General features: G+C 39.8%; 3 protein-coding genes across 9 annotated transcripts; 2 read left to right on the top strand and 1 right to left on the bottom strand.

Moving 5' to 3' along the window:
- Window positions 1-6676: 6676 nt before the first annotated feature.
- NTPCR (nucleoside-triphosphatase, cancer-related) lies at window positions 6677-18695 on the top strand. 3 transcript variants are annotated; one of them, XM_038130807.1, is made up of 5 exons: window positions 6677-6766; window positions 9177-9339; window positions 10422-10524; window positions 13235-13444; window positions 17798-18695. In XM_038130807.1, the coding sequence occupies exons 1-5, from the start codon at window positions 6733-6735 to the stop codon at window positions 17864-17866; spliced, it is 579 nt and encodes a 192-aa protein (XP_037986735.1). In that variant the 5' UTR covers window positions 6677-6732; the 3' UTR covers window positions 17867-18695. The 3 variants fall into 3 exon arrangements, with proteins under 3 accessions (XP_037986735.1, XP_037986734.1, XP_037986736.1); XM_038130806.1 differs by lacking the exon at window positions 6677-6766 and adding an exon at window positions 6932-7094; XM_038130808.1 differs by lacking the exon at window positions 6677-6766 and adding an exon at window positions 7476-7599.
- A 2178-nt stretch (window positions 18696-20873) lies between these two features.
- Window positions 20874-175535, bottom strand: PCNX2 (pecanex 2). Of its 2 annotated transcripts, XM_038130803.1 has the most exons (34): window positions 175277-175535; window positions 169026-169231; window positions 166394-166508; window positions 164053-164089; window positions 161907-163196; window positions 152966-153113; window positions 152652-152797; window positions 151385-151478; window positions 140361-140496; window positions 137159-137301; window positions 135863-136016; window positions 135732-135764; window positions 128900-129071; window positions 123836-123946; window positions 123167-123258; window positions 112510-112619; window positions 110237-110333; window positions 103757-103849; window positions 103116-103266; window positions 98817-98958; window positions 95178-95355; window positions 82878-82986; window positions 78231-78360; window positions 64337-64395; window positions 61790-62005; window positions 51237-51490; window positions 46785-47018; window positions 44542-44645; window positions 37115-37259; window positions 35882-36112; window positions 35259-35533; window positions 34053-34237; window positions 28023-28471; window positions 20874-25492 (listed from the first exon to the last, which is right to left on the bottom strand). In XM_038130803.1, exons 1-34 carry the CDS (start codon window positions 175532-175534, stop codon window positions 25319-25321), a joined length of 6471 nt encoding a protein of 2156 aa, XP_037986731.1. In that variant the 5' UTR covers window position 175535; the 3' UTR covers window positions 20874-25318. The 2 variants fall into 2 exon arrangements, with proteins under 2 accessions (XP_037986731.1, XP_037986733.1); XM_038130805.1 differs by lacking the exons at window positions 169026-169231; window positions 175277-175535 and adding an exon at window positions 165634-165662 and having other exon boundaries at window positions 166394-166506.
- Window positions 175536-180103: 4568 nt separating this feature from the next.
- MAP3K21 (mitogen-activated protein kinase kinase kinase 21) lies at window positions 180104-221419 on the top strand. Of its 4 annotated transcripts, none has more exons than XM_038132480.1 (11): window positions 180104-181017; window positions 198447-198627; window positions 203614-203762; window positions 204571-204746; window positions 208797-209037; window positions 210932-211054; window positions 213549-213665; window positions 214203-214353; window positions 215373-215467; window positions 216898-217683; window positions 218203-221419. In XM_038132480.1, exons 1-11 carry the CDS (start codon window positions 180279-180281, stop codon window positions 218625-218627), a joined length of 3183 nt encoding a protein of 1060 aa, XP_037988408.1. In that variant the 5' UTR covers window positions 180104-180278; the 3' UTR covers window positions 218628-221419. The 4 variants fall into 4 exon arrangements, with proteins under 4 accessions (XP_037988408.1, XP_037988407.1, XP_037988409.1 ...); XM_038132479.1 differs by having other exon boundaries at window positions 213549-213686; XM_038132482.1 differs by lacking the exon at window positions 180104-181017 and adding an exon at window positions 181054-181255 and having other exon boundaries at window positions 213549-213686.
- The last annotated feature ends 26760 nt before the right edge of the window (window positions 221420-248179 follow it).

Genomic DNA, 248179 nt, shown 5'->3' with positions numbered 1-248179 from the left:
GTTTCCATCAGGCCTTTGAAAAGCCACTCACCTAAGGCCTTTGAAGAGCCAAACTGCCATGGAGTAATCTTACTATGGATAAATAACTACATAAAATACAAGAAAGAAAATATAGGGGCAAACGGACATTTTTCATAATGATGAAGTTCATCACCAGATGTCCATCTGCATCCACACTAAGGGCTATTTTATTCAACTTCATCACAAATTATATAGATAAAAGTGGACAGCAAAGTGACAAAGATTGCAACTGATGCTAAATTATTCAGAATAGAAGAAAAGCTGCATAGCAAATTTCAGATTCATAGAATTATTAAGGCTGGAACAGACCTTTAAGATCAAGTCCAACCACCAACCAAGCACTTACAACTTTAATGTTCACCATTAAAACATGTCCTCAAATGCCATAACTGTGTTTTTTGAACATGATGACTCCACCACTTCCCTGGGCAGTCTGTTCCAATGCTTGACAACTCCTTCTGTGAAGAAATTTTTCCTAATATGCAACCTAAACTTCCCTTAGTGCAACTTGAGGCCATTTCCTCCTGTTCCTTCACTTGTTACCTGGGAGAAGAGACCAACCCCCACCTGGCCATCCAGCCAATCTTCTACCCAGCAAAGAGAACAATCATCCACACACACAGTGGGAAGCCAGTTTCTCCATAAGAATGCCGTGGAAGACAGTATCAAAGGCTTTACTAAAATCTAGGTAGACAACATCCATAGCCTTTCCCTCATCCAATAAGTGGGTCACCTGGTCACAGGAGTAGATCAGGTTGGTCAAGTAGGACCTGCCTTTCATAACCCATGCTGGCTGGGCCTGATCCTCTGGCTGTCCTGTTCATGTTGCATGAAATTGATCTAAATGAATCCATTTGTGTGTATATATGTGTGTGTGTATATAAATATATTATATTTTGCTGGTTTTGGGTAGGACAGGGTTAATTTTTGCACTAGCCAGGAGGGATGTGGCTGAGGAGGCATGGCCAGGACCCTGATGCTATTCTGTACCGCCTCACCTCATTGCTTGCTCTTCTGGAGAGAGGAGGTTCCTTCCTGTTGAAAAAAATGTGGCAGGGAAGCTTTCCCGTATTGTTCATTGTCCCAGGGTCTGTGGACAGCATTCTGCATGTGAATCATTCTCTCTTTCTGTATACTTTTGTTATTGTTACTGTTACCTTTTTCTTATCTCACTGCTGTTTCCAGTAGAGTGTTCTCAATCCATGACCTTTCCCTTTTGCGCCTCCAATTCTCACCTCCATGCTGCTGCAGCAAGAAGGTGGAGGGGGCATAGGGGAGTGAGTGTGGTTTGGAGAGCCTCAGTGGGAGCACTGAACTGGGGAGTACCATTCCTAAGCCACGACATTACACATACAGGTATGCACATTTTCCACTAAAGGGCTTCCACGTTGATCAGCCAGGGAGGCAACAGGGTGAATCCATTGCTATTGTTTATGCTGTGTTTGGCTGTGCAGATCAGCACAAGAGAAATCACTGGTGTATGTAATAGGTACACTGGGAATATGTGCTCAGTCTCACTACTGGCTGAATGAGGAAGCATGGAGCTAGAGCAGATTTCCCTCTCGCAAGCTACCAGACTCAGCAACTATAACAGCCTACATGATCACTCTATATTTATCCTCTTCCATGTAGGTGCCAAAGACATGAATGCCTTCCTGAAACATCCTTACACTTGTCCGTCAATGTACTGCATGGCTCACCACTGCATTCTTTAGGTATAAAAGCTGTTACCCAAAAAAGGAACATCTCTGAGGAGTAGAAACATAAAAATTAAATTCTTCTAAATACATTTATATCTACAGCTTGTCAAATTGGCTTAGCTTTTCCTTGTATTCTCTCAGCCCCAATGGGAGATTATTTGCTTCACTTTCTTGTGATTTTTGAATTCACTTCATCTCGTGGTTTCTCTGAACTGTCTTGAAGGAACTACTGCCTAATGTGCTTTTTAGTAAAGCAGTTTGTACTCTGCCAACTGTCACTCAAAGTAGTATAGAAATTCATTTATGTTCCTGCCTATTTAAATCAACAACCACAAGAATGACATTTGCTTGACAAAATTGTTACACCTTAAAAAACAGCAATGAAAAATTTAGCAATACAATTAAATTTATTCTCTTTTGCAATGTTCTTCCTCAACTACAGAGTATTCCATTGACATCTGACAGAATTCAGTTGAAATTTGAAATTTTCAGGTCAGTACCCCTGTCAAAATAACAGATTATCACAGTAAATCTGGTTTTATCATCCCACAACAAACTAAGCTGCATTTTTTTTTTCAAAATGAATGCATCTTGCTATTTCTAGTAAAACTGTAAGAATACCGTACAAAATGTCATGCAGTTTCAGGGAGACTCTTTGTCTTTTTTCAAGAAGTAGGAGGTGACAGTCTAGAAGAGCAAACCAGCAAGATATTTCATTGAGAATGGAAACAATGAAACTGGCTTCCTATGGATTTGTGCTATGGATTGAGCTCTGTGTGGCTTTTCTCCTGCCTAATAAGGATTCTGTTTATGCTGCACAATTCAATAAAAGGGTCTTCCTCTTATATACAGACACATACATTTTAAAAAAATGTACAGCAGCTTATTGGATTTTTTACTTTTCCCCCTGTGTCTGCAATTGCCAAGAAGGTGCAACATGCTGTACTAGGAGAGACAGAGGACTACATTCTTTGAATGTTGGTTGCTCTCTGTTGCTTACAATAGTAAATTCAATTTCACAAATACCCACCAACTACCATATATTTATTTATAACATTTGATATATTTATTTCTATTCTTTATTTCTATTTTCAGGAAATACTTTCAGGATTTTTTTCTGTTTTGGGGGACACAACCATTGATGGAACAAACATAAAGGATTTCTACTGCATGACCCACACAAAAAAGCTGTATAGGTAAATCTCTGATAGAAGGAGGACCATAGTTTTCATCTAGAGGAAGCTCTGATTGTAGCTAATAGCTTATCTCTCTGGGAAGTTTAACATTAAAGATGGTCAGGCTGTAGATGCTCAGTGCTTTCTCTCAGACACCTGCTGATGCCATGATTGCTCCACAGGCCAAAAGGAAGTCAACTCTGGAATACAATCACTAATATGATTAGCTAGCCAGTGGTATACAGCCAGACCTACTATCTGTGAGACAGAGAATTCTCTGCAGGGGAGAACAAGGACAAAATAAGGAACTCTACAATACAAAGTGTTCTTTTTTTAAAAAGCATACCTCCCTATTCTGATGCAAGCAAAATGCTGTCCCAATTTGAGGTACTGTGAATCAAGAAGACAAGTTCTCTTGGAGAGAAAAGGGTTCCAACTTGACCATTCTCTCTTCCATCGGGGGAAAAACTCCAAAACCTGACACCAGATAAACCAAGGACTGAAACTCTAACAAGGTACTGTGCCTACCCCAAGGCAGAGTGCTGAAATGGAAACTCCTGCCTACTGAGGCAGGTCAGAGATGGTAGATTACACTCTCATTCCTTCCAGCTTCTACTCTAGGGAATACCATAAATATCATAAATGGCCTCTTTTCTTAGTCACTGGTCTGGAAATTTGCAGTTAATTAATTTTACCCCATTCAACATAAAGGTCTAGGACTCTATCCAAATTTTTTTTTTAGTCAACATCCAGCAATAAATGCAAGCTTCCCCAGGCTTAGCTAACAGTTCATAAAAATGATTGACAGCTCCTTCCAAGGTCTCCACAGATCACCCAGAATCACACCCTGCTCCTGGAACTGCCGAGGGGGTCTTTTTGTAAATACTTCTTTCATGGCCTTGCCCAATCACACAATTCAATTCAGCATGAATGGAATTTTACTCACCCTCATCTAGTAAAAAAAGAGTATAGGTACTTGGTCAGGAAAATATTATGAACTGAAAACTTTTTAAGAATAAATTACTACTAATTAAGTTACCCGTACTGGAAGAGGAAAAGCTGTGTTCTTTTCTCCTCATCCTGGAAGGAATAAAACCCATTAACCTATTTTCTTTTGGAGTTATTTACAATGATAGTAAATACATTAATTACAATGTATAATAATTACAATGTGCTCTTTCTACTTATTTTAGCTAACCATCTCCATCCAAGAATGCAAAAATCCCAGGATCAGGAAAGCACACAGGCTGACTCCAAACACTACTGATTCCAGCATACAGCTACAGAGAAGACAACTTGTGCCCTGCATCTCATACTTCTTGAACAATCTGCATCTTCTATGCAGTCACTGATTATAGAATAAATATATCAAAGGGAACAAGCTTAAATAGTAAATCTTTGACAAAATATGCATAAAAATTCCAGTTAATATAGCAAACATAAGGTCCTCTTAACAGCAAAACTGTACAAAAGCACAACTGGCATAACTACTTCTTGGCTTTCGTGCTTTTAAATTACTTCAACCTAGAGAGAGTATTCAGAAAGAGAAAACATTTTATAGTAGAAATTACAATGGAAACCAATGTGAAATGCTAAGTAGTTTAAGCCCTGGTGCTGCAACTTCTTTGTTTACACATCTGTTTGCAAGAGAAAGGTCTTAACGACACAGTGAAATAACTCTGAGAGTCCTGTTTTGGAAAATGGGATGAAAGAGTTCTTAGAATACCAGAAAACAAGGGTTCTGTCAAACAGTAGTGATAGCCTTAAAATTTTCCACAAGCACTTCTGAAAAAGAAAGGGTTGATTTGTAAAATCTAGTAAAACTCAACATTGAACAAAACAACATTGTCTGGGTCTCTTTATGTGGCCTGCCTGGGAGACCAGCCAACAGACTGATTTAGTTTAATATTATACAGAAAACCTACCTGTAAATCAATCATGGTTAGCTCTGCACAGGAAGTTCAGGGCAAGGGTGAAGTAGCCAGTTATCAAGTGTTGTTCTTGTGTTAATAGTCCATTCAAATATGCAGTTCTTTCTTTAGATTGAAGATGCCTGACAAACAAGAACTGTAAGTTAACATCACAATTTTATTGATCCTAAAAAGCCACCAGAACAAAGTACTGGAATGTAAACTATGAAAACGCAGTTTTCATTTTAGATGACAAGGGAAGCTCTCTTGGTTACTTCTTGACCCTCTGACCTCCCAAGACTCATGCCAGAGTTGTCAAAATTTTCTAATTAAGTATTTAAGCATGAAACATGTTCCACATGCAGTCATTCCTTCTAAGAATATGAAAGAATACAATGAAGAGTGGCCAAAAATATTTTGTTCAGTTCGTGGAAATACCCATCTACTGTGAGGTGCACTCTACCTGCTGATGTGCACATTTCAGCTGGCTGACAAGGATACTCATTATCTTTGTGAAAATGATGAATAACCTTTAACTCCTTGAGAAACTACTGAAAATGAAAGCCTGACAATGATGGACTGAGCCTGCAGTGATCCATTCTAGTAAGGCAAACAGAAATTGGAATGTATCCCTTCCATAGCCCAGTATTTTTGGGTAACCACTTTGGTGCTTATGGCCAGGCAGGAATCAGTATTTCTTGGTGTCCATGCATCACTTCACCCAGACAGGTCCACACAAAAGTCCTTTTCCCTACTCCCTTATGTCGCCCCATCAGGAAAACCTGAACAAATGTGGAGGCCACATGCATATGGCATTTTGGGATGCAGATGTCTATCAGCATCTTTGTTAAACCAGGCTTTCTCAGCTTGCTGTGTAACAATCCCCTGGTTGTATATCAACGCCCCCAGTTACATTTGCTGTCTGCATCAAGGTATCAGACAAAACCATTAATCTTTTAATTTGCTGGTTTGCTACACCCTGGAGCACATTGCTTACTTGAAACAGGTAAAAAGCTCTAAGGAGAGTTTATTATTATAATACCTCTGCATTTGTGAGGCCCCATCTGGAGGGGTCTCCACTGGTTCAGTTCTGGTGTCCCACTATGAGAACACAGAACTATTGGAGCAAGTCCAGAAGACGCCACAAAGTTGGTAAAATGACTGGAGCACCTTCCCTACCAAGGCAGGCTGAAAAAGTTGTGTCTGCTCAGCTTGGAGAAGGTTGTGTGGAGACCTACAGCCTAACCTTCCATTATCTGAAGGGGCAAACAGTGATACCAGAGATGGACTCTTTGGCAGGAACATAGTGATAGGACAATGAGTAATGGGTAAAAACTCAATCGGGGAAAATTTAGGTTAGATATTAGAAAGATTATTTCACTGTGAGGGTGGTGAGACACTGAACAGGTTGCCCAGGGTGGCTGTGGATGTCCCAGCCCTGGCAGCGTTCAAGGCCGGGCTGGATGGCGCCTTGAGCCACTTGGTCTAGTGAGAGGTGTCCCCGCCCACGGCAGGGAGGCTTCGGACTGATCTTTAAGGTCTATTGCCACACCTTAACATTCTATTATTGTACTAAACTACTCAGACGTGTGACAGGTTAAGCTGACTGGATAAAGAATACGCTGGCCCTCAACTAGGAAACTAACTGCCTTTTTCGCCTTTTCCCCAACCGTAAGTCGCGACCACGCTCCTGTAAACACCACAGCAGCAGCCTCTGCCTGGCCCCGCCTCCGAAGCGGCCTCAGGCCGGGCAGGGCCCGTCGTGCCCGAGGCCTCCGGAGGCACCGCCCGACCGGGGCCGAGCGGAGCGGAGCGGGGCCGGGGGCGGAGCGGGGCCGAGCTGGGGGCGGAGCGGGGCCGAGCTGGGGGCGGAGCGGGGCCGGGCTGGGGGCGGAGCGCAGCGCCGGGCGCGGGTGAGGGCGCGTCATGTCCAAGCACGTGTTTCTCACGGGACCCCCAGGTAATGGAGGCGGGAGGAGACCGGGGAGCCGGGCAGAGGCGGTGGCGCGGTCGAGGGGATGGCCTGGGATGCGGCCTGGCCATACCTGGCCTGGCCTGGCTCGGCTCGGCTCGGCTCGGCCTGGCCTGGTCCGGCTCGGCCTGGCCCGGTCCGGCTCGGCCTGGCCCGGCCCTCCGCGGCACCGACGCTTAGAGCCGGGGGAAGGCAGCTGCTGCCGGGCCCCGGGCTCCGAGAATGCCCCGGGAGCGCCTGCAGCTGCAGCTGGGCCCGGCGCTGCCCGAGGTTCCGCGGCTGCGGGCCCGGAGCCTCCCCCCCTCGCCTTTTCGAGGTCAGAGCTGTTGCACTAATTAGTTTGTTCCTAATGAAGTGCCACTTTACCTCTCCATCCAGTCCTCCAAGGCATGCACTTTTCCAGGCGCTGCTGCTTTGTCCCTAGCTTCTGCCTTGCAGTTCAGTGTTACCACCTCCTGGACAACTAATCCTGCTTCAATATAAACAGCAGCGATTAATAATTTCTGAGAGCTCATCTTTCCTGTAACTTAATTGTAGTGATTTAGCACTTTCAGCCTCAGTGAAGTTCAGGTGTAGGTGATAACTGGTGTCCTGGATGGGCAAGCCTTAATTGAAGCGGGGAAGTAGTTTGTCATGGTAAGGGAATGTGCTGTGGGAGTAAAGCAGTGGGCCTAATTTTTTTTTTTTTTTTGTGAACATCTTGCAGATGCCTGTCTTGACTGGAATTAATTTGAAATGCTGCTGTTGGGCTGAAATAGGAATATATTCCACACTGGCTTTCCAACCATTTGAATAAAGCTAGCCTTTCATGAGATGTAGAGGTTAGGGCTGCTTAGATCTTGTCTCTCTTCATTTACTTGAAATTGGATGTACTGTTTTGATTAGCTAAATGTCTAACTTCAAGCTTCCTTAAACTTAGTTTGACTCACTCTAACTTGTTTGACAGCTTACTGAATGAATGTAAAAAAATTAGAGATAGCAAATCCACTTAGCAAAATAAGTATAAATTCACTTACAAGAGACAAGGCCTTGAAAAGATGTTAGATAACTGAGGGTGCCACCTTTGTAGTATTTTTGTTGTTCAACTGCCAGGAAGCCCTCTTCTTCAAATTTGAAAAGTTTGCTTAGGCATTTGACTACATGTCTTTGAAGCCACAGAGTATTTTGTCATTGGTATTGACTGTTAGGAAAGCAGTTCCTGAAACTGCTTAAAGTCTGAATTAGAAATTTGCTGTGTGCATGTTGAAATTATTTCTCTTGTCATTTTTAGCCATCTCATGGTCTGTCTCTTTAGGCATCTCTCTCTCTGGTCTGTGTTCCTTATCTCCAGGAATTTGAAGGTTTATTGTGCAGGGTTATTTTCTATCATCTGAATTTTTTAAAGCAGTGGTTAAAAAGGAAGTGATAAAGCACTAAAATTTGTGAGAGGCAATAAAGATGAGTTTAAAAGGAGATCATTGCGGGATGTACTTGTACAATGGCAGAGGAGAAAAACTGAAAGGATGTCTGGAACGTGGCCAGTGTTCACATTGTAAAAGGTGCATCAGACTGTGCAAGGAGATATTAGGTGGCAAGAGTTTTAAGGACCTGTCTTAGGGTAAGAAAATTAAATTATAGGGTTAGAAGATAATTCATGTCAAAAGGGACTTGAGGAAGTTTAAAGGAGTATCAGCTATCAAGCCCACCCAGGTTGCTTTAGGTTTTATCCAGTCATGTCTGGATTAACATTAAAGTATGTGAAGATTGCACAGCCTCTCTGGGCAGCCTCATTCATGGCTTTATTGGCCTCATTATAAACAAGCTTTTCTCTGCATCTAGTCAAAATGTGTCTCTATTTAGTTACCATAAGGAACATTTTTCTGTTGTTGGGACTTTGTAAGGACTTGGTATCTCAGGGACATTGAGTACTTATGATTTCTACGACATCAGTGGAAGAAGTGTGTCCTTTGTGCCAGTTAGGCATCTGGTAATAGCAGTCAGCTTTGACATTTTGATCTGAAAAGGGGGTGAATTTAGCTCTGATCTTAAAAGTAGTGAATATCAGTGGTAGGAAGGGAAATTAATCAGTCAGTCTTCCAGCAAGCTTGCATATCAATTTTGTGCCACCTGCCTTGGGGTAAGTTTTGTGGCCTGCTCATGCATCATCTAAGCTAACAAATTCATTGGTAGCCTGGGATATTTGTACCGTTCTGTTGTGAAGCTTTGCAGTGTCAGTACAGGATGAATGTTAAAAGATACTTCTGTTCTTTCCTACCATGTAGAAAAAGTAATTTGCAACCTTCAAAAGTAATCAATGTTCCCGCTGAACTGAATCATTACTGTGGCATTTTAAAAAAAATGGGCTTTTAGTGCAGAAGAAGATTAATGCTGTGGGCTTTTTTCCGTTCTTTATTTTTAGGGGTTGGAAAGACTACTTTGATCCAGAAAGTCACTCAAGCTCTAAAATCCTCAGGCGTTCCCATTGATGGATTTTACACACAGGAAGTTAGAGAAGGTGGCAGGAGAACAGGATTTGATGTTGTCACTCTGTCTGGAAACCGAGGACCTTTATCTAGAGTCAGGTACTGAAGTTTTAATAACTGTAAGCAGCTTATTGTTTTATGTGTCTGCTCCAGTCCTTTGGGCTGGAGCATGTTAAATGCTTCTCCAGAAGGTGATTTCCAGCACACATGGCTTTCAGGGTCAAGTTCTTTGCTTGGCTTTTGTGTCCTGGCTGATACCTGTATTGTATATTTAGGCAGTGTCTGTTGCACAGTGAAATATTGAAAATGTGCTGGGCAGGGATGTTCTCCCTTACTGGCTGTTTTACACCAGGTAGAGGAAACACTGCTGAGCCTTTTACTGTGGGGCCAAGTCCCTTTGGGATGCAATTAAGTAGCCTATTGTGGGCAGGGATAAAGATTTTTGTGTTTCCACTAGCTGATTTATGGAAACAGAAGTGGAAAATGAAAAGGGAAATTGCATATAGCATTGTTTTAAAGAACATTTGACTGGTCCACAAAAGTCATCTGAATTTTAAGAAAAAAAGGATTTCAGAGCCCCAGAGGGGGGCCTCTGAAGTGCAGAGTGCCTCACACTCTCTCCTGATTCATTAGACTTAGATTTTCATACTTAGTGCAAAACTTGGTCTATGTCCAGTGTGACCTTAGCATCTCATTCACACAGAGTTGATGTGAAAATAATTTGCACTCTGCTAATAACAGAGGTGTACCTAGCACAGTGTGGTACAGAACATGCAAAGTGAATATTTTTCCAAGATTAAGGGTTTTGCAGCCCATACTGAGATGATACTGCTATGAGGCTGTCTGTAGTGTAGCAAAATTCAAAGATCTGATCTGCAGACATGAGTTTTGATTTCAGTGTAAATACACCTGCTGACTTTTAAATGCCATTGTCCTTCTATACACTGTTGAAATTTGAGCTTGCATAGTTGTGAGGGATGCCTATGGTATATTTCTTTTCTGACAGCGGGCTATCTGCAGTATGACTTACTGCATGGTTTAGAATTTCTTTCCCTTCCTTCTTAAGAAGAATTAAGGGGATTTGATTTATTTGGATAACTTCTTATAAATTCACTTGAAATGACTTTAGTGAATTCTCACTAAACTCAGTACTTTGAAGGAATTGTGTATCTCTTTTTCAGTCCCAGTTCTGATTCTTCTGCTTCAAGACGTGAATACCGGGTTGGACAATATGTTGTAGACCTTGTTTCATTTGAGCAGTTGGTTCTACCTATGCTGAGAAATGTGAGTATTCTGTGAAAGCTGCTGATTAATGTATGCTTGATGATAGTCAGTGTTATTGGAAGGCCCTTTTACACAGCTAGTTTTTGATACTAACTAATGGCCTGTTTATTAGGTATTGCTAGTTGGTATGTAAGTCAGGGTCAGGAAGCTGGAGGGCCAAATCTGGCTTGTTCTCTTGTTGTTATTGTGGTGTTGGAGAGACTGCAGACCTGTGAGCAGAGCCTCCTTGACCTGATGAGGCAGCAGGTAGGAAATGTCTTCCTATGTCACTGTCTCATACTGGAAAGCAAACAAAATGCACAAGTGGCTTACCACAGAGAGCTGGATGGAATCAGTGGGTCTAAGAAAAAGGCTTTTGCTGCTGCACTTCTTTACAGGCTTCTTTTTCCCCTCTTCCGCTGATTCCTGTCTTCCAAGAGTAGAAGCATTTGTTTCTTGAATCCACTGAGTATTTTTGATTACAATTGTATAAATACCTGCAGACTGATAATACCAGCCTGATTGTTTGGGATTTAGCCTGCTCCACAAGGAGTGCTCTGGCTGTGACAAGACTTCCCACACAATCTTTTTGTTATCCTTTTGCTAATATTCTGTCGCTACTTTTTTTCTTCTCCTTCCTCTCTTTCACTCCAGCCTTTCCCTTCTTCGCAATTAAACAAGAACAGATTTGATTTTGGCAATAGCATACCACAAACAGCGTGCAGCAGCTGCTGAACTGTACTACTAAAAAAAAATCCTGTTGTGATTTTTCTTCACTGTCAAAGCTCAAGGGGACAAGGAAGAAGGGATTTTTTTGGTGAACTTAAAGCAAAAAGCCCGAAGAGGTGCATGGAGCACTGAGGATCTCGTTCTTGTTTTTGTCAAAGAACATTGAAGTCTGAGAGTAGGAAAGCAAGGATGTTAGGGCAAGGGAGAAGGGAGGTAATAAAACAATGGGACAACTTTTATATGTTAAATTTCATTGTAACCATATTATGATGTTAGTAAATAGAAAGATAGTTTATTTAAAAATACTTCATTAGGCCATCTCTCTGTACTTGGGATCCTTTTATTACTGAAATCCAGGAGAGATCTTCCTAGAAAAGTGTTAGCAGTGTTGAATTTTTTCCATTACTTATGTAGCTTTCTGCAAGTATAAGAAAGTGAAGAGAAGAACGGGGGCCAGCAGACTCACACAGTGCATGTGCCTATGCTCATAGAAAGTGATGCCTATCAGTTTTGTGAGAATGTGGTCACACATGATGATGGCCCAAAATGGAAGAGGAGAGTGTGGAAGATGAGAGAACTGAAACAAGGAGAGACAAATGAAGAATATGGGTAGCAGCATCATAGGTATGTTCTGGTTTGAAAAGAGAGCAGCGCAGAATGGTTGCATGTCCATTTAGGCTTGAGGACAGATTCATCCCTTTAGTCTTTTTTCACTCCAGTGAGAATGGGCTAGATCCTGCAGTGGAAGATCTCTCTGGTTCTGCAAACTTTTTTCGGGCAGGACAGATAGATTTTTCAGGTTTTTTTTCAAAGCAAAATACTCTCTTCCTCAATATGTGACCTAGTGACTAGTATTGGCTTTTTGGCTCACTGATCTATGAAAGGATTTTTAGATAAGACAGCTACTCAGTAGGGACTTGGCTTGAAAGGATTTTAGGATGCATGTTATACAGTTCTTTCACTTTCCCAGAAGCAAATACTTTGTCTTCTCAAGGGGATACGTTTCAATCTGTTTTGCTTTTTTTTTAGTTTCTGTACTATATGGCTTGTATTGGTACATACTCATGGATCTTTAATGGTTTTGAATTGAGTTGATTTTCTCCTCACTTCTACAAATAATGGAGTACAGTTCTCAGTCACTTTTACCAAAATAGGGTAGGCAGTGCAGTTGAAGAGTTCCTCTGCTTTGTGAGCTGCCTTTTCCTCAATAGCAATCACCCTTGCTTTCTCCTGGATTTCCCTGCTGCTCCAACCACCTGCAGCATGGCACTGCTTGGCACAGCATTCACTTCATGGAAAAAACAAAGAAGCCTCAAATGTAGTTAACTGTGTCTCTCCTACTATCCAGTGGCTAGGACTACAGAGTAAGGTATATCTCAATATGTGTCTGCTCTAATGTGAGAGAGGCTTGCAAATGGCTTGGTTATTATCCAGACAGCTTTGAAGACAGCCAGTAGCTCTGAGTGAAATGCTCCATCATCCCAACTACAAGAGGAGAATCTTCCAAATCTAGATTTAATGGAAGTCTTCTTTTTAGATACCTGTTTTGTGTGACTACTGATCGCATCATTAAATGTAATCACTAAATGCATAATTTAGTGAGAAGAATAAAGTTTTTAAAAATTACTGACCCTCGGAATGATTGAGAGCTGCTTGTAGGCAAAGTGCAGTTCTTAATTGTCAAGTAGCCATATGGGCTTAATTGTCAAGTAGCCATTGTGAGAATTCTGCTTTAAAGAAAATCCGGTGGTAAGGATATTTCCTATTGTAGTTGGTATTTATACTGTATGGTTGTTTCCATCCTTCCAAAAATCTGTCCTAAAAAAGAAATTACAGATTTGTAAGTCTGTCGTTTACCAGCGGTAGCTTTGACTTCCTGCTTTCCCCAGTATGACAGTTGAATTTGTGTCTTTTGGAGGTATTTCTTTTGTCAGCATAGAGATTATGTCTGTTGCTTGTTCTAAGTTTTGCTGTTTCAGTCTCTTGGTGCACTTTTCCACAGGTAAACCATGGTGGGGACACAGAAAAAAGAATTTGTGTCATCGATGAGATTGGTAAAATGGAACTCTTCAGCCAGGCTTTTATTCAAGCTGTTCGTCAAACGCTGGCTGGCTCGGGGACTGTGGTGCTTGGAACTATTCCAATACCTAAGGGAAAGCCACTGGATCTTGTTGAAGAAATAAGAAGTAGGAAAGATGTTAAAGTGTTCAATGTGAGTAATATTTAATATCCTTAAAGAGCCTTCTGTTCTAGGTTACTGGTTTATGTTTGGCTCTGTTTAAAAACTGTTACTGCCAATTGATAGCTGTGGGTAGCTTGCATGAAATAAGTTTTTTAGTTTCCATTTTATTCTTAATGGGCAGGTGTTCACCTTATTAAAAAAAAAATCCCATTTGGCACTAACTGTAGGCGTCTCACACAGCTGGCTTTGCTTGTGTGGGGCTGCAGAAGTAATGCTACAGTTGTTTTAAAAGGTTTCTTTGCTGTAGTATTATTACTGTATAGGTATTCATTATTCCTAAGAGTTAAATCTTTTAAAGTACAGTCAGATTTTAAGCTTTTTTTGGTTTTTTTTCCAGACTGCCTAACAGAAATATTACCAGTAGTCATATTCAAAGAAAAAATAAAAGGAAAAAAGCAGCGGTGGAGTTTGCAGGAATGATTTATAGAAGAAAGACAGTTGTAAATGGAGTGTACTTTCTCTGGAGTCAATGAACCAATTTTGGAATTCATTATGTTACTTTTACAGGCATAATTTTCAGAATATTAGGGCCTCAGAGTTAACATTTCTGATCAGTTATAGGGCAGTTCTCAAAAACTTACCACAGCAAAATTTAGCCTGTTCCTAGGGGTGCATGTGTGAGGTTTCCTTAACATCACTAAGTGTCCTCAATGCTTCACAAAAACAAAGGCACCTCTCACTCCTTTGATTTATCTTGTTTCCTGTTCAAAGCTGGCTTAAAAACCTGCAGTGCTCAAAGTTCCTCATCCTTATTTTAATTGAGGGTCCCATCGTCATCTTCAGTTTCTGTTTTTATTTTAAATGCTGATTTAATTAAATGTTAAAGCAACAGTAGGAGCAAAGATGAGAGATTATTCCTTTCCTTGCATAGGCATTCAACTCCCTTCATTCCTTTCAGAGATAACCCCCCAGGTTTTTCCACTGCTGAGCGGATGTGTTTGTAGTCAGGCTGTTGCACAGAAAGGCATGTAAATGTGAATTTTGTATGAGTGGCTTTACAGGGGTAGGACTGGGAAAAATGGGATGGAGAAGCCTTGCTGAAAGTACCAGTCGTTCAGTGCTTGGGCTGCAGTCATGGCAGGACATGGTGCATGCATTCGGTCCTCTTGTGAGAGGAAATGGGGCTGGAAGGCAGCATTTGGCTTTTCAAGGAAGCTTTTGAGGCTTCTGCTGTCTCTTTTTATCAGGTGATATTCAGAGGGCATGGGCTACTCGGCCCTTGGTTTTCAGCTGTATCAGTCTGCTGATAAATCTTTGAAATACTGACTCAAGCCAGCAGAAGTCTTTCTGTAAATTGCAATGGAGCAGTGTTTTCTCTAGCTAAAGGATCTTTACTAAAACAATGACCCATCATGTTCACACTGCTGAGATTAGGACATGCAGGTTTCTTTAATTAAAGAGAGAACTCTGGTGAATCCATTAACCAAAAGCATGGATGAGAAATGTGTGACAGACTGCAGTCATTCCCAGGTGTCACAGACCTGCTGAGCCGAAGTCTTGTGCAGGAGAGCATCTGTCTCTCTTGCTCCAGTGACATGCTACATGCTCTTTCCCAGCTGGTTCAAATGTGTGCGTGAGCAGGAGCAGAAACTGCCCATGGGGAGTCAGAGGTGTTAGGAGCTGAAGTGGATACTGGGTCAACAGCTGTTTTCTTCAAAGGCTGTGGCATGGGGAAACCTGGAGTGCCCAAGTAGCTCACAGTCAGTAATTTCTTACTAACTTGGATGGTGCCTGCAAGTGTACAGAAGTAGGTGGCTAACTTCCAAAAACATTCTGCCTGCTTTGTCACTTAATATGGAGTTAAGCTGCATTCATGTAGCTCATCTCAGTTTTTTCATCCTGCTCCTAAGTGTCACAAGGACAGTTCTGAGGAGAGAACAGCTGTTTGGTGTTTTACAGTCCCTTTTGTCTTGAAAGCTTATTTTGTTGGTGTAAGTGGGCCCAGATGCCCTAAAAGCAATTCAGCATTTGGTTCCAAATGTTTAATTTATTATGTTTAGGCACTTAACGATAGGAGCTCTGATATTTAACACGTTTGTTTCTATTGTTACCTAGTTCCATTTTGCTGAGAACTAAACTTTCCAGTGAAACTACAGAGGCTCTTTTTGCACTGTCTGCATCTGTGTAGTTCTGCAGACATGGTGGCATGAATAGGATCAGGTTATCCTTAGCAGCTGGCAGATACTAATTTTCTCCCATTTTCCCATCTATTAATTTTGCTTGCATGAAACCCATTAGTGAAGTATGGTTGCATATGCCTATTAAGAAAGAAAATAGTTAAATGGATAGGGAGAAGAAAAGGTTCCATTTGAACAGATTGTACATGAGTGGTTTCCTTGACGGTATTTTTAACAGTTAGAGGAAGAAAGCTTTTGTCCTCTATAGTTGCCTGCTTGGAGTCTAGGTGGCAATTTCCTCCAAATTACATAAATGCTTAATATAAGCAGCATCTACAGTTATTTTCAACTCCTTTCTAAAACCATACCCATCTGTTTGTACATTCAGTACAGATACTGGGAGGTTTGTTCTCTCTGGGAAAGCTGCCTGCACAGAATGTCTCCACATCTTAAGAGGAGACTTATATCTATCAAACAGCCTTTGTAAAACAGTTGTGAAAATTTCCAAGCACTTGGCGCTTTCTCTCTGCTGCTCTCACTGGACTTCTGGCATATAGGTATGGAAAAAGGATAGATAAAATGTAGTATTGTTTTTGTTGGCTGTGAGGGAGTGGGAAGAGCTATTAAATGTGCAGAAGGTCCTTTGAAAGTTCAGGATATCAGTACACTTGCTGTGAGATTTAGAGTTTGGCTCATCAGTGCTGTGTATTGTTTACCTGTGGGTCCCAATAGCCTTACTGAAGAGCATTCTTTGTTGTCTTATTTCTTTGTTTTTGTGGGATTTTCTGTTTATCTTCTAAAGCTTGGACTGATTCTCAGGAAAAACAGTGACATTTTCAGACAGATCTTCCTTTTCATTACTCTTCCCCCCTGCCCTTTTTTTTTCAGTGTCACTTTTTCATTAGTCCCATTCACCTGCTGTCTTGAATTCAGTGGTAGGTGAGACCACTGTCTGTAGGTTTTGTAGTGTTGGTTTACAGCACTTGGATATGATGTGGATGACTGTAAATAGTGGTAGCTCCTCGGGCCAGATTCCTCAGATGGAACCGTCAACTATTTAACAACAACAATGATAATAATAGTAGTACTTTCTCCTTTTCATTATTGACTGTAGTACTGGAAGGGATACAAACTCTTGTGCTCACATCCTAAATGCAGGTACAAGGAGTGCAGTGGAAACTTTCTGGTAGAGAGTTTTAGGCTGTGCATGGTGTTGTGTCTCTTTCCTCATCAAACAGCTTTTCTACAACTTTGTATGAGTGCCCTTACTTTTTTTTTTCTGCTCATGTGTCTTTGTCTGATTTCTTCCTGCCCTCTCTGCAGGGATCTGAACAATGGGGAAAATTTCTTAGACTTTTTAAAATTAAGCTTTTGCTGATGCTTCACAGTTGCTTGTTACCCCTTTACAGCCCCTGTCACTTCCCCAGGTTTTGTTTGAGTGAGTAATGCATGGCACTGTGGGTCACAGGGCTCTGGATCAGGACCCAGTCTGTCAGGAAGGGATAATTTACACACACACAGCCCCCAGCTCTGTGTCCCTGGGAGCTGAGCTGACTAGCAAGCACCAGCACTTGCTTGGCAGTTTGCAGTCATCTGTATTCACATATGCTGGACTTAAAGCCCAGCATTCCCATGGACTGATCTGCCAAAAGCATATCTCGGTGTGCTAGAGAACACCCCAGCTTTCTCAAACAGTTTTATTTCTTTTCCAAGGTGTTGCTTTCCTGTAGCAGTAAGGTTTCTCAGAGTACAGAGTTATGCTGCTAAGACTGTTTTAATTTTTTTCTTTGCAGATGTTTTTGACTAGGTCTGTCATCTTAATAAATACAACTCTTTGAAGTAATGAAGGCATAAGAACTCCACTTTATATTAGGAAAGTTAAATTTGGTAGTTGAAAAGGATTTCTAGTAATGACAAAAGTACACGCTGGTTCTTTGAGTGATTCTTGTTAGTTACTCAAGCCCTGAATAATACTGCAAAATACCACAGGCAATTAAATCAAAAGATCACTAAATATTCAATTGCGGCTTTTGTGGGTTTAGCATACTGTGTTGTCAGTAGCAGAAGAAGGCAGGTGTTTGACACTCAACATTCCTGCACTGAAAAAGAAATGCACTGGAATTTCTGCTTTGATTTGTTTTTGAAGTAAACATTTGTATAGAAGCTATTAATGAAATTACATCAGTTTTAATTTCTCTTTCTCTAGGTTAGTAAGGAAAACAGAAACAGCCTTTTGCAAGACATCTTGGCAGCTGTGGAATCCTGCAGAAAATGAAGACCTTTTCTGTCCCGTAAACACTAAAGCTTTCATTTCAACAAAACATTACAACATTTTGGGATGGTTTAGAGTCTGTCCTTCCTGCTTTTGCCCCCTCGAGGCTTTACTGGAGCCTTCAGGGTAAGCAGAGTAAAGCTGGTAATACTGTAAAATGGGATGGCAGGATTGTAATTTATTCAGTTCACTGAATTGAAAAAAAATTGAACAGATGTGTAGCTAACATCCAGTTCTAATCTGGGTGTTTGGAAGTTAGGTGGTCAACTCTGATCCAAGTCACCTCATGTGAAAACAACTAACTGTAAAATCTGTTTGAGTTCTTAGTCTTTCTGAGTGTGTTCAGATCAATTCAGTATCTGCCTACAGATCAATTAAATATCTGCAACATAGCCCTGGTACAACAGAACAGAACCCTGTCCAAAATGTAGATGAGTCCTGCCTAGTTTATGTTGGAGTGTACACCAGCTTAGGTGTATTCAAGTGTGTTTTAGCATGGGTGCTGACAAATCAGCAGGTAGAGGGAATAAGCAGATGTGCTCTCTCCTCCTACCTCTAGGCACCCCTGTCTGCAGTTGCAGTATAAGAAGGGTTATCCAGAGTTTCAAGGAAACTTCCTGTAGTCACGAGTGACATTTACAGAATTCCATTTTGGGAGGAAAAATAGCCAAATCTACCCTCTCTTACATGGCCCAGATGCTAATTGATAAGAGGACTGCATTTTGAATTAATTTTCAATTTTCTGGTGGCAATCCTGTCCCATGCCCCTTTGCAAATAATATATATAAAAATCTGCAAGTCCATAAAGTTAATCAAATCTTGTGTTTTTCATGCTGAGTTTAAGTCATGATTGACTTAATACTGCATTTGTCAATATTAATTTTACAATCTGTTATGTTTATTGATACTTATGTTTGTTTGGGTTTTTTTGCCTTATTCAATTCTGTACATGCTTAATGGTGAAATAAGAAGTGTTTGAGAGTATTAGACAATGTGTTTCCCTGTGAGGAGTGCAAATGTGTTCAGCAAAAGTGCTGCCAGTTAATCAGTTTTGCATGTTTGAAAACAGAATTCCCTCCCAGGTGCACACTGTTCATTGTAAAATTTATGGTCATCTCTGGCTGAAGAAATTTGTTAAAAATTCAGTTGTTTCTTAACTTTTTTCTGTTCAGTTCAATGACTTAATTTGAGCAAACTATTTAAAGGCATCTTCAAGTATCATTTTTTTTGATTTATTTCTGTAGAACTGACACCCAGAGTTGTATAGGGCTGGATGGGGGCGGGTATTTTACACATGCCCTGCAAACACCTCCTCAGAGCATAGAGGGAATGTCCTTTTTCTTTCCTGTATGCAGAACAAGGGTCTGGTACAAGCATTGCACCTCCACAGGTGGTAGGAAGTGCATACCATGTTAAAGAGTGCCATGGGCTCATTCCCTCACTTGTTAGGACTACCTGTCTGCCCAAATCCATTTAGATGGTAATACTGTCTTCATCATATCTGGGGAAAAGAAAACTCCTCTTAGGGTCTCCACTCAGCAATGTACAGCTCATGGCTGCAATTTGCAAAATAAGGTTGTGCTCTAAAGACACACTAATCCCTTAATTACTTCAGGCATTCTACTCAGACAAAACACCTTTTTAGGTGTGGAGGACTTGGGACCAAAGTAAACTTTGTCAGGGCTGTGTGCCATAGGTTTTTGAACAGAAACCTCTCTGCACCTAAGTGTTGGATGCACTCCTGTTTCAATGTTAAGTCTCTTAAGCTGTAAAATATGCTGCAAAGAATAGTTCTTTCAATGATTAAAGAGTTATCCAAAATCTTGCAGAGTTTTAGTGGGACTGCTGTTGAGTCTTAAATGAGGAGTGACCTTTAAAGCTAAATAAAAAATGGAGAGATTTGACATTTCTCTGGTAGAGGCTGAAGAGGGGAGTTTTGTTAGGAGTCAGTCTTCTGAATTCTGGTTCAGCCAGTATTGCTGAGAGACACTTAAAGTGGTGTTTATCCCCTATAAAAGTAGATAAATTGCCCTGCATGTAGTGCCATGATGCCTACTGTAGTCCCATCATTTAGTACAGTGGGAAGAAATAAACCCCCAAACAATTACAACAAGAAGTTTGGGGAGCTTTCGATCAGTGCCTATAGTAGTTTTAATCCATTGTCTCATGGTTTTGTACTGAGGCTAGATTGTCACTAGAAAATGCAGGTGGATTTTTCTTTCTCTAGAACTCTGAGTGAAACATCAGACCTTTAATGCATATTTTTGCTACTGACTTGTTTACTGCTACCTGTCTCAAGATTGGTGAGTGTCATTAATTTGTTGTTCTTTTTTTAAGCCCGTTTTTTCTCTGAGCTAGAGTGCCCTTCAAGGGAAATAAAGAGAGATTCTGTGGTCTGTTTTCAGCAAGAGCGTAGATGACCTTAACAGTCATGTCTGGCCTTTAAATCTCAGATGGTCCTGAAGATACAATTTGCCAGTTTCAAATATACCTAGAGTGAGTGAGAAAGTTTTGTATTTCCAACTGCATGTAAGTTTTTATGATAACCTGTGTTTACTTTAAAGGTAAAATTTTATTTTCTGGTCTTGGCACTAGTAAAATACTTTGAAGGCCTTGAGAGCACTGTAACAGCAAATGGAGCATTCACAAGTCCCCTCATGGGCTGATTTTATTAATAGCACACATTTGGTGAAAAGCACTTCTGATGTACCAGCTAGATTCCAGATGACAACATTAGTGCACCTGCAGGTTTTAATTGGTGCAAAAAAGGGGTGAATGTGAGGTACCAATTACTGTCTCAAAGCCTGAGAATCAAGAATGTTTTTGGCACAAGTCTTGTAGTTCCAGCATAAAATTGCACACAGGATGGAATAAACAGGGCCTGCATTATTTATCATGCATTAGGCAATTTTTGACTTGTAAAACTGAGTGAGAGAAGTGAAGATACTGGACCTACTGCAAAGTTAATTATAAGTAATATGTCTGTGTTGCTGATTTAAGGATGTACAAGCACTAGTGAAACATGGTAATTAAGTACCAGCTCCTAATCCAGGGAGTAATCTAAATATGACAATAATTGGGTATTTTTTAAAAATGCATTGAAGAGAAGATGATTATCACATGCTGGAGAATCTCACTAGTATTTCTAATCTTCTATAATGAACTGCACAAAATTCAGCTAATCTTTAACTTAGATTTTCCAGTAAAGCCATCAGTTGGTGGGCTGGAGGCAAATGCAGGTGACATTTCTTGCCTTATTCTATAAGCAGTTTTTATAAAAAGCTGTGAATGATATCCCAGAGTGTCCTAAGAACTTAATAGTGTCAGAATGTCATTCATAGATAATATCTAGTTATCATGTCAAGGGAAAGAAGAGATTCACACTGGTAAGTCCTTTTCATTGAGATTTGTTTTCAGTGAAGTGAGTACCAGGATTTGGGAATGAGGTGAGACTTTGCAACAAGAACTTCAGTTCCTCACAGAGAAGTTGCATGACACTACAAAATGGAGGAAACAGCCAGCACCTCTGGTTTTTATTTTTGGATGAACAGAAATGTACTTTTCAGACTACATCCATCACAGGTTCCTGCTTGCTTGCTTTGGTGGGAAACAGCTGGGCTGAAGGTCAGGCTGAGGCTTGCCAGTATTCCTGGTGAGCAGTTCAGCACCCTGTGCTTGGCTTTAGTAAAAAGTTACTGAAAGTCTTTTTGCCAGGTCTTCAGGCCATCTTTCACCATTACGAGTGTAGCAACTGGCTCTTACTATCTGATCTGAACAAGATTTGGGAAAGGAAATTTTAGGAAAACAAAATGTGAGGAAGGTAAGTATCCCATGCTCAGTGCAAAGGCTGAAGTACTATGTTTATGTTTGTTTTACCATATACTCATTATCCTCCCTCCTGTAACCTGTTGTATTGTTCGTGTCCCTCTCTGGTTGCTGAGGCAGTGTGAATAAAATCACTCTTAGTGTTTCTTTTCAGCAGTGGTGATGTTATCTGAGGTTAAGCTGGGGGGAGGCAGAAAATGCCTCCATCTCTTCATCCCTTCTGACTTTTCTATGAAAGAACTGCATATACAAATGGTCTTGTGGATTGAGCACTAGATTTCCTCAAAGGATGCGTTCAGCTTGCTAACAAGATGGGAACATCACTACTTTCATGTTGTAAAAACAAAAACATTCTGGACTGGCTGAATGAGGTAAGTAGCCTCCACAGCTCTGGAAAAATCAAGCATAGTACCTGATGCAAAAAACCCTGATGGAACTCTTGGTAAAAGGTCCTTACATGGTGGTGGTGGCATCCTTCCTGCATCAGCTGTAGCTAGATCAGACATGTAGGCAGGCAAACTGTTAAGCCTGAGCAACTTTAGGGCCAAGTTTTTACAGTGTTTGGCATTGTGAAACCCATCAGCAGGGTCACAGACGGCATAAAAGCAATGAAAATTGCATTTGCTTTTCATTTAAAGGCCAAAACCTGCCCCAGAAGTGGCATACTTCCATTTTGCATCTCTGAGGCACCTTGTGTGTGAGGTTAAGTATCAAGTTGTTTTTCAGGAGTAAAGGAGGCACTCAAAGCCTTCATGTGTATGTAGGCACTGGTGCTGACTCAGGTGCCTTTTGGCATTATGTAGAGCTGTTTGGAGAAGCTTCTTGTTCAAATTAGGCTTTGTGTAGCATGGTGTGCATCAGAGCACTTAAATGCACCTTTGGTCCCAAGCAGAGTTCACTGAGTGTATCTACCTCATGCAAAAATGTGGGGAGTCTAAGATGTGTTTAATCAATACAACCTCATGCCTAGCTGCAGGTATCATTTCTAACCATTATGTCAGATTATTCTGTAGGACTGTCTCATATTTAAAACTGATACATATAGCTGTAGTCTTATTATTATAACACCAGACTGTCTCCAAAAATATGGAGAAACGTAACATGGGAGAGTTTGTGCTCATTTTGATTCTTTTTTCCTATGTTATGCTTGCTTGTTAGTGGTCACTCTTGGGTTTTTTCAACCCACTGTGCTACAATAGCAACTTTAAGGCAAAATAAAAACTGTGTAAGACATGGCTACAAAAAAAACCTGATTTTTATTCTTACCTTGACTCCCGTTTTGCTGTGCTTGCTCACTGTGACTCCACAAAGGCGTTAGAACCTGCCCTTTCTGGCAGCCACCCTGTGCAGCAGGAGTCTGGACTTCATGGCATAACTGCTGTCCCCAAGGAGTTATGCTGCAGGGGACAGTGGGAAGTCAGGAACTGTGAGGCAGCTGCATTATTTTAGGATGCAGTACCTGAGGCTGTGGGGATAGTGGAGTCTTGCAGAAGATGTGGTGCTGTCACTGGGCCTCAATCCATGCTAAGCAAATACAGTGGTTGCTGCTGAAAGAATTGGTGCAGTCATTCCCCAGTCTGGTTTAGTATGCTTGAGTTGGATACACAGAATAATTTAGGCTGATTTGGACTACTAGAATTTCTTATTTTTGATGGAAATCAATTTAAACTTAAAGATGTGAAAATTGGAGGCCTAAGTGATGCTAGGTGAATATGGGGAAGTTCTTGGTGCTTTCCAGGGCCACCTGTTTGCCCTGCTTCCATGCAGGAAGACAAAGCAGTGATGTTTTATCCTGTGGACTGCCATGCAAGAGCCCCCAAATCTGAAATGGAGCTGGTGGCTGTTAGTAGGAGCCTACCTCTATAACCTCCGTCCTTCATTTGTAATGAAGCACTTAATGAACAGTGTGGTGGGACAAGAGTCATCAGCTAGAATTGGTCAGAAGGGAACAACTGAATTAATTTCCTCTTCCACATCTCACCTGGATGCTAGAGGAGACATTAGTAGGGCCTGAACTGCACTGATGACCATGTGTCTAGAGGGCGGTATATGAATACTCTGCTTTTGTCTTTGTGAACACGAGCAGAATTTTTCCTAGATTGTGCTAAGCTTTATTAATAATCAACTCACCAAGATCTGAAGTAAAAAAGAATGGGTTTCTTAATTTTGTAAGGCAGAAAGCAAGTGAAAACAATTTCAAACAGAAGACCCAGAAACAGCTGCCGCACAAACCATACTTGGATCATTTTATTTTCTCTCGGTCTTACTTAGTTCTACCACTCAGATCTGAAGTGTGGCACAGTAGGAAGCTCAGAATGCAACTGAGTATTGCCTAACAGTAATGAGACTTAGCTACAGCATCTCTTGTTAAATCTTGTTAATTGGGACAAGACAGCCTGGCTGCACATCATTGTGTTGAGATTTAGAAACACTCTATGGTAGTTACAGTAAAGAGGAACAGCAAGACACTGATAGCTGCAAATTTTTTTAATTGAAAAAAAAAAAACACACGTGTTTGTTTAGACTCTGTAGTAGAGGAAGGATTTGTTGTAGCCTTCTGGGTTTCAAAGTAGTCATGCATTCCTGTAAACTGGTGTTTCTCAAACCTTGTGAAGGCATGGCCTCCCTTTTTGTATCATCCGTCTTTATTGGCAGCAGCTCAGTTTTCTCTGGGGGAGGGAAATCAGAAGGCTTTGTAATTACTGGCTACAAGTGTTTATGGACAGTGAGCTGTGTCCAGCAATTAAAGGTATTTAGCTGTTCCCTTCCTAACACAAACACTTCCAGACAGTAATTACAGCCTGCTTTGCACTTTTCTGTCCTTGAGGAGGATTCCCCATGGCCCTTTTGCGACTCCTAAGGGTACTGTTGCTTAGAATTTGAGAAACACTGCTGTAAACCAAACAGGAGCACGAGATAATACCTAATTTATGCAAAGCTGCTTTGCAAATAAGGTGCACCATATGCTCTGAAGACTTTCCATGCACTGGATACTTTCTCTTCTTACACTTTTGTTAATTGGTGTAGCGTGGCTCGTTCACACAGTATTTCAGTATGGCTGCATGCAGTATATCAGTCTGAGATGCTGTGTTGCTATTCAGCATTAGCACCTGCATAACACGTCAAAAATGAGATTTGCTGTTGGAAAAAAAAATCAGATTTAGCTCTAATGTTACAGGACACTGTACTGTCCTTTAATGTATTCATTGCTTCTGTTCTTATTTGCCTCTTGCTATATGTTATATACCAAATTTCAATTAGTTTGCATGCAATTAGCTGTTTAGTTATGGCAGGAAAGAGATGTCTTTTGTGTGCTTTTCACTGAGTTGTATTATTATTTCCTACTGTATTCATTTGTGATTCTAACCATTCCAGGGGAAGGAACATTAAACAGGTTGTATTCATTGTTCTAGGATTTACAAGAACCTGAGATGAAGTGGCACTGTGTGTTTTTTTAGGATATTTTCCAACCCTACCCATGCCAAGGCCATTAACTGAAGAACATCCGCCCTGTAATATTCTTGAAGGTTGCTTATTACATTGGAAAGAACCTAAACCCACGTGCAGCTTCCTGACCTAACTCTGTATTGAATGCTAGGAAGCACGTGGCCCTTGTGCTGGGAATGCTCCTTACTGCTCCTCAGACAGGCTCTGCTGAGAAGCAGTGTCTTCCAGGGCCATATCTTCTTGGCTGGCCCTCCTGCACTCCAGGTTCCGACTCATGAATAGTGCATGGGCCGGACCCGCCTCCTGCTGGGGTCTTGGTTCTGTAGTATCTGTTGCTTCACAAGTCTCGGTGACTTGCTGGAAAGTAAGAAAGAAAAAGTCAACTAGTTTAGGAAATGTCTAAGTAACACTTCAGCTATTTTTTGAAGTGACGGGTGAAAAAAGTTTAAAAATTGACGTAGGGATGTCATTCTGTGAAACTCCATGGGATTCTTAACATGCATTATTCACAAGGGAGTTCTGAAGAGGTACTTGTCACACTTTGTGTAACGCATAAATTTGGAAGGAAAAGCAGAACCAGGAGCTGGAGGTTTAGTACCACAGATGTACATGTATAGAGAACTGTAAAAGAATTTGGATTGAAAAGGACTTCTAGAGGTCATCCAGTCCAAACTGCTGCTTCAAGCAGGGCTGACTTCTAAGTTGTTAAATCGGGTTGCTCTGGAGCTTGCTTTATACCAAATTATACCAAATTTTAAATCCAACTTACAAAGAAACCTTTTCATCAAAACTGGAATGCAATTATCAGTTGAAAACGTTAAGCGCAGTGCTTCCCCACTGTAAGGAGTTCATTAGGATAAAAGCATTCCAGAACTTTGCTATATGAATGTTGAAATGAAACGCTTCCTCTTTACTGCCTTCAATCAAACAGGCACCTCGACTCTGAGCAGTCCCTTTGGCCAGGATTCACCTCATCTAAATTTCACCATGTGGTCTTGCTGTGTCATTCAGGCTACCAATGGTTGGCAGAGAGATACAAGTCTCCCAGGGGAGAATTTCCTCCTAATAGCTCCAAGGATGAAGTGGATGCAGGCCGCTTCACTGAAAACAGAAGCTTCAGTAGCAACCTACTGAGACACCATGCCCAAATTTTAGATAGCCTAATGTTTGACAAGGTGAATCCTATCATGAGTACTCAGTATCACAGACTGGCTGAGTTCTTGCAAATTAGGCCATAAACTCCTGAAAGTTGGAGTTGTGCCTTCTCATTGGATATATTCAGCTGTATGTGTAGAAATATTAATACTTGTTACTGTAACAGAGCAGGATTGGACCCAGATGAGTAACATTCAGCTGACTCCTGTTGAAGTTCACGGTGAAACTCTAGGGAACTGTACCACACGTGGTATTTTTGGGTTGAGAGCAAAATATGCACAGGCCAAGGAGCTTTTCACACTTAAGGTTTGGAGAACTCTTTGGAAACTAGGGAAGGTATACACAGTTCAGGAGCATAGTAACAGAAAAGTGTTTGGGACTTATATGTGCAGTCTTCCCCTGTCACCAGTTTGCTTTCCATTTTGATAGGCCAAATGCAAAAGTCTGTTTAATTATGTTGTCTAATTGCAGTCACCCTTTATTTCTAGTCCATCTTCTCATGTTTCTGCTTTCTGGTGCTGAGGTCAATTTTCAAAATTCAGGGCAGCAATGGATGGCAACCAAAGTTAAATAAATACACTAAAATAAACAATAAAACAGTAACTCTACAATGTGAGTTGAATTTTTCAGGGAAGATAGGAATAAAACTGTGAGTATATTGGGAAGAAGGCTGGAAGTTTTTTTGTGTGTAGTGTTTTGCTCTTAGAAAATGCTTAATCACAGGGCATACTGGTTTCCTTTGGTAAATATTTTGTACAGGATTCCTTTGACTAACTTTCAGCAACAAGGTTTCAGGTCTTCGATTGAATTTCTGGTCAGAGAGAGGGACAGAACAAGTGCACTATTCAGGGGAAACCATTCCTTTTCCTGCAGATAAAGTAATTTTAAGTCCTGCTGATGCCTTAAGTTTTAGCTTTCCTATTTTTGAGATTCTGTGCTGCCTAGGTGTGTAGCTCTGAGCTTCATATTAAGTGCTAATAAGTTCTCTTCACAGGGTAGGTAGACACAACAATCCTTTTCCAGCTTGAGACCAAGGACAACTGTTACAAGCTTCAGGCCCAAAATGTGGGGGAACTGAACAGAGCAGACAGGGAGGATGGGACTTCATAACCTGAAGCTGTAATTGGACAATTAACCCCAATATGCAAAGGGACCAAAAATTTATAAATAAAAGTGCGAACCCTTGCGACTGGTCATCCATTTTGGGTCCATTTTGCGTTCATCTTGAGTATAGCCCTGACCAGGCTCTTGTACTGGCCAAGGTGTATCCTTTAAGGCCTTTTAATAAATACCTACTTTATTCTTTTAACTCTGTCTAGTCTCTGTTCTAGGTCAACCTCTCAAGGCATCACTGCATAGGACTTAAAGCAGACAAGGAAGGAGCTCTTTAGTCTGCTATGATGGTACTCATCACCTGGGCTGCAGAAACTGGAGATGTAAGTCCCTGTTTTGAGTGAAAGGAAAAGTGACTCTGCCCCAGTTTGCAATTTCAGGTGTATGCACAAGAGCCCCCCCATCAGTTACTCAAAAACAATCTCACTAATTCTAAACAGTCTCATTGTGATGCAGCAAAACCCCCCAAAAATACCAAAATCCCAACACTGGTTTGCAAAAAACTGTTCTCTGACCACTGAGAAGGAAGAGAGCCAGTGATGGTGAGGACAGTTAAGAAGCAGACAGGTGAGCAGAGTGGGACTCACACTCAGCACTGCTGCTTTACCTTCAGCCTTACCCGAGCTGCCTGGCTTGCTGCTCTGGCAGACGGCCCCATGGCAATGTTCATACTGCTGGATGACTGTGTGTCACTCGTGTTGCCTCCGTCTGCAGCCGAGAGCCCAGAAATCACCAAAGCACTTGAAAAACTTCTCTTGCCGAACAGCAGGCTGAGAGTTGAGCTGGTGGAGGAGGCCAGGCTGGACCTGAGCATTGCTGCAGCTCGGTCCTGCACAGTCAGCTGGCCAGCAACAGGAACAGCAGGGGACTGAGAAAACACAGATGTTGCAGAGTTGTGGAATGATAGCTGACTACTAGAAAGCCTTTGGGCAATTTCGTGGGCAGATGTAGACGTTTGGATGAAAGGCTGCCGGCTTTCTACAATAGGTCCAGAGTGACTTGAAGCAGGGGGCCTTTGGTTTAAAGCAGTGTGTGCCTGGACAGACTGACTCCTGGGTTTTCTCCTGCCTTGAAAAGAAAGGTTAATATATTAAAGTGCCATTCTGATGAACTCCATGCTATTGACAGTATCCTATGTCTACATATTACTGTTGGCATAGTACCACTGGTTTTATTAGCATAAGAACTCCAAGAACACCAAAGTAACAAACTCCTAAACCTTTTTCTGTGTTTTCTACTACAGGTGCTCTAAGTTTTGATCAAAATAGCTGTAGAGGTTGTGCACTGAGTCAAAAGACAGGAAAATGAGAAGAGACCCCAAGCAAAGCACTCTAATCACAGGCTCACAGCTGTTCAGCTAGGTACAGTTTAATCAGCCCAGTGAATGACTGAGCATAGTGTTGCTGTAACTCTGCTCCCCTTTGACAACCACACTAATGGAATGTTTAATATCCACCTTAAATGGCTTGGTAAAATTAAATGCAACAATGAAACCAAAAACCTCTGTTAAAACAATGGCACATTTAAAAGAATTATTTCTGCATACAGGGAGAGAGAATTTGAAAATTCAGCCAAGTGGAAGAATACAGCATTCAAGCCACAACACAGTTTTTAAGACTAACGGTAAACTCTGACTGCCAAGAGAGACATTTACAGTACACCACAGACTTGAAAAGATGTGAATGCTTTTAGGTAGGATACACTATTAGAGTCTGAATGAGACCCACGTAAGGCTCTTGTCCCTTTCTGGGAAGCATCTCAATGCAGCCACCACTGGATATGGGAAGTAGATTAGATAAGCTATTCTGACATGCCTAGACAAATTCTTCCTATACAAATTCATACCCATATTTAACATTTATACCAACAACTTCTGTCATTCAAGCAAACAATTTCTGTATTTCTTATGCTTGTGTATTTGAATAGCCATAGAATGAAAAATCAATCATAAAATACTGGCCAGTGAACCTACCAGAGGCCAGCTTGTACTCAGGCATTCTGCCATGGGTTGGTGTGTGCCACAGGCCCCAGCAGAGTTCACTGTTTCTGTAGACAGGCTCTAACCCAGGCACACACAGCAAATACCCAGTCACAAAAGTGCCTGCTTGGTTTTTTTTTGCTCTCCAGGAAATTCCAAACATTAACACAAGCTGGCATTTTGGTTTCCTATCTGTAGCTGTAGGGTGGGGAGTTGATGCCAGGAAATCTGTTGAGAGCCATCAACACAGAAACAAGTTTTTCTGGCAGGCATTTCCAGGCTGTTGGTAATTTTTTTTCTTTTTGCTTTGGTTTTCCCCAATACCTGAACTCCTCCAAATACTGAAATTTTGGTGGCGTAAAGGAATATAAATCTCACACTATCTTCTAAAAACATGACTGCTGAATTCATGCAGGTTCCAGCAATGGAGAATTTCATATCCAAGCCATTTACATCATATGGCTGAAACATGATGTTTTACATCCACAGACCTGCTTTTCAGAGGCTGGCATCATTATCTCTGTTTTTCAAGTGCTGAAGCAAAGAGAATTTAGGTAACTTGGCACAGAGTCAGATGAGCAGAGCTGGGCTACAACCTAACTGGAGCTCGCTAAAACCTAGTTGGTTTGGCAAGTGTTGGACACTTTCACACCTCATTTACAATGTATCTTTAGCTCTACTTTTCTACTCCAAACAATAAAATAAATAATTTTCCTAAGTAATAAGAGCCCCAATATCTCTGCTGGAGAATGATGGGACGGACACACATGGCTCTTGGAAGCTCCTGGACAACGCTCTCAGGCACAGGATGTGATTCTTAGGGTGGTCCTTGCAGAGCCAGGAGTTTGACTTCAATGGTCCTTGTAGATCCCCTCCACCTCAGGATATTCTGTGATTCTATGGCCCCTGGGTACTGCTCTGCCAGTGTCCTCTGTCCTTCACGTGTTGTGAAGGGCACCAGGCCTGGCTGCTGTGTCCGCGGCTGTGCGCACGTCTGGCCTCCGCAGGGATTCAAACCCTGGGATTCTGCTTAAGTGCTTTGGTTTTTATATCTGATGGTTATTTCAAGAGGTTGCCTTTCTCAAATAAAAAGAAAGGACTGGAATGAAGAACAGAGGGGCTGTGGTGTGTTACTTTGCGCCGTGGCTAACGCGGCCAAACATCTGTGATTTAAATTGTGAAGCTGACCCCTATCCAAAAGTATTCTATATTCATCCCAAATGCAGTGGTTGGAGCACTGGGCAGGAGACCACCCGCATCTATGCCTAAAAAACTCTGTCCCTGAAAACACTTAGAAGAACAAAGGCTGTTCTATAAACTACATCATGAAATAGGGAAACTTTGGGGGAGAACCCCACATGTTTACACTGCTCCTGATTTTGGTTGCGCTTTTATATAGGGCTTTCATTGCATTTTGCAATTTTGCAGACTCAGTGGTACAAGGCTGCAAAACTGAATATGAAATATGAAGAAGTTAAATGCGCTTGATGCACAGATTATGAATCTAAAAGGCATTGCTGTGATTATCTAGTCTGCTGTCCTATATAGCATGGGCCATAGGATTTCCCAGAATTAATTCCTGTGTAGTTTTATTAATTGCTACTGTCATTTTTAAAAATACATCCAGCATCTCTAGTCATGGAGAATCCACATTAACCCTTAGTCTCTTGTTTCACTATTTATTTACTCTCTTAAAAATATATTCTTGATTTAAAATCTGAATTTGTTCAGTTTTGTCACATCCAAGTCTGCTGAGACCAATGGTCTTTGGTTACCTTTTGTTGCCCAGGTAAATACTTACAGACTATAGTCAAAGATCTCTTACAATACCAATTGCTGGAAAGCACTATCTTTCAGTACAGAATGTATTTCCCAGAATTTTGACAATTTTTTGGCTCTGCTTTGAAGTGCTTCCAAACTAAAAATGTCCTTAAATTAGGGCACTAGGACTGTACATGGTAGGACAACAATATTACGATTTTTAACAGGCATAGATAAGTTCTTTTCCAATGCTGTGGTATTGCCTTGATGTCCTGATAGTTAATGAAGATCGAACAGAGCTTGTTTTTTAACCAGCTCTCTTAAAACCCTTCTTGAATGAGTCATTTGGTTTTGCTTAATTAAGCATATAGCTTTGATAGCCACTCTTTCATGTTCTTTGTAGCTGTTAGGATGGAAGGAACTGTTTCATGATCAGATCATAGAAATACATTATCTGTGTTTTTTCCCAAAATAAATCAGACATTTATTTTCTCATTTCTACATACTGCATATTGACAACTCTGCCTTTCTATACAGTGACAGATTAAGACCACTGCTAGGATTTCTGTTGCTTCTAAATAATCTTTAAAAATAAACAGCCACAAGCCCACTTTTTTTTGTCCCTAATGGCCCTAGCCAAAAAAATTCTTATTGTTTCATTCTCTACAGTTATCTTAGGAGTGAATATGGATTTCCATTTGCTACCATTTCCTTGGATTTGTTGTGCATGTCTTAACAAAAGCCAGGTTGCTTTTCTTACCTAAAAGTGACTTTCTCTCTTGATTATGTTTTTCTGGACACCCCATCAATATGTTTTTTTAAACAACTCGCAATTAACTCACTTTATTGTATGGTATGCTCAGGATCATTATATCACAATTAAGTTCACTACTCTGATTACTGTTGTGTCAAGCTAGGAGTATGCACATGGGGATTCCCCTAACACTAGACACAATTAAAAGCTGCAGTTATTTTATTCCAGCAATGTGATTTATATTCAGGGCAAGATTTATTCCAGTCCTGCCCATTATCTTTAATGATAGGTCAAAATGATCCAAGAGGAAACAAACAAGTGTCAAACCCCTCAAGTTCTCTGCTTTAATTTATACAGTAATGCCACTATCTTCTTGAAATGTAGAGTTGACTGGCTTTACATTACAAGTCCTGATCCCACAGTGGTAGATCTCACAGTGACCCACTGGCAAACTTAGAATCCTAGAATGGTTTGGGTTTGAAGGGACCTTAGAGCTTGTCTCATTCCAACCTCCCTGCTGTGGACAGGGACACCAATTACTAGATTAGGTTGCTCAAAGCACCATCCAACCCAGCCTTGCATACTTGCAGGAATGGGGCATCTACAACTTCTCTGAGCAACATGATCCAGTCCCTCACTGCCCTCACAGAACAGATTTTTTCCTAATATCCAAAAAACCCCTAAACCCTCTTTCAGTTTGAAGCCATTCCCCCTTGTTCACTCCATGTTCTTGTAAAAAGTCACTTTCCATCTTGTGAACTCCCTTCAGGTACTGGAAAGTCACAATCAGGTCGACCCAAAGCCTTCTCTTCTCCAGGTTGCACAAACCCAATTCTCTTTACCTTTCCTCATACGCAATCATCTTAGTATCCCTTCCCTGGACCGGCTCCAACGAGCTTATGTCCTTCCTGTGCTGGGACCTCAGAGCTGGATGCAGCACTACAGGTGGGGTCTCACCAGAGCAGAGGGGCAGAATCCCCTCCCTGGCCCTGCTGCCCGCACTGCTTTGGATGGAGCCCAGGACACATTGGGTTTCTGGGCTGGGAGTGCCCAGGGCTGGGTCATGTCCAGCCTCTCATCCACCACCACCTCCAAGTCCTTCTCACAGGGATGCTCTCCATCTTTTCATCCCCAGCCTGTGTTGATACTGGGGATTCCCCTGACCCAAGTGCGGCGCAGCGTTTGCACTTGTTAAACTGCATGAGATTCCCATGGGCCCACTTCTTGAGTTTGTGCAGGTCCCTCTGGACGGCATCCCATCCTTCAGCTGTGTCAACTGTCAACACTCAGCTCAGTGTCATCTGCAAATTTGATGAAGGTGCACTTGATCCCTTTGTCTATGTCATTCATTAATGAAGATATTAAATAACAGTAGTCCCAGTATGGACCCCCAAGGCACACCACTTGTCACTGATGTCCATCAGGACTCTGGACCAATTGACCACTACCCTCTGGATGTGACTGTCCAAACAATTGCTTATCCTCATCCTTATTACTTAACATGCATTTCCAATGGAAAGGCCACTAGTTCCACCTTGCGAATATGTCTGAAGCACTTTTGAATCCATAATTTGAGAAGGGCTCAGCTGTTAGTTGACAGAATGATTGGCAACATTTAATTTTCTCTTGGTAACTGCTATATAGACATAAGAAGCTATTTTCCATTTGTTTGTTCTCCACATGCACTGATGAGCAGCCAAACCAATTCCTCAAATAAATTGCCATGGTCCTTCCAAGATAATTAAGATTTTTGCATGCTTGCTTTCTGCTGTTCCAAGCCAACAATAAGCAGAGGTTCACCGTGGTACAGGCTCCCTGCATGGCATGTGTACACTCCCTCCCATATACATTTCTCATTCTGGCATTCTTAGTGGCACCTGCTAAGCCAAGAATTACCCATAATGGACTTTGACAGTGGACCTTTGTTGAACCACATTTGTGTTACACCCTCCCAGTAAATACCTGGAACAATATTGGGAAGCCATCTCCTACATGTTCTTGGTCATTAGGAGACACAAACTGCACTCTCTTTCTAAACTTACTTTTCCACTGGATTTGAGGACTCCCCAAAGGCATCTGCCCATGTGAGCCCCCCCCCCACCCCCCCCCACCCCAGGAGCAGACTGCAGAGAAAGGCAAGTAAAGTGTGCAAATACCTGCCCGCTGGTGGACCTCTTGAGATGAAGTTTGCATCTGAGGGGTTCCATCCCTGGTGGGCTGTGAGCTACTGCTCTGGCTTGAATTCCCTGTGGAATTGTTGCTAGATGAAGACCCCCCTCCACTATCCACCTCTTCAACATTGCCTCTCTCGTGAGCTGCTGCATGGCAGTCCTTTCGCATTCTGTTTGCAGGAACACACACAGGGTCAGCCACTTGTTGCACGTGCAAATTTGTGTCACCACTGCTAGGTGCCCTCAAAGAGTGTTCTTTCTCACACCACTGCAGGTCTTCTGACATTTTATGAGATGGCAAAGATGATGGTGTGATAAGCTTTCTTGGAAAAAAAACTGTATATGACACTAGCAAATTGTCTGTGTTTATTGGCTTTGGAATCCTGAAATACCTCAGGGATCTTTATCTAATGTTACAGTAGTCTCCCAAGAGTAACTGCTGCATGAGGTAACCAAGTAGCAAAGAGGAATGGGCTGGAGAGAGCTCAGAGAGATGGGCTGCATGGTAGGAAATTAGCATGCTAAGCCATTAGATATAATACTGACATTTTAACACAGGTCTTGGTATGCAAGCTGGCTCCCATCAGGTCTCCATGGTGCCCTGCCTTTCCTCAGCTACAGTGGCAACAGGGCAGGGAATGAAGCAAGGGAGCTATTGCTGTGTGAATGCAAGTGGGAATGCAAGTGTAAGTGCAAGTGGGAATGGGAGATGCAGTGTCAGGTACTGATCATGCATAGCTAGGGGAAGTCAGACAGTTTTGGTGAATAGCAAGTACATTTTTAGGTGTGCTTTGGTCAAGAACAATAACTTGGGGGTGGATATCTAACTGCCGAAGCTTCGGAGCACAACTCATCAAAATCCACCAGCACATCTACTCATGGCCAGAGTTACAGAAAAGATACCCTTATTTAGATGGCATAAACAGTAAAATTCCATGGAATGAGGGAAGTGTCTGTAGCACAGTGTGATTTGAATGGCTCTTGCTGAACATGTAGAAAGCTTTGTCATAAATGAGATAATGGATTTTCTTTCTGTTCTATTTGCAGCACTATTTTGTTACATTCTGAGTTACTTGCAATTAATTTTTTTACTCATAGATAACAATACAGAAATATTCTCTTTTAACAGAAAATACAGTGAAGCTGAGACTACAGGGTCTCTTATCAGCATAGCCAAAATTTAATACCTACCTTAACCACTTGGATTTGAACCACTTTTTAATGTTGTCCAAACTGACAGGTCCCCCCCAAATGTTCCTCAGTTGGCTGTGTGTCCCAAGGTACGAGGTGGTTAAGGGGGAAACATACATTGGGTATCCCAGTGGCTGATCACATGAAGAATTAATTAAGTTCCGCAACACCTGTTTATTGTTCTGGATGCTTCCTCTCTCCGGGTTACGATTGCGTAAGAAAATCAGTTCCTGCTGCTGGCCAGCCCAAAGCCCTCTGACACACTCCTTGTTGACCTGCAGGTGGGTTAAAACATGCAGATCATGTACAAACATTTGCTACTCAAGATGCAGAACTACAGGATCTAAGTAGAACGGCAGTGGCTGAGTGTGCAAACACATCGTGTCTTTGCACCAACAGCTTTTTATGAACTTTTGCAGCTACTCCCCGGTAAAGCCTGGAATGTTATTTCAGAGACACAAATGTGAGTGGCAAAATGGAAGTCAACTGAAGAGAGCTCTCTTGGCCTCCAGTCCCTACTTTAAAAACTACCATTAACTTATCCTTTCGGCCACATTACTCAGAAATAACACTAGTTACTACAGCCCTAAATTACTGCAATATTAGAAAGATGGCATATGTACCTTGATCACCTTGAAGCTCAGGTAGCTTTTGTGGAGCATGATAACTTTATATTCATCTGCTCCTTCATCTACCACATGTCTGAGAGTCAGCAGCTCCTCCCGGTTGGACAGGACTGCACTGCGCCAGGCCGGGTCTCCTTCATGACAAATCACAACCTTTTCTTCAAAGGATTGGATGGCCTCATACAAAACTGCTGGGTCCTCATACTCATCTGGGCACGTGAACTGGTCCTGGTCGTACAGGAAAAAATATTGAACAGGTCAGGTACATTAGTGAAAACACAAAAACTATTGACAGTAAACAAAATACTGGCTTCCAAACAGTTGCCAGCTGGCCCTCTCCAAGTGACTTGACACTTGATAAAGAGTGTCTTTTGGGAGGTTCATTTAACAGTGATATAGAAAGCTACAATTTCAGTTTTATTGTAACCTGTTCTGATCTCATGACTACACTGGACAAAGACACTTGGAGAATTCTAGCTTATCTATCTTTTGTTTTAATAGAGTGTGAAACTATGGGAGGCAACGCTTTTGGGTAAGTTGGAGAGAGATATCACCTAGGACAATCCACAGATCTTGTGGAAATTCTTATTTTTATTCATAAAACAACACCAACAATAGCACAGACTGGGAATCCATCAGCAAATACCACAATACTGAAATTTCATCCAGCAGCACCACGGCCAGCGAAAACATCGTAAAATTATTGTGTCAAAGAAGCAGATACAAATTCACAGCAGTTCAGTAACATCCAGAACAATTATAAATATCATTAATGATAAAAGCATATGATACTAAATCATAATGTGCCAGAGCAGGAACAAAATCAACTCCAAGCTATACAGAGCCTGACCTGAAATTAGCAGTGAAATCAGCATAATCAATGTATTTCTCTTCAATCTAGAAACCACCTTTATATTATCCACACAAGTAAAATATGACAAGATTTTCTGCTTTCTTTTGATGAAAAATGCAGGGTCAAGCTCCGTAAAGTGATTTCAAATGGGCAGCTAGGGGCTTCAAAAAAGAACATCAAATGAATGCAAAATAAATAAATGCCAAACTCTTCCATCTTGGTGAAGGATGTGTTTTAGAATAAGGTGGCAAGTACTCAATTTCTCTCTATTTTTTTCCTTCCTCTTCTTTTGACAGTTGCTAAGGTATCCTGCATTTTCCTAAGAAAACATACACAATAGTAAATATTAAAAATAAATACATAAATAAATTTCCTACCTGGTGCAGCTTCAGAGACATTCGGATTGCTGGGGCAACAACCTTATGCAACAGATCCATGTCTGCAAAGACCCACTCATCTTTCGCTGCTATCCGGAAGTCTCCTTTAAACAGTGCATGGAGCCCATAAAGAAAAGAGTCCAAGCTGTAAGAGAAAGGCAGCAGTCACTCCCAGAAGTCATTCCCATCTCTCCAAGCCAGATCTGCCAGCCACCAGCCTCCTGCTGACCTGTGCAGGGCAAATGCCTTTGGTGGGCGTAAAGCAGGGGTCACATCACCTTTCTCTGACAAAAAGCCATTCCTTGGGAGAGGCAGTTTTCCTTCTGTGTGCTCTGTAAATGACTGGCCATGAGATGAATGGAATGAAGAATGTCCTCGGGATGGGTGACTGAGTCACAGGGTGCCTCAGGGCACTGCTTCTCTGCAGCTGTGCCAAAGAGACCAGGTCAGAGTGCCAGCTGCACTCCCTCTGCAGCCAGCAGAAGCTGCTTCCTTATTTGAAAGTTTATTGATCAGTCCTGTTAGCACTTCTCCTTGTAAATGAAAGATAATAATAGAAAAAATACTTTCAGGAAATCTAAGAGCTTTCTCACTACATTCAAACCTAAATGTGAACATTAAAGCAGAGGTACTGAGAATACCAAATTTCAGAACTGCTCAGCAAACCAGGTAAGAGCAGGAATCAACCAACAGGTGCTTCCTACTCAAACAATGAGCCCTATAGCAAATACACACTGGGTTTCTTTTTTCTAATGTAGGAAACTAGATGTAGGCAGTTCTGCCTGGCCTTGCATGATGGTTTACCTGGTTGTGAGATATAAGCATAAGGAAAAAGCTATAAAATCAGGTAGTTGTTAGAAGATGGTTGTGCAAGGCCTTTGTGAAGGGAAACCATCAGCCTTCATCTCTGATCTGCACCCTGAATTACAGGACTCCCATGCCACTGTCACTTGTATAATGCTTGTAGGTTACTGCTGTCTCAATGTTGCTCTGAAGAAGTGATCTCAAAATTGAGGGAAACAGAACCATCTATTAAAAACAGGCATATCTTGCAAACCCACAGGATATGGTTTCACCTACCTGCTGAAATTTTACTCTTACAACAGTTGATCTTTTAGATTGTAAAGACTCTGGGGAGAAGCTGTATTAAGATGTTAGTAGTTTTCATTACTGCTCAGCCTTTCTCTAGAGGACACATAATCTTTCCACATAATTGAGCTTTCTTAATTATTTTATAAAAAAGAAAAAAAATCTTTTCAATATATATTCTCTTCTCAGAGAGAGGAAGAAGAGATTGGGAGAATGCCTGGCCAGCTTCAGCTGAAAGGCATTCTAATTTTGCTCTTGGTGGGTAGCATGTCTTAGAAATTAAAGTGGAAATACATATGTTGTTACCAGAGAAACAACTGGATACTGATTTTCTCCATGAAAGCATCATGTAATACAAACCAACTAAGCAGTGGGACCAAAACTAGCCAGAAAGGCAAGGCTGCTGTCACTGCTGGGAACATAAGGAGTACAGAGAAACTTTTATGAATTCTTAACTGATTTGCATTTATTAATACTAAGTTATGTATTAAAACATGCCTGTGTGAGACAGGCACACTCAGATCTTCAAAACATTCAAGCGCTTATTTCAGTGGGAGTTATGTGTCCTTAAGGACCGAGTCCTGGTCCCCACTGACTTTCAATCTATCATCTCCACAGTTCAGAGAATGATTATATACTCAAACCCTACTTAATAGCTAGGAAAGCCAGCTGGGAGGGTGGGGGGAGAATAGTGAGTGCAGCCAGCATGGCGAAATATGTGAAATATTGCCCCTTTTGAAAAGGCTACCCGTCAGGAAGGCTCCCTTCACTTGCCCACCCACCAGACAACATCAGCATACACAGCTGAATCCTTGCCTGGAAAAAAACCCCTTTCTGTACCTAAATATTCTTCCCAGGATGAAAGTTTAAAAGCTATCTTGAACTCTGCATCGAATGATGATCTGTAGTATAGTTTCTCCTCACATAACACCCCCTGTATTTGCTCTGAGAAGTTGGCTAGGACAAAGGGAGGAGTAGGCAGGAGAGAGAACTGGTTTTTACATCTTGGGAGGCTCTCAGAGTCAAATCTGAACACCAGAGCAGGCAGAGAGTTTGCATCCACATTGAAGTGCCTTACAAGTGTCAGCACCAGCCAAACAGGCTGCTGTGAACAGCAGGATGTGCCGGGACTGGGACAGCCATGCAAACTGCAGCCGAGCATCAGCAGAGGGAGCGGGGGAAGCACGTACAGCTCTCCCTGGGCTTAGGGGAGGCTCATCCATTTGTCATCCCTCTGTATAGTAAGTTCTCTAACTCAGGGGATTTTTAAGAACAAACATGACTGCTACAAGGAGCAAATCAGTGGTGGCAGTAGTTGTGAGAGGCTAAGAGTCAATTATTTTATGTATTGTATTTTCCACCAGAGCGGTCTGGAGAAGATTGCTGTATTCACAAAACCATGGGCATCTTTTATTCTCCTGACAATTGTAATGAGGCTTTTGGGTGCATTCTGCCTATAATGTGACACTCTCTCAAGCCATTACTTCTGTAACATGCAGCCTCCTTAATCCATAAAAGATACAGCTCTCGTTATTCTTCCCATTGTTATGCTCTCTCCTGAAGACACTAATGAGATTATTACGAAGCTGTAAAAGTCAACCACTTTGATCTCAGGCCTGACTCTCAACCACTTTGATCTCAGGCCTCACTCAAGGTTGTTGCTGTTTTCTTGGCCCACTTTTAACACACCTCAATTAGTAATCTGCTGTAGTTACAGGCTGGTTCAAAATATTTTAAAAACAAGTTAAGGTAAAATTGAATGTCAAAGAAACAACGTTAATTTGTAAGAGACATAACTACGGCATCTGGCAGCATTTCCAACCCTCTGAGCTAACAACCTGAAAAGCTGCTGTCACACCTGCAAGCCATCTGAGAACAAGGCTGGTAGGTGCGTGGGAACCATCAGCCCCTTGAAGGTGCAGAAGAGAGGGGATTAAGTAGCACCACAAACACCAGAGGGAGGGCAACAGTGCCAAAGCAAATACTCCCTCCTACTGCACTCCTCACACTGCTCTGACAGCTGAAACTAAAAGCATTTAGCGCCAGCCTGAAAACAGTATGGATGCAACTAATGAGCTGGTGAATATCTCTGTGTGCATTTTGCATCTGCAGACCTTGTCCAGTGTTAACTGTAGGTTTATTTAAGGAATAAAGGGATAGGCATGTCTGTGAGCTAGTAATGATCTCAATGTCACAGTTCATGTGAAATATTTTCAGTAGTAGCCCTTCTAATTGGATATTTTAGATGACAGTGAATGAGAGTCAAACTTTTCTGCCCTGCTCAGCTCTGGCATCAAGCTGCACTGTCTGCTTGAACTCCCACCAGCAGTGCAGCACCAGCAGCAGCCCTGTGGTGCCATGGCCCGTGCCCTCTATGTCTTCCCCTTCCCTCAGATGCTGGGCAGTGCAGTGGGGTGACCAGATGGGAAGGGGCAAGTGGGGCCAGCTTCTTCCCTGGGTTTCAAAGTGAGCAGCAGTTCCTCCAGGCAGAGGCATTCCTTGGAATGACCTTTTGTCCAAACTGAGCTTGGAGAACCTGAGCAGCCAATCTTGATAATGTTGGAAGTATCTGAGGAGAGATGCTTTATTGAGACATTTTTGTATTTTTCAAAATTGGAAATTTTTACTAAATATTTCTTTACTAGTAGCTTTAGTGGCTGAATAGAATTATTCTGTATTTTTTTAACAAATACACAACTAAACATATCACCCACATTTAAATAAATGAATGGTAATGTCATGTCATTCTTCAAATTGCATTTTGTGCAGGATGCCTCCTAATGACAGTTTAAAAGAGCAAGTGATTTGCATTGCAATGTTCTGCCTCCTTAATGAATGCATTTATTATGTAATCTAGTGTTAATGTTAGGTTTCTACTGACATTTACATGAACAGGTACAGTGAATAATTATTTACATACATTATATAAGAGCATTTAAAATCTTGGTTTACACAGTGACATTTGCTGATTAATAGATTAGACAAAATCATGTGTAAATGAGTGCAAATTGATAGTTTGCATACACAATGTAAACTTGACTCTCAACTCTGTAGCCCATGGTAACATTACCTTTGCTCCACTGCACAGCAGTTGGGTGACTGTCACTCCTCCAAGACACAGCAAGGACTAGATTTAGTCCAGAGAAAGTTTCCTACTACCTGCATAGTCACCTCTGAGAACGAAACATGAACTGCAGAGCACAGCAGATTCCTGTCTGATTATGCTTCCAGTGAACATCTTAAATGCTTCATACAGTGAGAACAGGATGATGCCTACCTGGCCCTTACACCTCAAACTCATCCCCAAAGCTCTAGCAATGTTGTACACAAGATGCTCCACAGAGAGAATTAATAGAAAGTCCCGAGACAAATTCTCAGGACTTACCAGAGTAACCTAAATCTGTATTTTTGTAATTCAGCATTTGAGCGTGACAAAACGTTTTAGGAGCTCTGACCTCTGACAAAATGAGTCCCAACCCAAGAGCCAGAGTCATGGAATTGCCTGGGTTAGAAGGGACCTTAAAGAACATCTAGTTCCAACCTCATACACGTGGTACATCTCCATCTCATGCACACATCTGGGTGTGGGACAGCCTGCTCTGACCATTCTTGAGAAAACTAAAACCCTCTTCAGCACCACTAGGTCCCCAAAATATCATGGCACTTTTTCAAAGAAAAGGATTGTGAAGCATCACTCAAGGAAACATTCCTTCCAAATCTGAGCACCTTAAGTACCTCTGTCCCATGTGACTGAATGCAGACCTGCAGCAGTGTGAGAGCTGGGGGCAAGGACCAGCAGAACACTGGAGATTGCCCTTGCTGAGAGCTGCTGTGCTCTGCCAAACACAGAAAGACGAGTGCCTGAGGAAAATTCTCATAAGCATGTCCTTCTGACCTCATCAGCATTGCACACATTGGACAAAATCTCCTTCCCCTGGCATGCTGTATAATTGTATTCCTATTGGAGTCTCAATGACTGACTGCTAATTTGTGTTTAAACAAGTTGTGCAGATCTGTCTGAAGACACAAACACCGTAAGTAGGGTGCCCTTCATGCTCAAGTGAATGTATTTGGGATACTTCTGTTGATAAAGGTCTTGATGTCAGGGGGGTATCCACCTTGCTCCTTAGTTAATAATTTCTACTAAATTGGTTTTGTCACTTAAGATATATACATTCTGAAAGACAAGAAGAAATGTATTTTACCAAGCTAAAGTCAAGTTTTGTAGCTGCAGCAATTTATAACTTCAACTGTGCTACTCAGATTCTTTTTCTCTTTCTCCAGATCCTTCTGACAGTGGAAATGCATTAAAGGTAATTTAGCGAGGTGGGGAAGTGACATAGTTTTTCCACAGTGAAACTTTTTCAGGGAAAGCTTTTGTGAAGTAGCATTGGAAAAGATACCGACAGAAGCTTCCACTTAGTCCCTTTCATGTCACAAAATACATTTTAAAAATACAATGATTTGATACTGCCCTGGAGCACTTGCTTAATAAAAAGAAAACCAGGGCTTAATTGAAGATTATATAGAACAGATTAAAAAAAAAGGGACGGAGCTGTGCACCTCAGATGCCTACCCCAGTTTTTGCCTTTCTGAAGACTTTCCCTCCCCAAGAAAAGAAAGTATTTTTAAATATGGAGAGTCCACTTATCAAAAGAGAGGGAGTAATTCAGTTCATTGCTATTTATCAGATTTTGAAAAGACAGGGTATGACTCCTGAAATTATTATTAAAATCTTTACAGAACACTATACAAATAATTACCCTCAATATTCATACTTTTCATGGTAAACTTTGGAAAGTCTCTGATAATATTATTCCTTTGTATTGGCTACTAACCATGTAAGCCAGTATAAATAGGGGACATTGTTATGGTATCTTTACTAGAGCCAAAGCATTGTAATGAAGATTTTAAGATCCAGTGGAAAGTACATGCAATGTGATGACACTTTTAGGAACCTTTTGTGTTATTTTCAGATGAATTCATAATATTGCTGTGACCTATCTATTGCAGGCACAGATCAAAAGTGACTTTAATCTTTTTCTCAAACAAATATAAATGCACACAAACTTTCCCATCATGCTCCCAAACTCTAAATTTGGATCATCAAAAAACCAGGACAATTTAAAAAATACCAAGGATTTATCTAACATCACACTAATTTTAGTGAATAGAAATGAAGGGAGAAGAAATGCAGCCTAGAAGAAAACTACTATAGGAAGGGAATGTGCAAAGACTAGTAGAAAAGAAATGACAAAGGCCACTTTAGAAAGCAGCAATCAGCAGCACAACAAGAAATAAGCCACGTGAGCCACTAACATTTTGCATGGAAGACATAAAGCAAAATTTTATAAACATCTCAACAGATAACAAAGGTAGAATGAATACTTAAAAAGACTGTTTTGACAAAATGCACTCAAAATCACACATGCTGTCTCTGTTTGCTTGTTAGTAAGACAAATCCTCTCTAAGGAGCATGTTGATAGAAGTCTAGGTAGCTTTGCTCACCATTCTGTGCCAACACAGCAAGGTCACTTGGAAGCGGTATTTATTCAGCTTCTCCATTGTTACTAAACTCCTGTGCACACAGAGGTTTCAAATAAATCTAATAAACCCCTACAATTATGTGGGAATTTAAACTCCATTAAAATAATCATTATTTCATTATCAAAATGCCTCATCTATAGCACACTGTAAATTATACTGTATAAAACCCAAACAACTCAGAACTCCCAGTGAAAATGGAAGAATCCCTAATGAAAATATAAGATGAAGAGCATATTTAGAAACAATCTCAATGAAGCATATTTTAATTAACCAGACTTCCGAGGAAGAAGTGTTTAGAATGAATGAACAAATGAGCAAGGCAGACTGAGAACAGACAAAGCTGCAGCCTCAGGAGATGAGAGGCTCTCCCTTCTTTAGTTGCCACAATGAAGTGGCACAATGAGCAGGAATACACCCCTGAGGAATACAGAGGAGAACCCTTATGCATTTATTATTATTTAGCTAGCTACAACTCAGCAGTTTCTTCCTCTTCTGTAGATTTCCTCCTTCTACTGGAATGCCAGAGGAAGGACAGCATTCCAGTAGCCAGGCATGAGTGAACACAAGCAATAACCATTGGTACCCATTCTTTCAGTCAAAAATTCTGCTCTGCCCTACAAAATAAAGACTGCTTAGTTATTTAGCCAACCACAAAGATGACCAAGAATGACAGAAAATATTTTATGGAGGAATGAGATTTCACCTTGATCTAATCTTCTTTTGAGATCATGTGAAAAAAGACAAACAGGGGTTTGTTTTAACATGAGGAAAAAGGGATTCCTAAAGATTACCTGATGGCCATGTTGTGAGATGCAGTTCCCAAAGCTCTCCGACCCAGTATACACAAGGCAAAGGAAAGTGTCACTAGAGGAGAATCCTCATCGCTGTCCAGGTGCTACGAAGTTTGAAGATTAGCACGTTACTTTTAAGTGCAAACATCACATTTAAAAGCACCACAAATAGTGACATTCATAACACTTGCCTGTAGCTGGACCTGTACACCAAAACATTCTTTGCAATTAAACAGACCAAGAAGGAAGACCACCACCATCGGAGGATTTTTGCAAAATGCAAGCTTGTTTTTCCCACTGGCTGGAAACAGAACATTCCATTCTCAGGTACTGAGATCCCAAGGGAAAGGAGCTTTGGTGGTGGTGATGTTTTATTGCGGCATTTTTGTTTGTTTCCTCTCCTCTCATATCTGACATTCCAAACTAGAGGAGGTTCCTTGTTGTTGGGAGACATTAAAATTGGAGACAGCCAAAACCCTTTTCATGGACCACATTTCCTATGAAACCTTACCACAGATTTCAGAAGTACAATATCTTTGGAGAAGTTCAGAGGCACACACTTCCAGTGAATAACAGTAACTGTCTAAATGGTTGATGACACTGACTGCCTATTTTAACAAGCACTCAGAATATTGCATTTATGTTCACTAGCTCAGGAGAGGTTTTTTAATGAAATTTTCACAAAGAAAACTTTGCTACCAAGCAGGAGGAAAAAAATGGAACAACCCCTCATGCATGTTAATCTACAGGAGGATACATATTATTATTTCAGTCCATGCAATGAGTGGTTTCTTAGAGCTTTCTTTGACTCTAAAACTGAAGCCAATTATAATGGAGAATGTAGCTCCTTCTATAAAATATATTGATTTTCTGGGTTATGTGTATAGTGAACTTGAGTTTTTTTATCCCACCTCCTACATGAACTCTGCTTCTCTACAGCCAGTGAATTAAAAAATAAAGGTAAAACATGAAACAAAAAGATAAATGTGTGTGTGGCACCAGTGCAGGCATCAATTTGCTTTTTGAAGTCTAACTTACATGTTTCAAGTCTATTGACATCCCTAAATCTATAATTGAATTTGAAAATCTAAGGCAGAGAACACGTGGAAAGGCATCAATTAACAGTGGCTTTCTCCACACCATGCTACTCTTTGTGTGTCAGAACTTGGGAGTTGAGACATGGAGATGAGAAAGAAAAGAAGTGAAGTATTCCGATGAAGGAGGAGATGGTGTTTTGGAAATGTCTCAGAAGACAATTCAATTAAAACATTATCAATATAGTGATATGCAGGGGAACTGGTGGAATGGTACTCAGCATCAGAGACATGAGAAGAAACCAAAGTGGAGCAGAAATATTTGGTGATATTTCAAGAAAGATTCAGTGATGTCACACCAGCTAAGGTAAGTAAGGGGACGTGCAGTCTGTGATCCTGAGTGGAAAAATGCACAAATACAGCACATTGTGGCCAGAAAAGAGACACTTCTCCACTTCTGCCACTATCAGCAATAATCAGAAAATTAGATGGAGGCAATATGCTTGTTTGAAACTGTACTCTCTGTGGGCTATTCTGAGTATTGCATGGAAATACATTCGTGCATTTCTGACAAACGACTGCTGACCATCAGTAATCTTAGTGCCTCAGAGCATGCAAATGCACAGCTGCACATCTGCCCTTGACCTTCTAGAGCTGTAGTGGTTGCACATGTGGTGCGGTTCATGTTTGAGTCACGAGCTGTCAGAGGTGACCTGAGCCAGCAGGGAGTGTGCCATGCACTCCCCTACCATCCTGCAACTGTACACAAATAGAAGCAAATTTCTGAAAGGGATACACAGACATTTGGCAAATGTACCAATCACTGGAAACACTGAAGGAACTGTGATGCTCTGATGACATTCTCTGAATGGAGCCTACTCTAGCAGTACTTCTGTGAGCACTTGATACATCTGTGCTTTCTAGAGCTGACAAAATTAATATAGTTGAAAGTTTGCACAGTAAAGAACTGGTTCTGTATTCAAAGACTGATGCTCCTTAAGACTCCAGTTTTTGCACACAGGTAGTTGCCAAAATATTTTTCCATTCCACAAAACCTGTTTTCCTTTTACATTAAAACTAAAAGCTTATGTGAAATAAATTTTATTCTACTAATCCTGAGCAAGTAGAAGAGTAGTCACACACCATTTCACTCATATCCCAAGAACTAAAACTAATACCACTAAAAAAAAAAAAAAAATTGATACGTACCTCCACCCGTTTCCTGGCACAGAACTGAATCCAGTCCAGATAAACACTGCAGAAGCTAGCTCTTGTTATTCCTTGGAGACATGGAACATAATCTTCATCTATGTTAACGTTAAACATGGCAAGGTCACGCTCAATATAATGCCACTTTGCATAAGGCTGCAGTATCTTTTGGATGGATTCATCTTTTATCCAGTCCACGATTTTGGGAGAACTTGCTGTAAAGTATATTATACTCTGTTGGCAAAATGTGCAAATGTTAGTCACTCTGAACTCTGATTAAAGCAGACATATTTTACACAGAAGAGAATAAGCCAAATAGGACCATGTTAAGAACTGTAATAGTACATCTATTTCTTACATTTTACTGGTTAGCATCATTATTGCTTCACAGAAGTGTTCAAGTTAAAAAGATGACAATAATTGATACTGAATAGCAGACAACAGAAAAAGATATTTTTAATATCCTTATGCCTTCCAGGAAAATCTATACAATGATAGGAATAGAGAGTTCCAGCATCCAAACATGTCAGTATTAGTGGGGTTCTGGAGTCAATCACTGAGAAGGTGATATCAATAATAGCTTAGGCATATTTTGAAAGAACAGTAGTAGACAGTCCTATCCTCAAAATAGGGCACTTTTTTCCTCAGCAGACTTATTGTTTCCTGGGGATGATGCTTTCCTAATTCTTTATTAGACACAAAGATGAGATGTGACAGATGTGTTGACACAAGTCCTTCATTTGTCAATGCAGCAGGTAAAGAATAATAGATTTTTTCTTACATATTGGGTTAAAAAGCTGATAACTGGTGTAACTGAGTTTGCTTTCAAAGCACTGAAGGGGGAAGAGCATTGAGCAGGGGCTCTTTAACCAAATACATAAATGTCAGAAAGCAGCAACACACGTATCTCATATCTGTGCCTGAGTTTCTAAGTTTTTCTAACCACTCTGTCTGGACACATTAAAATAATAATAAATAAAAAAGTAATAAAAAATTCTATACAAACACAACGTAGAGCATATTTTCAAAAGAATATGAAACTTAAGAAGTTCCAGTGTGTTCTATCACTAGGAAAGTCCCATTATAATGTTTTATAATATTAATTTAGAGTTGGATACCAAAGCAAACCAGGAGCAAGTATACACAGCTGAAGATAAGGTAGTTCTACTTTATCCAGGCAATGGAAATAGTACTAAGCAAATAAATGCATAAAATTAATATATGATGGATTACAGAGGACAGAAGCACCACCAGCCCTTTGAAAACCCCAAATGCTCTCCACAGTTTATTTTTCAAATTGTACAAAAGTAAAAGGAGAATCAAGCTTCAGAGGAAAAAGACAAGTCAGACAGATACAGAGAGGATGGACCCTTAATTTCTTGGCATGTGGAGAACAATACACTCCTTAAAAAAGATTCATGCAGAAACAATAGGAGCTGAAAACACAGCACTCACTGAATATACAGACTTCTTGAATACTAAAAGATGTTTAAATAAGAATATATTGAGAAGAGATGGAAGAGGCACAAGGGAAAAATATCACAGTAGTTGGGCAGGAAATTATTTCAAAATATATGCAGAAGGGCTACAGGAACTGACCCACTTTATTTGTGGGGAATAAAAATCCTTCCATAATAAGAAATGTATGCATATTTAGGCTGTCAATGAAACTGTAAATGAAATAAATATGATTTAGGAATAAGACTCTCAGTGCAACTCATTGTTTAAAAGACCAATACAGTAATTATTCTTGAAGGATAGAAGAACTAAAACAAAGCATACATTCTCTTTGTTGATTTTTGAGATAGAGTTTGCTTTTTTTATTATCCTCATCTGTGTTTACAAAGAAGCTGATTCAGCTGGGAAAAAAGTCAGACTCGCAATCAGACACAGAAACAACAAAATCTTCTGTCACCTAATTAAATTCTGCTCTTGGTAACTCTTACAAGGTATGTTTTATGCACAAGTACATCCTCAGCTCTATGGCATTTCTGAAACAATATGGTAAATATTTACAACATTGTAAGCTACAGAGAATAAACCAGAAACACTCCAAATGCTCAATGCAATGGAAGTGCAGTTCCTGCAGCAACTCCAGCCTAAGTGATTTTTGAGTTTGTTTTATGTGACCTGAATACTGCCTTATCTACAGTTCTTCTTACAATTACTTTCACACTGTTAAAAAGAAAGTGTGAAGGACTTTTAGAATGTTCACAGTGAAACTGCACAGGGTCTTGATCTACATTCCCCCAGAAGAAAGAGCTGGAGAAGGAATGAATTCTCACCTCTGTGTCTGATACTGTTTATTTGGAGGCAAGCATTAAAATAAACAGGAAAAAAGCTAATCTAACACTTATTATAGTCTTCTCACTTTCCAAGGCTTTACTAAAGATTTTACCACATCTTTTTAAAGCCTCTGTTTATGGAAAAAAACTAATTGCTTTAAAAATACAAGGAGAAAATATCCAGGTAACTTTCTTTTGGGAAGTGACATTGTAGAGAAGGGATTTCCAGAGCACACCCTCCCTTCACTAAAGAGAGCTCCAGCCCAGGCTAATACTGAAGGTGCCAACAGGTTATTATTATCTTCTGTTCATCCTTCCCTAAAAAGAGAAGAGGATTAAAAAAGACGGACAGCCTGGGAATGAAGACTGACCTTTTTGAGAATGAAGCTCTGTCAGTGCACTATAATAATACTGCTCAACTAAATCCAACAAGAAGAGATTTGATTTTCATGCTTTCAGAGCCATCAGTAGTGCACATGAACTCTGCATAGAGCGGAGATGGAGCCACAGCACATCTCAGGGATGTGGAGAGCATTTAACCCACTGCCTTCTACTCAGAGCAGATCAACTAACCACACCTCTATCACGTGGGATGGAAGTTTGTCTAAGCCATCTTACCTCTGTCAGCTGCTTCTCAGGTGTGTCCAGAACCAAAAGCTCTAAACTACCTTTCAGTTAAGTTTTTACATCCCATGTAGTGAACTTCACACTTCCCACAAATCCTCCATATATTGATTCATTTTAAGGCACAAAAACAGCTCCAGTATATAAAGCAAAATTTTTCAATGCTTTGAACCAGTAAGATGCTGATTTGACTGCGATTTTTTCAAATCTCATTCCCCATCAAAATCTGAGTAATTTGCCAGCTTGCACTGGTTTATGTTCCAGTTATTCAGGTTACTTTTTAAAGTGAAGCAAACCAATTGTAGCAACACTCTCTTTAAAGAAGAGTTTTTTTGTTTGTTTTTTTTTTAACTTAGTTACATTGCTTTAAAACAATTTATAGCCGCAAACACCACTTCTAAAAGGAAAAAATCATGCTCACATGCAGTTTTATTTCTAATTAGTTTATTAAACAAAGCAGGTTGGTTACCAGGCCGTACTGCCTACAAAATTATTTATGAAATCCCAGAAGTAATCAACTGCATGATCAAAGCAGCTTTGTAAGGCAATGAGCTTGTTTTTACTACACTGGATCATTTGCAAAAAATGGTGATTAACTTATTTACAACAGGTCTCTCTCTGAAGCTGACAGATTTTTACAATTGTGGAGATGTAAGTAAAAAGGAGATGTCAGGGATGGTTTGGAGCTTTCATAACTGGCTTCATGGCAGTACCAGTGGCACAGCAAGCAGCATTTGGCTTTTGCTGTTTCAGTAGAAGACTATAAAGCTCAACAAATTCTTCATTTTCTGGATTGGGAATTGTTTTGGCAGAGGATGAAGATGTCTTGTTAGACTATAAGGCTCAATTATTTTGACAAATTAGTATCTGCGTAGTTATTGTGATCTTAATAACAATGCAATAATAGAAGGGGTGTAAATGAACTGATGTGTAATCAGTGTAATAAACCAACGTCAAATGTGTTGTGATATATAAAACAGAAGGTACACTACTAAAAAAGTACATTTGAGAAACAGCTCTTCAGAAGTTTCCCAAGAACTTTATGCTGGTTAACTACTTTATTTTCTTTTCCAGGAATAAAAAGAAACAGTGAAAAGGCCAAGGCAAGAAGAAGCAACAAACTGTTAGAGAAGTGTTGTAAAATGTAAGAACATAAGTATGAACATTTTGTCTGATTTTATCCCTACAGGATGGTAACTCACCTTCTTGATCTCCACTGAAGCATGACTATCATTTTCTGTACTAACTGTAAGTATATGTGATCAGAATTAAATTTAGCAAAGGGAGACATGAATTAATTATTCCCATTCCAGTGGAAGCTGTCCCTGCCATAGGAGGAGGGTTGGAACCGGATGATCTTAAGATCAAACCAAACAATTCTATGGTTCTGTGATCTAACATCAAGTCAGTCCGACTGCCACACTGTAGAGCAGATGGATAAACATAAAGCAAAAAACTTCAAATGCTCTTTCTTCTATAGACAAACAGCACTCTGTTTGACACACCTGCCTAGGAACGAAGCGCACTTGACCAAAGAGTTTACCTTGATATAGTATCTGATAAGGATTCTGCGCAGGTCGAACACTTGCAGCATTGTGGCGGCGTTGTTGTCGATGATGCTGTATCCCTCCAGGATGTACTGGCTCCGTGTGATCTCCCACGTCAGCCAGCGCAGGTTAAAGGCTGCATTGCAGGACAGCAGGTGAGGCAAGTGCCCGGGCTTGCAACAGCAGCAGCCTTCGTTGTCTTCATCTCCTTCTGTTATAGCTTCCACCTCTCTCTGCTGGCAGTATGTCCCTTGGCAGAGAGAAAGAGAGAGTGTGCTGCCAGTTATTGGGGGAGGAGGAAACAAAGGATGTCTTGCAAGCTCACATCCAAAGTATGTTTGAAGGTTGTACGTGCTTACAAAAATCTGAGAGAATAAGCTACGGCAACAAACTCCATGTGAGCCACGTGCAGCAGCAAATGAAGGCCTGGACATCACTCAGTTACTGCTATCACCTATATAGCCAAAAGGGCCTGATCTGGTTCTAATAGGTTCTGAGCTGAGCTAAACTGCAGACCACGGTTTCTGCCTCCATAAAAACTTGCCAAGAAGCAATTCTAAAGAGTCTTGCTCGATAGGCACATTAAGCAAATTGATCCAAGTCTCAGGCTGCTTATTCAACTAACACACTGGACCCAAAGAAAGATTTTAGTGTGCTAGAGCACTTGTAAAATCTGGGTTTTAGCAAACTATCTTGGAAAGCAGGTTCCAAAAATAGCATCTACTGGGTTGTTCTCTCTCCCACTGGAGTAAAAGCTACTCTGGATCAAACATCTCTAATGAACAGCACTAGTGGCAGTACATCACAAGAACAGAACAGCTTTCTAATTAGTCTATTACACAGGCTTTAGATCAAAGTAGAGCAAATTTTTCTAAAAAGGGGATATGTTACCTCAAAAAGAAGTTATGAGGCAGATGCAGAAGCAATAATGTAGACTCTGCATTTTCAGCCTGTGCTGTGCTCACTAGATGGTCAGCTGAGCCCTTGTGGATTTGAACTCTATGAATGCAGTTTCTATACTATGTAGGGCACTATTAATAAAAACTGAGGCAGACACCCATGTGCTGCCCCCAGTACTCTCAAAATACGTAAGTTTTATGTTCTTGATCTATACTTCTTTAAAAAAATTATTCTCCATAGGCTGCTGCAGAACTTACTCCCCACTGAGTTTGTACATAAACCATCTTTCAAGGGCATCTCCCGGGATGCAAGTTACACATCTCGCACAGGCCTCCTGCCAGAGGTTCGGTATCACCCCACAGACTGCTGACTCCATCAACTTCTAAACAGACTCGACAGGAGAGGAAGATGTGAGACTGCACTGCAGCTCAACAACTCCTTCCCCACCAGGACCAACAGACCTGTTGTGTCACTGTAAGTGGGAGAAGAATTTGGCTGTGTTCATCACCTGAACATTCAGCCAGGAAAGAACTCAGTGCCAGCTTCAATACCCTGCAGTCTGCCAGCACCCCAAAAGAGCGCCTGGAGCAGGGCAGCATCCCAAAGTCCTCTCTTCTCTGGTCAACAACCTGTGACCTTCGGTTTGTATCACCAGAAGTAGCATCTAGAATATTCCTTTCTCCTCACTAAGAAAAACCTTTCAAAACACAACAAAATATGCTAAAACATCAGTTATCACTTCTTTTTTTCCCCTGTGCATCTGCTAAAATGTGTGCAGCAAGCAAAACATACAAGTAAAAAAGAACAGAGAAATCCAAAGGAAATGTGTGAGAAAAAACAGGATTGTAGCCCTCAGAGATGGAGGGAAAAGATTCAGTATATTCCAGTGTTTTCTGTTCAGTTTGCCATGAATGAAAATTTGCACTGTGAACCCAGTGTTGCTCACACACTGATATGCATCCCTCCTTAGACTTCAGGGATATACAGTATGAAAAATTATTAAAAATCTTCAGGTCATCCAAATATAAACATCTTGCCTTTCAATACTGCCAAGTACAAAACATGACCTATTAGGCTGACATTTCCTGTTGGACTGGACATGAACTGGACTGTTTCTGCTTCATATTTCACAGATTTCTACATGAATTAACACTTACTGCTCGACAACAAAAAACCAAGAACTGCTCTGGGTCAGCAGATGCTTCTGTGAAATCAAGTCAGAAGACATAGTACTTAAACTGAAGTGGGGAAAACATTCCTTTGTACATTCCTTGAAAAGAGTAAAACAAATGCTCTATGCTGTTATGTTTATTTTTGAAAGTTTAAAGGTCTTTCAGTATTACACTGATTTTAAGAGAAGATACATCTTCACCCCAGGTGCAAAATTAAGTATTGCCAAATGTTTGCAAGTGACGGAGAATGAAAAATACAATAAACAGTTGTCCCTGATCCCTCTGCAACAATAGGATTTAAATATGCCTTTTCCCAGTCTATGTAACTATTTGTATATATTTTTTTCTTTTGGTATGGAAATACCAAATTTTATTTCTATGGAAGGCTTTTCTCTCTCTCCTACCTCTTTCAAAAAATACTGAATATTATTACTGCCGTTTCTGTAATTACTAGTTTTCTTAGGGGACATATTTTGTAAAATACAGGGCCAAGGAGGCTGGTAAGGCAAAGAAAAGGTGAATTCAAGAGACCCTCAATGTTTAAAGGAAACTGTCATCACATGCATAGCAAACAGAAGATGATGCCAGAACATTATTTGCATGCTTAGCTAATTCTACAGGTTAAAAAGCCTCCAAGTTGTCTTTGCTAGGTAATTTTAATCAGCCAGAGTTAAAATTATACTACAGGGGGTGCAATCAATGTTGAACTTGAGGAGTAAGAGTCATTCTAAGAGGAACTGTGTTATTACAAAAGCGATGCAAAACAAGCAAAGGAGTTCATGTGGTCGTTTTATGGATTTATGCCAAAGAATGAAATCAGAGGTGTGCTCTTCAACATCTGGCAAACAAGCACTTGATTAATAAAAGATGTTCGATGGACTTGGGCACTACCACCTTGGGGATTTGGTGTCCTCATTGCTTGTGGAGCATCTGGGGTTTCCCTCTTCAGTTTAAAGGTGCAAACTGAGCCATTGCCAGTGCTCTGACAAAACACTAAATCCTCATTCCTGCTGTTTAGTATTTCCAAACAACACCTAGTAAAAGGACTTAAGCCCACAAAGACAACATTCAGGCTTGATGCTCAAGTACACGTTGGTTCCCTCCTAATTCCTGAAGTCAGTTCTAGAACAACTGCTACTAATTTCCTCTCATCTTTAATGGAGCCTTGCTTTAGTCCTCAATGCACTGGCTGGACTTCAATGCCAGATTGGCATTTTACTGTAAGATTTCATTTACCAGTGCATACATCAATCCTTTTTGGTTCATTACTCCAGACACTGGTACCACAGAGACTAAGAGCATGTGCTCAGCTTTACAGCAGTTGAGCCAGAAGGCACGGGACACAGTAAATGAAGTCAAGCATTTGTGTCTGTCTTTTACAGAAGGCTGGCCCTGGACATTTTTGTACGTACTACAAGCTGATGATTTAAATGACAATTTTTATATTGCTTCTCAAAAAATTAGCAAGTTCAAGCAACTCTGAGAGAATTATTCATAAAACCAAAGAGCAGGGAACAGAACATGCACTTCACTGCTGCAATATAATTAAGTGTAGTACCATTAAATATTAAAATACAGGAAAATGTTTTCACTAGTGATTAGTCATTTAAAATCTGAGGGAAAACTTTTTTTTACATTTTTTTCTGCAATAGAAGGAAAATAATCTCATGCGCTTCACTCAAGTTTAGTCATTCACTCTGACCCTTGCTAGTATAGATGTGACCAATTCATTTGTAAGATATCTAACATTGGAAGGTTGCCAAAAGTCCATCAATATAAAAAAAAGTACTAGCTGAACAAAGCAAGGTCAGCCTGTGGGAGCTCAGGAGAAAGCCAGGGTGAGAACATGGAGCTCTTTGTATTTTCCTGACGCATCAGGATTTGAGGACAGATTTTTGCTCTGCCAGAATGATTTGACCTAAATGGAAAAGAGAAAACTGAAACTGAAGACTAATCTTGGTTCAAAAGGATAAAATACACCTAACTGAATGATCACCCAGCCTTCTAGAATTAATGGCTGAAATCACAGTGTGCTTTTGAATTCAATTTTGATAACTCAGGGAGTGAAAAGTATCTTCCAAGATCTGAGAGGCCAGAAAGAAAAATCCATCACACAACCACACACTAGAAGTATTCTAGGATCAGTTTTAATTGCCATAAAACACTTCAGTTTAACAACATATCCAGAACAGGAACTAATTATTGTGGCTGAAGGTAGCAACAGCTTGAGCACTGAGGATTGCTGACAAATAAGCAACCAGGGTGCAAATCTACACAGAAAGGGCTCATGCCCAGAGTAACTCCTTTCCTAAGCCATGCAGAGGTCTCTTCACAGATGACTCCAGAAAAACACCTGGTTGCTCACCATTTGTTTGGCAAAACTGAGCACAAGAATGTCTTACCAATAAATGCATTACAGCAGAATTATCTGGCTCTGCTTCAACAAGCTTATGCTGCAAACCCAAGTATTCCCAAATTCTGATGGATAAGGCTCCTTCTCAGCCAGCATTTCTTTTCTGCTCAGGATAGCAGTTTAACTAGCAGTAAGTTATCACACAAAAAAAAGCACAGTGAGCATAATTACGGCCATTGGAAGGCCATCCTCTACCGAAACACACATCGGATGTGGTTCTAGAAACACAAAAACCCAAATACATCAAAGAGGAGTGAACTGAGCTCACAAATGAAAGTCATGAACCTCAGAATTAGACACATTCTGGAAACCTGCAACTTTTTTGGCTCCTTCCTGCTCTTTTGCTTTAGGAAATGGGAAAAAGAGCAGTAATTTATAGGTTCTGATAGTCTCAGCTTGTTTCAAAGAAAAATTTCAGGACTTAAAAAACAGTATCAATTCCTCAAACATCAAAGCTGTTAGGTATAAAACTGTCATTTGGCTTTCAGCTGCATCAGGTGCTTGTACGTCTGAAAAACAATCTGGTTTTCAAACCAGATCAGTTGCTACAATAACAGGCATCCTCTCTCCTCAGAAACCTTTCCTTTTCTTGGCCCATAGAGGCACACTAAGAAAGGCCACATGGAGGTAGCATTCTCCAAAGATGTTTGTAAACTTGCAGCTATGCAATACCACAAAAACCTCTCATGTCACATCTTCTGCAGTGCAACGCAAGAGGCAGTATTTTGGTTTTGGCAAAGATATTTTCTCAGTAAAAAAGCTGCACTGCATTTAACATCTTCATTCTTTCCAGAAGTCTTCTCCAGTGCACCCATAAACACACATAAAATTATGAAAGAAATAATAAGGAAAAAAGACAACAAGTATTTATTCTAGTACGTGCTACAGAAACTGTTCTAAGCCTATTTGAAATTTATAGACAGCTTCCATTGTTGGAGCATCATTGTACACCTAGAAAGGCTTATACATCACAGATTCGTGCATTTAACATAAAGTATCTTCTTCCCTGTTTCATGCTATTCTTCCCAATTAAATCACCAAGATGAAAGAAACCCCTTTGCATCCTTTCTGTCCACATTTCTAGTATTTCCCAGAATCGTGTCTCTCAGTTTTTGTTCTTTCCCACAAACACTGCACTTTTGGTTTTTAACCTTTTCTCCCAAGCAATATGTCAAAATGCTGTTTTTCTCTGAACTCTTTGTAATTTATCAATACCTTTTAATGTTCTGGTACATACATTGAACGTACCTCAAGTGTGGTCTCAGGAAAAACATGAACATGGACACTTTTATTTCCCAACAGCAAGAAGTGACTTCTAAAAAAATTAAAGCAACCACTCCTTAAATAAAGAATGATTCTTCCTAGAGCTACAGAGCCTTCAGAAACAAAAATCAAACACAAATGAATATTCTTTACACTGGTAATGCACTTGCTACTCTAATAAAACTATGCACACATGCTGCAGAAATGAGTAACTGTCCTTATTAGACATCAGTACCATGCCTAGAGCACACAGCTTGCACTGGCTGCTTTCCTACACCATTTTGTGTGGGAAATAAGCACAGAGAGCCCCAGGGGCAATCCCATCCTGCTGCCACAGCTGCCTGCCACTGTGTACAACTACATCTGTGTCTGCTCTGCGCTTCGTGCCTTGATCCATCTAATGAAGTTCCAAGTGAAGCATGAATACTGCACGTGCAACATGCAGTAACAAAAAAAATCACAGCAGAGATTTACAAGTTCGTTAAATGACTGAAGAATACTGTGCAGCAGTTAGAAAACAGCTCCTGAAGACTTCAGCAACACCATCAGTAAGTCATTTCTACACATGTAATGCTAAATGAATATTCCCCAAAAGACACTCTGTAGACACACAGACTAAACAGGAAAACGTTTTAAACCTCCCTTGTTCTACAGGGAACTCGTGAGAGGGAGATATTTTGACATTGTTTCTGCTTGTTCCCTGACTGTGGGTTTTCCCATCTCTTCCTTTCAAATTAAATGATATGTTATGTATTTCTTCTGGCAGGCTGCTTTCAGCATTGTGCTGTGGTCTAACACACCCAGCAGAGTTAAGTTACTGAAGGGCTCAATTCTCCCACACCACTGTGCAGCTCCTTGGAAGTGTTCCCCTAGTTTCAGCTCATTTCTACCTTCTCTTTGCTGTCCACAAAGGAGGAGCTGGGCATTTCCTGTCAATGCCTGGAGGTCTCCAGACTCCCCTCTGCTTTATACTCAGGATGAATGACACAATGGAGGCACACCCCCTCTCTGTCCATAGAATGGGAGAGTGAAAAACTAATTCATCCGAGGTGTTTAATACAAACAGGACTAAAGACAGATGAAAGGAATCCTAGATTTGCTGACTCTCCTCTTTCAGTCTGCTCAGTCTGTACCTTCTTAGGCTGCCTGCAGGCATTTGGTTGGGTTTGTTTTCTCATTTCAAAGCTGAGACAAATGCTTCTATTACAAACAGTTAGAAAGGCATCTGGATCAGTCACTTACAATGCCAAGCCTCAATTAGGATGGGCTGCAAACTGGGGGGGCAGCAAGTACCTCCTCCTCCATTTAAATTCAGAAGGCTCTGTGACCCCTTCTTAGGGCACTACCAGTACTGCCAGCACAGCCTTTCAGCTACCTCAACCAGAAACACACATAGGAAAATCCAGAGCGCCACAATGCAAATATTGCTTTTGGTTTAGTCATAAACATAAAACAGTCACAGAGAACACTGTTGTGATTCACTGATTTCCAAAACAAACACAGATTTCCTATTTAAGGAACAGCAGATTTTTGGGGCCCTCAATTAAAATTACTCGTTTGAAATTGAAATGAAGCAGTCAAAACTCAGAAATTACAGATTACAAGTTCCTCCTCTACTCCTTTTCTCCCCCTTGAGGGAAACCATTCTGTACAATGAAAGGAATTAGGGTCCCCTGTAAAAAACAGTGCATGACCAGACAACTAAAAATAGGAATGCAGGATGCCCAAAGCAGAGTCTGGTGCTTAATAACTGCCACTTGACTTTGTAAACCATCAGCTTCTTCCAGGGCAGTTCCATACACTCTCTCACTTCTGCAGAAAAAATTCCTACTGTATTCAGTATTCAAACTGTATTCATCAGCCCTTTGCAAGATTTGAAATGGGGAAGAATGTGCCCAGTCCACACAGGAGATGTCTCTTGGTGCTGCTTGATGGAAGCCTGCTCTACGTTCCTGCCCCTGCAGGCAGCAATCTGTTCAAGGGAAGGAGCAAAGAATGCCTTCCAAGGCAGAATTTCAGTCTCAGCTTTCACACAACTTCCTTTGAATAGCCTTGGTTCATCCCCTTAAGAAATTCTGCATTCAGGTCAGCCCCTCTGGCTCCATTTGCTCAGACTAGCTCCCGAGTGCCTGGGCACTGCTGTGGTCTGCAGCCCCAGCAGAGCAGCCCAGCTCCTTGCTGGCAGAAGGACCAAACCACAGACAGGAAGGGCACAGTTCTGCAGCATAGTTTATCTAAAGCACACCAGCCCTCATGGATTACCTGGAGACACAAACAATCTGCATCAACCCAGGAAGTCTCCACTGGGCACACAGCAGGTTATCTGCTCACACTTTGGTGTCCATGAGGCTTTTGTTACAGTTTCCATCAGATCCAGGCATCCTTATCTGCCTTGTGCTTGGTTCCTCTCTGGGCTCCTTTGCTTCTCCTACTCCATCCTTAAGCAGGCTTGTAATTTGTGTGATTTCTCTGGCACTCATTCCACACAGTCCAGTGGGGTTCAGCTCTCACAGCACATGCTACATGTTTGAGCAGGTTTTATCTCAGGTAAGTTCTTTTATTCAACCCTACACGGCTTCTCTGTTCCAGGCCAAACAACTGAATAGCAATAACATACTCTTAGTTTCTGTTCCCATAACAACTCCTCTACCACACACTCCGAAAACCAGAGAAACCTTCCTTACATACCATGTCTGTGAGGACACAAAATAATCACATATTTTGTCTTATTCTTGACATAGGATTATCCAGTGGGTTCAGAGAAGAAAGAGAGTCCATTTTTTCTCCTATTTCCTACTATGTCCTCCTCTAGTACTGAGCAGTCTCTTTCTCTAGTGATACTCTGAGGGTGAGGAGGCATAGGGGATTAGATTTGTACTGAGGATGAGAATAATCTAGATGAAAACACCATTTCCCCTCTCCTCTCCACCTCCAGTAACTGGCATTACTTTCCAGTTCAGTTTGCTGCTGCTCTCTTGGTCCAGGCCAGGTAAGAAAGAGGTGCTGCTTTGCAGGATGCCAGCTTCCCCCCTCAGGACTGCAAGAAAGACTGGGAAAAAGGATATTCCTCTTGAGAACTCAGCTGCCTCTCAACAGCAGTCTATGAAAGACATGTGAGGCTGTGGAGCTCAGCCCCAGCTGAAGTTCAAGACCTGTTGCAGCTGGCAGACATGCTGGATCTATTCACAAAGTAAAACAGTATTAACTACAGTTAATTAACACTGAACAGCATTAGGCAATCTGCATGGAAAGGTCAAATTTCAGACACATATAATTACTTAAACTGTGATTTTAGGGAATACAGAAATACCTCAACAGGTGGCACACTGCAATTTTTGAGCTCTGCTCTCAGATCCAAGTGCCAAATAGCTCTTGCTGGCTGTGAATGGTCCTGGCTCAACGTCAAAGAAAGTCTTCCCAAACCACTTTGCAACTATCCAGTTGTTCCCCATTCAATTTCCAGTTCATTATGCCTGTCTGCTAGGCCCTGATCTTTTTATCCAGCTAGCACTGGCTTGAGAATCCTCTCATATGCTTTCATCTGCTTCCAACATTTACTTTACTTCTACTGCCTGCCGATGGTGGTGATAGAGAGGGACCCAGCAGTAAGGGGCAACTGCACAAGGAAAAAGAAAAACTACCTCACAAAACTCCTGTAATTTATGTGGGAAGGAGATTTCTGTCTTCTGTTTGTTTCAAAGCCCACACTGAACTATTTTAACACAAAAGGATGATCAGCAAAGATAAATTTTGGAAGCGAGACTGCAAGTACCTATCCCGGACACAGCAGCACCACTGCTCACCCTGGGGACACCGAAGGAGAAGATGAATACAAGAACACTTGCACAGATCCCTTGGAAGTTGAAGCAAACCTAAGAACCACATATGCATGACCATGTATTCCTCAACAATCATCATAAACAACAAGAAATTATAAGGCTGATAAACAAATTATCTTTCTTCATTTCCAGTTGTTCTTCCTCACAATTTGCATTTGCTCTGAATAGGCATCTCATGAAGTACTACAATACCAAGCTGTTTCAGGCATTTACTGTTTTCTTTCCACATAACTTTGCTGAGGACACAGGAGTGTTATCTTCATCCCCACTACAGAGGAAGGAAAACAAACATGAAGCATTCACCACAACCTGTTCAACATCCTACACGTAGTCTGTCACAGAGTCAAGACTTGAGCCCACACATGTTATTTCCTAGTCTAATCCTCCCACACTTAAGTGCATTCAAAGAGCCAGTCTGTCTCTTATTTTCTCACACTCAACCTTGTTGAAAAGTCACCTTGATTATACTCTGCTGTTCTAGTGTGACAGAGACCATCTCAGCACTGGTTTCTTGCATAGTTTGACACAGGATATTTTCCATGGAAGGAGTCTTATTTTGGTTTTCGTTCTTTTGTTTGTTTATTTCCCAAAGACAAGGTTTTTCAGGTTGAAAAATTTTAAGAACAATTCCAATTTTCATAGTTATGGAGGAAAATAAATAATCTGAAAACATGACTAAGCATTACTCAAAACATCTGTGAACCAAGCAAACAACTCAACAAGCCTTCTTTCTGGAAGTCTCATGATATTGAAGAACATGGCTCCAAATTTCTTAACATCTAGATTTCAAAACAACATTCATATAATGATACAAAAAGTACCAAGCTTTCAGACAGACAAGTATCTGTAGAAAGGGAAAGGTCCTCAAACTCCAGGTCCTACTGTAGAGTTGTGATAGATTAAAAAGGCAGACAGGATTGAATGGTGGTTTTGTTGCTGTCTAAATCATCACGGATCCTTACCTCGAAATTCGAGCCCTCTGAGCTGAAAGGTGACAAGGCCATTTCCAATTTCGATCAAGTGCACAAAGGCATTTAAATAATCTGATGCCAGAATAAAACAGTCTCCTGTGCTGTAGTTTCCCCAGCGGCCCAGGATCAAATCTCCACAAAGAGACTCCTGCAGAGATCTTGTCAAATGCTCATAAAAAATGGAGTTGAGGTTATTGTCATCATTTCCTACAACCGGAGCAGCACACATTTGTAAAAAAAAAAAAAAAAAAAAATTATACAAAGCCATTCTGCATTACATTTTATGTTCTTTTTCATTTCTACTTAAATCTGCTTCCTCTGGCAGGGTGATATCTTCCTGATACTTTATACAATCTACATTTCTTAGGTAGTCCTTCAAAGAATCAGGTTAATATGAGCAACATTGTAGATAGAAGATCACATTAATGACAACACATATTTCAGACTCAATCAAATAACCTCCATGATTTACAACAGTAAGAATTTCTTCGCTCCACTAAAAATCTCTCAAGGCTAAGTTAATGTCTATATACTATTCTTAATGAAAAGAAACAAAAAAATCATTATTACTTCAGTACATGTAGTTAAATTTGAATGTTTTTTTCAGAGATTTTCAAATACTTTGGTCACACAGATACCAATAATTTTGTTGGGATTTTTTTCTTCTAGTCCTCCAGGAATTTTTCAAGGCTTTGTCCATGAAGAATCTGTTGGTACTCAAGATGAGGATACTCATTTTAAAAGAGTCTTCTTAGTATACTGAGTAAACATGAAACATTCATCACCAGAATTCTACCAATTTAAAAATAGCAGCTGTTCAATTACACATGGCTTGGACCAAATGCCCAGGTGAACAACACCCCATCACAATCTAGAAGTGTAATCTCTTAAAGGTCTATGGCCTTTAACTGGATTAAAAAGAGCACTTTATGACAGTGATTTGTGAAAGGGACTGAACCCTTCACAAATGCCACCATGGCACCACACAATCCAACATGGTATTGTCCTGTGCTTGTACTCTTTAACACAGTATATGCTTGACAGTAGAACTGCTTTTCTCTTCTGTAGTGCATCAGTGTTCCACCTTCAATACTCTTAAAATGCTGGTGGCACAAATACATGTACAAACCAACATCTTGTAGGTGTATTGGAATGCATGGGAGTGTATGTGGATACTGACATACAGCCAGTCAGGCATTTTTATGTTTGTGCATGTTTAGGAAGAGATGTAACATGGAGGAGAAATAAGCCATAATATGAGGCTTGCAGAGGCTATGGCTTCCCCTACAAATTGCTCCTTGACACCAGAGGAGGAGAGGGCCTGCAACTACACTGCTTTTTGTGCCCATAGCCATTACACACACAGCCCTGGTATTTGGTGTATTTGGTCAAAATTTAATGAAGTCATAAAATGGGTTTTTTAAGTGTATACACAAAAGGAATGCTTTTCTTGTGCTACAGGGTTTAAAACATAATTCACTTATTAGCATACATAATAATGCTAAAGGTCACTGCTATCAGATGACAAAATGACCTTAGGAAAAATCTTAGCTCCCTGCCTTAAATGATAAATAATTAAAAACCAACATTCATGCTTTGAACTATTAATACCTCTCTTGCCTTCTTGGACACCCTGGACTACATCCATTTCTGCTTGAAGACATGTATTTGTTCATGTTACTGATGTAATGGATAAGGACAAAAAGGATGTGGGGGGGGAGGGTAAACCAGCAGTAATTAAAATATAAATGTCTAACTTCACAATACAACCCCTGCCATCTCAGTGGCAAGATACATTGGCCACAGAACACTAAAGTGGAAGAACACATATATGAATCCTGGGTGTCTCCCATTGGGATGGGATTTTGGCATGAGACGCTGGTATCAGTTCTCCCCAAAAAGGGCTCTGTCCCACCAGGCACTGAAGAGTGCCAGATGATGTACCACACGCTCTCTGTGTCCACTGATGTGCCAAAAACTGCTCTCATTTCCCAGTCTCACTGGCCTGGGAAGTTGCTTTGCATGGCCACGGATTGGTGCTCATTTAATGCACTGATACCCAGCAGAGCAGCCCACCATCTTTCCTACTTCTTCCTCTTGCAAGTTTTCCGACTTCTCCCTCCTCTCAGAAAGGTTTCCTTTCAGGCAAGAGGAGATGTCTGTCAGCCCAAACTGCTCAGTGGCAGGGACACCACTAACCTGCTGCTTTTTTCCCCAAATCTTTCCCTGCCCACAGCTGACCTCTGAGTCTAGCTAGGATGTCTGCTGCACATTCCACACAAACACCAACGTTATGATTAACCAAGCAATTGGCAGCCCAGCAGCTCTCTGTCTGATCAGCTACACATAACTGAGCAGTAAATTTACTCATCAGGTCACACGACTCAAACTGGTGCTCTGCTACATTTAAAATGCTCTGGTTTGTACACACAACGTTCAAACCCTTTGCATCTCTTCAGCTTTCCCAGCAAAGCCTCACCAGTGTAAATACATCACATTTTGCAAATCAAGCAAGACACCCAAACTCCCAAGCCATACCTGCATCCTTTTCGATCTGAATTGCCAGTCTGGTGTTGGAATGGTCTGATCTTTTGGTGCTGGAAATAAAGACATGTTTACAGCCAGTTCTTTTTTTAAAATAAACAATTCTCACAACAAACACTTTTTTCCTTTAACACATCTCTTCATTTTTTGTTTATATAACTAGGCAGTTCACACTAATCCACCCATCAGGCATATATAGTTATTTCAGATCAGAACTGGAGTTGATATTGTAGCTTATCAACACACTCTTTCTGCCCATTTTCCTTCTTGTGGGGCACAGTCCATTCAGAATTTGGCATCTGACACACTATGTACTTCAATAATTGAACCGGCTCCAGAAATAGATGAGCCAGGTGCCACCAAAACACTGAATAGAAAGAATATTTAATCAGACTTTCTTTCCTTCTAAGCCTTAAGGGAAACAGCTGGACTCAAGAAGTTTTCTTTGGGTGAAAACATTTCTGTGGGTGTTTACCATCTATGGAAAAACAACAATACAAAAATACTTTACTTAGTTTCATATTTAGCTAGGCAGCAATAGGAGAGTCCCTGGCCATTCTTATTGCCTGAAAAAGAGTAAATTAGAGGGCCTTAGCTCATACAGGCACTAAACCCTGCCACCCTTATGAATGGCACATTCCCTATTCAGTATTTTGACTGCAGCAGTGGAATATAAACAACACAGGAAAAATGATTACAAAAGAGGAAGCAACTAAAAAGGTAGATTGGATTGAGCTTTTATTACTAACTGTAACAAAAGACACCATTAAAGTCAGAAAATAAGGAATGAGTAAATCACTGTGGGCCAGCACGTGTTAAACAGAAGTGAATGATTGTTGTGGCGAGTAGGGATATTCAACACCAAGTGCAAAGCATCACCCAAGCACCCAGGGATACTTGGGATAAAAGTGGAACTGTGGCTAATAAAAATGTTATAGCAAACATCAATTTCCCTGAAATAATGCCCTGGCATGGGTATATACGGATTTCAGAACGCTTCATTGAAAATATTGCCTCAAAAGTTTTGCCCTCAATCACTAGCCTCAACAGAAGACCTCTCTATCAAATATGTAAATATGATCTCTCATTCCTTGGAAAATGAGATTAAAGCAAAACTAGCAAAAGGCCCAAACAACAGTCAGCATAAGGGTCATGTGTGACAGTAGCAAGGGCCTCATGTGTACAAAGGCCTGCAAGCACAGGGGAGAAGAGCCCCAAAACCACTTGCCCTGGCATGGAATCCAAGGGAGACACCCAGGTGTGTCCCTCGTGGACCCTTGGTGGAACTGCAGTGAGATTGGCATGGCTGGGTGGCACTGGCTGGGGTCTGGCTCATGGTGTGGGGAGCATGGGGCCCAGAGGAGATGGTGAACAGGCTGGGGGCTGGTCAGCCAACCTCCACAGCCTGAACTGAACTAATCACTGTGAAAACTGCAAATGTGCCCCAAGGAAGATGGCACCAAAGAGGGATCACTTCCAAGGGAGGTTTTCAAACAGCTTAAATAACACTGGAAAAGGATGGCGTAAAGATAATATTGTCTTTGAAACACAGCAGAGACTCAGTAGCAGTTTCCAGGATTTTGTGTGTAAGTTCATGCTGAATCCAGCTGGGAGAAGGATGCCACTGACATGTTACAAAGTCTTTTCATCCACTCCCCACAGCCTCCCCAAAAAAGTTGTGGAAAACTGACCAACAGAAAATTACACACAGGTTTCCATGTAGGAGACAGAAGAGGAACAGATTTGCTTTACTTCTACTTCTTACCAAAAACAATGATTTTTTTTTCCTTAAAAAGGCACATTCTCTGCAAAAAGTGTGATTGATAAAATAAGAGTCTTAATTAAAATTATTTGTAATTAATATTAGTATATTATCTACATAGATTAACATTTTATTGGAGGTATTATTTATCTTCCTGCTTCTGGTTGGCTCACCTCATTGCAACTGCAATTATCATTTCCTATTCAACAGAAAATGGCACCGGGGGGAAGTGCCTTCTAAGCAGTTCAGAATATAAAGAATCATTTCACTTTAAAAAGGTTGTCAGAATTCTTTCACCCTGATATATATCCACCTGCATATGCAAGAGTAAGCATAAACATTAGGTTGTGGAATTCAATCAATTTTCTATTCTCAGCAGAGAAGCACTGCTGATTTCCAAATGCAGATGTTTTAAGTTTATGAGATGCTTTATTAGCTTTCAGCGTCTCTGAAATCAGTGTGGTAGTGTAAGGTAAAAGTTAATACTATTCTTTACCCCAGTTTCTTACCATTTCTGTTGTGGAGGCTTATTGAGACCCATAAAATCAACCAATACTTCAGAAAATTCTAATCTATAATAAACAGGAATCCTTTTGCCCCAGCATGCAGCTCTAGGTCTATTTCTTTCCCCTTCCCCCCATATTTTTTATTTTGACAGAAAGATGCATGAAACAATCAAGGAAAATCACAAGTCCTTTGGGACACAACAATTCAGATGATGCAGCCTGACTGGGAAAAAGGGAAGGAAGTAGAATGGCTCTCACAAACAAAAAAAACCCAAACAAAATAAAACAGAGGCTCCATTAAGGCTTTGTTTGAGCAGCTAAAACATGAGCCCTGGGACATGAGACAATAATTTACCTTTTTGGACACAACTAGAACTCAAATCTTTATACAGCTATTATGAGACATAATTTTATTTCATTTTTTTTAAATCAAGGGTAATATAGACAGTTTATAAAGCAAACTTCTGTGCTGAAATTCAGCTTAGTTGAATAAATGCTGTCCAGTAATCAATTCTGGGTTTTAAAAGTCTTCTACAATTATTAGTAACTAAAACTGTGTTTGTATCTTCTTGAAAGCAATGGGAATTTGCATTGGATTAAACTATAATCCACTACACCTAACAATCAAACCAGCAACACCTTTACTTCACAACCAGGACCTCTCACTGTGAACTTTTGGGATTAGAAGGTGATTTGGGCTTTCCTCTAGTGGCCTCTTACTTTATATTTGGTTGTTACCACTCATCCAATGTGATCATTATCTCAGTAATTGAATTTCTTCCTGAATTGCATTATTCTATGCAAACCAAGCAGAGTTCCTCCAGCAATTACCATAGAGAAAAAGTGATTGTGTTGGACTGTCTTCAGCTGAGTCTTCATCAATTTCAAAGTCAACACCCTGCTTAGTTCCTGAAATATCTATCTCATGCTCTTTTAATTTCCCATTTACGTGGACACTGAGATAACCCACTGGTTTGTGTAGCACTGTTCATGTCATTAAAACTATTGCTTCCTTTTGCAAAAAAAAAAATTAGGTCACTTCCTATATTCTCTTTCCTAAACATATTGCCCAGAATGAATTTCTTCTCCTACTTAGTTTCCCTATTTCCCTAGAAAGATAGAAAAAAGGCTGAGGGGGATCAAGACAGTCTGGGGAATATACAGAGTATATTGATAATCAGGTAAACTGAGGAAAATAAATTAATCATTGCTGATTTGATGATGCTAAATAAATTATTATTTCTAGAAGATCAAAATGAAATTCCAGCTGTTCTATCTGCCCTGCTGCTGCTGAGTTTTCCCCCAAAACACAAATTCAAGATTTCCAGGATTCCTGCTGTGTAGAAGATCTCTACTTTGAAAGAGAACAAAACAAAGAAAAGCAGTTTCCCTCTGGGAGATGCAGAGATGCCTTTCTAGGGTTGATCTAAAGTTTTTCTTTGTTTCTGTCCAATGAATTTTAATCCACACTTCGATGATATCTAACAGGCAAATTTAAAAGAGAGAAACATAACGTGCTGCAGCCCTATGATTATTCATGGGAATCTGGAAAAAAAAACTTCAGTATTTTCATGTGAATACCTAATGCTGCTGGCTCTATAAACAAAGGCTTAGCATTAAAAACACAGTAGCAGTTGTCTACAATGTGAGGCAGGAGGAGAATGGCATGGCAGAATAAGCAGGCACCCATCAGTATTTGAAGGACACCAGAGGTAAAAACAATGGTATTAATTGGAAGGGAAAGGATACTGAAGTAGTTTAAAATCAATTTCATCTAAAAGACAGAAAGATTTCAGCGTGGTTTTAACAGCAAGGGCTGACAGCCCCTTCGTGCGTGACTCTGCCCACATTTTCTGGGCAGCTGCATGGAACATACAACTTGGGTTTAACTCACGTTAAGAAAGAGAGATCTCTCAAAAATGAAAGCAATTTCTCCTTCCTGATCACTCACTTTGATTTTTATTTTTATGCTTTCTTCTTTCTCTCCTTCCCTGACTGGGCCATTGTTTCATCTAATAACAATAAAAAGTGGCTTTGACTGCACACCAGGAAGCCGGGGGAGGGCTAAGGTATGAACAATGCCAGTTGTTAAAGACAGCTCTGTTGAAGCTTCTAAAACACAGAAAGGTCTTGTAATCAATAACATTTCCTGTTCTTAGAGTTTCTTTACTTTCTTAAAAAGGTTTTCATAACTGATTTTGAGTCTTCTTGGGTTTGTTTGGGTTTTGGGTTTGTTTGTTTAAGTTTTTGAGGGTTTGGTTTGGATTTTTTGTTGCTGTTGTTTGCTTAAGTGGGTGTTAAGACCAGAGTCATCTGCTGAGATCACTCAGCATTTTTATTTGGCATATTCCAACACCTGTCTGGAAGATTCTGTACTTCTAGAGCAAGGGGGATGAAAATGCAAGGTGTGAACTCGAGATCAAAAGCCGAGTGCCCAAACACAGGTTAAACAGCCCCCCTTAGTGCTCTGACATTCAAAGGTTTAGCTGGGGAATTTACCTCTGATTTGTAAGCCAGGTGATTTAAGCATCTGTGTACTTAAAAGTACTCACTACTGCTTTACTAAAATGTCATCAATATTCCTGCTTTTGTCTTATATAATTTCTTTCCCCTTGTCTAAGTGTGTTTTTTCTTTTAAAAGACATTCAATTACTGTCTTCAGATTATTTTTTACTATGCAATAGAAGAAGCTTTATAAGTGAAAAGATAATGAGACTGCAGAGTTTTTTTTGTGTGCACTCCTGAGGATGTAAAAAAGGTCAGGATCCTGACGGTCCTCTAAGGATGGGGTTTAGCCCAGGACTCTGCTTCACAGCTGGAGCTCACTGTCTGCAGCTGAAAGAAGTGCTTTTAATTTAAAAGCAAATGTGTTAATGACATTACACAAGCACAGGTATCTGAAACAGTACATAAGAGTGTCATTCTTCTGTTGTTCCCATCATGAGCCAACACAAACATTACAGGAAAGGTACTACACTGAGCCCAGCCCTGGGCAAAGAGCTCCACAGGACTGATCCACTTGGGCTCTGCACTGATGGGCCTACGAGTGAAGCAGCAAAAGCCTGAGAAACTGCAAGGAGCTGGAGAGTAGAAAGGAGGCGATGAGAAATATCCTGGTGAAGTTTTTACCAGAGAGAGTGAGAACAGACCGGGGGGAAGAAAAAAAAAAACTACAAAAAAAACAAACGTTGGGAGCTGCTTCAGCAAATAAGGCCAAGATGTTTTTCTCCTTTACTCCACACAAAGAGAGAAACATTGTTTAAACATCATAGAAGGGTGAAAGGATAACAAGGTATGTCAGAATCCATTCTTGATATTCTTTACTGCTGATAACAAAGTGTCTTCATGCTTTTTCAGTGTGCAATATTAAAATAGCATATATTTAAGACATTTTAATTCTCACTTTCAGACTCAATGTGACTGCTTAATAATAAAATAAGAAGGAAGAGATGGCAAGAAAGAATGAGGAAATACAAGACTAAGACAAGGATTGGTCTTCCAAAGAAAGCCTGTATCAGAAATACTAGTTTAGTGCACTACAGGGTTTTCCATATCCATATTTCTCACCAAAAGATGAAAGGAGGCAAAACAGAAGCTAACCAAGACGTTCCAGTGCTGCAAATGTGCAAATGCAGCATCAGTGATACTACGCTGAAGAACAACAAAAATCTTACTGCTATTGTGCAGTTGTACAAAATCCAGTCTAAAAGAGGGATAACTTTCAGTACCTCTGTTTTTTTTTACTGCAAGAACTGTTGAGAATGTTAATAATTTACAGCATTCATCTTGGTATCCTCTACAGGACTCTTCAGACTGAAAACATCTTGGATATTTTGAGAGCAAACACTGCTAGTCAAAGGACTTTAAAAGAAAAAAAAAAAATCCACTAGCTTTCATCCAGTATTTACCTAGTCCCAACTAGCACAAAGTTTCAGAGGCAATTCTCAGTGGCAATGGTGACACAATTCTGCATTTTGCACTATCTCAGAAAGAAGAGATGGTTTACATTTTGCTCTTACAAGCCCCAAGGCAACCTGGGTCCAGTGCATGCCTTTGTGTATCAGGAGACAACCAAGACCCAAGCATGCTGCAGCATGAACTGCTCCCTGACACTGCCTGTGCACAACATTTCACCTCAGTGAGAATGGTTACACTTGCTGAGCATCTCCTCCTGGATCTCAGCTTTACCAGTTTTCACATTTTGACAAAAGTGGCTTGAATAAGCATTTCCTTGAATGTAAGGCTTAGGTTTAGTGCTCCAAACCTCAGCTTGCCCCTAAATGCTGGATTCAGTTAAATCCAACACAGGACGTGATCTACATTATCCAAGTGAATGGATGAACACTTGCTGAGAACACTTATTCTTATGGAAATTCAGACAACCCATTTCAATGGGTTTCCAATATTTGACATGACAGAAATTTCATGAGTTAACTTGATCTCATTAGATTTACATAATTTGAAAGCTAATGATTAGATGAACAGCATTATAAATCTTTAGTGCCACTGTATATCCACACATGCCCTTAAAACATTACATGGGCCCTATTTCTCATGGGAGTCCGTTACTGTCTATTACGTCCTGTTGCTGCCTTCCTTTCTAAATATATATTTAAAAGCCCTCATCTCTCATGCTCATGATTTCTTCTCCTTTGTAGGTCTGAGTTCCTGCTTATCCATGTCTGTTGGGTTACCCCCTCACATTTTTCATTGCATGCCTTTTCCTTTCTGCCCACCCACCCTTTTCCCTTTTCATTTATGCCACTTACAGTTTTGATCTCTACTTGTGCTCCTCCTGATCTCAGCATGCATTCCCTTTCTGATGTCTCCCTTCCGTCTTTACTCTGTCCTCTTAGAAAGATTCAGTGAACTGGAGTTGTGAGTGCATCTTTAACTCGGCAGGGAACTACAGAGCACTGAATCAGAATACATTCCCAATTAATTATCACACATATGGCTCCTATTCAATTAGCCTCAATTTGTTTTATTGACTGCCAGGGGCAAAAATTTGAGAAAAAGAGATGTTACCAGTTAAAGAGAGACTGCCAAACACTTAAACTACATCTTTGAATTTTTGTATAGCCTCCCTTGAGTGTGAAACTCCAGGCAACTCAGAAAACCCTTATTTTAATAACAAACCTACTTGATTCAAGGTGCCTGGCTTTCCTTGCCCATCCTTTCTCCCATTTTCCCAGCTTGGTGTGACTCCCCACATGGAGTCAAGCAATGAGGTGAGGGCTGGGCTGGAGAGGAGGTGCACACAGCTCCGTGCTGCAGCAGGCAGCCAAAGGGCACACATGGTCACTTGCTCCAGGGGAGATCACAGCTCAAGACACTGAAGGGAAGTGAGTTTCTAGCAGGACTTCTTTTAGCTTGGGGCTGCACCTGAAGCAACACCCCCCACACCTGCATGCTGTGGGCTTTGTCACTCTGCAAAGCTGTACACTGAAAGGAATGAAAGACTACCAAACCTGCCAAGTGTAGCAGGAACAAGTCCGTGGGCAGTACTGGTGGTGTGCAAGACAGAGAGTGGTTACACACTACAGCAGGGAGCAGACAGGGAAGGGTCTTGAGAAGACAGTCAGATGAGTAAGTCTAATGAGTAACATGTAATTTCAGAGAGCTCATGAAGAACTAAGGCTGAAGTACACACAAAGATGTTCTTTGTTCTTCAAACGTTTTGGTTTTCTCTATTCTCTCCTCCAGTGCCAGAACCACAGCCACAAATACCCCTGGAGAACTGGGTACAACTTCCCAAAGACCAGTTCATACTCATTGTTTAAAGAGAAGAGCATGTTTTTAAAAAAAAAAAAATCACCTCTACTGGGAAATCTGCCAACCTTAAGAGAAGAGAAACAAAGAAAAAATGGCAGCAGCTTGCTAATATTTCAGCTTTTGCACTACTGCCAGCCAGGGACTGCCACTTAAAACTGCATCAATGCTATACTCAAGCATACCAAGTCAGGCCTAAGCATCCTTCAGAATGGGCTGTAGTATACCAGTACAGGCTGGGCTCTCACAGAACTAAGCACTTTTGAAATTTCCAGAAAGACTGGGAATTCTACAAATACACCAAATTCTACATGCTTTGTAAATAGGATCGGTAAAAGCCCTTCTGATTTGGAGGCAACACCCCAAAAATTAAGGCCAAAAACCATTCATTCATTGGTCCTATTTGTTTTGACTTTTAAGTCCCATGCACTAATAAGCACCCATTTCAGGTTTATCTACATGCTGATACTTATTTATAATATTTTGAAGAGTTCTAAATTAACTCAACTCTCAATAAAATCCTGAAGGAGCCCTGAGGCCAACTCAGTGAAGACCTCTTTTAGAAGAACCACAGTCACCAAAGGGACCAGCATTCATCAGTGAGTAATAGCTGTGAACAAAGGCACCAGAACCTCAGTTCATTTTAGTGAACATTTTATAAGCATTTCAGTGCTTCTTTCTGGTCAGTTCATAAAAACAGGATAGAAATAGAGGCAGCCAGAGAGAAACACAAAAATTTGCAGAGAAATCAGTTTGGAAGAAACAAAAATATTTGCAATGAACAGTAAAACTCAAGGCTACAATGTGACTTTCAGACCACGTAGCTGGAAATATTCAAGAAAGTTTGAACCTAAGTAGGGCAGTGACAGTAGTTGGAACATAACATATGAGATGATATTTGATTAAATAAAGAAAACACTATCTCCTGTCAATTTGGGGAAAAAAGGGGAAAAACGCTGAAGTTATGCTATTCATTATAAACCAAAATCCAAACCATTACTGAGTTATAAACATCTGCTGCAGTTGTTCCTCTGTAAATATCACTACTATGGAGGTCTAAAAACATGAGAAAAATCAAACAAGACAGGAGGACAAGGTCTAAGAAAAAAAGAAATCCAGTCTTAAAAAGAACAGCTTGAAAGGTCTGAGTGTGCAGATCCCAAACAAGGCCCATGGACAGTTACGGGTGAATGACATTTTGTGTTTGGAGCAGGGGTTTTAACAGCTGTAACAGATGAGCAGGCTCACAGGGAAACCAGAGGCACCAGCATGTGTTAAAAATAAGCATCTGGAAGTGGAAGGCCTGTTATTTTATGGGGAAAAAGGGAGGGAGCAGACAGGTACTTTTCACAGCTCCTTTTCCCACACATGTGCATAATGGGGGGTCAACCAGAATTACGAGTACACTGGGAAAACTCTTCCCATTCCACCTGCAGGCTGTCTGTGATGGGCAGGTTAAGTGAGCTGGCAGGAAAAAAAGAAGAAGAAGCCATCTGCACTACATCTGAAGCAGGGCAGGTTTTCCTTGCCCTCCATTCCCAGCTGTATTAACCATACAGGTGGTTATTTTCCAGACCACAATGACTGGAACAATAACACAGTGACACACTTTTTAAAAAGATGGAGGAAAGAAAGGCTTGCTCACATAAAGCAAACACAGAGAGGCATCCTGTAATGCCAGTCTGAGATAACTGGCAATTTAATCACAGCCTCTTTAGAGACACCTAATTAATTCAGTTACACCGCACTGTAATTCATTCAAGGCGCTTCAAAGCAAATGCAAGCTGTGCCTTACCCAAAAATAGGCACTGAACCAGAAGAATAGAAACAGGAAGGTACAGGAGAGACAAGCAGCTTGTAAACAGCTAAATCTCCAGATTCCTGGTGGCAGTTTGCTGTTTGTGGGGACAAGCCACAGCTGCAGCAGAGAACAAACAGGCTGTTCCACGTGATCCAGCTGTTAGATCCACTGGGGAATAAAAGTAAACTTCCTACTCTGTTCTGTCATTGTCATGTCCAAGATACAAAGGAAGATAAGAGGAAGGGAGGAGAAGGACAGAGCCAGGCTGCAGCATGACAAAGTATTCAAGAAGAAAAAAGCAAAAAGCAGAGGAATTGAACAATAATGTTTGGACAAACGCTTCATGCTTTAAAGTGCCTATAAATTAAACAAGATTTACTGCTATTTCCTTTTCTCTCTCTGACATCTACAGCCTAATCATTCCAACAGCTGTGAAAACAGGGACTAAAAGAGCAGTCTTCAAACTGGGAAGCAGGACCAAGGCCAATGGTTGGACAAAACCAGTGTCACAGCAAACTTTCCTTTGTAAAAACACATACCCAAAAATAACAGAGAGAGGAAGAAAATTCTCATAGTTGAACTCCCACAAGGTAACCAGCTCACGAGCAGCAGCCCAGCTTCTCATTTGACACCCCTCTCTTTTCAACAACAAAGGCAGCAAAAGCTGCAAAACTGTGATTGCAAGAGTTCTTCTTTCTTATTAACTTTCCTTAATGCCTTATTTTTTCTTCTTCTTTGTCATCCTTCCTTTCCCCTCTGAAGGATCCCTGACCTCAGTGATGTATTGGTGTAGTAGACTCCCCCTGCAATGAGTACCAAAGGGCACACTCAAAACAAACAGCATCTGCTGACTGCAGGGAAGAACACCCATGCTCTGTGCACACACCACAAGAGCCCAAACAGGCACAGCATGAGCCCTGAATTTTGAAGAGCCTGTTAGGAATTTCACAGTTTGCTCACTATCAAAATGAATCCCTTTTTTTTTTTTTTTTTTTACCCACTTGAGTACTTCAGCTCCTTGAAAAAACAAACAATAACATTTTAATTCTCCAAGACTTTCAGCTCCAGCTTGAATCATCTAGAATAGAAGAAGCTCAGTCAAAGAAACCTGAGCATTCAAACTCCTCTTTAGCCAGCAGAAAAAGTGGAACTAAAAGAAACCTGGAAACACAAGATACATGTGTGTGCACTCAGAAAACACCAGGTAGGGATAACCAAACCAACATTTTAAGGAACAGATGGATCAGTTGCTCAGCACTCAGACTGCTGGCCTAGTAGCCCTGTTCTATTAATAAACATGGTACTCTGGACTTGCTAAAGTTCAAAGTTTCAACACCGGATTCACTCTACCAAAAATAAACCGGATCTTTTTTCCTCATCTAATTTCAGGCTGTTGGCCCAAAAGAGATGCAAAAAAATGTCTTCCTTAAGAGAAACAGCAATGAAGTTTGCTTGACAACAAAGAAGTGTGCAAATACTGATTACAATCAGTACAGAAATGACAACCTAAGAAAGAAATCTAATTTATGACTTGAAAGAAAAACAATTTTGATACTTAGACTGCTTGTCAAAGTTGCTTTCAGTTATTCCAATTAAGAGATTAAATTATAAAAAAAAAAACCCTGGAACTGACAATATCTAACTTCATGTAAGTGTAAATGAGTTATTTGTAGCTAATATGTGATAATTTAACATAGTCATCAATACAGCAAAGAAGTGTTTGAAAACGAGTATGTGAAGCAGGCAGTAAAAAAAGCTATATAAAGTGCATTGAAGGTAGCTTTCCCCTGGGCAAAGTTCCTGTCAACAAGCAGTGAGTATGGAAACAGCCGTAAAAAAATCTCCAAGAGCTTCTGCTTTGTATGAACTCATCTCAGACAACACTGCAGTGAAGCTGTGACTTTCCACAAATACCCTGAGCTGAACTTGGGGAAACCATCAATGCACTCCAAAAAAGAAATCTGTACAGCAACTTTCTCATCTGTTTGTTCTGTTTTGCCTTATATAACCTTAAAATTCAGTGCACATCTGGCTGCAAGAACTGCAGCCCAAAGACAGGCAGATGTGCAGGAGCCAGAACAACTTTCCATTCTAGCTCAAGTTCCTGATCCTATCTCACTCCACCGCTCAAAAAGAAAGCAGTTATGCTACCCTTTGAATTTTTTTACATGTTGATAGGGCAAAATTAAAAGCAATAAGGCAGGGCCCGTTCAGTTCATTCAATTATTTGAAGTATTTTATAGGGAATTTCCTTATTCCTAATACTAAATTACTCCCCTTCCTTGCCTTTTTCTGACTTTTCACAAAGTCCTTTTGAAAAACCAGGAATTTTTCACTCCAACTCTCACTCATTCTGGTTAGTTCCTCATGTGAAATGGAAGTAAGGCAAAGGAGAATCAGAAGTATTAGAGACAAAATGAATACAAATTTGGGAGGAGTCATTCCATGTATATATCCTGAGATGCCACAGCTTCAGGCAAAGACTTATTTTACTTTGATGACAAACCTGAACCTTCTATAAGGCTGGTTTCTACTTCTGAAATGTTTTCAAGAGGCAAGGTTGTGGTATTTGTTTTAAGTGAGGTCACAGAAGATACAGTAGAATTTCTAACAAGCAACAAAGCACAATTTTTTACAAAGAATAACATAAGCCTTCTGGTTGAAGACAAAGTTGTAGTTGCTGCTTATTTGGAAAGGACAAGCAGTGGCGGATTAAATTATTAAAAGGGTTTGGTTTTCTGCAATTGAGGTTCTACAGTTTATAGATAAAATAATTACCTTGCTTTGCAAAACTACTAGCATCAAGTTCTTCACTTCCCTTAGTGGGAATCACAGATGGTCACTACTGATGAAAACAAGTCACACACATACCCTTGTTAAAGTATGGAGTATCAACCATTTTTAGATACTTCCTCTGAGTATCTCCTGTTCATTTTGTATGAAAACATTTTGTATCAAAACCAAAAGCAAATATAAATGACTCCCTCTATTTCCCTTAACAGTAACCTAAAGGCTTGACACTAACCTTACTATATGGCAGTGATGTGCCTTCAACAGAGGTTGGTTCTCTAACTGGTACCTAGGAAGGGAACTGCATGCCTTCCAAATGCTCTGATGAAGTAAAATGTAGCAGATGTTAAAAATCCTCACTTCCTGCTTAATATTGTTCAAAGTTTCCATCCAATAATGTATAGCTGTCTGTGGGATTAGTGGCAGCTCCCTGCCTTTCCATAACTGCCCTCCACTTCACTCCCTTGAAAGAATTAAACTGCTGACCCAGTAAAAAAGATGAGAGAGAATTCTGTTAAGATATAGTCCCAGTGTACAGAACTCAGCTCCCCTCGAAAGGTTTCCACAAATCTCATCACATTCAGAAACGAATACAAAGCCTCCTTATATAACTTGGCTTTGTCTGACTAATTTCTTTATAGAAGATGAGTACATATTCACTCACTGACACAAGTCAAAATGCAACAAAAGAAAACTCTTTTAACTAAGATACACCAGCAGCACCAGCACAAGAGGTGTGGTGAGTGTGTGGCCCTTCTCACTGGCGAGGCCAAGCCCAGACTCAGCCAATGCAACTTTCCAGTTCTATCACAGTTTTGCAGCTGCAGAGTTACCTGCTGCATCCCAGAGGGTAGCATTTAATCAGCCTAGTTAGTATAAAATGTATTTATGCAGTCTGACTGCTAGTGCCAAAGGCTTCACAGATTTATTTGCTAGCACTAGCTAGCAAGACAAAAAAAGGCTGACAACTGGGAGTTTTACTGCTTTTTTCTTTTTCACAGCTTCGTTACTGTGTGTCTGTACAACAAATGCAACATGACGCCTCATCTGTAACACACTGATAATTGCTTAAATACATTTTCAGAAATAGCCAAATAACCATGGGAAAGCAAAACACCGGAAACAAGATTCAAAGATTAACCTCTCATGCCCTAATTTAAGGATTATCTTTGGAAACAAAAAATACCACCAGAAATGAAACTAATGAGAGCAAAGCCTTTACAAATAACAAAGGTAGAAATTTGTAAATAGTCTTACTTGTAGTTTTTCTCCCAGAACTTGATTGGTCGTGCGTACGATGCGATGAAGATGACACTACCCAGAAATGGACTGAGTGGTGTAGAAAAGACTGAAGCAGCCAGAGTTTGAAAAAAAAGCATAGCAGAGTCTGAAAACTGCAAGTTAAGGTAACACAGAAAGGGAGGAAGGCAGGCAGTGCCAAATCAGCCATTACCAGCACGTCGTCAGTGGCTCTCCAATGCTACAGTTTTATTATTGGGGTGACCGTGTGTAATCTCTGTCTGAGGACAGATGCTAGGCATTGGCAACGCAGCAAACACCCTCTTTCAGCTACCTAAGCTACCTTCTGTAACATAAAATTGCCTTTCCAGAGTCTGACACAGAGTTTAAAACACACACACATGAGGAAAAAAAAAAATCTCTTGGAAATTATTTCTTCTCCACACTGGAGTCTTGCTTTCACCCTGTCCAGTGTTCCATTCTGTTGGGGCTTCTGCTTCTTTTAGAATGACCTGGTATGTGGAGAAACTATGCCTCCATATTCCAACCTGCTGGTTCAAAGTCATGCTTTCACATTGATTCTTACTGAGAATTTACTATTCCAGACAGGCTGAAAGTTAAAAAATGTTCAGCATTTCATACTTTTTGAAATATATAAGAAATGAGAAGGTGAGGACAGGGGAGTAGTAAGTATCACACATAAACATCATAATGAAGGCCTGAATCCATAGTTCACTTCAAATGTAAAGTCATATTTCAGGCTGCTGGAAAGCAAGTTAGGAGATGGATAAGGATACTGAAAAAGATGCAAGTTAAAAGGAACATAAATAAATGCAAGCAAATAAAATGTTAGGATAAAATTCTTCATTAATAAATACCACCACTTACGTGAAATTTGAAAGACTTTCAAACTGGCATAAGAGACCAATTGTCATTCCTTACACCTCTCTTGGGAGGGAGATGCAAAGTAAAGAAGCCATGAACTAAAGGAACCACTCTTAATGGGCAGCGATCAAGCATATCTCAATCTAAATTTCAGGTAAAATCACCCAATAACCAGTGTTTTAGCTTACCCTCTTATAGCAATGTCCTGTACATGTGTCCCACAATCCCTGAGACTTCACAAAATGCCCACTTTAACAAAAGTAGCATCATTCTTGGTATAGCATTTCCATAAAACTGCTAGCTAGCCGTGCTTTAAAAGCCATTTGTGAAATCTAGAAACAAATACTTTCCAAAAGATACTTTTCAAATCTCTCAACCTTACTAAAACACAGTGGTCTGGAACGGTGTCTTTGTGCATTAGAGAGATTAAAAAATGAGCTGCACCGAGAGCCTAAAGTTTAAAAAAGTGACACAGAGCACAGAGCAGAAAGCAAGTGCATCAAAAAAGTTGAACTGTCACATTACAGTGCAATCAAAACCAAGCACTGGCTGTGAAGGATGAACAAGTATTTACAAGTGTCAGATAAGGGAAGGAGGCATGGGAGCTGAAGAGAGGAAGAGAGAACAAAGAGGACAGAGATAAGGGCAGCAAACCAAGTTTTTTTAAGTTGGTACTAATGTAATGATTGATTTAAAAATTGCCACCATCATGAGCTAAGACATTTCACACACCACTGTGAACTGTTTGTGTCTTAGACATAATCAGTAGCAATGGCGGGTTTTTTTCTCAGAAGACATAATGCTCTACTAAATGGGCAGTAGAAGACCCATTTGTTTTGTGAGAAGTGATTTTAACTGTTTCTCTAAGAGTGTCATGAGAGCAAGTGACAGCATCTGACTCTCTTACGTATATCATACGTGTGCAGTGGGCAATTATCTGTGACAGGGGTATTTTTATTTGAGGACATTCAATTTGTCTGTATTAGGTCTTTATTTATTTACTTTAAATACCAATGCTTTAATTATGTCAAAGTAAGAAAAGTGTCAAAAACTTCCAGGCATACTTTCTCTCACTGACCTTTAACCTGACCCAAGCCAGGTTTCCTGTGCACCATCTTTGTTAGGCTACGTTGTCTAAAAGCAGAACTTGTTTCTTTGTGAATAATGGATTTTCTTTCTGACATGGCCAAAATCAAATTTTGAGAACAAAAATCCCAAAGCTAAAAACTCTTCAACATTAAATGAAATATTGTCTTTGAGGATTAATTCTTGCAATTTAAAAATCTGCTTAAATTCAAACCAGTTTCAAAGCAAGTAAGTGAAAGACTGACATTTTGAAAAACTTCCATCCCCTTCTTTTAACACAAAACTATGTACTAAGGCCAGCTCAAATCCTCTGTTTCTCAAAATTTTTACTTGCAATTACTACAAGTCCCTTCCAGGCACACAACCACTTAGGGGATGGGAAAACTGACTGTCACAGGGCTCTGTTTTCTGATGTTAGAGCTGTAACCCTGAAACAACCAAAGCAGAAACTCTCCTAAACAGGATAATCTCAACTACAAATTCTTTTTTTTTTTTCCCCTCAAATTTCACTGTTCCCTTTTTAGATAAAATCTGCCTTTGAACCACAAACTACACTGACTTTCCCAGCATGCTGATATTTATAGATGCAAAACCTCGTCTTACCCACTTAAATGCTAGGAAGGAAAGCTGCAAATCTATCCTCAAGTCTGAAGCCCATTCCTGTTCCTGGTATTTTAAGAGTAAGAGGGACTTTGAAGGGTCACCTATTCCATCTAGCAGCCACAAGCAGGATTAGCTAAACCTATATGATTCTTGATAGGCATTCACTTAAAATCCTGTAGATTTCTAATGGTGAGAATCTACAACCTCCACCAGGCAAAGCTCCGCACGTGTTGCCCTTTATGCTGCACTTTAAGGCATTAAAGGATGCTGAACTACTCATTCACTGAGCTCTGCAGCAAAAGTTCATCCAGGCACTTCAAAATTTAAAAATTTACATCCTGTTTGCAGAACTGATTGAAGCAATTAAGAGGCACAAATAATTAACTCTGTAAAGAAATGGCAGGTTTAGTACTTCTGTAAACCGCAACATGCATTCATCATTACTGTTTGCAGGGTTATGATAACAACAAATAAAATTACCGTGCAAAGAGGCAGAATTATTGCTGTTGTGGGAATATTAACTTCAGCATTTAACCAGTATCTTAATTGCAGCACTGCCTTACAAGACAGATTTGCATTTACAAAGCATACTATAAATATAAATAATAAAAAGCTAGGCTAGATCACTTCTAGCAATAACTCTGTAAACAAACAAAATGCTGGTTTAACTACTTTCCATTTTGCAAAATTTAATTGGTAATTTTATCAAGAGCAAAGTTACCACAGCAGAAAATATTTGTGACCAAAGGGAAACTTGTTGAAATGCAATATTAGTTCTTAAATGTTTTGCTAAATAAATTCATAGACACTTCCCCAACAGAAATGAAAATATTTTTCTATTGTGAAATTCTGGAAGGACTGGCTATGAATAACCTAAACCTCTTAGGACAGATCACTGCTTTTATAATGCTTTCCTTCTATAAGGACACAATTTAAAACTTTCCCTCTAGGAGTTATTCTGTGTGCACTTCCTTTCCTCTGAGGCTTCCATTTATTCTTCCCATCTAAAACATAAGCATTGTTACTCAACACTGCTTATGCTTCACAGCAAAGAGCAGACAGGAGAAATCGCTCAAGGGAAAAAACCCCAGCCCTGTGGGATGAAAGGGACAAAGGCTAAGCGCATATATCTAATAAACAGTACAAAGTGAACTCGGCAGTAGGTCTGAACTAGAACAACTTTGTCAATTCTTCTTCCACAACTTTGGTTAGTAGGGAAGGTAGAAATTAAAAGTTAGTATCTGGTAACGCCTTAGACGTCAACATAGTTACATTTGTTCGCTTAAAAAGTTTTGTGGGTTTTTTTTTTCTGTATTCAATCAAGTTTCTAACTGAATTTGAATATAAATTGAGTAATTTTTGTTGTAAAAATTCAATATACAGTTTTTAACCCTACAGACAGGTCATTTAGAGGTCATTGAACTCTGTGTTTTACTCCCCATATCCACAAACCTGAGATAGCCCTGGAGGAGGCACCAAAACTTCAGACTGCTTCTGAAGGACTGCTTTGGTGCTGACAAACATATATTGTTATTCATAAAATAGAGTGCAAAGGTTAAAAAGGAGAATATTTCTCAGCACCCCAATGAAAAGATTTACATTAAAATGTAAAAATCTAGCTGCTTCTGAAATTGAAAAAAAAGAAATCAGGACAGTTGCAGCAGAAATTGGCTCATTGAAATGAATTTATATCTGACATACCAACTAGAAACAAGTGAGAAAGAAACTAATATTTAAGAGCTCAGTCAGCCATAAGCCCTGCAATATGTCTGTCACAACATTTCTTTCTGGATGCATTAAAACTCAGTGCTGAGGACTGGGGAAGTAAGTAATCTGCAGAATGTGGCTGGGTGGGAATAAACACACCAGGTTGAGTCAGAGTTCAGTTTCCCAGTTTCAGATCCTATGCAGCCAAAAAAAAGAAAAAAAAAAAAAAAAAAGAGAAAACTGCGTTTCTCAGAAGATGTTCTAAGATTTTCAAATTTTAATGTAAATTACCTAAGAATTTCAAATCTCATTCAAACACTGTAAATAAATTGTATATATGAGGAGGAACTTAAGAATAAAGAAAAACAAATTTATAAAGGATATGAGGTATTGCAAAGAGCTGAGCGAAAACATGGAACGATGACCCCCAGGCAATCTGCCAGGGAGCAATGTATGTCATGATGAACTGCAACTTCTGCAGCAGGTCCCACAGCTGAAAAAAAAGAAAAAAAAAAAGAAAAACATTGTCACTTTTTAGGCACTGAGATAATTTCAAAACTAGCATCTGAAAGCACTTAAAAACTGTGCCCTGAAATAAACAGGAGATAAGTTGTATTGTGTTATTAGCTTTCATAGGTATTAAGGTCTTACTTCAGTAAGGCATTAAAGTATATTCTTCACTCAAAATTCAAACATGCAATGAGGTACATTTTTGACAACCATACGGAGGCAGTTCCCAGATTACCTTTCAGTATTTCTGCTCTAATTAGAAAGTGGGAGAACAGGTTCAGATATTCACTGACTACGTATGACCACAAGTCAGATGGTTACAGGAGAGGAGACTCTGGGAGAAACTGGATACAATGAACAGAGAAAGTTCAATGTGTGACACGTGGCTGTGCACATGGCAATCAGACTTACTTATCAAGAACACAACATTCCCAGTTTTTGACTCAATGGGAGAAGCTAACACAATGTAAGCGTATGCAAGGCATTAATCATGAATTGTAGCTGCATTTTCAAGACCACTGTATCATAAAAACATTGCATAAATATGAGCTTTTATTGTTGTGCAGTGCAAACTGGAAACCACAACGAATTTACTTTTGCTTCCTGTAAAATATGCTTGGTGCTCCAACAGTTTCTGATTCAAGAATGATGTGTACTTTTTCCCTGGAATATAATTTTTTTCCCCTGTCATTTCTCTTGGCACCAGGCCAAAACAGATCTTATGTCTCATCTATTGCAGAGTGGGTTCCTGACAAACTGTCAGGAAAGATTTGGCCATCAATAGACATTAGTGCTCAACACACAGGGAAGCTGACAGTGAAACAGGAGTAGATGCAATATTTCATGCTCATATAGCAAATATATGTTGAATTTCTTAGAGTGATTTTTTTTGAGTTAGTAAAAAACAAGACTTTGCCAACATCCTGAAAGACATTGAGACTGCATCAACACTTGTACATTAAAAGGCTTCCAGGGAATGTTCTCAAGCACTGATATTGTGCGTATTTTTAAACTGCTAGAAAGGCATCTGGGAAGGTTCTGGTCTGGCCCAGCTAACACTCTTCCAAACAATCTCCAGGAATTCTTTTGAATGAAAACCCTCCATGGTTCATTTCTAGGAGCAATTCCATACCTGCACCTTGCATACAGACTGGGAGAATTCATCAGCACAGCCACAAGCTCCCCCATGACAACTGGCTTTGGGGTCAGAGCACGGTTCGTGGCACAATTCATGTACAAGCATGCTGGCAGTCAGAGAGGACACACGTTCTCTGGCCAGCTCCTTTCACTCTTTCTTAAGTCACCATCCCCGAAGTCTCACTTGGCCACCTGTATCTGCAGTACAGGATGTTTCACTGAGCTTCTCCACAGACTGCAGTAAATAACTGCATTTCAAATGTGAGGGAAGCAAGAATCACTTGTAGCATTGACCGGTTTTGGTCATTGTGCTACAAAACCATCAAAGAGCAGCTGCTGGTTCTGGTATAACCAGTGTCACCCTAGCTCCCGTTACAAGTAATAAACCTTCCAGGCGAAATGCAAGCGGTGATTCACCCACTTTCTTTTCTTTGGCATGACTCAAATTAGGAGCAATACACCAAGTATAGTTTACACTACTTTGCACGGGTATACTATTTAAAACCACCAAAGCCCTGATACAAACAAGCTGTTACAATCCCTTCAATGCACAGCCGGTTACCCTCACTTAGTCTGAGAAACTTCTATTTGGCTAACTTCATTTTCTGTCAAAAATACTACATATGACTTGCAGACTGCAGCATTACAGTAGGCAAGTAAAACTGAACTGAAACTCAAATGGACATTTATTTATTTGAATCTTATTTAGCAGGTTGTGGGGTTGCTTTGTTTCACTTCAGTTTTATTTATCTGAAACATCACAATGAACAACTGGAAAAAAAATTTATCTGAAAAAATATTTAAGTGAAGGGCTGGAAAAAGCTAATGACTTGCATTTGAAACTTCAAAAATTTAAAACTGCAGCACAACCCAGCAAAGTTCTGCCAGTTACAGATTGACATCACAGAGTCATAAATCAGCCTAGCTGTGCTCAAAGCACAGAATTCATCAAAAGGTTTTCAAATCTCAAATAAAACTCAGGTTTTGCATTTGCTAGGAAACCAAATCCAGGAGGACACCCTTTTGGCTCCTTGTTCCAATATACAATTTTCAGTTGTTCTTTAATATTTACACCTTGCAAAACTTGGCCCATGGAGCCCAGGTTCCCTGTTGTATCTAACAAGTCCTACTGCTTCTGCATTCCCCACTGCTTGAACTTGCTGTTACTTCTTCCAACAATTTCCTCTCAGCTAACACTTCCACAAGACAGGCAAAAGAGCTCATTTCCATTCGAGAACATGAAGCAAGAATGCTTTAGTGAACCTCTCTTGGTTTTTGAAAACCTTACAACACTGCACTTAAAAGCCTGGAAATGTGTGATTTTCAAGCTACTGCTTTCATTAAGAGTTGTCAAGTGCCTCTATTACCTCTTAAATCCCTGCTTCCAGGGCATGTTCTGCAAAATGCCTTCAGGGTAATATGCCATTAGCATTTTACATCTCTAACTATAATTGCTAAAGGTGATGTCATCTACCAACTACAACACTGAGATTTAGGAAAGCAGGACTTGGCTTTACATTTTCTCTTTTTCATTTTGCTAGAATGATCTGCAAAACTGTTCCTCCTTATCAGTTTCATCCAGTTTGCAATATGCTTCCTCCTATATCTGATAGGGGAACTCACAGATCTTTTCTCACAGAAAGAAACTGAAGCTGCTAAAAATTGCCTTAATAAATAGGGGAGGCTGAGCTATTCTCTTATTTCAACTACAACTAGCTGCATTTCAACCTTCAGTAATCTGAAGACGTGAGCTAAAGAGGAAAACCTTCATCTCTTTTAAATTGTCAGAAACAATACAGAATGAATTCAAAAGAGAGAGAAAAGGCAAAGCCCATCTGGAGTTGAATCTGCTGAGGAAAGTAAAAGGCCACAGAAAGGACTTCTACAGGTGTATTGACAGCAGCACACAAACTGGAAAAGATCACATGGACCTGCTGACAGATGGGGCAGGGGACCCGGTGACAAAGGGCAATGGGAAGGCCAAAGTACTCAATGCCTTTCTTGGCTTGGTCTTCACTAGTGACCCTTCAAGCCACAGGCCCCTGAGAGCTGTGAGGAAGCATGAAGAAACACCCTACATTGCAAAGGATTAGTTAAAGGCACATCAAACCAAACTAGAAAAAGCCCACTTCCATGAGACCTGATGGGACACCTCAGTCCTTTTGTGCTTCTGTGAAACACAAAAATTATCCCCATTAGAGTTCTGTTTGAATGAGGGTGAGGTGTAACAGTGCTAGAATACAAAGAGGGAACCTTCCCATCTAAAGACAAGGTGAAAAAAAAAAAGTCTCTGGTGAATTTTAATCCTCTTTTTATAACCATTTCCTTAAGCATATATAAAAGATTAATTTTTATTTAAGACTTCTGCATCCCAGTTTAGAACGATTTATAAAAGAATATTTTTATTAAGCCTTATTAGATCTTCAGTGTTTTCTACAGCTCAATAAGCAGAAACGATGATATGTTTATATATTATTTATAATATATAATTACATATTATGTAGGGGGCATGAAAGTTCTAATATTCCTAGATATCTTTAAGCCTGTGACAGTTTTACACAGTAAACCATTTTTTAAAGTCTTTGATAAAGACCTCAAATTATTAGCATGTTTGGTGACTTTAAACCAGCACTACCATCAAGTAAAAGTGCAGGACATGCATCCATCTTTCATGTTTATTTTATGTGGACACACATTTTATCTTAATCATCCTTAAGTCTTCTACGAGTTCTGAAGCCTCTACAGACTTCTGGTGCACCAGTGAGTAATAAACAAAGCAAAGGCAAAGACTCATCTTCACAGGATTTTCTTTAAATCTGGTTATTCTTACTTAAACAAATTTAAGTACCATTACAAACAAATTTAATGGAAATTAGTTAACATACATGAAAAATTAAATATTTGTGGAGTCTGAAACATCACTAAAATCGTGTATTCTTTCTCAATTTGCTAGATTTTAACAAACTAGGCAGAGGTTAACATCTGAATTTAAATGACTCAGTGTGAGATGGAGACTATGCAATGCTCTCAGCTTTTGGCGGCCCTTCTATGTGTTTGGCATCTGCTGGGATTTTGTGTGGACAGACTTTTTGGCAACTCTGGGACTAAATAATGCATAAACATTAACATTTTCTTGCTAAGTTAAAATATTTCTATGTTTTAAAAAACAGTGTGTATATATACACATAGGTTTTAAACAAAAATATTGGTCACATATATATATATATAGAGATAGAGAGAGAGAGAGAGAGAGAGAGACAGAGCTATATGCTCCACCTGCAACACAAATTGAGATTAAAAAAGTTAAGTGCAGAAAGAAATTATTTAGTTTGAACAGGTATTTCTTTATATTCCACTCTAGATCCTGTGACCTTGAGATGATTTGAACTGAGACTCTAAGAGGAGTATTTACTTCTTCATGTTAAGCTAATTCTGATCAAGTGGAAACTCCAGCTTTCAGAATTAAATTCTAATACCTACTGGTATATTTTTATTTTCTTTTTGGTATGTCAACAAAAATTAATATGTATGAAGAGGGAAAAGCTGTAGGTATGTATGTGTTTAAGGACAAAATTAAACTTGGTGGAATAAGTTTACTCTTGTTTATGGCTTTGCTTTGCAAATCATTGACTTTTGAGTTTTTATTTAATACCATTTTAACAAACTTCACCTATGAAATCCTGTAAAACAAGATTTACTGGAAATACTAAAGGTTTTTAATGCTTATGTCATAAGTCATTGTGACATTCTATGGTGTATTTGGACAGCTGTGTTTGAACCTACAACAAATACTTTCCAGGACACCTTTATCTGCACATGCTTACAGGCACTTGAAGCCTTTGTATTGTGGGCTTCAAAATCATTGTCTAATGCAATACATACAAGAGGATCAAAATATAATCAGTCCAAGTCTCTGATATCAAACCTTGGAGGAAAGAATATATTCCTCAAGCACAACATTCAGCACTTAACTGTACAAAACAGGCATGCTTTAAGCAGTTTGAGCAGCAAGCCTTGAAAGCCTTACAATTGAAGTTAAATGTTAACCTGATGTAATTATGGTAAGGATTATGACAATAAGATGATGATAAAACCTAACAGAGCCCTGGATCTGCTCACGGCAGATGCTGCTTCTTCCTCCATTGTCAGCTGATAGCAAGAGCCCAGGGAAGGAACTTGTGGCATTGTAAAAAAAACCAGATTCACATATATCCCAAGGTGGGCAAAAGGTGATCAGAGCTCATCAGCTTAATATGAAGAGGGCCAGAAAAGCAAAATAAATCAGTGCAGCTGGGAGTGCACTCATCAGCTGCACTGATTCAAGCATTTTCAGGAAAGCCTTCACAGGCATGTATTCTGCCAACACTGCATCTTCCCAGAAATTTCCTTTTTGAAAGGACTGGGCCCAGGCAAACCTCATGTAGTTAAACAAAGCCAAGTGAAAGGTCCTGGATATGGGTTGGGGCAATCCCAGGCACAAATACAGGCTGGTCAGAGAATGGATAAAGAGAGCCACCCTGTGAGAAGGACTTGAGGGTGCTGGTGGATGAGCAGCTGGACATGACCCACGCATGGGAGCTCCCAGCCCAGAAACCAAACGTGTCCTGGGCTGCATCCAAAGCAGCGTGGGCATCAGGACCAGGGAGGGGATTCTGCCCCTCTGCTCTGGTGAGACCCCACCTGGAACCCTGCATCCAGCTCTGGGGTCTCAGCACAAGAAAGACATGAACCCATTAGAGTGGGTCCAGAGGATGGGCAGAGGAATGGAGTGCCTCTCCTATGAAGAAAAGGCTGAGAGGGCTGGGGCTGTTCAGCCTGGTGAAGAGAAGGCTCCAGGGAGACTTTAAAGCAGCCTTCCAGTACCAAAAGGAGACCTACAAAAGAGATGGAAAGAGGGGCTTTTTATAGGGGCCTGAAGTGTTAGGAGAAGGGGGAATGGTTTTTAACTAAAAGAGACTTAGATAAAGTATTAGGAAGAAATCATCACCAGGAGGGTGGTGAGGCACTGGAACAATGCCCAGAGAAGCTGTGGATGGAAGCTGATCCATGGAAGTGGTCAAGGCCAGGCTGGATGGGGCTTTGAGCAACCTGATCCGGTAGAAGGTGTCCCTGCCCATAGCAGGGTAGTTGGAACTCGATGATATTTGAAGTCCCTTCCAACCCAAGCCATTCTAGCATTCTGTGGTAAAAGTGGACATAAGAAAAAATTCCAAGTTTGCACTGAAGTACTCCAGATTTCTCTTTGAGTGCCTGCATCAACAGAGACAGAACAGGCCTCTATCAGCATGAATGCACATGAACATAGACCTCAGTGCCTACTGAGCCACACTGACCCAGGGAGTGGGTGCACATCTCCCTGAACCCCCAAATGCACGTGCCCCATTCTAGAGAAAAATTTTAAAAATACCAAAAAAAAAAAAAAGAGAGAGAAAATGTAAATTGGGAACAGTGCAATGAATGAAGTCTCACAAAGAGGTCAGTGACAGAAGGCTGAATGAAAAATCAATTAAACTATTCCTCCAATATTAAGAGGCAACATGAACTGTACAGTGTCCAAGAGAGTTAAGGAGTCTATGGAAAATACCACTGGGATTATCCTGTCAAATATCAGATGTAGCCTTGGGTATTTTACTCAGCAGAAAGTATCTTAAAAGGGTTTATATGCCAGATATCAAAAATTGAGAGAACAGCTGTGAGCCAAGAGGGTACAGATGATTAAGACATTGGATTTCAGCATGCACAAATGGCAAGGAATGGATTAAAATATGAATTAACGACTTAGACCCAGAAGCTTTGAAGTGAAGCATCAGATTTAGAGAAGGATGAAAATCAGAAGAGGAAAGGAAAAAGAGTGAGGCGTTTGAATTTCAAGTGGCACCTAAATCAATGAGACATGCCCAATAACCAAGAGTTTTATTGCCACAAAGGCAATAAAAAGATCCAATAGGTTAATTACTTGACTTCAACAAAGCACCAAGAAGGTCAATGCACTTGGCAACACTTTCTCATAAAATGAAGGAAAACAAGATGACACACAATTTCTTTCCTGTCCAAGGGATTGTGTTGCAGATGTTGAAAGTTAAGCCTGATCAGCAAAGGTCTGCCAGGTTGCTACAAACTGGCTGCATTAGCTGGATCTACTTTGACAAAGATCATCTTTCATAAACATGTGGTCTTGGATACTATATGAGAAAGAATATACAGACAGAGAAAAAATTCTTATAAAAATGTGGATTCCTTTTTAGCTGGAAAATGTATTCTGGGAAAGAAGAAAAAATATCAAACAGGGAAGCTGTATATTTAAGTGAGCTCAGCAGGAATAAGAGTACTTAGGCAAATAAATTCAGTGTTAATGAAGGCAAATTTAACAAGCTCTGCTTCTTTGATTATTTTGCCTTATGCATGAAGACAAATTCAGAACCCTCAGAAGACGTGATGATAAGAAAATATAAGGTGATTTCATATTTTTGTATTGCTAATTAGTTCATACACACACACAAATTAGGAGGCCATTAAACTACCTGACAGTAACATATAAGACAGTGAAAGAGCTAAGAAGCTGTAGTCCTATACATTTGAAGGTTAATGGCACTTGGGCTTATCATTCCCATTCAGATCTGTGTGGTAGATGAGTGGGTAAACTAGGGGTGGCTCACTCTTTAAGGCTTAAAGGAAGCTGTACAGATTTGTCAAAAATCCATATTCCAAAGTAAAAGTATAATTTCTCACTTGTGCAATAGAGATGAAAAAGTTGCTGGTAAGAGCCAGTTTAGCAGCATGCTTCTAGTAGTGAAGGGACTGGCAAGAACCTCCCGCTAGGCTTTTGTAGTAGCCAAGAGCATACTACAGTCAGGAGTATCCACAGCACAGTACAGAGGTTTTTGCTGTCTTTGCTCCTTCAGCTCAACATCAGCTCTGCTTGAGGTTCCAAAGGCAGTTCAGGGAGATACTATGACTCCTTTCCACCAGCAAAATTTAGAGGATGCCTGTGGCACTGGATGAAATGGAAAACCGCATTTTTAACAGACGACGGCAAAAGAGCTGGGGACAAGTCTTGCCCTGAGCATCCTTGTTAACATTCAGCCAGTTCCAAACTGATATCCCTGCTGTTTGAATGATTTGCATTCACTTCTACTTCACACTTAAACACCGGTTCATTCTTGAGCAGCTAGTTCAGACTCCCTTCAAATGCATCTCACACATCTGCCACGGAAGGCAGTGCTGGGTACATTACTATTGTACTTTTTGTTTGTTTGTTTTTATCACACTGAAGAAAAATGGACTGGATGAGCTATGATGTCACTTAACCATATATGTGCTCTTCCTCTGATAGCTTTTGCATATGTTAGAGCTTTTCCTCAGTTAAATATTATGTCAGTAGACAGCAAAATCATGGGAGAAAGGTCCATCTTTTCATCAGTTCCAACTGAACTGATTCCAAACCATTTAATATTTCCACTTTTTTTGTGGGTTTTTGTTTGTTTGTTTGTTTTTGGTGTTGGGGTTTTGGTTTTTTTTGTGGGTTTCCATTTTCTCTTAATATGAACATTCTTATTAACCTTTGCACTGATATTATCTCCTAAATCATCCAGAGAGAACAACTGGCTCATCTGAAAAGTTTACATGGAGTCATGCAGACCAAGACTGTCTCGATTATCTGGTTTTACTTCCTGCAGAATATACATCAGAGCATTACACCCACACACGTTGAATGAGCAACCACAAACTTTTAAAAGGCCATTCAGCTCAGATTTAAAGATTATAGACAACAGGAGTTTTGGACAGAAGATTCCCAAGTCGTAGTCAAGGTCACAACCTGGTTTTCCTACATGGAAAGTCTTAGTTTAAGAAAGATGGAGAAGTCCTGTTTCACTTGAATTAAAAGCTGCAATTATTCTCAAAAACAAGTAAGAAAATATTTCCTAAATGTTTATCTTGCTGTCTTCCCAAGGCAATTTGAAATACAAAATAGCACACTCTGCATATGCCTAAATCAACATTTAGTGTTTTCACATTCCGTGAATTGTCGAAATGTAAACAGCTAATCACTTTTTTTAAAGAATTGAATTAACTGTGTCACATTAGTAAGTCTTATGATGTTAAAAAGACAAAAAACACAAAAAAAATCTGAGGAATAGAACTGAGTAGACTCTCTTGTTCTCTGTGTTACCTTAGTGTGAGCGTTTTGGCTAAGAGACATGAAAATCTGTGAGCAGCAATTCGGACTTCCGTATCCCAGCTTGCTCAGGGAGCAGTATGCTCATTTGGAGTTTCTGATTTGACTAAATTACATTAAATTAACAGCACAATGGGGAAAACAAGGGAAGCACAATCAGTGAGCTGTTTAGAAATACTCTACCAAACATTATTAGCAAAGTTTTATTCCATATAATCTGCCTCAAGAGTGACTAGTGCAGTTGTGAATTTCTGTTGAATTTAGAGTCTTTCTTCCCCAGTGCCTAGTAGAAGAAAAAAATATTATCACCATGTTTTGAAAGCATGCAAAGCTTTTTGTGGGGTAAGCGTGCTTAAAAATTGCCATCACTATGACTAAGACAGCGCTTCTAGTGTTCCCTAATTAAGAGAATGGCAAAGTGACATTTTCAACGTGCAAACAGAAATCAGTCATGGCTGTGTAATGAACACTGCATAGCTAAAGGTGACAGTAATAGACAGTATTTCAGATTTTGTTTGTATTTTAAAAAGTAAGTGCAAACATAAAAATGACTGAAATACAGACAGAATCTGTGAAGACCCATAAAGCTTTTAGGAAAAAAGGTGGATGCAGCTTGCTTAGAGGCTGTATGAAATAAACACACATCATCTTTATCCTCAAGTGATCATATCCTTTACTGAAGTTCCACAATGCTGAGCTAATTAAAGCTCAAGACTTAATTAGGGTAAAGAAAAGTTATGCCCTTTATGATTTGAAATTAAAAGGAATTTAATTGCTATCATCTGCAATGTTATTTTTCATATTGGATCTAATGATCATTGTGAAATGGTGCATGTGCTTTTGTCATATAAATAATTCAACCGTTTGACTTAGAATTTTTAATGGAACAAGGACAATTCCACTTGCTGAACTAATGACCTGCAAAATTTCAGATATTGTTAGATAATAAGATGGAAGATCAGTGCTAAAACCACATTTTCAAAACATGTCTGCAGTACAGCCTTCAGTCCAGTAGAGCAGTAGTTATTCTAGCAAACATCTCTGCTTAATTTAATAAGCATCCTTTGTTATCTCATTCTCATTGCTAACACTAGTCTTTCTACCGTAAACAGCAGCTTCAATCTACCCAAGTAACTCTACAAAAATCCTACTGAAAAGACTTTATATCTCTTTCTTACAAAAGCATGCAATAATTTACAGCAGTATTTTGTGATATGCTCATGAGGTCAACATTTTCAAAAGAATTAACAAATAGTGGAACTTTCAATTCTGGCATGCTAATTTTTTGATCCTGTAAAGAGGTTTTTAGAGAATGAGCTTTAGGACTAAAAAAGTCATCATTCAGACATGGGACTTAGTGGTGATAAACTTCTCAGGAGTCAAAAATTTACCCCTTTCTCTAGGGAACATGGTAATGAAACAAATACTGTAAAGTGGCGTAATGCGAGCAAACTCTGCATTGCTTTCACTGGTTATCTTTCACTTCAAGCTAAGAAGCTTAAAAAATTACCCTAGTCCTTTTTAGGATCAGAGTATGGTGGAGGGGATCTTGTTAAAGCAGAGTTTTGTCTCATCTCTTCTACTCCTCTTCTTCTGCCCTTCCTCCCAAACCTTGATTTCTCACCCCAGCAGAGAGAAAGCAGAACAACAGTTCTGAGGGTGAAGGCTTGAAGCAGGTGAAGCTTCTGCTGGAGTGTGAGCCAAGAATTCAGCAAGAAGTGTGAGCTCAAGTTACCTCACCAAGTTGTGACTCCTCCTTTCTCATCCTCCCTTACAGCAGCACAGAAATAAACCAGAAAAGCATTTAATTTCTCACTCATTCTTTCCCTAAATGACTAGGAACTCCCCACGTAATCCAAATTAACTGGACCTTTCCATAAGAAGCCTGAAACTTCCAGGTGAGCATAGACAGCAGTATGAGCTGATGCTCCTTGTGTAGAAGGGCTAAATATCTCCACAGCACAAGCAGCAATCAATATGGAACCATGTCTTTCTTCTCTCACAAGCTAAGGGATGCTAACTGGGTCATACCCACCCATACAGTAGGAATGTTTTAGAAAAAGAAACCAAGCAAAGAAGCCTGAGCAAGAAAACCCAAATAAAACAAAGAACAACAAAACCAAGCACCTCACTAGAATTACCCCTGGATGAATACTTTCAAATCTTCAGTACTTTATCATGTTTTCTCAAGGTACCAGTTAGGCCTAATTCTTTCAGTGAAACAGCTCAGATTCCAAATAAAGACAGGGTCTGACCTGACTGATGCAGAAAGGATTTGGTAGTTTTTAAATAAACTCAACTGAAGCACACTTCAAGAGTTAACAATGTAATAGAGAGGAAGGAGTACTGAGGTTAAGGTTAAGGGCAGCAGCACAAGGATAACAGACTGAAAATAGGAAAAGAAAAATGTTAAGGCTGACATTAGGAAAACATTTATTATCATGAGGGTGATTAGATAATGGAATAATTTCCCAAAGGAAGTTGTTGAGTCAACCACTAGAGGCATTCAAAGGAAACCGAGATAAAAACACCAGGCGATTGATCTGGAGGGCAGTCTTGCACTAATGACCCAAGAGGCTCTTTCAAACTCATTGAGGATTCTCCTCTTGAAAACAACGATTCTGAACTTTATACAGCAACACGTGAACAAAAAGTAGATGAAAAACATATTGCACAAAGCCAGAAAAAACACTTAATCAAAGCCTTTTTTTCAACCTAACAGATTTTTTTCCTCTATAGTACCAATAATTTGAGTCTATGTATGCATTCATTACTTCTAAAACATCCTAACACGTATTGATCAGCCAGGTGAAACTGAAAAAAATTTTTTTTGAAGAAATTATAAGAGCTCTAAAACTTGCCTTATGAAACACAATGGACATCATGAAGAAATCCAGCAAGAAATTTTCTGAAATGTCTCTGTAGTCAAATCTGAAGAAGATCACAGTAAAGCTCAAAGTAACAAACTGATTAATAGGGTTACAGAATGAGGAACGGAGGAGTTTCATCCCAGCAACTGTTATCAGGATAATGTCACAGCTGTAAGAAAAGCAGAGAGAAAAACCTAATCAAGTCATAAGGCATTAAGTTAAGAAGCTCTTAAATACAAATATCTGTACCAGATGTATTTTAAATTGCTATGCATATCTAAATCTACATATCTTATTTATTAAAAGGATACAGAAGTAATACCAGAAATCATCACATTTATTTTTACCTATGTGAAATTTTGTATGTTTCCCCTACCATTATGACACATTTGTAAGTTGTAAAAAAGAACAAACTCTGTAGTAAAAAGAGTAGTACTGACTACTAAAACCCAAGAATCCAGACCAGACATTTTTATATCCTTCTTACAATAAAATTTCAGTCCAGGAAGTATCTTGGCACTTTCATTAATACATTACTGTAATTTGAAAAAAAAAAACAAAACTTAAACTCAATTTTTTTTTTTATTACAAGAAATTTCACCTGATGACAGAATTTATAATTTTACTTGTAACTTCATTATGTGCTGCCAAAATTCTGGATAGAATTAAACATAGATGTGAAGTGTTTGAAATTCTTACCACAGTTCTTGATCAGAAAGTTGACTATTCTATGTAGTAGTTCATCAGATCAAAAGAACTTGTGTTGCACCTATGTCTTCCAAAATGTGGGGACTTCAATGTATGATGAGTGAGAAAGTAGGCCAGGTATTTGCAAAATGCATGGAAGATTCTCCTTCATCCTGCTGCTAGCCAGAATACCTGCTGCCATGACTGACACTTAGCAGGCTGGAAAGCTCTCAACAGGTTTTCACCATCCTAGCAAGACTCCTAGTTTCCAGGTTGATTTTATTTTATGTGGCATTTATTAATTTTTGTGTATCTCCCGTAATGCAGGTGCAACTTTATTTTGAGAGCTGGTCATTCTAAAGGATCAGCAGGGCATTGCTGTTGGAATGAAACACCAAGCTGCCCTTATTTTCCACCTTGTCAAAGCTGTTCTTTTCAATTTGCCTCACATTTCTGAATGGAAAATCTAATGACTAAGCTGAATAGATTCTGAAGCCAACAGAAGCCATCCCAGTGTATTCTATATGAATCAGTTGTGTATTTCATTTATCAGAAAGAAGAAAATTCTTGCAACATGGAGAAATTTTCACATGGAAACTTATAGATTATAGAGCAAAAGGAAGACTTTTTTTGCCACTGTGCCTGTTACCATGATGAAACTTTCACCAAAGAATGACACTTTACAAAATAACTCTTTCAGAGGCAACAGAAAATAATTTGCTCATTATTCTTTCTTTTTTAAAAATACTGCCACACAAGGTGCTTTTCCCAGGGCCTTAACTCCTGGGAAAGATGTAAGGGAGTGTGAGAAGGGGGGTGATTTCCAGCGGCTCTTTGGCAGGTAGCAGGGGCAGGCACTGTCAGCATGGGTCCTATTAATAACCAGCACACCAGGGTCTGGAAAGCTCAATCAAACTCCTGACTATAAAGGAGCTGTTCTGCCTCCTCAAGAAACAAACTGCTGCAGTCCTTTAAATCACAAAGCAACGTGAAGCTTCTTTAAAAGATAAATTCAATTTGAGGAAAATTCCGACATCAAACCCCACAAAATGTACCACCTCAGACACTTTCAGACACAGAGTGTAGAGTGGGAGAGTGTCTTCCCTTCCCTACAGCATGATGTGGTCTGATCCTTGGGTGGCCAATAACTAAGGAATGTTCCAGCAACAGAAAACAGATATTTATGCATTAAAACCCTCAGTAACACTGTATATGGAAGTAGCATGGAGAATCCAGGATGCCTTGTGGGTTTACAGAGTTCAGAAAGAGGTGGGATCTGAAGCTGAATGCTTTGCACGTGGCATTTGGATGGCAGCTGTAGGGAGAATGTATTAAAGAGGAGAGCCAGAGGAAAAGGCATACTGGGAGTTTCATGGATAGACCAGAGTTACAAGGAAAAGGAGAGAGCAGGTTTTACACAGGTGATCACACAGACACAAGGGGGATGGGGAAGGAAAAGACTGCTGAGGTATTCCCCCACAGGCCAAACAATCAGAGGCAGACAAATGTAATTACTTTCTTTAATCTGAAGACTTCTGGGGGTCTGACTCATTTCTTCTGAACACTTGAGGGAGGTGATACTTTAAAGTGCAATCTAGCTTGGAGGAATGACTATGTAAAAATAGCACCTTCCTAACCCTACATATTTGCTCCGTGCATGTATTCAGTCACGTCTGCTAGCTAGTAACAAATGGCATTCTGACTACTTTTAATTCTCCCAGCCTTGCAGAACTAAATAGAGGGATGAGTGTGGACTCAGTGTCACCCTAGACAATACACCTGAACTCTTGAAGCACCTTGGCTGTAGCATCTACCAAGTGCCTGGGGGAAAAAAGGTCAGTGGGGAACTACAGGGGTTATCAATGAGTGACTGGTGAGAGTCTCTCTGCAAAAGAATTTGTCCAGGAGAAATATGCAGAAAATTTCACCAATGCTCTAGTCCAAGTTTCAAACTAAAGGGGCTGCCTAAAAGCAGGGGCTGCTTTTTCCTCATAGTTGTGTAGTCCCTAACCTTGTGTTGCTCCTCAAGAGATAGAAATAATTAAATCAACACACAATTTTTACATCAAAGTTCTTTTATCTAATATTTGAAATTAAGAATCTGCATTATTACGGATATTGTGGAACTCTCTCCCTCCTCCCAGCAGTTTTTCTTGCTACTGGAACATTCCAAGGCTGTGCCTTTGTTTTATCATCTGCATCACTGTCATTCTGATAAAAAGACTGCAGAAACTCTGCTCACTGGGGATACTGCAGTCACCAAGCCTGCTGAATATCTGCAGCAGGCAAGTCACTGACTAAAATAAAACCATAAAAGGATGTCTGCAAGGATCATACTGTGAGACCATGGCTCAGCACCACCAGTTCTGCTTAATATCTAAGATATCAGACTTTGTCAAAACCTGTACCACCACCTTTTTCAAACCACACTTAATGCAGGACTACCCACCTTTCTACACTGTTTAATATTTCATTCAGCCTTAAAAGACTTGTGTGGTGAAGCTTCTGATAACTCCTTTGGGAGACTACAGCATAGTGTTAAAAATCCTCAGTTAGGAAATGTTTCCTGATATCCAGGCTAGATTTCTCATTTTCATCTGATTAATTCTAGTTACCCCACTGAGTTTATGCCCATCAAACACCTGCAGCCTGATATAGTGTGTCTAGCTTTTAATTGACATTTAGACCTTCCATATATATCTATATATAGCTCTTTAATCTTTTAATTTCATTCTCTCTCAGTGGAGACACATTTTAGTGTGCTAAGGTAGTTTAGCATTTTTCTTGCAGCAAAGCCAATGATTATTGTATTTTGAGCTAAAATGCATGAAAGCAAACTGTGACAAGATTATAGGCTTATTTAAAAACAAATTCAATTTTTCAGTCTTCAGTCTAAAACCAAATATTCTACTAATCGCATGCTTTGAGTTATAATCTACTTACTGTGTACCAAGCTTCTTGTATTTACTAATTGAGAAAGCATCAATGGTGAGTGCATTCAGTATTATGGCTGGGTATAAAATGTATTTCTCAAAGCACTGTAGCCACACATAAAGCCTTTCAAACCACATCAAATGAGCAGCATCTGAAATGGAAATTCAGATAACAGATTGTGTCGTCAAATCATCAGCATTTTTTGCACTGGAGTACCATAGAAGACACGAGTTAGCTCACATTAATAAATATAGTCAACCAACTAATTTATGAAACAATGGAATTCATAATTCTTTGGCAATAGAGAAATAGTTCTGTTCTCTGAGTTTAGGAAGTATCTGTTTTGCTGCTTATAATTGCACTCCTGAGACACATTCAGAAACAATAAGAGATAGTACAGGCTAGGTGGTAGTTTTTACATCATCCAATTATTTAGTCAGTATATTAAATAGTACTCTCAGTGGATGTAATGACCTCAGAGAAGCTTTCTCCAGCTCTGGCACTGACCTGCTGAATCACCTAGGAAACCTCATTTGAACTCTGTGCCTCTACTTCCCCATCTTATAGTAGCAAAACACTGTTCTTTAGAATGTAAATTAGCATTGACCTCACTAATAAATGAAACACCCCTTGAGATCTAAAGACTGAAGAAATATCAGGAGCTAGAAACTGTCATAGATGTTCCCCAAAACATTTAACAGACACTGTAAGAAGTATCTGCCAGGATCACATATCACATCATTCCTCTCTAAGGAACAACTTTTTTTTTTTTTTTCTGCAGTAGACTTTTCTAACAATACCACAGTGCTTAATATGAGTATTAAACAAGAACCCACTGCTCCATGCGATTCAGCTGCTATGAGAACTTAGGTGAACTGAGTGCAGAAACCCTTGTGCACAGACAAAAACAATGCCTTTTCCCTCAAAGCTCAGCTAGACAGCATTATTGGAAAAACAGTAAACACAAAAAGGCAGAACTTGATATTAACTCAGAAATAAAAATGCCAGCTACTGAATCTCCAATAATCATCCCTGCAAAATGAAAACAACTATATGCAGACACCCCTCTCTTCCATACACACCTTTTCAATGACAGACAAAGAAGACATGCTGAATCAATGGATTTCTATGTTCTACAGGCACAGTTGCATATTGCATAGGCTAAGAGAAAGATCTAAACCCAATCTTTCTAAATTAGGTTGAAGTCATGTTTTGCCAGTACCTTAAGCTAAGACAATGCTCCTGCAAAAATCCCCCTTCAGAAAATATAATTAACTTCTGTTTCTTGTTATAACATAAAAATATTTCCTCTTCATTACCTAAAGGCCACCTCCTAAAAATTCATACACACAGCAAAATGTCCATTTTGGAACCTAGTTTTTCTTCCCCATTCCTTTCTCCTTCTCCTGAGCTCCAGAACTTCAGCCATGTCCAAAGCTGAGCTCTGTGTAAGAGCTCAGGCTTCAGTAAAGACATAAGCATAGCACACAAACCAAACAGAAGGTAGATGCAGGAGCAGAGAGAGGTCTGTTCAGACAGTGGAGACAGAAAAACAAGCTCACGTTCAGAAGGGGCCCCAGAGAAAAGACGTGGATGATTTGAAAATGGCTTACACAAACCTGTGGGGTATAAAAGCAGTAGTGGGGAGGAAGGAAAAGAAAAATTAGCCTAGTAAATCAGGGTTTCTTTCTCATTTAGTCCTGCACTAATTTCCACACATCTATATACCATAAGCTCATACATCTTGACCTAAGCCTTTCATCCTGCAGCCAGCCAAGACAATGACAAGTAATAACTGAGTTATCTCACAGGGGCAGCACAAGAACTGGTCTGATAATTGCTATTCTATGGAACACCTTAAAGTTCAAGGAGCCCATCCAAAGTCTATGCAACAAAGCCAGGAAGAAACTTGTGCAATTGTCACTGCCAGTTGTTTGTCTAATTGCAAGCAGTCATTTGTCCTTCAATAGCACTCCTCTTGCAAAAAAAAAAGAAAAGATTAAAATTAAAATCTATGCAGTAAAAACTCCTCATAGACATCTTATTTTGTGTACTTTTCCTTTCATTGTCCGCATCTGACAGCTATGGGGTACTACTGTCCTTTTTAAGTTTCTCTTTCTATACAAAGAGGGAACATTTTAAAGTTTAGTTCCTACATTTTTATTACAGGACAAAAGATAGAAGACAGCCCGTCAGACATATCTATCAAAGGGATTACCTTTTCCACAGTCTGTCTCATCTCAGACGTGATAAAAAACTTTTGCAGCAGCCTGAGGGACTGAAATATATATATAGATATATATATATATAATTTTTTTTTACTCTTGTTTTCTAACACAGAACATCAACGACATTGCAATAATACTTAGACCCCAAAGTACAGGAATGTGCCATATATAAATGAGGACTGCAAAAGAAGCAAAAAAAGCCTTTTCCCCACAGTAGGCAGCATGAGAAATGCAGCTGGATCTCAAAACTGAAGGTAACCCATCTGTGGAAATCAGTGCAGCAGGTCTCTACCTTTTCAACTGCTGAGTCACTGCATTTAGGAAAATAATGTTATTTGACAAATGAAGACAGACTTAATCAGAACAAGGTAAAGAAATCCCGCAGTGGTCTTTTATGATTAAGTGCTGAAACAAACAGTGCAAGTTGGGTAATTATAAGAATTACTGGTTATCAGGGACAGGAAGTTCCAGACACTGTTTTCAGCTGGGCATGGTGCTTAATAATATTTATATTTCTATTATACCTTCCTTGGCATATTGCAGTAAAAGTTAAAAGGCAACCTTCAATCAAGTCCCTTGGGTACTTTTTTCATAACCAACCCTTGTTTGGAAAGTAATTGTTTTGAAAGATTTTTTTTTTCAAATAAAAAAGATTTAAATCCTCAATGTATGGTTTTCCACAGAGTGATCTGAACTTTTTTGTGGTCTAGTTGAAGAACAGACTAAAGCCGCTCAACAGACTGTTCTGCAAATGCTGTCTTCAAACACTTCAGGAACATATACTGAGAATTATTAAGGCGTGGGATCCATCAAGAAATGACAAGCAAGCTTTTGGCTGGTAGCAAAGGCAAAAAGAGAGCTGAGGTGGAAGGGGGAAGCTTTACTTCTCAAAGCACACTGCCTGCTTCAGAAATAACTTTATCAAAACAGGAGATCAGATCTCCACATACTAAAATATTGACTGTTACTCACATGCATCAAGACACCTTCCGCTGAAGCCAGCAGACATCAGCAAGAACAAATCTTAAAGAAAATTTAAGTTCTTTTCAATTGTAATGTTTCTCTAAAAGTGTTCCAGTTGAAATTAGAGCATTTAAATTGCACTACATTTGCTGATATGTCAGAAAGTAGAAAAAAATCTGCCTCAATTTCATCAATCTTTTAAGTTTTTAAATTATGTAGAATGCCAATGTATTAGGCATGAACTATACCATGTCAAGCAACCCAGCAAGTAACAGTGCTGTAATGTAAAACAAAAGGCAGATGAGACAGTGGCTCATGAAAGATCACGCAGGGGCCATGAAATGATTAAGGATCGGAACATTCAACATATGAGGAGAAACAGAGAGCTGGGATTGCTTAACTTTGAGAAGAAAAAGCATTGGGGGCATCTTATGAATGCCTGATTGGCAGGATTTTGGGGGTATAAATACTTAATGGGGGAAAGGAAAGTTGATGGAGCTACTCTGTTCTCAGTAGTGGCCAGAGACAGGAGAAAAGAAATGGGCACAAACTGAAAATCCATTTCCAGAAAAAAGTAGTACCAAAACAAATAAACCACCAAAACCCACACAAACAACAACAACAACAACAAAAGAAAAAAAAAAGAAGCAGGAAAAAACAAAACAAAACAAAAACCAAAACCAAATCACTGAAATCCACCCAAATACTGCAGTTTCAGGCAACCTTTCTTATGTAAGGATGACTGAATGCTATGTCCAGAAATTTTTTATAGTCTCTACACGTGAAAATATTAAAAACTGAACACAGCCATGAGCAACCTGCTCTAGCTGACCCTGCTCTGAGCAGGGGCAACAGACTAGACAATCTCTAGACATGTCTGCCTGGCCTCAGCCCATCTGGGCAGTGGCCTCTGAAGACAACTCCTACAGGTTCACAGATCTGCTGGGGGTGCAGTGGAAAAATTAAAATCATCAGATATGTGTGCTACTCAAAAGTGAAAGGATAATTTATTCTCCCAGCTCTGTTACTTCTGGATTTGTTTTATTTTTTTGTTCTTCAAACCAAGGCAAGCTGGAAGTCATTGCATCCACTGTTTAGAAAAGACTGACGTACAAACCTCTCACTTCCCGCTGCTGGTGCTCTTTGCTTTTGAGTATGGGGTGGGAGATCCACAGCCAGGGGTGATGCTTGCGGAGCTGAGGAAGGATGTAATGTGTTACAAATCCCACTGTCCACGCCAAGGCAAACAGCACAATGCTGAGAAATGGCTGGGCCAAAGCAGAACAAAGGAAACACAGTTATAATTCACATACAACATATATATCTATTTTAAACATTTTTTAACAGTTTTCCTAATTGTATTTTTCTGCAATTGATTTTTATTCTTGTGTTCAAATTCTTGACACTATGTGAATACGGATTTTGACATAGGTGTTTTGCACACGCAATCAGCCAATTTTTTCCTCCTGAAAACTGGAGGAAAAAAGGCAAAATGTCAGCTTTATTCATTCTGTCCTCTGGGTTCCATATCATAAGAGCTGTTTAAGGAAAGAGATGTCAAACAAGTAATACTGAAATTAATACAAATATCCAGAAAATAACTGCTTTGGAGATGTAACAGTGTTATCATGACCAGTAAATGCATTTTCACTAACTTCTCTTCCCACAGCATCTATTCTTTCCAGTTAAAGCACCCTGTGGTTTTGCATAAGAGATATAATACCTTAGGGGGAAGGAAAAAAAAAGATAGATACACACCCTTAGTGACAGAAACACAGTACTGGCACTGACAGCAAATGACAGAACAGCAGCTGCTGTGCAGACAATGAGATCCGATTTCAAGATTTCTTTCTGTGAAAATAATTATTTTACACACAATTAGTAAGGCAGCACTATTTTAACCAAAGTAATTACTCTGTTCTCAATTACTTACACTCTGCATTGCAATAAGGCTAATCGGCATTCCCTAATACAAACGTATTTTCTCCACTCTGGGAAATTCTCTCTCCACACTCCAGGTCTGTTGAAGTAATCACATTTAAATTCTTCATGCCTAATTTTGAATTATATTTTTAAATAACAAAAATAAATAATATTGGAGAAATGAAAGCAATACATTTTAATACTGAATCTGATTCTGCTGGAGGAACACAACTCTTTTCCATTATGACCTTCTTATTTTTGGGAATCAAAATTCTGGTTCCATTTCCTGTTTTCAAGAACTAATATTTCTTATTCCCTTTCTCTTGCACTACTGAAAAAAGTCATGCTTTTCTGTAATGTCTTCTAAGACACAACATTAATAATATATTATGTTCCAAAGTGACATGTCCCATTCCCTGACTTTCTTTATTGGAAGTCAAATTACAGCAAGATTTTGTGGATTTTAGACAAGGCTTTTTTCCAGTGTCATTGAGTGATTATGAAAGGACACATCTGCCTTTATGTAAAGATCTGTAACTGTGGTAGGAGTAACTTTGTTTCTAAAGATTGGAAATATCACTGTCTTTACAGCACGTTTTTCTTGCGATTAAAATGTCATTCTCAGTAAACAAATAAACAAGATAGCTTGTGATCTGTGCGGTCTTCTGAATTGTACTTTAGAGGTCACCCAAATGCTTTTGTGAGTAAATGAAAATCTTGTCTTAGATTTATGAGAAGGGCATTTAGGTTCAGCACTCAATTCTGCTGCTAAGTTACCAAATGAGAAACTATTTGTAGCTCTTGGTTTAGAAGCTGACTTATGCTTTAATTCAAAGATACCTAGAAACAACATGTGAAAAGCAACACTTTTGTTAGAACCAGAGGTTCATCTGATTTCCTGGTGGTGCTATCTAGGTAAGCTTAATGAAGCTCATCAGAGAAAAAGAAAGAAAACTAAAATAATGATGGTAGGGCAAACCTACGAATAAAGGAGATAAAAAAGAAAGCAAGCAGAACAAGCAAAGAACAGAAGGGCTGCGAATTACCAGGGAAGCTGGGAGCAACCTCTATATTTAGGCTGCCTATCACTCCCTGTTATGAAAGATGCTTCTCAGTAAAAGGTCACCTGCATCAGCACTTCCACTTACTGCAGCAGCCCTTTGAAATGCAGCAGGACTAAAAAGCCTTCAGGCCCTTAAAGTACTTTTGCTTTGTTCCAGGAAACTCCAAGACGGCTTAGCTGAAATCTCAAGCAACCACCATGGTCTTTGCCCTTCCCAGGCTGCTCAGGAGTATGTACATGTCTCCAGAAGAGTGGTGCTCCCTCCACTCTGAGAGCCATCCTTCTCCGCACAGCCTTGTACTCTGCACGGGCTACATGTGCTGCAAAGGTGTGGAGCAGAGTCAGATCTTTGGAAATCCTCCCGGCCATCTTTTCAAAGCACAGCCCTGCTAGCCTTACTCCTTGGCTGTCGCATTCAAGAGAAGAACCACAACATGAGGGAGCTCACAGGATAAACCTTCTCTTCCCTGACTAAACCTTGCCTCCCCGCCTGTCCCCACTGGTCTTCTTCTCTGTTCAGTTCTCTCACTAGCAAGTAGCAGTACTGAAAGAACACAGTCTAATAAAAATGAATAACTGAATTATTACCAATCTATGTAATGGAAATTATTTTTTTGACCTTTCCAGATATTTTTAAAGCTGTTGCAAACAAAATCTATGTAAAACAGCAGTATCTGAGAAAATTAAGCCGAGTCAAATTTAGATGGCACTATTTCAGCCCTTTTGTGAATACACAGCATGAAAAGTCTTGATCAAGTATCATTTTCTGCACAGCTGAATTCAACTACTCACTAATCTAAAACAAGCTTCTAAGAACAACAAACACACTCCAATCACATTCACAAGCTCTTCTGTACAACCCAAAAGGCTTACTATTAAAATGGCTGATTTCTCTCACAATCAGATGGCTGAAGAAGCTGACACTTGAAAAACCACGTAAAATATTAAGAATTTAGATGTAAAATCAGCAGAGGTAATAACAATGCACATTTTGGGGAGAGGTGGCACCCTAACTTTCCATTCCGGGCCAGATCACCAAAGAGAATCTTTTTAAACATTACATTCAGAAGAGAACATATTACACAAATCATATTGCACAGGACTTGTATTTCCTATCTTTCCTTTTGCAATTGTCCTTTCAACAGTGCTCTCATCACTTCTGACAATCCTATACAGAAAAAGACCTATGTTCTTAAGGAAATTATTATTATTCAGATATTCAACCCCAAATTTTACAATTGCTTTCCATTTCTGGCAATATTGAACGTGTTTAAAGTATCATACATGCCCTGGCTAGTCCTTCTGTCCTTGCACTCAAGTGTTTCACAATGTAAATATACTGCACAGAGTGTGGCACAATGGTCCATACAGCAGCTCCCTCCTGATATGGCCAAAGCTTTCAAGTTTCTCACAAAATTCAGGCTTTTTTCCCTCTAAAACAAAGCTGGGCAGTGGTTGCTTTTGCTCCGTGTCACTGCACAGAGGACAGGAAATGGCAGTGATCCCTCTGGCTGAGGGACTCACAGCTACTCTCCAGGAGAAAACCTACCTGCTGGGGGTGAATCTGTGACTCCAGGCCTTACTGCAGAAGACAGCTAGATCCTGAAAAACTGTGTGCCTATCCTGGACCCAACTGTCTAAAGTAGGATTTTGGATATCATTCCCAAGGCCAGGAACTTATAAGCTGAGTACTGAATAGCTCTATAGCATGATGCTTGAGACCTTCACTGCAATTGGTCCAAAAATATAAAGTTAAGTTCTATTCACAGTGCAAATCTCTCCAGTGAGAGACAATCGCTATTATAGTTTGGGCTGAAAGCCATTCTACACTCTCCATTTTACACTCAAGGGGAAAAAAAAAAAGTAACCCCAAACCAACATTGCTACCTTTGATGCCTGGGGGATTTCACAAGCAGAATATATTAGAGTGGCACTTTTTTTTTTTTAAATCATTATCACAAAATCATAGAATTGCTTATGCAGAAAAGATCTTTAAAATCATTAAGTCCAACCATTATTTTCAATTAGATTTTTGGAGCTTTGTACGAATCCTTTTATTAGCTATCTAAATGTTTGGAAGGAACCCTGAGTTTGAATGTAACACATTATCACCCTCAGGCCACTGCTTAATCTAGTAATCAGCCATGTGGATGCCTACAGAAATTAATTATAATGGTAGGAAGCTCCTTTCTCAAAGTTGAATGGTCAATTATCAATCACAGCTGCTTCATAATTCAGGCTTCCAAAGCTGGCAATTCTTACACAGCTATTCGAGGAAAGGAGAAGGGTAGAAGTCATGTAATCAAACATTAGAGATGCTGTATTTATTACTCCTAACATCAATGCAAAGCCATCCAGAAAATAACACATTAATTTTCAATATTAACCTTGTTTGCTTTTAGCTGCTTGAGAAGGTGATTTGGTTCTGTATGCCTCTGGCTTCCTGATTAAAATGGGTCTTATTTAAATGGTGTTTTGTAGCCCACATGTCACCAAGGCAAGGCTGGCTTGGGTTGCATCCTGCCATCTCTTGCCACTGACAGGGGTTAGGAATACTCTCCTTGCAGGGAAGCACTTCAAAAAAAAAGAGCTGCCATCACGAAATCTCTTCCGAATACTGATACATTGTTTCACCCAGCTGCTGAACAGTTTGAAGATCCCCTTACAAAACTTCTGGAAATTATTTTAAATTGGCTTTGAAGAGTCAGCTGAGTCCTACATCCTAAACATGACTGCTATTGCTGAAGGAAGTCAGCAGGGACTATGGCTTGATTGTGCTCCTTGAATTCAATGCACGTGCATTTTCTCCTGCCTCAGTTCTTCCCTACTTGCCCTATTAGCACTACATTGGTGAGATAGCAGTGGGACTCTCCTTGGTGTTTAGCTGAGACAGAGGTACCAGATAACACAGGGGTTAGACAAAGAGCCCACATTAATCAGAAAATGCCCTCTCTTTCTTCAGCTGATTTCTTCCAAATTAGCACTGCTAATTGACATCCTAAGCAAACGCTTTGACTTACAATTTTTATACAGATTAACGGAAGCCCAGACAGAGAAAAAAAAAAAAAATTAAGGCAAAGAACTAGCAAGCTCCAGTGACACTGAAGGAAAGCAGCCTCTGCCTCATAGCAGCAGCAGCATGGAGTATCAAATGTACAGAGCAGAGAAGTGCCAATTCCCAAATCCAGGTATTTCCTGGAGAGCAAAGGTGCCAGGAAGCCCACCTAATTAATCCTAAAAGTGTCACAAAATGAAAAAGTGTGACAGGAATGAAACATTGTGAAGAGAAGAACTGAAGTCCTGTGTCTGGCAAATCCCAGTGCAGTTATCACGATACTTCTGCACCTTCCACCCCATTGGCTCAAGGGCCCAAGTGCAGCTGTGCAGTGTTAGTTTAAGACAGCAGATCCCTGTCCATATCACTGATATAAAAATTGTTAAGAGTCTGCAGAATTACTTCATTTTGAAATTACAGCCAGGATCATAGATGCAGATTTTTTTCCACTATTTTTGGTTTTTATTTTCAATATTTTAAAGCCTTGCTCAAGGTTTCCCTCTGCACGGTGAAATAAAACCAGTTAAGTGGACAGCTGCAGTAACTGCTTCAGCCCCCGGGCTGGGCTCCATCTGCAGAACAGATGACATCAGACTGTATTCCTCCAAGAAAGGCACTATCAGCAAAAGACAGAACTACAGGAGCATGAGAAGCTTTCCATTACATCTGCCATACAGTCCCCGTGTACAAGAATGGAATGTCAATTAACCACAGCAATAACCTACACACCACAAATACCACAGAATACAGCAAAATTCTAACAAAAATACTTCATTTCTTTTACTCTGTTTCCATTTGCACACTCATATTCCAGTATCAACTGTTGCAAACAATTTAATTAGCAAGAAACTGTAGCTCAATACAAGCAACAAGAAATAGCCATATCACTTATGTAGGTCCTGTTAGAGAAAGCAGTTTAACATAACATTATACATGGCAAAAATGACAATCTAAGCAGCAGCTTAGACAAGTAGAAAACATTGTTAGTGTGGGATCAATGCATATGCTGAATGTAGGCTGTGTAATACCTTATAAAATGCCTAAGAAATGATTAAAGAGATACATGAGAGATGTGTTCCTCTGAAGGGATGTCTGGATTCCAGTAGGAACTATGGACTCCCAGGTCATGTCTAAGGGTCAAAAAACACACTCTATCTTCCAGAGACTCTGATTGCTCCTGGATTTCAGAGAGCAGTCAGAAGTTTAGGAATAGCTGCCTAGGTTGCAAATGCTCAGATGTGCAGGCACTGGGGATGTGGTCAGGAGAAAGAGCTGTCTGACAGCCAAAAAGCAGGACAGCTCACATGACTAATAAATGTCAAACACCCCTTAGCATTTCTGGAAACTTGATGATGTTCCCACATGAACTCCTTAGAAGATCAACCTCCCCTGGGTAACAGCAAACTTTTTTTTAATATAAAAAGACACAAAAAGGAAGATGGGTCACTTCACGATGTTTATGCTGAAGTGAGAAATAAGCTGACACAAACTTAGAGCTTCCTGCCAGACAGTAGTAAATAAACAGCCTGCCAAGCAAAGAAGAGATGATGAGATGGCAATGCTTGGCACCAGGCATGTACCTCCCTCTCCCATACTATCCCAGTTTCATGTGCTTCTTCCACCTCTAGGTGCCAAGTCTGACAGTGTGCTCCACTTGGCTCGGCTGGGGTGGACGGCACACAGTCAAGAGTATATCCTGGCACAGAAAAGGCATTCCTGAAAAACAGGTAGCCCTAGCCATAGAAAAATAAAGAATAAGGGCTCTTTTAAACACATGTAATTCTGAGGACCAAATCCTGCTCCTCTGCAGCACACAGAGTGTCTGGCAGGACTGCTCACCTTTTTTGAATGCTCGTTGAACAATCTGGCCTACCTTGGACACACCAGATTGCCAGGCTGCAACTCTGTGCTCAGAACCTGCATTAGTTCTCTGTGTTCTAGGATGAGAGATGCACCACTCCCCAAGCTCTAAGAATGCACTTCCCATGGACTATATTAAAGAATCAATGTGGCAGAGCCCTTCAGAAAGGAAAATGGCGTGTATCCCCCTTCTCACTGCTGGCCTCACCGTAAAGATCAACTATCTGTGCTTTTAGTTATTTAAATTGCTAAATGACAATATTTACAAGGTTCCTCAGCGGGCAAAATGGATGAGAGAGCTTTTAAGTAATGAAAGTAATGAAAGAAAAAGCCTTACCACTGATTCTCTCATTTTTTCTGGGAGTGGATCTTCTGATGAATCTTCAAATCGTTGGCGTAGATAGTGAGGGATATATTTACACTGAATAAGTGACCTGTTTTAAAAAAAATTCCCAGTTAGGATACTTTGGAACATGTGCAACAGATATGAATATTCTTGAAGGACAGAGGAGGAAGAATAGCCTCAGATTTCCTTCTTCATGTATACATTGGCATTCCTATTTCTGTACAGCTGGAGATTGACACAAACCAGCTCTACCTGTGATCAGGGCAGAAATTCCTCATCAGAATCCTCAGGAGTCTCAGCAGCCCAATCAATGTGACTCAGACATTTAGAGGAATGAGCAGAGAGGGTACTGTTCCATTTATGACTCTTAGTTCTGTTTCAGCTAAGCTGAAACCAATATGAGAGCTCTTTAGACCCACGTTAAAATGGCTAAGGAAGCCAATTCTGTACAAACTGTATATTACTTCTCTCTTCTAGATTTATGTGCTACCTCCTCATCCATCTTGAATTTTATGCCATAGGCCATACCTTAAATACTTTTTCCAATCTCCTTAACTTATTTAAAAGAAGTTCAGAGCTGTTTAGAGAAAAAAATCTTAAATCTCTTTTTTAAGGATGATGCATCTTTACAATTGCACAATAAACATTTGATGTTGTTGTACATGTATTCTTAATTTTTAGATTTTTAGGAACCATTTCAGTTGCTGAAGATTTCATTGCAAATGTTATGAAATTGCTAGCTAGATTTACAAGTTAAAATGCATTTAATAGTTTAAGATTATTTCCTTAAAACAAAAGTTCCAAGGAAGAAAAGTTTCTGTTTTATTAAAGAGGTTCATGAACTGATGTGTCCTTTCTGGGAAGTGGAAGAAAAGCATACATTTAAATTACTCCAAAATTGAAAGAACTCACAATTTCATGCTGATTTGCAATTTATCTGTGTATATTTTTACTCCAAGGCTAAGAACTCTCCCTAATACATAGCTTTACTTACTTCCATACATAATTTCCATACTGTAATGACCAAAAACTACACATCATCCACACAAAGCTTAATCAAGGTCTACCTAACATCCATGTCACACTCAGTAGGCTGTGGGTAAAGTTCATGGCAAGACATCCAGGCAGTTCTTGCTGCTCTGCAATATCAGAACCCAGCAATGTATAAATGTCAGATTCCCTCGATTTTTTGGACAGTAAAGAATTTCTTGACTCTTCAGTAAGATTTACTGGGATGACAATTTCCTACTAGTGCTCTATATCTTTTCCTTCCTCATCAGTGTTGTTCTGCTTTTTCCAAGTTTCTCTACTAAAATAGAATCCTGAACGGCCTAAAAAGCTCTCCACTTCCCCCTTCTCTCTTCTGCATTGCAGAATTGTGCATCATGAGCCTTGAGCCTCACCTCATGAATCAAAGGAGAGAACCTCTCTCTGTGAGAGACCCTCTCACAGGCCCTCTGCATTCTCCTAGGTTAAAACTGTACTGTCTGTGAAGCAGAATTCCAAATGGCATGGTGATACTGGTGGCACAAAACCCATTTGCTTGCTTAGCCTCACAGCCATAGATGTAATTGCCCAGCTGCTTGCTGACCCCCACAGCCCTTATAACAGCCATATATCACAGTTTCCTCACTGAGAAATTCACATTTGCTGCCCCTGAGCTACGGATCTATTGGGTCTCTCTCTCACACATCACCCCAACATGAAGATCACAATGTTGGGGCTTCTCCCCTTAATCTCCTTTGTTTGCAGTGTCAGCTCTTAGCATACACTTCCTCTCCTCAGTTACCTCTAGCAGCCTGTGTCAGAGAACAAAAGGAAGAATGGAACCTCAAATTGAGAGGCGTAGCCTACTGAAGTAATCCTCAGCACGAGCTGGATTTCAGCCACCTTCCCAGCACATTAAATGTTCCTTCTACTGCTCCCAGTGCTAACCAATGCACATTCTGAAACTCCAGTCGCCTGAACTCCCCTCAACTAAATCACTGTCCTGCAACCTGGCAAGAACACAACCTCCTAGAGGGGAAAAATCTCCTTCAGAGATTTTGGATAGTGCTGCTTAAAGAACATCAGCCCTGCTGGTGATCTGACTGCAGCACTTCATTCATATACAGAACTGATACCAACCAAGCAGACATGGTGAGGAATTTCACCTCACCACAGTACTTTTGGGAAGCAACCCCTGTGGTTCTGAAACCCAGGCATCACTCTGGCTGTGTGCTGTAAAGGGTAATCAGCAAAAAAAACATTTACAGGCAACTTACATCAGCACAGATGGGTCGCTGCTTTGTCTGCTGAGGTGATAAGAAAGTGCAACTAGCAGACCACAGAAAGCAGAGAACAGTGCTGGAATGTGCTGTGCATCCCAGGGCTCCTGAGAGGATGACAGAAAGCAAAGTTAGGAATGCAGAACTTAAAAAGCCAAAAGAAGTAGGTTAAGCCATACATCATACATGCAATGTTACATGCACAACGTCTACATTTGTACACCATCTACTACAGACTGAAAATCCTTTTTCATATCAAAGTTTATTACTGTGAAAAAACCTTGCAATTAAAGGCATGTTTTGTGGTCGTATTGTGCAACTCCCCTATAATCAGCAATTAGGTAGGAAACCACATGAAAGGCAGGTTTTCTTTCCATTTCAATGACACGTTAGAGGAAAATTCTCATTAAAATGAGATCCTAGTGAAATCAACTGCAGTGCATGTATCAACTACAGTGCATGTATCTACACACGAAATTGATACGCTGTTACTTGACCTGTAGCCAGACTGCACGGAACAAATGACATTATCACCTAGATCAGGCACTGGGGTTTCTTTCAGACATCTTTCTGCTGCCTTGTGCATTCCACCCAGGCCCTGCCTGGATGCTAACACAGCGTGGAGGGAGAACACTTGCCACCATGTGTGACATCCCCGAGGAGGGAAACAAGAGACAGACAATTGGCACACCTGCCAGCACACTCTGGATATAACTGAGATGAAAAACTCTCTCCAGGTGACTCTAACAGCTAAAACTGGCTAGAAAGAGTAAGAGAAAGAATATAAACCATAAGGGATACTCATCAAGATTATCTGTGACATCCTCAGGTACAAATTAGGGATCCTAAGACATACTTGTGAATCCTATTTGTGAAGAAAACAAATTTAATCTGTGAAGGACAAAGAAACTTGGAACAAATCCATAGCCATTTCACTTACTAATTGTATTCCTTGCCTCCACATAACTTCTACCTGATCAACCAAATGTGAACTCCCCAGATCCTGGCACCAGAGCACTTTCTGAACAGGTTTTGAGAAGCAATGCTTGCAGGATCTGTGAAACTTCAGGCTAATGCAAGCAAGACCTCTGCACGGTTATCTCTTGCTTTAAAAACTTTACAGTTAGTACAGCACCAGTACTTTCAGAGGATGAAGTAGGTTTATTAGCCTTATTTTGCTCAGTTATATGCATGATTTCTTAGCATGTTAGGAAACACTCCATTTCTTTCAGGTGCAATGAGTACCTAAGACAAACTAATTCTAAGTGTCAAACATCTAACCCACTGCAGCATGGAATTTTGCAATTTAACTCTGAAAATCTTGTCATGCTAAGAGTAGTATCAAAACAGTGAAATTTTAATTCCAAGAATCATCTTCCCCTCATCATACTACTGAAAATCACAAACATAAAAGACAAAAGAGCCTGGTTCTATCAAACAATCCCACCCAAAACAGTAACTACAAACAAAAGAGAGATTCACATGCTATTACTGAAAGAATCCAGCACCATTTATTAGGCAATTTAAACTTTACCATACAATCCTACTCTTCATTTCACTGTTCCCAGTTCTGGGGCCAAATATATTTTTCAGCTAGCTTTTCCCATGTTTAGTCTCCTGTCACATTCAATTAATATTCTTCAAAACACTGAAGAAATGGCTGAATCACAGACTATCCAAACATCCTCTGCATTTTCAGGGCAACACAACTGTGTACAGATTCCCCCAGCAGCTTCTAGTGCACGACTGCCCCTTTGCACTGCAACTTCTTTTGAAAGCAAAATACTACCAAGAGTTGAGCAATATTCCTGATACTGAGATTTATCAGAAGCCAGTTTGAAAAATCACTCCACCATCTTTCTACTACAAAGCTGTACACAGCTGAATCCCCACATTAATGTTTCAGGAATTCTATTTCCATATTTTCTGTATATTACACATAGCTTCTGCATTTGTCTGGTCTGTGCTCCATTTCCAAACTGTCACTGTTCCCTCAAAACTCAGACATCAGGGAGCCAGGAAAGCAGGTAGGACAGACATCAATATTCACTATGTGCCTAGAGAACAGGATTTTCTAGAAAAATGCTACACAGTGTTGTAGAAAAGATGAGAATGAACAAAGGTGTCATTTCTCCAGTATCAGTGTGATGTGCCCTCTTCCATTTTGTCATTTTCCTCCCCCACAAATGATGCCTGGTAGCTTTAAATTTTAAAAAATGAAAAAAAAATATCTAGTTGATAATTGAACAATGATTCTTCTCAGTGGGAAAACAGGACTGACAGGTTTTACTCTTGGAAACTGGTATTATCTGTCATATGAGACAGGGACTTTCACTTCCTAGTTTACCTCATTGGGTTGAGGTGACATGTAGTGCTTTCACATATGGTTTTGGCTTCTATGCAGACACTCACGTAGTCATTTTTAAAACAAGTGAAACAGACTTACAGGGTTAAGGACGGTTACAACAGACCAGTGGTGGGAGTGGAGTGATCCATTCCAACCACAGAATTGCCTAACCCAAAAACAATCCACTAGAAGGGGAGATAAAGGTGTCTTTGAACTTAGGAGCCTTTTAGCACTGCTAGAGGTGGGAAGGCAAATGTATTTTTAAAAAGCAGTGCTAGTAGTTTTCTCTCCTACATTATTTATCCTTTTTACTTCTTTCTTCTCCTAAAAAACCCGCATGTAACACACTTATCTTTCAAAGGTATGCTCAAATAAATCATATGTTCTACTCCAGAGACAAAAAGTGCTCTGAACAGAGAACCAAGTATGCTAAATAGAAATTCTCGTTACTTTTTTTGTTGTTTTCTTTTTTTTTTTTATTTCAGAGTATTCCTCTCAACTCAACAGTGACTTTGCAGATTGCTGCAGTGACAGCATCACTGAAGGTGAAGGCATTGGCATAGTGTCTGGGCTTTCAAACATGGAGACAGACTCCAGCTGGTCTTCACACACCTGATTTTCCACTCTCAGGATTTCATCACTATTTACAGAGTCAAAGAATGGCTTGGGCTGGAACAAACCTTTAAAAGTCACAGAGAGCCTTGTGCAATTCAATCAAACTTTCTTGGCTCATTCTCCTCACCCTTACACTGCTGCTTCATCATGGATCTGTGCCATTGCTCACATATCAAGCAATAAGTGGGAAGGGCTAATAGCCAACCATTGCACACATGTGATGGTAAAGATGGAAATAAATACTATCATCCTATTTCTGAAGATCTAAAACACTGACTTTCTGAAAGAGATCATAAAAGGGAACCCTCTTCCCCCCCCCCATATGAGAAAATAGTAAGAACTTGTTCTCTACAAGGCTAACTATAAGCTTAACACCATATTACCACAGATACTCCTTTTCAGTAAACACTAACAACCAAAAGATGTGAATTACTGAGCCACATGTTACACAGAATTAAGACAAGTTCTAGGAAGAGATGCCCACCAGCCTTATCTTCCCATCATACATGTAAAACCAAGCATTACTTTCCTAGATGATCTCCAAAAACATGACAAGTTACCAGAATACAGGTATCACTGCCCACTCCAAGTAACACTGGCCCTCTTTCTCTGCAATTGCTGCTATCTTGGACTGTATTTTCACTGCTGAAATTTAGAATCCATAAAGACTGGACTGATGCAGGGATGTCCATGTGTGTCCACACACAGTACTTTACACAACAGATCCCAGTCTGTGACTGAAATGCCTTGGCTAAAAAGCAAGATGAGCAGCAGCTTCAGGCAGGAAGTATGGATACTCATGTTTCACATAATGGTGAGTTTATCCTAAAGAAATAGTGCAGATTTCTACATTCCTGTACAGTGACATACAGAGAGCACAACCCTGGGCCATGGTGGATTCTACAGGCATAATTCCTCTTTTCTATCTGGAAAATAAGTTATTATACATAGAAAACTAAGACCATAACTATTGAAGTTCTGTCTACAGGGCAAGACTTGACTAGGGCTGCAAATTTCACTTACTGAAAGCACGGTATCTAGGAATACTCTCCAAAATTAACACCTCTAACAGCTCTTGCTTGAACCTCAGGGGTTTCTAAACTAGAAAACAAAAAGCTTCCAAAAGAACTGAGAGTATTCTATGCAGCAGAAATAAAGCTGTCCAATAATATTATACTTCTATTTTTGGTCACTTACATATACAGGAATTCTGTCTATACACATGAGCCCATTCACTGCTGTCTAGAAATGGATTTGGGCAGCCTTAGCAGACTGAAGGAGATGTATTCTTGCAACTCTTTCCCACCATAAACCCCTAAGACAAATATTTCCAAATTATTAGTACACAGATGAAGACTGCATCACTGAAGATGGGAAGAAAGGAGCACTGTTATTCTGATTAATGAGTTTCAAACTCATAAACAAACCAACCTACATCAATGTGAGCTGAGAACAGTTTAAAATCCACACAGGATTTTTAGTAACTGTCCATTGAAGCAATAAATAAGCCAACAGAAAGTACTTTCTTCAGGTATGAGGTAACGGAAACTATGTAACTTTTATTTCAAAAAAATATACATTTACACAGAGCTGGAAAAAGCTGGTGTGCCACATATGAATACATTCACATCAGTTTAATTTTTCTGACCCAAGTCCAAAAATCTGATTTTTTTTTTCCAGACTGATTAGGATAAACTGCAAGTTCCATACAAAGGAAATAGAAAAAAAAAAAAAAGAAAAGAAACAAAATTATCTGGATGACAAGTACCTAACTGGTTCTGGATACATTTCAAATCTAAACTAACTGATATGAACAGAAGGCAGAAGACAAGGACTGACTGATTCCAGAAACATTCAGAGATGTGCTCTTCTGCCCCGTGGCAAACCCTGGAACACTGGAATGCTAAAGACTGATATCAGGATGGCTAAATTCCAGACCAAATATTTGTAAAAAAAGTGACAGGGCACACCTGACTTTTTAAAAAATATCTCTTAAATATTTGGGCACAGACCACAAAACAGATGGAGCAGGAGACAAAAATTAGTACATCATGAAATTCTAGTCAAGTGAAAAAGATGGCACAGAAATTCCCATGTCTCCAATCTGATGGATGTAATATCTGAAAAGTAAAAACACCTCCTCCTGGAAAAAGAGAAAACCCTTTTGTATATCAAAGCTAAGGTAGCTATTAGAGCTGCCAATTTCTGTTCAAGATTACAGGACTGAAGATGAGATCAAAAATAAAGCCTGGCTGAAGTGAACTCAGGTAATGTTAAACTAAGCTCAGTTACCCAAGAGCTTAAAAAAAAGTAGTGAGCTGAAAAATTGCTGGTATTGGATGTAAGAATCCAAGGAATGAACAAAAGAGCTGATAAAACCATGCTTAGGATTTAGAGCTTTGTATTACGCAGAAGTAAATGAAAGTTCATAGAGGACCTGGAAAGAACTGGATAAGGAGTGATGATATCATTAAATAGAGGTCTGGGAGATAAAGAAATTTCAAAGCAAGCAGGAGAAACTCAGGTTTTTGCACTTCAGAATCTATGACATTTACCTACGTACTTGCCTGAAACCAGGTTTACAGTATTGATATATGCAAGGATGGATAAGCAGCTGGTATCCTATCGCTCATGATCCAAATGTGTCATGGGGTAAGGTTTACGAAGAGATGCTCTACAGCACCTCAAAGCTGTAACCAAATCACCTTTGCATCACTGGGATAGCACAACAGAAATCTATCCATGTGACTGCACCACAGGGAACAACTTCTGCACCAGCCAGGGCAGACAGACTTGTAAACCTGTTCCACTCACAGTACGCTGCTTCCACTGACAGCAGTGATAAATATATCCTGCCCATCAGTCCTCAAGGCCTCAAATACAGACAGAGACCAGCTATTTTGTGCTCATGGTTTTTATGAAGAAATTATCTGTTCTAATTTCAGATGCATTACTCTGTACTTCCTACTGTGAACAATTTTGGGCTTTTTTTTATGTGACAGCTTTACAGAAAATGGAAACTGATCATCCCAGCAGTAGCACCATGAGAGGAGGTCCTGACAAGCTGCAGACCCACAGCTCCTCCACACCAATATCAAGCAAGGGCAAAGCTGCTCAGGAGCACTATGAAGAAGGGAGCCATTGCCTGGCCACAGCAGCTTCCCAGTCACCTCTGAAGAATAGTTCCTTCTTCTCCTCCAAGTGTCCAAGTCACACAGCGCACACACAGGTATCATCATCTGGCAAAAAGCTTGTGTCCGACCTGGTGACAGTCTGTCCTTTATTTTAGTTGTGTGAAAGTGCACATTTGGCCGCATGAAAAACACCCCAGGTCTGCCAGGTGAGCAGTGTCAGCCACTCCCCAGAACATGTCATATGCTTCTGATCAAGGCCTGTGATGGGACATGACAGCAGCCTGACACCTGACCCAACCCGCACCCTCACCGCTCACACGAGACTACAGATCTGTCCATCCTCTTGTAGGTGCTATGTGCATTTTAGCCATGAGAGAGAAATATTTCTGGTCATGTGATGGCAAAGGCACTGCAAGGTCACTCAGAAAGAGTGACAGGGTCAGATGAACCTGTCAGACGTGCCAAGCCCTGTCTGCAGGTCACAGGATGAACTCTCAACTGAGAATACTGTATAATAGTTTTCCTCAGGCAACTTACCTGAATGAAAATCCATGAGAATTATTAAGTTAAACTGGTAAGTTAAACTTATATTAAATGATATGTCTATACCACAGCTGCTTTTTCATACAAGCTCTCAGTTGGTCTCATACAACATAATTCAACAGCAAAATCAGTTGGGACAAAGCACAGGACTTCAGCACAGGCCTGTTAGTCTCAGTTTTCAGTGCTTATATTCACATGCTGAAAGGTACCTTGAGTACTTACACTGTTCTGTGGACATACCCCAAACAATTCCTACTTCCTAATTTTCTAAAACTGAAGTTCTAGAGCAAACAATTAATCACTGTGAATTTGCTATTCAAAATTAATTTCAAAATCTGAGCACAACTAAATCAAACTATTGTATGTATATATAGCTTATGCTCTAAAAAAGAACAAGAAAAACTCACTTAAGAACACAGGTTAATTATAAAATTAAAATTGGTTTTATTTTAATAAAAAAAAAGGAACTAATAGGGTAAATTAATTATTCTTCCAATTAACTTCTTCAGGAGTAATATATTTCCTTTCAGAATAATTAATGTACACAGACAAAGCAGGTTAGACTATTTCACCCTGCAAGAATATAACTAGAACACAAGAACCACTTAAGGAAGGAGAGAATCAAGCCTGATACCACTGGAATGTTCTTCAGGCTGGGCATTTGATGTGAGCAATTGTTTACCAGGAAATAGCAAAAAATCACTACAAGATTCGTTCTCCTCTGCAATTTATTTCAGGAAATAGAACTCTGGTAGTTACACCTGCTGAGCCATAAGATGTTCTGCCAATAAATAGAGTTGACATTTGAGGATGCTACATTTCAGCCAAAACAACACGCTTTGCAACCCAGAAGTCCTCTGCCAAATAGAATCTATCATGTTTCCTTCCCTGAAAAATTTTGATTATGGTGACTTTTTTTTTTACCTCCATAAATATTGAAAATTTTGCTCTGTTGGTTTTGGCAGACTGATCAAAATTAACAGAGTAAGGTAAGAATAAAAAATAAATAGTAGCTATGAAGCGCAAGTATGGAAGAGACGTTCCTTCTAGCTCAAAGAAAACCATATTACCACTGTTGTGCAAACACCCCAGTGAAACATACTACAGCATTTGCTCAGTTTTGAGTTAAACTCTACAATTTCTAGCACACCAAAAGTTAAAATCTTCACTTGATTAGGATTATAAATGGCTGCTCACTACTTATCAAAACAGCTTGAGTTACTTGCAGGGGTATTAGACCACCTTTCACAGTAGGCCCTATTCAGGATCAGATCAAGCCCATTCCTACTCTTCCTCCATCAACCAAATAATCATTCTCTTGCAACATTACAGAAATCAGCTCAAAATAAAAATCTCTGGACCTGACTGAAGAACAAGGAGGTTCAACACAAGTGCTTATTTCATAACTTCTAGGAGAAAAAAATGTATGAAATTTCAAGCACCCCAGTAGACTGAGATTATGAGCTGAAGCAAGAGGAATCATCTTTACATGCTTTAAATTAACCTTCTCAGAAGTGCCTTTACTGGAACAGCACCATTAAAATTCAAATTAACTCTAACTTCTATGTCAACAGAAAGTCTGAACTTAATATTAGTAATTTACAACAGATATCTTGTAAATCTTTCACAGCACTCAGCTTCAGGGTAGCATTAAAAACATATTTTTAAGCAGTTTGAAGCCTAATCCACAAGGAGATTGCTTATCTACAAAGCCACCTGCATGCTGTAATTTAAAGTATTATGCTGAGAAAAGAGTATGTAGACTATTTTAAGTGGCTTTTTTCCCCTACTGTTTACAAAAAACATTTTTGAAGTATCCATAACACAACTTCCCTACCCTCAACAAGTGAATCACCATCTGCTAATCTTAGGAAGAAGAAAAAAAAAAAAAAGAAAAGAAAATCATTCCCCAGGTATTAGCCTGTTTGACAGTAGCTTAACTCCTGCCTTCCATGTAGCTCCTTTCATTTTTATAATTGCTTCTCATCCCAGTTACCCATTTTCTCTCTCTCTTCATCCTTAAGAACAGCCTCCTTCTCCATCCCAGCTGCCAGTTTCCAAATTGTTAATATAGCCAGAAAACAGTAGTTCTGGGGACTGGCTACTTTTACAGGAAACTGCACAAGCAGCAGTTAAACTTTGTAGGATCAATCACACAGCTGGGTCAGCTCTAACCAATACAACTGCCAAAGTGGGCGAGCCAGGTGACAGGAGATTCCCTGGGAGAACACCACACATTCAAAGACATTTAATTTCAAGTGTCTTAACACAGCAGCTGAGTTGCTGTAATTTATTTTCTAAGGACTCAAGCCGCCAAACGTGTTTAACACATTTTACCTTACTGTTGGGAGTGATCAAGAACACACAGCCAGCTCTGATCATCTGCAGGTAACCATTAAGGCATTATAATTGTCCTTCTTCGATTTAAGGCTACTATTGAAAATTTCAAGTGAAAAACTGTTGAAAGCCACTATAGAAATGCTGATGCTCCTAAAAGAATTCCCTTAAAGGAACAACCGACTGCTCCTCTCATCTGTGTAAATTGCCAGCCTGGGTGCTGACATGATAGAACCTTGGCAGCTGCAGAACCTCATACTGGGTTCTCTGTGTGTGCTGTGCATGTGCCACCACAAAGCTTCCTCTGACATGTGCCCACAAGATGTCAAGGGCAGCCTGTGAACCACAGCACATCCTGCTGCACCCCTGCATGGACACTGACAGCATCCAGCTCTCAATGAAACGCTGCCAAAAGGCTGGCCCCTTATAGGATAAATTTTCTTACAAGTCTAACACGAAATTCTGGTCTTGCTGTGTTCACTGGGAATTTTACAGCTGACTTGAAGGCAGACAAAATTTCATGGCCATTTTTAAATGTCCCATGCAGAGGACATAGGCACATTAAAATTAAAAAAAATAATAATAAAAAGCTTTCGATTGAATATTGCCCAAAACTAGGCACCACTGGTAAGGAAATCAGTCCTACGCCAGCACAGAAAGCTGTGGCACACCTGCATCCTGAGCACCATATACAACTGACTCTCCATATCTGAACTTAACAGCAGAGCAAGGGAAGGCACAGAGTAGGGTAACTTAGCTACCTCTGAGAAAGCAGTTGCTTTACAGGGAGACATGAGAAAGGCTAGGACTCTTCAGTTTAAAGAGATGGCTGAGGGGGATATATCTGATGCCTGCAAAACTGTAAAGGCAGCAGATGAAAAGAATGCAGACCAGGTTTTCCACAAATCCTACAATACCAGGCATCAGGAAGACCTGGCGAAATTAGCAGATCAGCTTAAAACCAATGAAGGACAGCATTGCTTTGCACAGAGCGCAGTGAATGCCTAGAATTTGCTGGCACAAAGCTGTGGAGTCAGAGAGGACCAGCACATTCAGGAAGGGACTTGACAAATTCACAGACAAGTCCACAGACACCAAAATATGTAAGCACGCTCTCCAACATCCCTAGCGTTACAATGATGGGATATTAGGGAAAAAAATGGCAAACCCAGTCATCTGGCTAGAATTAAATTCCTAAATTGCATTTCCCTGTGGATGCAGACACATTACTTACTTAGGTGGTCCACTGGTTGCTCAACATTAAAGTTCTTAGGCATATTGTTATGAAGCAACAGCAAAAACCTTACTAGGAATTATGAGCAAGTTTGGCCTGGCTATGCAAGTCAACAGAGACTGCAGCTTTTTGAGTCAAGGCTGCTGTTTGTGTTTGCAGAGAAAATTCAGTGATCATTTCACACTGATACATATAAGAGGCAAATAATCACAGGTATTAGAGACACATTTACTTAAGAATTTCTGCTACCGTTTTGGTCTATTTCAGTGTAACTAAGAAATAGTTACATGCAGAAATAGTTACATGCAGGAACTGAAGCATGGCTTGCAAAGCTTATCTTGGTAAGCAACAACAATGTAGAACCAAACAATGCTAGTCTCCCTAGATTATACCAATTTCCAGCTTGAAATTTTGAATTGTTCCAGGGCTGTTTTGTTGCCTTACCTTCACTGCACTGAAGCAGAAGGCATATAGGACAATCAGAACAACAAAGCTTCGGGAAATGCTGTACAATGCAGACACGAATCCAGCAGCAGCTGAAATAGAGACATGTGGTAAGTGGGAAGAAAGAGGAACGTTATTTCTGACCCAAACTAAGACAACAGTGTAGATGCATCTCAGTCTTCCCAGATACTTAAGTTATAATAAAAAAAAAAAAAACAAAAACCCACTACCAACAAAAAAATCTTGATATTTCATCTCTCAAGGGCCTTCTTTAATCTCTGACTGAAATAACACAAAAAAATTTATCACACATCAAGTTTCTTGTCAATATACCTTTCTGTGGAAATGAAATTTTTTTCTAGACGTTAACAGAAAAAGAAAGTTAAAGGTTTTCTTTTTTAATAAATATAGTAAAGATTCACACCACATATGCAAGGAAAGAGCTCTTTGATATCAACCATAATTTGAAACCTATAGTTTTAAAAACTTGTATACAACTTTTCAAAAGCAAAAAGAAATCTAATCAAGTGGGCCTTTTAAGTATTCACCCCACTGTTAGATGAATAGTATTAGCTGTTTGAGCTTTAAAATGCACTGTGCTATGTAACAGGCAATAATATATTCTAATTTGAGGTTTTAAACCCAGAAAGATAGCAGATGGCTACTTACCAGAACCACCAAAAAGCAACATATCTATTTGTTCCAAAAGATATATGCAGAAGGTATTGATTTGAGGGAAAAGTCCAAGAAGAGAAATTGCAGGAAAGCAATATAAAAACACTAAGGGAAAAAAAAAAAAAAAAAAAAAGTATTTTAGAACACAGACACACATCCAATGAATGGAAAATAAAGAAATACACATGACAGCAGAATAAGAAATTGTTGCAATAAATTCTGTAGATTATTCAAGTGACCTTAACCTTACCAGCAACGATTACACTTTCCTCCTCATGTATTCAAAATAAATAATGCCATTTTACACAAAAAGCTCAGAGTTAACCTTAAGATTGATTTTGGATAAAAATGGTGGCAGAAAAAATAGCATTGCATAATCTCCTTACTGTTTCTCAAATACCTTCAAGCTTATATTTGCTCCTTTCAAAGTAGAGAAATTTTAATTTGCAGACTTTGGAACTTCTTCCTTGAATCTGAGATGGTTCAAGAACAGCTAAAACAATTCAATATAAACAGGAAAAAATTTCTAATGGCTAAGATCTGAAATATCTTGGCTATCACAATATCCTGCCTCTCCCAGCAATCAAGAGCAGACACTTATAGCAGCCCCTAGAAATGGGAGAAACCTATAGTGAAGCTTCCCCAGAATATTCCACCTGCTTCCAGCAGAATGGACTTTACTTCACAGTAGTGAAAGAACATTAAAAACAGGAAAGAAACTCAAGGGTAAAACCCAGTCTTAAAGCTTTACATACTTTCTTTCTGAACAGAAATGCTGATTTTAATGCTACTTTTAAAGGCAAGGAAAAACAGGAGTCATAATTCAGGTAATCATGCTGCTATTCTTAAGCCCTGTTTACTTCCAGCAGTCCTCCTCCCCATTAATTCACCCTCAGCTCCACCACAGAAAATACAAGGCTGTCTAGCAAAGCATCTAAACACACACTTGACCCAAGTGTAAACGTTCAAGGATGCATACACACAATCACATTAATCAACATTTATCATATTGTTAATCATACTCTTACTGCTTCATTGTACTAGTACCACAACGTTCTGCATGGCAGAGAGTATGTCAGCCACTCTTCCTTGTCAACAAGCATGTCTTTGTTATTTCAGATCCTAGGAAGACTGCAGTTTCCTCCTATTCATTCTCATAATAAGCAAATTAAACAAATCACTAGTACAACTTATTCCCTGCTCCCCTGGTCAGACTTTTGAGAAGGAAATGAAAGGGTTTGTGTTCTTTGCTGAATGCTAATTTCACATCTGCCAGTTCATCTTACTAAGGCATCTTGCACTAAAAGGAAACAACACACCAAGTTGGATCTGACAGCTTTTATCTTCACCACATTATACTCTACTGCTACCTAATACTGTACATCTTGCTGAGAAAGCCAAACACAGGAGAGAAAAACACATGCTCGAGAGTTAAACACAGACAGCACTCACTTAAGTATACTTGGATTCACAATGCACCTTCAAAACTACTTCCCACTACTGGCACAAATCACCCATATGTAAGAAAATGAGGAAATGTTCTCAGTCTTTTACATAAAAATGCCAATATTAAATTCCTCTTCCTCTATTACTCTGCACATTTTTAGATATTCCACCAAGTCATGCCAAGCCAAGCAAGGACCACTCTTGAAGACAGGCAATGGCACGACAGAAAACTGCTCAGCAAGCCATGTGGATCCAAAAACACACTGCTGAAAGTGTTTTAATGATCCCAAAAACACACTGCTGAAACTCTCAGGAGATATTGTTCCTTGAGCAAAGGACTCGCAGAACTGCCAGAACTCATCTTAGACTACAGACTTACAGCCCAAATGATTGCTTTTGCTGTAGCAACCTCAGAAAAAGTGGAATAAGAGCAAAGGAAAGAAGGATGAGATTAAAGAGTTGACAGCACACCAAGACATATAGAGGCAAATGTAAACATGGAGGGAAAAGTTAGTTGACTATAAAACTGTCTTCAACTCACCCACTCTCTATTAATACCTTGAACAACCCTAGCAACTTCTTTAGCTAAGGCAGCTTAGTTTATCTCATCTTGCACCAAGGAGCACACCTGACAGGAAAATAAACAGTTGTCACCTACAAAAGGATTGCACTTAGAAGCAGCAGCTCCCCTGGTGGGAAGCAGACAGCAAAAGTGACTGATTAATCCTTCAAAATTGCATTATGAATTCCAGAATATGTGATGCTTAAAGAAATTCTTTTTCATAGAGACTCACAACACCTTTAAAAGCTGGACCACTAAGAGATCATTATGCGAGCTGCTGCATTTAACACTGCAGTTTTCCTCTAAACAAGGAGATATCACATAATGAGAATGAGGGAAATAATGAGTGAGAGGGAATCACAAATTATGACTTTGGAAAATGTGTGTCTTTTGAGCAATGTAGAACAGCAACATCACATTGCAAACATTTTAGATGTTTAGAAAAATAGATTATTAAAAAAATATATATATGAGTAGTAAAACATGGGTTTTTTCACAAGGAAAAATAAAAGGCATTATTTCAGTGAGAAATACTCTTTTCGTTCTCCCACTCTTGAATATGAGAGACCATAACATCCATAGGCTTTCTTCCCTTGAGAGAAGCTCAGTCACTATTAAAAGGAGCAGGCAGAGGACTCACTATCAAAAAATTTTGCCACCTCCTGATTCTTAAGTCTTCTGAGATATCTGTGAAATAGCTTCATTTACCTGTTGAATGTTTAAATGGTTTAATCACAAGAACTATCATATACTAAATGCGCAACTACTTTTGTCACTAACCACACCTGTAGGTCCCGGTGACTGAGGTTGGTCGTCTGTGCCTTTACTTGCACTTCACATGTTAATCTAGCAAAAATGTTAAATGAAATAAGGAATTCAAGATGAAAACCACAGTCAGAACTAAAGTCATGAACCTCCAACTAACAGAAATATTAATCAATAGCAGAGTCATCACCAATTTAAAATAAAACAGAATCAGATCATAAGTCGATTGAAAATAAATGAACGTGTTAAAAACCATGTTTCATAAGTAATTAGGTTACACATCTAACAAATCTGCAATTATATCTTTTATGACCTTGCTTCAAGACTTTTATCAGAGTATGATATGCAGCATCACACTAGCTCTTTGGTACATTCTATGATTTACATGGCTTTTGCTTTCTACCATAAAAAGTACCTGAAATAAAAGATTTTTCCTTTCCTTGGTAGCTACAATGCAGCGTCAAAAATTCTTTGATTTCCAAACATATCAACTCCAAATACCACAAGAAATTCTGAATAAATTATAAACTAAAGAGTCACCATATGATGACAGACCAATAAAAAGAGATAAAAAATACCTAGCAAATAGGCAGAACTACAAGACAGTAGGAAGACTTTATTGGTATTTGGAGTCACCAACTTCCCTCATTATTTTATAGCCCAAACAAAACACTTCTATTCCTTCATTACCTAAGAGAATCTACACTAAAAGTGCAGCAAGATGCCACAGGATGCCACACTGCCATGGATTACAGAGGTCACTGCACTGTGAATAATTGCAAGGATTCACAGCAGCCAGAAGTTAGGGCTCCCATAGAGACAAAGCAAGGAATAGCCAAAGCACAGCACCAAACCACTTGAATCAAGACACCATGGCAAAACAAGAACAGGGACAAGCAAAGAGAAAGGGTTTCTTCTCTCTTTCTCATTTAACACAGGCCAGCTGGGGAGATGAGCCTGTATTTCCTCTCTCCCCCACCCCCTCCTGCTTCAAGAACATGCTCTGCCATCTCTTTTGAGAGCAGCCAAAATTGACACATTTATAACCACACTTTGTTTCCTTATGCTGGTTGCTATAGTTTTTCATTTATCTCTATCCCAAGTGTCATCTAGAATTCTTGTTGAATTATTTATCAGCATTTTTACTGCTCACCTTTGACAGACAGAGAAAATAAGATGTAAGGAGAAACTTAAATGAGACCAAAGGAAAGTAATGAAAGAAGCTAATTAAAATAAGTGAGATGCATGCAGCTCTTCACATTCCCCTGTTTCTGGTGAGAAGAACTGAGAGCCATAGTATCCTTGTTAAGGACCAGGAGGCTTTCCTAAAAACAGTAGACCTTTCAGGCAGTAAGTCTGAGTATGGCAAAAAGCAAGTACAACAGTCACAGGTGAACAAAGACCTCGAAGGTCACACACTATATCACAAAAATGGCTTTCTTCTGCTACAGTAGGCTCTCCTGGTTCTAAATTCACAAACCAACAGGCCATCTTTGGTACACTACAACACAGTTTCCTGGGAAATTTTCACAACTCTCACAGTAAACCTCACATTTCCTACTTTGTACCTTAACAGTGTTGGACTATTCATGGGAGCCCAGTCCAGCACTTGTACTTGTGGCTCAGCTGGCGTAACATCACAGTTACAGACTGTAAGTCTGGCGTGCAACAGGAAAAAGTGTCCTGACAGAATAGGGTAATGTCAGCTGTGGCCACTCCAAATCAGTGCCAAGGGATCACCACACCTGTCTTGGGGCAATATCTGAATGTCCTCAGCAACCTCAGAACATGATTCTAGAAGGAAACAGGTTGAAAGAGCTACTGCAGAGTGGCTGCTCCACACTAACTGGTCATATGGACAGCATGATTAAACTAAACTAAGATAAAGCCCTTTCTTCGTGATCAGAAGATTGATGGCCATCTGAGGAACTGGCATGGATTAGCTTCCAGGCATTAAATTTAAAACTCAAGTTATTCTGCAGTAACTGCTCCACAGCCACGCCATTACACAGATGAACAGCATTTCAGAGATGATGATTTTTGCTAATAACATCAGTGACTTTTAGTTTTCTATGGAGACATTTCTATGAGCCTCATTTCATTAAAAACTCCTTTTACATGAGGGAAGGTTGCCAGCTGCCCCCACCCCATCTTAAGTCATTCCAAATGTTTATATCAATTTGACTTCAGGTTGTGCCTCATAACTTGCATTTGATTGTCAGCATGGGAAAACACAGACTCACACTTATTTCCTTTTTGCAGTCCTAGGAAAAATACTGACTCACCTATTACATGGTCTCTGGCTGACTGGAGAGACCTGGGTGAGAAGAGCTTCAGGCCATACATTGTATAAACAGGAGGATTTGTGTCTTTAGATCCAGCATCTAGCAGCAAAATAAGGCCACACAATATACAAAAATATACAGGTCTGCTGTAGATTATGATTTTATTGTGTCCCTGGAAGAAAAACCAAAAAGTTAGACTTTTATATTCATTCTACTGCATGCACTGCATTAACTTGGAGAGAGGTTCAGGGGTCAGACAAAATATTTTAATGACTTATACATAATAATTAGTAATAAAAATGTGACAAGGTATTTCATCTTCTCCAGAGCAGACTTTCAAAAGACACAATGAGCAGTTAAGACTGACTCCAGCAACCATTTATGCTTTTGAATACCTACCCTTCTGGACCTTTCAAAACTTACTAATTCCAGGAGTCGTCATTTTCTGTGGAGAAAAAACCTCAATCTGTCTGAATCTTTCTTCTCAGTAGAATAAGAATTTTTCTCTGTATGTCTTTTATTTCAATGAAAATCTGCTTCAGGTGGCTTGACGTTTTTACTTTATGAAATATAAAATTAATTTAATTTTTAATTGTCTCCTGGGAAGAAAAACTATAATAGAGCATATCCCTGGTACAGTGTGAGGCATGGGGATGGATTTTTCTTCACTAATCTAATTTTTTTGTTTCTTTGAACCACTTGACAGCAAATCAGCATGCCTTCTGAAGGGGGTGACACTCATCAGCAGTTTCTGGTCTGCTTCTCATGAAGCACTTTGAAATTGTGATCCAAAGGAATTAGGATGTGGAAGGAATCTCATCTGATTTCTTTCATACACATCTCTCACACAATTGATTCCCACTAATCCTACAAAACACTTTTGTGGAGCTGCAGGCCAGGGAACCTAACACTTAAGAAGAACCTTAACAGCTCTCCTGGCAGCATGCTAAAGGGTAACTAAGACATTTTAAACACTGATGAGTCAAAAGTTTCCTAGAGTGAAAAGCCAGAATCAAAGCGCCTTGAACCAAGTTTGCCTTGCAACTGCTCTTATTTGAAAAATGTAATTTAAGTGAGTATAATAAAAGATCATGCCTTTTTTTGAGTCTACTTACTGACTTGAAACTGCGGCTGAGTTTGTTTGGCTGCCAGCCAAGTTGGCATGTTAGATTGCTATTAACTGATCTGTACTCTCTTTTGGGATCAATCAGTTAACAAGGTGGCAGATTACAGGGAACTGGTGGGCTTACATCGTGCCTCACATCCATGGAATATGAATCAAGTCAGGGACACAAATCCTTGCTCTCTAATCAATTTCAATTTTACTACTGCCTTTTTTTTTTTTTTTTTTTTAATAGGACACATGTCCACAAAACAAACCGTGGAGAATTATAAAGCTAAAGATACGACTTTAAAAAAGAAAAACAATTTAAGCTATTACTTTCTGGTCTTTTTAAAACTTCAGTTCATTTATGTAAAATGTGAGCTGTGCCTTAGGAAAAGAGACCAATAAATATGCACCTAAACAACTGCTTAATGTTTTATATCCTGACATTCACTCGAGGCTGTTTTATAGTGATTACATTCTGTTACATTCTTGTCTTACCTCCTGAACTATGGAAGCCAGTTTTATCTTTGCAGGATGATTATTTGAAGGCAGGTGGGTAAGACAGAGTTGATGACTACAAGGCCAGAGGTTTAACTCCACACACCTTGCAGTTCCATGCAGAACACTGACATACTCAATTAGGATTACACCGCATATTTAACACTTACTTCTAAAGAAGTCTGTGGTGTGCTGGGTTAAGAGCTGGCTGAAGGGTGGGCAGAGCTCAAAGAGGTGCACTGAAAGGGGCCACATCTGGCCGGACCCATCAGCAGTGAAGTCCTTCAGGGCAGAGTTCTTGCACCATTTAGCAAGTCTGCCAAAGATACTAACCCCAGAGCTGCTGCTGATTCTGTTGAGGGTCAGGCTTTGCAGAGGGAACTAGATAGACTGGAACATCGAGCAGTGATTAACGAGATGCTGTGCTAGATCCTGCTCCAAGGATGAAATAATGCTGGGCACAAGTGTAAATTGTGAGATGAGTGGCTGTTTGGCAGTCCTGCCGAAAGGGATCTGGGGGCACTGCCAAGCAGCAGGTTCAATGTGAGTCTGCTGTGAGTGCCAACAGCCAAGAGAGAAAACTGCATCTGGAGTGCACCAAACACAGCAACATGAGCTGGTCAAGAGGTGATTATCCTGCTGCATTCAGCACTGGTGCAGCCCCACCTTGAGCACTTGTGTGCTTTGGGCCTCACAATTTCAAAAGGATGTGAAGGTCCCTGAAGGCATCCAGAGGAGAGCAACAAAGCTGGTGAAATGGATGGAAGGAATGTTCTACAAGGAGCAGTTAAGGACTTCAGGCTTGTGTTGTTTGGAGAGGACAAGGCTGAGGGGCAACTTCATTGCTCCCTACAGGTTCCTGAGGAGGGGAAGTGGAGAAGGTGGTGCTGGTCTCCTGTCCCAGGATATGAATGGCTCTAAGCTGCATCAGGCAGGAGTATTTCTTTTGAAAAGGTGGTCAAACACAGGAACAGGCTTCCTAGAGAGGCGGTTGATGCTCCAAGCCTGTCAGTGTGTAGAAGAAGACTTTGGACAATGCTCTTAACAACTTTTTTTGACTTTTGATCAGCCCTGAAGTGATCAGGTAGTGCCACTGGATGATCATTGTAGGTCACTTCTATCTCAGTTAGAATAGAACAGACTAATTCAATCACTTTAACCATGCTAACTACAGTAATGCCACTTATGATTGAGGAAGCAGATTCCAGAGGTTTTCTGAAAGCTGCAAAATGTGAACAAATACTACCTTCCCTGTTTTTCAGGTGGTGGTGGTAGGTAATGAGACAAAACCTTGAAATCTTTCTAGAATCTTATCAACAGAAGCAAAGCAATGAAGCAGCAATGCACTCAGAAGGGCAGTGTCTGCACAGCTCTTGCACTACTTGGGATGTGCTCAAGCTGAATGAGCCTCCTAGAGCACAGCAAATACTCCAGTCCCCACATCTGGAGAACACGCAACACAACACAAGAAAGAGGAACTGCTGCAAGTATTAATGAGGTATTTCACTGTCATTTACATGCTTCATATGAGGGGCATTATTTGGGACAGGACTGGTTTGAGGGCAACAGTGGACACCTTCTGGGAAAGAGAGGATCACTTCCTAAAAGTCACAGCCAGGGAATAGACATTAAACTTAATTTTTTAAGGTTTTAGAAAGAAACAAACAGAAAAATAGGAGCAAAGCCCTCCTGTACCTGCCACGGACAGACAAAGCTAGGCAGCCCTTCACCAAAATGGGCATGTGGCAGCACAACTTGTTCAATGAGCTGTTTTAGATATCAAGGGTTCATTTTGTTTTACTAGGCAAGCTCACCAGATTTTGACATGCAAAACTGATTTAACCTTGGTGAAATGACTCCACTCTGCATTCTTGTTTAGAAGAATTTAAATAATGAAGCAGAATTCCTTTTATATTTTACATCTCATTTGTTAAACAATCTTTTTTTTCCTTCACTGATAAAAATGTCAGTGAAAGCTTTTCCCTTCCCACAGTCTGCTAAAAAAGTCACTTTTCTTCATGTCCATGTTTCTCATTAATATGTTTCAGATACACATTCACATCTTACCAACACAGCAGTGACGCATCTCCTATTTCTAAAACAACATTAAGACTTTCTACAAAGAATAATTTCACAAACACTTCCATTTACTACAACAGTAATTTTGACTGCAAAGCATTTTGATAGGAAAATTTTAGAAAGATCTAATGGGCTTTTTTTGTTTCTGGGTGCACACATGTAAAAGGAGAAAGACAGAAGGCTTTTTTATATAAAGAAATGTGCATGTGTTGAATTCTACAGAAAAGCTTACAGGGACAAATTACAAATACTTTTTAAGTGCCTTATGGGATTTAGGAAACTGCCTGTGGTAGCTACACAACTGAGTTAGCTATCTGCTTTGGGACATAACAGGACTGAGACAATGAATTTATGCAAGAGATTCCCTAAATCTTGTTAAGAGCACAACTGCACAACCTTTCAAGCTCAAATGCCTTTGTAAGCCCCAACTAGATGCTGAGCTATACAGGTGTCTTACAAGGTGCTTAGAGACAAGCTCTCCTGATCCTTCTATAGGCCATTTACTAAATGTAAAACCTAGCCTAAGGTTTTTCTAATATCTTTGAGCGCATAAGACAAGGATCTCTTGGATCTCTGAATTTTAATACCCCGCAGACACCAGCAGGTTGCTTGTATCAGGTCACTAACAGCAAAATATAACACACTTTGGAATGGACTTGATTTTCTTCTCTCCACCACTCCAGTGAGGAGGCTGCTCCCAAATTTCACCATCCCAGAACCACATACCCCTGTGTAAATAGCACCTAAAGACCACCAGCTCCCAGTGGACCAGAACTTGAAAGGCTAAAGCTCCAGCTGACAGGAAAATCAGACTCCCATCTTGTACCAGGCACAAGCACTACACTGCAGCAACAATAAATGCCAGCTCTTCCTCAACAGCAGGAAGTGAATACATTGACACTCAGGAGGAGTTTGGAACAAAAGCTTATGGCATCTCTAGGCACTGTGTTTTCTGAACTCAATGGATGCTATTTTAAAGCAATCTTTCAAAATGCTACAGGCTAGAAATGACAAAATCACATTAAACAGAAACAAACTCTGCACATGATATAGGGAAGAAGTTTGGAACCTCCTTAGCAGCCGTGGATAACGTAAGGCATTAGTGGCTACTCATGGATCCATGAACAGAACTTAATTCACTGTGCAGATCTGAGGCTCATAACGGTTTGTTTCAAACTCAAAATAATCTCATCTGCATTTTCTTTCATGGGTGTGATACTGATCATTCTTCAATTGCTCTGGTGTTCTGCATCCTTACATTAACATCAAGAGACATTGTTGTCTTTAAATTAAATGCAGTCACATGAATTATGAAACCCTACACGGGTATTCTCGCCTTCTCATCCTTCCGTTTCTGAGGTGCTTAGTAGCTCAAGCAAGCCTCTACAAATACCTGTTGCATTATAGTGCTGAAATTGCTAATCCTCTATTTTAGCATGACAACACTTTTAAAATCCTTAGTGGAAAACCTTCCTAAATTTTATTTCTATTGGAGTTTGTATAGTGCAGCAAAAAGTTTGCAAGAGAGTGTCCCTAATAAAATTTTAGGAAAGAAAAGGAAGATGGGAATACACCTATTGTTACTTTGTTCCATTGCTGCATGACTTACACAATTCAATACAGCAAATAACACTTGTAATAGTACTGTGAGAACCTGAAATTCAGAGCTGGATTCTGCACCAAAAAAAAGGTCTGTTTAAACACTACCTTGTGTTTAATACTATAAAACCATATGGGCTCGATAGGTTCATAATGAAGTTTTGATTAAATTGTTTGCCACCCACTTCAAACAAACGTACACATCACTCATATCAGATTAAGTGCAAACTACTTGATTACAGTTCACATTATTATATCTAGACAGCTGCCAATTGAGCTGACAAATTATACTATTTTACTCACAAGATCCCCCAACTTTTTACTGAGGTTGGACTATTTCTTTAATGTATTGAAAATATTACCCTACAATGGGTAAGTTGCTACTTATTACCTTTCTCTATGTTTTTATGCAGACAGGTATTTCCTATGAATGAATTATAACCAAAACCACCATAACTTCACCCCTTAATAATTGGCATGAAAAAGAAATGGAGAATCTTCTGAAATCCAGCTAGTGAAGTGTGCAGTATACATTTATAAATAACATCAATTTCAAGTTCAGCCTGCACTTCTAGCCTCTAAACTGACAAAAATAATTGCTCCCTGCCAAAGGGAACTGATCCAGCAGACCTGAAGTTTTCAACATGTCATTTTTGAAACTTGAGGGAAGAGAGGGCATCCTCAAAAATATTCAAAGAGCTAAATAAGAAACATAAGCAACTAGCACCCAGTGTAAAAGAAAGGAAAAGGCATTATGGCCACTGAAATGTCTTCCAAGATCCACAAATCAAAAATGCTGAGACTCCAACATGATAGGTGGAGTGGTAATGTTGAAGTTTTAGAATGATGCCTCTAGAACAGTCCTATAACAAGGACAGACTTGTGTAAAGAACTGGTTTTCTGCAAGGAGGTTGGCACCATCAGAGTTCAATTTCTTAGATATATCCAATAAAAAAACCCCATAGCAATCAGCAAGGATCCTTACATCCTGCATTCACCCAAAGATTTGGCGATTTCTTCAGGACACAAGCACAGTAACTGTGACCATATTGTAACAAAGGGAAAACATCTGTGCCTTTTGATGAGCTAATAATACTTATAATAAATAATTTTTCAGTAGTAGATTTAAAAAATAAAAAGATCAATCCCTAGTCTCAAAGAAAAAAAAATACAAAAAATCCTAACTGAGCAACGACTGAGCTGCTAGTCTGGAACTTCTACTCTTTTCTGCCTGTTTCTAAAGAAGAGCAAAGAAAAGGTTTGTGTAATGTCACAGGATCAAACATCAGCAAGACAGTCCAGAGGAATTTTTTACTGCACATATTAACTTAAAGAAAAAGCCCTCTTCTAATAGCAGTGATAAATTCAAATAGCTTAAAAATAATTAAACCTAGTACAAAGTCTTGAAATCACAGATGTATTTTTCTTCTTCATAAATCAGCTAGAACAGCAAACAACTAATACCTGTGTTTCACTGAAAAGTCAGCTGTTTCACAGTACACAAGTGATAATAGAGGAGAAAGACTTGTTTTACTGACTGAGACTTACATGTATGGGCGAAGCAGGATCAGGCTGAACACTCTAAAAACAAAACAGAAAAAAAGATGTTTGCTTACAGGATTTTTTCTTTGTAGAAGTTAGAAGAGAATTCAGCAATTGGCTATGAACTTGAGTCCTACCTTGAGGAGAGAATACTGGCAGCTGGCCATTACGAGACAGAACAACAGAACCCAAATGTCTTTACAGAAGCCTTGGTTCAGAGTCAGGAATCCAAGAAGTGAAACAAGAACTACTAGAAGGACAGCAAACACATTTTCCTTTATATCTTCTGTCCTATGTGAATAAAAGATTTGGAGAAGTAAAAATATTTATAGATTCATTAGAGCAAGGCAGGTGCATTTGTAGCTGGTATGAGCTGTCAGTGCTGCAGCCATCAGAATTCACTGGATCCCATAACTACATTTCTGTGTTCAATGGTATTTCATCCCCATGCCAAAAACCTTACCCAAAATGATAGCTAAAACATTATAGGAAAAAAAACCATATGCACTGAAGTCTAATATCCCTTCCCCTCTCACTTTCCAGTTAGAATTCCAGCATGGAGATGATTTGAGTGTAGAAAAGTGTATGCTTATAAAAGTAAAATCAAACAAAACAAAAAAACCCCAACACATGAACAACTACAAATAAAAACAAATACCCAAACTCTTTTAAATGAGGAAATAAGGCAATCCATTAATGAAAAATGTACATCTGACAGCAAAGAACTAGATGAAAGAGCAAATTTGTCACCTGATGTTTTATTTGTTTTATCTATTCTGTTAGAACATAGAAGCTGAGATAAAAAACAGTGTAAATATTCAGGCTGTAACAAAACAGCTTATCAGCAGAAAAGATTTCCATACAATTGAAACAGAGATAAGACACTACAGATAAGTAAATATCTGCTCTGGACTTAAAGCTCCCTGACATGTAGCCTGATTTCTGCATGAGGTAAAACTGCCATCTGAAATTTCTGCTGTGGAGCCCATGTTAACCCATATGGCACAGCACCACCAACAGAAACAGAGACAAATAAACTTGAACTGGAAAAGATGCAGCAGCTCAAAAAAGTCTTCACCTGAATACCATTCTACAAATAATTTTCTTTTTTTAAACATTAAAGTACTTGGTTTACAATACCCTGAGACCCTTCTACTACTGATTTTCTCATCAGAAATCATTGGATCTGTAACATCTGTGAGTCAAATTACAGACTAGTCTACAAACCTGGCACTCACATGAATTAAAGTCTCTACCTGTAAACAAAGGGTAGCAAGAACCACTGAAGCCAACCCTGAACTTCAGCTTAAAGCAAAAACACATCTTTCTACTCAACCTGAATTCTCCTTCTCTAGTGATCAGCATTGCTTTCTGGACATGAGGATCCACCCATCTTGCCACTACCTAGAGCAGCTTTAAAAAAACAAGCTTACCTGTCCAACAATGCCAGCAAGGTAAGACGATCGTACCAGACTTTAATCCACTTGCCAGGGAATATAACAAATCTGTAAAACTGCCTGTTCAGCTTCCGTTGTGCTGAAGAACCTGAAGAATCCTCAGGGTCCTGGCTGGGCTGCTATAAAAACAAATGAGAAATACACAAAACTCTCTCACACAGCTGCCAGCAAAACAGGAGTCCAAAAGGCCAAATTTACATGAAGCACCAGATTTTTTTTTTTTTAAACTAAAAGGAGTAGTGGGAGCATATTAGCATATTGATTTTCTTAATTTTAAATTAGAAACAAAAATATCACACCAGCTTAATTGTTGCGGATGAACAGAAGCTATATTAATTATGGAGCTCAATAGTGACAATATGCTTTAAAATGTAATAGTAAATTTTCATTTAAAAAGTCATTATTTTTAGTCCAGATCCAGTACATGTCTAAAGTTTATTTTAGAAGATTTTCCCATGTATCAGACTAATTACAGCACAACACAAAAACATGACAGGATGAATCCTTCTTTTTAAATTAAAAAAAAAAAAAAAAGTAGGCCTTAAAGTCTAGAGGTATGACTTATCAACTTTTCTTCCAGAACAGTTTTGTTTCCAAACAAAAGGAAAGAGATGTTTTGAATACCACTCAGGTGTGCCTCCTCAAGAACACCAAGAGGAGGGGAAAAAATGGCAAACAAGCACAAATAGCATAAACAGCACTAATTTAAGAGTCTCTAAGCATATCATCATAATCATAAATCTACCTTTCTGAATATTGCTTTTGCCAGATTCTAAGGCTTTTTCCAACTCTTCCCTACGACTCCCCTCCAACTATCTGCAGACCATCAGCCAAGCCTACAAAGCTAGACAACAGATGAAAAAAATCTCTGCAAAGCAATGATTTTTTTCCAAAGAATACCATTACTGATGTTATGGTGGGGGAATAATCAATCATTTTTCTTCCAAGAAGAATAATTTCAGATTTCAAATTACTGTGAAGTCCAGTGGTTTTCAACCTCCTCCTAGGCAGCATTTTACCCACCCCTCCCTAAAGATAATTAATCAATATACTTATTATGGAACTCTAGGCTATGTCTACATTAGTTATCTATGTTAGATTAACATTCCTAGTCAGGGCAGGGTATTTCTGTGTGAAGCAATTGATTTTAGAATCATAACTGCTAGCAAAGCACAGTTACTTAAACAACCTGTCCACCTGCACAAAGGAATTGTTATATTTTTTTCTCAGAATATTGGAATAATTTCTAATCTTCCCTTTCCAGGAAAAGGAATTTTACACAGAGTTTACACATGAGGATGTATTACTGTGCATCAGCTGGGAAACAACTTCTTCATATCCTCAGTCTGCTGGCAAACATGAGGTGAAACAGGCTAGCATAAGCTCTGGAGAAAGAAATTCAAGTTTAGGCATTTCATCTCATGCCTCCAATTGACTATAAGTGTACAGCCATGCAGGGCCAGGGAGCTCAACTACTAGTAGTGCAGGACAATCCCTCATACTTCTGAGCGTTGAGATGTGTGAGGGGATGCTGGGCTACTTGGCATTCTTTCCTTTATTAACAATTCTGAGTGACTTAAAAGCCATGAGACTAATTGCAATCCTTTCACTACACTGACTTTAAAATCTGAAAGCAGTTTATGTGGTCCAAATTTTAATATTTTTATTACTACTTTAAAAAGTAACTTAAACATGGGGTCAGGGCATTTTTAAAGAAAAAACACATTTTAAAATATTACAGTTGCTAATACTAGCACAGTTTTGTTTCTCTTGGGTCCTATTACCCAACAGAAAGTAAAGCAAAACTCAGCCCGCTGCAGTCATTAACTTCACATATCTGATGTAGATTGCTCACCATAACTAGATAAAAAAATCAAACCAGTGGCAGAGAGTTCACTAAAAACACCTGAGGATCTGATCACTGAGTCCTCAGAGCAGCCTAACATGCCTTTAGCTGAGTGCATAAGTGAACATTTTGGCTCCTGAGGAGCTGTAACCTTTGGATGAAATCATCTGTGTGAGTGTTGTAGTGCTCAGGTGGGAGTCAGATTTTTGAGCTGGATTTGGGAAACCCTCTGACTAGCCCTGAGCAAGTCACTCAAGTCTAACTGTTTCTCCTATCAAAAAAGGGCTTATAAAAATTCACTTCATAAATTTATACGGTGTCAGAGACAGCCTGAAGCCCTAGCTTCCTTGAAATCAATGACAGTGCTTTTCTTGACTTATGTAGGCTCAGAATTTCATGTTTAGGAAAAAAAATTCAGAAACCAGGACATTCTGAAATTACTGCCTGGCCTGGCTACAAATTTGCTAATGTGACCTTGAGGAGCAGTCTTCCTAAAAGAGAAAGAAGAAATGACAGTTGTTCTGTAATTTACAGGCAGTTTACAAGACTATAAATATCTGGAAAACATCAGAGCCTTCAGATGGAAGACACTGTCCAAATATGAAAGACACTATTTGGGACAATTTACTGATTTTTAGTTTAAAATAGTTCCTTTATGCAAGTTGCAACTAGCTTAACATTCCAGTGTGAAATCTAGGATGAAAGGCAATTAACTGTCATTTTACTGTTATTCATAAATACCAAACTAAAATTTACCAAAGCAGAGAGAAAGTCAAAGTTATTATAAAAGGAATTGTAAAAACAGATTATAGCCTTAAGTCACAGACCCCAAACACTGTAAAGTTCATGTTCACATAAGACCATGCAAACTGAAGTCTTAGGGCCTTTTTCTTTTACTAGTTGCATTGAGGAGGTGGCTTCAACATTCCACAGCAAACATTCAGAGGTCTGGTTGTCCAATTCAGAAAAGTGAAACCAGACATGAGGTTTTATGACAGCAATGAACCTGGAATAAACACTTCACACTATTAAAATCTGGTGGTGTGTCTAAAATCCTAACACCTGTGTCGTCTTCCAAATGAAATATGGTGGAAGATAGAAGATTAACTTTTTCAGTGATGGAGCCTTTAAATAGTCCCCTAGGACACTACTCAGTGTCAGCAGAAAACAGCTGAGTAGCATCCATCATCATAAAACACATCTTCTCCCACATGAGCAATACCAGGAAAAGCAGTATAGCAAAATCAACAAAACTGTCTCAGGAACAAGCCTGCAGCATTTGTTTATTGAGCAGTCCATCAAGATGCTAGAAACTCAGATATAACAATGTACCCGTGGGTTTTCTGAAAGGGTCCTTCTGGCCACCATCAGCAGGAGCTGCTGCTGAAGCGCGCTGGCTGCTTGATCCCCAGAAGATGGCTCTTGGCTCTCTGAAGTGGTAGTGCTGGAGGAGCTGAACTGTATTTCACTGTGCACAGAGGACAGGAAAGAAAGAGATTGTTTTAAGCAGCAATATTTTCTTAACAATTCTAAAATATTACAGGTGAAAGCCTGTAATTACACTACTGGTTGGCTCACAGGACTCGGGAACCTTCCACCTTCATATCTGAAACCTAGCACAGATCCACAAAGCAGTCAACACCCAAATTCAGATAAACTTGATTTACTACATCCACCACAGAGAAACAGATACTTCTGTATCACAGCTTTTCTCATTTTGAGATGAACACCCTCAAGGAATCACACTTCAGAAGTGCCTTTTTCTGTCCATTGACAATTTAAGTTTAGAGATACAGATCTACAGAGCAAAACTGCAAAGTAGATATGCAGAGATCCCAGAATAGCTTCCAACAAGCTCACTTAGGTACCAAGCTACTCTGGTTTCACCTGCGCTGAATTTGGTGAGTACTGACTTACCCTGCTGAGAATCCAGGCTACAAGAACTTCCTTCTGCTGTACCAAGATAATAATACATGAGCTAATTCACACAAGGCTAATTCAGATATCCCTCATGTACTGAGTGTACACTGGGAGGGCCCTGAGCAAGATACTATTTATTTGTTTTCCTCACATTTACTGTTTTGTGTTGTAGTACAGCACCTATACACTTGTGAAAATCTGCACTTAGAGCAGCAGTGCCTGTTGGGTTGCAGAAATCATGTTACCATGACACGACTGACTGGGTTTCAGAGACAAGTTTATTGAAATTGAATAATTGCTACTTGGGGAAGAAATCTATTTTGAATACTTCTTTCTAATTCTTTTCCAAATGCGATTTATATATCAAGTGCCCTGCTCCAAGCTTATTGCCTCACTGCCCCTGGATACCTGCTTTGGGCTCTTACTACTTTTGTACCTACATGAGGTGAAAGCACCTAAGTGCACATGCAAGGTAGTCAATACCTGCTGTTCTTATTTTGCATAAGGACAAGCAGGAAGAAACTAGAGCAATCTGCCTACAGACAGCCAGGAAGCCTATGGCAGTGCAAAGATTAAAACCCTCCTCTTGCACACCCTACATTTGCCCCAAAGGCACCTTATTAATTTTAGTTAACTCAACTTTCCTTGCTTTTGGTTGCCAGTTCCCAAAGGCTCCTACGTAAGCCTTGTTAAAGCATTAAAATTACGGCTGTCCTGCACACGACTGGCTGTTAACTTCAGCTGCAGTGGTTAGCATTGTTCTGGAACACAGCTCAATGTCTGGATTACTTAGAAGAGTTGAAGTGTCACACCAACAGGTTCAAATGCACACACTCTCTCCTCCCCTCCAGGATTTGATAGCTCTGCCTGGACCAACAGGAACACGATTAGCCTTGGGGTGTCAGCAGAGGAGCCATCCTGCCTCTGGTTTCTCAGCCAGCTAGTTTATGTTTTCAAAGCCTTGACTGCTATCAGGCTTGAATTCCAGACCTGATATTCACCATCTGCCACTCCAGCAGAACTCTCATCTGAGCAGAAATGGGAGCACCCCATGCTCCTGACCCTCATGGCTTCCTCTGCACTCCACACTCCTCCTGCAACTGACAGCAGCATGATCCACTCCACAGAGTCAGGAAAGCTGTCATGTTCCCTGTGGACAGTACTAGCAAATGAGAACGTGGTCCACCACAACCCACTTGATGTCCCAGCCACAAAGCAGCCCTCTGTAAGAATCATCTCCTTTGTCAGCAGTTATTAACAAAACAGTGCAGAAGGGATGGCACTCATCCAAGATCCTGGATCACAACCAGAAGATTTAAGCAGGAATAAAGTGGAGGAAGTCTTGAGGAATGTCTCCTAGGATTAAGATTCCCACAGATATGGACTACAGAGCAACCTTGCCCAGTCAGAAGGAAGGCAAGGGATTTTTTGTTTGTTTCCTCGGGATGAGCTATCCCATTCTTTGTCATTATGGGTGCAACCCTGAGCCTCCCTGTTCACAGCAAGAAGAAGGCAAATTTAGCCCAGGCTATGCAGGAACACTAGCGTGGGAATTCCTGCCCAAAAGGTGACTCAACAAAAGAGCAGGGGAATAAAACAGTGGTTGCTCATGCCTTCCTAAATGAAGAGTCAATCTTCACTAAATTGCTGCATCTTTAGCTGTCTTTCTACAAAAGCCAAAAGTATTTTGAGATTGGACCACATCTTTAATCCCACATTCACCAAAAATGGAAATAGCAGAAGGACAGATGGATGGAACAGAGTACCAGAGGAGTCAATCAGTTCTCAGAAAACAAGTATCTTTTACTAATAAGGCTTCTTCCAAGAACAAACCTAGGAGATCAAATCATCTCCCACCAGACTTGAAGTTAACCAAAAAGTCAAGAGTGCCCATAGTCTGTTTAGTTTTTGCATTAAAAATCCACCTCTCAGCAAGTGGCAGAGGAAACCACAAGCAGCCAGGACACTGACTGTGGGGAAGAGTCAGAAACTTTATAAGCCTGAAAAAGCAATTAGGGCAGAGAAGTTCGGAAGGCAGAGCTAGTAAAGCAACAATTCCAAAATCAGAATCTGTCATTTGGCAGTCATCAGCCTCATTTCTCTGTATCTTCTTAGTCTCTCCTCATCTTCCATTTCCTTCAGCTCCTGTCTACTGCTTTTGTCTTCCTTATCCCTATTTTCCACACAACCTCCTTCTGACATTCACTTGCTACCCCCAAAGACAAACTGCTTGCACAGCTACTTAGAAATTGTACATCTCATCTGATGACATTGCTATCACACTGACAGCAAACACCAGTAAGAAATGCAATGATGGTGTTTGTGTTTTTGTAAGCCTATAAACTAGATTCTATAAATTTATTACCATACATAAATAGGAGCAAACACTCTCTAATCATAAAATCATTATAACAGAGCTGATCACAGTATAACACAGAATCTTGCTAAACAGAAAATCTGTTCATTTGCAGAATCAAATTAATATTATCAAGATCTATCACAGTAAACTGCACTGCTAATGTAAGCAAAGGTATAATTGAACTAAATTTTGAGTAATAAATTATTAACTAAAAATATCTTTCATAAACATATAACCTACGCAGATCAAATTCAAAAGCAACACAGCACCCTCTACTGATAATTTGGTATAAAACCAGGAATTTTTTCTCTGGCTCATAATCCCATTTTGTAAGAACACTCAGCAAGCATAAGGTAGTGGAGCAATCATATAACACAACACATAGAACGTTTCACTATAACCACACAGTGCTGGAAAAATCTTCCTTCTTCCTCTCCATTTAGCCTGTTGCCTTATACCACTGACAACTTGGCCTGAGCCATTCAAACATAATCCAGCCTAAATTGTCCCCTCTGTAAGGATTAGATTGCCTTGGGTCTGACACCCCCCCCCCCCCCCCATGAGTCCATTATACAGGCACACCACAAAGAATTCCCTGTTAATAAAGCTGTTTTGCAGGTATTGGTTAAACTTCATTTTAATCTGCATATTGGAGAAAGTACACATACTCACATGCTAAAAACCAGAAAAATCACACTGGACTACCTAAGACAGCTGTGTGGGTCACTACAGAGTTTACAGTGTGTAATAAATATTCATAGTGATAATAAATAATACAGCCGAAAGCTGTGTGTAATACCGCCTAAAATACTGCCCTTAGGTGGTGGTAAGCAACTACAGCTGAAAAGAGCCAGAAGGCAGCTCAGAGTTGGAAATGTTTCCTCCTGCACCATCCTACAAGCAATCACTTCTGGAGTACTGGTCTGAGGTACACCCAAAAACACTGAACTGAGACCTCAGTGATATGGTTGTACGAGACTCAGCCAGTGCTGACAACACAGCAGGAACTCAACGCACTCATACCCTTGTGCTCTTTCCAAACAGCCAGTTTGTGTCTCAAATGCAGCTGTCTGAACTGATGCTGCTCATTTGGCCTCCACTAGAGAGCTGCCAGCACCAATCTGACCAGAGTCACTGCACAGTTCAAGACTGACACCAAAAGCCACTAAAGTTGTGGATGTTGCTTCTTTTAAGAAAATTATGGCTTACAGTTCCCAAATAACAGGACTCACACTAAAAAGGAACTCAGAGCATGTAAGAAGATTGAAATACGCCAGTGATAGCTGCATCAGAAGTGGATAATTATGTGACAAATCCAATCACAGGAAAAACAAAAAATTCAAAGGGGAAGCACACTTCGCTTGTTTTTTTTTTTTAATAAGACTTAGCAGTTTCATAAAGTGTAAAATTATTTCAGAATGTGCATCTTAACTTTCTTCACTGCTTACATCTGATGGCAGCTCAAACTAAAGATGAAATCTCTCTTAAATGTTCATATTTTGCTAGTTGTACAAATGTGTATTTATACACATTTTACTACAGGATTTGGGGATAATTTTTGGCATTTGTTTTAACTAGCAAAAATAACACCCCTAACAGCAATAAGGCAGAATATCTGAGTTTACAGAATGTAAAAGCTGGATGTAGTGATATACTGACATAATAGGCAGGGAAAATATCAGATCACTGTTGCAGTGTTGCAATAGACTGCAAAACAAGCAGTGGTACTTATAAAGTCAGCTACTGCAGATGGACATAAAGAACTTGTAAAGCACATTCCCAAAGGCACTGTGATCAATATGAAGGCAGGAAGTGATGAATGCCTTCTTACTCAAATGTTAAGAATGGGGTCCATTCGGTACACTCTTACTTTCCAGTATTCAGATATTTTTATGTTGCTAATAAGCATGTAAACTGATAATTTGCAAGCCTATTGCATTTCAAATCAAAGACAAATATACTAAAAACAAACAGTATGTGTTAACTAATAAACTAGAGGATGCATTTTGAGAAGATGCAGCCTTATTGGAATTGTGCATTAATAGCTTCCACAGTTGTGTTATCTCCAAAATATTTTTAAACATTCCTTTTTGCTCTCCTCACAGGAAGGCAGGGCATGGAAGAAAAACCAGTCCCAGCACATAAAGTACTCTATAAGCTCCTAGTCCTGAGCAGGATTTTGCTGCCATCATGTGGCAGCATGGCCCCCTCTCACCTCTGAGTCTCATTCTGTTGGAAACACTCGCGTCCCTGCCGAACTCGTGTCCTGAACTCGTGTTCAGGTGAAAGCACGGCTAAAAACCCTGACACAAATAAAGGAAAGGATTTTAACTGGCCAAGCTTAACGCAAGGGTTTCCTCCTGCCCCTGGCAAGCCATCAGGAAAATGCTACTGAGTTCGTAAAGAGTACTTTTCAGAAAAACCCATGGCTTCCTTACAACACAAACATTACCATTTTCAGGGCATACCCCCTGCTCATTTCTGTGTTCAAGCAGCTCTATGCCCAGGGGAGCAGCTCATCTGAAATCACTGAATCCCAAAGAGGACTCTGTAATATTTGTCACATCCATTCCCAAACATTCTCAGCTGCAGAACTGCACAACCTGACAAGAAGCTCTAAGAAATCTTTAAGATTCAGCAGCTTATTACAAGAGCAGTGGGGGATTGTTTTATTTGGGTCACCTTGCTGAGAAATACAAAGATGCTTCAGGGACACGCTTTTTGGTCATGTTCTAAAACACTTTGAAACACACACAAAAAAAAAAATCTACTCTCTTCTATGAGAAATAACCTCAAAGGTCCAGGGAATTTTCCAGCAGTGAACACACTAAATATCAGTGGATTTATGAAGGAGATGTACAGTACCACTAAGGCATTCAGATAGACTTTCATATAGCATAACGCACTCAGTCAGCTTATTCTGGGATGAAAATGTAAATCAAATAAGTTAGGCCACTGATCTGACATTCTCTCTTTTGCCCAGGGCCAGAAACACCAGCACTCTGCAGCTGTACTGACAGGTACGTTAAATTATTTTTTTAGTACTTGTTAGCCACTAGTTTGCTGCAAATACTTTCTTTTAACTTTTTGGCCCCAGTGATACAAAAAATAAAATTATTCTCAAAACAAGCAAAAAAATATAAGCAATTGTTTTAAATTGAGGTCTCTATCTGTATTGCAAAACATTTTAGCTGTAATAGCTTTTTAGAAGCCTGGTTTCAGTGTCAGAGTCTAATCTAAAAAAAGTGAGAAGTTCAGAGGATCAACTGCTGAGACAGAACATGGCTGGAAAGTGCAATATGAATGCATAATTTTACTGGTATGGTTGAACCACGTGTAGCAATGAAACACATGAATATAATTTTATCCTACAAAAAGTGATATTTTAATAATTTTACGGGTAAATTAAAAGATACAGGACCAAGAAAGCAGGATAAGGCTCTAACTGGAATAATTATTTTTAAAGGTATACAGCAACTTGGATTTTATATATAATTTATTCCAAATGAAAGCTCAAGTGTCACACAGCAAGGAGAATCTGCATCTAACATGAAGGTGCTTTTATACCCAGCTAAGAGCTGGGTAATCCTTCTTTCTGTTTGTACTGGTTTTGGTTGGAGCACAGTTACTTTTCCATTGTAGCTGGTAAGGAGCTATGTTTTGGATTTGTGTTGGAAATGGTGTTGATAACACGGGTATGTTTTAGGTATTTCTGAGCAGCCCTTACACAGAGCCCCAAGGGCTTTTTCTGCTCCTCACAGCACCCCATCAGTGGGGAGGCTGCGGGTGCAGAAGCAGCTGAGAGGAGACAAAGTCAGGACAGTTGACCCCGACTGACCAGAGGGATATTCCCTACAATATAGCACTCAGCATATAAATCTAGGTGATGGAGGAAGAAAGGAGGATGTTTGGAGTGATGGCTTTGTCTCCCAATGTCACCAAAACTCAGAGCAAGCAGCTGCTCTGTTCAGCCACCTCCAGGAAAGCCAGACTCCATCACATGTCTTGGTGACTCACTTCAGAATAGATTCAAATGGTCTTTTTGTACTTATTTCTAACATAATCTATGATCTGGGAATAGAGTTTATACTTTTGTCAAAGCCTGTCACAAAGAAATTTATGGCTAGAGGTGAACTTGGCAGAGTAATGGGAGCATCAAATTTAGATGCAATTAGCTCAGCAGGGAACCCATTCCACTGGGACTGCTGGCAAGAGGTGTTGCTGGCAAGCCAACAAACAAAAGTGGGGTCAGGGTAATTACACTGACAATAATTGGGGACTTGATTAGTCCTGCCAATGTTTAAATAATTTACCAAACTCAGTGACAAGAATGATGCATCAAAGTGGGGATTATGATGGAAAAGGAACTACCTACTTTTGGTGATAATTGCAACATAAAAACCTCCTCAAGATTTAACTTGGCTAGGTCTCCAAATATGTTAAAAGCTGCTCTGCTAGACAAGTGAGAGACAATTTGGCAAGAACCAAGTGCAAAAACAATCTGAAAAAATTCTAATTCTCAGTAACCTTTAACAGAATTAAGGCATAATTTTGGGAATTATTAATAAGACAGTATTTATACTACATTTAAGAAGCTCTGTAAATTTCCCACAACAAGGACTGTAGGTACAGGTAATATAAGGAACAACTACTATAGTTGAAAAAGCCAAAAATTAAGCTAAAAAAACCAAAAATACACAAAGACAAAAAGTAGAAACTGATGGAATATACATTAATATTGATAAACTGGAGAATACTCCAAAGATCATCTCACAACACCGCAGAACCAGAAAGACATGACAAGACAAAGTCTATTCCCTTTAACAGTATTGCCCAAAACGTCAAAGAGTATCTGAAGGAAGAAATTACAGACTCCTTCAGATTTGGACATCTGCTTTCTCTGGCACATTGCAATCCATTGTTGTCCATCCAGCCCTTCCTAAGCAAATGAAAAGCAGGAAGCACACAAAAACAAAGAAGAAAAATAAAACCATAACACATCCTCACTTCTGTGACAGTGACATTGTTAAGATTTTGAATTATTTGTGAGAAATTAATTTCAGATGCTATGACAAGATAAAATGTTAATGGGCCACAGGAATACTACTTTAATTTCAGTTCCTAATAATCAGATATTAAATGCTTAAGCCTACAAATGGAAAAGAAAATACTAGGACTCAATAGACAGAAATAGAAAGATAGAATTTGAATTGAAGATCATAAAACATTAATTAGTTTGCCTCAAGGCTTTCTCTAAGAACTTTTTTTGAGTAATATTTAAACATCTCTTCAGTTTTGCATAACACTGTTAAAAGATAGTTACCTATGGTCAATTCATAAGGCAATTACTTTAGTCTTGACAAACCAGCCATAGTTCATACCCTGTCCAGTCAAAATTCCTTCCCCTTTCATAATTGCAGCATCCCAGAAGCATCACAGCTCCTAGACACCAGCAACAGGTCTGCTGCCTCTCCCAACAACACCCACAGGGCAAGAGGCTTCTTGTCATCCTCTGTCCTGAGTCAGTTCTCCTCATAAAGAAGCACATCATGGCACAGTCCATTCAAATCCACATGGTTACTCCACTTTCTTAACTCAGTTTGACATTTCCCCCTTAGGAGCTGCTTAATCTTAACAGTATAAAGCAGGCATGATTTGTGATAAGTGTTTTAAGAACTCATACATATCTACTGCAAACCTTTCCATTGCTCTCTGTGCTTATTCTAAATTCTGAAATCTGGGCTCCATGAGACCAAAAACCTACCCCCTCCTATGAAAGGAGGATGACACCTCTTTTGGCTAGGCATTAATTTTCTCTTGGATTTCTTGACTTGTGAAATATTTGGATGGCTCATTAATGAATTCAGACACCAGGCCTAAAGCTATTGATTGTTTCTGCAACATTTCAATCACTCATGAAGCTGTACTGTCAATATCATTGTCTTCTCCTTAATTAACTTTTTCATGGGCTTGTAGATAAGACATGTTCACCTTAGAGGTGCTTTCCGTGACTCTTTTCTAATATCCTTCCATAACAGCAGCATCTCCTGTTGGTGTGGATTACTCTTACGATGAACATCTCCACCAGAGAGAGCCCACCCTCAAGGGAATAGTTTTTGTCAAGGACCCTCTCCAGACAGACACATAGAAGTTAGTAAGTGAAGCACTCATTGATTACACTTTGTGCTTTATTTTATCCTATTTGCCTTTTTCTTCACTAATAACCTTTCCTTCACTGATCATTTGCAAAAAATAGCTTATCTTTAGCAAAAAAGAAAGTAACCTGACAAAACTGATGAGCAAGCCTGCAGGTGGGGACAGGGGAGAGGGAAAGACGCATCATTCCTGTACTGTCCTTAAAGCAGGTTTGCTCTTCCATGTTCTATATGCTGTAAGTGCTCCATGTTGTCTAAATACAAAACTACTTGATGGTGAACACCTGAAGAAAAAACAAAAACTCCTTCCTTCCAGTGCTACCCTTCAAGCTACTCACAGATGGTAGAAACTGCCCACTGAACAAACAGCTCTCATTAATCTCTCTGGCCTAGACATTACAAACTGCCCCTGCAAAAACCAGCTTCAGCATACTTCAAGCTTCCTCGTCCCCTTTCCTTATTTTTCATATTCACTTCTGCTTTGAACTTTCCTTCATGCTGCTCTCTTCTTGGAAAAGCTCGTGTTCTGGCTTCCTATTAACTCCCACAAAGTCCTGGGAACCCACTCCTCTTTGCTGATCTGTTCCACTCCCTGGTCTGAACTACCACTTTACTCAGAAGACTTCCAGCAAAGGTGCTCATCTTAAGAAATTACATGCATGTAAATGCCTGTAAAGAATATGTGAACTTGCTTTTATTAATATGGTTGAGTGGACCCCTTAAAAGTAAACCTCATCCCTTAAGGTCTGCAAACCAAGACAGAAGTGTCACCTAAGCATCTAGCAAAGGCAGATTCAGCATGACTTCTTACATGAGAAGGAAGATGGTCCTTCCTTTGATTAAAAAAAGTCAGGGGACAGAAAACTATTTCTCAATTTAGGACAGATTCAAATTCATAGTTAGAGGGAGGGGGAGCAGAAGATTGTTCTGCGCAAGGTGAAACAAAGAGAGTTGCAAGAAATAAACAGAACCCAAGTAAAATGTTTGATTTTTTAGGCCAAAAACTGAACTCCACCAGGATGGGGGCAGGGGGCTATTTTGCTAGAGACAGACAGAACATTTCTACTATTCAATTTTTTCTTATTTTTTACTCTTAGTCCACTGACAAATAACAGCATTATTCTCATGTCTCTCATACTAGCATTCTATCTAAAATGCTAACACTATTTTTAACATGGTCCAAAGTTTTTCAAAAGCCTCCACTGAAAGCCAAACACTTGAAGAAAAATATATGTTATTAAAAAAACCACCATTCTCACTCCCTCACTCAGCTTCTCCAAATGCTGTAAAACAGTATGAAAACCAATATTATTTAATTAAAATACTTATGAACAGCTACAATTATTTTTACAGATACGCAAACAACAGATCACAAGGAAGAGTGTGGAAACCACAGTAATAAATACAGGATTTATATGGATCATTCTAAAAAGAACTTTCAAAAAAAAGAAAATTGTTTGGATCAGCTCCTCATTGGAGCAGCAAATTATCATTACAGATTTATTGCAAGGAGAAAGGCTCTGCTGCCAGAATCCACAGGTCAATTACTGATACAGACACAGCACTAAAAATCTGTAAAGAATGCAACAGGTATGTCAAGCTAACAAGACAAGGTTGATAGAATAGTCCCACTTTGTTTACAATTTCATTTATAATAGCTACATTTGACTTGGGCTATTCCCAGAAAATAAATAAAACCATGTGCATAGTTCTGATTTTCATTTTCACTTTTTCTTTCCTATATTCTTACAAAGCTGTCAGTGTTTTAGCAGAAAACAAAATTTTCCCGCTTTGACCTCTCTAGAAAAGGTTAGCACATTTATTCACCACTACTCCCCTTCATATGCATCTTTAACAGCTACAGTTTCATAGTTTCCAGCAATGAAAACTTTCAATGTTTCTAAAAATAAGGGCTTACTTACTGAGCATTTGACATACAATCACAATTTGATAGCTGATGTCTAAAATTTCCTTCCTTCTGACAGCCAGCTTTTAAATAGCAGGATCTGATTTCCCCTTTAGAAAACACAGAGGGAAAAATGTCAGTTCAGTGATGCAATCATTTGTGCACACAAAAAATTTATAAAATACACATTCTACGTCAGGCACATTTATACATATATATTTTTCAGACTGTGGTTTAGGCTCATTTTAGATTTCAGAAAAAAATTTAACATTTTAACTGAAAATCTGAGAAAAATTGAAACACAGAAGTCACAGTGAGAATTTAAAAGGCGCGTAAATTAAACGCACAGCACATCAATTAACGTAAAATGTGAAGTCAGATTTCCCTCTTTCCATTCACAAAGGCGAGGTCAGGAGGTAGAAAGCAGCAAAAAGTTCTGCTAGAAGTGCGGTCACAGCTCCTCCCTGTTTGCAGAGGCAGCACAAAACCAAGGGTGGGTGCTGGCTGACCCAGAGGCTGCATCACCTGCTCCACTGGCAGCTGCTGCCCTTCTGGCCACAGCAGTGCCAGGAGGAACAGGCAGAAGACCAAAGTATCTCCAGGGTCACAGACCCAGTACCATGAGCACTCCCTCCATGCTGGTTTTGAAGGCAACTTTAAAGGAAATAGGGCTTTTGGGACAGCTGTTTCAGAGGTATGAGCCAGTACTTCACAGGGCACTAAACAGGGCTCAAACCCATCCTACAGCTTCTGACTCCAAGAACAGCTTCAGAGCAGTGGCATCCCAACTATATGCATGGGGCAAGACTAGGTCGCTCATTAATTTTCTTTAAAGGAGTAGCAGATCACAACTCCAAATACAACAAGCACCACCACACCAAGAGGTCAGCCTGAGCTAGCTGAAGAACAAAACTGTAAAAAGGAGTCATATTTTGCCCAGCCAGGTCAGAGCAAAACTTCTAGTCAGGCAGAAAACGCCAGGGGGTTCTTCTGACAGGACAGAAGTTGTCTTCTAGCCTAGCCAGCATCTTTTGAGGATGATGTTTGGAAGATAAACTTCATGCCTTCAGGCACTGTGTAAGGCTCAAGCCTGTGATGGTCACTGGTGGATTTGGAAAACTCTATTTATTGCTCATCTGACTTTAAATTACTAAGCCCTTTTTTTTCCACACACAGAGAAAAACATGCAACTGGTAACAGACAAGAGAAATATCCTTCCAGGACATCTGAAGTGTTCAGAAATTTCCTCATGCATTGCAATTATCCCAACTAGATAAACTCACCGTTTTCATCTATGAACACGTGCATGGCATCCACAGAGAGCTCATCTTGCACAGACGCCTCAGGTCCACTTATTACTTGCAAGACAGAACTGTCTTGCTGAGAAGTTACCCGGTAGATTATCTGCCTTTGCCTGCTGCCCTGGTAACTTGACACAAAAATGTTTCAAAACTACTATGAGGAACTTTTTTCTTGTTCTCAATAAAACAAAAAGAAAGAGAGGTTAATTAAAAGTTTATGTCATTTCTACTCAGTGAAACAAAACAGCTTACATCATATCTTTGAAGTACAAAATTGTAAAGTAAACTGGCCTTACAGTGCTGCAAATTTGGCAGACTCTGGTAGCACCGGACTAGTACTAGCACGATCTTGGCTTTGTACATCTGATCTTTCCTGTTTAGGAAGTTGCTCACAGTGCTTTTCTGTTCCCACCATTTCTTCTTTTCTCTCCGTCATCTGGCTATCTGGAAAACAGGGCAGTGAAGTGGAGCCACTCTCCACAGATGACTTTGAAGAGTTTTGTTTGTTAACTACAGAACAAGAGCATCTAAAAATTAAAATCTAAAAGACTGCAGTATTTTCTAGTTTTATGGAAAGCACTACCATTACTTAAAACAATACAACCACAAATCTGAATGAGGAGGTACTCTGACCCTTATGAATGGGCTATTTCAAGAACACACTGTGTGAAGTAGAGGACAAACAAGAGAGAATTTCTGCTTTGCTTCTCCTATTGTTTCAGAGGGAAGCAATCTGTTCCTAATCTAGAATGGTAAGAGACTGCTTCCCTGGGGGCTGTAATTGTTTCCCAAACTGTGTAAGCTGGCAGTGGAAAAGCAGAAGCACTGGCCCATTCCCCTTTTACAGAAGGGAAAGCAGCACCTTCAAAGGAAATAGAGCTCTCGGACAGGAAAGCAGATAGCTGCCTAATCTCTCTTCCCCACTGGCCACACACCTGGTGCAGGACAAAGGGCAAACTGGCAAAACAATTTCACAGTAGATTATCCTATGCTTGGAAAATACAGAACTATAGATTTAAAAATATACATGAAATATTTGTCCAATTTCTACTACTTTGAGTACCAATTATATTTTCTACTACTTTGAGTCCAATTATATTTATATTGCCTCTCTACACATAACATGCCTGCATGTAATTTTTTTCATATATATATATATATGTGTGTGTGTGTGTGTGTGTGTGTGTGTGTGTGTGTGTGTGTGTACAACATATTCATGGTGAATAGTGAAACATTTTTCAACTGTGCTCTGTTTATAAAACAAAGCAACTATCTGTTAGGGTTTTGAAGTGCAACTAAGATAGTGATTTCAACAGCACCCTGTGCAGTTGTGCAATTAAATGCTTTAAATGGAAAAAAGGGGTGCTTGTTGGAGATGCCTCAGTAAATCCTGTAGGTTTTTTGCACCAAGCAAAGTGTACTGAAACTTACTTACCCAGACTTCTTGCAACACCTGCTGTTTAAACACCTCAGATCAAGGAAAAAAACACAGAAATTTCACCCCACTAAAAATTCCATATCTTAAGCCATATTTCTCATCAATATAATTACCATCCTAACCTGTAAGAATCACCAGTCAAGAAATAGGGGTGTCATATCTAAGTTGGTCTAAGGATTAAAGAGAATGAAGGCTTATAAAAAGATGTTTTTCCTTTTATAAGGTCAGCTGATAAAACTGAAAAAAAGCTTTTGCATATGCAGACCTTTCAGATTATCTGTCTTGTTTTCCTCGAATTGTATCAGCTGATCTACCAACATATTATTTCTATAAACAAACCTTCATGAGCTAAACATCTCTACAGCAGTTTCAATTCACAGGACAAAGCCCCCTCACACAGTAAACTCTGTGCTATAAATACAATGAAGCAAGCACAAGTTTGGTAGAGAAAACACTTTGTTGTGCATGGAGGCAAAATACAATAGGTCTTCCAGATCAATTTTATTCTATCTTGGGGAAGAAAAAAAAAAGGCAGTTAGGGGAAGAGACGATTTTTTCCTCTCCTAGTTAAAGATTTAAACTCCAGTTTAAGCAGAAACTGTGTCATTACTGAAGCACCCCCTTAATGATGTAACCATACCTGTGGGCGGTGATGGAGCCACAGATACCTAATCAAAATGACCTTCCTAAAGGCTTGGGCTGTTCAAGCTGTAAGAATAATTGATAGAGATCAGAAACTGTGGTTTAAATAACCTAATTGGTCCCATAGTGCCCCAAACCAGCTTTAGGGCTGGAACAACTAAAAAGATTTTTTAAAATCTGATTATCTAGTGGTTTCAGAAAAGGCTTCTCTCTTTTCCATTCCAAACCACAAGCCTTGCAGACTTTTTTTTTCCCTGCTGTGGTAAAGAGTCATAATAACAAAAACCTAAACATATAGCTTCTTACAGGCTTTATATGCCAAACAGACAATATCATGGGGATGAGTACTCCCAGCACTGCAAAAGTGGCCCATGATGGCTTTGTGACTGGTTTTCAAGATTATTACTCCTCTTCTTCCAGGTGACTTACACCTTCAGTATTTAAATGAAGATAGAGGTGTCTAGACTAGGAGTGCCCTGCCAGAGTACGCAATCGGCTCTACGTCACCAAACGCTCCCTGCACGAAAATTGTGCTGGCAAAGCTCAAACACCAGGAAAAGCCTTTCTCAAATGCAAGAGCAGACTAAAGAGGACAACATGGCAGTGTACGTGCACTTTTCCCTGTGCCATTTACCCTTATCCACTACTCCACACGTCTCCAGCTCATGCACAGCTGGGCTCACAGAAGTATCAAGATCAGACCTAGGCTCTGCAATAACCACATAATTTATCTGGAAATTATATGCCACATGACTCAGACATGTGAGGTGTAACAATCAGGACTCATGGCTAAATCAGTCTTGGGGCAGGGTGATTCAGAAGAGTCCTGCATAAACAGCTTAAGTTTTGGTCTGTACAACATTTTCATATTTTGATAGAGCACAAGACACAAGCTTAAGTCACCATGGTAAAATACTTATGAAAATGAACAATTCTTACAGGTTCTATACAGAAGACACTTTCAGTAAACATTTTCTCTGCACTAACAACTTTTATCAGCCTATCAACATTACTTACAAGTATGCCATCCCAGTGCTGACAAATGAACTCCTAATTTAAAAGAGGTTATAGTACCATACTTTCTTTTGCCATGTAAGTTTTTCACTTGTACAACAGATTTTAAGCATCCCAGATCATCTTTATAGAAAAACCCTTGTTCTACTCTAGGAGGAGGCTGTGAACAATTTTACAGCTGAAATGAAATAGCCTTTGTACATATGTTAATACAGTGAGTCCAGAGGAGGGCCACCAAGATGATCAGATGGATGGAACCTCTCTCCTGCAGGCAAAGGGTGGGAGAGTTGGCTGAGATTTCAGCCTAGAGAAAGCTCCAGGCAGACCTAATTGCAGCCTTTCAGTACCTGAAGAGAGACCACAAGAAATCTGAAGAGGGACTTTTTACAAGAGTGTGCAATGATAGAACAAGGAGGAATGTCTTTCAACTGGAAGAGAGCAGGTTTAAATGGGATATTTGAAAGGAATTCTTCACTGAGGGTGAGGGTGGTGAGGAACTGCTACAGCTTGCCCTGAGAAGTTATAGATGCCTCATTCCTGGAAGTGTTCAAGGCCAGGTTGAATGGGGCTCTGAGCAACCTGGTCTAGTGAAAGGCAGCCCTGCCCAAGGAGACAGGTGGGGGGGGTGTTGGAACTAGGTGACATTTATTAAGGTCCCTTCCAACATAAACCATTCTTTAATTCTGTGATACAGTAATCACAACAACCATCAGTGTAACTCAACCTTGAAGTTGCCTTATTATTCAGTAATTAGAATTAAATTTTATTACTCTGTAATGTTCCTCCAAAACAATTTTACTATTTGTGGCCCCTTACTGGAGTCTTCCAAACCTCCTTCCTCATCTTTTACTTACATATCCCTATCCCAACCTTCATAGCTCACTCTTGTAAAACAAAATGCCACTGTTGTCATAATTTCAAACACCATCTGGTTTGAAACCTGGGCAAGCAGAATTAAGCTAATTAAGCCTGTCTCTCTTCTGTTCATTAATTGCTTTGCTACAGAATCCACTTTCTTCAACAACATTATGCTCTGAAATAGAAATTTTCACTTTAAAATATATTTGCTGCCTGTTCAGCCACGAAGAAATGATTTCAAATCGCTCTATGCTTTTGTTAGTATCAGCATGAAACCAAAGTTCTACAAGTTGTGAACTGTGCCATTCATATATCTGGATTATAAATCTTAAGAACATCCCTAATCTTTTCTTCACCAACTGCTTTAACAGAAACATCTAGCTTATGCACTTTCTTCTCAACCCAAATTTGCCTATTATGCCACAAATACGTTAAAAGAAAAAACTGACATTTAAGCTGGTCATCCACCAAACAACAGGAGTGCCCAGGGAATACCACACCATCCAGTAATTGCTACAACAGTTCAGCATGGACACTGGAGCAGCACATGGCATTAACCACTAATGAGGATTGCCACATTAATCCTGAAGCAACAGGAAAAACTAGCAATAGGCATTGTACCTGCTACAGGAAGTGACTCGTTTGAAACAATCTCCTGTGTCAGCAGCAGAGCTAGGAATTAGTAGCCTAATCACAATACCTACCAATTAGATCAGAACACAGACCTCTGAAATAACCTCATATTTTTTTTGCAGATGTCAGACTGGCATCATACATACTACTACCTCTTCAACTTAAAGACCGAAATTTTCAAATTTTAGCCTGTCAAGCCTTACACATTGAGCATCAGGTTCAGAGTTCTGCACACCAGTTCCTCCACATCCAAAGAGGCGCACTACATGCCATGAGGCCCCTCTCTAGCACAAGAGTCAGGGGTGATACACAGCTGCTCCAAGCTGCACCAGGCAGGGCTTTCTTTCCTAGGTGCCAGCAAAATCACCTGCTGTCACTTCCCAACATGACTGTCAACTGCACCAGTGACTCAAGGCACAAGATCCCTCTTCCCCCTGACTACATGGCATGTGACAGTCCTCTTTCCCACATGCAAGGGAAGAAAGAAAAAAAAAAAACAAAAAAACGAGAGTCTAAAAATACCCACAGCAGTATGTCTGAGTTTTTTATAGGAGAAGGGTAATTGCTTGGGATCCAGAACAACTCACTGGAGGTTGTGGTTTGTGCACTGCCCAGAATGATGAGTACCTTTTCTAAAAAGAGCCTGCAAAAAAACATCTAAATTCGGGCCATGCAGCCCTAGTTTAGTTTCTCCTGAGCTAGTCCCCACCACTCCCACAGCAGGCTTTGCTCCCTGGGTGATAACACTGCGTGTCCCAGATTACAAGCCAGCTGTGCCAAAGGGGACCTACAGGAGGTTTTGCCCTGCATAAGTCTGCTCAACTGCTCTTACTTGGTTCAAGACACGTGAGAGGGACCCGAAGCAGCCAATAAACCCCGGTTTTCTTACACCTCTCAAAGACTGAAAAAAATTTTGCAGTTGCCATACAAAACATTTTCATCATGTGGGTGATTCAAAACTGAAAGGAACTGGTCTGAAAGTCAGTTTAAGCAACATCATCAGTGGTATTTTCTCACAATGTAGAAGAGGTGGAGTGGCTAAAGAACAGCTCTTACAGCTTTTGTATCCTGATTTTAACAGGTTAAATGTGGCACCCTTAGAAATGTAAAGAAAGGCTTTCATTTTCTCATACCGCATTTTACCAAGCTGCGTACCAGCAAAGGCTTATGTGGTCAGGATGGTAACTCTTCCATTTCCACAGAACACCCAAGTTCTGTGAGGGACCATCTCTAAAAAAGACCCATCCATGACATTCACTCACTTGCCAGACTGTTCTGATAAGCACATTTCCCCACCTCCCACAAATTATGCAAAATATCAGCTTTCTTTCACACAGCTCTGAATATCCAGCTTTCCAGGAATTTGCCAAGTTTTTCACATTGCCTAATAAAAATCTTTATGGGGTGCACTTGATGCTTATTTGGACTAGACATCTATTGCTAACTTTTGCCAATTAGACAGTGCACAAGGTTAAATGAACAAAAACCAAACAGAACCAACCTCCTCCCTCAAAACAACTGGTGCATAGCTTGACTCTGTATTCCCACACACACACAATTTCTTAACAACCACTCTAATGTGGGAATAATGTTTATTCAGATCTGTTCCAAGATACTATATTATTAAAGCACATTTGCAATTGCAAGGCTGTAAACAAATTAAAGGCTTTCTCATTCCTAAAATTCAGTCTTGCAAAGGGGAAGCTGCCAGTAATGACAGTAATTTATTTTAACAAACAGCACGCTCTGACTAGGCTGGAAAACAAAGCCTGCTTGCTCTTAAAAATAACTGCCTTTGAACTACCTCTCCCAACCTCAAGGAGTTCAGATTGACTCTCCTTTTTCCCACAACACCAGTTCAAGGTGCAGAATCCACAGCTGCCATCCCTCTCATGCAGGGCACCCCCTTTCCAGTCCCTCTTCTGTTTCTGGATGACACTTGCTGAGCCCACACTGCAAACAGAGACGCTTAGTTACACATGTATGCAGCTCAACTTCACTATCTTGCAAAGTACAGACTTCAGAAAATAGAAATAGGAAGATTTAGAATAGATATTAGGAAGAAATTCTTTACTACGAGGGTGGTGAGGCACCAAAACAGGTTGCCCAGTCCAGCTGTGGAGGTCCAATCCCTAGAAGTGTTCAAGGCCAGGCTGGATGGGGCTTTGAGCATCCTGGCCTAGAGGAAGGTGTCCCTGTCCATGGCAAGGGTTTGGAGCTAGATGATGTTTAAAGTCTCTTCCAAACAAAACCATTCTGTGATTTTTTGAAATTCAGTTCAAGTCGCTAAATGAGAGCTTGGTCTGAGGGAAGAGCAGAATTCTTCTGTTCCCTCATTACGTTGTGTAAGAATCTTGTTTACCAGGTCTAAAGCACAATACCTATACACACATTAATAAGTTTTGGGGTTGAGGTTTGGGTTTTGTTTTCACTGTGGAATCTGAGTCAGACTTATTCTGATCATTTATTGCTTTCTTTCATGCAGCAACCTTCCCTGTTCATATTATCTGAGGGTATTTGTCTCAAAGGCCTTTCTAGATTAGCTGCACTTTCTCATTTTTAATTTTCATTTAAATTTACCTCTAAAATTATCTTTTCAAGCTAAGTCACATCATTCAGAAGTACAATTATTGGGTAAACACTCCTTTTTATGGCTGAGGAACAGAAAAAAAAAAATCACAATCTGCTTGCTGCACCCCTCATGTTGCCGTGTGCTGCTGTGCAGGTAGGTGACTCTGCACCCCAGGAATCCAGCAGGCTCAGGTGAGAAGCAGGGCTTGCGCAGCACTTGCCTTGGGAAACCAGAGCACAGACTGGAGCCAGCAGGGCAGGCTGATAAACTTGATAGAGAAGGACAGAAACTGCAGTGAAGAATAAACAGCCTGAGAAGGCGGGAGAGATGAGTAAGGTACACCAGAAGAGAGGCGGCGGGTCTGGGAACAGCAAAATTCACTTCTCCGGCGCTTACCCTTCTCTCAATTACTCAGAATTCATCAGAAGGAATTGAGAGGAGGGTAAGTGCAGGAGAAGTAAATGCAAGTTATGGGGAGGCAACAGCTTTAGGTGGGTTCAACAGAGTGGAAAAGCCTAAACCAGCAACAGTGTGGATTGCTAGGAAGAACAGAAGGAAAGAAGAGAGCGTACCAATATGAAGAGGAAGACAAATAAGGAGGTGGCACAGGAGGGGAGTGCCTAAACTGAGAAGGGATGACTGAGGAAGGAAAGGCACAGAACTAGAAAAAGGGGAAGAAAAAATGGACCCAGGTGAAAGATGGAATGAGATGGGGGTGTAATGCATTGGATAGGACAAACTTAGAGAAAGACAGAATGAAAGGTAAATGGAATCTAAAGAAAATGACACATTGGGAAGATAAATCTACTTATTTTTTTCACAAGATAAAAGCACACATTTCACAATAGTTTTTAAAAACCTTTTAAGTCAGTTGGGCATTTTACATGTAATGGAAGGTTCTTCCAGGAGCAAGCTAGTAGAACAGGAGGGAGCAGACAAATAGCAGTGTCAAGCTGTTTTTCTAGGGTATCATGAAGTTTCTTACCTTCCATACAAACTAAGTATTGAGACTGCATCCTCTTAGGCTTTCTTAAAACAGCTTATTATAGGATCTAAGGTAAACCAAACATTTTGGCGAAGGGAAAGATACAGGTTGCCTTATTTCACTTTGGCTCAGATCTTCTAAACTGATTACACTGATCACTTGGGAAGTATCCCGAGCTTGCATCTGCCTTCACTGCACTGTATCTCACATCCTCATTCCATGGCCCTACTAATTTTGCTGGAGGGCTGCTAGAGACACTACAAACAACAGTCCTTCCCAACAGAAAAGGGTCACAGAGTCCAGTGACAGCAATGACAATGCTGATTAAAACCAGAAATTTCTATACAAGAGCTATGAATTGTACTGCATATAGGTTTTTAAATTAGCTGACTGATTTTGTTTTAAATAAATGTGCTCTTGATTAAATGGAAACTTGCATGGGAATATACTATTTTTCATTAAAACACTGGGGGCTTTCACTGAGAACAGCCACCAAACTTTCATCCTTAAAATGCAAATATTTTAACTTTAAGCAACTGAAAATCAAAACTCTTCCCGATTGTTAATTATAAGCCAAGCCACAACCATTCAGGGAATTTAGAAATATATGTGTGTGTGCACATACGTGTTAGCTAAAAGTTGAACCATCTCCAGTGACAATTCCAGCTTTCATACTTAGAGGCACACAGAGAACTCCTCAACATGCCCCTGGTAAGATGTCCAAGGGCAAGTGTAATGCTATAGCTATACACATTTTTGCATACTTCTGGTACTCCAACAATCCAGGCACACTATTTTAGTACAGAATACTAAATACATAATGGATACCTACTAAGCTTATCTACTAGTTTCCTAGAGGAGGGAAAACAGTTTTCTCCAAGAAGATTAAAGTATCTCAAAACTGCAGCTGACACTATCACACACTTTCACTAAACCACTTTGTCCCACCAAGTCCAGCCCTACCCTGGTCCTATTAGCAAAACCAGTCTTCCTCTGGGAATTTGCCTTACTGCAGATATCCAGCTAAGCTGATCTAAGTAATCAAACTCTTCACAACAACTTTATTCCAAAAGAATTGTAATCCATGCATAATACCTCCAACAAGCCCATTTTCCTTTGTTGTCTCCATTTTGACAGTGGATTGATTAGATGTCTTCATCTTTGAGGTATTAATTGATTCCAAGAGGGAGACAAATTCTAGAAAGTTAGATTCGTTGGGCATCTGACCTTCTTTAGCTTCTAAATCTGATTTAGAGGTTGGTAAGGTCTTTTCTTTGTCAGGTACCTCCACTAAATTCTTACTTAAAAGCACATCTGTCCCACTGTCTACACTCAACACCCGCATGTGCCTCTTTTCATGAGCAGTTCTGCAGGACTGCGGGTCTAGGTTATGCAGGTCTTCCTTAGAACTCAAATCCACAGTCTGGACATTTTCCAAAGCATTTTCCTGATTTGGATCTGAACAAGTGTTAGTTTCTAGAGGTGTATTTGCTGGGTTGCTGAGCTCCTTTACTGCATCACCCGATTCATAGCCAGAGCACTGGTTGGATGACAGCTCTGCCCTCAACATTTCTGGAGTTCTGTCACTTTCACTAACTTCTGCGCAAGGCTTAGCTTTACTGTCATCAGACAGGTCAACCGTGATAACAGGGATTCTCAGCTGTTCATTAGTTTGCTGACTTGACCAGCCTGCCCTAACTACACCAGAGTCAAGGGCTGAGCTTGTTCTCTCACTTTCCAGGGCCTGTAAGTGGACAGAGCCTGGTAAGTCACTAATGGTGGTGTTTGGTGTAGTACTCATTGTGATGACAATTTTAATGGGCTCGCACAGCTGGTCTCCAGGAAGAGAATTGTCCACAACTGCAACAGCCGTCTCACTGTCTGAGCAATCAAGGTCCTCATGGCTATTACCAGCATTGCAAGAGCTTTCAATCTGCTCGTGCTCTTTGGTTGCAATAGCATTGCACTGTGGGCAGTTACTGGTAAAGCCTGTCTGTGGTGATCCATCTGGCAATTTCTCTCTTCTGTAGCTTTTAGGGTTACTGAAATGGTCTGAAATAACTGAATTTTCACTGTCCCATGGCTCTGAAGAAACTCCAGTCCTTAAAATATCACCTTGTGATGAAGAAATATTGGAGAAGTTTTTAGCTACTTCTCTGTCCACAAGAATATCTTGGGATCCATGGTGGCCACAAAGCTGTCCATTCAATCCTTTTGCATTTACTCCATCATCAGGAAATGTTTCCATAGCAGCTGGTTTTGTTGCTATTGCTGATGTGGTGGCACCTGAACTGGAGGTTGTAGAAACAGGTAATATATCTGCTTTGATACAGGGTGAGGTAGATGAAACTGGTGGTGTAGCCTGATCTTCTAGTACCATAACACCTAAGAAAAAACATTTGGGCATTAGGTCTCACATGAACACTAAGCATTATTAAAGCATGATCTTTAAACACTAAAACCTGATCCAGAGCAGAGCAAAGGAAGCACAGATGATGCAGCTGATTAAAACAGTTCTAAAGCAAGGAGGGCTTTTTTTTGGTGGCTACATATGAAATACTACAAAAGCAAGATAGACCCCATCCAAGTCAGGACAGGCATAGCAGCATGTCTAAATAGTCAAAATAGCTGAAGAAACAGCTAGTTTCAAAATGAAAAAGTTTTACAGAACTATCCCCACTTAGGGAGAGGTGAAAGAAAGAATAAGCCAATGCTGCAGGTTTGCTACATCACTTTCTGCAATTCCTAAATGGTCACACAGGATATAGTGATCAGCCTCAACAAAAACAAACCAAGATTTAATATTTTAAGACATCTCAAGTAAGATGGAAGTGCAGGAAAAGTAAGGTGTACTGAAATATACAGCACAGAGCTAAAGGTTGACAATCACAACAGAAGTTTACATCCACAAGGATGTAATCTAAGTGTTAGCTTCCTAGTTTAATGCTTTACAGAAGCTCAGAGCTTCCTAAGAATGTAGGGCAAGGCTCTTTCACGTCCCTCTATCAAAATGGGGAGATCTATTTGCATACCCCTCAAAGGATTGTGTCCCAAACAGCTTGGCTGACAGTTGAGAAAGCTTAGTCTGTCAGAATACCCTTGAAATCTAGTTCTAGCTCTTCAACTCAGATCATAATAGGAGGCACAACAGAACCTGCCATGGAGTCCTCTGTGCCATTACTTTTTGTGGCAAGCAATGATTAAACAACAGCTTAGGGGATTTATAAAGCTTTCAAAATACCTCTAAGATCTTCAATAGTTTCCCGTGTTGGCAGGTCCTAAAAAAATGAAAAGAAACACACAAGATTAACATGGTCATTCATTAAATTCTGTTGGGGAAAAAAAACATCTATCAGTGTAGCTATCAATAGCTATCTAATCAAAGGTTAATTACAGCATTGGTAAGCTGCTTAAAATCACTGAAATTTGAACACATACCTTGCACAAAATACAAGGGGTGGGTGAGGGAGATGGTTATAGAACAGTCATGCTCCAAATTGCATCACTGAAATTGTGTGTGATGTTTGGGGAGGGGAAAGAAAAACAAAATGTTCTTTAAAAAAATTTTTGCAGTGCCTAATCCAGATAAACTTTTTTTAATCATTAAGGAATAGAATGTGTTCATCTGTTCCACTTATCCAGCTATGTGTTTCCAAAGCACTAGAATGAAAAGTTTGGCCTCTAGCATTGGTAAGTATTTCTCAATGGAAAACTAGAGGACAGAGACATTAAATTAATATAGGACCATTTGGATTCCAAGAAAACTTTGAAGGCCATTTAGTCCAAATCCCCTCTACCATACACACACACTTGAAGGAGATACAGTTTGAGCAGGTTGCTCAGGGTCATCTCCAACAGAGCTTTGAAAATCTCCAAAGAAGGAGATTTCACAACTTCTCTGGAAAACCTCTTCCAGTATTTGACCACTCACTTGGCAGGGAAAAAAAAAACAACACACAAACCACCAAAAACCAAAACAACTCCACACAAAGACATTAAATGAAATTAACTGATCTAACTGAAGCTTTCCATGGCTGCAGCTGTTTCTTATCCTGCCATTTGGGCACCTCTGAGAACAGCATGCTGAAAGTGCTGTGTAACTTACTATTAGAAAACTGGAGACAGCAGTAAGCTCTACTTGTATGGTTACAAAAGAGTTTAGCCTTACAAAGACTGAAATATCCCATCTGCCTGTCCTCACACACCACGTTCCTCAATCACCTTGTTGGCCTCTGCTGGATTCTTATCAGCAGGTCAGTGTGCATGGGAACTAACTGGGGAGCTCAAAACTAAACACAACACCCCAGAGGGAATACATCAGGAGTTTAAATTAGACCGCCTAAGTGCATAATTAGGAACAAGACATTGAAAAAAATGAATGTGGCTCTCTTCTCACTGACAGGCACCAAAACTAAGAGGAAATTATTATTATTATTCATTTCTAAAATTTCATAGTGGCATCCTGGCAGCAAGAACAGGTGACTTGGTTTGACAAGAGCCAACCTACATGTTTGGAAGTGGAAGACTAGATCCCAGGAAGGCATAGGTTTGCAGAATGGACAAATACCAGAATACTGGAGAGTAGGACAGAAACAAGGTGAAAAATATTTTACCTCATAAAAAAACAAACAAACAAAACTATTAATGTCTCTGAATCACACAGATGCTACAAAAAGGTAAAAACACTCCAGGAAATGAAGAAATAGTTCTGATTCAGATCAGGATTTGAATAATTTGTAGTAAATAGGGATAAAGGGTGGGTGTGGAGGAATATGAAGACAGAATGAAGTATCAAATAGCCACTCATTCAGAAATCACTAACCATCCTCTGCACTGACTGAGGCAGGAGTCCTGTAGAAAAAAATAGCATGGTATCACATAATTAAAGATGTTATCACAGTATGCAAGGGGAGTAGCTCAAGATTAGACAGACAGTGTCATTCTGTTTCTTAATTTTTTGAAAATTTCTTCAACTTATCATGAGTGTTTCCTATTTTTTTAATAACATTTACATACATCACCTAATCACTTCATATACCTTTGTTTTAGTAAGCACAGCCAAGCCAATGGCATCGAGTGTACGAATATATGTACTTTTAACCTCCTCTAGACATCTAGATTTAAATGGCTTTTATGCTTCCTTTAAATACTGAAGAGATGTTTTTGGTTCATTTTATAAGCACAAGTCTAGATACACAAAACCAAATTATTAATGCTCCAGGAGCAGATCCCTTCAGAGGCAACAAAATAATGCTGACTGCATTAGCCTCTCCCTCCTCTAAAAGCAGCCCCAAAAAACTAGTTGCTCTTGGCAAGATTTACAAAGGCCACTTGCTATCTGTAGAGCAGAGAGAGCCCTCCTAAGAAGTGCAGCATTATGTATGACAGATTCAGCTCTGCAAGGCCAAGCCTTTAGGACAGGCAGCAGTGGCATGCCCAGTAGATGCATTCCAAGGGAATGACCCTTCCTGCTTGGAGCAGGCCTGTGTTAAAAGCAATGAGTACCTGGCAACACAAAACCTGTGGGGTGAGCTGTGGACTGCTGGAGGTGAGGACACTGCTGGAGGAGGGCACATACTAACCGTGGCTCCAGGTGAGTCCTGCAAGTGCGGGGCCTGCACTCTGGAACTGTCAGGAATCGTCTGGGTAGAGCCATTTTGGCTGGTCTCACCGACGAAGCGATCCCCCGAGTTATTGCTGAAGGGGAAGCACACAAAAGGTAAAGCAATGCTTCTCACCACAGGGCATCACAGCGAGCTTTGGGAAGTAGCTCACGAATAAGAATACAATGGGAAGAAGAAGCACAGCACAATGAAGTAACAGCACTTCTTTCCCCTCCAATGATAAAAGCACAGGGCTGTAAAATACTCTAACACCTTTCTGCACTTCCTTCCTCACCAAGGCAACTTGATAAAACCAAAAGAATAAAAACCCCTCAATGTAAAATGATTATGGTGTCTTCCAAAGTGGAGCTATGAGAAATACAATGACATCTCTTCAACCTCCCTATGCATATATAATGCCATTTAGCATTATGCCTGACACACAAACAGATTTATTGGCACAAAAGGCGATTTGGGGCTTTTCCTTAGACATATGACAATCAAAAGCTACTCCTTTCACAATTTCTGCTTTGTAAGTCCTGGACTATGTAAGCCTTATCCAATTGCCTGTTTATCTGGAAACCTCCCATAAAACACCTACTTGAAATGCAACACAGAGAGGACTAGTATAATCATTAGACCAGAAAAAATAATTTTTGCTCTGGCCTAGGTAAAGCAAATATACAGCCATTACTAATGTCACATATTCTAAGGCAATTTATAGATCAGTTCCTTTGTGGATACACTAAACTACCACTAACTCCTTTTACACATATGTTCTACTGCTTTTCCATGGATATAAGCAGGTATTTTTGGACAAGGTTTACTATCAATTACCTACAAAAAATATTCTCTTTCTCAGGTATAACACAACAAAAACTCAGTTTAACAAAAAAACACAAAAAAACCCCAAAAAACAAAAAAACAAAAAACACAAAAAACCCCAAATCATCCAAAACCCAGTAGAAAAACACCACAGTCAAATGTTGAAAATCATGGGGTTGGGCTTTTCTATTTATTCATGGGGGTTTTTTTTCACCAAAAATTTATTTTTAAAATTCTAAAGCTGTATATAAGCTATAAAGTTATTTATCTGGGGGTCTCTATTATCTTACATAATACTCTATTATCTTCCATAATATTTTTTTTTTGTTAACTGGCTTCAAAAACTTGTTCAACCAACCTCCAACTATCAAAGTCTGTTTAAAAAACTCTGTCATCATCTTGTCAAAATAATATTAAGAACTTTATTTTCTCACCAAGTACTAATTAATGGATTGTTGTGCATAGACAAATCAGCCTGGGAGGAACAGTCACAGTGATTCAACATGCAACTTTTAAGTTATTCTACCTTTACTTCTCAGCCAAAATAGTCTGAAAGGCATAACCCCATCTAAAATAAAAATGTGGTATGGTTAGTGACACACAGAGGCATTTCTCAGAAAAGTCTCGATGCAGGCAGACCTGTTTCTGTCCCAGAAACATCATTGCCAGGAGCGTAGCACAGATGTGCATGTGTAAAGACACAAAAGAGCAGAAGCACAGAGGAACACAAACTATCTTGATACTACTTAGCTGGCACAGAGCTAACAGTAGCAACTGCAAATGCATCAAAAAAATACTCCAAGTCCTTTCATACAGAGCTCTCTGTTGAAGCTTGACTGGTAGTTTTAACAAAGCTACTCAATTTAAGCTTGATTTGGACATTTCTATGCTTCTGTCACTTTTAGATGTACCTTATTTCAGCATTTTTCACATCTGTCATAACACTTGCTATCACTGAAAGCCACTTGCCAGCTACCTTTGTTTGTATGACTCAAGCTTGAAAAACCAGCAGGAAGGTTTTATTTATTTATTCTGAAGAGCGTATAGTGGAACATTCTACCAATACACAAATCTGGGAAATGTCAGTACTACTCTTCATCTCACTACTGTTTTCACCTTTAATACCAGCACAGCCCAGAAGCAGCCTTATTGATTATATGCAGCAAAGACTAACACTATTTGGCTCCTTGGTAGAGAAGCTACAACTGCCTACTAAATGGCCCTGAGAAAGGAAAGCAGTACTAGCTTTCCTCATGAACAGGACCACAGAAGCATCATAACTATCACAATAAAACAAAGGGGGAAAAGCAACTTATGCATCTAGGTGTAATCTGAGAGGGAAATTACTAAAAACAACAAAGGCGACATGAAGTTGCCTTGTCTTCCAAAGCCATAATATTACAGCATTTTCTTTACCAACAGGTGCCTGCCTCTTCCCAGCAGGTAAGCACAGTGGGAAGAGGAAGGAACAGTTTTCCCCAGAAAACTTCTGCCACATTTTTTTCAGGATCTGTTAGCACCTCCAATACATATGTCCTCTGCTACCTTCATGGTGCCCAGCTGCTGCCTGCCCAACCTCTGAATCAGGTGCAGCTCTGCCTGCTTCACCACAAGAACATTTCAGCCACCCAGCTGAAAAGCACTAAGCAAGTTTTTGAAAGGGTTGTTCTTTATACAGCTGTAAGGAGTATTATTCTTGCTTTCAACAGACATTTCTGCTGTACAGGGCTACAGTGCAAACTCACCCATTCTACAAAATGTGCCAGTGATGCAAGGAAAACCTTACCTACAATTTGAGGACTCAACCGCTTCTCCTTTTTGAACCTCTGTATCTTTACATTGCCTTCCATTTTTTCTTGAGAGCTTTTGTTGAATTACTTCGCCTTTATCAAACATAAGGTGTAAACGGTAGCTGATCACCTTTATTACCGTGAAGAAAACTGTCACCGAGCTGCAGTACACAAAAACTGTCACTGCATTTGCTGGAAAAGCCTACAGAAAGAAATAATGAGGACACAATGATAAGTTTGCTATGAGAAAATGCTGCTAAAAACTTTTAAATACATTTTACGTATTGAGTTTTGCTCACAGAAAAGGTTTTAGGGTTTCTTCAAGTTTCAAACCATTTCACGAGATCTTTTTATTAGCTGTGGATATTATTTATTATCAAAATCAGCAAAATCTCACCATTGACAAACATTATAAAGCCTTTAAAAATGCAGTCCCATGTTAATGCAGCTGTAGCCTTTCTTAAACCATGAATTCATAAAAATACAGACACAAAATGAAACATTAGTTATCTACAAACACAAAACCTTTAGAAAAATTCTGTCATCTTACTCTGTATGTAAGTTATGACTCAATAGCAGAACACTGTCGTTTGATGTCCATTTTCTAATGCCTCACAACATGTTCCCAAATACTTTAACCACTGAGAAATTTTAAATAATTAGTTAGGACTAGTCAAAACAAACAAATAAAAACACAGTTAGAGAGGCATCCTGTCCCGGCAGACGTTCAAGGAGTGAGCAATTGGCTATGCGGTGCTTAGTTGCCAGCTGGGGTTATTGAATTCTATTGAATTCTTTTTTTCTAAAGTACATAATTGTTAATTTGCAGCTGTCTGTGATCTGTTTGATGATCTGTGATGAGCACCACAGCTCTTAGTCATTAAAATTAATTACAGTTCAACTATAGTCTGTAAAGTTCTTTCACAGACATGACAGACTAACAACTTTTTTATATACAAATACTTCCTTACAGTAAAGGGCAAATCATAGTGATGGACACTTGCAGTTATAATTGAAGCACCAAAGTCGTTACATTATAGTCATGGAACATGCTTATGTACTGTCATTACACAGCTGGAGTCTCACACTGAATTTAATCTCTAAGTAAAGTTTCAGGGGTTTTATTTAAACAGAGATTTACTACATTCTCACACAAGAACAAGAACAAAAAACCCCAAGCAACACACAAAAACAAAAAAGGTTTCCAGTACTCAGGACTTGCTAAAAGCCTGCTGAAGGTAATTTTTAAGAATGGTCTTTACTTTGGGACTAAATCAATCATTTTTTCAAATTCATAAATAAATCACACCAACCACACAGATAAAGGAAAGGGAACAAGGCATGCTTATTTCATCTTTAGAACAAGTCACCACATTTATCTTGATGTTGAAATTAATATGCTGAATCATTTCTGTGTTGTGACAAGCAAGTGGGATGCAATTCTGATGCTGCTTTTGGCTCACTGGGACTTCATACCATCAAGACGTACACGTGAACATTTTCAGGCAAATCCTTTTTTATGACTATTCTGATTCAGATACAAAGAATCTGTTGCACAATAGTGGAGGAGCTATTTAGGACGTATGTATTCCCAATGATCCCGAATAAGACAGACATGACTTTCTACAAGTTGAGGCTTAAGTCTGGTAAGAGTACTTCATGGTACTGTGTAAATACCAACTCCCAGCATACCCTTCAGGTATTTACTGAACTCGGGCCAGAGAGAGGATCCATTTGCAAGGTCATGTTCTCAGGGTATAAGGCTTAGTAGATGAGGTTGAAGAACTTGAGGTTAAAGAATTTGTGGTTTATGACTAATGTTTTTACAAAACAAGTAAGAAATTGCTTGGTTTCACAAAGAGCGGCAGCCAATTATCTGTAATGACTGTTTAAGAGAGAATTGTTCACCTTCCATGGAATCTCTTCAACTATACAATAGACAGCACAGATCAACCACTCATTATTAAATAACAATTCAGAATGGCCCACTAAGAAAAGAAGTGCTTCATAGGTGACATTCATAGAGCTTAATAAATATTATATGAATAATGTCAAGAGGACACAACAAAAATAGATTTCCAGTAGCACAGCCTGTGCGTGCAGAGAGCATGCTACAAGACAGACTCAAAGTAAGCTCCTAGATTTTTGAGTGGAAAACAGGGCCAGTTTTAGCAAATGCTGAGTGCAGCATGTGCTCAGACTCTGCCTTGTGACCAGACCTACCGGAGCTGTGCCCTGAGCCAGCCCGTGGTGTCTGTGCTCATCTGTCCGAGACACGCTGTGTTTTAGCGCGCTCACCACACCAAGAACAGCCAATGGCATCTTGTGTATCTTTAATACTCTGAACCTTGGGGCAGGCTGAGTGCTACAAGCCAGCAGGTTGCACTCGGTCCACATGAGGAATTAGGATAAAGATGATAATGGAAAGCCCTCCATTCTCTGAATCAGGCCTCTTGCATAAGGTACCAGTGTCATATGACTGCAGTTGGTGTTCCCAGGGACAGACAGGTGAAAGCTATTAAATCCATGCTAAGGAGGAACTAAGTTACAGACCACTGAGGAATTAGATGATAGAGTCACTTTTGCTGCACTATAGTCATAATTAGCCTGGTTCTCTATGAAAATGAGGTTTTATAATCACACCGCGTGTCTGCGTATTCATCATCTCCCTCCATCCCCTCAGTTGAAAGGTAGCCAAAGAATTAAAAAGTTATTCAGCAAACTTTAAGAGAATACACCCCACTGGGCAAGGTCACAGCAGCACACCTCCTCCATTAATGAGAGGAGCCCACACAGCTCTCTGACCTTTTGATGCCACTCCAGTGACAGGAAAAGCTCCAATTGAGTTGACATCTTATTAGAAGCTATGAAAAAAAAAAATCCACAAATACAAATTCATTAGAAAGCAGGCTTCATGACTTCCCACAGGTTTCTATGGAAGCTGTAGCCCTAGTTTTCTTCATTCTTTCATCCCATTAAAAACTCTACCATAATGTACTTTTTGTTCTCCAATAGCTTCTGCTGTTGTACCCTGCACCAGAATAGCGTGGGGTCACAGCCAGAAATGCAGGCTGGTGTGCCCCACATGTGGCCAAACTTACTGCTGCAAATGCAACAAGGTTGACATCACCATGTAAGCAGCACCTTTGCTTGGGGCATCTGCCTGCCCAGAGATTGTGGCTGTTCTGAGAACAATCTCCTTCACGTGTCTACTGGCATTATTTGAGTAGCACAAAGGTGGAGGTGACCGAGATATGTACATAAAGGTATGTAACCTTCGAACAAAATACCACACCTTGTAAATTGGGCTGAATGATACAAGGTGCTTAGACCCTGATGTATCCCACCCACCGCTTGAGCCCCTGAGGCATTTAAAGCAAGGCAGTGCTGCACCTGGACCTCACTGTCTGGGTGTGCTACAGAACACAAATGAGGGAACTACCAAAAAAATGTTCACTCAGCCACTACCATCAGAGATATGTGTGGGAGATATGACACTGGGGCCAAAGATCCATGTTTATCTGTTAATTAAAGTGAACCAATACTAAGAGATGTCCATCACACAATATAAAATATGGGAAAGCAGGCAGCAAATAAAATTCCAGGGGTGTACATTGAGTTCTAAGTGTGTCCCACCACACAATAAATAAAGTATGTAATAAGGTAGCCTATCTCTCCGCAGAAATACACATATCCTTAACTTTTACAGAGAGATAGAGTGGGGTAAAAGGCAGCCAAGTGGGACTGGAAGCAGCTGACACACAGCTAGTTTTATCACAGTTTGCCTCTGAGTAATTTATGTGCCCACACCCTTATACTGCCATGTTGTACTTCTCCTATCACAGCATGATTTGAAGATCTAGTGTGTGAGAAGTAACAACCCTGTAAGTTCAAGGGTTCCCTGTCCAGCAAAAGGCAGGAGAAACATTCAGTAGGTTGTTTTGGGGAGTTACCCAAGCAAGCACAATGCACATTCTCTTGCAGCTTGTAAAATAAGCTATAGTACAGGTATTTCCCAAAGTTGCATCTCTAGGTCACTGGTGTTTTACTGGGGCTGAATTCAGCCTGGGGACTGAAAACTAAAGAGTTATCACTATTTTCATGTGCAAAACACCTAAGGATCCTCAACTGTTTGGTGGAATAAGATAACTTTAATTCTTAATATATTGTGAAAGTTGATATGGGACAGTTAGAAGAGATCTCATTATAATTTTGGAAGTTGATTTGAACAGCAATGATGCTCCAAATACCCAATGTACATTTTTATTGTTTAAATGATTAAGAAAATAAAGTAATGGAAGCACAGAGCTGCATGTTCAGGGGCGGAAAGCTAATAAAGGAATCCTTAGTATCAAAGTAAGCTATGCTGAATAAGCTAGAGAAAGAAATTCTCGATCCACACAACAGAAACAACTTGATACTTTAAGCTTCTCAATGCTACCGTCAGCACGCCTCTGCTGAGCCACTGTGAAAAAACTAAAAACAGATGGATGAGTTTTGCCATTTGATTCAAATCACATAGTTTCAGAGAGACTTGCTGACTTCAACAAAAGATTATCCCAAGCAAACAAAATATTTAAAAAGTAGTACTCTGATCTGTTTTCATTTTGCCATTTCAAGAAACATCATTGACTGCTTTAGCTGAATCCAAAATATTGGTGTCAAGTATGTAACATAAATATCACCCCAAACATTACTGAATATTATAAACAAAATTTCTTATAAACCAGAAAAAAAACCCTTTCTCTAAAAAGCAGGTTCAAGTTTCTAAGTGGCAAGAATAAATGTCTTGCATAAAGTTTACAAAGCCTTAGAAACAAGCCACTTGAAAACAAGAAAATGTGTAAGAACATAATTACTGTCAGGCAGCCATCATAATAGACACTTTATTCTTATCAAGGACAAAGAATTCCCATAGCAATATGTTAGTTCAAGAACACAAGTCCTGCATTTAACCAGATGATTCATCAGAAAGTCAGTCAGTCTGCAGAAAAAGCAAGTCCATCTAGATAGGCAAAGATGATGCCCAAGAGAATTCACTAGCTAAGTTACATTTTCTCCCCTTTTTTAAAGGACTTCTAGCTTAGCTCTGACCTACAGTCCAGTGTTCTTTTGTGCAACCCCCACACCTTCTTCAGAAGTTTCCCACAAGGAATCCTTCCAGATACATACTTCTTTCAACTAAAAAATGTTAGTCTTTATTTTTTTTCCTTTTTAATCACATTTACGACTTGGGCAGCAAATCCTAAAATGCAAGACAATCATACAACTTGCTAGTTTGCATAGGAAATATGCAATCAATCAGAAGAATGCATATTGTTATTCTGGTTCATTAACTCCATGAGCCATTCTTACAGGAACTCACTGCAATCCATGCCACAAAATCCAAAACCAATTCACGCTTAAAAATACAAGATTTGCTTTCCACTGGGATCGCAGGGGGATTCATAAATGCTCTTTGCTTTTGATAATCAGGCCCATATCTGACCATGTAGGGTGAAGAAACCTATTTAGAAGTTGAGAATTTAGTTGAGTCACTCCAGAAACCAAATGGATGGAAACTGCTTCTAACGGAAGTAATATTACCCTATAATCACTGAAGGACACACCAAAATAGATTCGATGATCCAGCACACTAAGCTTTTCTCACACAGTAGGAAAACACACAAAAACAAGAGCAAAAAGTTTCAAGCTTTTCAGGAAAATAAATTTTAAAGTCCAGCAAACAAACTCTTAGTTATTATTCACTTGCAAAGTTTAAATTTCAGCACAAAGGGAGCTGCGTGTCACAAAAAGCCATGTGATTCACCAGTGACATTCAGCACAGCAAGGCGTATCAATTACATGGTATCTGGATTTTTCCATTTATTTACCCTTCTCAGCAGGTAGGACTGGATCAAACTTTAAAAAAAAAAAAACAAAACCAAAACACCTGTCTCCGAAAGAGATTTTTGAACAAACGTCCCCACGGTCATTCAGCACTCGCAGAGGCCAGCGCTGCACCCCTACCCAGCTCCTTCGGCAGGGCTAAGGGTCCGGCCCCTGCCTAGCGCAGCCGGCGGACTCACCCCGTTAACCTTTAGACACAAAACCCTCCGGTAAAGCGCAGAATGCCCAATGTTTAAGCCCCCCGGAGAGCAGTTCACAGCCGGCTGAGCGCACACGCCCCCGCCGCTGCCGCCGGCGGGCCGGGGCCCGCGGCTCCCACCCCGGCACCCGCTGCCGCCCGCCCCAGAGCCCCTCTCACCAGGTGCAGGGCCATGGGCAGCGTCAGCAGGAACAGCCACAGATAGAGGTGGCAGCTGTTGGTGAAGGCGCCCTGCTCCGGGTCGTGGTACCAGCCCCCGGTCAGCGCCGCCCACACGCCCTGCCCCACCAGCCGCGCCGCCGGCGACACCATGGCCGCCCCCCGCCGCCGCCACCGCCGCCCCTCAGCCGCCCGCCGCCGCCGCCGCCATGCCGGGCGCCCGCGGATTCTCCCATGGTGCCCCGCGACGCCGAGCATCCCGCCCGCCCCACCCCGGGCGCCGCCGCCGCCGCCGCCGGGAGGGCGCCGTCACGGGCCGCCCCCCGCCGGGCACCGCGCCCGCTCTGCCCCGCCGCGGGGCCGGCGCCGCCGCCCCGCCGGGGTCCGCGCGCCCGGCTGCCGGGAGCGGCGGCAGCGCTCGGAGGCCGCGGGGCGGAGCGGGGCCGGGCCGAGCCGCGGCGGAGGGGGGGCGGCTCTGGCGCGGGGGTGTCCGTCACGGCCGCGTCCCGCCCCGGGCACCGCGAGGTGCGCTCACAGGTGCAAAAAAAAGCGCGGCACGGGGGCAGCCCCGGCGGCCGCCAGCTGGGCTGCGCGCCTCGCCGGCCACTCCCCCACCGCCGGGTTCTCCTGCCCGATACATCACGAGTTTCCGATCTGCGAGCTCTGCCCAGCTTGAGTGTCACCCGTTTTGCGTTGGCTTCAGATGTGTTGTGGGCGGGATGGGGGGAAATTCCTCAAAAAAACCATGCGGATTCTTTCAAGAATGGGTTTAGGAAAAAACCCAGTCTGCCTTCGTTGAAGCGTTTCATGCAGCTGACCTCAAACTAGCGGAGTGAGGAGGTAGGGGCGGGTTGGAGGAAGCATAGGCGAAGTGGGGGAGAGGGGGGCTGAAAAGGCGATGGAGCTGAGTGGAAGCCTTGGGCAGGGGAAACTAAAGTCGGTGAAGAATGAGGCATAAGGATACCAGGTATATTCTTTTAGGACGCCCCCGAAGGAAGGGGTGCAAGGCGGGTTGTGAACACCAGGGCTGATCTCACACGGTGCTCACCACCTCCCATCCCCAACCATGAGAAAACAGCCGTGAAATTCAATTTTAAGTGTCTCACCTTCTAGGGACTGTTCCACATGTATAGACCTTTATTACAGTCAATTTTGTGAAGGATGCATGTATGTAATGGATACATCTATCATCTTGCATGTCACCAAATTTATTCTACTTCAATTGTTCCTGACTGTGGCTACAGTTTCGCAGACCAAATATGCTACTCTGCTGTGCTTTGTGCGGATTTTTTTTTCTTTTTTTGACAAAGGTAAGAGACCACAGATGCTATTGTAGGAATTGTGAGCTCCTGAACCACATACCTCAGCTTTCTTCCCGATGTCTCAGGCGATGTGGCCATGCTGGATGCTAGTTTTGGCCCGATGGGAAGGAAGATACAGCACTGTGAACTAGTGGCTGGGAGCAGGGGAGGAATGGCATCGTCTCCCTCAGCAGCACTGCCACCATTAGATGCCTTAGGATCTACAGCCTTGGGGCTTGAGTACTTCTTCAGTGTGACCTCGGTGAGCAGCGAAGTTACCCGAGTTGTTCCTGAACTGCATGAAGGAGGCACAGTCCTGGCCATGCCTCATGTGCTACTCCTGTAAACACATCTTGCCTAAACTTCTGCCTTGTTGAGTGAACTTTTTTTTATCCTTTGCAGGTTCTTTTCAAAGATGACAAAGTTTATTAAAACAATTGTAATGATTGAATCAAGTGCAATGTGCAGCCATGAATAATGTTTTTGATGTTTTAACTAAAAATGTTAAGTTTCAGAAACTACTGAAGTCATTTTCCCACAGGCATACCAGCAAATAATTTTGTTTACATGCACAGCTCCAAAATAGAAAGGTGGGTAAACTAGGGTGCAAATAGAAAGCTTCTTCAAAACCTCCTCTCTTCTGTTTTTTGAGACCTCTAACTCACGTGGGTTAAAATGTGGAAGACCTAGATAATGCAGACTGCAATTGATATTAGGTTAATTCGTTGTCCTGGTTTTGGCTGGGATAGAGTCAATTTTCTTCTCAGTAGCTGGTACAATGTCGTGTTTTGGATTCCATATGAGAATTCTGTTAGTAACACAGTGATATTTTGGTTGTTACTATGTCATGTTTGTCTTAAATATTTTTGTGTCTCGTGTCCTGCCAGTGAGATGGAGGGAGTGTAGACAGGACAGGTGACTCAAACTGCCTAAAGGGATATTCTAGACCATCATGCTCAGTATATAAAGTGGGGAGAAGAAGGAGGAAGAGGGGGACATTTGGAGTGATGGTGTCTTAGTTCCTGGCCTTCCCAAGTAATTATTACATGTGATGGGGCCCTGATCTCCTGGAGGTGGCTGAACACCTGCCTGCCCAAGGAAGTGGTGAATTAATTCCTTGTTTTGCTTTGCTTGTGAGCATGGCTTTCCTTTCCCTATTAAGCTGTCTTTCTCAACCCACAAGTTTTCTCATTTTTACTCTTCTGATTCTCTCCTCGATCCTGCTGGTGGGGGAACGAGTGAATGCCTGCGTGGGACTTGGCTGCTGACTGGGGTTAAACCATGACACTTTCCACACATCACCCAAATCTTTCAACTCTTCCTCATCCTTGGATAGTGCTGACACCAAGGGTTTTTTTGGTATAAGGATACTTGCAGTTATGAAGGCTTCCTGTAATTTCCAGGTCAGGATATGTGTTCTGGACACAACGTAAATGGACAGTATTGTAGTTACACAGTTGCAGGAGTGCCAAAGATGAAAAAAGGGACCTCTTTCCTCAACAGAGATGCCAGTGAGGGTCTGAGTCGTCTGTACGCCGCTCTTTTAACCGGTAACTCCACTAGGTGGTGCCGTCAGGAAAGTTAAGGGCACTTTACACTGTTTTGGGTCACAATATTTCCATTATTCGAACTCCTAGGAACAGCAACTATACACCAAGATCCTAGAGCGCTGGGTGCTGAAGAAATGCTGAACAAAGTCTAACCTGAGTGCAGTGATTGCTAGTGGATAGTGGCACTTCAGAAAGCAAATTTTGGAATAATAGCTCTAGATAAATATTTAAACATTTCACTGTACTGCAACCAATACCTTGTCTGACCCAAAACATTCCACACTTAATTAGTTCCTGCAGATTCTTTTAGATAACAAAGTACAAGGTGGAATTTGTGTGGCAGAACGCTTGTATTACAACATACTTTATGGCTTTTATAATAAGGCAAATATGCAGATAAGGGAAAGGCTTGTAATTACCTCTCTGAATAGCTGCAAGGCAATGTTATATTAAAGGAAATGGGAGAAGACTTGATAGACATGCTGGTTCTGCATTCTTTCTTTTTGGTTAATGTGGTTCAGTAAGTCACTTTAGCATAATTGTGTTTTTGTGTTGTGTATAACTATAAATACAGTGGGGTAAACAAGAATTTATGATTTTTGAATACTGTAATTTATTTTTTTTAAATTACTGTCTTTATGTTCAAACCTTAGTTCTGTGGTATCCAGCTGCAAATTTTGTGCTTATGTAGAGATGTACAGTGCTCTGAATGTAGGTTTTTGTGCAAAACATTGAGTGTTCATCACACCAGGTTATTCAACTCAGCACTGCAGTTTTACACGTTTCCTGAGCCTTTACTGTCCTCCTCAGGGCCTCTGCTGGCAGCAGCCACATCCATAACCACAGGTCCCACAGCACAGTGATTGGCTCCTGGCATGAAAACTCATTTCCTTCCACTTTGAACCACTGTTTCCCACCACACTGGCGAGACGGGAGGGCGTCCCCAGCCCACACACTTCCCTCTAACTTCCAAGGAAACGACAACTGTAGTTTAGAAAGTGATACAATTTTTCCACTTAAAACCAGGAGAATCTTTACCCAGAAATAGTACGTACACAGCATTTGCTATTTTCAGGCAACCTCTTAATTGAAAGGATTGTGTGATTCCACCACACAGGGCTGGGACTCTCTCAGCCCATGCATGGACAGGGTGGCGAGCAGGGGTGAGTTGGAGCGGGTCCAGAGGAGGGCAACAAAGGTAATTAAGGGCCTGGAGCATCTCTCACAAGGACAGGCTGAGGGAGCTGGGCCTGTTCAGCCTCGAGCAGAGATGACTGAGAAAGGACCTCATCAATGTCTATCAGTATCTAAAGGGAGGTTGCCATGAGCCAGGCTCTTTTCAGCGGGGCTGAGCAATAGGACAAGAGGCATCAGGCAGAAACTGATGCACAAGAAATTCCATCTGAATATGAGGAAGAAATGCTTTACTGTGCAGCTAACTGGACACTGGAACAGATTGTCCAGAGAGGTCATGGAATCTCCCCCACTGGAGCTGTTCAAGAACTACTTGGCCTCAATCCTGTGCCAGGTGCTCTAGGACGATGCTGCTTAAGCAGGGAGCTTGGAACAGATGACCCACTGTGGTCCCTTCCAACCTGACCCATTCTGAGAGAGCCCACGAGCGGCGGAGGCAGGCGGCGGAGCAAGCACGAACCGAGGAAGCTCGCATTCTTCATAACCCGCTTGGGGTTTGTTCCAAAGGACCCCCAAAACCGCACAAGGAAGGAGAGCGCAAGCTGCGGCGGAGGCACAAGCCCTCAGCCAGGTCTGCAGCCCCGGAGGAACAAAAGGGGGGGGTCACGGCTCCCTCAGCCCCGTCCCCCGGCTCGGCGGGACCGCACCGGCCCCTCCGCCCGCCGCGCCCCGCGCCACGTGACGCCGGGCGCCCAATGGGCGGGCGCGGGCGGGCGGGCGCGAGGCACCGGCGCTGCCCTCCCCGCCTTTCCCGCGCGCGCCTGCGCTCTCCCCGCCGGAGCCCCGCGGCGGCGGCGGCGACCGGGCCGGGCGGCCCCGCCCCTGCCCGCGCCCCGCCCTCCCCTCCCGCGGCTCCCGCTCGGCGACGGCGGCGGCGTCAGGTGAGGATGCGGCTGGGTGGGCGCTCCCGCGTCGGCGGCGCTGCTGCTGGTGGCCGCCGGGGCTGAGGTCGCTGCCATGGCTCTGCCGGGCGCCGGGGCGGCGGCGGCCGCCGGTGGTAGCGGGGCTCCGTGCCCGCTGTGGACGGCGCTGTACGACTACGAGGCGAGCGGCGAGGACGAGCTGAGCCTGCGGCGAGGGGACGTGGTGGAGGTGCTGTCGCAGGACGCGGCGGTGTCCGGCGACGACGGCTGGTGGGCGGGGAAGATCCGCCACCGCCTCGGCATCTTCCCGGCCAACTACGTGACCCGCCAGCCCCGCGGTGGAGCAGCGGCGGCGGGGGGCGGCGGGCGGGGGGACCCCGCGGGGAGCCTAACGGAGATCGACTTCCAGCACCTAGAGCTGCAGGAGATCATCGGCGTGGGGGGCTTCGGGAAGGTGTACCGGGCCACCTGGCGGGGCCGCGAGGTGGCCGTGAAGGCGGCACGGCAGGACCCCGACGAGGACATCACGGCCACGGCGGAGAGCGTGCGGCAGGAGGCCAAGCTCTTCTCCATGCTGCGGCACCCCAACATCATCGCCCTGCACGGGGTCTGCCTGCGGGAGCCCAACCTCTGCCTCGTCATGGAGTTCGCCCGCGGCGGATCCCTCAACAGGGCCCTGGCCGCCGCCCCCGGGGCCGCGGCCGCCCGCGGGGGCCGCCGCATCCCCCCGCACATCTTGGTGAACTGGGCGGTGCAGATCGCCCGCGGCATGCTCTACCTGCACGACGAGGCCATCGTCCCCATCCTGCACCGGGACCTCAAGTCGAGCAACAGTGAGTCCCGGGCGAGGCGGGGGGGGGGGGAGGTGACGAGCGACCTTCGGACCTCGACGGCGAGGGGATGTCCCCGCCTTAGGCCGCTGGGCCCGGGGGGGGTCCCGGCGTGGCGGCGCTGGCCGCGGCGCGGGGCGGGTGGCCGGGCCTGGACGGGCTCCGTCCGAGAGCCCTGTCCCACCGGGGGATGGGTGTCGCAACTCGGGCACCCAGTGCCAGATGCTTTGGCAAGCGGCAGGTTGGTTTGCCGGGCTGTGAGCTGGCTACGAACTCGTGGAAAGGTCGGGAGGAGCTGGAGGTATCTTTAGCGCACGCAAGGAGGGAGGGAAGCTCACTTAGAGCGGGGTAAAATATTGTGCGCAACCACAATTGCAAATCTACAAGGCTATATTTACTCTGATGCGTTGTGTGGTCCTGGCTTTTAAAACTAACCCAAGGAACCAAGTGCCCTGTAAAAGAAAGATTTAGTAAGGATAGCACTTCTGTTTCCCTGCTGAACAATCATACGTGTTTCTGGTTTTCACTGCATGCATTTAACATTGCTAAAATTGACCCACTTAGCCAGTATTGAGGTGGAAAAGACAAGTACCATAAAACCAGTAGAAGCATTGTTGTTCAGATGCCAAATTTGCTTTCATCCCTTGGCACGGGCAAATGCACCTGCAGGAATGAGGGAGTTGCTCAGTTCGTCATTAATGGCTCCTTGGTCCATCTGACAATACAAAAGAATCTAAGATTTTGGCCACTGTGCATTTGGAAAGCTGGATTACTAGAAGAGAGTGTTTATGGCTTGCCGTTGTGGTTGTGTTTAGAAATGATGACCTGAAAGTGGAAATCTGTGTGTTTCCATAAATATCTGAAACTATCTCCATTCTTTCCTTTTTGTTCTGAATGTTCCAAAAGTGCAGCAATGTGTTAGTCTTTTTTTTCCAGTTAGGAGTCCTTAAGTAGTCCAGTAGAAATAAAAAAGCTTCATTCAAGTTTGAAGCACTTTGTTTAAGAGGCTGTGTGTCTTGAAGGTCACCATGCATGGCCTGTTAAGACAAGGCTCAGTCATGGGACTGTTCTGAGAATACTTTCACTATTTGTTTGATAAAGAAAGAACCTAGCTCAGCTGTGTTTGTGGTTCTGTGTGTAGCATGGGCGGTGAACTCTTGCACGTTTAGCGTCATGGCCAACACCTTTATTTCTAGCAAGTGGTCTGTAGCCAGCTAGTGCCCTTTTAGTTGCTGCTGTGTAAGGAATAAGCTGCTGCACCTTGAGTATTTTAGTGGCTCTTCTTAGACAGAGTGGACTGCTGTATGCTAGCAGCATGTTAAGTGACAGTGACAAAGTTCGTGTCTGAAATAAATTCATAACCCTGTGGTTTAGCATAACACTGGGAGCTGAGTTGGGTACTGCTGAGAACTGATTACCATTATCATCTTTTCGTATAGGGGTAATGGCAAGCATTTAAAAATATAATAACCTTAGCCTAGGTGCCTATTCACTGCTTCTCCTGTTGCAGATGCACTTAACTTGATCTCTCACCTGTATTTCATAATCTTAGCAAGATACTTCAAACAGACTTCTTAGTTTGAAGAAGCATTGAATATGCTAAATAGAATGATGTCTCTTGATCATCCACCTAAATGTTAGTATTAGAAGACAGTGGTGCACTGGTGGTACCATATACTGTTCAACAACATGAATTTAAAATGACTGCAAGTCATGGCAGTATCCCTGTTCCGGTAACTCATCCATCGAAGATTTCCCTTCATTCTTTTTCTGTAGTCTTTTGCAGTCTTGCACAGTGGGAGTGAAATGCTGCCAGGGTTGACTGAGCGACTTGCTTGGCGTGGATAGTAACAGTTCTGCAGTGGCTGCAGCTCCAGGCAGGGGTCTGGCAGCACCCATTCCTCACCTGCTGGTCGCTGCTTTCCAGGCACTGCTGGTGGTGGTGATTCAGTGCTTGCCCTTAATCAGCTCTAGGTAGTGTATGAATGTATCAGTTTTGTGCTAGCTTAGTTATTTTTGTTAAGAAGGATGTTTTTTCTTCCTCAGACAATAAATTAGAAAAATTACTGTCCTTATTGCGGTGTGGTAAGGAATGCTTCTCAAACTGTTCCCCTAGCAAGTAGGCAGGAACTATTTTTTCCAGCCAGGGGAAGGGAGCCCCTTCTACCACTGTATTTGATCCAGAGAAGGTATGTGTCTGGGCTTGTGGTTGGCAGGCAATAGCAAGCATCTCAAAGGCAAGCATGTTACTTCTCTCTGTGCAATTTTATGGAGCTGAGATCTCTATAGCATATCTAGTGTGGCTTCACTGATGCCAAATTGACAGGACTGGAGAGAAAGTGCCACAAACAGAAGAGCCATGAGAGCAGCCAGCTTTTATTGACAGCAGTGACTGTCTGGGTTTGAATGCTCTTGTTTCATGGGCTCTTTTTGGGAGATGGGAAAAGGTTTGTGTTTCTCCCAGAGTAAGGGAAATTAATAGGTAAAGAAATATTTTCCATATTGGAAAGGAAAACTGACAAACTTGGTTTTGAGGGCTGAACAGGGAAGTGAAGTGTAACTCGTGAGTTTTATTAACAGCAGAGAGAGTTTCTTCAGTTCTGTAGTCCATGTAAAATAAATTTTATTTTACAGGCCTTTCAAAAGCAGACAAAACAAAAGTGTAAAGAACACTCAGCTTTAGATGTGTGTGATTAAATGAAACATAGTAACCATAGTCTCTAATGTTGCCTTATGAATTGTGGGTGCTTTATAAAACCTTGTGTGGCTGAAGCAGTGAGAAGTTTCACTGACAAATACCATGGCCTGTTTTGAGGATAACTTCTCCTAAGCAGTTCTTGCATTCCTCAATATACTTTATAGATTAAAGACATAATCTAAAATAAAAGATTAAGAGGTGAACTTTACCTAATCTAAAATCTGAATTAAAACCGTGGAAGAATTTTTTTTCACGCCATCATTGTTAATGAAGAAATTATGAATTAATTGATGCTTTAACCAAAAAGAAGATGCCTTAAAAATTATGAAAATGCTTGAATATCCCTAACTCTGTCTTCTGGGTAGGAAGTTATTCTTGATTTAGCATGCCTGCAGATTATGAAAAAAATTAGGTTTTACTGGAAATAGAAGACAGGAATTCATCTGCAGGACTAGATATTATAAGTTATGTGTGTCTTTTTACCACATCTCAGCTGTTTTTCTGACTCTTTGGAAGGGCAACTTTTTTTTCTCTGAGGGAATGAAATTTCTTGCTTCGGAGCAAGGACACCCTATTAGTTATAAGACCTGTGGTTGTGTAAGGGCTCAGCACAGCCTTCCCTGGTTATTCTATCCTGAAGAAAGCTAGTAATATATTCAACTAGAGTATGCCACATTTTCCTTTCTGAAGTCAAGGGTAGAGAAAACAGAGGTTTGTGATTCTGGGGTTGATTTCAGACTGTGCACTGCTTCTGCCTTAAAAAAAAAACACACTTTATCTCTAGTGCAGCAGCCTTGTGTACTTGTAGGAAGCATTGCAGTAAGTTCAGAATGTCTTGCTTATGGCATACACCGATCCATGATTACAGAGTTGGTTATTTGTAGATTAAGTGTACTAACACAGCACTGATAAAGTGCTCTGTGCACTTGTCATAGATGGATATGCCAGAAGGGTTCGGTTTGCTGTGGCTTTCACCAACTCCTCCAGCAATCCAGGGCCCTTTGCCGCCCTCAGCTCTGGGAAGGGCATTGAGTTTATATTGCTTTTTGAAGTTGTTGAGGTCAGCTTGAGTTTCAAGGATTGTTGAATAAGGCCATGGAAGTGACAGTGCTAATAAGAACTGCTTGGAATGTGAAGGAATCAAACATAGGAGAGGGCAACTCACTGTAATGTCATGTTCTTCAAACTAGTATAATGAGTAGCAGTTAGAGAATAAAAACCATTTGATTTTAAAACCTTAAAAGGAAGTGTGGTGTATTTTGACAGAACTGTTGAATCAGTTGCTTTTGATCAGGCAAGGTGTCCTGGAGTTTGAGAAAAGCAAGAACAAATTGTCTCTGGTTCTTTGCTTTTACAGGTTATTTGCAGCAGAATTGCTCGAGTTATGCTATTAAACACCTTTTAAAATAAGATGGAGATGTTTTCCAGAATTTGCAAGAACTGCTTTCTCTCAAACTTCTCTGTGTAGCAGCTTTAGGCTAGCTGTTCAGGGAGAGGAAGAGTAAGAAACTGGAGTTAAGTTTATCTGCCATTTTCTGAACTGATTTTATGTGCTCTGAAATCACTAGGGTGCATAATTTGTCTCTTAACTGTTTTGAAGAGGTTAAGACTTGTTCACATCACAAGTACAGCTGGTATTAAATGTTTGAAATGCAGAATCTTATACAAGAGAATTCAAAATTGCATTCTATTATAATTGTCTTAGGTAGTTTTGAAAGAGATGAGAAATGGCTTTTCAGTGGATTTGAGCTTCAGTGTAACTTTATTTGAAAATAAAGTTCCAAGATGCCCGCTAATGGCAGTGAAATTTGGATTTTTTTCTGCCAATAGCACTGTGCCAATTACTGCTTACCTATTGTGGTGTAACAAAACTAAAAAACCTGATGTATTCTGCATCTCAATCTCCTCCTCTTGGCACTCCTATCTTGGCACTTACAGTCTCATACTGGCTTCCATGTCTCCAGTGTCCCTGGTGGGCCAAGCCTGGCTGTCCCGAGGTGCCTATCTCCAGTGCTGGGTGACTCGGGCACCTCCTGTAGCATGCTGCATATGCTGTAATTGGTTTGACACTGCTTGTACTGCCTGGCTAGCTGCTAAGCTGCTGGTGGCTGGTGTCTCTGAGTCTGGAGGGGAGTGGATGTTTTTCCTGGCAGAACTAACTGAAGTTCCTCTGCTGGAAGGCAACAGATTTTCATAAAACCCATAGGAACCATGTCTTGAGAATGTGGTATCACTTTGATAAATATCAGTCAGGTAGAATAGTGGGCCAGAAGTTATTTAGCATATTAAGATCTGTGCGCTGTAGTTTTCCGTGCTGTCTTCATACAGGAAGTCATGTTACTTAAATGCTTTACTTTGTTCTTAATTACTTAAAAATCACATGAAGTTAGAAATTATGCCAGGTGCACTAGGTTCCTATCCCATCTTTGAGAGATGGTAGCCCTGCCTTGTGCTTTGCTGTAAAAATAGTGCTGCTGCATTGCAACATTGAGAACTGGTCATACATCCTGAAGCATCTGGAAGCGTATATGCAGGAAGGAGCACTGGTTTTTATAACCTTGTTGGCTAAGTATTCTTTAAAAAAACCACAGAAAACCAAAATCAAACCACCTTCATGCAAATATCAGTAGGATTCCAAAATTTCATTAATTTGGGAAACAACACCTGTTTTGAAGGTTGTAATCTACTTAGTGTGCCATTGAATTCCAGTAAGTTTTTATTTTGAATGTCCTTATGTTACATGAAAGAGTTCTGTGTTTCATGAAACATTGCTCCCAGTAATTTTTTTTTTCATTATTTCATGTATGCTCAGACTATGTAAATACGGATTCTATTTTTTGAGAGGCCCTGAAAGTTAGCTGGATTCTATGGGAGCATCAAATGCTTAGCAGCCTTGAGCTAGAGTATTATCTTTTTCCAGTTCATCAAAGGCAATGCTATGTGTTACACTTGTTTTAATATTCACTTGATATATATGCTTGTTGCATGTAAATATGTTGTATAGTTTGTGTCCAAAAAGATACTGGAATTCAAAAGAGAACAATTTTGAGTAACTAGTTGCTGCAATTGTCTCAATCCACCATGGAAATAACTATAGTGTTAAAATGTGGTAGAGGCCTAATTTCCAGTTGAAGGATGTGTTTCAGCGTTTAAAAATGATATTCAGAAACATTATGATTTTAAGACAATATCCGTCAAATGAAATTTTGTGAACTGCTGCTCTGTAACGTAATATTTGTTCTGTCTAAACTTTCAGAGGAGGAATAATATGCAGCAGTTATTTTATTTGAAGATGAAGACTTAACTGCAGTAGCTATTTATTTCACCTCAATTAGTGTCTTCTAAATTTGCTTCTGTTTGATGTTTTTCTGTGTCTCAAGTCTGGACGTTTAACAGGTGGAAAAAAATTGCCCATTAATTTAGAACAAAGTCCCTCAAACTTAAGGCTGAAGTATATTTACATGTAGTGCTTAATGCTGAAAACAAGACTCTAGGCTGAAACACTAGCTGTATGTAATTTGATTAATTAAAAGCTCATGAACTTTTAATACCCCTATTTATAACTCATTTTTAATTCAGACTTTCATTTTAATGTTTTCCCAACTATGTCCATCTGACAGCTGTAGAGAGTTGTTTCGTATTTGGTGTTGAGACTGCATCTCTAACAGGTCGAATTATTTAGTCCAGAATAATATTGCTTTGATCTTTCTCTGGATCTAACTTGGTTTTTCATGTCTTTCTTCTCTCTGTCTTTGTTCTGTCATTGTAGAACACCAAGTGATCTGGTTTACAACTTTTGGAGGATTGGGTTGGGTTTTTTTTTGTTTTAGTTTTTTGGGGGGTTTTTTGGGATTTTTTTTTTTTTTGTTTTGTTTTGTTTCTGGGGTTTTGTTTGTTTGTTTTGTTTGGTTTTGGTTTTGGGTGTTTTTTGTTTTTGTTTTTTTGCTGCTTTGTGTTATACTCATTCCTAGCAGGTTTCTTCAGGACTTTCATCTACACCACGGTTTCTGGTGACCTCTTGGTCATTCTCATGGAGAATGTGGGAGTCACATTCTAGTCTATATGTTGTGTTTGCTCACTGTTTTTGATGATAAAGAGTTCTGTTTTGGGGTAGCATTATAAATTGAAGTGTAGGACTTTGGATTAGAGTGTTTTTAGTATCTGTGTATTAAAGAAGGCTTTGAGCATTATTTGGCTCAATTTTTTTAAAGCTGGTACCCTAAAGATAGGCTCAATATACCTTTTTGCCTCTGAAAATTGTACTGAGCAAGAAACCTATTTCCACAAAGGTCAATAGAAAACAGCTAATGGGAGGTGCTTAGCTGTCTAAAATACCTATACAATTTTGTTCATTCCTCTAATCAGCAAAAAATAATTTTAACTGCTGACCATAACACTTCTTAAATGAGGTATTGTACTTAAACAAACTGCAGAGTGGGGCTGAGATTTAGACGTTGTTGGTGTTATCCAAGCATTAGAAGGAATTGAGATATAACTGAGTTTTCAATTACAGATTATTCCCCCATCCCCATTGGAGCTACAGGGACAGGGCATGTCTTTGGTCTCTCTTAGCAAATATTAAAAGTTCCACAAAAATGTTCTGCAACCTCAAAAGAATAGAGAAGTAACACATCACTGAACTGTATTTGGATGTTGAATGCTGTTTTGTGGTTTCTTTGACCTTAGAAGAGAATGGCTTTTTGTTTGCAATCCGTAAGTTTTCTTACCACTGAGTATGAGCTTTCTTCTAAACTTGCTTCAGTGTTGCAAGTTCTGAAACAGGTTGACCTTGTATGATAAACATTTGCAAGCAGTGGTTGCAGTGTAGGGTAATTTCTGACCTTGATATTTATTTCTGATCATTTGTTAAAATTTAAGGCATTAAAATTTGTTTCAATAAATTTCAGTAATAATGCTTCTAAAAATGCAGATTTTTTTTTTTTTTTGAGCTTTGGGATTGTTTTGTTTATTAGAAGTGAAATTAGGACATTGAAGTAGATATAAATACAGATGATACATAGATACAAGCAGATAAATACCCATTGACTGTCTATTCATGAACAGTACAAAAATAACAACTGGTGTAACTTACATTCCTGGATTGACAGCTGTAAACTACATTTCATCACTTTTACCTTGCTTGACCATGTTACTAAGAGCCTGCCTCAATCCAGTCACTAAAAATAAATGAATGTTTAAATTTTAACCCTCTTACTGCATGTTCAATTCAGGGATTAAATATGGTAAGTTGGAAAAATTGCATATTTGTATAATGTCACCACAGAAGTATTCTTCCTTCTTGGAGCTTCCTGCCAGCTTTAACCTTTTTTGTGTGGCGTGGGGGTCATAGCTCCAGCTAAATCAGTCCTAGACATGCCAATGTTGGCTACATAATCATTCTTTGTTCTCTTCACAGTGACTAAAATCTGTGTTTTGGCAGGTGTACTATTAACTCAGAGCTGATAAGTCTGCCCTCCCTCTCAACAATGTAGGAGTAAATGCTTCATTGCTGTGGTTCATTGTGGGACAAGTTAACCCTTGGAACTGGTAATATTTTAGTTCTGAATGTTCAGGCAGTTTTGTGATTTTCTTTTCTATTAGGATTAGATGCCACTGTTCTTCCTGAAGTTAATTGCTTTTATTTCCTCCTGTATTATGTAGAAAGGAAAAATATCGTACTTTTAAACTCATTGCTTAATGTTACATTATTGAGACAAACAATCAGTTTTCCCTTTCATTTTCTCCTCTGAAGAGAAGGACAGCACTGTCAAGTTTGCAGCATTCTCATTTCAAAATAAGTGTTTTCACTTTGCTGTTCTTGAAAATACATTTAAATGTATTCTTAAAAAAATAGTGGAGTCAAAAATTGTCAGTTTTTTTCTGCTTTGTTTGGTAGGTAACAGGTTGGTTAGCTTTATTTTTTGTTAAAACAGCAAGACTCTTTCAAATACTCTTTATAAAAGAAACTAACAACCTAAACATTCTTTATAAAGTGTAACCTATTAAGATTCCTCATAGAAATTGTGTTAACCGGGTTTCATATTAACTGATGAGATTCTAACAGAACTCAATGACTAAACCTGAGTAAGTATCTACAACCAGAATTTGGATTCTTAGCAGTTGGCATCTTCAGAGGGACCCAGGAGGTGGTTGGTTTTTTTTTTTTTTTCGGTTTATTTAATGGATTCTTTCCAATAGTAGATTTTGTCAGAGCTGATTTTATAATGGAAAAGAAAATGTAGCAAAGCTGGATCCCATTTTAAATCTCTGACTAAAACTGGATGTAAAAGAGTTGACCTGTTTCTGTTGCTTGACTTCCCCCTTGTTGCAACAGGTGCCACATGGGTTCCTCGGGCAGCTGTAGCTGCATGAGGAGGCTTCCCCACCCACCTCCAGGCAGCTTCTCCCCCTCCCACCTGTCAGCAGAATCTACACATCTCAGTCTCTGCCTGTGTGGTCAGTAGGTCAGGTTAAAATTTTGGAGAGGTTCAGCAGGAAACTACTCTAAGCTGGTTTATTTGCAGGCTTCATTTTCTGCTGAGCTGTCCGGCTGGTTGAGTCTCCCAAGACTACTCAGCTGCTAGACTCAGTCTGGGGGGGAAAAAGCTGTAAAGAGTGAGGGGTTGTAAATGAGAAGAGCAGGTTAAAGTAAGTATTTCAGTGGCAGCAGGCTCTTACTGTCTTGGTTGTGACATCAGACTACACCTCTTTACTTCAGCTTTACTAGTAAGTCACCTTTAAAAGTAGAATGTCTTTTTAATTTTTTAAGTATGTACCTATGTATTTTTATTAAACTTTATTTAATTTTGATCATTGTGATTCTTTTTTGTATTAAATATTCTAATTTCAACACATCAAATGCACCTTGAGATAAGTCACAAAAAAATAAAGCAACAAGGAAGTTCGTAATTGCAGACTGTAATGTGTTATGATCAGGAAAGGTATGCCAACTATGTAAATACTTCCGTGTACTCAGAAGCTGTGTATTCTTCTGATTAGCTTGAAATATCAAACTGCATCGAGTCATGTTCTGTTGACTTCAAAAAAAAAAAAAAAACAACTATAAATCCAAGCCAAATTTGAATTAGATATTCATAGCTTCAAAACAAAATATCAAGAAGGTGATTTGACTAATGCTAGATAACTTTCTTTCAGAACTAACAATTTAACATCTGTCAGCTCTTGCCCCTGGATGCCATTTGTGAGATTATAAACCTCATCTGCCTTGCCTGTTAAATTCTGTATGTTATATGACATGTATTGATTTAGGGAATGGCCAGGTCTTAAATTTGGGTTAGGCAGGAAATTAATGTTTTCTCCAAGTTTCTCTTGGAGGAAACTGTACCTGATGTATCATATATTGACAAAGACTTTTTATGCAGTTTGAACATAATAGCTTTAGTTTGCCTTATATTTTGTTTTCTTTAAGACTAGGATGAAATTCCTTAAAAAATTAATCACTTCCATAAAAAAGATGGTATACTTTAAGGAATGGATTCACAGTCACTTTATTCTGCTGAGTTTGAAACTAGAACATTATCTTAGTCAGGAATTCATAACCTGACTGTTATCCTTCTCATCTGCCTCCATTTTGGTCACTCTTTTTTATTTCTATTTTTGGGTTTTTTTTTTTCTTCAGACTTGCCTTTTAAAAAGAACAAGCAAAGAAAGTAATTGCTGTTTCAAATAAGTGAGCAAGTTCCTGGTAGATAGAACACAACTGAGTGTTTTGAGTTTTAAAGCTAAGTTTCAGTATTGACTGATTTCCATGTAATTGTGAAATTATGGAGGAATTGCTTTAATGAGGTTGTTTTTTCTTAAATTTTGTTTTTAAATAGGAGAGTTAAGTTTAATATTTTATTAAAGAGAACTTGAGAATGTTTGGTGTCCAGTCTGCTTTTGAATTTTTGCTGATGTGGTATCCAAATCCTACATTTTTCAGAATTTACTGCTGATCTAGTGTTTAAATTATGATTATTTGAATGTCTAATTATAAATGTTTGGTACTTCTAGTACTTCCTCTTACAGCACAATAGAAATTTCTGTTTTGCATTACAGACCTATCTGAAGAGCTAGTGAAGCACAAATGGCATGCAATAAAGTAACTTGCAGCATCTGTAGTCTGTGCCAGTAACTTGTTAAAACTGCTTCTTTCTCTCAAGTTTCCATTTGCCCAAAGTTGCTTTAATAATAGTTATTAAAGAAGTGAAGGGGAAGCAAAAAATGGTGATGCAAGGTGTGTTGGAGCTGTTGAACTCTCTTGTCTCTTTTCCTCTCTTTCCTTCTCCCTCCATTTTCTCCAGAAGGCAGGTGACCCCTAGTCATTCTCATCCTTTGGTGCTTTTCTTTTGCCACATATCCTACTGTGGGCTGTGCTTTTCTTATGAAGTTGATGTGTATTTGTCAATTCATGATGTCAAGGACTTTTTGTGTCAAGTCTTGTCTTGTTTTGGCTTTCCAACTGGGAACACTTTGTTCAGGATTTTTTTTTTAGTGTATGTTCACTCCTTTGAGGTACATTTTGGGTTGTTGGTTGTTTTGGGTTTTTTTTTAAGCTGGGTATTTTTAGAGAAATGCATTTAAGAACTGTTCCTTTCAGTTAAGTGTGACAATTAAGAACTGGTTATATGCCTGCTGTAAAGGGACATAGATAATAGAGGAGCACAGTATCCATAGAATAAAAAAGTCTCCTGCATATGTAATCAGTGTTTAAAGGATAAAATTCCCTTGCTGATGGTGACCTCTGAACTTAATTCAGTGAGACAATCATAGTCTGATAGATACTAGCTACAGAGATAGCAGAACCCATCCTGAGAGCCCATGGGATAAAAGGAGGGTATTTAAGGAGTGGTGCTGCATGGGCAAAAGTATCATCTTTTGTATATACAGAAGAGTTTCTGATTAATTAATGTTTTCACTAAGAGATTTAATTTGTGGTTTGCACACCTAATTTTTTCATTATAGTAGTTAATCTAGAGTTTAAAACCTAGATATGGCTTCTATAAGCAATGTTGAAATTTTAATTTCCAATTACAGTTGGAACCAAATAACAGTTCCAAATGATGGAGGTGGTCTCTTAATATGGACAAGGTATTGTGTTTCATTAATTGAATATTCAACATTTAATAAGGTTTTTTTCTGCCTTTTAGTCCCCAGATAAAGATGCAGGGTCACCCTGCTGGTTTGGTTGCATGTTGATTTAGTGAACTAACAGGAAGCAGATTTGCTTGCAGACAGTTGGAGAGGGAACTGACTGGGTTCAGGGGGAACAGAGACAGTAGCAGCATTGTCTGGACAATCTCTATTTGCAAGCAGAGTGGTACAGCATAACAACTTTCTTTCCTTCACAGTATTCTCTAAGAATGACTTTATCAGTGGTGGTAAGTGTAGTGGATATGTAGGCATCCTTACCTATAATCATAGTAACTTAAATAGCTGTGGTATTAAATAGCTTATATTTGCAAAGCCCGTGATAGTCACCTGTTCAGCAAACTGCTGATAAAGTAGCAAGAAATGGTTGGTAGCAATTTACTAACTTGGGAAAATAAGGTTGCTTAATGTTTCATTTTTAGTACTAACAAAATAGGTAATATAAAGAGGGTATAATAGAAAGTACAGAGATGATAAAATGGACTTCGGTATTTCAGGATGATTCTTTTTTTAAGTTTAAGTATTAGAAGTTAGTTTGAATTCAGTACATTTAAACTACTGAAAAGGTGTTCCATCCTTTGCCTTGGCTTCTCTCAGAATACCTTTTTTACTTAACTATTTTATATGTATGGTAACTGAAAAAAGTCACCTAAAACACTGGAATGGATTGTTTGTGCAATAAAAATAAAACTGACTTTAACTGTATGAAGTCTTTAGACTTTAAAAAAAAATTCAGCTGAAGTGTTGTCTTAAATAGGAACTTTGGCTAGATAAGGTTGGAGAAATACAATCTATATGTACTTAGAAACAAAAAGAAAACTAACACCATAGGAAATAACCTGCATTAAAAGAGTAGCATTGAAGAGCTTAGTTCTAGGTATAGGTTTCCTAGATGTCCTGCCTGAAATGTCTGTCCGGGCCTCCTTCAGGCTTGCTGTAAATACTGCTTCTTAAATTATATTAATTTTAACAAATAAAAAAGAGAGAAGTTGAGGCAGGAATGTGAGCCTTTTATTGAGAATTATGCTTTAAACTGAAGTGCTTGCAATTTAAATTAGTACTTCTGGTTCTTCTCTAGGCTTTCAGCTTAGTCTTGAAAGTAGCACTGGGGGTGTCATTCTGTACCTGAGTTTGACGAATGTGCACCTCCAGGAATCTGGTTTGTCTCAATGTGCTCTGTTCTATGATTTCTGGCTTATCAGTCTATATTAAAATTAAGCTCTTGCTTAATTTTTCCTTTTCCCCAATAAAATTTCAACCCAAGCCCAAAAGAACAGAGAATGCAGTTCTTGTTCAACTCTGGCCAGACTTGTCTGCTACTTTATGTATAGCTCAGCTTTTGCTCACCTCAAAGAGCTTTACTGCCTGTGTGGAGAATTTGGAGATGGGACTGATGGGATGGGAACAGCACAGGAAAAGGAGTGGCAACTGGCAGCATTTGAGGGGGATTTTCCTGAGACCTGTGGGTCCTTTTCAAGCCTAAATTCTGTGCCTTTCTTGACAAAGATCACCTTGTATGCAAACAGTAGTGGTGTGGCAAAGAATTGTTGCTGGATCTGTTTTAATTAGAGGTGCACGGACATGGGAAGTACTGGCTGACTCCATGGGAAAGTGTTGGATTTTGGTTTCTAAAAATGTGCAAAACATCTTACCTGCATACTGTTACACCATGAAATATTTGCATTATGCCATAAGATCAGTAGAGAAATATTCCAGCTGTAACAATGATAGTGCAGAAAGCAAAAAATTATTGGCAGTACTATTTCAGGGACCATTAGGTTTAACAGCAATGTGTGTTTGATCTTGCTACTTTTTTGAGGAGTGAACTCTGCTTTGCGCTGCAGAGGAGGCCTGAAACAGGGATGGGAGAAAAGAGTCAATAAAATTCCCTACCCTGGGAATTTTATCTGGTTACTCCAGATCTAGAACTGAGTTTAATCAGAAGCATACCTGTAAGATGGACCAGCCAGAGCACCTAGGAAAATATTGTGCTGTTAAGAGCACCAGTGCTGTAGGTCTGCATTCTGTTGTTAGGTACGGGTAACTTCTGTTCTCATAGCTTCTCTAGACCTTTGTTTAGCCTAGCAAAAAGGACAAGCTTTTCTGATTTTATCTATATTAAGGACATTGCTAGATCCTAACTATTCTATTTTCTATGTCTGCTTCAGTTCCTGTTGTTGGACATGCATGTGCAGGTTTAGTCATTCAGTATTTCATATGAGGTGCTATGCTTTGTAAAATTCTATTGATACCTCCCTGTTTCTACTGAACTAAGCCTTCTTTAGTGACTTTCAGAATTAACTACTTGCACAGCTACATGTCGCTTGCTAATCTTCCATTAGCCAGAACAGCCAGGTATTTCTTCTTCCTTCATCTCTTCTTTATAGCTATAGATTTTACAATTGATCTTCTGCAAATTTGCATATTTTTTAGTATGATGGTCTGTTCTTTCTTAGAGCGGGCTCTACCTTCTGACTGTGCTGCCCAGGGAGGTGGTGGAGTCACCATCTCTGCAAATATTCCAGAAACGAATTGATGTGGTACTTAGTGCTGTGGTTTACATGGTGCTGTTTGGTCAAAGGTTGGACTTGATCCTGGAGAATTTTTCCAACCTTTATGATTCTAAGTATCTTATCTACCCCTTTTAATACCAGTTTACTGCACAGCACTTCATTTTTGTCTCTGACTTACCTAGCTTTTATCTTTAACTTGTTAATTTATATTTCAGGAATTATTGAGAATAACATCTCTTTATTGCCCTGCTGTAAATATTTCTGGGCATGCACTGTCTCATATATTCAAGGAGTGCCTGTTATATGTCACCCAAGCCTTTGCTCTGTGATGTTAATAAATTTGCTTTCCCCTTGATCTCATGGCTGAAAGGTAAAGTCACAAAGAGCAATGTAATAACTCAGAATTTAGTTGAAAATGGTGTTGCTGGTAGAAATCATATGCAACCTTAGATTACTTAGTCATTTTTTTTATTTCTGGCTGGAATGTTTGGGTGAGGATCCAAGATAAAGTTTTACATTTGGACCAAACTTAATCTCCTTCGATTTTGAATCATTCAGAAACACAGTATCTGGTTTTGCTTATGTAAAAATGAATAGGGTTTCAGATAAATATCCTTATCCTTTGTCCTACTTACGTGTAAATAAGTAAGCACGTAGGATTTTCATGCATTTCTGCATGCCTAATCTAATCTGTGGGTATTGGTGGGTTTTGTTTTCAATAGCCTTTGCACATCTAAATATTTTGGGCTGTACTTGCCAGGAGCAAAGCAAGAATGGAAGTATGAGCTTCATTCTCCGTGAAAAATAAAATGTCTGAAAAATACTGAAGTAAACCCGAAAGTGTTAAACTGGCTCTTGCCCAACTTAACATTGCATACATATTGGAGCCAGAAAAGACAATTTAAAGGTCTGGAAAAGGAAACAAGGAGGATGCTGAGTTAACAGGGCAAACTGGTGATCATAAAATAGCTTCTCCCAGGTTAGCAGCCAGCAAGGGCCAGGAAGCTATGGAAGAGGCAGAAGGATGCTATAGTAAAGGTTGCTAGGCTACTCCAAGGTAAGCTCTTCCAGAGTGCTACTCAGCTATGCTGAGCATTTTTACTGCCCAGCTGCTAAGCAATGTGTGTGTGGTATTGTTTGCCTGGCTGCCAGCCGGAAAGGGAAGTTTGAACTGCTAAGAAATGTTGTCCCTTTGTAGGATGAAACTTGGTCACATGCCAGTTATTACCTTTTGCAAGACTGACTGTTTTTGGTTTCGGTCACATTGACTGACAAGGAATGTCAGGAATTCTGCTGAACATGTTTGAAATGGAACAGCAAACAATAGGTCTTTGATTCAAGTATAAAAGTATAAAAACTTCCATGAATTTAACCTGTTCTGGTGGTTCTCATTGGTGAACTCTTGGTTTGTCTGTACCATTTTGGCCTTCATTTCTCTTGCTCTGTTAAGAAGCTTATTGAAAACAGAATGTGGGTTCTTTTCCTTTTATCTGGATTTGATGTAATTTTTGGAATATTTGTAAGAGTTAATCTCTAACAGTAAGAATTATTTCTTTCAATTGCAAGTGCAAGGTCATCAGTTTTTCTTCTGTAAGGGAGGGTAAGTCTTTGCTTTTTTGTTAATGGGTTTCCTGTACTGTGTTTTGCTCTACGTACAGGTAGAAACCACTCGCTTATGCTTCTTACATGTAATTTAATTTTTAGTCTTTGTCCCAGGAGAGCATTTTAACAGAAAGTTAAAACTGACAGTTGCTCTCTCACACAGTGACAGAGGAACTGAATATGGAATTTAAATTATGGTGTGTTAAAATGATTCTTTTCCATCCGTTGTCTCCCTCCTTGTGAGCTCTAACACAATTACCCAGTTCTCTTTTGTAACACTGTTTCCTAAAGAGGTGCTACAACTCTGCCAATAATGTTGTCTGATGAACAAGTCAGACACTGTAGGATGCAACAGCAAAAAAAGGATAACTTACTCTTTAACATTCATGAAGGTGCAGTGTGTATAATATAAAAGGGACTGGATCCAAGTCCAGTGGCCAGTTGCCAGCAGGGGACTCCTAAGGCAAACTAATTTCCCTGGCGTATAGTTTCCCAACTTTGTTCTGATTTGTGGCCCAGGGATTTCATGAGAATAAACTAACGCTTTTGATATAAATTCCCTATATCAAGTTGGCTTCTGTGAATTTGTAGAGATGCTTTTTAAATCTATGTTAAATAATAATATTCACATACCATGCCAAGCATTCCAAAGTTCAGAACCTTGTTGCAAAGTTCACCTGTGTGTTGTGTGAACGACTGACACGTGTTTGATTCTCATCTGCTAGTTTTACCCAGTGGTGTCCATTTCTTGTAGTGAGAAACTTTGAACAATTATTACATCTAGTTTTCTTCATTAACAAGGCATTGTTATATAGATTTTTGTTTGTAAATGTTTCTTTTCCTAGGGGAAGGCTAGGAAAAGGCTTCTTGTCTATTAACCATCTTTGTAGCTGTGGTTATGTTATTTTGAGTACCCTGCTTGTGTCCTTCCCCTCGCCTCTTTCAGTTGTTACAGGCTTTTGGAGATGAGTGGGGCCAAGATGAAGTGCATAATTAAGAATAGATTTTATACTGTAACATAATGCTGCTTTGTTTTATCAGTCTTTTATAAGAATTCTTAACATTTGTTTTTTGTTTACTACTGCTGGTGGTGGTTTTATTATTCCAGAATCTTGTTGCAAAGTGGATAATTTTCTGGCAGTCTGTCATCATCTGGGATATTAGGATTCTGGACTTTGTTTAATGATCTGATTTACTTTCCATCTCCAGTGTATTTCTTGTGCTAATTTAATATATGCTCCTACGGTTGCATAAAAAGCTCATGACACTGTAGGTATTTCTAGGTTCTATCACTTGGAATAGCTTAAAATTATCAAAAAAATATTTTCATGCAGATAAAAATTGCAATAATATTTTCTCAACACTAAAAATATACAAATATCTGTGCAATACAAGTTGTACGTGAAATTAATAACAGAAATGTATTTTTAATTGCTGTGGCATTAATTTACAAACTCAATCTTTTGCAGTTTTATTGCTAGAGAAGATGGAGCATGATGACATTTGTAATAAAACTCTGAAGATTACAGACTTCGGTCTGGCTAGAGAGTGGCACAGAACAACCAAAATGAGTGCAGCAGGAACTTATGCATGGATGGCTCCAGAAGTTATCAAGTCCTCCATGTTTTCTAAAGGAAGTGATATTTGGAGGTAAGAAGTTTTTCTGCTGAAGACCATGTTCAGTGGAACTGTGTTGAGGGTTTTGACAGAGTGGTTATTTGGTGGTTTGTTAGGTTATTGCCTCAACACATGGCTGGTTTAGCTCTTCTAAGAAACAAACACATTTTAAAGTATCTACTTCAGTTGTTATACCTTTTATAAGCCATTACTTACAAACTGGGGGAGGACGAAGGAAAACAAAGAATATTTTTTTTAAAGCAAGCTCTCATTAAGAGAAGCCATTAAAATATTTGTTGGTAATATACCCAAGTGTTTCTCTGGAGTCTTAATATAAATAACTGTATGCTCTTGATACATTCATGTGTGATTGAGCTCGTTTTGGTAGGTTTATTTTATATCAGATGTCTGAAAACTCTCAATCTGCTTAAAAATGGGACCAACCAATTATTGCCTTATATGACTGATAAATAATAATGAGGTGCAAACCAGAACTTTGCCAAGTGTTAATTTGAATTAATGCTGTTTTTAGGAATCTGGAATGTGGTTCTGTGTAAAAGTTAATACTAGGTTGAAGCTTCTACATTTACAGAGATTTTGCTTCCAGTAGCTGGATTAAGGAAGAGTGTATTCAGCACAAATTTGTTTTAACTTGCTCTCTAATTTTAAAGGTGGGAAATGCCCTGTGTTAAATTTGTGAATTTCTCTTTTAAGATGTTATTGTGGATAATATAAATAATATGGCTCTCACTACTGATGCTATTTTTGAGTGGTGTAATGTGGGATACATGTAGTGTAGAAAGGTAATTTAAATTTAAATTGTAATTTAGTTCTGGTTTGTGAGTGCAGAAAAGCAGTGATTGCACAATAGGCTCTAAAAGCTGCTGTGCTCCACCTTGAAAAGTCTGCATTTCCTTTCTTTTCGATATGTTTGCTCTGAAGAGTCCAAGATAGCTATTTGGGGAAGGAGAGGAGGGCTTTAATCTGTTTTTCCTGCTGCTTTATGCATGTTCTGGATTGTATAATTCTTAAATAGGGTCCTGTTTTGCTTAAATGCATGATATTCTACAGCATGAAGTAATACTTTTGGTATTCTCGTGATGATTCTGTATCTGCACTTCTGTTTTGTCACGCTCATTTGTCTTGTCTCTGGAACCAATTCTATTTGCATTAGTCTCAGTTGATGCCCACTTGGGAAGCATCTTTGGCCTCATTCTTTTTTTTTTTCCCATTATTTCTTACTTTTTTCTTAATTTTTTTTTCTTTTGCGGGATGGAGGTTGGGTGTAGGCGTTTCCCTAATCAGCTGTATTCCATGCTTAATTACAGGTCCTGTCCAGTCTTGTTGCTGTGATTTTAGGTATCTGAGGGGGTATGCTTTGGTGCAATTATTTTATATTCTGCTGCAACATTAGTTTACATTTTTGGAACCTACAGTATTTCTCTTCTTCGCCTTCTCTTCTGCACGCCTCTCTTGTAAAAATGTAAGTATTTAGTTCAATGATGGAAGTCTAACAGGAGAGGTTTTTAAGTAGAAAGGCTGTGTTTTGCAGTATAGTTTGGACCTTCTTAGCTTCTAAACATTTTCTGCTCACTGCACCTTGATCTATTCTGTTGCTTATCTTTACTCTTTCTTTAAAAGAAAAGCAAATAAAGAATATCCTGGTTACAGGAGTGATTTTTGTTTTAAAAAGCCTTTAGGTTACCAGTTTAAGTATATGCGTCTCTCTAAGACAGGAACACGGTATGTTTCAGCAAATTTCTAAATCTCAGTTACAGATACTGAGTGCTGAGGCTCTGAATGAAATCTGCAGACCTCTTACTAGGAAAAAAAGAGCAATTGAGGCTGCTCAAGTTGAGGCAACTTACGCTTCCAGCTAGTCTTCCAGAATCTGCCAGTGCTCGGAAATGTTGTGGGAGTATTTTCATGCAGAGCCTTCCAGGCTGTATGTTCTCAGGTGTCATCCTAGATAGCAGAAGTAGTGCTTTCCAGGCCCTGCACATGTATCCTTTTGCTTTCCAGACCAGAGCTTCAACTACTGTATTTATTTTACTCTGGCACGTGCTTCCAAATTCCCAAACAAGAATTCTACTCTTCCAACCCTACCCTTCCATGAATCATCACACATTTCTGAGTGGTGTGTCAGTATTGGTTTTGTGTGGAGCCTGAAAGTGCAAATATGCCCACAGATTTCCAAGTGCTGATGGTGTGCTTCAGCAATGGTCTTTAGAGTAATGTGTGTCCTGGTTGTACAAGCCCTTGGCAAAGCCAGGAAGCATCTACTGTACAGCAGAATTAGCAGTTGCTTTTGCCTGGAGCATTTGTATAAATTTGAAGTGATTCATGTAGCAGTGCTTCTGCATGTAGCAGTAACCTCTGCTCTAGAAGATGGATTATAGAGTAAAATAAACTTTGAGAACCTTACCTTCAGATTTTCAGCTCCTAAAATATGTAAAATCAGCAAGTTTTCACTGGGGTGAGATGTAGTAAGGCTTAAATCACATTTGAATAAAGGAAAAATAATTTTAATAATGAAAATATTTAACCTATTTTTGGAGGTGTATTCATTTTTGTGGTTTAAAAATATGTATTTCAATTACATGGTTGTGGCTTTGCCTTTTGCTGATGATGGAAAGGGACATAGCTTTTGCTCTTTAAAAAAAACTGTTTCTTAGAAGCTCAGGCTGTATGTATAAGACAATTGTATGTGAGCTGGTGAAATTTAATAGACTAAGTAGCTACTTGTGTAGCTGAGAGAGGTAACAAGTAGTTGTTTTCCTAGATAATGGCAGATTAGTGCCTCCCTAGTAGTAGTTAAAAACCACTGTGCTGAAGTAGTTAAAAACTCCTGGGTATCAAGACCATAATGTCTTTAGGCTTCCTCCTTGCAGTTTTTCCCCCATAGTGCTGGCTCTTGGTACTTGACATTAAGACTGCTTACATTAAAAGGCTGTTACTGTGTTGGTCTGTTTAAAACTTTGCAACCACCTTCTTGGCACTGTTGAGAGCTCTTCAAGATTAAAGGCTTGAATTATAAATATAACTAAGCTAATAATGTGACAACTTTTTTATAAAGGGTGACTTCTTTTTAGTTAAATTTAATGTTTTGCTTATCTTCAGAGTTCATGCTAAAATATGTATGACATAGTCTGTACAAGGGAATTACTTGAATTTAGAACAGTCTGTACTTGCTGAGAGATTTTTTTTTATGCTTTCTCCAAAGACACAAATGAGCTGTAGTTCAGGAAAATTACTCCATCAGGCATAAAATGCGTATGTACCACAGGAAGTGTTTTATTCATTATGGTCAGAAAAACACTGTTTTAAAACAAATTGGAATTCATTAGTTTAACCTTCTTTGAGTATACAAGCAAATGTAGAAATTAGACCAGAAAAATGAGGAGGAAATTAAGAGGTCCACAACTTTTTAAATTCCTTTTTCTTTTGGGTGCTGGTGCAGACTGTTTTCTTCAGCTTTTGTTGAAGTGGTGGCACTGTAAATTCATTCGTTTTTAAGATTTTATGAGATGCAAAAATTCTCAGACAAGCAGACCATAAATAACGAAGTATTGCTGATATTTGTGCTGACTTTGTGTAGCTTACTGTTTTATTATTTATTAAAGTGATGTTGTAAGGTGTTGTATAATACTGACTGACTTCTTCTCATTAAGCAGACAGTGATAGAAAACCTTAAGTGGTGTGTGTTCTTCTCCCTGTTGCATCTGACACCTCCCCTCGAGGTGTCGTTTCTAGTCCTAAGGAGCTCATAGCCCTCACTTCCCCAGTGCAGAATGCTTTTCTTCTCATGTTGGAGAGTTCAGTCTAGTCCTGCAAAACTTGCAGGAGGTTTCTTTGCACACTTGGAGAGAAGGGGCAAGAGCAATAGTTTGTATTCTGGTTTTTCCTTTGCCTGCTCACTTTACTATTCAAAAGCAGCAATAGGTTGTCCTTTGTATCCTTGTTCTACAGGTAGTGATTCCCTGGCAGGAAGAGAAGTGGAGGTGGTGTGGGGGATGAAGGAAGGAACAAAAAACAAATCCAGTCATAAAGTCCTCTTTAGGCTAACATTCTGAAAGGAGTAATTCCCACTTCCACAAAAATGACTGTGAAAGCTGTCCGTTTCAGTGGTGGTAGAACAGGAGCTCTAGAGCCACAGCAGCCAGTGTGCTGTCCCTGCCCTTTGTAGGGGCTTGAATAATTTGAGCAAGCTGCACATGGGGTATGCAGACCCAAAGAAGGTAAAAGCAGCACCCGGCCCTTCTTTGAGTGGATAGCATTGCAAAAGTTCTTACGGTTATTGTCACTGTAATAGGAATTCCCATGATTCTTGATTTCTGTACCTGACACTGAGAAAAGATCTCTTCATGCCACCACCTTTCACTGAAAACAATGTTGTTTTGTTTGGATTTTGTGGGTGGGATTCTTTCTAGTATGGAGAAATTCCATGTGTGTGCATGAAATAATTTCTCAATCTTGTCTTCAGTGGGAAGTGACAAGTTCACTGGCCTTCATATATACACAATGGGATTAGAAATTCAAACTTCCAGATAAAGATGGGAGTTTTCTGTAATTTTTATTACCATTATTTAAAAAAGAAAAAATATGTCCCTCTAGGTAAATTACTTTGAAGTATTTGGAAAGGGGAATGACCTGAATGCTCTGCTGATGATTTCTTTTTATTGGTTTTTTTGTGGGGAGAAGGTTGCTTGTTTTCCTGTCATTCAGACTTCCTATTGTAAGTCAGATTTATGTGAAACTAGCATTTCTATAGAAGTGGCTTCAGGCTTACATTTTGAATAGGAGTGCGAGTCAGTCTTAAAGTTGCACCCAGTTTGCTTAATCACTTTAACTGGAAAGGCGCACAATGGCAAAAGTAGAGCTGACTTAAAGGCATTCACCTTTGACTGGGAAATCCTCATGAATTTAAGTACATGGTTGGACAGATACTTGTTTGTGTTTTCTTGTGTTCTTGTTCTTTCCTTCTCAGAAAATAACTGTTTAAAAAATTACCTTTTGTAGTTACGGAGTGTTGCTGTGGGAACTGCTTACAGGAGAAGTTCCTTACCGTGGCATTGATGGCCTCGCTGTGGCTTATGGAGTAGCTGTCAATAAGCTTACTTTGCCCATTCCATCCACCTGCCCTGAACCATTTGCAAAACTAATGAAAGGTATCCACGTTGTTTCTTCCTATGTTTTTAAATAGTTATGTTTTGGGAGTATAAAATAATCATGGGTTGCCAAATAAGTACCTCATTTGATAGTGTGCTGTATACCAAGTATTTTGTTTTTCTTTACACAGTAGTCTGGTGTTAGAGAGAGTTGGGTGTGTTTCTGAGGGAGCCATACAGTGTTACGGTGTTGCATATAAGTTTTTCAGTAGCAATAGTACAGTTTGTGCTCTGATTTCACAGATCTTTTTTCTACTCTGAAATTGCATTAATTTTCATAAATTGAGGGATACTACTATGGATTAATACAAGATAAGATTAAAATCCCAAGGGGAAGAATTGCAAGTGCCTTTTTTTTTTCATTGTTTCTTCATGAGTGTCAAAAATGTTTCGGAAATATTTTAGAGAGAAATAAACATTGCTTGCTAATGGCTATTTCCTTGTGTTTAGAGAATTTTCCTACCTTTTTATTTATTTCTTCTATACAATATTGCTAGTTTTGCTAATTCGTGTAATTATTGGCATTCATTAGCAATTAAGCTGTTGAATTATTATTCATTCATTAGCAATTTAGCAAATTGCTAAATTGCTAAAAATAGACCAAGAAATTACTATTAATACAAAAACAATCCTCTGAATACAGGTAGGTAGATGTCACCTCTGTAAATTGAGACAGAACTGGGGATGTCTTGCCGGTAAAGGGAACACATTAGAATTTGAAATGCAGTGCAAGTAACTTGAAATTCACGTAGTTCTTCAAGATGTTCTATGTGCTATTACAAACTGACGGGATTTTGATGAATTCTAGAATGCTGGGAGCAGGACCCTCATATCCGACCGTCGTTTGCCTTAATTCTTGAACAGCTTACTGCCATTGAAGGGGCAGTTATGACTGAAATGCCTCAAGAGTCTTTCCACTCCATGCAAGATGACTGGAAATTGGAAATTCAGCAGATATTTAATGAATTGAGGACCAAGGAAAAAGTAAGTTGGTTTTTCCAGTTGCATAGCAGTGAAGGAAGGGTATGTGTGTATTTATGTTTATGTGATAGACCAGTTTTTGAACTTTTGAATTGTTGCTTACCACTGTGCTCATGGAAATATATACACAGTTGAAAAAAAAAGATATCTACACCTGTCTCCCCAAAGAGGTTGTAGATCTGTAAATGTGGCATTCTAGGCTCTTTTTTAAAATGTGTTATTTTTTTCTTGTATGTTTTCATGTATCACTTAAATTGGATTTTTCCCTTAAGCTAATCTTTATGACTGCAAATTTTTAGCTGCTGTTGAACATTCTCCTCAGCTATGAGAATGAAAAGCTTTTCATCCTGTTATGTAACTGTATCCCATGGCTTCTTTTCCAAAAATGGAATTGTGCTTTTATCTCTTTACTTGCTGAACAGACTGATCATATGGATGCCTTTCAGTGTTGCAGTTTGGGACATAGTCTTGCCAGAGATATTAAGAAGGTCAAACTTACACACATGAATCGGCAAATCTAGTTTCTTTTGTTTATTACTCAGATTTCTGTCACTGATCTTCTTTCCATACTCTCACATCACAGTATGTTTGTACTTAATGAGTACTCACTGTCAATTCTCTTTGTTTTCTCTTCTACTCACTTCAACTTTGTTTTAACCACCCTGAGTTTTATATTTTCCTTTAGACAACTTGATAAAGATAGTGGTTGGAATAGTCCAGGTGTGCTCGAGTCCCTGTTAGAAATGCTTCTGGAAGAAACAGATTCCTTCTTTGCAGGTGTTTCTTGCAGTAAAATTATATCGCAGTGTATATTGGCTGTTATTTTTCATGAAGTGATTGTGGACAAGGAAGACAATAAATTGAGGTGCAGTAGCTTGTGACAAAAATTTATAGAAGATGTAGTTGCCAAGTTTGACAAAAGCAAGAACTAAACTCTTGTCTTTCAAGTCACTGTTTGTAGCCTCTGTCTTTCACTTGTTCTCATCAAATGTCACAAATGGCAGTGTGTGAACTTCTGGCTAGTGTTGGGTGTGACATTACATATGTACTGTAACATCAGCATAGTGGTATTAGAATTTACTGATCACCCATAAGATTGCAGTATCATTATTTATTTCCTATCTACTGTTTCTTCTACCCTCTGCATTTCCCTCTTCATTTTGTTTCACAGAAGTGGGTGAGTATGTGGTGTAGTCTGCTCTGCCTGCAGTAGGCATACAGAGTGCTAGAGCTGAGTTGTGTGCCTCAGGAGCTGTCAGGTCTCTTCCTTTGCAGTTGAGTTATAGTCCCTTTACAGAGAGTAGAGGCTTCCTTTTTTACTTGCCGTGGGGTCACCAGCTACTGTGTTCTCTTGCCTCAACCTGCCATAGAACATAGCTCTGTTTTTGGCCCCTCCAGCAACTGCTTAACCAACCATTTTCCTCTTTTTACTCTGGGAGCAATTGTAACAGGCCTTCCTGTTCAGGTTTTTTGTTAATTGGTTTGGGTTTTTTTTTTTTGTTGTTGTTGTTGTTGGTTTTTTTTTTTTTTCTGGAGGGATTACTCTAGTATGAGATTTCCTATCCAAGAAAAATCTGACTAAATCAAGTCTAGGATTAAATAAGCAGGTGAAAAGGTTTTCAAGAAGAGTCATATTTTGGGTGTGAAAGTGAGTAAAGCTCAGTTAGGTAGGGGAAAAGATAAAATGAAATTTACTTTTAACATGCTAAAGTAAATGCGTCTCCAGAGGCATCTACCCTAATGAGGTGTACTTCTCTAAGGCTGAAAACGTATAACTTTGACTTAGACAAGATTTTCATATGGGCAGGGTTTTTTAATTTGTCATATTATCAATTTTGCTATGAGCTACTAGAGTGAAAGTCATGTCTATAAAGTATTTATATAGTAATAATACTACAAAAATCCTCTGCATGGAGTCTCATTCCTCCTGTAAAAGAGAAACTTCTGTAGCTAGAGGAATTTCCTCAAGGGCTTACTGCAAATGAGTGATGGTGACGCCTACTCGAAGAGAAGATCACAATCTTATTTTGACAAATGTTCTTGAGCAACCGAAATACAGAATTCTTTCCAAGCTTCCTTACAATGGGTGTTTTAATTGTAGAGTGATGTGGAAACATTGCCTAACTAATTGCAGTAAGTCTGGTTTTAATTAGTTTATTTGGAAAAGAGTAAATACTTAATCTCTCATTGAAGAAACACTTTTACTTCCTCTAGACTGTCTACCATTTCAGTACAGGCCCTCAGTTTCTGCCTGGTTGCTGAGCTTTATGGAACCTGGATTTGAGGGCTGTGACAGGTGGAAAATCAACAGTGTCTCCTAATGTACCTTTATTACTGTACTAATGCAGTAATAAAGATCTTCTCTATTTAAACTTTTAAGTATCTCTTTTCTAAATCTGAATTAATGTAGTTTCTGCTTTCAACCCTTGTTTTAGGTTGCCCTGTTTTGAGTGGACAGAGGAGGAGGAAAGTGAGGATTTTCAGGAGTCTCTAAATTAAGTTATTAAATATCTTTAAAAAAAATTGGTTTCTAATATTGTGTTGAAACAAGCTCACTCAATATACCATATGAAATTTGTCAGTTTTAATCACTTAAATTTTAAACCCATGATAAGCAGTGTTTGTGTGCTGTAGCTGTAAAAAAACCCAGAAAGTATCTTTGTGAAGAACAGAGACTTCTACTGAACCAGTTTGCTTCAGTGCCACCCTGTCTTTTGACATCCGTAGTGTTTTTGTCAAGAACATTTAATCATCCCCTCATTTGAAAACACTGAAATAATACAGTTCAGGAAGTAATTTTTTGCTGTAATGATATGAAATAAGGAATTATTCTGGCATACAACATTGCTGGATACCAATAAACAGAATTAGACAGTTCTGAAATAAAAATGAAACAAAGAAAAATAAACAAAACCAAGCAACACCCCAATTATAAAATTGTATTTGTAAAAATGAATTCATTTTAAATATAAATAGATTTCTGAGATATCCTGACCTTTTAGCATAGCTTTGTTTCAAATGATAGTTTTCTGAGTTGAATTTCTAAGTGGAATTTACTCAATCATGTGAAAAAAAATGTTGTGAGAAACATATATAGTATGAGTCACATCTAGTTCTCCTTTTCCTATACTTTCAGTACAGTTTTATTAGCAATACAGACTGTAAGTGTTCTGTCTGTTTCCTGTGTAATATGCCCCATGAAGGTCTAAAATTAGGGAGGTCTTAAATTTCAGATGTATTTTAACAGATTTTGGAAACTGAAGATTAAGATAATTTTAAGATGCTAGGTTTACAGCTATTTAGCCTTGGATGTTCATTTACCCTAAAAAATTACCTAGCTTCCTAACTAAAGCTTCTCCTTTAGCAAAATCTAAAAATTATAAAAGAAGAGCTACTCTTCTGAGAGTGGTGGTTGAGGAGTCTGTGGGCTGTAATTCAGTGGTTAGTAGCTGTTTGATGTTACAGATACCTGCTAGATTTAATTAAGAAACAGCCGTCTTATGACTTAGTTTATCCTATTGCACTAATCCCCATTCAGTGTAATGATTCAGTACTGATTGCTTTTCTAGATAGAAAAGTGCTACTTAATACGTGGCTGAAAAACAGGAAAGATTAGAGAATTTAAGATAAAGGCAATAATTTGTGTATTCTTCAGGTCATTGGCCTTATGTTGAAGTGTAGGAGCTGTCCAATAGCAGCCCTCATGCTGTGCAAGAGCTTCTCATCATGTGAAATACTTGAAGCGCATTTTCTGCTGGGCTGTTAGCTGATAATCTTTGATTGCATGTGTTGTCCCCATTGCCGCTGCTTACCTGCTTTAAGTGGAGTGACTCAAGTTAATTTGTTTAAAGGAAATCTGTGTAATGCTTGATTCTGAATACAGAATCTTGGTTTCTTCAGAATGGAGAACTTGCAGAAGATTGGGTGTGTTGCATGTATATTGTGCATCATAAAAGAATAATCAGGAAATAGAACCTATTGCGCACTTCCTATGTCTTTTAATACTGCCTTCACATTATTACTAAGTTTTATTTTTGTGAATCTTGTCTTCAGGAGCTTCGATCCCGAGAAGAGGAGTTGACAAGAGCAGCTCTTCAGCAAAAATCTCAAGAGGAATTGCTGAAGCGCCGTGAGCAGCAGTTAGCAGAACGCGAGATCGATGTACTGGAGCGTGAGCTGAATATCATGATATTCCAGTTAAACCAAGAGAAACCCAATGTAAAGAAGAGGAAGGGGAAGTTTAAAAGAAGCCGGTTAAAACTCAAAGATGGACACAGAATTAGTTTGCCTTCAGGTTTGCAATCTTTTTAAAGTTCCCTGTATATGTAATGATTAAATATGCAAGCTTCTTCAGTTCCATTGTTCATGTTTTCAGTACTAGCTCCTATTTTATTTTATTGTCAGGTTCTTCTACTGTAATGCACAGAAGGGTTTGGTAAGAATTGTATAGCTCCCTTCCCTCAAGGAAAAGCTTTCACATATCATGTTCTCATGAAGTAGTCCTCATTTCATCTGGAAGAATGATTCAGCTAGAAGTCCATCCCATTTGGAGGGAAAGGTCACTAGCACAAGAGCCACTTGATATAATGCTGGTTCAAAGTTCAGATTTTTGTTATCATTGTTTCTGAACAGACAGGAAAGTACTTTTTTACTGCATGCCAGAACTTTCTAACTTGATCAAATATCAATGCTGTTTGCCCTAAAATTGCAAATAACAAGCAGAAGAACAATGCTTTGAGAGGGCTGGGGATGTACAGGTGCAGTAGGTCCAAACTGCACACTTAATGCAGTTGGAAGTACAACATAGCAGTTACAATCTTCAGTGCCTTATTTCTTGCAGGAAAACATATTAATAGCAGCAGCAGATGACTTCAGAATACAAATATGGTATAATTTGAATATGGGAGCATTTCATTCCACCTATGAATGCATTAAAATGCCCCATTTGCAAAGGAGGTTGTTTGTTTCAGTTCTGATAGGCTGGTTTAGAGGTGCCTTTTTAATGTTGCCACCAGATAGCACTACAGAAACTCATGGTTTCACCAGTGGTTGAAAAGCCTTCATTATTATTTCAAATTCATTACCAGCATCCTAGGGTGGGCGGGCTTCCTTTCAGTGGCTTCCAGGTCAAGACTGACAGTATATTACAAATGCATTAAGAGCTTGATGCTATGTCAACACAAGTCTGACCAAATTGTAGCTATCTGGTAGCTGGCAAGACACCAAGAGGGCAGGAATATTTAGAGTACTATTTCAGCACTAGTGAAATATTTTTCCTTACTTCAAAAATAAGAGTAAATTAGATAAAAGCCACCCTACAGCCTCCCAGACAAACATAGTACATTTATGGGTTTTAGTTAGATTTATGCTGGATTGCAAACTTCAGTTGAATATTTGGTTCTTTGTTTCCAGTTCTGCTTGTATTTAAATTGAAGCAAAATAAATTAAAAAAATATTATATATATAATAAAAAGATAAAATAAATATTTTCATTCAGAATAGAAGTTAGCTTCTTGTTACCAAGAACATCCAGATTAATTTGTCCTTTAGACAATTCTGTCCTAAGAATAGTGTACAAAATACTGCATTGATGATGGGTATTAGAGTGGCATATTAAGGTTAATTTCATAAATTTTTTTCCTCCTCAATATTTGTTTTTCTTTTTTTACTACTTTGCTATAAATATTTGTAATTCTGTAGTTTACTGGCATGATTTTCTAACATGAATAAATATGACTTTTTGTTACTGCTTTTTTATGGTGTATATGAATTACATGCTAAAAAAAATAAGGCAAATCTCATTGAAATGAGTACTGATTAATTTGAGATTAAATACTGAGGAGTATTTTTTGCCCCTCCTTTGATAACTAAAAAGACTGAATAACAGCTTATGGTGTGGATGTGTCTCAGATCAGGTCCACTTGTACCTACTTGGTGTTTTTCATGCTCCTGCAAGACTATCACATGAAGGTGTGAAGTCCTGCCTGTTTGACTCAAAATCTAAATTGTTACATTTAAAGTTTTTCAATAGAGTTTTTTAATATGTATATCTCTTACCTGTATAAATAAATTACATCTCATGAAGTCTAATTCATCATATAACTTTGTTTTAAGAAGTATAGCCACATATTCTTCTGAGAAGTTTTTTATCCAGAACATTAAAACTGATTTGTTTTGCTTTCTTACAGATTTCCAGCACAAAATAACAGTGCAGGCATCCCCCAATCTGGATAAGAGGAGGAGTTTAAACAGTAACAGCTCTAGTCCATCAAGTAGCCCCACAATAATTCCTCGTCTTCGAGCTATACAATGTAAGTCTCCAGTCATTTGATCAATAAAGTGTTCCATATACATACTGAAATGTTGGTAGTAGTATCAGATTCCTGGCAGATTTCTGTTGGATTTCCACATCCTTTGATTGGTTCTAACAGTTCCAGCTTCTTTGAAAGGAGGGTTAATCTTGCTAAAATGCTAAATAATTTTCAGTAATTCAAAATGATTGTGATTGCTTTAAATTGTATCTTTACTTAATTACTTTGGGAACCAATTTTTAAACTGGGATAAAACAATGACTAATCAAAATTTATGACAAAAGGCAAAGCATCACATTTAGAACCCAAGTAAGATGGAAAACAAGTTTTTGTTAGGTATTGGAGTTGATACAGGAAAAGAAAGATTCAGAGAGTAAAGGAGTCTTGTAAGTTGGAAAGATGAAAGAATGAGCCAATAACCCAACTTTCTTATGTCAGAAGAAAATCAAGCTTTAAACAGGTATAAATCCAGAAGAAATCTTGCTTTAGGTTTTTTGAAGATAGGAAAAAGAGACAAATAAAATTTGTGGGTACATTTGTAGGTCTGCATTATTATGCATACTGATAACAGAAAGGAAGGTATGTTCATGCTCACATAGTGGAGGTACCAGGAATACGATCATGTTATTACAGAGGAGCATGTTATTCCAGAGAAGCATATTTGGGAAGGACATATACACAGATAAAACAGTTCCTACAGGATTCACTGCTTGCATTTGTAGTGTCTGATCTATTGTGCAAAGTAGATTGTCTAATTATCCATCTTCAGAGAGGAATGCCTTAAGCTTCTCTCTATAAAATCAGTGGAACCTGTTCCAGCTGATTGCTTATGGATGTGGCTGTCTTCTTTTGCAAGCACAGTCACCTGTGAGGGAGATTACTTCAGAATCTGGCTTTGCCAGCTATAAATGAGGAGAAGGGGAAATCAGAATGCATAAGGATTTTTTCCATAGTGTTCTGTAGCTAGTCAGTAAAGATTGATTGAATTTTAGATCAGCCTGACACTTTGTTTTAAGTTAGGATAGAAATCAGATCTCTCATCTCCTTTTTAACACCTCTGCCTTATGAAATCCTTTTCATTGCCAATGTCTAAAGGGGAGCAGTGATGTCTTCTGTGGCACTTCAGTATTTGTTTGAGCTGCAGTGGATACAGTTGGCAACGTTGTGGATAAAGGACAGAGGTGGAAACCCTGTCTTGCTTTTTATAATGAAAATTTCAGATGGAAGGAAAATCAACTGTGGAGTCTTTTTCAGATGTTAGCTGACAATGTTGTTAATAGTTTCCTGTCCTCAGAATATGGTGGGTTTTTCTAGTTGGTTGGTTGGCTTTGGTTTTTGCAGAAAGGTAAAGAAAGTTTATATGTAATTACAACATTTTACTAAGAAAAGCCTATCTCATTTTATCTTTGATTCTTCTTGCTCTGTGAGGAAATGCTTGGAAATGAAGCAAATATCAGGTATTGCCTTGGTTCTGAAAACTTGAGTTTTCTGTGTTTGTTTTTTTAATTGCATAGCCTTGTGTAAGCTCTTGCAGTGCCACTTCTTGCATGTGTGCTAAGTACCACTAAGGATTTTTTTTTTTTTTATTTGAGCAGGCATTTGTATTCATAGGGCTTGAACATGCAGGACAACATAAAGGCTCTCGTTTAAAAGAAGTACATGTCTGCTTCTGGGTTTGAATCCTTAGATTTTTACCTAAAAGCTTATCAGATATCTCAAGAGTATCTAGCTGAAACAATTTAGCTTCCACACCCATCTGCACCTGTGCAAAATAAATTCTCTTTCCCACAATAATGTTTTATCTTGATTTAACTTCAAAGTGTCTTTGTTTCAAGACGACTTGCTCAAATACAGGTGATTTGAACAGGCATATGTAACAACTGGTTACTTGGCTATTTTGTCTTGAGCAAGTCTAGCTTTCAAATCTGAACATTAAGTTAAAAGAAAAATCTAGTACATTTCTTATTAAAACAAATTCTGCTGATTTTGAAAGGAGTCTTGGAGGGAGACAGAAAACCACTAGGGTACATATTCCATAGGAATGTGGTTGAAAATGAGAGTGTAAGGTAGGCGAGTGCAGTGCCATTCTACAGGGTGAGCTTTGCTGGCGAGGTGTATGGTGAGGAAGGAGCAGAATCTGTACAATGAAGGAACAGTAGAGCCATGGGCATGTAAATGCCCCCTCATTAATAATGCAGTGGTAACTGGCTACGTTGTTTTTCTCCTAGGTCTCTCCATCATAGCTGTTAGCGTGCCATCATGATTCCAAGCTAATGCTTCAGTTAGTCAGTGGCATGTGAAACCATACCCTCCCAGGTCAGGTCCGGAAAGAGGATCCTTTAAACCCTACCATGAAAACCCATCATTAGAAGATGCTTAATGCCTTTACAGATCCAGGCTTTATGACCCAAAAATAAAAATATAAGGGAAACAGTTCTGTTTCTGAAATCAATTTGACTAAGATCTCTACTACATTCTCTTAATTTTTCCTCAGTGATTCCCAAACCAGATACACACACAGCTAATGGCCGAAGAAACAGTGTATATGTGTATCAGCAAGATGTAGATATCACAAGTGAATATGAACTTCCCTGTGGGGTTATGAAAAAAGGCAAGATTTTATGTTTCCAAGGTGCTGGTTCTGTTTAATTTATCAGCTGAGACAGTGACAGACTAAGCATTTAATGGAGGTTAGACACTTTAAATATAATTTGTTTTGGTGTAGTAAGAAAGAAAATGTTAATCATGGTCACAACTGGAATATTTGTTTCTTTTGATACCAGTTGTCAACAGAATATATTTTATTCATTGAACTTAAGTGCTCAGTCTAATTCACTTGTCTGAATTACCTAAATATAAAGTTCTCAGTTAGGGGAAGCATGGAAAATGTGATTGCTTTGCTGCTTTATCTTTGATCTGGGTCTCTCATAAGCTCATAAATTACTTTTCTTTCTTGCTCATCTTTTTGGATCAGTGAAGTTTGTGTGGTGCTTTTAGTAAAAGAAAAAAAAATCACAATTTTTTCCTACTTCTGTGTTACTGTGTCAAAATTGTTTTGCAGTGCAGAAGATACTCTGTGTCAAAATATTTTGAATTTAGAAATAGTATTTATGTGTGTGGGTTTTGTGTTTTTAAATCCAATCTCCAGTAACTTCAGATGAAAGCAACAGAACTTGGGGAAGGAGCACAACATATCACCAAGAAGAGTTTGAAGATGTGAAGAGAAATTTTAAAAAGAAAGGTTGTACATGGGGACCGAGTTCAGTCCAAACAAAGGATCGTGCAGATTGTAAGGACAAGTATGTCTACTATATTTTGGCTTTTGGATAATATTAAAGCATTCCTTGCGGCATAGTTAGTGAGTGAAAAAAGTTCTGCGGTGTCTAGTTACAGCAAGAATTCCTGCCTTTTAATTAATTTAGAAATTACATTTCTGATGAGTAGCTGCCACTCATAATCTTGAGGATAAAACACCTACTTATATTAAAGTTTTATTGATTCTTATCTATTACCCTTTATCTCTGTTTTTTTTGAGATTTGGAACATACTGGGATGCTGAGCTACCAGTGCATACCAGACATTCATGGCCTGTCTTTTCTGCCTTTCCTCACATTATTTTGAGGAATTGCAAGCATGGCCCCCACTGGGTACTTTCAGCATGATTAAGTAAGACTGACTGATTTGGCATATGTGAGGCACAGTTCACACCAGCAACATCCTTTATGCTGACAAACAGAGGGTGAAAAGGTTATGAAAATCAGCTGGACAGCTTTACTTGCAGATTGTTTTCCAATGGCTCAAAACCAGAGATAGTAAGAATACTTTTCTTTATTTCTCTAGTATATACAATTATTTATAGTGCCTTTCTTTATTTTTCATGGTAGGGATATCCACTCAGTTACCTATGCCAGGCGTTGGTTCCAGACGATCACTTGGAACTGGCTTTATATTATTTTTGTTTGTTTAAAAGTCACTATAGTTTAATAAACTTCCAATATTCACATCATTTCTTTGAGACAATGAAACTATTGTTTCACACAGGTTTTCACAAACCTGTGTTGTTAAACAGGTTGCGAAGGCCCATTTTTCATTTGCTTTCTTTTTAGACATGAAATTTTTATCATAAAAAGAATACCTGACACTAAGGCATGTTTACATTTATAATCATATAATTCAGTGCTACTCCATCTTCTTTTTACTTTTGGAAAGGTTTTCCAGTTATGTACTGCAGGTTTATAGTTTGAAAAGAAAGTAATTTTTTCACAAAATTTGTGTGAGCATGGTATCTGTAATCTCAAAGTAACTATTGTTATTGCAGAGTAAGACCCCTTTCAGATGGCAGCAACCCTTGGTCAACTGTTTTAATGAAAAATCAGAAGGGTGTGCCCTTAGCTTCACTATTTGTGGACCAAGGTAAGAGCTGTTTTTGAAAAAGTGAAAGTAGCCATATAACAGTATTAAGATCACATTCAACGTTATAAATTGTATTGCTTCAATTCCTTAAAGGATTATGCAGAATATTACATGAAAAATCATGCTGCCAACCGTTTTCCTCTGGGAAAAAAACCTGTATTTACATCATGAGCAACTGAGAAATACACATAGTCTGTGAACAGAACCATATAGAGATTTTTTCCATGTTTTTGAGTTGCAGACTACTCTGTATATGAGGTCTGCAGTCATCACTTTTTTGTTTCTTTTAAAAAGAACCTAATTCAGTAATTGTCTTGACATTTATATAATCATTAATGACATTGTTATTGCAAAAAAATGCATAGTTTTTTAAAAACCTGTAAGCCCTGATATATTCCCACATATTCGTTTCCTGTTTTTTTTGAATGAGACCTGTTATCTAAATTTTTAAGACAGGAATGTAGATTTCAAATCTTAGTGTTTTATACAACATGATGCTATTTACAGATAAAATCACAAGGGAAAACATACTTGATCCCATTAGGATCAGGAGCATAATAGCTGCATGTTGGTTTTTATAACCATTGCTATAATGGGCCAAATATTAATGATAATTTTAAAGTTTGCACACCCTTTTTTTTATACTGTGGATTCACTTATCTGAGAAAATTAGGTTACCAGTGTCAGGAAAAAAGCCTGTGATATAACTTGGTGTCCATACGAGCAGCTGGATTCATGCCATCTGGAAGAGGAAATAGTAAGCTGCTTGGAACTGCTGGAAAAAGGCATTTTAATCTTCACGTATAGTGGTAGGGGTATAAATCAAGGCTTCACAAATAGTAATCTTATAGATTTATTAGCTTACTACTGTAACCCTGCACACAAAGTTCCCACACTTGAATTTCAAATGCTTCTGTGTTTATTCTCTAGCATTCGGTAGTTTATAGTAGAATAACACATGCAAGTCAAATAATACCTCCTTTTTATTTGTCATTAGGTGTAATATGTCAAATTTACTTTTTACTCGAGACCACCATGACCTAATGAATTAATTGGAAAAATTTCTAATGACTGACTGGATTTTGGAACTCAGCTGAGTTGAAAGTATTGTAAAGAATATATTCCAGATCTTATCTGCCAGTTTGTGTATAGTAAATTACTTCTCTGTAATCCATTCACCAAAATATTTTCTGTGTTACTTAAAAAGCATTATCAAAGTGTTGCAAACACCAAGAGGTTTAGGCGTAGGATGTGTTTCTGAAACTCAAAATGTGAGTCTGAGCTTCTGACAGCATCTGACAAATGGATTGTACAGTGTCCTTCAAGGTTAATACTTGTGCATTTTAAAGGAAATAATGATGTACACATGCAGACATGCAATAGCTAAACAGTTGAATTGCAATCTTAAAGAATACTGTGATGTTTTGCAGGTGCCTGTACTGATAAGAAGCTTATCCCTGAAGGTTTGGACAGTAAAAGACCAAAGCCAATTAAGTTGCCCAATCAGGCCTATATAAATCTACCTCTTTGGAAAGATGATCAGGGAGAGAACACAGTAGAACACGAGAGCTTTGAAGAAGGAACCTCAGCTAGTTCTACAAACAGTACTCCTCAAATGACTCCTACAAACAGTCTGAGCAGGACTCTGCACAAAAAGAAGACTGATTCAGTGCTGTATGGGTGTGCTGTCGTCCTTGCATCTGTTGCCCTGGGCTTAGATATCAGAGAGCTGAACAAATCACAGGGTCCAGATGAACTCTTGCCTAAAGATGAGAGGAAGAAGCGTGATGGAATATTTCAGCGTGCTTCAAAATTCCGCAGGAGTGCCAGCCCTACACGACTGCAGCACAAGAAAGAGGAAACAAGTATTCCATCCCTAAATCCAGCCTCAGATACTGTGAATCTTCTCTCTATGCCTTCCATTTCTACAAAATGCCTGCTTCAACCTGATAGTGAAGATGCTTTTGTAAGCACTGTGCTTGGTGATTGTGGTCAGTGTAGTTCCATGGACAACTTTTCATCCCAAACTTCTGAAAGTAAGAGAGAACAAATGATACAGCTGGCTCCTAACACAGTTTTGACACAATTGAAAAATGAGTCTGTTAGTCTTGGTCTGAAACAAGAGCCTCAAATTGTGCCAAAAGATTCCTCCACAAAGTTAAGTATGTTGGGTCACAGACGAACCTTATCAGATGGGAGCCATTTCCAGACCACAGGTAGGTAATTAAGAACTTCCAAGAATCTTTAAGTTGAGCTGCTGATAAAAATTTAAGCTAAAAATAATGTCTTTAAATCTGGTTTACATTTAAATTGATAAGCTCATGATCAATGAGCTTTTAAAAAGAAGTTCTAAATTTCAATACTGATATTCTGGGGTGGCTTAAATGTGATATTCTTCATGATACTCTGTGCATGTGTGATCTTTCAGAATAACTGGGACTTTATTCCTATATGAATATTCATCCATTTATTGGGGTGTTGGTGCTTTTTGTCTACATCTCTTTTGTAGCAAGAAAAAATAAATTATGATTGCCGTGAGTCTAAATGCAAACACCTTACTTGAGCACCAGTGGTCTTGTCTTAGGAGATTCCTCACAAAGTACAAACCTCTTCATTTTTCTGGTAGAAGAAAAACCACTAGTGTTTATGGCAACCCAGTTTTACAAATGGCAAGGAATTCAAGAAGTCGCGTCATTTAAATTTGCATTTTTTTGTTTGGGCTTTCTTTCCCCTAGCTAATGGAGTTGCTTCAACCAATGATGTCTCCAGACTCCCAGTCCTGTCAGTTCCTGGAACTCTGCCCTCCCCATCTTTTCAACAAAGAAGCAATCACAGTGGTGTTTCAAATGAAAAGCAAAGTGCTGTCAATACTATCTCAAGGCCTAGACCCTCTTCTCTAAGAAGTAAAATCGATGCATGGCAGATTATTCCACGAATTATTAAACCAAACTCTAAGGACTCTGAATGTTCAGAGGACAATGTACATCCAAATGTTAACTTCTTGCCAGGTACTGAGGAAAGAACTAACTGCCACGTGCCCTCATTGCTTGATATTGATGTGGAAGGTCAAAACAGAGACTGTACTGTGCCTTTATGCAGAATGAAGAGCAAAACTTGCCGGCCATCTATATATGAACTGGAGAGAGAGTTTCTGTCCTGAGTGCCTTTCATTTTAAAAATGTTTGCTTCATAATGGGGAACAAATATAAAATTCTTGTCTAACACTTTGTGCTGCTGTTTTGTGATGTACTGTGAGAAATAGTACCAAAATTATTAAAATGGGCAGCTAATTAAGTGTAGTAGGTGCCTTTTTCAAAGTTCCTTGGAATCCCAGCTAGTAACTCTAAAAGCACCATGGTGCAAAATCATATTATAGGTGAACTTCGTAAGTATATTTTGAATGATTAAAATTAAATGCCCACCTCCCTCTGCTGTGTCACAGAAGTTTTCTTTAGGTTTGAGAGGTTTTGCTAGAAATTTAACTTTCGCACATTAAAAATCTAATGACATATAGAGCCAAGTTGTGTTTTGTCAAGAAGAGTTTCACCTAAGAAGCGGTGGTCTGCAGCTTGCCTCTGTGGCTTGTAGATTCAGGGAGAGGGACAAGGGGTTTAAGGTGCATGTACAGGAGGCTCTGTTCACTCCTCATTGAGGAAGTGGTTGCTTGCAGGCATTTGATACTGAAATTGGTTAAGGACCGGGAGCTGAATTTGCAGATTTTGCCCTTGGTTATTGTGAGAACTTTCTTAGTTTCCCCAGAAAGTTACACTGCTTGTATAAACATTTCAGTTTCAGCCACCATATCGATTTGAGAGGGTAAACTTCAGTATTGCAATTGGAGTAAAGGTATTTGACATACTTTGTAATGTGAAACAACATTCCTTGTAGGTAAGGATACACTGGAACGTAAATATTTGTACTCTTAACCTTTTGAAGACTACAGTGTTTGCACTGAAAGCAATATTCTTGAGTTCGAATTTTTTGTTTGTGGTGGAGGGGTTTGTCCCCCTTCTTGTTTTTTAAACTCTGCTGCACCTTGTATTGAAGAAAGTTGGTGGGTTTTAAGGAAAATTGGTTTTAAGTGAGCCAATGGTGCATTTTATTGCACTTAATTTTAAAACTGCTATAATTTAATATGAAATTTTTCAGTATAATCTCTGTAGCTTTTCTTCCTAAGGTACTACTGAGTGCCTGCTTACTCATATTTAGGAATCAAAGAACAGAAACAGATGTGCTTGACTGGTTCTCAGTGATAGAAAGTTTCCAGAAAATTCCAAGTAGTTTTATGTGGGGGGAGGAACATTTAGCTTTGATAACACTGGTAGATTAATTTTTTACAGTATCACTAAGTGAATGATTAAATAAAACCAAATGTACAGTATACTTTCCCTGATGAAAGCATTTTTTAGCATTAAGGGAACATCCCTCATTTTCCAGTATTTTTGAAGTCTTAATTTTGCAGCTCATTTGACATTTAAATACTTTTCATAAATAAAATTAGATAATGTTAGACTAAAAATACTGTGTTCCCATCTGAATGCTGTTTTGTTAAGACTTGTGTTTAAATCTTTTCTTCTCCTTTACTCTGGGATCTGGGAGTTCAGAGAGAATACACAGTTGCTTAAAGCTTCAAATCCAAGGGATTAAAAAAGACAGTTTCTGTTCTAAGACTGTATGCACTACAGTCCACCTTGAAGATGACATACAATTATGCAAATGAAATCATGAAGTCTTTTTCACACGGAGCAGAACCCAAAAAATGTAACTTCCCACCTCTCAAAGTGAAAATAGAAAATAATTTCCTTAAAGGATTAGTTGCCAAAAGTAAAGACAGAACCACTAGTTGTCTAAAAATCTAAATGTTTGCATAGCAGATTGTTACTACATTTTCTTCAAATCTGTTTCTGTCACTGTATTCCTGGTTTTCTGTCAACATGATTCAAGTCACATACTGTTCTTTGTCTTCTGTTTCAACTTTTATTTCATCAGAACACTTTAATAGATTATCTGTTCCGTTTTAATACAAAATGTTTTGTAAAATAAAGTCATTAAGCAAATATTAAGTATAGATTAACAGCACATTTACCTTTAAGGCTTAATTAGAATTTTTGAGCATTATGTCTATTTCAACTCTTTCTTAATCAATTATTCCTGTGTGTAATACTGAGAGAAAAGGAGCTGATTGTATTACATGTTTCTGAAGAAAGTATCTCTATTTGGCTTTCTACAGGAAAATCTCAGGTGCTGAAGTATTTTGACTTGTAAACTTCTGTTGAGTTCTGTATTTTTAAGGTTTATATAATTTCAGGTGTTGAATTTTGCACCCTTTGTTTTGTAATCAATAGTATCAGCATAAAAAGCTCTTTGAGCTATATTGTTTTCATTTATTAGTGACTTATCTCTCTTGTAATTAAACAGATTTCTATTCTTGTTCAATGAACAATTTCCCATAAGATTGGGACATATGATATGGCCAGCCCAGTGCATTCTAAGTAATTTAGGAGTTTGTATGCCATCTCTTATTCTGAGACAGTTTAGGCAAGCCATCTCAAATATTTCTCTGATGTGATGCAGTTTTTTTAAGCTATAGTCTGTAGTGCTTTATAATTGTCTTTATAGTTTAAAATTATAGGCCAGTCTTCACTGTAATTGAAAAGAAAAAACAATTCTTTCAATCATGGATTCAGTCTGTAATTCACATATCACCAGAGAAATTTTCTGTAAAAGTACAGAAATCTGGTATGCATTAAGTGACCTGTCTTGGTTAAAAGGATATTTATTTCAATGTAGGTTGATAGCCTGACCAAATAATAATTTATGTTGATTGTTTTAGCATAAAACTTAAGGTGCTTATACTACAAAGATTGAGATAAACACTTGATATACTGTTTTACAAAACCTGATGATTTAAATGTTTTTATTTAAAAAAATAAATGTTTTGTAGCTACTGTATTGCAAAGTGACCTGAATTTTCTTGGAAAATACATTTTAATGTTTTCTTAACATGTATAGAGTTCTCTGGTGAATAACCAGGAGCTATAGACTATGGCCAGCCTGTTCTTGAAGATTGTAATGTAGTGGTTACTCTAAGATTAAGAATCCAGTACAGTAACATAAGCATTCCTGTAATATCTTGCACTTGTTGTGGGCAGAAACATTTGGCATAAGCTTGGTTTTTCCTTTGATGTGGCCCTAATATTCTTTTGATGCTTTTTACAATGTCGTCTGAGTGTCTTAGAGGAGATAGAGTAGTGGATATAAATAAATTCAGCATCAAGAATGCAGGTAAGTAATAACATCCTTCTATTGAGGAGTTTTTGTTGGGAGGGTCCATTGGTTCTTTGGGGGGTTTGGTGCTTTGAGGGGTTTTTTTTAGGTTTGTGGGGGGGTTTTTTTAGGCAAATGAAGCCAGTATTTTTCTTATAATATTTTTAACACCTTTTCTGAACTTCCCTCTTCCTTGTTCATGTCATGGATGCATTAGCCCATTTTTCGGTTAGGAAAAGGAAGTATCCATTTGCACAGTGACAACAGGCAAGATATGGTGAAATTCAAATAGAAATATACTGAATTGTATATTGAATTTAGAAGATTGCAAGCCAAATCTTATAAAGACATGCCTGCACTCAGCTTGTAGTAGGACTGGCTGCATAACAAATATTTATGTGGCCTGTGAGTGTCAGTATGGAGCCCAGATTGGAAGCCAAGCTGCAGAGGCAGTTTATTTTATACACAGAGTTATAATGGTAATACAAAGATGTGTGTACAAGTGTGAGGTAATGGAAAAGATCACAATGTCACCAGCCACCTTCATTTTTAATGTAACTATTCAGATCACTATGGTGTATGCACTATGAGGAGCTCAGGAGACTCTGTTACCTAATACATTTTTGATCCAGTTTGTGGTGCTTAAGATTGCAGTATTAGGTGTTCTAAATAAGATCCTGAGTCCTTGCCAGGATGTAGTGGAATTCTTCCTGAACGAACCAAATATGAGTAATTTATCCCAATGTTAACAAAAATCCAGCATGCTTCATATAGTTAATCTGATAATATCGTTTCTTTAACCAAAACAAATGCTTTCTCATCTAGGAAGTTGGAGAATGGAATACAGAGCTATGCAGGTAGGATAATTTAACTTTTTATTTCACAGAATCACAGGGTCATTTAGGTTGGAAAAGACCTCTGGAGATGAAACAGTTTAGGCCCCTTTGTTAGAGCAGGCTGTCCAAGACCATGTCCAATGAAGGTCTAGATATCTCGACGAATAGAGACCCCACAGCTTCCCTGGGCAATCTCTTCCAGTGTTTGACCATCCTCACAGTAACAACATTTTCTAATATTCAGATCGAATTTCCTGTTAATTGGGGTTTTGAGGTTGTTTTGGTTTGGTTTTTTCCTTGTTCATTGATTGCTTTTGGTTTTGCTTGTTTGCTTTTTGTTTTGTTTTTTTGTTTGTGCCCATTGCCTCTCATCATGTCACTGGACACTGCTGAGAAGAGCCTACCTCTCTCTTTACCCTGTTATCAGGTATTTATAAACAGTGATAATAAGATCCTCCTGGACTCTTCTCCATACCCAGTTCCCTCAGCCTTTCACATGTGCAAGACCTTTGCCAGTCTTTCTGGTGCTGCACGGGATATGTTTCACTAAGTCCGTATCTTTGTTGTACCAGGGAGCCCAGAACTGGACCCAACACTCCAGGTGTGGCCTCACCAGTGCTGAGTAGAATGACCTCCATCAGTGTGCTGGCACCATAACTAATGCAGAAAACTGTTGGCTGTCTGCTGTAAGGACACATTGCTGGCTTCTGTTCAGCTTCTTGTCCATCAGGATTCTCAGGTCATTTTCTGCAAAGCTGGTCCCCAGTGTGTACCGGTGTGTGGGCTTGTTCCTCCCCAAATGCATTTCTGCTTCATGAGATTTCTCTAAGCACAGTTTTCCAGCCTGTCCAGGTCTCTCTGAATGGCAGCACAACTATCTGGCACATCAGCCACTCCTGCTATTTTAAATTGTCTGTGTATTGCTGAGAATACACCCTGTCCCAACATCTGGGTTGGTAATGGAAGTGTTAAACCTTATCAGCTCTTGTATCAACCCCTGGGGTACTCCACCACTGACATTTAAGCAAGTTATAATTAAAACCATCTCATATTTTATTCATACCATCTAAAATATTTTTCCTAAGTGATTTTGTTAATTGCAATTCTTCAATTGTTTTTTTTTTTCCTGTCCCTTTAAAAAATAAAGACATAATGGCCATTCTCAGATCTAGGCCTTATTGAATTGCTCCAGTAGTTGAGATTTGGCATCAGGATGGCATGAGCTCAGTGCTGCTTGATGTAACAGCTCAAATCTGTTCAAAATATTTGCAATTTGCTTTAGAAGGAAAATCATCAATTCACCCCAGAAATTTCAGTCAGGTGTCACATTTGGTGTTACTTCTTTGAGCAGTCATTAATATGAAGTCTCATGCTCTGCAGCACTGCTAAGTGGACTTCTTAAAAACATTTGTGTTACATCTGAGACTGTTACATCAGTCTTCCCTCCCACCACCTAAAGTATGCAGTTACAGGATCTAACAACTTGAATCTCTTACAGCTGCTGAAGACATTGATGTGTACTCTGATCTCTGAAGGGGAGGCGGAGAGGCCACAGCTGTGAACTCCTCAGAAGCAGAACACTGTCAGTGCTTCTCCAAAAAGAGGTGCTCAAGTCATTCCTACTTGGGCAGTCATTCCTATAAGGGCAATCATTCCTACTGTAGCTGCTGAGTTCTTCCCATGCCAGAGAATTTGCACATGCTGTTGTCTTCCTGCCAGCTTCAGATACACCTGGATAAGATCTTTGGCGTAGCAGTAGTCACCATGAGTGGTCCAATCATCTGAGGGCTTGCCAGTCCTTATGAAAGCAGGTGGAAGTCTGCAAATTTGGGGTAAAGGAGAAAATAAACAATAGGACTGTTCATCACTGTTTTGCAAATCACTTGCATAATTCAAAAGTTTCTAAACTAACTTTTATGGCAGAGGGAATTGGGCAATAATATTTTACAAAGCCTTTTTACTCTCTGCTGCCTTCCAGACCAAAAGTGACATTTGTGCCTTGTGCTAGATGCCGTTTATTCTGCCTGGTAGATTGTTAGTGGTTGGGAGGATTTTATTTCCAAGCCTGATAGAGGTAGTTGTGCTTAGAAGCAAGTGAATCAAACATCAGGTGTATCTGCTATCAGTCTAGGTAAGGGAAAGACACATACTAGACATAGGTTTTCCAGTCACTTAAGTTGTATTGAGAACATGGCTCCTGGGGGTGCTGGAGAGCCTTGCAGGCTATTTCCAGGGACAGGGCACTCACTCAGTGGGAATCCACTGCTGTTCCAGAAGTGGCCTTCACATGGTTGTATGCCTTTTTGACTCTGTCATTAGGGATATGAGTGTGTCTCCTTCAGTGCATGTACCACCTGAAATGTTTAAGGCAGAAGTAACAGTGATTCTATCCCTCTTTTATCACATTTTCATCAAAATATTCATTTTTCTCGCTGTAGAACCCTGGAAGTTATTGACATTGGTGGCTCCACTTTTGGTAGTCAAAATTCTCATCACCAAGGCCCTGATTCCTTCTTATTTGTGATGCAGCTGCTTTATGGCTGGCTTTGGGGGTAAGATAACCACATCTGAGTTTACCCACAAGAAATACTTGTTGGACAGATACTTGTGAGCAAGGGAATAGCCTTGTCTTATTTATTTATTGTACCTCAACTTTAACCCTCCAAAAGCATATCTTTTAGGTGCCTTTTCAGGTTTGGGTGGTTTTTACTGTGGTGGTTCTCTGGTTAAGGAAATTCTATTGGTGTATAGGAACAGGCTATTATGAAGAAAACCTGTACTATCACCATCTATAGCTAGAAGATGCAAAGAACAGATACTATCTAAAGCATATTAAGAGTGTCATGGTATGGAGTCATCAAGCTTGATCACTTTACCAAGTTAGGGAAACTCTACGGAATGAATATGTATATTCTTCAGGCCTGCAGAGCTACCATGAGGTTCTCTTTCCACAGCTGTGCAGTATATTTAGAAGAAAAGTGTGCCTGTCCCCAGTTTGTATTTTTTAAACAGAGTTCTGAATCCCTTGGAGAAAGTCAGGGGCACTCATAGTGTTTGCATATTATGTGCAAATGTAGGTACTGAAAGCAAAGAGAGACACTCTTAGAGCTGTAAATATGCTCCTAGAACAGTTTTTCTCCCATTACTTTAAAACTTTTTAACACTTTGAGGGTTTGCAAGGAAGAAGAATGCTATGTGTCAAGCAAGTAGAGGGGATCTGGTTTATATGTGCTCAGCAACAGATATTGCTGGAGGTAATTCTATGATAATAGTACATTATGAGTATACATACAGTGAATACTTTTCAAAAAGAGAAAGTTACCCCAGCTTTTGTGTACAATGATTGTTCTGAAAAGTATTAATTTTTGTGGTACCTGATGAATTTTTTTGAATACCTGTGGAAGTCAGAACTAAGAGTGAGGCTGGGTTACAGCTGAAAATAAGCCCAAGTATAGAAGTTTCATCTTCATTTCATCCTTTTCCATGTAGTCAAATTTAAGTTTATCTTGCTATTAACACTGAAAAAATCCCAGAGATCCTGTAGTCCACAAAAGCATTCATGTGAAATAAACTACTTAAAAATAGCAGTTCAGGCCTGACCATGTGAGGCAGTGACATACAGGTACTACAAGCATCTAATTCTTGTAATGCAAGCCAGTTAGCTTTTCCTCACTGGAGAGGAAGTCAAAGGATCGAAACTGAAGCGTGTTGGTTCAGCATGGTGTAAGAGATGGCAGCAGGTTGGGTGACACCAAGTTGGGTGTGAGTGTTGATCACGGAAGGGTAGGAAGACTGTGGCAGGATCTGGACACGCTGGACAAATGGGCCAAGGCCAATTGCATGAAGTTCCACAACACCAGGTGCTGGGTCCTGCCCTTGAATCACACTTCTCTCACAATGAATTTGTTTGAAGTGATACCTTTGATCCAAAGTTTCTAATTTATTTTTCCCATTTATTTCTCAGCCTACATTCAAGTCCTTCAGGTACTGAAATCTAGTTTTGTCAGTTTGGGGAAGGGAAATTGAGGAGTGTCTCCATTTCAGATAAGTTCACAGGTTTTCTTCAAAACCTGTAGTTCTTGTATTTTGGACTACTGAGAAAGCATATGAATCTCTGATAAGAAAAGCAACATTTCCATCAGTTCCCCATATTTAATAAGCCTTGGCCTTTATGATTTGTATTCTGATCATGATACTTCTCATATAATAATTTACTTACAATCTTGTTCAGTGTATTAAGACTTTTGGTTCTTCCTCATCTTTACTGTGGTTTTATACAACCATGTAAAACTAGTCTAATTCACTCTTCTCTCTCATTGCTTTCTTGTTACCATATTTATAAGTAAATACATCTGTCCTCATTTTAGGCTAATGTCCAGGTTGCCTTATTATTTTCCTATGTGCCTTTCTCAGCTGCCCCATTAAATCCTTATATAAAATCACCCTCACTAGGGTAAGAAATCAATTTGCTACATTGAATCTTTGTCCTAAAACTTGTCCAGGTTGGCTTGTCCTCAGAGGTGTCCAATATCAAAGAGTTAAAACCACTACATCTAAGTGTTATCAGTTCAGTGACCTTTCCCATGCCACTTTCAACAATAATTAACAGTGGTGTTTCAAGGAAGATATTTAAAAATGTTTCCCATGTAATTGCATTGAATCGATGCAGCCAGTTTAGTTTGTGTTTGAGGTTGTAAAAGTCAAGTACTTTAGGAGTTCTACAAATTGTTTAAAGTCCAGTTAGATGTAAGCTTCTGAAAACTTTTGCTTACCTTTGAATGAAGTAAATACTATCTTATTACTTTGTGATGTTTTAGTATTTCATCTTGAAAATACAACATTGAACAGCGTCTTCTAAAATGGCTCTACTTTTCTGCAGTTTTCAGTGCAATGAGTTCAGCAGGGAAGTTTCAGCTGCAGGCAGTACAAACTGGAGATCACACCCTGGTTCCAGGGCAAATTTGGCGTTTGATCTTGGACAAGTCACTGAATTTCTCTTTGCTTACACTGTAGCACTGGTCTGTAAGATGAGCACAAGGACTTCATCCTTTTTTGTAAAGCACTTTCAGAGCTGTGATCAAAGGCACCAAGTTTCAGCAGTAAACAACAGCTGCAGCAGTAAATGCCTTGACTTCACACACAAAGGGGAGCTCTAACTCAGGTTGGGAACTGAATACATCACAGCTGTACATACTTTTCTTTCACAGCACAGGTTTCTCACAAGTTAAAGTTTAACTTCGGCAAGGAACAATTCCAGTCACAACTGGTTGCAATGATTTAGCCAGTAACTGCCACATTAAGGAAATAATTACACAAAGTTTAGTGTTTGTTTTTGGTTGGGTTGGTTGGGGTTTTTTTTCAAGATTATCACGATTGGTCAAAGCTATTATAGCTTAGGATTGATTTCCCGGTTCATACAATAAATTTTGTCTTATTGTTCTCTCCCACCCTGAATTCGTTAGGATACTAGGTATTTTCCTTTGTCTGGATGAAAGGATCCTATTTCAACCACTTCTGATTAATACTACTCTTACTAAACTGTATAAATTGGTTGCTCCCCATTTATGAGTGGGCAGCAAATGTGCAAATACATCCTAAAGAATGATGTTACAGCTTATTGCCTCAAATGTCAGGGTAAGTTTGTCTTTTTGATTGAAGCATCATCTCTTGGAACAGCTCCATCTTTACCTTGGAGAAGGGATTTAATAAATTAATGTCAAGCATAAGGACGAGGGAGGAGAAGTGTTACTCCATCATCTAGATTTAGGCTATACAGAAATAAGTACCTGCTGTGAACTGGAAGAGCAAGCTCTGAATGGGTCTCTGGAGGCTCAGGCAATGGTACAGAAAGCCTTGGCTCATAAGTGAGCTGCGGAAGTCAAATGCCTGGAGCTGTAGTGTAAATCTCATCTCCCAGAAGTACAGATCCTGCAGTAGTACACTGCAGAGGGAGAGAGTCTGTTACTGCCAGCATTCTCCACCACAGGATCTCTGTGCTTTAAGGGTATAAATATGAGATAAGTCAATAAGCTTGAAAGAATGTATGATTTAAAGCCTCCAGCTTCAAATTCCAGAGGTAAGCAATTGGTGGAAGAACAGCGCGGTAGCACTGTGCTGTGCCAAGTTTCGGCTCTTTAAACAAGCAGAAATGCAGTTCTCTGCCCTTAAAGCTAACCACCTATAGGAGCTGAGGAAGTGTTTTCTACAATGTCTCTACTGATTAATAGTCAGCCTTTTGTTTACCTTTACTTTTTTGATCATGCAGCCTACTGTGTTACTGTGGCTGTAACCTGCTGCTGTGTTTGTACACAAATGGTGGGGCAGTCACAGCCAGTCCCCTTTGTGTCATTGATACATTGTTTGCATTTAGAAGGGACTAAATTGTTGGTTGGGACTTTTCCACAATACTTTTTTGACAAAAGAAAAGCAAAACTGCCAAAGCCCAAATTTTTGTCAAGGTATATGTTTGACAGCCAGTTTATCCTTGGTTCCTCTCTGATATACCAACAATTTCCTATTGCTGAGAAATTTTAAGCCTATTTATACAGCAATGGGAGTCTTAGGAGTACACCTTGTATTTACCTGAGTTTTGTGTATCTCCTTGGAGTTTTTACATTAAAAGTGATTTTCCTAATTTTGGAGTATTTTGAAGTCAAGTTCATAATACGAAAGCTTAAAATGGATAGATGGCAAAAGCTCTGAGTCTTTGCACCTAGGACAGTGTAATTCCAAAGAGGAATCTATTTCAAGAGAACGTATTTAGGCTAGAATGCTGAAAAACAATTTCTTAACCTCACCCTTTTCTTAAGGCTAGAAGCAAGCACTCAAATCATGGCCAGACTTCAACATATTTTTAGCTCTGTAGTGGTTACAGAAAAACATATTTCTTTTTTCTCTAAATTACTTTAGAGAGTTGATAGCTGAGCCATTGTGTTGCAGGGTACAACCAATTGCATTTCAGCAATAACTGCTGTTGTTCCTCTGTGCCCTTACCCTTGTGTTTGTCGTAGGATTTTAAACAATGTCATAAATGCTTTTGGAGGGAGTTCTGGAAGCCTAAGGTTTTATGTATTTAATGATGTTTCAGTTGGTTATTCCTTGGTATGCTAGATATGCTCATTATGGTGGATGAGGATGCTGGTTTTCTTAAGATCTACTGTAATGAACTTTCAGGTGTAATTTGAGTCATGTGATGAGTGGTTGAGAAATAATAAGCGAAAAGTAATATCTTACAAAGCCATGAACTTAAAATCAGCTACCAGCAGATACAAAGTTTGCCCATTGGTACTCCAGGCAATAGATTAACTTGCTGGGAGATTAAAAAGGAAATCAAGATGAATCTGCTCTCCTTGGTGAACCTTGAGACTGTCCAAATTATGACAACTGCAGTTGCTGGGATGTAGAAGTGCTGGGGTTTTACTGTGGGGAAGAAAAACAGTCATCTTTTGGTACCCAAGGCAACAAATAGAAGCAATTTCTGCCTCCTCCCCCTGCCCCATACCGATAGTGAGTACAGCTACAGAATTTGCTTTCTATTCAAATATAAATATTCAAGACCTGTTTGCCCCTGCTGATTAGAGGGAAAATTGAACTTCAACTCATTCAATTCTCAAAGCCAGTTAGACTCCTTATTCCTCCAGTAATCATGGAATGTGCCCAATGCCAAATTCCTCTGCTGCTTACAGTGATGAAGTTGGGAACAGCAACATCAGCTGAGGAAAAAAGTTGTCTTTGCTCTTGGAAAAGTAAGGACTGTAGAACACTGAACCTTATGCTCCAGTTAATTAACTGGAGTTAATTAATTGGAACATTGGACTCTCAGGTAGAAATCCTGACAAGAAAGTAATCTATTAAGAATTGCATGCAATGATGTAGCAAAACCAAAAGCAGATAAAGAAAATCAGTGTTCCTTCACTGAGCATGATTAACAGGCATGATGATGTGTATGCAGCAATCCAGCAGAATTATTAATTAACTCACATTTGCAAGTGGCATAATTAAGGAGGATAGAATTCCATTACAAACATAGGAGAACTTGTTGACTGAAAAATGTTTTTTTCTGTAATTTAAAGCACACGGTGGTGTCTACCTGCTTTTCCAGTATGGTATGATAGGATTACCTGGGGGGGCTCTATATTTGAGCTTCCTTCACGCAATCACAGCTGACTGAAGTAGTAAGCTCATGGTTTGGGGGAGAAGCTAAAGGATGACCAAAGAAGAGAAGTTCTGCAGCATTAATTCAAGGTCTCTTCCCTGGAATTATACAAGGTGGGGGGGTGCTGCAAACAAATTGGCTGGGCAAGAAATGAAGGTTGACAGGATGGAGATCCCATACGAGGGGTGAAGCCCTACCAATCCAGACCAGAAGCTGGAAGGCCACATGCTGGCTGTACAGAAAGGGATGGCTCATGGGGTGGTGCTGCCTCAAGGGACCTGGGAGTCTGTCTGTGGAGCAGAGGGAAAAAGGGGTCACATGTGAGCCTGGGTGAAGAGTCCAGCTTCTTTCCTTGAATCGTGACTAAGGGAACTGTGCTGTGTCAGCATGGTGGATGTATATTACTACTAACCTTGCTTTTAGCAGTATGTCTAAGGCTCCAGGAAGAAGGAGAGGCCAAATTTTTCTGATGGACTGCTTTAATTCCCTTTTTAAGCTTTGTCAAAGTGCCTCTGTATAAATAATTTTCTTGAGAAATTCACTAAAGTGTACGATACCAGACCATAAATGCATGTAGCATAAATGCTTCTGGGGATGAATTGGTGTGGAAGCTCTTATTTAGAATATCTTTAAACTCCGTTTCAAGGAAGAGGCAGAGTCTCTATTTTAGATTTTTTCTAAAAAAAAAAAAAAATTATGAAAGAAACACAGAACTGCTACAAATGTAGCCTTACAGCTCAAAAAAAAAAGTTTCTAAAGGGCCTTTAAGTGGCTTTTGTAGCTGCAAAAATATCTCTAGTTTCCTTGAAGCTCCAGTCTTGTGCTTGAGCTTTGGGAATATGAGACAAATAATTAAGGTGAAAAGCTTGGCAGTTTTGCTGGAGCTGTGTAGATGTAAAAAAAGTTGGGACTTGAATGCTGAGAAGTGATTATAAACCATTTACCAACCTTCCATGTCTCTTATCAAAGCTAAGTGAGACAGTTTTCCTTGCAGCATCTGGCTGTTTTGTTTTCAAAACCAGCCAAAAATCTGCCAGTTTGTTTGGGAAGTCCTCTCTTCTCTGAAAGAAAGTAAGTGGGGAGAGACTGGAAGACAAAGGACTAGCAGAGCAAGTAAACTGTGCAGATTCCTTCCTCAGATGTTAAGTCAAAATATATGGAAAAAAAAGAAAAAGCCAAACCAAAACAAAAACACCCCTGGGACCCATTCAAATTATGAGTTTAATAGCTTGCACTTACTATTGCTCATCAAAAGGGGCTTGGCTCACTTAAATCTGTTGCTATAGGCAAAAGGTGGAAGTATCTGCAGGTAGCAAGATTTCATGCCGAAAATAAATGCCTTTTGACGATGTTGCAGACTATTTTTCTCTATTTTAAGAATGCTTGTGATACAGTAGATCGCTTGTACTTTTGTAAGATTGTCAGCAGCGAGTCCTGGTACGGAAAAGGAGAGAAAGCAAGGAATTGCAGTCTGTTGCTGGAGGAGCTTAACGCTGCAAGATGAGAGGTTTGGGCTCGAATCTGCGGTGTTTGCTGCCGTGCCAGCGCAGAAGTTAAGCTCAGGAGAATGACGGCGAATTCTTTTTCGGGTGCGAGGTCAGGCGCCGCTCGCAGGAGCCCCGCGGCCCGGGCGTGCCACCAGATGTCACCAGCGCGCGCCGGCCTGGGGACACCGGGGGACTCGGCCTGCCTGGAAAACCGGGCTGGCAAACGTGTGGGCCAGGGGGGCTTGGTGTTCATCCACAAGTGGGCAGGTAGCGGATAAAAGCCACGGCGCTGCACGGAGTGAAAGCATCACGCTGGTGTTTTGACCGTCGCTCTCCGGTCAGACTCTGCCACGTGCTTTGTCAGCTCTTGTATCTCTTCCCTAATTCTTCCCCGGGACATTGACCAGTTAAAAGCGGGATTTCCTGCACGCTTCTGATCATCCTGAATTGCACGGGTTCGAAAAGCATTCACACGCTTGGCTGCTGGTTTTTACTGCTGCTGCGTGCGTGGGCACCGATGGTGACACAGGGCAGGGAGCAAGAGCTCAGCAGAGAAGGGTGTGGCACAGGGGAGGTCTCCTAAACGACTGCCTTTAGCCTTAGGTCCAGATATTAACAAAGACTTGAGGAGATGCCACGAGATGTAATTATCTCAGTTTTTCATTTAGCTTGCCTTTGATTTAAAGAGAAGCAGTCAGGCTTAAGGGTAGTAAAGGGAGTTTAAATTTGGACAGGAATATTAAATCAAAAGTGTTTTTGCTTGAGGTACCAAAAAGGGAGATGAAAATGGCAGGACTATCCTCTTTCAAAAATGTCACCATTTTCCTAAATTTCTTTTGGTGAAAGTTTTTCTCTTTAGTCAAGGAGAAAGGTGTAATTATGCTGAAGCCCCCATCTGGAACATGAGAGATTTGCATTTATTTCAACTTCTTTTATGTAACTTTGTGAGCAAGGTTCAAGGAGGAGACTTAAATAGAGTGTACATGAGGGAAGAAACTTTAGAAGGGTCTGTTGCAGGACAGTGCTCAGACCCCCTTTTCCCTTTCTCGCAATGCCTTAATCGCCTGCCATAAGCGGTTTGGATCACTGGTTTGTCTTCTAATATTTAGCTTCTCTTGAAACAACAGGAGCTATTCTTTACTTCTTTTCCACTCTACCAACAGAAAATTATCCAACGTTACTATTGTGTTGCAAAACCCAGCTATGTAGGCTGCTTATCAGTATTTGTTACACCTTGCAGGTTCCCTGTATGTCCTGGCTATTCTCAAAGGAGCATTTTTTCCAATCTTTTGATTGTTGTTGATTTTCAGTCCTTTTCTAAGACTTTCATATTTGCTTCATTTTGTGGAGGTATTGAAAAAAATATTCTTCTTCTGCATCCTCAATTCTAGAAGGAAGACAACACAGGTACTTCAGGTAGATCATGATCTTAGCCTTGCATTTTTTTCAATGCTGAAGTTTCCCATGGCTTGACAGAGAAGACAGAGTACTGGCCAGTGCAGTAGACTACATGATTTTTCCTTTGTGTTTTGCCTACCACTGTGACCTTCATGTGTTTTTAGAAGCAGGTCAGCCTGTAGTGCCTCTGGCAGCACTTTTCTCTCATCTTTAAATTTCAAGCCAGCAATTACAGAAAGCCATGGTGATTTGAATTGGTAATAAAGCTAAAATTCCACAGCCACCCAATAAAAGAAGTTTTAATTATCTTCTGCAACTATCTCATCTTTTATTATCGCTTCTGTAAATACATTCTATGTCATTTGTCACGAGTTAATTCTCATACACAGACATTGCATGCCTTACATTGTTTTTCCTATGGTTCTTGAGAGTTGATTGATCAGGTGCTCTTAGGAGCACGTCTGCCATCAGCAGCTAATGTTGCAGTTTGCACAGAGCAGACCAACCATACAGCTAAAGCTGAAAAAGACCAGTTTTCTCAAGGTGTAATCCTTCTCTATGCAGCAGAATCATCACTGCCAGTTTTTGCCAGATCTGGTCTCCACTGAATGTGCCTGTGTGCAGTAACACTCTATTTCAACAAGAATTCTGGGGGCATATGTTGCTCACACCCAAAGTTCATCATTTTCTTGCACACATACTGTGCCTTATGTTGCCTTCTGACATGTTTGTAGGAAACTTGCTCTGTCTTTTGGTGTAAATGCATCACGCAAGGATGATTTCATTTTAAGGCTTTTAAAGCAGGAAAATCTCCTCTTAGGGTGACATTGCAGCTCATTCTGTCTGTATAAGGACATGGAGATGAGCAGAGGATGACAATTCCAGAGTGAATGTTCCTCCAGAGTTCACTGTGCCAGGATGCCTCTGTGGTTTGTTGTGTTGTTTTCAGTCTTTCTCCTAGCCAATTTCATTTAGGTGACCTTCAACTTATCTCTTTAATTTCAGCTCTGTTTGTTGAGCCCTTTTGTGGAATCCTTTCTGTAGCCTTTCATTCTGATCTGCTCTTGTCCTGCCAGGATGCTGTCAAAAGATACTTTGCCCTGTATTCCTTTAGGAAGCTGTTTTAGGCAGCTGTGGTACCACATTCTAGGGGGGAAAAAAGGTACCAGGAAGAAATTTTAACTCACAGAATACTCTGTAGCAGTACTTACTCCCATGAGGCATATTGGAAGTGCACACTGAACTCTCCCTATTTAGGGAAATGGGCCAGAACCGTTGAAAATTGTTTTAAAATATTGAGCTTCAACCATAATGATAGGAATGTTGTCCTGCTAGTGGGATGCAATTGTATTACCAAATATTTCATGTTCTAAATATTTACATCAATTGCTTACTACACTTCTCCCTGCTACAGCTGGTAAAAACATTTGTACAGTTATTAACAATGGATATTTCTGGTAGCTGGGCAGTGGAACACTAAAAATTTGCCTGTCCCATTACAGATATCTGAGAATTAATTTTATGTATGGAGTGTTTTATTCCTTTATTGTATGCATTCTCTAAATGAAATTCAGAACCAAGCACCCTTAAAAAATAGATATTATTTAGCTCTTAATTCCCAGATTTCACAGGCTTTTAGCTGTGTTTTGTTTTCTCAGTTAAAAATCAAATCATTTCCATAAAAGAAAATGGGATCCTTCATATCCAGTCTCACTTTTTCTGATTTTGCCTCTAAATTCTATTTTTCTTAGAACAGGGGCATGTTTGGATGTAATTTGCTTCTTGTGAAAGACTTCGTTTGGATGTTTCAGTTCTTGCAGACAGGGTCGCATCATAGAGGTCTGCCTTGCCACTGTGCTGCCTCCTGCTGTACAGAATTACAGCATTTGCTGGATGGTCCTCACTGCACGTGGTTCCAAAATGTGAATAGTTTTTCATTTTCTTCCATTATTTCCCAAATGCTGGAGACAGTCACTTTCCCATGCCTTCCATGCATTTTTATTTCCCAGTTCCAAGCAATTGGCTTTGTGAGGTATCTTCTGGAGTTCTTTGCTTGTGGTAACCCTGTTTTTCAGTTTCCTTTATCACAGGTGCTCCTCATTGAGTGTTTTCATTCTCTGCTGAAGGACCCAACAGCCTGACAACCTTTCCCATAAGAAAGCTTATCCCTTCAGCCACCTGCTGCCACCATGAATCTGTGATACCCTGTCATCATGATATTTTTATGAAAATCCTTTGCTAGGATTTTTCTTCTATTCTAGCTGAGAAGCCTCAGAAAGGAAATGTAAACAATAATTATCTGATGGTTGTGGAATGTAGTCTGGAGGTTGTTTACCAACAAATGCATCTTTGATTGGTCGATGTGAATTGTTTCTACTTAATGACCAATCAAAGATCCAGTTGTGTCGGACTCTCTGAGAGTCATGAGCTTTTATTATCATTCTAGTCTGTTCCTTTCCAACCTTCTGATAAATCCTTTCTCTCTATTCTTTTAGCAAAGTTTTAGTACAACATTTTTAATATAATATATATCATAATATAATAAATCAACCTTCTGAAAAATAGAATCAAAATTCTCATCTCTTCCCTCGTCCTGGTTCCCCTCGAACGCAGTCACAATACCCAGCTAAGGAATCTGTCACATCTGACTTAAGACACAAACACACGGCAATGAAACATCAAGAGAGCTTTTCCATCACTGGACTTGCAGCAATTCCTTTTCTTTTGGAAGGGAGTATTTCTGACCTTCTTTCTGCAGGAGTCGTGGTGCTGCTGGCACCGGCCTGCTGAGCAGGCAGAGATGCACCTGTGGCAGGGATGGCTGAGTCACTGCACGCTCCTTGAGCCCCGCTCCTCCTGCAGCATCCCTGGCCCAGTGTGTCCCCTTCCTGCAGCCCCCTGTCCACAGCCCCAGCCCTTCAGGTCACTTCAGGCTGTCCCTCCCGCTGTGGGAAGGGAAGTGAGAAATCAGACATGGCCTTTTCGTGCTCTCAGTGTGCAGATGCTGTTCACCTTCCCAATCCTGATGAGTGTAAAAATAATTCTTGTATCCTTTAGTTAAAAGCTGGTGGTGTGCAGAATAGTTATATGAGTGCAGTGTGTGTGCACCAGAGGAAGATGTTTTAATAGTTTACAGAGCTGTACAATGAGAATGAGTTCAGCAGCATTTAATTAACTGCATAAGTTGCAGCCTATAAAAAGAAATACAGCTTGTCTACAAGGCTTCTTTGTAAGTTACAGCAGTGCATGTGTTGTAATAGGGAAGTCTTTTAGAAAGCTAATTAAAAATTAATCTTCAACAATATTTTTGGAAGGGCTTGGAAATGTTTGAGTGCTAAGACTATTGAAGATGTACTGCAAGAAGAAAATCATTTTAAGGAAGGGATTTCTTTCAGGCATTCCTCAGGGACTGCTCTGTTGAAATGTTGGAGCTCTGTAGTGTGGTTTTCCTGAGCATGGTGTAATAGATTTACACGGCATCACAGCACAGTCTTATTCTGAGAAATTAATATGCACAATAAAAAAGAGAAAAATATTTATTGTGTAATTCTTATATGGTTATGCTAATGAAACACTTAGGATTTTTTTTTACTCTGAGGACGTTTTTCTTCCTACTTCTGTCACTACTGATATTCTCTGTGAATACAGTGAGATACACATAGCTGGAGCTGTCGGAGACACACAGAGGAATAGCAGTGTGTTATTTTTCCTGTTTGCAGAGAAATGCACAGTCTCTGATAAGAACTCTCTGCTGGAGTGAGATAATTAGCTGCAGCAAAGGTGAAGGTTTGATGGAGCACTTGCTGGGGATTTGCAGAATAGTCTGTCTCTCCTTGTCCCTGATAAAAGACAAAACATTTCTCAAGGAGAGCAAACTAAGGGAAAAGGTTAGTGGAATTTTTTTTGGTCAGAAACTTGCCAGTCTCTTCTCTGAGCCCAGCTGTTCTTTTGGTCTCCACCATATTCTGGAAATTTTAAGTTATATAAATATGTATCCCTGCCTAATAAGTTAAGACCTGAATTCTGATACCATGTTTTGCCAGTGGATAGGGTCAGGCACACAGACCCAGACACCAACCTAAGGAATAGCATCATTTACTCTAATGTAAAATTGCAAACAATCACAAAAGGATAAGCTAAGCAATGCACCTAATCATTGCTGGAAAAGAATGCCTATAATGATTAAGAAAGTTGCCCTGATACTTTAGCATCATCCAAATCTGCACATCAGCTGGGGGGGGGAAGCTGTCACACAAACGACTGGAGAACCACACCCAGGAAATGGGAAATCCTGTGGTGCATCCACATGGCAGGACACAAGGCCTCCCCCATTTGCTGTGACAGGAGCTCAGCTTTTATACTGTAAAACAAACAAGGTGACATCATTTCTAAGTTCATTCTTCTGTTGGCATTCTTGAACACCCTAGCCAGGGCTCAAGGAGAAGCCAAGAGAGTGGTCTTTGATTCTATACTCTCCTAATAGCCAGCCTTATCTGGTTTCTAGATATGGAGTGGTAAATATATGATTTGCCAATAAATAAACACATATAACAATACTTTGTTAATGAGTGAATGTAGATATGTAACATGGGATTGCAACGTTCACCTAGAGATCAGCTTTTGCTCAGGGCCAGTTGTTCAGACCTTAGTACTCCGTACCATCAGTAGGCTTTCCATAATTTGGTACTCTGATTATAACAAAGCAGTCCTTCCTTGCTTTCCATGACCATCAGGAAGTTAAGGCCACTCTACAGTCCACCTCCACCTTGCATTTTCAAAATAAAGAGCTCCAATGCTGCAGAGGCTAAAAGATGATGCAGAGTCAAATGCAGCTGGATAAGAGCAACAGCATAGCTTTTTTATATTTGTTAAGCTATGTGGCCATAAAACCAGCCAGAAAGATGAACTAGCCACCTCTGCCTTCCAGCACTGAGCTGTAGGAGCCACAGTGGGGACTGCCCATGCCATGCAGCAGCTGCACAGCTGTCTTGTCCTGCATCTATGTCTGGTGCAGAGGGATGGAGACCTGGAAGTACCATGAACTTCCAGCTATGGCCATTCAGTGGGCAGTGCAGGGCTGGAGTCTCCTTAATGTGGAGCTTTGGAGGGCAGCAGGCAGCTAACACGGGAAGATGAGGAAAGATGGGCTGTCACCACAGGTATGACAGGAGGAAAAAACTGACATGAAGGAGGAAAGCTGATTACCTGAGAAATGCTGTTTGCTTGTCAAATGAGCAAAATCAATACTGTAGGGGTTTCATTAAGTTTGTTTTTGCCAAGAACCTTTGTTCAGATGAAACTGGTATTCCTACTGGCTGCTTCACAATAATATTCATGACTGCTTCAAAAGCCTGTGTCTGGAGATGCGTGGAATTTAAGTATTAGTGGTGCATTTTCACAATGGCAAATCATTAGATCCTAATGGAATTAATTTGTTTATGGACTACTAGGGCTGGCAACTGTCACTGTGATCAGCATTTGATTGTCATCTCTCGGAAAAACACAGTTTATTCATCTCAGAGCAAGGGAGGAAATTATAGAATTGAATTTTCTTCAGGTGCTCATAAATAAAGAGATCAAATTACACTCTATGGCTGACAGGAACATTAAAGAGTCCTGTAGCACCTTCTTCTGCCTCCCTTTATCTCTGTGGCTGTCAGCATGATGGGAAACATGTTATTTAAATGAACCTGAGATTTGGATTATCTTTGCAGTGAGCATAAGTGAGCCTACAGTATGTTTATTGCTATCTTTAATACGTTGTCCTTTTCCTATGGAATGATTTCAGACATGATGCTTTTTTACTGACTACCCAACTGCTTTAAAGAATCACCGCTTTTTACGAAGAGGCTTAGAGGTGAAGATTCCCAAAACAAGTTAGTCTAGATGTCCTCAACAGACATCTCTTCTGCTCCCTTGATAAAAGACCTGGCACTAAACAAACCAAGAACAGTTCTTGCCAAGCCTCCTCTGCCAGAGGCCAGCTGGAGCTCCAGAGGGAGAAAGTGAGTGTTACTAAATGGAACAGGCTGACCAGCTAATGCAAATGGGGTGACTAATGTATTGATGGTTTTATTTTGTTAAAATTGGTATGTCATGTCTAATGAAACAAAGTGTGCCTTCTTCCACCCAAAGCTAATTTAAATGAGGCCAAGAAGCAAAATCAAGATTTTCCCTGCTCAAAGTAAAACTCTAGCCTTAAAAACGGTTCTGAGAAAGCAGCAGATATTTCATTGACTTCTGTGATGCATGATGAAAATTGTGGGTGTTTTTCTTTTGAAACAAAACCTTAATCTGGGTGCATTTTATTTTCTAAACTATTTTGTTTTCTACACAACTTGCTAGTATTATTTTAACATGAAGAATCAGAAGAATGCTAAAGGATTGTTTATTTTAAGGAAAGTGATTTTAAGGACTCAGGCAGAGGTGAGAGGTGTTAGAAATGCTGCAGTCAAGCTGGAGGGGGAGAGACTGACTTCATTATTTTTTCAAGTCTCTGGATGAAACAAACTTCTGGACTCATGGGTTTATGCCATATCAAGCCTGCAGGAGCCTGTGCTGGTCTTGCTGCCAACAGTGATCACTGTGCTGAGCTTGCCATTGATAGAGCAGTGCATGGGGAAATTGGAAATGGGGTTGTCATTTCAGGTTCCAAGTGGGGAGCTGAGCTGCTCCCAGCTGCCCCTGACTTGCCTGTGGCAGTTTGCAGAGAAGGGAGAAGAGATTTTGGGGCTCAGATGTCTGGATGCCTGCCCTCATTTCATCCCTTGCAAACCCACCCAAATTCCTACATCACCAAACTTGCTGCAGAGCCAGAGTGGGCTCAGGGCTGTGCTGATGGGGAACAATTTTGCCCTCTTTATGCCAGAGACAGCCCATGGCTTGCAAAGCCACTGTTGCCACTGCTCACAGCCCGTCTCAGCTAATTAAGGTGACTTTTCTAAGGCTCAGATCTCAACACTTGCTGAAGCTTGAAAGGTGTTGCTGAATATGGCAGGAACTAATACAAGCATTAAATGCAGAGGAAGGTTGTGGTCCCTGAAACAGGCTGGCGTTTTTATCCTGTGATTCCAGCTGAGCCAAATGATACAAGAACATACCTATATAATGCTGTGCAGGTCTTCAGCTGCCAGAAAGGTGATTTTTCAGTTGTTGTACTATGGCTATTCTGTGTAAATGCTTTCTATGGCGTTTCTTTACAGCACAAAATTTCCTTCTAGTCAGTATGTATTAATCAGGCAGCAGTAGGGTCTGGCTCAGAAGAAAGTGCTGCAAAGTAGTAATTAATTAGTCCAATTGAAACAAGGTGGGACTTAATGGCTTGCAGATCTGCTAATGGTGTGCAGAGTAACACAGCTGATGGTTGTGTTACTTGAGAGTCAAAGTGTGCCAGACTTGCTTATCGGTGCTAAGATGCCCAATGTCTGGGAAGAATGATGTGCAGAACTCCATGGTATCAGAAGGCTAATTAATTACTTTATTATACTATATTATAACATAACTATATTGCAATATACTAAATACTAAAGAATACTAAAGAAAACTCGTGACTGTCTGCTGACAGCTTTTTGTGATTGGCCAAGGAAACAAAACAATCCTCAGCAGAATCAAATTACCAAATTCCTTCAGGTAAATAATCTTACAACACATTCCACATGTGCAAAACAACAGGAGCAGCAAGCAGAGATAAGAATTGTTTTCCTTTCTTCTCTGCTTCTCTCACAGCTTCTCTCTGATTAGAGGGCATGTGAATACCACACTTGCTGGTCTGAGTCTTGAGGTGCTTGTCTCCACTACCCTGCAAGTCCTTGGGACTGAATATTGAGAGATCTCTGGATTTCCTGTGTCTTACTGAAGCTGGAGGGATTTACTGAGAGGTAGCACTTTTGGTCCATCCAGGACCATCCCATGCATCCCAGAGGAAGGTATGAGGGTATTTGGGCAACTCCTCCATTGTTCCCTGTCTGAGAATTTTTGTGACTGTTCTCTTATCTTTGTTTTAGGCTGTCAAAACTTAAATTTGATTCTTTGGGTATAGGAGGGTATCAAAGGGATGTTTATGTGCACACAGAGGGAGGTATTTCTGCATGCACACAAAGCTGTGTGTCACTATGTATACACAGAATTTCCACAGATTTTTGATCACTTGAAGTTCTGAAAGATCTTCTGGCTCAGCACTGCAATGAATGAAAAATCCTGGTTTGCCTGTGGGCTACCTAACTCACTTACAAGCACAGGGGTGGGTGAGGTGGTGTACTTAGCCAAAATGATAGTGCTTGTGTCCTCTCAAGTGGGCTTTGGGAATGTGCCTGGATCGATGTGTGCTCCATATTGAACTATATTCACTTCAGCTGCAGAGACAGAGCTGCCGAATTTGCACTGAGTGAGCACAATAGAAAAACATGATAAAGTGCTTGCTCCTGCTCATTTCACCTTTCCTAGCTCAGGAGCTTGTGCTGGCAGCAGATATGCAAGTCTTGTCAAAACCATTGTAGACTTACCCTTTAAATCGTGTATGTGCCTGTAAGGTGGGACTGGCAACCATCCAGCCCTTTTGGGGGTCATGTCAACATGTTTGTACATTGCATAGGAGAACGAATCTCAGTGGGATTGCTTAAGCATTATTGCAATGGAAATATTGAATTATAATTACAGTAACAAGCATAAAAATGCATAGATATTCTTTCACTTGAAATTAGAGCTCCTGTCTTCAGTAAGCACATCATGCAACTGCTACAGCAGTACCAGTCTTTCTGTGGAGATGAGAGGGAAAATGAATATTCAACAATTGTTTTAATTAAGCTGAGGTTACTGTGGAATATCTTCTTTCTCTTTGGCTTATTCTTTGAAATGCAAATTTTTAGAAAGCAGAGAAATCAAGTGATGACAGTCAATCTTTTTCTCTGGCATAAGGAGAACTTTTTAAAAAATACTTTTTTTAAACCCCTGTTCCCTTTATAATTTTTCTTGTCTGTGGAAATACTAATTGTATTTTTGGGGAAATCATGTACAGAAATGTGCATGTGTCTGGAAGTGAAGCTATTGAAACAGGATTAGAGTAATGCCAACTACAAGAAGACATCTAATCTTTCTTCTGTCACCTTGCTGAGTGCTTAAAGTTACTTTTCCTCTCAGAGAGGAGACTTCACCTTGTTTTCTGCCTCAGTAAATGCACTTGCAGTCTTGAGTTTAGTCCCTCTGCCATTTTCTCCCTCTGTGTTGCTGGTGCTACGAGGGGGACAAATTCCTAGTGACACCTGGGGCTTTCTGCTCAGGGCCACCCATGCCTGCTGGGCTTGTAAGGAGTAGCAGGGAAGCCCAGATAAAAGGGAAACCAGTAGATGTCTGAAAAGGAAAGTTTGCTGAACTCTGACTTGTCCTTCATACTAAGAAGAAATGGATATAAAAACTTGGATCTTTGTCTCCTTCTGTCTGATTAGTTTCCTGTTAGCAGTGAATGTTGTTTAAATCTGAATTATACTTGATCTTACGTAATAAGCTTATGCTAAAGAAGATGAAGTCTATTTTTTTGTTGTCCCAGAGATTTCAGGAAATATCCATACACAATATAAACATAATAATTGCAGTTATTAATACTGAGCTAATCAGTATTTGAACTACTCAATCAACTTTCAGTAATGTATTATGCAAAGGGAGTCCAATTTGCCACAATCTGTCTTTCTGAAAGACAGAAAAATGTATGAGATTTTTTTGTTCATAACATGCATAGAAAATATGGTCCAAAATGGTGGTTGAAAGGGTCTTTTTTGTCATCGTCCTATCAATGCCTGGAGTATTGTGATACAGAATAAAGATTCATATGGCATTAGTAATGCCTTGAGAAGGGGCTCTCTGTTCATGACAAAAAAATGGCCATTTTGTATGGTCCATGTGTGGAGATTGCATTTGTAAGAGTTATTACTGGGTTTAGGTGTTGGGGAACAAGTTACCTTTTTATTCAAGGCCAGCCTGCTGTAAAGCAAAATGTTCTTTAAAAAGAAGGATGTCACAGTACCTTCTCAGTGTGATAGCATTGGTACTGGAAAACAAATACATGGGTATTGCATAGCCTGCTGTCTGAGTAAAGGAGAGAGCAGGAGGGTGAGGAGGGATGTGCATTTTCAGGTAGTGCTGTGGTTTAAGCCCTGGAGATTCAAGGGAATATCATGAGTGGTGTTACATCTTGGATCATAAGCTTCTTAAGACAGCCACACTTCATTGCAGGAGAACACAGCCCCCCTGGGCTCTAAATCTTTTCACAAAAATCATGTTAGTGAGGGGGAAGAAAGGAAGGTAGGGAATTAGATGGTGTCCATATAAATCCACAAGTTTTGTTTATCCAGTGTCAGCTGAACTATACTGTTCTGCTAGGACATAAAGTTTTGTGACCTTGATCAGGTTATATACTGCTTACTGTTCCTTCAAGGCACAGCTTTATAGAAAGGAAATGTCTTGGTTTGGAAAGACAGGTGTCTGTTACGGAAGGCAGGTGCCTCCCTGAAATAGAAAATGTAAACCCCCTCTCTCTGAATTGCTATAAAATTTAAATTAGGGGCTCCCAGGCAACAAATACGGGAGCAGGAAATAAGTTTTTTTATAGGGAAGAAAATATAAACAATGCAGTAAACTAAAATAACACTGACAGAGTCAGAACACAACCTGACACCCTGTTGGTGTTGGTAGCAGTCCAATTGGAAATGTGGCTGCAGTCCTCCTGGAGTGTCAGCTGTGGTTCTGTTGGAGCAGGGATCCTGTAGAAAGGGTGTAGTCTTCTTCTGAAGATCCAGTGGAAGAAGAGGCAGCTGCTCTTCCTCTGGGAATCCAGTGGAGATGCTGTGTAGTATTTCTAGAATTTCCAGATTATATCCAGGTAGGAATGCTTGGCTCCTCCCTCTGGGTGTAGCATCTCACAATGGGATGCTCTAGTTCTTATCAGTCAGGCAGTGACATTCAATAGCCTGTTATCAGTAGATGTCCCCTCCCGAGGGAGGAGTGACTGTAGAAGAGATAAGGGAAACTGCCCACTTGACAAAAGACAACTGCTATTATACAGATGGCAAATAGAATACATGTTGCCTTGCAATCTCGAACAGGAAAGAACTTGAAAAGGCAGATGGAGACTTTGCTCCTGCGAAGAAGTTTCTGTTTCCAAAATGTTTCTTTCCACAAGATCCAGAACAAACCCTGTAACAGACAGCTGGAGTGCCCATCCTTCTGTGGCATGGGCAGACATTGTGAGCTGGGGCAAAGTACTGAGGGGATTTAACTGCAAGTATAATGCAAGTATAATGTTGGCTGTAGCTGCAGCTGCAGTCATCCATCTACTCAGCCACCAAAAGGATATTTTTGCTTCTGGATTTCTTCTTCTACAGAGCCTGTATCTGTCTTTTCCTCCCCAGAAGTGGAGGACTGAAGGGTTTTTCCTGCCTGTCACTTCCCTCCCTCCACTTTCACTGGAGAGGGCAATTTACTGTAATATCACAAAAAGAACATGGAGTTTCTTTCTTCTCTCTGTATTTTTGTTGTGTTTACAGCTTCTCCACCTTTCTTAGGGCAGGGCCTGTTTAGGCATGATCATGGCCTAGGTATTGCACCACAGAACTCAAACCAAGAGCTAGCTCCAATTCTGGTAGGCAAAAGCCAGAACAGAACTGGTGACCTGATATATGGTCTCCTTGAGCCAGGTCTTATAAGCTCTTGGAGATTTATATCACACTCAAGATAGCTCAGCATAGAAGGCATAAAATCGGAGGGATGGCTTCTGTGGTAGTGTAGGAAACAGAAAAGTTTTATTAAAAGGTAAAATAACAAAACTCTTTACAGTGAAAACCCGAGCCAGGTGCAAGAGGTTCTTGCCCCCGGTAAAACACCCCACAAAAGCCATTAGTTTCTTTGTTCTCCTATTTTTCTAGTAAATTGCTTAGGCAGGACTTTTTGGCTCCTGTCCAATTGGCTGTCCTTAAGTTTGAGATGAAGGCCCTCAGGTCCTATGAGGTGTCTTCTTTGCTAATTGAGGAAAGAAATTTCTGGGCTTTTTTCCTTTTTAAGGAGACAAAGGATAGTTTGGTCACTCTGTCAACAGGGGGCACATTCCTACACTGACCCGATAATGACAGAAGGCAGAACTCTTGTTTTGCCATTAAAACAGTGGTAAAAGGTTTCAGTCCAAATCTGTTTAGGCAATTACACAGAAATTTCCTTCATTCAGTCTATCACCCAGGACCTCCAGGCAAACACCAGCAGCCAATTTGTACTTTGTGACAATTAGCAAGCTGAAGTTTGTCCTGTTAGAGGTGCAGCCTGACACCAGAGGTACACTGTGCCTCTCCAAATCTGTTTAACAGTGACACAAATATTGAGTTCATCTGCTATCCATCATTTGTCTTAAATTGCTTGACAGATTAATATGTTTCATTACCCATGCTGTGAGGGAACTATAGTGATTTAAGCCTCTTAAAGGTATATTGAAATAATACCAGAAGTCACAGAATCAGGCTGGAAAAGAGCTCTGAAATCAAGTCCAATCTATGACCTAACACCGCCACGTCAACCAGAGCATGGCACTAAATGCTGTCAGAAAGTAAGCAGGAAGACAGCTGTTTCTGCATAAAAGCAAAAAGGTGTAGGACTGAATATTAAGCTGGGAGTGTGTGAGCTCAGTTAGTCTACCATGGATTATAGGTTCTCTCAGCCTCAGCTGCTGCATGGCTGTTCTCCTGCCTGTGGCTGCTGAAAGGACTGCTGGGGCTTGCAGCAGAGGGGGCCACCTCTGGGCCTCCAGAACCAACTCTGTAAGCATCAATTTTGTGTCTGGGCATGGGGAAATTTAGGAGATGGCTGAACTTTAATTAAACCTACTCCTCTAAGTTTTTGGAATTTTGAGATGGGGCCTTTGTTTTGCATGTTGCTTTGTTAGACTGGGAGAGAGTGCCTTGCATTACAGCCAGCATCTTTCTATCAATGTTGGAAGGGTGGGAGTTCCCTTGCTGAAAAAAACTCTGTTGTTCTTTGTATGCTAACAACTTAGAAGAAAGGGACTTTTCCTAAAAATTCATTTCTGCCTTGACATACACAGAACAAGTGGGAACATTTTTCCCAGGAACCAAGTGAGTTCAGTCTCGAGCACAACGAGGCTGTGTTCTGAAAAGCTCTGAAGGCTGTTGTGGTACTGTAGCACTGTGATTATACTAATGCAGCTGCTACAGAGCTGTACTTAATGCCAAGTCATGTAAGGTGTACCTGAACATTTCAAACCCCTATGAAGTTCCTATAGCACTTCTAAACTCCCCAAACCATACAATTGCTCTTAAAATTTTTGAGAACTAGTATTCTAGAATTTGCAGTGTGTTGGTGTTTTGGTTGATGGGTTTTGCTGTGGCTTTTTAAAATTAGCTATAAAATGGCTACAACTCGTTTAATGCGAGTAAGCCTCCTGTGAATTTCTACTCCTAAAACAGGAGAAAAGGAATCCCAAGTTTCTCCTTAGTACTTTGAAACACCATTAGCTTCCCTTTCACACTTTAGGGAGGCACTTAAAGCCTGCAGGCATTCCAGCATCAGTTGTACAAAGCTGGTAGCAGAAGTCACCTAAGACTAGAGCACACAGTGAGCAGCATCTAGAAGGTGTCATTTTATTTGTGTTGGTAAGCCTGAAAATGTGGCCTGAATTATTTTGCTCTTGTTGCTTATCATTCATTTGCCATGGTTTTTTCCTTGATGCAAGACAGCAGAGCTTCTCCTGCTGTCAAATTCAAATTCAGCTGTGCAGACATTAAAGGCTTGCCCAGGGTTTGACCCAGAATTGAGGTTTATCTTAGTGCACACCCATTCTTTCAAGGTCTGTTTGGTGCTATGTCTGCAAAACAAGGAATCAAGGGAAAAAAACTAAGAGGGCCACTAAGTGGCTTCTTATGTAAATTCATCCAATTTCTCCAGATGTTTGAACAATGTTCTGATTTCTAAAATTTTGTATCAGAACCTAAATTACATAAGTGCTCAAAAAGCCTTTTTAATGACATTGGAGCAAAATTATTTCTTCTTGTGGAAATTTCCAAGATATTTTCTTCTTAGTCTCTTTTTAGAATGAAAACACACTTTGAAGTCCATGGGTTTCCTCAGGGAGAGGGAAGCTCCTTTTCCATTGGTTCTACAGAGAATTATCCTCTTGGAGCCAGCTCCTTCTTGTGATAGATTCAGACATAAAATCAAAATTCATAGAGATAAATTAATTACTTTGTGCTTCTCTAATTCTTAAAGGAAATCTGCTCTGTCCCTTCAATCCACTTCCCTAACCTTACGGAAATTAAAGCTCTTTGTAAGTAGAGTCTTTAGCTTGCTGACCTTCTCCCTCTGTGCTGGAGGAGAAGACAGGTTGAACCATCTTTAGGCTGCAGTTCTGAACTCTGCTCACTTGTTTCTGTCTGGAAAGCCCTTTGCAGGTTTGTAAATGACTAGTCATGAGCCAAAAGCACAAATACACTTGACCAAGATAGAGAGGGTCTCGAAAGTAATGTTCTGAAAAAACTGATTCGCTGCAATCCTAACACCCATCAAATCCCAAGTAATAGTA

Source organism: Motacilla alba, chromosome 3 (genome assembly GCF_015832195.1).
Source record: "Motacilla alba alba isolate MOTALB_02 chromosome 3, Motacilla_alba_V1.0_pri, whole genome shotgun sequence".
Taxonomy (NCBI): Eukaryota; Metazoa; Chordata; class Aves; order Passeriformes; family Motacillidae; genus Motacilla; species Motacilla alba.
Note: the sequence above shows the minus strand (reverse complement) of the source record. Positions and strands in the feature narration are given on the sequence as shown.

Coding starts and splice junctions, on each gene's coding strand:
- NTPCR (XM_038130806.1), top strand. CDS start 7,001: ATGCCCCGGGAGCGCCTGCAGCTGCAGCTGGGCCCGGCGCTGCCCGAG. Junction 10,525..13,234: donor TTCTACCTATGCTGAGAAAT/GTGAGTATTCTG, acceptor ACTTTTCCACAG/GTAAACCATGGTGGGGACAC. Junction 13,445..17,797: donor AAGATGTTAAAGTGTTCAAT/GTGAGTAATATT, acceptor CTCTTTCTCTAG/GTTAGTAAGGAAAACAGAAA.
- PCNX2 (XM_038130803.1), bottom strand. CDS start 175,534: ATGCTCGGCGTCGCGGGGCACCATGGGAGAATCCGCGGGCGCCCGGCA. Junction 112,620..123,166: donor TCTGCTTCAGTGCAGTGAAG/GTAAGGCAACAA, acceptor TCATCCTCTCAG/GAGCCCTGGGATGCACAGCA. Junction 98,959..103,115: donor CCAGCAGCGGGAAGTGAGAG/GTTTGTACGTCA, acceptor TTTCCATTTCAG/ATGCTGCTCATTTGATGTGG.
- MAP3K21 (XM_038132479.1), top strand. CDS start 180,279: ATGGCTCTGCCGGGCGCCGGGGCGGCGGCGGCCGCCGGTGGTAGCGGG. Junction 181,018..198,446: donor GGACCTCAAGTCGAGCAACA/GTGAGTCCCGGG, acceptor AATCTTTTGCAG/TTTTATTGCTAGAGAAGATG. Junction 215,468..216,897: donor TTCACTATTTGTGGACCAAG/GTAAGAGCTGTT, acceptor GATGTTTTGCAG/GTGCCTGTACTGATAAGAAG.